The sequence below is a fragment of the Carcharhinus amblyrhynchos genome, chromosome 8, assembly GCF_965287045.1.
Source record: "Carcharhinus amblyrhynchos chromosome 8, sCarAmb.v2.hapA, whole genome shotgun sequence".
Classification (NCBI taxonomy): domain Eukaryota; kingdom Metazoa; phylum Chordata; class Chondrichthyes; order Carcharhiniformes; family Carcharhinidae; genus Carcharhinus; species Carcharhinus amblyrhynchos.
Window position 1 is genome coordinate 120878905 of NC_137331.1, and position 288358 is coordinate 121167262.

Consider the following 288358-nt stretch of genomic DNA (forward strand, 5'->3'; position numbering starts at 1 on the left):
TTTATAGCTTGCTCCCAGTGCTTATCCAATTGCCTTTTGGAAATTGTTGATATACCAGCTTCCATCTGCCATCCACACAATTCAACACACAGCAAAAAGAATATTCGATTCCCTAGCCTCAGTGCTAATTATTTGGGCACAAATTGATTTTTCTTTCTCTGTACAGATTTTTGATCTGTTCCGTTGTTGCTACCTGTGATGTGTACCTCTTGGCCAGCGTAAAATTCTTGTTGACGTTACAGAGAAGTCTTTATTAACAGCACTGAACTACCATTTGTATGGAACATGAGCATTGCTGAAAAAAAAGAGACATTTTCTCAAAGTGTTTCATCTTGCATTCATCAGGCCAATTCATAAGAATTGCCAACCAATCAACCTCTCTTCTCATGCAGTATAAATCGTCGCTCCCTTTACAGTTTGATATTCTTGTCCTGATGAGTACAAGTGAAAAACTTTGACAAAATGGATCTTCTGCAATTCTCAAGTACTGAACAATGTTCACAGCAGGGGGTAAATGTATGGAGAGGACCCCATACTGGGTCCTGACATGTTTTTATCTATCTCAAGACTGGCCCCTCGCTCAAAGTCACGTGTTTCTTACATCACCATATGGGCGGGACTGTGCTCAGTCCCGTGTTAACCCTTTAAGTACCACATCCTTCTGCTACAATTTTCAGTAAATCTTTCTCTGTGATAGACAGGTATTTGTTGATAACACAGGTTAAGGGGGTTTTTATCAGGGCTTTTGTTACACTGAGATCAGCCGCCCATGAATCTTCATGACGATCCCTGGTGAAGTTGCAAAGAACATGGGGCTGACTGTGGTTCAGACTGTGGGGCCGAGGGTTTTGCTGTCCTCCCTGTTGGATTTGCTCACCTGATTACCCTGGGAAACGTGCTCAGTAAGTATTATTCAAAGGAGGCTTTCCATGTTAAAGGCGCTATCTAAATACAACTTCTTGTTAAGGATACCGTGCATCACCAAGTCGCTGTAATAAAAATGTTACGGTCTAAAAATTCAACCACACTTTGCTTATTTCAGTGGTATTAGTGTCACAAATAGGCTTACATTAACACTACCAGATAGCAACATTTTTGATGATCCTTTGAACGCCTTTGATCATTTAATGTGGCTTTATAATACTCCCAACACAGGCCAATGTAATACAATGAACCCAATGCAATATGGCAGGTAACACACTTCCCCTGCAGAAAGATTGCACGCACACCACCATCTTTAGTCATTCTGGTATTTGCCTGTGGGCAGCACAGTGGTCAGCATTGCTGTCTCACGCTGCCAGGGACTTGGCTTCCCAGCTTGGGTCACTGACCATGCGGAGTCTGCACACTCTCCCCATGTCTGCGTGGGTTTCCTCCAGGTGCTCTGATTTCCTCCCACACTCTGAAAGATGTGCTGGTTAGGTGCATTGGCCATGCTAAGTTCTCCCTCAGTGTACCCGAACAGGCACCAGAGCGTGGGGACTAGAGAATTTCATAGTAACTTCATTGCAGTGTTAATGTCAGCCTACTTGTAACGAATAAATAAACTTTAAACTTTTAGAATATCAGATCCTTTTTATGAACAGTTGAACATCAAACTTACCGATCACAGCTGACGTCGGCTAGTGAAAACAGAAAGGAAAACACAAGTTAGAAAATGCCAACATCAAGATAGCAGTCACCGAGTTTTAGAATTATTACGACACAAAGAAGGTTATTCGGCCCATCGACTCCATGCTAGCAACGTTAGATCAATATTTTTCACTGTACTAGTCCAGTTGATGGAATCACTTATTTTGTCACAAGAATGATGAAGGTGAATGAAGTACACTTTGCTATATACTCTGTTATTCTCTTTTGGTTTCTCACTTACGGGGAAGGATTATTTTTGCCTTGGAACTGATATTTTTTCTCATTTTCCCAGTGGCAAGTTCACTTTACACACTCGTTCATTTCTACGTTGGCAAATCATGAGTCCAAAAGACGGAGGAGCAGAAGGAGATGGCTCGCTCCATTGAGTCTGCTCTGCCATTCCATTAGACCATACATCCCCCTGCTTATACTGTCTGTGTGCACATTCTCCCCGTGTCTGCATGGGTTTCCTCCGGGTGCTCCGGCTTCCTCCTACAGTCCAAAGATGTGCTGGTTAGGTGGCCATGCTAAATTGCCCCTTAGTGCCACAAGAGATGTGAGATAGGGGCATTGGCCATGCTAAATTGCACGCTATTGTCCCAAGAGGTGGAGGTTAGGGGAATTAGCCATGCTAAATGCACAGGGTTATAGGGATAGCTGGGGATAAGATGCTCTTTCAGAGAGTTGGTGCAGACTGTTGGGATCCTATGGTTCTAAGATATTATTCAAATCCACCTGGTGTTCCCAAACGACTCTCTCATCAATTCTGCCTCCCAAATATCTCTACATCTTGTGATTAATAGAGATTCATAGCATTATGTAAAAAACAAGGTCAGAAGTTATGATATTGAAATGGGAGTTCCCTTTCTATAACGTGGTCTTCTTCATTTTTTTCATTCCTTCAGGGGGATATGGGTGTCGCTGGCTGGGCCAGCATTTATTGCCCATCCCTAATTGCCCTTGAACTGAGTTTTTTCCAACAGCATTTAAGTGTCAACATCTAATACTCCAAGAACAGTGGAGTCCTAGAACAACTCATACTCCGTAGAACCATAGAATCTTTACAGTGCAAATCTGCACTGATTCTCTGACAGAACATCTAACCAAGACCCTCTCCCCTGGCCCAATCCCTGTAACCCCACATTGTGACTAATCCATCTAACCCACACACCTTTGGACACCAAGGGGCAATATAATATGGCCAATTCATCTAACCTGCGCATCTTTGGAGAGTGGGAGGAAACCGGAACACCAGAGGAAACTCTCCTCGTGCAAATGTGCAAATTCCACACAGACAGTGACCCGAGACTGGAGTTGAACCCGGGTCCCTGGCACTGTGAGGCAGCAGTGCTAACCATTGTGCCACCGTGTCGCCCAAACTAACAAAATCCGATCTATCAAAAATTGATCAATCTCACTTTGGAAATTTTGAATTGATTCATAGAACATTACAGCGCAATACAGGCCCTTCAGCCCTCGATGTTGCGCCGACCAGTGGAACCAATCTAATGACCCTCTAACCTAAACTATTCCAATGTTATCCATATGCCTATCCACTGACCATTTGAACGCCCTTAAAGTTGGCGAGTCCGCAACTGCTGCAGGCAGGGCATTCCATGCCCTTACTACCCTCTGAGTAAAGAACCTACCTCTGACATCCGTCCTATAATTACCACCCCTGAATTTAAAGCTATGTCCCCTCGTGTTAGCCATCACCATCCAAGGAAAAAGGCCCTCACTATCCACCCTATCTAACCCTCTGATCATCTTGTATGCCTCAATTAGGTCACCTCTCAACCTTCTTCTTTCTAACAAAAACAACCTCAAGTGCCTCAGCCTTTCCTCATAAGACCCAAGAACTCTCTGAGGAGGACAGGGTTCCAGATTTCCAATCCCCTGTGGGTGAAGAATTGCATCGCCCCTGAATGATCCAGCTTGAATTTTAAGGACTTTTCCCCCTTGTTCTGGACTTCCCATCACCGTCCCTCCCCCTGTCCCCTGCTCACACTTCCCTTCCCCATCCAGAGGGAATAGTTTCTCTCTCTCAATTCTATCAATTCTTTCAACCCTTGGAAACATCTCAGTCAGGCACCGGTCAGTCATCCATACTCAAGGCAACACAAGTCTGATCGTTGCAACCTATCCTCATAGTTTAACCCTTTCAACCCCAGGTGCAGTGCCAACTGTTCACATGAAAAGACAAGAATTACAGAGACATTGCTGACCTGTACAAAGTTATGAAAATTAGTAACCGTTGATTAATCATTGCAAATCGCCGTCTATTAGGAAAGAGAGGTCACTATTTTTAAACCATCGACTCACCAAAGCAAATGTAAATGCGAGAGAATACAAGAAAATGTGCAAAAAGCTGGAATCCATGCTGCTCGATGCACATCTATATATCTTGAGGGACTTTTGTACTCAGGTTCGTTATGCGAATGAGGACTTTGGCACTCAGATTGCTTTGACAGCAATAAATACAGAGCTAGGGAAAAATTGCTGGTCTTAGGAGAGGGAATGTCTGTATCTGTCTCATCCAATTATATCACAAAAAAATCTTCCATTTGATATTTTTGATTTGATTTGATTTATTATTGTCACATGTATTAGTATACAGTGAAAAGTATTGTTTTTTGCACACTATGCAGACAAAGCATACCATTCTTAGAGAAGGAAAGGAGAGAGCGCAGACTGTAGTGTTACAGTCATAGCTAGGGTGTAGAGAAAGATCAACTGAGTGCGAGGTAGGTCCATTCAAAAGTCTGACGGCAGCAGGGAAGAAGCTGTTCTTGAGTCGGTTGGTACGTGACCTCAGACTTTTGTATGTTTTCCCTGACGGAAGAAGGTGGAAGAGGGAATGTCTGAGGTCCTTGATTATGCTGGCTGCTTTTCCGAGGCAATGGGAAGTGTAGACAGAGTCAATGGATGGGAGGCTGGTTTGTGTGATGGATTGGGCTACATTCACGACCTTTTGTAGTTCCTTGCAGTCTGGGGCAGAGCAGGAGCCCATACCAAGCTGTGATACAACCAGAGAGAATGCTTTCTATGGCGTATCTGTAAAAGTTGGTGAGAGTAGAAGCTGACATGCCAAATTTCCTTAATCTTCTGAGAAAGTAGAGGTGTTGGGATTCACACATATAACTTGTGAGCAATGAGAATCAGTTGTTTGGGACGTGAATTAAATGTGTGGGTTTCACAAGTTCACGACAGTCTCTGATTACATCCTTACCTATCCAGCTGGCTTTTAAAATGCATTCTTTTAAATTTAAGCTCTCTTCCAGTATTGCCAGGTTTGGGGTTCTCAACTGGGGCTCTGTGGAGATAATGGAATCAGTGAGGAGGAAGAGGTCTTTGCGGCATGTCACAGAAGTGGGAGTAGGTTGGAAGCGTCTGGAAAAGGGAAGAAAGAATAGAATTGATGAAAAGACGGAGGGGCGATTTCACCAAAAACATTTTAAGTCGAAAATGAGTGTGGAAATGGGACAGTTTCTGATTCGTTTTTTTTTTCGGCAAGGCCATCAGTTGAATCTTGTGGCACTCTGTCCAATTAAAAAACCCGATCTGTTTCCCTCCAGGAGGGGGAGTGGGCAGGGCCTAAATCACCCCAAAGCAAGCTGCTAGCAGCGATAGGTGGTATAGCACATGTTTCTGTGCTATGCAAAAACCTATCAGTGCCTCTGTTGCTTTTGCCCAGCAACCCCACCCCAGTACCATGGGGCCCCACAGCTGATCGTGAGCCCCCCCCTCCCCCCCAACTTGGGACAATCATTAACCCACCCCCCACCTGGACTGATTGCGATCGAAACCACCAGCCTCTCCCCCCTCTACCAATCTCTCTGCAGTGTGGCCACTGAATGGCCTGCCCCAAGCCTGCCCCCCCTCATTAGGCCCTGACCCCTCATGCTCCACCCCCTTGGCGCTGCCTGGTGTCAAGTGGGCACTGCCAGGGTGCCAGACTATCAGTGCCAGTGTGCCTGCTGGACAGTGCCAGGGTGCCAGGCTGGCAATGCCAAGCTAGCACTGCCCAAGGGGCACCACCCTTTGTCCCAGACCTCCCGGAGAGGCCTCAGTGGCCTTTACTTCTACTGGCGAGGCCATCGTTCCGGTCACTGTTGCTTGGGGACCATACGTGATCCTCGCCGGACAGCACTTCCCCAGCGAGGCCAGAGAGGCAAGTGAGCCCAGACGATAGATTCACGGTCTCACTAATTCTATTTAAATTGCCTTTTACATATATTTAAATTATATATATTCAGAATTACTCACTGATCACGCCAGATATTCAGTGTGAACCTGATTTCTCGGCTCTCTCTCGTGATCTTACCCAGCTCACCCTGCCCATTGGCAGGCACAATACATTTGTGGGCATCATGATGGCACCGTGGTTAGCCCTGCTGCCTCACAGCGCCAGGAACCCGGGATCACTGTCTGTCCATAGGCTGCACGTTCTCCCCGTGTCTGCATGGGTTTCCTCCGGGTGCTCCGGTTTCCTCCCACAGTCCAAAGACGTGTGGGATGTTTGATTGGCCATGCTAAATTGAGCCTTTAGTGTCAGGGGGACCAGCTAGGGTAAATGCATGGGGTTGTGATGATCGGGCCTGGGTGGGATTGTTGTCGGTGCAAACTTGATGGGCCGAAGTGCCCCTTTCTGAAGGGTAGGATTCTGTGATGCAATGGTAAAATTGCCTTCAGAGGTGGAATAATACAAGGGTTGGGGGGGTGGCATTGGGGGCAGACAGCACCGAGGGAGAATTTAAAATGGCCAATGCACCCAACCAGCATGTCTTTCAGACTATGGGAGGAAACATTTGTAAAATGTGCCCAGGAAGGTTCTTCGGAACAATATGCCCAACTAGAGAGGGGCCATCGTGGACCTGGTACTGGGGAATGAGCCTGGTCAGGTCATCAAAGTTTCAGTGGGGGAACATGCGGCCAACAGTGACTACAATTCTGTAAACTTTCGGATAGTCTTGGAAAAGGGTGAGTGTTGTTCTATGGGTAAGGTGCTGAACTGGGGGAAGGCTAACTACAGCCAGATTAAGCAGCATTTGGTGGCTGTTGATCGGGAGAGGCTGTTTGAGGGTAAATCCACATCTGGCATGTGGGAGTCTTCTAAGGAGCGGTTGATAGGAGCGCAGGACAGGCATGGGCCCGTAAAAAGGAAGGTAGGATTCGAAAGCTGTGGATAACCATGGAAATCGTGGGTCTAATCAAAAAGCAAAAAGAGGCATATATAAGGTCCAGGCAGCTAAAAACAGATGAAGCACTGGAGGAATACAGAGAAATTAGAAAATAACTCAAACAGGGAGTTAGAAGGGCAAAAAGGGACCATGAAATGTCCTTGGCAGACAGGATTGAGAAGAATCCCAAGGCATTTTATACATACGTTAGGAACAAGAGGGTTGTCAGAGAAAGAGTCAGACCTTTCAAGAGCAAATGAGGGGAATTATGTTTATAACCCATAGAAATAGGTGAGATCCAAAATGAATACTTTGCATCAGTATTCACATAGGTGAGGGACACGTTGATTGGTAGTGTCTCAGAGGGATGTGTAGACCCGTTAGAACAAATCGCAATTACAAGGGAGGAAGTGTTAGGTGTTTTAGGAAGCATTAAGGTAGACAAATCCCCAGGGCCAGATGGCATCTGACCTAGATTACTGAGAGAGACAGGAGATGAAATTGCTGGACCTCTAACAGAAATCTTTATTTCTTCATTGAACACAGGTGAGGTCCCAAAGGATTGGAGGATAACAAATGTGGTCCTGTTATTTAAGAAGGGTAGCACGGATAACTCGGGTAATTATAGGCCAGTGAGCTTGACGTCCGTGGTGGGGAAATTGTTGGAGAAGATTCTTAGGGATAAGATCTATACACATTTAGAACTGAACAGTCTCATTAGCAATAGACAACATGGTTTTGTATGAGGGAGGTCATGCCTCACAAATTTGGTTGAGTTTCTTGAGGAGATGACAAAAATGATTGATAAGGGAAGGGCCACGGATGTCAACTACATGGATTTTAGTGAAGCATTTGACAATGTCCCTCATGGCAGGCTGGTGCAAAAGGTTAAATTTCATGGGATCAAAGCTAAACTATCTAGATGGGTAGAGAACTGGCTTGGCCATCAAGGGTAGCAGTGGAGGATTCTTTTTCTGATTGGAAGTCTGTGACCAGTGCTGTTCCGCAGGGCTCTGTACTGGGACCTCTGCTGTTTGTGATACATATCAATGATTTGAAAGAAGATGTAGCTGGTCTGATCAGTAAGTTTGCGGACGACACAAAGATTGCTGGAGCTGTGGATAGTGATGACCATTATCAGAGATCACAGCAGGATGTAGATAGGCTGGAAAATTGGACGGAGAAATGGCAGATGGAATTTAATCCAGATAAATGTGAAGTGATGCATTTTGGTTGATCTAATGTAGGGGTTGGGGGGGGGGTGAAGCTATACAATAAATGGCAGAACCCTCAGGAGTATAGACACACAGAGGGATCTGGGTGTGCAAGTCCACAGATCCTTAAAGGCGGCAGTGTTGAAGTGGAAATTTTTCCTGCTTCTTGACTGTGGTAGAAAGACTCAACAAAATTCGTTCCAACAAAATGATGAACGGGGTGGATAGGATAGAGGTGGAGAGGCTCTTCCCACTCAGAAAGGACAGTAGGACTAGGGGGCACAGCCTCAAGATAAAGGGGGGGGGCGGTTTAGAACGGAGTTGAGGAGGAACTTCTTCACTCAAAGGGTGGTGAACCTCTGGAATTCTCTGCCCGTTGAAGTGGTGGAGGCTGCCTCACTAAATATATTTAAGACGCGGGTAGATAGGTTTTTGATAGGCAAGGGGATTAAGGGTTATGGGGAGAGGGCGGGAAAGTGGAACTGAGCCACGTCAGATCAGCCATGATCTTATTGAATGACGGGGCAGACTCGAAGGGCTAGATGGCCTACTCCTGCTCCTATTTCTTATGTTCTGTTCTTATGTAAATAACTTGTATTTATTTACAAAACACTGCATGCAGCATTGGCAAAAACTTGAGTTCAGAGAGCCATCGTTACGAATTGCTTATTCTTCCTCAAGTCCACCCTTACATAAAGAATCAATTCAATAGTTGTACCTTTTTCTTATCAGTTTACATGACTTCAGGAATTCGATTAGCAATAAAAACAGTAGCAACATAATTAATTGCGTTATTAAATATTAATTATTAAGTAATAAAAACAGTGGCAACATCATTAATTGTGTCGAACCTGGGTCCTTGGTGCTGTGAGGCAGCGGTGCTAACCACTGTGTCATCATACACCTCCCCACCACCCCATTTACTTGTGTGGCCATTTTCAGGGAGGTTTGGACTAGGACTCAAAGGTCCCTCTGTATAACAGCGCTGTTCAGGGTCCTGATAGAAGTCTACAAAATTAGGGGTAGAGTTGACAGAACCTTTTTCCCAGTGTTGAAATGCCTAAAATTAGGGGACACGCACTCAAGATGAGAGAGGGAAATTTCAGAGGAGATGTGAGGGGCAAGGTTCTAACGCAGAGAGTGTTAGGTGGCTGGTGGCTGGTGGTGGAGGCAGGTACGATAGAGGTGTTTAAGGGGCATTTAGATAAGCACATGGATATGCAAGGAATAGAGGGATATGGACCACGGGCACAAAGGAAGGATCAGTTTAATGTGACGTCATGTTCGGCACAACATCCTGGGCCGAAGGGCCTGTTCCTGTGCTGTACTGTTCTGTGATCTTGAGGTCCTGCTGCCTCTTGCTGCTTAGACATTGTTCCTCATGGTCCTGCGCCTATGTGTGATGGGCGTTGGATGAGAGCCAATAGAAAGGCTAGGTTGCCTGAAGCCTGCACCATCTAGGCCTCAGTACATCTGTGATTGAATTCAAGCAATAAATGGAATGAATATATTCTTTACAAGTTTGCCCCCATTGGATAGCCACCAAGCCAATGCAGAGCCCTATATCTGGCTTCTGATATGGAATGGAGAGTGTGACCCTTAATTCTCCCCCATTATCCTGGACTCTATCCCACTCCCCCACCCATCGTCCCCTTCCCCCATCACCAAACCAATATCTGCTACCCTCTCCATGCCCACCCTGAGCCAGGCCCTCTTGTTACCTGAGCCAGCCGTGTAGCCTACTTCCATCACATCCCCAGTGAAACCGTCACTTACCCAACTATCACTGTGGACCCACCACCCTATTGCATCCCACTCCCTCCCACTCTCACTGACCCTCCCCTCTGTCAGCCACAACACCCAATTCAGTCCTCTGGACCCTCTTGCCGACAGCATCGGCCCCGCCCTCTCGGGCCATCTCCCTCTCTCTCCCACCATCCCTGCCCAGAAACCCCCTCCCCAACCAGCCAAAGTGCTTCCAGACCCAACATGAGAATGCCTTCCCTCCACCACGCGCTCGCATTGCCTTGCTGCCTCTCCAGTGCTCTCCTCCTTCCCCGGACACTCCCACCCACTCCCACCCCTTCACTTGCCTCCTGTGTCCAGCACAGTTTGTCCTTATGGCACATGGTGTGAAGTAAGCTATGAGTGGCCCCCAGCAAGGTCAAAGTAGAGTCTAATCTAGTCACCTTAAAGTAATGGGAGAAGTGAACCTCATTGGGTACTGGCCATTGGTACACAGTTGTAAAAGTGAACCTTCTAATTTCTCCTCAGTGGGGAACTTAATTTGAAAGGGGGGAAATGTAGGTTGGGATTCTCGACTGGTTGTGTCGGCAGGATTCTCTTGTCCTGCCACCTACATAGCACACGCCATGGGCTTCCTGGCAACGTGGGATAACTTCAATGTGAATTTCCATCAACAGCAGCAGGACCAGAAGATCCCCACCAGTGAACAGCAAGCTGAGAAAACCATTGAGTAGTGACTAGAAGATCTCACCCTTAATTCCAGTGAGAATGGGAATACATGAGATGCTAATGTACGATGTGGAGGTGCCGGTGTTGGACTGGGGCAGGCACCGTAAGAAGTCTCACAACTCCAGGTTAAAGTCCAACAGGTTTATTTGGAATCAGGAGCTCTCGGAGCGCTGCCCCTTCATCAGGTGAGTGGAGAGGTAGGTTTTACAAACAGGGCATATATAGACAAAGACACAATTACAAGATAATGGTTGGAATGCGAGTCTGTACAGGTAATCAGTCTTTACAGGTACAGACAGTCCATGAAAACGAACATCTCGCCAAGGCCATCCCTACACCCCCACTACTTGCCTTCAAATAAATGCATAACCTCAAACAGACTCATTGCCTGCAGCAAACTACCCAGCCTTCAGGAGAACAGTGACCACACCACCACACAACCCTGCCACAGCAACCTCTGCAAAACATGCCAGATCATTGACATAGGTGCCTTCATCTCACGTGAGAACACCATCCACAGGTACACGGTACCTACTCATGAAATTCCGCTAATGTTGTCTACCTGATACACTGCAAGAAGGGTTGTCCCAAGGCATGGTACATCGGCGAGACCATGCAGACACTACGACAATGAATCAATGGATACTGCTCGACAATTTGGATATGTTAAGGGGAAGTCGTGTCTGATGAATTTATTGGAATTCTATGAGGATGTGACCAGTGCGGTGGATGGAGGGGAACCGGTGGATGTGGTGTTTCTCGATTTTCAGAAGGCGTCTGATAAGGTGCCGCACAAAAGGTTGCAAAGGTCAGGGGGCATGGAGTTGGGGGCAGGGTGTTAGCGTGGATAAAGGATTGGCTGTCTAATAGGAGGCAGAGAGTAGGTATCAATGGGTGCTATTCGGATTGGCGATTGGTGACTAGTGGAGTGCCCCAGGGATCGGTGCTGGGGCCTCAGCTATTTACCATTTATATAGATGACCTGGAGGAGGGAGCTGAGTGTAGGGTGTTGAAATTTGCTGATGACACAAAGATAAGTGGAAAAGCAAATTGTGCGGAGGGTGTGGAAAGCCTGCAGAAGGATCTAGATAGGCTGAGCGAGTGGGCGAGGACCTGGCAGATGGAGCACAATGTTAGCAAGTGTGAGGTTATCCACTTTGGCAGGAATAATAGTAGGAGGGATTACTATTTAAAGAGCAAAAAGCTGCAGCATGCTACGGTGCAGAGGGACCTGAGGGCCCTTGTGCATGAGTCGCAAAAACCCAGCCTGCAGGTGCAGCAGATGATCAAGAAGGCAAATGGGATGCTGGCCTTCATAGCGAGGGGGATTGAATATAAAAGCAGGGAGGTCTTGCTGCAACTGTACAGGGCACTGTTGAGGCCGCAGCTGGAGTACTGTGTGCAGTTTTGGTTGCCGTACTTGCGCAAGGATATTTTGGCCTTGGAGGGAGTGCAGAAGAAGTTCACTAGACTGATACCGGAGTTGAGGGGGTTGAACTATGAAGATAGGCTGAATAGACTGGGCTTATACTCGTTGGAGTTTAGAAGGATGAGGGGGGATCTTATAGAAATGTATAAGATGATGAAGGGGATGGAGAAGGTAGAGGTAGAGAGATTCTTCCCACTCAGAAAGGACAGCAGGACTAGAGGGCACAGCCTCAAGATAAGGGGGGGGGTGCAGTTTAGAACGGAGTTGAGGAGGAACTTCTTCACTCAAAGGGCGGTGAATCTCTGGAATTCTCTGCCCGTTGAAATGGTGGAGGCTACCTCGCTAAATATATTTAAGACACGGGTAGATAGGTTTTTGGTAGGCAAGGGAATTAAGGGTTATGGGGAGAAAGCGGGAAAGTGGAACTGATCCACTTCAGATCAGCAATGATCTTATTGAATGGCAGGGCAGGCTCAAAGGGCTAGATGGCCTACTCCTGCTCCTATTTCTTATGTTCTTATGTGATCACCAGGCAGGTGTGTTCCCTTCCTGTCGGGAACACCTCAGCAGTCACAGGCATTCAGCCTTCGATCTTCGGGTAAGCATTCTCCGAGACGGCCTTCAAGATACACAACAACACAGAATCGCCGAGCAGAAACTGATAGCCAAGTTCCGCACACATGAGGACAGCCTCAACCGGGATCTTGGGTTCATGTCACACTGCATGTAACTCACTCCGTTTAACCTGGGCTTGCAAAATCCTACGAACTGTCCTGGCTTAAGACAATTCACACCTCTTTAACATGTGATTATCCCACTCTCCACTCGCACTGTCTGTACCTGTAAAGACTCGCATTCCAACCATTATCTTGTAATTGAGTTTGTGCCTATACGTGTCATATTTGTGAAACCCAACTCTCTGCTCACTTGATGAAGGGACAGTGCTCTGAAAGCTCGCGCTTCCAAATAAACCTGTTGGACTTTAACCTGGTGTTGTGAGACTTCTTACTGTGCCCACCCCAGCCTAACTCTGGCATCTCCGCATCAGTTAAGGAGACTGAGAGGGGATCCCATAGAAACTTATAAGATTCTAACAGGGTCGATTCGGAAAGAATGTTCCCAATTGTGGGAGGGAGTCCAGAACTAGGACTCAGTTTGAGGATAAGGGGTAAACCTTTTCGAACTGAGGTGAGGAGGAATTTCTTCACCCACAGGGTAGTGAATGTGTGGAACTCACTCCCACAGAGCGTAGTTGAGGCCAAAACATTGTGTGATTTTAAGAAGGAGTTAGACATAGCTCTTGGGGCTAAAGAATTATAAGGAGGGGGAAATCAGAATATTGAATATGATCAAAATGAACGGTGGAGCAGGCTCGAAGGGCCAAATGGCCTCCTCCTGCTCTAATTTCCATGTTTCGATATTTCCCTGTAAGTGCAGTTTCTAATCATTCTCTGAAGCCTGACAAAGGTTAACTGCAATAAACCCATGATAAATAGCAGTGAGATTTGAAAAAACATTTCAGGTTAAAGTTCATTTTTTCTTTATTGTGCAAATTATTGTCTTGAAATGCAAACAAAATAGATCATAAAAAACAGATACTTCCAAAATTCTCTTTGGAAATGTTTAACAATCGCTGGATAGGAAGTTCTTGTGTACACTTTGAGCTCTGTATATAGTTCTAGTTTCACAGTGCAAAACATAATATTCAAACATTCAAGAGAATCAGAGGAAAGCCACAAGATAATCCCCAATATCAAAGTGCAAAGTCAAGGGGAAAGTTTCAGGGGACTTTCACTTGCAATTTCTTCAAAGCTGCTCCAGTCTTGCCAAGATTTTTTTAATATTCTCGGATGTGTAGTGGAAATCCTGGTCACGGGTTTAACTGGAGTTTTCACTGCATTCCCAGCTGCAGCAAGGGAGGAGAATGAGAGTGAGAGGGGAAATGGGGAAGGAGAGAAGGAAAAGGAAAGAGAGAGAGAGAGAAAAAACGGGAGGGACAGAGAGCAGGAAAGAGTGACAGAGGAGAAAAGAAAAAGAGAAAGAAAGGGAAATGAGAAGGGGGGAAAGAAAGAAAGATAGAGAAAGAAGGGTAAAGAGGGAGGGAACATGTGAAAGGGATGGAGGGAGAAAGAGAGAAAGAGGGCAAACAATAAAGAAAAAAAGAGAGGGGAAAAGAGAGAGGGGGGGAAGTGTGAAAGAGACAGAGGGAGAAAGAGAGAAAGAGAATGATAGGATGTTTCCTCTTGTGGAAGAGACTGGAACTAAGGGAAATAGTTTAAACAGTAATGGATATCTCACTTTTACGATGAGAATGGGAAGAATGTTTTTCCTCATTAGCTTGTGGAATTGTCTTTCGCAGAAAGCCGTGGAGGATGGGTTGTTGAACTTATTCAAGGCTGAGTGAACCAGGTTTTTGATTGACAAGAGAGTCAAAGGTTATGGGGATTTGAGACTACAAACAGATCAGCAATGATCTAATTGACGAGTACAGAGGGAGTGAATGCATGGCGTGCTCTTGTTCCAACCTTCCAATAACAGAGGTATTTAGAGAGTTACAGCAAGGGAAAAGGTTTGATTGGTCGATTCTGGTGTGTATGCATAATTCAGGAACAAAGATGATTATTGGTTATGAGCACAGGTCAAAGGGCCAATTGGATGTCACCAGATGTAAAGACTGTGTCGGGACAGATGAGAGGATAACACGTGTAAAGAATGTTCTGGGAGACGGAGGGCAGGATTTTCCAGAGCTCCCTGGCGTGGTGGAGACAGAAACTTCCAGTCCCATTGATGTCTACAGCATCTTGTGTGTCTCCCCGGCCCTGCCGCTGGGTAACCCGCCTCAGGGGGTCACCTTTGGCTGGATTGGAAGATTCCACTGTTGGGAAGAGCTGGAAAATCCTGCCAGCAGTGTACAACAGGCAGTGGGATAGCTTGATCTTGGGATTGGACATAGCTCGGCACAACATTGAGGGCCGAAGAGCCTGTGCTGTGCTGTAATGTTCTATGTTCTAACAGAATAGTTAACAGACCAGAAAGAAACAAAAAAGGGACAGAAGAGTTGCTAAGTGCATTAAGTTACAATGGTGTATCAGTAATGCCATTGTACTCGTAATTCCCCAGCCCAGGTTAACGGTCCTGGGATATGAGTTCAAACCCACCGTGGCAAATGGTGCAATTTAAATTTAACAAATAAATTTGAACCTATCTGGTTCAATAATACCCCTTTAGGAAGGGAAATCTGCCATCCTTACCCAGTCTGGCCTACGTGTGACCCACAGCAATGTGGTTGACTCGAACCTACCCTCTGAAATGGCGAAGTGAGATACTCAGTTGAGGGGCAATTAGGGATGGGCAAAAATGCCCAGCCAGCGATGCCCATGTCCCATGAATGAATTAAAAAAGTCTCATAATGCTTTGGTTAATAACATGGAAGTGAAGATTTACAATTGAATGCACAACTAAAATTCATAAAACTAGATGCTTCAATAGATTTGTTGATTGGAGGAATTATTGCTTTGGGATTGTCGACTTTCCTCACAACAAGCTGAAGGAAACACTGGGTGGGATTTCCCCCACCACCTCCCCCCCCCCACCGTTTTCCAGCATTGGAGGAGATCTTCCAGTCCCGCCGATGTGTAAGGTGTTTTAACGGGTTGAAAGGTCCCATTGGTGGGAAGGACCAGGAGATTCCGCCCCCTGTTCCAAACAATAATCCAAAGCGGTTTTAAGTAGGGTTTTAGATGAGATGCCATGGCTGCAAATTGACTTTGAAAGTAAAAGGCTGATGTGGAAATGCACGATTTCATTTCTTTCTGGAGCGGCTGATTGGCTGCTGGAAATGTTTGTTAAAATGGGATCTGAGGAAAATCCTGAAATGAGTTGAAAATCGTGTTCTGCAACATCAGTTCTTCATCTTGACTGAAATCCTGAAATGAGGAGAGAGAAGAACCATTTTTGAAGGTTAAGAGTTACCCATTTCTCCACCATCCTGATCTTTTGGCGCCAACTGCTGCTGAACGACGCAAAGGTTAGTTGGGGAGGCGGTGGCCGAGTGGAATTATCGCTAGATCCAGAAACTTGGCTAATGCACAGGGGACCCGGGTTCGAATCCCATCACGGCAGATGGTGGAATTTGAATTCAATAAAAAATCTGGAAGTAAGGATCTACTGATGACCCATTGTCAATTAGAACATAGAACACTACAGCACGAACAGGCCCTTCGGCCCACAAGTTGCGCTGATCACATCCCTACCTACCAGGCCTATCTATAACCCTCAATCCCATTAAATCCCATGTACTCATCCAGAAGTCTCTTAAAACACCCCAGTGAGTTCGCCTCCACCACCACCGACGGCAGCCGATTCCACTCACTCACCACCCTCTGAGTAGTCAGAAAAACCCAACTAGTTCACTAATGTTCTTCAGGGAAGGAAATCTGCCATCCTAACCTGGTCTGGCCTACATGTGACTCCAAAGCCACAGCAATGTGGTTGACTCTCAACTGCCCTCGGGCAACTAGAGATGGGCAATAAATGCTGGCCAGCCAGCGACGCCCATATCCTACGAATGAAGGCTGGTTGAAGTTACTTTCCATTGTCTTGCTAACTCTGGTGCTAACCCCAGCTCCCATTCACAAACAGAAGATTGATGACTGCAACACCAGTATATGCAAGACTCGCGCATCAAGGACTATGGCAAAGGATTACAGCATGTTAAAAACACACTGTGGGGTGGGCTGGATGAAACCGTTCCACAGGAAAAATATTTGATGCAGGTGGGTTAGACTATTCAGAGCTATCACATCAAGCCCCAGAGCACGTCAAGACTCCCCAACATGGCTCCAACAGTATCTCCAAAATCTGTGACCTCGAACACCTGGAAGGACAAAGGCAGCAGATACGTAGGAACACCACGACCTGCAAGTTCCCCTCCAAGCCACTCACCATCCTGACTTGGAAATATAATCGGCTGTTCCTTTACTGTCGCTGGGACAAAATCCTGGCGTTCCCTCCCTGACATCAATGTGGATGTACCTACACCTCACAGAATGTAGCAGTTCAAGAAGGTGTCTCACCATCACCTTCTCAAGGGGCAATCAGGGATGGGCAATGAAAGTTGGCAGCAATGCCACATGCCAAAACTGAATAAGTAATAACAAAACATTTTGGTGAATCCTATAGCTACAGCTCTCACCAACTTTCACAGATGCGCCATAGTAAACATTCTTTCTGGTTGTAGCACAGCTTGGTATGGGCTCCTGTTCTCCAAAGACCGCAAGGAACTACAAGGGGTCGTGAACGAAGCCCAATCCATCACACAAACCAGCCTCCCATTGACTCTGTCTACACTTCGAGCTGCCTCAGCAAAGCAGCCAGCGTAATCAAGGATCTCACGCACCCCAGACATTCTCTCTTCCACCTTCTTCCGTCAGGAAAAATGTCTGAAGTCACGTACCAACCAACTCAAGAACAGCTTCTTCCCTGCTGCTGTCAGACTTTAGAATGGATCTACCTCACATTAAGTTGATCTTTCTCTACACCCTAGCTACGACTGTAACATTACATTCTGCACTCTCTCGTTTCCTTCTCTAGGAACGATATGCTTTGTATAGTGCGCAAGAAACAATATTTTTCACTGTATACCAGTACAGGTGATAATAATAAATCAAATCAAACAGGGTACAAAATGACACTCACCACAAACTGTTCGTAGTCAAACTGGTGTCGCCGGGAAAGGTGTGTCAGGAAGTTTCTGCTGTAATAATTGGGATCTCCCCACGGCATCGATGCACAGATGGGACAGACCTGCAAGTCAAGAATCCAAAATTTTATGTTGGAAATATTAGAAACATAGAAAAACTACAGCACAAAATAGGCCCCTTGACCCACAAGTTGCGCCGAACATGTCACTGCCTAGTAGGCTTACCTATAACCCTCTATCTTACTAAGTTCCATGTACTTATCCAAAAGTCTCTTAAAGGATCCTATTGAATCTGCCTCCAACACCACTGCCAGCAGCCGATTCCACACCCCCTCTGAGTTAAAAACTTACCCCTGACATCTATTAAAAGAGACATTGATATTGCTCTCATCTTTGAGTCAGAACAAAGCGGTTTTGACTCCCATTCCACGCCTTGAGCTCAAAAATCAAGCCTGATGCTCCAGTGCAGAACGGAGGGAGTGCTGCAGTGTCAGAGCGGCTGTCGTTTGGAGCCGATGTTAAACTATGGCCTCCTCCGGTGAGATAATAAAATCCCACGGTATACGTTTAAAGGAGAATGGGAGAGCTATCCCTGGTTAATATCCATCTGCCAATCAACACTGGAAAAACAGATTCAGAAAATCTCGGCATCTGGAGAAAGAGAATAGAGCCAGTGACTGGACAACGCGTCAGTCAGAGCTCTGGTTGGAGCTCATTCGTTGTGTAGAGCATCTGCATGTGCTGAGATCATAAAAGGTGCTATACAAATTCTTATGTTTATTGTTACACGGGATAAGGATGCCACAGCATCTATAGCTCAGCCATAATTGCCCATAAACTGAGTGACTTGCCGGACGGCATTTCAGAATAGAATCCCTACAGTGCAGAAGGAGGCCATCCGGCCCATCGAGTGTGCACCAACCACAATCCCACCCAGGCCCTATTCCCATCACCCCATATATTTATTCTCCTAATCCCCCGACACTAAGGGTCAATTTAGCACGGCCAACCAACCTAAAACGCACACCTTTGTTCTGTGGGAGGAAACCAGAGCACTCGGGAGAAACTCACGCAGACTCAGGACGATGTGCAAACACCACACCGATAGTGACCCGAGGCTGGAATTGAACCCGGGTCCCTGGCACTGTGGCACCAACGTCACCTGAGTTAACCACATTGCTGGGGGTCTGGAGTCACACGTAGGCCTGACAGGGTAAGGATGGCAGATTTCCTTCCCTAAAGGACATAAGTAAATCGGAAACATTTTTACCACAATCAGTAATGGTTTCGTGGTCAATTCCAGCTTTCCTTCGGATTCAAATTGCACCATTTGCGGTGGTGGGATTCGAGCCCGGGTCCCCAGACCATTACGTCTCTGGATTACCATTCCAGTGACAATGCCGTTATGCCACCACCCCCCCCCGCCCCAATGCAAAGTTTTTGTCTCGGGGGTCTCTCTTTTCTCAACCCAGAGGGACTGAGACCAATTGTCACCCTTGCTGACATGGACTGACACAGAAAGAGATCTCACAACACCAGCTTAAAGTCCAACAAACTTATTCATTTGGACTTTAAGCTGGTGTTGTGAGATTTCTTTCTGTTTTACCCCAATCCAACGCCGGCATCTCCACATCATGGACTGACGCAGCAAAGGACCGCGGGACCTCCAGGTTTGAATGTCAGATAAACACACGGAGCCATCAGAGACCATCTACCGATTTTCAATATGGCACTCACACCCTCCAAGTGTTATCATTGCGCAACCATGAGAAAGACTAAGAAGAAGCAATATTAAAGCACCTACCACCCGCCGATTGTCAAGAGAGTGATGTGTATTGCAGTGTGTTATCAGTCCTTCCACATCATAGTTGGTGTCTTGGCAGAATGGACAGGTAAATGTCCATCCAGTTGTCTCGACGGTGCTTATAAAATAGAAAGCATTGCTAAGTTATATTGTTTCTGAATGATAAAAGAACAGCAAGAAACATGTCCGCAGTTTATAAGATGTTGAGAGGAATAGATAGGGGTGGATTCTCGGAGGCTATTTCCCAGGGCTGGAATTGTCGCTACGAGAGGACACAGATTTAAGGTGCTGGGGAGCAGGTACAGAGGAGATGTCAGGGGTAAGTTTTCCACTCAGAGGGTGGTGAGTGAGTGGAATCGGCTGCCGTCGGTGGTGGTAGAGGCGAACTCGCTGGGGTCTTTTAAAAGACTTCTGGATGAGTACATGGGATTTAATGGGATTGGGAGTTACAAATAGTTCTATGGCCTGGTAGGTATGGATGTGATCAGCGCAACTTGTGGGCCGAAGGGCCTGTTTGTGCTGTCGTGTTCTATGTTCTATGGAATTATCAAATAGGGAGCAAAGAGAGAAACAGAACCATTGAAACATCACTACGTTAATTGTATGACTCTCACCAGCTTTTACCAATGCACCATAGAAAGCATTCTTTCTGGTTGTATCACAGCTTGGTATAGTTCCTGCTCTGTCCAAGACCGCAAGGAACGACAAGGGTTGTGAACGAAGCCCAGACCATCATTCAAACCAGCGTCTTATCCATTGACTCCGTCTACACTTCCCACTGCCTCAGAAAAGCAGCCAGCATAATTAAGGACCCCACGCACCCCAGACATTCTCTCTTCCATCTTCTTCCGTTGGGAAAAAGATACAGAAGTTTGAGGTCATGTACCAAATGACTCAAGAACAGCTTCTTCCCTGTTGCTGTCAGACTTTTGAAAGGACCTACCTCGCATTAAGTTGATCTTTCTCTACACCCTAGCTATGACTGTAACACTACATTCTGCACCCTCTCCTTTCCTTCTCTATGAACGGTATGCTTTGTCTGTATAGCACGCAAGAAACAATACTTTTCACTGTATGCTAATGCATGTAACAATAATAAATCAAATCAGATGTATCAGAGGTTTTTAATTAACCATGTATATAATCCAATGAACCACTTGCAAAACAGTGACACATTACATGAAGGCTATTTTCTCCACTGATTGAATACCTAATGAAATGTTGCAGAACTAAGAGGCTCTGTTTACAGGCACTAAATTAGCTTCACAGACGCATGGGATTTCATTTGCATAAATGATGGCCTAGAGTATAATCACTGGACTATTAATCCAGAAACTCAGCTAATGTTAGACCATAGAATCCTGACAGTGCAGAAGAAGGCCATTCAGCCCATCGAGTCTGCACCAATCACAATACCACCCAGGCCTTATTCCCATAACCCCTCATATTTACCCTGCTAGTCCCTCGACACTATTGTCAATCTTAGCATGGCCAATCCACCTAACCCGCACCTCTTTGGACTGCGGGAGGAAACCGGAGCACCTGGAGGAGACCCACGCAGACATGGGGAGAACTTGCAAACTCTACAAAGACAGTGAGCCAACGCCGGAATTGAACCCAGATCCCTGGCACTGTGGGGCAGCTTTCTGCCCCGACAAAGGCAATGCCCCTCTCCCACCCACCCCTGTGGCAGTTCCCCAGCTGGAGGGTGAATGAACAATTCAAATGGCCATTGCCTTTGGTGGGACTGGAAGATTCCATCACCAGCCAATGGAGAGCTGCTTCTATCACCAGAAAACCCGTTTGGGGGGGGGCGGGGGGTTGTGGGGGGGGGGTAGGGGAGGTGTTGGGGGGGTGGTGGTGGTAGGGGGAAGAGGACTAGTGGAAGATCCTGGCCAAGGAGTGGGGATGACATGGAAAAGCAGCTCCTGGTTTACCATTGTACCCATCCATCCATCCATCCATTCAGGATTCTCTGGGGATGTATCACACTGAACCATCAGAGTGTCCAGGCTAATATATCAGATAGTGTCATACTTGTGGAATTATAAATATTGCTGAGAAGAGAGATAGGTTGCTGAAGCTTTTGGTCTTGCACTCATCAGGACAAATGCAAGAATGCCAAATTTCAAAGGCAGCAATTTATATTATAGAGAAAAGACTCCTAGTGAGCCTTTTCTCAAAGACTCCTGATTGGTCAGTAAGCCAACTCTGATTGGCTGAGGTGTTGCCATGGAGAAAGCAATGTGGCATTGGGTTTCCAAAGCTCCTGGGTAATTTACAAAAGACTTGAACATATCCTTTTTGTTTGCATAATATTTTCCTCTGTATTCCAATACACGTGACAATAATAAATCAATTCAATTCAATTTAAGTCAATTCAATTCCTGTGAATGACTGTGTGTCGCTTCTAGTGAGTGTTAATCAGCCACATTAAGAGCACAATTGATGCTCTGAAAGTGGTTGTTAATGTGGCTATTAGCACATTCAGCATTGTTCAGCAAGTGCTGCCCAATCTCAGAATCACATCTAACAGCAGACCTTTCTATTTGAAATTGCCTTTGTTCTCCTGGCAGGTTAGATGCTTACCTGTACGAGGCAGGTGTTGGTTGAGGTGGTGTATGGGCATCTAAGGCTGGGCCATACTCCTCCAGGTACTTTGAGCAGGTTTGTGTGTGCGCCCTCATGTCAATCAAGCATACCTGAATAAGACCCAAAACTTCCGTTATACACAGGAATAGGAGGACATCTTTACCCCTCAAGTCTCTCCCGCCATTCAGTGACTTCATGGCTGATCTGAGACCTCATATCAAATCCCCTTATCTTTGCTCACCGCCCTTAATATAACAAAAATCTATCAGTCAAAGCAAATGCACAATAAATAGGATTATACTGTTGCTTTCCTTGAAATGATAGCCTTGTGGCTATTAGCACACTCAGCATTGATCAGCAAGTGCTGCCCAATCGTGGAATCACGTCCAACAGCAGACCTTTCTATTTGAAATTGTCTTTGTTCTCCTGGCAGGTTAGAAGCTTACCTGTACGAGGCTGGTGTTGGTTGAGGTGGTGTGTTGGCATCTAAGGCCTCCTGGGGGAGAGGAGGGGGGGTGACACGATTGAGGTATACAATATTGTGAGGGGTAGGGAGATGGTAAACAGGAGGAGCCTGTTTTCCTTGACAGAGAATTCAAAAACCAGGGTCATAGATTCAAGCTAAGTGGCGGAAAGATGCGAGGGGACAAAAGGACAAACGTTTGTATACAGAGGGTGGTGGGTGTCTGGAATTCACTGCCCAAGTTGGTGTTGGAGACAGAGACTGTAAACTCTTCTAAAAGATACCTGGATCTGCACCTTCAGTGCTGCAAACCACAGGGCAGTGGGCTGGGAGCAGGAAGGTGGGGTTGGAAAGGGCACCTGACTGTCTTTGGGTCAGCATGGACAGGATGGGCTGAATGGCCCCCTGCTGTGTTGTATCAGTCCTGGGATACTCTAGTTCTAATTTCAAATCTAAAATTAACATGAATAGCACACATTGCCATTTGCAAAAGAGGGTTCCAAACTTCTACCACCCTTTTTGTATCCAAATGTTTCCTAATTTTCCTTTGAAAGCTCCGGCTCTAATCGAGAAAACATTTCTCTCTATCTACTTCGTCTGCTCCCCTTAACATCCTAAAATATCAACATTGCGATTTCCCAAAGCATTACCTGAAAGCATGTGTCTTTCAAAAGAAGTTTCAAGGCCAATTCACCTAATCTATACATCTTTGGACACTAAGGGTCAATTTAGCACGGCCAACCCACCTAACCTGCACATCTTTGGACTGTGAGTGGAAACTGGAGCACCCGGAGGAAACCCACGCAGACATGGGGAGAATATGCAAACCTCACACCGACACTCACCCAAGCCCTGAAAGATCCCTGATGCTGTGAGGCCACCATAAGAAGTCTCACAACAACAGGTTAAAATCCAACCATAAGAACATAAGAAATAGGAGCAGGAGTAGGCCATCTAGCCCTTCGAGCCTGCCCCACCATTCAATATGATCATGGCTGATCTGAAGTGGATCAGTTCCACTTTCCCGCTTTCTCCCCATAACCCTTAATTCCCTTGTCTATCAGAAACCTATCTACCCGTGACTTAAATATATTTAGTGAGGCAGCCTCCACCACTTCAACGGGCAGAGAATTCCAGAGATTCACCACCCTTTGAGTGAAGAAGTTCCTCCTCAACTCTGTTCTAAACTGCACCGACCCCGCCCTCCCTCTTATTTTGAGGCTGGGCCCTCTAGTTCTGCTATCCTTTCTGAACGGGAAGAATCTCTCTACCTCTACCCTATCCAGCCCCTTCATTATCTTATAAGCCTCTATAAGATCCCCCCTCAGCCTTCTAAACTCCAACGGGTACAGACCCAATCTATTCAATCTCTCTTCATAAGCTAACCCCCTCATCTCCAGTATCAGCCTGGTGACCCTCCTCTGCACTCCCTCCAGGGCCAAAATATCCTTTCGCAAATGCGGCGACCAAAACTGCACACAGTACTCCAGCTGCAGCCTCACCAGTGCCCTGTACAGTTGCAGCAAGACCTCCCTGCTTTTATATTCTATCCCCCTCACTATAAAGGCCAACATTCCATTCGCCTTCTTGATCACCTGCTGCACCTGCAGACTGGGTTTTTGCGATTCGTGCACAAGGACCCCCAGGTCCCTCTGCACCGTAGCATGCTGCAGCTTTTCGCCCTTTAAATAGTAATCCCTCCTACTATTATTTCTACCAAAGTGGATAACCTCACATTTGCTAACGTTATACTCCATCTGCCAGGTCCTCGCCCACTCGCTCAGCCTGTTTATTTGATACCAGTTCATTTGATAGTAAACCCACAAGCTTTCGGAAATGCTGTTCCTTCATCAGGTGTGTGGAAAGTTCTGATCAGAGAAGGCAGCAGTGTGAGGCAGCAGTGCTAACCACCGTGCCACCCTAGTCCTTGTATATATTTCAGCTTCTCAGACTGAGGCCTAAATTTTCCCATCCCCACCCACTGCAGGATCAAGAAATCGACGGACTAACAAAGGGTTCGTTGACCTTGGGCAGGAATTTACAGCCTAAGGTGAGGGGCGAGGGGCGGAGGGAGGGGGGGAGGTGGGGAGTGGTGGGGGGGTGGTGGTAATTGGAAAATCCCATCTCAAATGTGGGAAATCACTTCGACTTTAGTTCAAATTCCATATGTGGAGATGCGATGAACCTCTGCAAAGGAGCACAACAAAAGTGGTCAAGTTACCAAGCGGCTGGCCTGCACTGACTAACCTGAGTGTCACAACCTCTGCAGTTTGCCTGCTTGGTCATCATCTGCCCCTGAATGTCCAATGCACGTTGCTCAGTGTAAGACGTGTGGTTCCGACATTGCGGACATTTTCCATCATTTGCGTGGAAGTTTCTCACGTGGCATTCTTGGCAGAAGCTGAAAGGGAAAAGTTACACAGACGCAATGAAGCCAGGGCTCCGTGGAAGGGAAGGCTGGGCAGGGAGGGGTGGGGTGGGGTGGCAGCGGGGGGAAGGAGGTGAGATCTTCACAATTGTGAAGGTTTTTGATAGAGTGCACATCGGATCGTAGAATCCTACAGAGCAGAAGGAGGCCATTCGGCCCATCGAGCCTGCATTGAACACAATCCCACCCAGTCCCACACACCCTCACCCCACCCAATCCCCGTAACCCTTATCTACCTAATCTACAGAATTGGGACACTAAGGGTCAATTTAGCGTGGCCAATGCACATCTTTGGACTGCGAGAGGAAACCGGAGCACGCTGAGGAAGCCCATGCAGACGTGGGGAGAACATGCAAGCGCCAAATTTTCGGTTCACAATTCAGTTCCCTCTCGAACGCCTCAATGGAACCGGCCTTTTTCCCATGGGATGTGGGTGTCACTAACCCATAACCAGTTGCCTTTGAACTGCGTGTCTCGCTCGGCTGTTTCAGAGGGCAGTCGAAAGTCAATCATACTGCTGTGGGTCTGGAGTCACATGTCGGCCAGAACGGGTGAGGATGGCAGATTTCTCTGAGTCTCTGGATTTCTAGTCCACTGACAATACCACCAAGCTACTGCCCCAAGAAGGTGGTGGTGAACCATTTTCTTGAACTGCTGCAGTCCGTCAGGTGTAGGTACACCCACAGTGTGGTAAGGGTAGGAATTCCAACATCTTAATGGAAGGTATTTTCCAAATATACTTTAATGAAAGAGAATAAAGAAGTCCCAATTACTCGTCCAGTGACAATAACACTATGACATTGCCATTGTCACATTCTCAGGCAGCACATTCCAGATCCGACCCACTTGCTGTATCAAAAGATTTTTTTGCTCCTGTCAACACTGCATATTTTGCCACTTTGGATAACTCCATCATATGATTCAGTGCGAAAAGCGTCAACTTGAGTGGTTCAGTTGGAGCTGTTGCCCTCACAGCTGAGAAGGCTGAGTGGGGATCTGATTGAGGGTTTACAGTATTATGGTGGACATAGATAGATGTTATGGTTCAGGTCAGAAACTCCAAAGTGTTTTATGGAGCCTGTCTGAATCATGAGTTTTATAGCTTGAATTTGGCTAGGATAAGCTCGAGGTGTTTCACTACAGGTGTGATTCTAATGACCCACTGGGGAGCTTTTATCAAACAAATTTAATTTAAGAATATAGTTAACATGTATAATAAGAAAATTAGCAAGAACTTTTATCAATTACAAATAAGAAACAAAAAAAACTGCTATAATGTATAACCTTTAACAAATATATAGAAGCTGTCCCAATCTCCATAAACAACCCTTTCAACAGGTTCAATGCAGCAAAGTCTACTGCTCACGTGATAATGGGATTGAGGCCATTAGTTGAATTCTGCAGTCAAATGCTCTTGAGACTCAAAACAGTTTGAAGGCAAGGCAGCTTCCCAAAACACCAGAGAGACTCTGGTCCAGCCACCCCCCAGCAACAGCAGATTTTTACCCTTCAGGAAAAGAAGAGAATTTCCACAAGAGAAAAACAGGGAGAGAGGGAAAACACCTCTTTTTTAGCTTGCTGCCCCTTCTAAAACTAAAACTCAAACCTGCAGTTCCAAACTGGAAATGAAAAAAAAATCTCTCCAGGAACATACATGACTGTCCTCCTAACAATGCAGGATCGTAAAACTAATCCCAGAGTAAACATAAACAACCCCATTTCTAGAACATAGAGCCCTACAGTGCAGAAAGAGGCCCTTCGACCCATCAAGTCTGCACCAAACATCAGGCCCTACCCCCATATCCCTACATATTATCCCCACTAATCCCCTCTAACCTACACATCCCTGGACACTAAGGGGTAATTTCTTAGCATGGCCAATCAACCTAACCCGCACATCTTTGGACTGTGGGAGGAAACCGGAGCACCCGGAGGAAACCCACACAGACACGAGGAGAATGTGCAAACTCCACACAGGCAGTGACCCGAGTCAGGAATCGAACTCAGGTCCCTGGAGCTGTGAAGCAGCAGTGCTAACCTCTGTGCTACCGTGCCGCCCATTAAAACCACTTAAGTAGCAATAAAAGGACTCATCATAGCCAGCCTGGCAGCAATAATGACATCGCTGAAGTTGTGAGCTGCAAAAGTCATATTTTTAAAGAAACTTTCTTAAAGATACACTGACATCACAAAGGGTAGATTGGAAGAAAGTCTTCCCCTTAGTAGAGACCAGGGCAGGCGTGGATTTAAGGTAAGGGGCAGGAGATTTAAGAAAAAACCTTTCCACCCAGAGGGTGGTAGGAACCTGGAACTCACTGCCTGAAAAGGTGGTAGAGGCTCGCAATATTTATTTAGATGAATGTTTGAAACACCCTAGCATACGGACCCAGTGCTGGAAAATTGGATGAGAATAGATCGGTCCATGATGGCCAGCACAGACATAGTAAAGCTCTATGACCAAGGAAGAGTTGGGTCAGCACTAAGAGCACCAACAGAAGGGGCAGTACTGCCCCTTAACCCAGCAGGCTTTTAAAACAAATTCTTTCACGTGATGTCAGCCTTCTTGGCAAGGACACCATTTATCGCCCTTGAACTGAATGACGCGTTGGGCCATTTCACAGCGCCGATGAGTCAGCCAGATTGTGGATCTGAAGTCCCATGCAGGCCAGATCAGGTAGGGGTGGCAGATTTCCTTGCCGAGTCAGATCCACGGTAACTGCGTGGTCACCAATACTAAAACCAGCTTTTCAAATTTCCCGACTCAAATCCAAGTTCTACCAGCCACCACTGTGGGATTTGAACCCGGATCCATCTCTGGATTACTAGCCCAGTCAGATTACCATTTATGCCACCATCTCCCCCGGGCCAGCCACTGTTAAATTGTATTCTTTACTCCTGTCTTACGACTGAAAAAACAGTCGCATTAGAATTCTGACTCCACTGTTCCAGTTCAAATAAGCACCAATTCTAAAAAAAAACAAAATACAGTCTGAAAAATATAAATATTGTGATGTTTTATCAATTAAAATATACTCCATCCCTGTCCTTTCAGCTAAGATCAAGACCAGGTTTTACAGACCTGTCCGCCACAGGAATCTGAGTGGGCACGGGGCAGACAATGGGAAGGTCCATTAACCCTGGGGGGGGATTTACAGTTTTGGGACATGAGAGGCTATAAAATTCCACCCAAGGCATCAGATCAAGCCCAGAGTGGCACGGTGGCACAGTGGTTAGCATTGCTGCCTCATAGTGCCAGGGACCTGGGTTCAATTCCTGGCTCGGGTCACTGTCTGTGTGGAGTTTGCACATTCTCCCTGTGTCTGCGTGGGTTTCCTCCAGGTGCTCCAGTTTCCCCCCACACTCCAAAGATGTGCGAGTTAAGTTGATTGGCTGTGGCAAATTGCCCCTTAGTGTCAGGGGAATTAGCAGGGTAAATACATTGGGTTACAGAGATGGGACCTGGGCGCAGACTCGATGGGCCAAATGGCCTCCTTCTGCACTGCAGATTTTATGATTCTATAAGCTAGAGGGCGCGATGTTTTATCTTGTCAGCTTGGATCTTGTTTGTCTCTCTAGTAGGGACCAGGAATTGGATGCAATGTAAAATTGGACTTTGGAGCAAGCAAGATTCAGGTCTGCCCAGTCCACTCTACACATTGAGTTCATAGAATCCGAGGATCCTACAGTACAGAAGGAAGCCATTCGACCCATTGGGTCTACGTTAACCACAGTCCCACCCAGGCCCTATCCCTATAACCCCAAGCATTGAACCTACGTAGGGCCCCCTCACAGTAAGGGTCAATTTAGCATGTCCAATTCACCTAACCGGCACATCCTCGGATTGTGGGAGGAAACCGGAGCACCCGGAGGAAACCCATGCAGACACAGGGAGAACATGCAAACTCCACACAGACAGTGGCCCAAACCGGGAATCGAACCCAGGTCCCTGGCGCTGTGAAGCAGCAGTGCTAACCACCATGTCACCGCGCCACCCTTACATTGTAACTTAAAAGTTTAAAGTCTACCTATGAGTCACAAGTAAGGCTTACAGGAACATTGCAATGGAGTTACTGTGAAATTCCCCTTGAAGAAAAGGTTTTTAAACTTGAAGAAAGGAATTGCAAATTTTAAAAATATATCCATTAGGATGTGAAAACACTGACTTTATTTGCATGTAGACAGAACTGGGTTCTATTCTCTCTCTCTCCACAGATGCTGTCAGACCTGCTGAGCTTCCCCAGCATTTTCAGTTTTTGTTTCGGATTCCAGCACCCACAGTATTTTGCCTTCATTCTCCCCGTCTATCCTGTCCATACGCCCCCACCGACCCTCCTCCCCTCCCTTCCCCTCAGGATTTCGAAGACTTCCTCTATCAAGTCTCCACGCAGACTATCTCTCGTCCCCCAGTCCCCCACCCAAGAACTAGGGGAATCCATAGAAACTTTCGACCCACCCCCCCCACTCCCCGATAGATTCATTTCTGCTGGTTACTTACACATGCCCACATTGGGTTCTGATCGGTGTCTCCAGCGGTTGGAAACAGATGGGACACTCAAAATCCAGCACCTCCTCGCAGTTAATATGCTCCATCTGCAGGACAGGTTCACTCTGGAGGTTGTGCTGAGCTGAGCCCATCCCGAGTAAAACCCCAGCAGCGATTCAAGGAGGAGCTGCGTGGAGCCAGGGGCAAAGGTTGAGCATTTGCTCAACCTTGAGTCAGAGTGAAACCGAAATGCAGCTCTCTTTCTCCCGTGGCTCTTATTTCACTTGTTGAATTGGGGATTTCCCAGAACATTTTTTTTAGCTAGTCTGAGTACAGCGACTTTTTCCTTCTTTTAAAAACTAACTTTGTTTAGTGAGTTTAGTGAGGGGTTTTTTTTTGCTTGATTTAAGTTTGACCCCGGTTTGACCCTGGAAGTAGTCGCGAGGGCACTCGGGTCAAGTTTTTCTTTCACCCTACTATAAATTAGACCGGAGGGGATTCCCGATACTCTACACAGGTAGAGTATCCCAGCCCTCCCCCCTGCCCTAACCTAAAAAAGAGAGAGAGAGAGAGGGGCTCTGTCAGAGAGCTGGTAAGACTGCTTTTGTTTTTGTGTGTGCTGTCAGGGCTTTGGCTCACAGGGCCAAGAGATAATAGAACATAGAACATTACAGCGCAGAACAGGCCCTTCGGCCCACGATGTTGCGCCGACCAGTTACAAAAACAATGACCCACTAACCTAAACCAGTCCCTTCTCGTCCATAAACCTATCCACGGATCTCTTAAACGCCCCCAAACTAGGCGCATTTACAACTGCAGCAGGCAGGGCATTCCAATCCCTCACCACCCTCTGGGTAAAGAACCTACCCCTGACATCCGTCCTATAACTACCACCCCTTAATTTAAAGCCATGCCCCCTCGTGCTAGATTTCTCCATCAGAGGAAAAAGGCTATCACTGCCCACCCTATCTAAACCTCTAATCATCTTATATGTTTCAATAAGATCCCCTCTTAGCCGCCTTCTTTCCAGCGAAAACAACCCCAAATCCCTCAGCCTCTCCTCATAGGACCTCCCCTCCATACCAGGCAACATCCTGGTAAACCTCCTCTGCACCCTCTCCAAAGCCTCCACATAAGGTAAGTTATAAGTTTTTTTTTTACTTTGGGTTGCTATAAGGGGTAAGTATGAGTGTGAGACCTGTATGTTGCTGCCAATGCAACATGTGGGAAGTCTTGGAGGCTCCTGGCCTGCCAGACATCCACACCTGTGCTCGGTGTGTGGAGCTGCAGGCCCTACGAAACCAGGTTAAGGAGCTGCAAATGCAGCTCGAGGACCTTCGGCTCATTCGGGAGAGTGAGGAGGTTATAGATAGGAGCTACCAGCAGGTAGTCACACCAGGGCAACGGGATGAGGGCACTTGGGTAACTATTAGGAAGGGGAAAACACGGGTGATGGAGAGCACACCGGTGGATGTCCCCCTTCAAAATAAGTACTCCGGCCTGAGTACTACTGGGGGGGACAGCTCATCTGAGGGAGGAAGCGATGGCCAGGTCTCTGGAGCTGAGCCAGTGAGCCAAAAAATCAAAAAAGAGAGCAGAAAGGTAGTTTTAATAGGGGACTCCACAGTGAGGGGGGCAGACAGGCGTTTTTGTGGACGTAGACGTGAGTCGAGGATGGTGGTTTGTCTCCCTGGGGCTGGGATTCGGGATGTCTCTGGGCGGGTCCCAGACATCCTGAAAGGAGAGGGTGAGGAACCAGAGGTTGTAGTACATATAGGTACTACTGACGTAGGCAAGAAGAGGGAGGCACTCGTGAAAAGGGACTATAGGGAACTGGGTAGGCAGCTGAGGAAGAGAAAAGCGAAGGTAGTAATCTCAGGATTGCTGCCTGTGCCACGGGAGAATGAGGGAAGAAATGAAATGAGGTGGAGGGTGAATGCGTGGCTGAGGGACTGGTGTAGAGGGCAGGGATTTCGGTTCCTAGATCACTGGGACCTCTTTGGGGGTAGGTGGGACCTGTATAGTAAGGACGGGTGGCACTTAAATACCAGGGGGACTAATATCTTGGCGGGAAGACTGGCTAAGGCTACCGGGGGGACTTTAAACTAGAAAGGATGGGGGGAGGGAACTGTGATGGGGAGACTGGGACGGAGGAGGTTCGCTCCCAGGTAGGGGAGGACCGCAGGCAGTATGGGAGGGAGGTTAGACAGGCGGTGGAGATGGGAAATGCCCAGACTGAGGGGCTGAAGTGTATATATTTTAATGCAAGGAGTGTAGTGAATAAGGTAGATGAGCTTAGGGCGTGGATTGCTGTTTGGGATTGTGATGTAGTGGCCATTACGGAGACTTGGATGTCTCGGGGACAGGACTGGGTACTTCAGGTGCCAGGCTTCAGGTGCTTCAGGAAGGACAGGGAGGGTGGCAGAAGGGGTGGTGGAGTGGCACTGTTGATCAGGGACAGTGTCATGGCTGCAGAGAAAGAGGATGTTGTGGAGGGACTGTCTACAGAATCTCTGTGGGTAGAAGTTACAAACAGCAAAGGGTCGAAAACTTTGCTGGGTGTATTCTATAGGCCGCCCAATAGTGACAGGGAAGTTGAAGTGCAAATAGGGAAACAGATTCTGGAGAGATGTTTTAATAACAGAGTTGTCGTGATGGGAGACTTCAATTTCCCAAACATCGACTGGAATATCCCTAGGGTAAGGGGTTTGGATGGGGAGGAGTTTGTTAGGTGTGTTCAGGAAGGTTTCCTGACACAGTATGTGGATAAGCCTACGAGGGGAGAGGCTGTACTTGACCTGGTACTGGCGAATGAACCAGGGCAGGTGATGGATCTTTCGGTAGGAGAGCATCTTGGAAATGGTGACCATAATTCTACCTCCTTCACAATTGCATTGGAACGAGATAGGATCAGGCAGGCTAGGAAGGTGTTTGTCTGGGGTAAGGGGAGATACGAAGAAGTCAGGAAGTTACTTGGACAAATAAACTGGAAGGAGGCGTTCTTAGGGAAAACTACCGAAGGAAGGTGGCAGATATTCAAGGAATGTGTGTCTGGAGCTCTGAATGACAACGTTCCGATGAGACAAGGGGGTTTTGGTAGGTCGCGGGAACCGTGGTGCACAAAGGCTGTGTTGAACCTAGTCAGGAGGAAAGGGAAGGTGTATAAGAGGTTCAGGGAATTAGGAGATGTTAAAGATCTTGAGGAGTATAAGGACTGTAGGAAGGAACTTCAAAGGGAAATTAGGAGAGCCAGAAGGGGTCATGAGAAGACCTTGGCGAGTAAGATTAAGGAGAATCCCAAGGCCTTCTATAAATATGTGAAAGGTAAAAGGATAAGAAGAGAAGGGATAGGACCTATAAAAGGTGAGGGGGGAAAGGTTTGTGTGGAACCAGAAGAAATGGCAGAGGTGCTTAACGAGTACTTCGCCTCAGTATTCACAGTGGAAGCTGATCTGGGAGATTTTGTTATGGATTTGCAGCAGATGGAAAAGATTGAGTACGTGAATATTAAGGAGGAGGATGTGTTGGAACTTTTGAATTCTATCAAGGTAGATAAGTCGCCTGGACAGATGGGATGTACCCCAGGATACTGTGGGAGGCGAGGGAAGAGATTGCAGAGCCTCTGGCGATGATCTTTGCATCGTCAATGGAGACGGGAGAGGTTCCGGAGGATTGGAGGATTGCGGATGTAGTTCCTATTTTCAAGAAAGGGAACAGAGATAGCCCGGGAAATTACCGACCGGTGAGTCTGACCTCAGTAGTTGGTAAGCTGATGGAGAGGCTTCTGAGGGACAAGATTTACGAACATTTGGAGAGGTTTGACATGATCAGGAATAGTCAGCATGGATTTGTCAAGGGCAGGTCGTGCCTTACAAGCCTAGTTGAGTTCTTCGATAATGTGACTGAACACATTGACGAAGGAAGTGCCGTGGACGTAGTGTACATGGACTTCAGCAAGGCGTTTGATAAGGTCCACCATGCAAGACTTCTTGAGAAGGTGAGAGGGCATGGGATCCAAGGGCCTTTGGCCTTGTGGATCCAGAATTGGCTTGCCTGCAGAAGGCAGAGAGTGGTTGTGGATGGGGCTTTTTCTGAATGGAGGTCAGTCACCAGCGGAGTGCCTCAAGGATCTGTTCTGGGACCCTTGTTGTTTGTCATTTTCATAAATGACCTGGATGAGGAAGTGGAGGGGTGGGTAAGTAAGTTCACTGATGACAGTGAGATCGGTGGTGTTGTGGATGGTCTGGAAGGATGGCAAAAGTTGCAGCAGGACATAGATAGGATGCAGGACTGGGCGGAGAAGTGGCAGATGGACTTCAACGCGGATAAATGTGTAGTCGTCCATTTTGGCAGAACCAACGGGATGAACGAGTACACTATCAAGGGCAGAAGTCTGAGTAGTGTTGAAGAGCAGAAGGATCTTGGGGTCCGGGTCCACAGGACTCTTAAATCGGCCTCGCAGGTGGAGGAGGTGGTCAAGAAGGCGTATGGTGTACTGACCTTCATTAATCGAGGGTTTGAGTTTAGGAGTCGGGAGGTAATGCTGCAACTTTATGGACGAAAAGGGATTGGTTTAGGTTAGTGGGTCATTGTTTTGTAACTGGTCGGCGCAACATCGTGGGCCGAAGGGCCTGTTCTGCGCTGTAATGTTCTATGTTCTATGTTTATAAGACCCTTGTCAGGCCTCATTTAGAGTATTGTGCGCAGTTCTGGTCGCCTCACTATAGGAAAGATGTAGAAGCTATTGAGAGGGTACAGAGGAGATTTACAAGGATGTTACCTGGACTGGGAGGCATGCCTTATGAAGTTAGGTTGAGGGAGCTGGGACTCTTTTCCCTGGAGAGACGAAGGTTGAGAAGCGACCTGATAGAAGTTTACAAAATGTTGAGAGGAATAGATAGGGTGGACTCTCAGAGGCTATTTCCCCGGGTTGAAATGGTTGCTACGAGAGGACACAGATTTAAGGTGCAAGGAGGGAAGTTCAGAAGTGATGTTAGGGGTAAGTTTTTCACTCAGAGGGTGGTGAGTGAATGGAATCGGCTGCCGTCAGTGGTGGTGGAGGCGAACTCGCTGGGGTCTTTTAAAAGACTTCTGGATGAGTATATGGGGTTTAATGAGATTGAGGGTTATAGATAGGTCTGTAGGTTGGTAGGTGTTGATGTGATCGGCGCAACTCGTGGGCCGAAGGGCCTGTTTGTGCTGTAGTGTTCTATGTTCTATGTTCTATGTTCTAATACATTCTCCTTTCTGACTCCCTGTTCACTGTGGGGTGAAACTGACCCCACGTAGGGAATTTCACAAGTTCAGTTATTCTGATTCCCAGGATAGAGGTGGAGAGACTCTTCCCGCTCAGAAAGGACAGTAGGACTAGGGGGCACAGCCTCAAGATAAAGGGGAGGTGGTTTAGAACGGAGTTGAGGAGGAACTTCTTCACTCAAAGGGTGGTGAATCTCTGGAATTCTCTGCCCGTTGAAGTGGTGGAGGCTGCCTCACTAAATATTTTTAAGACGCGGGTTGATGGGTTTTTGATAAGCAAGGGGATTAAGGGTTATGGGGAGAGGGCGGGAAGGTGGAACTGAGCCACTTCAGATCAGCCATGATTTTATTGAATGGCGGGGCAGGCTCGAAGGGCTAGATGGCCTACTCCTGCTCCTATTTCTTATGTTCTTATGACCCCTCCTGGTTCCAAACCCCACCTCCCCGAAGTCTCACAGGGACTCATTTAGGTGTGAAAAGCCAGAAAGCCAGAATCAAGAAAATAAAATAACCTCAGTGCAAAATTGCAGGCCAGATCAGAGAGGGTGATGGAAAAATTGAGAGTACTTGTTATTAAAAATTCTGACAATTAGAAGTCAAAAGAATGAGGCTCCCAAACAGTTTGGTTTCAGTGTGAGAGAGAGTCCAAAAAATAGACTCACAGAGGTTTACAGTGTGGAAACAGGCCCTTCGGCCCAACTTGTCCATGCCGCCCTTTTTTAACCCTAAGCTAGTCCCAGTTGCCCACATTTGGCCCACATCCCTCTACACCCATCTTACCCATGTAACTGTCTAAACGCTTTTAAAAGACAAAATTGTACCCACGTCTACTACTGCCTCTGACAGCTTGTTCCAGACACTCACCACCCTCTGTGTGAAAACATTGCTTTTCTGGACCCTTTTGTATCTCTCCCCTCTCACCTGAAACCTATACCCTCTAGTTTTAGATTTCCTTACTTTTGGGAAAAGATATTGACTATTTAGCTGATCTGTGTCCCTCATTATTTTATAGACCTCTAAAAAATCACTTCTCAGCCTTCTACGTTCCAGAGGAAAAATGTCTCAGTCTATCCAGCCTCTCCTTATAACTCAAACCATCAAATCCCGGCAGCAGCCTAGTAAATCTCTTCTGCACTCCTTCTAGTTTAATAATATCCTTTCTGTAATAGGGTGTCCAGAACTGTATCCTGGTTAGGTGCATTGGCCGTGCTAAATTCTCCCTCAGTGTACCCGAACAGGCACCAAAGTTTTTCCAAGGGTCGAAGGGTCAATTACATAAGAACATAAGAAATAGGAGCAGGAGTAGGCCATCTAGCCCTTTGAGCCTGCCCCACCATTCAATAAGATCATGGCTGATCTGTCGTGGCTCAGTTCCACATTCCCACCCTCTCCCCATAACCCTTAATCCCCTTGCCTATCAAAAACCTATCAACCCGCGTCTTAAATATATTTAGTGAGGCAGCCTCCACCACTTCAACGGGCAGAGAATTCCAGAGATTCACCACCCTTTGAGTGAAGAAGTTCCTCCTCAACTCCGTTCTAAACCCTTTATCTTGAGGCTGTGCCCCCTAGTCCTACTGTCCTTTCTGAGCGGGAAGAGCCTCTCCACCTCTATCCTATCTATCCCATTCATCATCTTATACATCTCAATGAGATCTCCCCTCATTCTTCTAAACCCTAACGAGTACAAGCCTTGTTTATTCAGCCTCTCCTCATAGTTCAACCCCCTCAACTCTGGTATCAGGCTAGTAAACCTCCTCTGCCCTCCCTCCAAGGCCAAAATATCCTTGCGTAAGTGCGGCGACCAAAACTGCACACAATTACTCGGACACTGAGGTTGAGGGTGAGAGGGAGAAAGTTAAAAATAGATGTAAGGGGCAAGTTTTCACACAGAGGGTAGTGAATGCCTAGAGCATGAGTTAAGTTCGTTTTTCGCGAGACTCTTCCGTCCTTGTCACAAAGGCAAACACCAACTGCTGTCCGATTCAAAAGTTCTTCATTCTTCTTACGTATGCAAGCTGGCAAACCTTTGCTACGTAACTTCCACCCAGCACTGGGAATCAGGTAGCAAAGGCGCGCTGAATAATGGGACAGTCCTCCTTTATGTAACCTTCACAATCCTTCAGATCACATACAATATAGCTAAACACACACCCGTTATCAAGTTAACTGTATCTAAGGTCATAATATCGTTATGTTGAAAGAAAGGGAACTGTTAAAGGATAAATTCATTAATCACAGATATCTTAACCTTGTCACTTTGAAATCAACTCAAAAATTCTTAGTTGCATGCGATGTTAACCCCTTAATATCTCATTCCCTCCTTTTATCATTTCACGATAACTTTAACCTTTAGAGAGGAGTTTGGGCTCTGTTGTATTTCGAAGGGCTCCACTACTTACTGTATACTTTCCTTCTGCAGTAGACCTCCCAGATCATATCACCTCACATTTGTCCAGGTTAAATTCCATTTGCCACCTTTTGGCCCGGGTCTCCAGCCGATTTATATCGTCTGACATCCTCCTCAGTATCCGCTACTCCCCCAATTTTTTTATCATCTGCAAATTAACTAATCAGACTACTTATATATATATATATTTATATCATTTATATATCATATGGGATTGTCATTTATATTTATGACTGTCATTCATATATATTACTAACTACAGGGGCCCCCGTACTGATCCTTGTGGAACACTGCTTGTCACAGACGTCCAATTAGAAAAGTACCCTCCCACTGCTATTCTCTGCTTTCTATGCCCATTAAAAAGTCTCACAACACAAGGTGAGAGTCCAACAGATTTATTTGGCGGCACAAGCTTTTGGAGTGCTGCCCCTTCATCATGTGACTGAGAACTTGTGTTCACAAACGGGGCAGGTACAGACACAAACTCAATTTACAAGATGATGATTGGAATGTGAGTCTTTACGGGTAATCAAGTCTTAAAGGTACAGAGAGTGTGGGTGGAGAGAGGGTAAGGTACAGGTTAAAGGGATTTGTGTTGTCTCCAGCCAGGACAGTTGGTGAGATTTTCAAGTCCAGGCAAGTCATGGGGGTCACAGATAGTGTGACATGAACCCAAGGTCCCGGGTGTGAGGCCTGGGTGGGATTGGGGTTGGTGCAGACTCGATGGGCCAAATGGCCTCCTTCTGCACTGTTGGGGTTCTATGATCTGCTGAGTTTTCCTGTACTTTCTGTTCTTGTTTTTGATGTTGAAGCACCTGATCTTGACAGAGGTGTGTTTTGCAGATGTTTCTGGAAGGGAGTTTTACTCTGGAAAATCCAGGAGTTTGCCCATTTGCTGGGACATTTTGTTTTCTCCACAAGGTGGAACTTTATTTATTGAACCGCAGCTTCTTTGGCCAGGAGCCAGATTAGCTCACTGATAGGCAGGGAGAACTCCACATGAGGAACAGGCCAGGAGTTGGGAAGGAGGGAGCTTTCGGAGGCGTGGGAGCATTCCGGGCAGGGGGAGGGGGTGGTACTGGAAGCGTTGGTTCTAGATCTTGGGGGTGTAGACGGTTACGAGGGGAAGTTATGGTCAGCACTGCTGGCTCACAGAGCCAGGGACTCAGGATCGATTCCGGCCTCGAGTCACTCCCTGTGCAGAGTCTGCACATTCTCCAGTTTCCTCCCACAGTCCAACGATGTGCGGGTTAGGTTGATTGGCCTTGCTAAGTTGCCCCTTAGAGTCGGGGGGATTAGCAGGGTAAATATGTGAGGTTACAGGGCTGGGAGGGATTGTGGTTGGTGAAGGTTCGATGGGCTGAATGGCCTCCTTCTGCACTGCAGGATTCTATGATTCCATGAGATTGAAACATTCAGATTTCTGTGTTTGCTCATGCATTAATCCCTGGCCTGAGATTGTTGTATGAGGGATAAATATTGACAGGACACAAGGTGATCTCTCCTGCTCTTCAAATCGCATCCATCTGAATTTTACATCCAGCTGTGACTCCGGGTGGGTTTCAGTTTAACCTTCTTCCTCAGTGCCTTGGCCAATATTTAATCCTTTAACCAACCTGAGTAAAACTGGTTATCTGGTCATCACTTTGTTCCCTCCTTTCCTGGGTGAAAATTGGCTCTCAATTTTTAGATAACGCAAGCTCCTACCAACAGCGATATGGTGATGACCAAGATGGTCCATTTTTAGTGACGTTGGTGAGGAATATTGGCCAGGAACACTGAGGGTGGCAGGATGATTAGCACTGCTGCCTCACAGCTCCAGGGACCCGGGTTCGATACTCGGCTTGGGCCTTTGCAGAGACTGCACATTCTCCCCATGTCTGCGTGGGTTTCCTCCAGTTCCTCCCCAAAGTCTGAAAGACATGCGGGTTAGGGTGTATTGGCCATGCTAACTTTTCCCTCAGCGTACCCGGACAGGCACCGGAGTGTGGCGACTCGGGGGTTTTCACAGTAACTTCACCAAGGTGGGGAAGTGTAGTGAAGGGATTGGAAAGCTTCCGGGCTCAGGCACAGCCACCAGTCGCAGAGCGGTTGAAACGATGAATGCTCAAGAGGAAAGGAATGTGTCTGGCCCTGAGATCGCCGTGGAAACATAGCCCAACCTGTCAAAAGGTGACATTTGTAGATTAGAATCTAAAAGATGTAGCGTTTGAGAATTTCCCAACCACTAGATTGCACCAAGGGGAATGCGCGGATGTATTTGGTAGTTATCTGTTCCTCCAGCAACGTTGCTTCGTTTCATGGGAATCTGGCTGCTGAAATTAGGGACTTTTGATGCTGACTCATACAGCTCATAGGCCACACAAACACATGCGTTTTATCACATGTGTTTTTATTGGTCCATGGGAGGTGGATATTGCCAACTGGATCAACATTGTGGCCCACTCCTAACTGCCCTGTTTGCTAGGCCACTCCAGGGGGCAATTATGAGTCAATCATATTGCTCTGGATTTGGAGTCAAATATCAGTCAGACCAGGTACGAACGGCAGATTTCCATCCCAAAAGGGCATTTATATTCAACCAAACTTTTTTTTTTAACGACAATCGGCAGTGGTTTCATGGTCATTATTAGTCTTTTAATTCCAGATTTTTTACTGAATTCAAATTTCACCATCTGCCGTGGCGGGATTTGAACCTGGGTCCCTGAGGCTCTGGATTACTTATCCAGTGACAATACCACTACGCCACTGCAACCGCCACCCCAGCACGACCCGCTGCTCCGGCAAAGCAGCCAGCATAACCCAGCACCCTACACACCTTGGACATTCTCTCTTCCATCTTCTTCTGTCCGAAAAAGATAAAAATGTCTGAAGTCCCATACTAACCGAGTCAAAAACAGCTTCTTCTCTGCTGCCATCAGACTTTTGGATGGACTTAGCTTATATTAAGCTGATCTTTCTCTACAACCTAGCTATGACTGTAACACTACATTCTGCACCTTCTCCTTTCCTTCTCCCCTGTGTTTTCTATGAAAGGTATGCTTTGTCTGTACAGTGCACAAGAAATAATACTTTTCACTGTACTTCAATACGTGTGGCAATCAAATCAAGATCAAAGCAAACCCCCAACCCCTTCCACCCATCAATTTTGCCAATATCTCAAGTATTAATGTTGTTAAATTTACCAAGTAGGTGGAGGAGGTGGTCAAGAAGGCGTATGGTGTACTGGCCTTCATTAATCGAGGGATTGAGTTTAGGAGTCGGGAGGTAATGCTGCAACTTTATAAGACCCTTGTCAGGCCTCATTTAGAGTATTGTGCGCAGTTCTGGTCGCCTCACTATAGGAAAGATGTAGAAGCTATTGAGAGGGTACAGAGGAGATTTACAAGGATGTTGCCTGGACTGGGAGGCATGCCTTATGAAGTTAGGTTGAGGGAGCTGGGACTCTTTTCCCTGGAGAGACGAAGGTTGAGAGGCGACCTGATAGAAGTTTACAAAATGTTGAGAGGAATAGATAGGGTGGACTCTCAGAGGCTATTTCCCCGGGTTGAAATGGTTGCTATGAGAGGACACAGATTTAAGGTGCGGGGAGGGAGGTTCAGAAGTGATGTTAGGGGTAAGTTTTTCACTCAGAGGGTGGTGAGTGAATGGAATCGGCTGCCGTCAGTGGTGGTGGAGGCGAACTCGCTGGGGTCTTTTAAAAGACTTCTGGATGAATATATGGGGTTTAATGAGATTGAGGGTTATAGATAGGTCTGTAGGTTGGTAGGTGTTGATGTGATCGGCGCAACTCGTGGGCCGAAGGGCCTGTTTGTGCTGTAGTGTTCTATGTTCGATGTTCTATGTTCTAAGTAGGAAATTTCAAATTAATCTGCTCACTGTAGCACAGTGGGTTAGCACTGCTGCTTCACAGCTCCAGGGTCCTGGGTTTGATTCCCGGCTTGGGTCACTGTCTGTGTGGAGTTTGCACATTCTCCCAATGTCTGTGTGGGTTTCCCCTGGGTGCTCCAGTTTCCTCCCACAGTCCAAAGATGTGCAGGTTAGGTTGATTGGCCGTGCTAAGAAATTGCCCCTTAGTGTCCAGGGATGCGTAGGCTCGAGGGATTAGTCGGTATAATATATGGGGATAGGGCCTGGGTGGGATTGTGTTCAGTGCGGACTCGATGGGCCGAAGGGCCTCTTTCTGCCCTGTGGGGTTCTGTGATTTCTATGTTGATATGTTCAAAATAAATGCAAATTTACACATAAATTTGATGTGATGTACCGTAGAAAGCATTCTTTGTATCACAGCTGGGTGTGGCTCCTGCTCTGTCCAAGACCAAGTGTGGCCAATCGCCATAACACGCACATCTTTGGACTATGAGAGGAAACTGGAGCACCCGGAGGAAACCCACACAGACGCGGGGAGAATGTGCAAACTCCACACAGATGGTGACCCGAGCCAGGATTTGAACCCAGATCCCTGGCACTGCGAAGCAGCAGTGCTATCAACTGTGCCACCCACCTGGGCCCTATACTCCTATTCCCATGTATTTACCCTGCTGGTCCCTCTTTGGAGCGTGGGAGGAAGCCGGAGCACCCGGAGGAAATCCATGCAGACACAGGGAACGCGTGCAAAGTCCGCACAGACAGTCACCCGAGGCTGGAATTGAACCCGGGTCCTTGGCGTTGTGCGGTAGCAGTGCTAACCACTGTGCCACCTCCAATCTGATCAGTCACTGTTTTACTTACTGAATTGCAGAGCAGGCTCGAAGGAGAGAGCAGCCTGCACTCCCATTTCATTTGTATGTATATATGTCCAACTGCACCGGATAACCGCACATCGGATAACGTAAATAATTTATTCAACAGAGTCAGAGACTTGGGGGGGTGGGAGAAAGGATTCAGAGATCCCCCCTTTCAAGGGATCCAAAAATACGTAGATCAGGTGGATAGGCCATGGTAAACGTGTTGGGTTATGGGGGTAGTGTGGAGTGGAGGGTGAGTCGAGTCGCTGCAGACACAATGGGCTGAGTGGCCTCTTTCTGCACTGCAGGGATTCTATGATTCTATTCCAGTGTTAATGTTAGATTTACAATTAGATACCCGATACCATCAGTGACGTAAGATCCCATGACAGGAGTATGCTGAGAGACGGTTCTGTGCGGAGGCCCATCCTGCACGTTGAAGAATTTTCAATGGAAGGCAAAGTTTCCCCACAGCTTTACCCTCCAGCAGTGTCTGTCAGTCAACAATCTCATCAAAGACCCACAACGAGGCTGACAGACCCACTGGCCCTGAAGCCGGAGTTGGTGGTCACTCTGGCTAGATAACTGGTGATAACTGGTGATAACTCCGGTATCAGCCTAGTAAACCTCCTCTGCACTCCCTCAAAGGCCAAAATATCCTTGCGTAAGTGCGGTGCCCAAAACTGCACACAGTACTCCAGCTGCGGCCTCACCAATGCCCTATACAGCCGCAGCAAGACCTCCCTACTTTTATATTCAATCCCCCTCGCTATGAAGGCCAGCATCCCATTCGCCTTCCTGACCACCTGCTGCACCTGTCCCCCTCCCCCTCAGTGGCTGTGACCTGCTTCCCATGACCTGCTTCTTTCTTGCCTTTGCTCGAGTTCCCCCACTTTCATAAACTTCCTCCCTGCCGTCACCAAAGCAAAATACCAACTCACGTTCCCACTTCCTTAAAACTTGCCGCAGCGCCTGATTCCTTGTGCCGAGCGGTCGCTGGCGTCGACTTTTCGCCCACCATCCGCGGGGAAGACGGACCAAAAAAGTGACGCAGAAAAAACCCAGATGGGAGTTCCGAAGCGATCTGTTATCATCGGGGAAATACAGCCTGAAAGGGCAGTGGGAACAGATTCAGTGACTACATTCGAAAGAGAATTGGGCAAGCACTTGTAAAGAAGAAGAATGCTTATGAGGAAAGAGGAGTAGGACAAATTGGAAAGTTAAGGGCTAGCACAGGCACAATGGGCCGAATGGCCTCCTGCTGGAAGGCTGAAGATCAGTGAGGACATCATTGGGATTAGAATAGAATCATAGAACCCCTACAGTGCAGAAGGAGGCCATTTGGCCCATTGAGTCTGTACTGACCACAATCCCACCCAGGCCCTTTTCCCATTCCCTCATGCACTTGCCCTAGTTAGTCCCCCTGCCACTAAGGGGCAATTTAGCATGGCCAATCCACCTAACCCTCACATCTTTGAACATATAAGTGTTTGATGGCCGGCGCAGATATGATGTGTTGGAAAACTCTTTGGCGGGATTTTCATAAGAACATAAGAAATAGGAGCAGGAGTAGGCCACCTAGCCCGTCGAGCCTGCCCCGCCATTCAATAAGATCATGGCTGATCTGTCGTGGCTCAGTTCCACTTTCCCGCCCTCTCCCCATAACCCTTAATCCCCTCTCTTATCAAAAACACATCCACCCGTGTCTTAAAAATATTTAGCGAGGTAGCCTCCACCACTTCAACGGGCAGAGAATTCCAGAGATTCACCACCCTTTGAGTGAAGAAGTTCTTCCTCAACTCCGTTCTAAACCGCTCCCCCCTTTATCTTGAGGCTGTGCCCCCTAGTCCTACTGTCCTTTCTGAGCAGGAAGAATCTCTCCACCTCTATCCTATCCATCCCATTCATCATCTTATATGTCTCAATGAGATCTCCCCTCATTCTTCTAAACTCTAACGAGTACAAGCCTAGTTTATTCAGCCTCTCCTCATAGCTCAACGCCTTCAACTCCAGTATCAGCCTAGTAAACCTCCTCTGCACTCCCTCCAAGGCCAAAATATCCTTGCGTAAGTACGGTGCCCAAAACTGCACACAGTACTCCAGCTGCGGCCTCACCAGTGCCCTATACAGCCGCAGCAAGACCTCCCTACTTTTATATTCAATCCCCCTCGCGATGAAGGCCAGCATCCCATTTGCCTTCCTGACCACCTGCTGCACCTGCAGGCTGGGTTTTTGCGACTCATGCACAAGGACCCCGAGGTCCCTCTGCACCGTCGCCTGCTGCAGTTTTTCGCCCCGTAAGTAATAGTCCTTCCTACCATTTTTCCTACCAAAGTGGACCACCTCGCACTTGCCAACATTAAATTCCATTTGCCATTTCCTGGCCCATTCCATTCGCCCAGCCTATCTAGATCCTTCTGCAGACTCTCCACACCCTCCGCGCAATTTGCCGTTCCACCAATCTTGGTGTCATCAGCAAATTTCGACACCATACACTCGGTTCCCTCCTCCAGATCATCTATATAAATGGTAAATAGCTGAGGCCCCAGCACCAACCCCTGGGGCACTCCGCGACTTGCCATGTATTTCGTGGCAGTGGGGGTGGGCCGCCATTGGCCTTCGGTCAATCTGGTTCCGCTGTTGTCAATGCCGGCATGAAGTGCCTGAAAATTCCGGCCTATTACTCTATCATTTTTTAAACGTTTATACGTGGGACATGGGCATCACTGGCTGGCCAGCACTTATTGCCCATCCTTGTTGCCCTGGAGAAGGAGCTGCCTTCTTGCAACTAGAAGTCCCACTCAGTCATTTCAAAGGGCAGTTGAGAGTCAACTGCATTGTGATGTCTCTGGAGTCCCATGTAGGCCAGACCAGGTAAGGATGGCAGATTTCCCTCCCTAAAGGACATTAGTGAACCAGACGGGTTTTTCCAACAATGGTCTCATGGTCATCGGTAGATTCTTAATTCCAGATTTTTTTTTTATTGAATTCAAATTCCACCATCTGGCGTGGTGGGATTCAAATCCAGGTCCCCCAGAACATTAGCCGAGTTTCTGGATTAATAGCCTAGCAATAATATCACTCGGCCATCACTCCTCAGAACAGAGAGTAGATCCAATCGCACCGAAGGGAGGTGGGTCAACCGGTCACTGGGGAAGGAAAAGGGAGCAAGGTCACATATAGGGTATAGGGGTAACCCCTCCCCCGTCACGGTGGCTCACCAACTGAGCCAGGAAAACAGACCTGTCTGCCATATGACTGAAAACTCCCACCCAAAGCCTGCAGACCTTTTCCAGGCCGTCAAACAATCCGTGTCACCTGCTACAAACCTCACCATGGGTGCAACTGGAAAATTTTGGCTTTAGTCCAACAGACTGGGAGAGAGGGTTCTCTTCTGCCACACCTTACAATGTGCTGCATTTTATCTGCCCTAAGGAAGGATGTCCTTGCTACAGAGGAAGTAGAGCGAAAGCTTACCAGGCTGATTCCTGGGACGGCAGGTCTGTCATATGATGAGAGACGAAATCAGTTAGGTCTATATTTTATTAGTTTAGAAGAGTGAGAGGGGATCTCGTAGAAACTTCTCAAATTCTAACAGAGTTAGACAGAATGTTCCAAATGGTGAGGGAGTCCAGAACTAGGGGTCATAGTTTGAAGAAAGGGTAAAACCATTAGGACACAGGTGAGGAGTCTTGGCTCCCCCCGCCATGCTGACGCTATAGTTAAGAAAGACCACCAACGCCTCTACTTTCCCAGAAGGCTAAGGAAATTCGGCATGTCAGCTACGACTCACCAACTTTTACAGATGCTTCATAGAAATAACTCTTTTGGTTGTATCTGGTTGGTATGGCTCCTGATCTGCCCAAGTCCATAGATCCCTGAAAGTTGGCACCCAGGTTGATAGGGTTGTTAAGAAGGCATACTTAAGAGGGCAAGCTTTTATTGGTAGAGGGATTGAGTTTTGGAGCCATGAGGTCATGTTGCAGCTGTACAAAACTCTGGTGCGGCCGCACTTGGATTATTGCGTACAGTTCTGGACGCAATAATCTGGCTGAGGGACTTGAGGCTGTTTTCGTTAGAGAGAAGAAGGTTAAGAGATGAATTAATAGAGGCGTACATGCTGATCAGAGGATTAGATAGGGTGGACAGTGTAAACCTTTTTCCTCAGATGGAGATGGCTAGCACAAGAAGACATAGCTTTAAATTGAAGGATGATAGATATAGGACAGATGTCAGACGTAGGTTCTTTACTCAGAGAGTAGTAAGGGCGTGAATGCCCTGCCTGTAGCTGTAGTGGATTTGCCAACATTAAGGACATTTAAATGGTCATTGGATAAACATATGGATGATATTGGAATAGTGTAGGTGAGACGGGCTTTAGATTGCTTTCACAGGTTGGTGCAACATCGAGGGCTGAAGGGCCTGTACTGTGCTGTAATATTCTATGTTTAGGTTCTAAGACCGCAATAAATTACAAAGGGTCATGAATGAAGCCCAATCCATCACTCAAACCAGCCTCCCATCCATTGACACCTGTCTACACTTCCCGCTGCCTTGGGAAAAGCAGCCAGCATAATTTAGGACCCCTCACACCCCAGATATTCTCCCTTCCACCTTCTTCCATCGGGAAAAAGATACAAAAGTCTGAGGTCACGCACCAATTGCCTCAGGAACAGCTTTTTCCCTGCTGCTGTCAGACTTTTGAATGGGCTAACCTTATACTAAGTTGATCCTTCTCTGCATCTTAGCCATGACTGTAAGACAACATTCTGCACCCTCTCCTTTCTTTCTCTATGAACAGTATGCTTGGTCCGTATAGCGCGCAAGGAGCAACACTTTTCACTGTACAGTAGTACATGTGACAATAATAAATCAAATCAAAAAATCAAAAGAAATGAAAAAGGAGAAATTTCTTCACCCAGGGGGTGGTGAATGTGTGGAATTCACCATTACAGAAAGTAGCTGTGGCCAAAATATTGTCTGATTTCAAGAAGAAATTAGATATAGTCCTTGGGGCTAAAGGGATCAAGGGTTATGGGAGGAAGGGAGGAATCAGGATATTGAATTCAATGATCAGCCGTGATCAAGATGAATGGCGGAGCAGGCTCGAAGGGCCAAATGGCCTCATCCTGCCTCTAGTTTCTATGTCTCTATGTTTTTATGATGGGTTTATACCTTGGCAAAAAATTTAAACTTTGCACCGTTGTTGGTGTGTTGGCTCTGCAGCCGTGATCCAAGAAATAAGTCGATAAAATATAGAAACAGAATTAGGCCATTCAGCCCATCGAGTCAGCTCCTCCATTCGATCATGGCTGATATGCTCCTCATCCCCATTTTCCTGCCTTCTCCCCATAACCCTTCAACCCATTACCAGTTAAAAATCTGTCTAACTCCTCCTTAAATTTACTCACTGTCCCAGCACCCACCGCACTTTGGGGTAGTGAATTCCACAGATTTACAACCGAAACCAAAGTCAGAGGGGTTGTAGACAGTGAGGATGGATGTTACAGTTTGCAGAGGGACATGGATAAGCTGCAGAGCTGGGCCGAGAGGTGGCAGATGGAGTTTAATGCGGAAAAGTGTGAGGTGATTCACTTTGGAAGAAGTAACAGGATATCAGAGTATTGGGCTAATGGAAGGACTCTTGGTAGTGTGGATGAGCAGAGAGATCTCAGTGTATGTGTGCATAGATCCCTGAAAGTTGGCACCCAGGTTGATAAGGTTGTTAAGAAGGCGTACGGTGTGTTAGCTTTTATTGGTAGAGGGATTGAATTTCGGAGCCGTGAGATCATGTTGCAACTGTACAAAACTCTGGTGCGGCCGCACTTGGAGTATTGCGTACAGTTCTGGTCGCCGCATTATAAGAAAGATGTGGAGGCATTGGAAAGGGTGCAGAGAAGGTTTACCAGGATGTTGCCTGGTATGGTGGGAAGGTCTTATGAGAAAAGGCTGAGGGACTTGAGGTTATTTTCATTAGAGACAAGAAGGTTAAGAGGTGACCTAATTAAGGCATTCAAGATGATCAGAGGATTGGATAGGGTGGACAGTGAGAGCCTTTTTCCTCAGATGGTGATGGTTAACACGAGGGGACATAGATTTAAATTAAGGGGTGGTAATTATAGAACGGATGTCAGAGGTAGGTTCTTTACTCAGAGGGTAGTAAGGGTGTGGAATGCCCTGCCTGCAGCAGTTGTGGACTCGCCAACTTTAAGGGCGTTCAAATGGTCAGTGGATAGGCATATGGATAACATTGGAATAGTTTAGGTTAGAGGGTCATTAGATTGGTTCCACTGGTCGACGCAACATCGAGGGCCAAAGGGCCTGTACTGCGCTGTAATGTTCTGTGTTCTATTGGGAGAAATAATTTCTCCTCAACTCTGTTTTAAATTTGATGGCCCTTATCTTAAAACGATGACTTCTTGTCCTAGAGTGCCCCACAAGAGGAAGCATCCACTCCACATCTACAGAGCAAATAATCCTGTTTGGAAACTCCCTGACACTCAGCATTACCACAGCGCAGATCAATAACAATTACTCATCGCTGCAGCGACAACTTTGTCTCCTCCGAGCGGCAAACGTGGCAGTCCTGAAGTGGAAAGATAAAGTTGTTATTCATGAAAAGTTATGACTGCGGAGGTCATTTGCAGAGTTCGGATAGTCCTTTTGTCTGTTCAGCACAAGCTCAGACGATATTTATCAAGTTTTGCGTCAGTACGAGCGGTTGGTTGCTACTCCTGCAGAATGCGCCTGAGAATCTGTTATTGTAGCGTGACCAGGGACTAGCCTTGAGAGGAATCCCCGACAAGAAAATGCGTCCGCCACTTCCAAAACAAAATAGTTTCTTCCCAGCTGTAACAAAGGTCGCCAAAAACGTTGCTGCCAGCGATCCTGCAGGCCTCCTGATGGAGATCGTCGTGATCGCTTCAGGGTGAGCGCACACGCAAGTTAAGATATACATATAAATCGGAGCAAAGCGGCGGAGATCTGAAACAGAAAGAGGAAGCGCTGGGACACGAGCTCAGCAGGTCTGGCAGCATCTGTGACAAGTGAATAAAAAGAAAAGAGAGAGAGAGAGAGAGAGAAGGCAAAGAATCATTTACCTGGCTGGTATGAGAAGTAATTTGTACCCTGAGGTGGAAACTTGTGGCAAAGTTGCTTTTAAAGTTGGCGAAGTTGTCCCAGGACAATCCCGGGTCCAACGATAGGGAAAGCAGGAGGGGGGGGGGGGGGGGGGGGGGGGGTTGTGGGCGGGGGGAGGGGGGGAGTCGATTCTCCCAATGCGACCCGCAAATTTTCTGGCGGGTTAGGTCGGGAGATCCACCCGTTTCACGGGATTCGTGTGTGCGTTCCCGACGCACGCCAGCCTCCCAGAGCCAGGGAACAGGCACGGGTGAGACCGCACTGGAAACTGGCGGGAAGGGAGATAAGTAATTTAAATGCTTCTTTAAGATTTAACACCCACCCGATGAAGGGGCAGCGCTCCAAAAGTTCCTGCTACCAAATAAACCTGTCGGACTTTAACCTGGCGCTGTGAGACTTCTTACTGTGTCCACCCCAGTCCAACGCCGGCATCCCCACATCTTTATTTTTACTGTATTTTACATGTGATTATCAGGCCCGGCACAGAACTTATAGCGTCTCCCACCCCGCCAGGAGTACTCCATCCAGGCAGGGTTTAGAGGAGCGCCCCATGTTCGGAGAAGTAGCAGGAGACCCTGCTGGAATGAAAGTGGGGGTGGTGGGGGCAATCGGGGCCCTCCCAGGGGGTCAGGTGGCGGGAGGTCCTCCCTGGGCATGGGCACCCTGGCAGTGCCAGCCTGTGCCCATGGCACTGCCCAAGGAGCAAAGTGCCCATGCTTGGGGTGGGGGGGGGGCGCCTTGGCACTGCCTATTGGGCATGATGCAGTGCCAAAGGGTAAGGCTATTACGGGCAGGGTCTGGGGACGGTCAGCAGGGGTGGGGGGACCTGCTGTCACTTTGCACGGGGATTGGTCTGGGCTGGAGAGAGGCCAGTGATCGGGGCGGGCTGGGGGTGGGTGGTCTGCCGAGGTGGGGAGGCCTGCTCCACATCACTGGGGGGGTGGGGGGGGGGGCCTGTCTCCCGGGGGAGGGGGTCTTAATGGGGAGGGGGTTCCTGCCAGGACGAGGGGGTGGGGGAGTTGCTACTTCTGGGTGCGGGGGGCTGGACATCGGGGTGCTCCCGGATGGGAGGATTGGGACGGTCCAAGAATTGTCATGGAGGCCACAATCGGGCTGTGGGAGAGGCTGGAGGGACATCACTGCGGGCATCGGACTGGCCAACAAGCGGGAAGTCCAACAGATCGGGGCCACTGCGCACGCGCAGAGTTCCAGAGTCAAACTCCAGTGTGAATAGGCCCCACCCCACCTTGGGTTTTTAATGATATTCACGACTGGGACCTCCGCAGTGCACAGAGGGTGGAGATTCAGGTCTGAAATTGTAGTTATGACCGAGTCCAGTTTTCTCACCAATTCAGCACTTCCAGGAGAATCACCTCCCCCCCACACCCCACCTCCCCCCCCGCCCCCCCCAACCCCCACCCCCGCCACCGGTTTCTCAGGATTGAACGAAAGGCCATGTCTGATTGGTGCACCCTTAAAATATCTAAAGTTGGTCATCAGTTCTAATGAGCGTGGCGCAGTTAGTCATCCTGCTGCCCCTTAGATTCTGGGTTCAAATCCCTCAGTAGGAAGTCCTCGGAGGCAGAGGTCCCTTCACCAAAATCCCTTTATTTACAAACCTGACATCAGGTACAATCAGCAGCCTACACTAGGAGTCCCAGAGGAACTGACACGCCTGATTAAATACAGAGCAAGAGGTTCCTTGATTGGCCCATCAATTTGGCCCTTAGTCAGGGACATTTTTTTTAAGCCGACTGCGCCTGGTATTCCCAGGCGGTCTCCCATCCAAGTACTAACCAGGCCTGGGTCCGCTTAGCTTCCGAGATCACACAAGATCGGGCATTTTCAGACTAGCAAAGAACAAAGAACAAAGAAAATTACAGCACAGGAACAGGCCCTTCGGCCCTCCAAGCCTGCACTGACCATGCAGCCCGACTGAATTAAAACCCCCGACCCTTCCGGGGACCAGATCCCTCTATTCCCATCCTATTCATGCATTTGTCAAGATGCCCCTTAAAAATCACTACCATATCCACTTCCATCATCTCCCCCGGCAACGAGTTCCAGACATCCACTAGTCTCTGTGTAAAAAATCTGCCTCGTACGTCTCCTTTAAACCTTGCCCCTCGCATCTTAAACCTGTGCCCCCCTAGTAATTGACTCTTCCACCCTGGGAAAAAGCTTCTGACTATCCACTCTGTCCATGACCCTCATAATCGTGTAGACTTCTAACAGGTCTCCCCTCAACCTCCGTCACTCCAGTGAGAACAAACCAAGTTTCTCCAACCTCTCCTCATAGCTAATGCCCTCCATAGCAGGCAACATTCTGGTAAATCTTTTCTGTACCCTCCCCAAAGACTCCACATCTTTCTGATAGTGTGGCGACCAGAATTGAACACATTATTCCAAGTGTGGCCAAACTAAGGTTCTATAAAGCTGCAACATGACTTGCCAATTTTTAAACTCAGTGCCCCGGCTGATGAAGGCAAGCATGCCGTATGCCTTCTTCACTACCTTCTCCACCTGTGTTGCCACTTTCAGTGAACTGTGTACCTGTACACCCAGATCCCTCTGCCTGTCAATACTCTGAGGAAATCCATGTGTTTAGTCACTTGTAATTGTCTCAGTTAATGATGTTTAAATATCAGTTAGTGTTTAACTGTTGTTCAATTTGAACATCCTTTGAAAAGAAAGAAATGTGATCTGATTTCTACGCTGATTGTGCAAGAGGAGATTTCCGTCATTCTGAATGAGATGTTACTGGTGTAACATTAATTCAAAATCAATTGACTTCAGCCACATTTGAAACATAAAGTACTTCCCTTAGACTGGAGCACTGATTAGTTAAACATGATCCTTTGTTTTGGAACTTGTCCAGTTCTGCTATTGCATTCACGCACACATGATCCATGTTGGATCAGAGTTTCCCCATCAGCTGATCAAAGCAGTTAAGAGGTTTTCCAGGAAGTTGCAGACATTTCGCACAAAACCAAGGTGAATTATAAATCTCCTTAACATTTTAAACAAAGACAAAGGCAGGTAGCACGGTGGTTAGCACTGCTACCTCACAGTGCCAGGGACCCAGGTTCGATTCCCAGCGTGGGTCACTGTCCATGTAGAGTTTACACATTCTCCCTGTGTCTGCATGGGTTTCCTCCGGACGCTCTGGTTTTCTCTCACATTCCTAAGATGTGTTGATTGGCCATGATAAATTGCCCCATAGTGTCAGGGGGATTAGGAAGGTAAATGTTTGGGGTTACAGGGTTAGATGGGATGTGGTCAGTGCAGACTTGATGGGCCGAATGGCCGCCTTCTTACTGTAGGGATGTGGCTGGGCTAGAATTTATTGTCCTTCCCGAACTGTCCTCCATTTCAAAGGGCACTTGAGAGTCTAACACATTGCTGTGGCTCTGGAGCCACATGTAGGCCAGACCGGGTCGAGAGGGCAGATTTCCTTCCCTAAAGGACATTAGGGTTTTTAACCACAATTGACAATGATTTCATCAGACTCTTAATTCCAGATTTATGTTGCTGCAGTTGGATATGAACCCAGGTAACCAGATCTTGCCCCGGGGTCTCTGGATTATTCCTCCAGTGACAGTACCACTGGATCCCCCTAAATGACAGTCAGTAATCTCTCTTTAATCTGTGATCGTCTATCCATACACGCGAGGTCATCCAAACCTCTGCTGCCCACATCCTCACATCTTCACTTGCCCTCTCTGACCTCCTGATTAAGATGCCCTGACCCTAAAGTTTTCCAATTTGCCCACGGTCTGGCCCCACCCTCTCTCTATAATCTCCTCCCACCACGACACCCTCCCAGTGTTGGGCTGATCCTGACCATCCCCGATCCAACTCTCTCCACCATCGGTACCTGTGCCTTCAGCTGCCAGGACCCTAAGCTCTGGAATTCTCTCCCAAAACATCTCAACCTCTTATTCCTCATTTTAGAAACCCCTTAAAACCTACCCTATTGACACTCTGCCCTAAACGGTATCAAGATTTGCTTTGTGGATCTTTAATTACAGTAAAGAGTGGCTGTTCATCTCATCAGCTGCCCCCTAGTGCCAATAATATTTACTGCCTACATGGAAAACTCTAACCTCAGTCACCTTTGTACCAAAACTAAACTAACCACCATAGATGAACGAGCATGATCGACAGATAAGTCCTGACGAAGGAGCAGCGCTCCGAAGGCTACTGGCGTTTGCTACCAAATAAACCTGTTGGACTTTAACCTGGTGTTATGAGACTTCTTACTGTGTTTACCCCAGTCCAACGTCGGCATCGCCACATCCAGATTTTCAAGCCAGTATCGATCTCTTAATTCTGCAATTGAGGAATCTGTCCTCTACATTAATATTAACAAAGGGACCCACTGCCAGCAGCACCCCCCCCACCCCGCCCAGCAGCCCCCATCCACCCCCACACTCCCCATGTATCAACCCAGACCTGGTCAATCAAATATCCCACCTCCCATTTCTATAGGAGGAGAGAGTCTGGAATCGGTTGAACGCTGCCTCGGCAGCCTCCTCTTTCAAGACTCCCCCACTGACGAGGGGGGTCCCACACTGGGTCAGCTGTGCCAGTCGTGCCTTCCACAGTCAACGGCAGTGAGTGCTTGACAACAAAGACCTCCACAAGTCAACAAAACTCTCAGTGTGCGAAGCCATTATCACCACATTCCTGAACTGCCGTGAGATCTGGGTTGTGAATCAGCCACATAAAAGAGCATCAAAAAAATGTCATCAGCAATGCCTCTGCCGCAGCCTCTGGGTTCAGTGGGAGTGTTGTCGAACAAAGCCAGCGTCCTTCTTGCCAGGTCTACCAGCATTCAGGAAGAACTCCTGCGCAATCAACAAGGAGGACATGCCCCTCTCTGCATCAACGGGGACAAAGTAGACATGGTCCAGAGCTTCACATTTTTACATGTCCTGATCACCTGTCCTGGTCCCCATGCCAATTCTACAGTTAAGGAAGCCCACCAACGCCTCTATTTTCTCAGAAGACTAAGGAATATATGTATATATATATATACATAATTTAGAGGAAAATGTAACTGGATTGATTAGTAAGTTTGTGGATGACACAAAGGTTGGTGGATTTGCGGATAGCGATGAGGACCATCAGAGGATTCAGCAGGATATAGATCAGTTGGAGACTTGGGCGGAGAGATGGCAAATGAATTTAATCTGGACAAATGTGAGGTAATGCATTTTGGAAGGTCTAACACAGATAGGAAATATCCAGGAAATGGCAGAACCCTTAAGAGTATTGATAGTCAAAGGGACCTGGTGTACATGTACACAGACCACTGAAAGTGGCAATACAATTGGAGAAGGAAGTCAAAAAGGCAGATGACATGTTTGCCTTCATCGCTCGGGGCATTGAGTCCAAACATTGGCAAGTCATGTTGCAGCTTTATACAACCTTAGTTAGGCCGCATTTGGAATATAGTGTTCAATTCTGGTCGCCACACTACCAGAAAGATGTGGCGGCTTCAGAGAGGGTACAGAAAAGATTTACCAGGATGTTGCCTGGTATGGAGGGCATTAGCTATGAGGAGAGGTTGGAGAAACTTGATTTATTTTCACTGGAGCAACGGAGGTTGAGTAGAGACTTGATAGAAGTCTACAAGATTATGAGAGGTGTGGACAGAGTGGATAGTCAGAAGCTTTTTCCCAGGGTGGAAGAGTCAATTACTAGGGGGGCACAGGATTAAGGTGCGAGAGACAAGGTTTAAAGGAGATGTATGAGGCAGGTATTTTACACAGAGAGTGGTGGGTGCCTGGAACTCGTTGCCAGGGGAGGTAGTGGAAGCAGATACGGTAGTGAGTTTTAAGGGGCATCTTGACAAATACATGAATAGGATGGGAATGGAGGGATATGGTCCCCGGAAGGGTAGGGGGTTTTAGTTAAGTCGGGCAGCACAGTCGGTACAGGCTCGGAGGGCTGAAGGGCCTGTCCCTGTGCTGTAATTTTCTTTGTTCTCTTTTGTTGAAATGTCAGCTATGACTCTTACCAACTTTTACAGATGCACAATAGGAAGCATTCTTTCTGGTTGTATCACAGTTTGGTATGGGCTCCTGCCCTGCCCAAGAGATTACAAAAGATCGTGAACGAAGCCCAGTCCATCATGTAAACCAGCCTCCCATCCATGAACACTGTCTACACTTCCCCCTGCCTCGGCAAAGCAGCCAGCGTAATTAAGGACCCCACACATCCCGGACATTCTCTCTTCCACCTTCTTCCGTCGGGAAAAAGATACAAAAGTCTGAGGTCACGTACCAACTGACTCAAGAACAGCTTCTTCCCTGCTGCCGTCAGACTTTTGAAGGGACCTACCTCGCGTTAAGTTGATCTTTCTCTACACCCTAGCTATGACTGTAACACTACTTTCTGCACTCTGTCATTTCCTTCTCTATGAACAGTATGCTTTGTCTGTATAGCGTGCGAGGAACGATACTTTTCAGTGTATGTTAATACATGTGACAATAATAAATCAAATCAACTCAAAGCAACGGACTGGACATTAAATATGGTGGGTTAAAAAATACAGTTAAGATATCTGTACAAATGTAACTAGGATTCTCCATTCATTTTCCCTGCAAAACTCCAACTTTCTCTCATTCTCACACTATTTTCTGTCTTGCACCTCTTGTGCCCTGTAGATGGCCAGACAGCGTCCTGTTTCCTCAGTTCTCAGAAAGGCGACATTCCAGGCAAGCGCAAAGAGAATGCTTCAAAGACGTACTGAAGCTCTCCTTCAAGTGTAGCAGCATTGACATTAACGACCAGGGAGGAACATTTTTAATTTATTCATGGGACGTGGGGTGTTGCTGGGCTGGCCAGCATTTATTGCCTATCGCTAGTTGCCCTTGGAGGCAGGTTGAGGGTCAACCACACTGGCTGTGGCTCTGGAGTCACATGTAGACCAGACCAGGTAAGGATGGCAGATTTCCTTCCCTAAACAACATTACTGAACTAGATGGGTGTTTTTTGACAATCGATAGTGGCTCCATGGTCATCAGTAGATTCTTAATTCTAGATTTTCTTATTGAATTTAATTTTCACCATCAGCCTTGGTGGGATTCGAACCCGGGTCCCCAGAACATCAGCACAGTTTCTGGATTAAAGTCCCGGCGATAATACCACTTGGCCAACTTGCGACCAATCATTTGAAATGGCGATAAGTTGTTCATCGAGCTGCAGCACGCTTTGAGTCACAACGTCATCAGGGTGAGGCCTCCAGGCTGAAGCTGTGGTGTGGTCCAAACAGTGACTCACATTGTCAAGGGAAGCTCACTGACAAAATCAGAAGGAGGGTTTAAAAATCTCCATCTTGTCACTAACAAGCCTATCGCTAGGCTCCGTAATGACACACACGCTCAATAAGTCAAGACACTGCAGAGCGGCGGCACAGAAGGGAAGAAAAGGAAGAGAATTCTGTATCTCAGAATCTCACGACCTCATGGGGTGTCCTACCCCACCCGCCCTAAGATCTGCTGCTTTAGAATCAGCGAGTTCAGTCACATGGCAGCGACTCACAACCCTGAATAATCATAATCCCCAAATCGAGGGACAACTAACAACAATAAGAGAATAACAAACCAATTCCTCCCGATATCCATCACTGACTCCTTCAGCATCAATATTCTTTGATTTGATTTATTATTGTCACATGTATTATTATACATTGAAAAGTATCGTTTCTTTGTGTGTTGTACAGACAAAGCACACCGTTCATAGAGAAGGAAATGAGAGAGTGCAGAATGTCGTGTTACAGTCATAGGATCATTCTAACGTTAACAATTAACTAGAAGCTTAAACCAACCATCCAGATAAATGCTATGCCTATTTGAGCATTACAGGGATTGGATATACTGCACTCACCTCACTGCCTTTCCACCACTTAGATCAACATAGCAGGGTGTGATGGAATATTTTCCACTTGTATAATAGTATGACCCAGATATATATTTAAATGATTGCTTTAAGAGTTGATCACATGATTTGATGGTGATGTCATTAGGGTGTTGCCACAGGTTGCTGTTTTACTTTCAGTTTGCTCTTGGTACTGGCAAGACCTTCAAGGATAAATCTATTGCTAGTTTTAACCTACGTGTGCAAACCATATCTTTTCTTCTTGTTTAAAACCCACAACCCCTAACATAGTTAGAACATTGCAGAACCAAGACCAGACTCCCGAGATTTTGGTCTGAGCAATAACAGTTTGATTAAAGTGGACAGCATTTGAGACTCTAAACACTCGCTTATAGGGTGGCATGGTAGCCCAGTGGTTAGCACTGCTGCTTCACAGCTCCAGGGACCTGGGTTCGATTCCCAGCTTGGGTCACTGACTGTGTGGAGTTTGCACATTCTCCCCGTGTCTGCGTGGGTTTCCTCCAGGTGCTCCGGTTTCCTCCCACAGTACAAAGATGTGCGGGTTAGGTTGATTGGCCATGCTAAAACTACCCCTTAGTGTCCTGAGATGCGTAGGTTAGAGGGATTAGTCAGTAAAATATGCAGGGATTTGGGAGTGGGACCTGGATGGGATTGTTGTCGGTACAGATTGATGGGCCGAATGGCCTCTTTCTGTACTCTAGGGTTTCTATGATTCTATGAGAATGAAGCTACACGATTCCATTGAGATTTGAACAAACAAATATAATCTTTACTATCCAAGTTCAGAAAGATAAAACAATTTACAATATCTATCTTATACTTCCGCATTCAGAATTAACACAAGGTATATGTGAACTAATGGACAAACTATGATTGGACACACCACACTAAATAATAACTGGTAGATGCAACCAAGACAAAGTCCACAGATTTCTTAACAATGCACTCAGCAAACACCATGGGTCATCGAATCTTGCTGAAACTCTGTCTCCCTCACAAGGGATTCCCGTCTTCATTTTCATCATGGTGGCACGGTGGTTAGCACTGCTGCCTCACAGCACCGGGGACCTGGCCTCGATCCCCCACTTGGGTCACTGTTTGTGTGGAGCCTGCACATTCTCCCCATGTCTGCGTGGGTTTCCTCACAGGTGCTTCCACGCTCGAAAGATGTGGAGGTTCGGTGGATTGGCCATGCTAAATTGTCCCTTAATATCCCAAGATGTAGAGGTTAGGGGGATTAGCAGGGTAAATACATGGGGTTACGATGATCGGGTGTGGGTAAAATACTCGTGGAGAGTTGGTGCAGACTTGATGGGCTGAATGACCTGTAGGGATTCTATTCTTCAGGGCTCCTGTTGAGCTGTCTTCATGTAAACCTGCTAACCACAGCCCTTTTCCTGTTTGTAGCCTCTTTCTCCAACCCTCTCTTTTATTCCGAACTGGGACCTTTTCCTGTCCCAACCTGGAACTCTTTGTTTGCCCCCTCTCTCTCTTTGGGAGCTCTCCCTGTCCGGTCACTCTCTGTCTCCTCTCTCTTTGGGACCCCTGCCTGTCTCCTCCCCCCTGTCCTCTGCCCGTGACACTTCTTTCCAATGGTGGACAGGTTTTTTTGTGCCATTCCTCTTCATGTCCAGGTGCCGCAGCGCCAGGCCTTTACCCACACAGCTAAAAAAAAGGCTGAGTTGCATGTGTGCAGCCCACTCCTGGTTCGCACAGGTCGGGGAAACCTGAGGTTGGCTGGGACCTGGCCTTCCAACCCCCTTTAAGGTGAGTCTGGTATTTGCAGCAATTCTCAAACGGAGAATGAATGGTGCACAGAGTGAGGAGAATCTTCCTCGCTGCTCAGTCGCTGAATCAAATTATATCCTGCACGACTACAGATCGAGTTTGCCGTATTTCCTGGAGGATGGATTGACATCAGTCTGCACTTTATGAATAGTAAATATTTCAACCTGGAACAGCTCGCAGTTATATAGCGTAATCAATCGGGAGAATTATCAAACAAGTTTGTCAGTGAGTCACTGAGGGGATATTAGCTCAGATGGAAGACTTCACCGAAGAGGCAGGTTCAATAGAGGAGAAAGGGGGAGAGAGGCGGAGAGATGGAGGGAGAGAATTTCAGCACCAGTAGGCTGTGTTTGGGTATTTACCTTTAGGTTGGTAGTTTGATCATCTCCAGGAGTGGCAGGGTGGCTGTAATTACCGTAATCGGTAACTGAGGCGGGCTTGTCAGAATAGGAGCTCCCTGATTGAGGGCCAAATTGATGGGCCAATCAGGCAGCCTCGTGCTTTGTACATACCCAGGCGTGTCGGTTCCTCTGGGACTCCGAGTGTAGGCTGTTCATTGGAAACACTCTGCATGGTGCTGTCAGACTTGTAAATGAAGGGATTTTGGTGAAGGGACTTCTGCCTCCGAGGACTTATTACAGTGACACAGTACCAGGCTTCTCATCTCCCCACACTCGATACACTTAAACCCATCCAAACCTCTGTTGCCTAATGTCCTAACTTGCACCAAGTACCATTTACCCATCAGCACTGCTGCCTCACAGCGCCAGGGACCTGAGCCCAATTCCAGCCGAGGGTGACTGTGTAGAGTTCACACACTCTCCCGTGTCTTTTTTTGATTCATTCGTGGGACACGGGCACCATTAACTGGCCGGCATTTATTGCCCATCCCTAGCTGTCCTTGAACTGAGCGCCTCGCTCAACCATTTCAGAAAGCAGTTGAGAGTCACATTGCTGTGGCTCTGGAGTCACATGTAGGCCAGGCCGGGTAAGGATGGCAGATTTCCTTCCCTAAAGGGACATTAGTGAACCAGATGGATTTTTCTGACAATCGGCAATGGTTTCACGGTCATCAGTAGATTCTCAATTCCAGATTTTTTAAAATTAAGTTCAAATTCCACCATCTGCCGTGGCGGGATTCGAACCTGGGTCCCTGGGCCTGCGTGTGTTTCCTCCGGGTGCTCCGGTTTCCTCTCACAGTCCAAAGATGTGTGGGCCCAATGGGTTGGCCATGCTAAGTGCGCAGGGTTACAGGGATAGGGCGGGAGGTTGGATGAGATACTCTTTTGGAAATTGGGTGCGGGCTCGATGGGCTGAATGATCTCGTTCTGCACTGTCGGCATTCTGTTCTATGGAAACTGGCTCACATTATCGACAGCATCTAAGTGAAAGCGACACTCTTCAGTACAATCACAATCGAACCATTGCATGATCACTCTCACCTGCCTGTTGGCCACAGGCCACCAGAGGGCGATAACATCTCATGACTCAGACAGTTGTCGATGGGCGAACAATTCAAATGAAGAATAATTAAAGAACCTCGGACTGGGGAAGCACAGGATCTCAGTGTGTTGTGGGCCTGGAGGAGAGAACAGAGATAGAAAGGGTGAGGCGACGAAGGGATTGAGAGTTAAAGGATGAGAATTTTAAATCGAGGCGTTGCTGAAAACTAATGTAGACCCAGGACCAGGGGCATGATGGGTAAATTGGTGCAACTTTGGGCATTGGCCAATGGAGTTTAAGTATATTGAGTGTGGGAAGATGAGAAGCCGTATAGGAGCTTGAAATAGTCAAGTTTAGAGACAATGTCAAGAATAAGGATTCCCACCCTGTCCTAATGATTCTGAATTAGACGGTTTGTCCACGTGCACCAATATTATTTTATCCATTTGTGGGACGTGGGTGTCGCTGGCTCGCCAGCATTTATTGCCCATCTCTAGTTGCCCCTTGAGAAGATGGTGGTGAGCTGCCTTCTTGAATCGCTGCAGTCCATGTGTCGTGCCATTAGGGAGGGAATTCCAAGATTTTGACCCAGCGACTGTGAAGGAACGGCGATACATTTCCAAGTCAGGATAGTGAGTGGCTTGGAGGGGAACTTGCAGGTGGTGGTGTTCCCCATGTATCTGCTGCCTTTGTCCTTCTAGATGGAAGTGGTCACGGTTTGGAAGGTGCTGCCCAAGAATCTTCGGTGAATTGCTGCAGTGCATCTTGTAGATAGAACACACTGCTGCTACTGAGTGTCGGTTGGTACGTGACCTCAGACTTTTGTATCTTTTTCCCGACAGAAGAGAGAATATCCGGGATGCGTGAGATCCTTAATTATGCTGGCTGCTTTTCCGAGGCAGTGGGAAATGTATACAGTATCAATAGGTGCGAGGCTAGTTTGAATGACAGACTGGGCTACATTCACGACCCTATGTAGTCCCTTGCGGTCTTGGGCAGAGCAGGAGCCCATACCAAGCTGTGATACAACCAGAAAGAATGCTTTCCAAAGTGCACCTGTAAAAGGGTGGGGGGGGGTTGGTTGGTTGGTTGGTTGGTTGGTGGTGGTGACTGAGGACAGACTGAGAAGACTGGGACTATTCTCATTGGAATTCAGAAGAATGAGGGGGGGGATCTTATATATACATATAAAATTATGAAGGGAATAGATAGCGGCACAATGGCACAGTGGCCTCGCACCACCAGTGACCTGAGTTCGATTCCCAGCTTGGGTCACTGTCTATGCGGAGTCTGCACGGTTCTCCTCGTGTCTGCGTGGATTTCCTCCGGGTGCTGTGGTTTCCGCCCACACTCTGAAAGACGTGCTGGTTCGGTACATTGATCATGTTAAATTCCCCCTCAGTGTACCCGAACAGGCGCTGGAGTGTAGTGACTAGGAGATTTTCATTGCAGTGTTATGTAAACCTATTTGTGACTAATAAATAAATAAACTTTAACTTTAAACTTTAGATAAGGTAGAAGGAGGGAGGTTGTTTCCACTGGCAGGTGAAACTGGAACTAGGGGGAATGGCCTCAAAAGAAGGGGAAGCAGATTTATGACTGAGTTGAGGAGGAACTTCTTCACACAAAGGGTTGTGAATCTGTGGAATTCCCTGCCCAGTGATGCAGTTGAGGCTCCCTCATTGAATGTTTTTAAGGCAAGGATAGATACATTTTTGAATAAAATTGAGTAAAGGAACTAAGGGTTATGATGAGCGGGTGGGTAAGTGGAGCTGAGTCCATGAAAAGACCAGCCGTGATCTTATTGAATGGCGGAGCAGGCTCGAGGGGCCAGATGGCCCACTCCGGCTCCTAGTTCTTTTTTTCTTATCTTCACTAGGCCTAATGTATCAAGTACTTCAAATGAACTTTCTAACCTCCTTGTGGTTGAGGACTCTGGGTCTGTACTCATTGGAGTTTAGAAGGATGAGGGGGGATCTTATTGAAACTTACAGGATGCCGCGAGGCCCTGGATAGAGTGGACATGGAGAGGATGTTTCCACTCGTAGGAAAAACAACCTCAGGCTAAATTCTTTAAAATAGAGATGAAAAGGAATTTCTTCGGCCTTTGAATGGTGAATCTGTGGAATTCTTTGTGCAGAAGGCCGTGGAGGCCAGGTCACTGGGTGTCTTTAAGACAGAGATGGATCGGTTCTTGATTAATAAGGGGATCGGGGTTGCGTGGAAAAGGCAGGAGAATGGGGATGAGAAAAATATCAGCCATGATTGAATGGCAGAGCGGAGTCGATGGGCCGAATGGCCTAATTCTGCTCCTATAAGAACATAAGAAATAGGAGCAGGAGTAGGCCATCTAGCCCTTCGAGCCTGCCCCGCCATTCAATAAGATCATGGCTGATCTGCCGTGGCTCAGTTCCACATTGTCTTATGGTCTTGTGCATTTCACAATAACTCCACTCCAGTGTTAATGTAAGCCTTACTTGTGGCTAATAAATAAACTTTAAAACTTTAAAATGTGTTGTTGCTGACGTTACAACACGACCTGGACTTCAAAAATACTTCACTGGCTATAAAGTGCTTCGGAACACCTTGAAAAAGGTGCTACGTAAATGCAAGTTCTTTCTGTAAAGTGTGTGTGAGTGTTATTTGATTGTGGTATTTTTACTTCCTTGGTTACTGAGTGCTTGGCTGAGTAAACACAGACAGGAAATACATTCAGATCAGTCACATTCTACCCAGATGAGCGTAAGCAGCTAAAATAGTGTCGCCACGGCAACACACGCGGCCAGCCAGGAATTTTTAACCAGACAAGGCTGACTTCGGGGGAGTGCTGGAGTGAGGGCGAAAGTGGTCGAGTGCCGCACCGGCGAGATGTACAGCAAATGGAACAGGGACGGAGTTTGGGAGGCAGCTGATACAGATCTGGCTGAGAGGCAAAGTGAGCTGAGGCTGCGGAGAGGCTCGGAGTCGGGATGATCAGGGTTTTTGCGGTGCGGTGATTCCTCGGAGCTTGGTGGAGAGGGAGATAAAGTTTATTTCTTAGCCACAAGTAAGGCTTACATTGACACAGCAATTACATAGAACATAGAACACTACAGCACAAACAGGCCCTTCGGCCCACGAGTTGCGCCGATCACATCAACACCTACCAACCTACAGACCTATCTATAACCCCCAATCCCATTAGATCCCATACACTCATCCAGAAGTCTTTTAAAAGACCCCAGCGAGTTCGCCTCCACCACCACCGACGGCAGCCGATTCCATTCACTCACCACCCTCTGAGTGAAAAACTTACCCCTAACATCACTTCTGTACTTGCTCCCCAGCACCTTAAATCTGTGTCCTCTCGTAGCGACTATTCCAGCCCTGGGAAATAGCCTCTGAGAATCCACCCTATCTATTCCTGTCAACATTTTATAAACCTCTTATCAGGTCACCTCTCATCCTTCATCTCTCCAGGGAGAAGAGTCCCAGCTCCCTCAACCTATCTTCATAAGGCATGCCTCCCAATCCAGGCAACATCCTTGTAAATCTCCTCTGCACCCTTTCAATAGCTTCTACGTCCTTCCTATAGTGAGGCGACCAGAACTGCGCACAGTACTCCAAGTGGGGTCTGACAAGGGTCTTATAAAGTTATAAATTAGGTTACTGGGAAAGTTCCCCTCATCGCCACAGCCCGGCGCCTGTTCAGATCAGTGCCCCCCTAACCTGCGCGTCTTGCGGACTGTGGGAGGAAACCGGAGCACCCGGAGGAAACCCACGCAGACACGGGGAGAAGGTGCAGACCCCGCGCAGACAGAGACCCGAGCCGGGAATCGAACCCAGGCGCTGTGAGGCAGCGGTGCCAACCACCGTGCCACCTTGCTGCCCCAGGTAACTGAGGCTGGTGACGTTTTTGGAGTGTGGGAGGAAACCCACACAGACATGGGGAGAATGTGCGCACGCGGGTATTTTTTTTCGGGCTAGTTAGAATTGAAGCGTAGTTTGGTTTGCACTGTCAGTCGGGAAGGGTTGACATGTTGACGGCTGTGGCCACACTGGGGGTGACATGAGGGAGGAGACAGGATGGAATTACCAAGCCTGGGTGTTGAGGATTCGGGGGGGGCGGGGTGGGGGGGGGTGTAGTCTGAGGGGGAGATCAGCAGTGGCTCAGTTGGATGCACTTCCACCTGCAGGGTGGGATTTTCCAGCCCGACACTCAGGACTGGATCTTCCAGCACTTCCCGCCGCAGGAATCATAGAATCCTTACAGTGGAAAAGGAGGCCGTTCGGCCCATCAAGGCTGCACCGACCACAGTCCTAGCCAGGCCCTATCTCTATAATCCCATGCATTTATCTTAGCTAGCCCGCCACCCGTCCCCCCCCACCCAACACCAATTCAGCATGACCAACCCACCTAACCCACACGTTTTTGGAGTGTGGGAGGAAACCCACACAGATTTAGAACGGAGTTGAGGAGGAACTTCTTCACTCAAAGGGTGGTGAATCTCTGGAATTCTCTGCCCGTTGAAGTGGTGGAGGCTGCCTCGCTAAATATTTTTAAGAAGCGGGTTGATGGGTTTTTGATAAGAGAAGGGATTAAGGGTTATGGGGAGAGGGCGGGAAAGTGGAACTGAGCCACGACAGATCAGCCATGATCTTATTGAATGGCGGGGCAGGCTCGAAGGGCTAGATGGCCTACTCCTGCTCCTATTTCTTATGTTCTTATGTTCTTATGTTCAGACACGGGGAGAATGTGCGCACAGGTTTTTTTTAATTGAATTCAAATTCCACCGTTTGCTGTGGTGGGGCTAGAACCTGGGTCCCCAGAACATGAGCTGAGTCTCAGTGAGAGACACTGAGAGAGACAGTGACCCAAGTCGGGAATCGAACCCGGGTCCCTGGCGCTGTGAGGCAGCAGTGCTAACCCACTGTGCCACCGCGCCGCTGGGATCCTCCGGTAACACCAAAGGTGGGTCTGTGGTGGGTCCCCTGTGGTGGGTCCCCTGGCAGCGGGATGACGAGCAACACAAAATTCAATAGACATCGGCGGGATCGTAAGATCCCACCAGCAACCAATAGCGAGTCACCTCTGCTGGAGTAAAACACAGCGCGGTGGTGCGGGGCGAGGAGGGCTGGAATCCCCACCCTTGGGGTTAGGGCTGAAAAATCCCAGCCATGGAGTTATTGAAATTCATAAAAGAGGAGGCGATGGTATTATCCCTAGACTATTAATCCAGAAACTCAGCTAATGTTCTGGGGACCCGGGTTCAAATCCCACCACGGCAAATGGTGGAATCTGAATTCAATAAAAAATATCTGGAATTAAGAATCTACTGATGAACCATGAAACCATTGTCAGTTGTTGGAAAAACCCATCTAGTTCACTAATGTCCTTTAAAGAAGGAAATCTGCCGTCCTTACCCAGTCTGGCCAACATGTGACTCCAGAGCCACAGCAATGTGGTTGACTCTCAACTGTCCTCGGGCAACTAGGGATGGGCAATAAATGCTGGCCAGCCAGCAATGCCCATATCTCATGAATGAATTAAATAAAAGATCTGGACAGAGGAGATAGAGAGAAACTGTGCCCACTCCTCAAAAAATTGAGAACGAGAAGGCACAGATTTAAACAAATCAAATAAGCAGAAGTGAAATGTAGAGAAACTTCATTGCGCAGCAGATGGTTAGGGTTAGGAATGCACTGTCTGAGGGTAAGGTGGATACTGGTTCAATAAGCAGCCCTGATTTTAATCACTTCATGATGTGGGTATGCCGGCGTTGGACTGGCGTAAACACAGTAAAAAGTCTGACAACACCAGGTTTTAGTCCAACCTATTTATTTGATAATATTCTCACTAGCTTTCGAGGGGACAGCCTCTTCGTCAGGTGAAGAACTTCGTCACCTGACGAAGAGGCTGTCCCCTCGAAAGCTAGTGAGAATATTATCAAATAAATAGGTTGGACTAAAACCTGGTGTTGTCAGACTTTTTACTGTGTTTAATCACTTCACCATTGGCAGTCATACCTTCAGCTGCCTGGGCCCCAAGCTCTGGAATTCTCTTTCTCCAACTCCACCACTCTCTCTTCCATTAAGAAACTCCTTGAAGCTTCCCTCTTTCACCAAGCTTTTGGATATTTGCCCTAATATAAATCATAGAATCCCTACAGTGCAGAGGGAGGCCATTTGGCCCATCGACTCTGCATTGACTCGCTGGCAGAGCATCCATATCAGTAACCCCACATATTTACCCCGTTAACTCCCCTAACCAATACGCCTTGGGACATTAAGGGACAATTTAGCCAATCAACCTAGTCCACATATCTTTGAACCCGGGGTAGAAACCAGAGCATCTGGAGGAAACCCTCGCAGACATGGGGAGAATATGCAGTCTCTGCACAGACAATGACCCAAGGTAAGAATTGAACTCAGGCCCCTGTGAGGCAGCAGTGCTAACCAATGTGCCACCCTGCTGTTGTATGTTTAATGGTGCACAGTGGTTAGCACAGCTGCCTCAAGGTGCCAGGGACCCGGGTTCAATTCCCGCTTGGATTACTCTATGTGTGGAGTCTGTACATTCTCTCCGAGTCTGCGTAGGTTTCCTCCGGGTGCTCTGGTTACCTCCCAAGTCTGAAAGACATGCTGGTTAGATCCATTGGCCATTCAAAATTCTCCCTCAGTGCACTTATTAGTATCACAAATAGTCTTACATTAACAATGCAATGAATTTACTGTGAAAATCCCCTAGCTGCTACACTGTGGCACCTGTTCGGGTACACTGAGGGAGAATTTAGCATGGCCCAATGCATCTAACCTGCACATCTTTCGGGCTGTGGACAGAAACCGGAGCATCCGGAGGAAACCCACGCAGATACGGGGAGAATGTGTAGACTCCGCACAGACAGTGACCCAAGCTGGGAATTGAACACAGGTCCCTGGTGCTGTGAGGCAGCAATACTAACGATCGCGCTACTCAGGGTCAGATTTTGTTTGATATTGCTCCTGTGAAATGTCTATAGGGAGGTGATACGAAAGGCGCTACATCAGTGCAAGACATTGTTGTAAATATGGCGCTACGTCAGTGCAAGACATTGTTGTAAATATGGTGCTACATCAGTACAAGACATTGTTGTAAGTATGGAAGCTGACCCCAGGATTACGCTTGGTGTTCACAAATCAGGATTAGAATAAACATTGAATTGTTTTGTTTGAAACTTTAGGTAATTGTGTGGCTGAGATTGATTTTAGTGTGAGAGGAATTATGGAATGGTGTGTCTCGGTAATGCAATGATTCTGCGCGATTTATTCTGTTTCAGATGAGTGAGGCCTTTTACAAAGTTCTGCAATCTTTCGAGAACAAAATTGAACTTGGGGAGGTAAATGTATGGAGGCTGAAAAGCAAACTCTATGTCAAAGATACGTATGTCTCCAGGAGTCAAAGCTGAACAGCGATGGTGCGGCTGCCATCGAGGAAACTGCAATGCGTTCCCTCGTTACCAAATGGCTGAAGACGTACCGAGATGCCGGCAGACAGTTTGAAATATATTTTTACCAGATTATTAGCCACATTTTTCACAGCGAACCACCTTCCAGCTTCAACTCCCTTCAGAAAGCCTTTGAAATCTTCGAAAAAATTTGTATCAACCTCCTGATTTATCCTTGGAGAAAAGAATTTAAGAGAATTAAGGTAGGTTCAGCTTCTCCCAGTGGGTCATTGGAGAAGACAGAATCATTGGTCGGAGGCTATTCAGCCCACTGTGTTTGTGTTAGCTCCTTGGCTAATCCCAACTCCCCACCCCAGCACTGCCGATATTCTCTCTTTAAATAATTCTCTTACAAAAGGTGAACCTGCCTCCACCATTCCATCGAGCAGTGCAAACAAGCTCCGAAGGTTTATTCATTATTGCCACACGCAGACATTAACACTGCAATGAAGTTACTGTGAAAACCCTCGAGACACCACACTCCAGCACCTGTTCGGGTACACTGAGGGATGATTTAGCACGGCCAATGCACCTAACCAGCGCGTCTTTTGCACTGTAGGAGGTAACCGGAGTGCCCGGAGGAAACCCACGCAGACACGGGGAGAACGTGCAGGCTCCACACAGACTGTGACCCAAGGCCAGGAATCGAACCTGGGTCCCTGGCGTGCGAGACAGCAGTGCGAACCATTGCCATGCTGCCCAGCATCACCCACCGTGCCACCCCAACCTCTCAGTGAACGGCACTGTCGCCCCCGGTTCTTTTGCCAATCATCCTTCATCTCTTCTGGTTCTCAAAACCCCCACCGATGAGAGCAGTTTCTACGACTACGTGCACTGTCACAGAAGCACAGGATTGTCAGGGCACAGAAGGAGGCCATTCGGCCCATTGTGTCTGAACCGATTCTCTGAATGAACAATTCACTTAGTGCCGTTCTCTCCCTGTAACTCCGCACATTCTTCCTCTCCAGATACCAGTCTCCTACCTGTTGGAAAGCCTGAATTGAACCTGCCTCCACCACACTCTCAGGCAGCGCAATCCAGACCTTATTCACTGGCTGTGTGAAGATGTTTCTTTGCGTATCGCTCTTGCATCTTTTGCCAGTTACCTCGAATCTGTGCCCTCTCGTTCTTGAGCAGTTGACGAGCGGGAACAGTTTCTCCACGTCAACTTTGTCAAGGTCCCTCATGATTTTGAACATTTCCGTCAAACCTCCTCTCAACATTTTCTTCTCCAAGGAAAACAATCCCAATTTCTCCAGCCTATCTTCATAACAGGGCAGCACGATAGCGTACCTCGCAGCTCCAGGATCCCAGCTTGGGTCACTGTCTGTGCGGAGTCTGCATGTTCTCCCCGTGTCTGCGTGGGTTTCCTCCGGGTGCTCCGGTTTCCTCCCACAGTCCGAAAGACATGCTGGTTAGGGTGCATTGGCCATGCTAAATTCTCCCTCAGTGTACCCGAACAGGTGCCAGAGTGTGGCGATGAGGGGATTTTCACAGTAACTTCATTGATTTGATATTTGATTTACTATTGTCACATGTATTACTTTACAGTGAAAAGTATTGTTTCTATGTAGACAAAGCATACCTTTCATAGAGAAGGAATGGAGAGAGTGAAGAACGTAGTGTTACAGTTATATTTACAACTATGATTGTAACACTACATTCTGCAATCTCCTCTCCTTCTCTGTGAAGGGAATGCTTTGCCTGTAGAGTGCAGAGAAAGATCAATTTAGTGCGAGGTAGGTCCATTCAAAAGTCTGATGGCAACAGGGAAATAGCTGTTCTTGAGTCGGTTGGTACGTGTCCTCAGACCTTTGTCATTGCAGTGTTAATGTAACCCTACTTGTGACACTAATAAATAAACTTTAAAGTTTTAAACTTAACTGAAGTTCCTCATCCCTGGAATCACGCTCGTGAACCTTTTCTGCACTCTCTTCAATGCCATTCATTATCCTCCCTAAAGTGCAACGCCCAGAACTGGATGTAATACTCCAGCTGAGGCTAACCCAGTGACTGATACAAGTTCATCATAACCTCCTTGCTCTTGTACTCTATGCCCCTGTTAATAAAGCCTTTGAACACCAGGTGAACAGTATTGATAAGGAATATGGTCATTTTGCACAAGTCCTTTTGAATCCACAATTGGAGATAAAGTGAGTGAAACACGGGCCAATTAAGGATAGGCAGCATTGAAATTCATTCGGGTGGATCCTGTTTGACCATCATAAGGTTATTTTTAAAATGTAGCAGTGGGAAAAGAAGAATTTGGGTAAGTGAAAGGAATTTATGGGATTGGATCACGGGTCAACCATGATTTCAATGAATGGTGAAACAGGTCCAATTCCTGCCCCTCTTAACCCAGTGGATGAAGTTTGAATGAATCTGTTAGAAAGCAGAACAGGAAGAGTAACAACATTAATGGAACCAAAAGAGAAAATGCTGGAAAATCTCAGCACGTCTGGCAGTATCTGTAAGGAGAGAAAGCTTTGACAAAGGGTCATCTGGACTTGAAACGTCAGCTCTTTTCTCTCCTTACAGACGCTGCCAGACCTGCTGAGATTTTCCAGCATTTTCTCTTTTGGTTTCAGGTTCCTGCATTGCTTTTATCCAATGTTAGCTGATGGACACAAAACAGACAAGTTCCAGAAAATGCATGTTTCTTATTTATAGGGTGGCACAGTGGCACAAATGGTCAGCACTGCTGCTTCACAGGGCCAGTGACTGAAGGTTCGATTCTCAGCTTGGATCACTCTCTGTGCAGAATCTCACATTCTTCCCGTGTCTACATGGGTTTCCTCCGGGTGCTCCAGTTTCCTCCCACAGTCTGAAAAGCGTACTGGTTAGGGCATTGGCCACGCTAAATTCTCCCTCAGTGTACCCAAACTGACGCCAAAGTGTGGTGACCAGGAGATTTTCACAGTAACTTCATTGCAGTGCTAATGTAAGCCTACTTGTGACACTAATAAAATAAACATTCAAGTTGAAGTTATTTGCAGCAGAGAATGGTTGGAAATGGTGTACCTGAGGTCAGTGTAGGTGCCGCATTTGTTTTCTATGAAGAACCAGTGAAAAGGTTAAGGGTAGAGTTAATCCCTTGGAAGTACGCGTCCAGGTAGATAAAGCCTAAAGAAATGCCAACACAGTTTGAGATTTTACCGCAAGGTGAATGAGAACTGTAATGACTCAAGAAGCCTGACAGGAATGGAATATAGTTTATTTACAGAACACAAAGTAAAACCATTCCTGTGGTACACACACACACACACACACACACACACACACACACACACACACACACACACACACACACTCGCCCCTGTCTTGGATTAAAGTTCAGCAGGCCCAGTCCTGGGCCTCCCTTATAAAAGGCTGAGGTCATGAGTTCCAGTTTGACAGGCCACTGCCTGTTACCAGGGGAACTCCAACTCAACATGTCCCACAGGAAGATCAATCAGTGGTTCCCCATGGACCATAGGGGGGGTTATCTCATTCCTCCCATGACCCCCCCCCCCCCAGTCCAAGGATTCCCCTGTGATTCCCATGAGTATGGGGTCTTCTCTTTGCCCGTGGCCTCATCTCCATTGCCTGTCGGATCTGGATGGGGGGAGGGAGGGTGTAGTGGTGTGTAACGGGTAGGTAAATGCCTCTTCCATGAAGAGTGTCAAGGAGCTACAACAAGAGGCTCGTCCTCAGTGGCGACGCCTGACTGGGTACCCGTCGCCTCAGTCTCCATGTCTGGGCCGGAATCTTCACCATCCAGATGATTGGCTCTTACATTTTTGGTTGGCAGAGTTTCCCGTCCACAGGTCGGTGCGAAGGATGCCGATAGTGGGCGTTTCTGTAGAAGGAGTTGCCTCTGCAGGGGATTCCTTGCTATGGAGATGACCTGTAAGGTCTCTTCCCTGGTTTTGAACATAAGAAATAGGAGTAAGTGTAGGCCATTCGGCCCCCTGAGTCTGTCCCACCATTCAATATGATCATAGTTGGTCTGGAGGCTTTGCAACATGGAGTTCTGGAAAAGGTGGGCACATTATTGAGGTGTGCAGTCGGAGTATTGCGACATACAGCTCATTAGCAAAATAAACATACAATATATTTGATCGTCTTTTCCAGATTTTCGCTCCTGCCTTTGTACACTATGTCTGGCCTGCCATGTCCAAAGTCAACTCCCAACAACTGCTGACAACTATTGGTTATTCTCCGGATCAGGAGGCCGAGGTTTTCTGCTACAGGGGCCCCGACCAACCTCAGCACCTGAAAGTGTTGGCTTTTGACTTCCTGCTGGCCCAGCTGGAGTGCGAGCGGTTAATGGAGACAATTTCACACGTTCAGATCAGCGGTTCCAAAGAGCTGGGGGTGGTAAAGGACACAAGGCAAGACCCTGAAGGTGCGACAGGCTGCCCCAGTGTCTTGGAGGAGAGGGAAAAGGGGGAGGCTGTTTTGAAACCAATTAATGTGAGTTGGAGGAGATCACAGCTAGAACCAAGTTGCAAGCTTAACTCGAGAAAACCAAATAAACAAGAAGCACTTGATTCAAGAAGGGTTAACAAAGATAACTCTTGCTTTTTATCAAGCTCTGAGATTGAAGGAGGACATCATCTATTACCCTCACTCCGTACTACCTCAATTTTACCTGCTGGTACTGCCTCTGAAATCCATCGTGGACCAAATAAAGGAGGATTGAATTGGCGTAAGGACACTCTTTTAGAGTCCAAACCAGTAAACATTGGCAAGGATGTGTTACTGAAAAGGAAGAAGAGTAATCTTCGCACTCAACTGTTTGATGTGGAAGAGAACAATTTGGCTGCCAGTTTTCTCCCTTGTAAGTGCCAAATCTGTCAAACCGCTCCCGGGAGGTTTGTGTGTGTGAGGTGTGGGCTGGCAGCTTGCCCACGCTGCTCCACACAGATAGTCATCCGTGTTCCCTACCGCTGCGAGCATGAGTTTCAGCTCTTCAGTCAAAGATTTCCGATGGACATTTGTTAATTGAGAAACACAGATGCAGTACTTGCAAGCAGTGAAGCTTCAACTTGCAACAAAAGTTCACTCGACTAATAGAACTAATAGAAAGATTGAGGTGTATCTTTCCAGGAGTTTAGAAAAATGAGCGTGGGTGTGGGGGGGGGTTAATTCATTTACTGGCAGCAGAAAACTTGGCAGCAAGTTAATAGAATCCCTACAGTGCAGAAGGAGGGCACTTGGTCCATCGAGTAGGTACTGACAATATTCTCACCCAGACCCAGTTCCCACAAAGCCACATATTTACCCTGCTAATCCCTGACACTAAGGGGCAATTTAGCACGGCCAATCCACCTAACCCGCATTACTTTGGACTGTGGGTGAAACCAGAGCATCCAGATGAAACCCCGCAGACATGGGGAGAACATGCAAACTCCACACAGACATTCACCCAAGGCCGGAATCGAACCCGGGTCCCCGGCGTTGTGAGGCAGCAGCGCTAACCACTGGGCCATCATTGCAGTTTCTACCTAAATGTTGGCGTTGGTATAGACCATGACTGCTGGCTGTTCACTCATTACCTCCCCTCCACACCCTCCCCACAAGAGTGCCACACAGCAATTCAATGACATCCTGGCACCAGGGAGGCAACATACCAGCCTGCATTTAGTTCTGCGGCCAGGGAGACTTCTTTCTGGCACTCCAACAATAGCATACCCTAGCCCGAATGCTTTTCCAAGCTTTTTCCTGTCCCGCCTTCATACAGTTGAAACAGCCAGGGTGTTGTGTGCTCTGCTCTGGCATCACTGGTTGGAGAGAAACATGCACTCTGAGAAGTCCTGCTTCACCTGCCTCGTCATCTTGTGCTACCTGGGGCCACCATTATCTCCCTAGCTGGAGACCCTCAATTTGCAGGGTGACCACATCCATAAATGTGTCATCTTATGAATCTCTCAACCTCATGGCTGACTGGCCAGTGATGCCATCTGCTGTTTAACTTCCAAAACACTTAGTTCAAGCTGCCGCAGTAACTGACAACACTCACTGTACATGTGGGTATCCAGCTCATGCAAAACAACCTGGAATTCCCACGTGGAACAGGATGTGCATTCCACAGGTCTAAGGTGACCTGCCATATCATTATTAGACTATTAGCCAACTTAATATAAATAAGATTTAGGCTTAAATAAAATAAATACACATCATCTACTTACCAACTCTCTTGTACTGACATCACTTTATTTTATAGTGGGTTAACTTAAAATATTTTGAATAACTTATTTTATCTACATTCTTCAGATTTTAATGAATTGAACAATTTTGAATCCTTTAGTTTTACTCTCTCTCTTGCTATTTAATTTTAGCTTCCTGAGATTTGATTAGTTCATTGAATATTGCAAATATTTGAGAAATAATCAAATTTGCTTTTGTTTTTTGCACTGATGAATTGATTTAGTTTTATTTCATTAAATTGTAATGAAATTAAAATAAAAAATGTACCAACATACTTAGCCTGTGTGATTGTGTTTGGTGACGTTACTTTGCAATATTTTTTCCTCCTGTTTTATTCAGGCTCCCAGTCTGGTAATAAATCAACGATCACAGATCACACTCTGCTCCTGGGTTTTCCTTTTTTTGCAGTTCTTATGGTTTGATTTATTACTGTCACATGCATTAACATACAGTGAAAATTATTGTTCCTAGCATGCGCTGCAGACAAAGCATACCATTCATAGAGAAGTAAACCAGAGGGTGCAGAATGTAATGTAGAAAAAGATCAACTTAATGCGAGGTAGGTTCATTCAAAAGTCTACAAGATGCACTCCCGCTACACACCTAAGTTCCACAGAATCTTTACAGTGCAAAAGGAGGCCAGTCAGCCCATCAAGTCTGCACTGACTATCTGAAAGAGCATCCCACTTACCTGCAATCCTCCACCCCCACCGTCCCCACACACTTTATCCCAGTAACCCCACATATTCAGCATGGCTAATCCATCTAACCTACTTACCTTTGGACACTAAGGGGCAATTTAGCATGGCCATTTCACCTAACTCCACATCTTTGGGACACTAAGGGGCAATTAGGCATGATCAATCCACTGAATTTCACATTCAGGAAGGAAACCGGAGCACCTGGAGGAAACCCACGTTGACATGGTGAGAATGTACAAACACCACACAGGTTACTGAAGGCCAGAATCGAACTTGAGCCCCTGGCGCTTTCAGATGTCAGTGCTAACCATTGTGCCACCATGTTGCCCATCTTACAGCACCTTCCAAACCAGCAAAAACTACCACCAGGAACACAGGAGAAGGAGAAGGCCAGTTAGCCTTTTCTGCCATTCAACCGGCCATGGATGACCATCTCCCTCTACACCACTTTTCGCCCACTATCTCCAGATCCATTGATGTTATTGTGACCAGAAATCTATCAAATATGTTCAGTGATTGATTTTCACCGCCCTTTGAGTAAAGAAATTCTTCCATATCTCTGCTTTAAATGGCCTGCAAGAAGGGCAAGGGTAGCAGATATATGGGAACACCACCATCTGCAGGTTCTACTCCAAGTCACTCACCATCCTGACTTGGAAATATATCAGCCACTCCTTCGCAGTCGCTGAGTCAAAATCCTGGGATTCCCTCCCTAACGGCATTGTGCGTCAACCCACAGCACGTGGACAGCAGTGATTCAAGAAGGCAGCTCACCACCACCTTCTCAGGGGTAATTAGGGATGGGAAGTTAATGCTGGCCGGGTCAGTTATATCCACATTCCCTGAATGAATAAATAAAATGGTATCAATGGGTGCTATTCTGATTGGCGGTTGGTGACTAGTGGAGTGCCGCAGGGATTGGTGCTGGGGCCTTAGCTATTTACCATTCATATAGATGATCTGGAGGAGGGGGCTGAGTGTAGGGTAACGAAATTTGCTGATGACACAAAGATGAGTGGAAAAGCAAATTGTGCGGAGGGTGTGGAAAGTCTGCAGAGAGATCTGGATAGGCTGAGCGAGTGGGCGAGGACCTGGCAGATGGAGTACAATGTTAGCAAGTATGAGGTTATCCACTTTGGCAGAAATAATAGTAGGAGGGATTACTATTTAAAGGGTGAAAAGCTGCAGCAGGCAACGGTGCAGAGGGACCTGGGGGTCCTTGTGCATGAGTCGCAAAAACCCAGTCTGCAGGTGCAGCAGGTGATCAAGAAGGCGAATGGGATGCTGGCCTTCATAGCGAGGGGGATAGAATATAAAAGCAGGGAGGTCTTGCTGCAACTGTACAGGGTACTGGTGAGGGCGCAGCTGGAGTACTGTGTGCAGTTTTGGACGCCGCACTTGCGCAAGGATATTTTGGCCTTGGAGGGAGTGCAGAGGAGGTTCACTAGGCTGATACCGGAGATGAGGGGGTTGGACTATGAAGAGAGACTAAATAGACTGGGTCTGTACTCGTTGGAGTTTAGAAGGCTGAGGGGGGATCTTATAGAGACGTATAAGATAATGAAAGGGATGGATAGGGTAGAGGTAGAGAGACTCTTCCCGCTCAGAAAGGACAGTAGGACTAGAGGGCACAGCCTCAAGATAAGGGGGGGACAGTTTAGAACGGAGTTGAGGAGGAACTTCTTCACTCAAAGGGTGGTGAATCTCTGGAATTCTCTGCCTGTTGAAGTGGTGGAGGCTACCTCGCTAAATATATTTAAGTCGCGGGTAGATAGGTTTCTGATAGACAGGGGAATTAAGGGTTATGGGGAGAGAGCGGGAAAGTGGAACTGATCCACTTCAGATCAGCCATGATCTTATTGAATGGCGGGGCAGGCTCGAAGGGCTAGATGGCCTACTCCTGCTCCTATTTCTTATGTTCGTAAAAAAAAGACGACCATCGATGGAGCAGCTGAAAGTCATTGGGCCTGGAACATGACATTGAGGGACTCCTGAATTAATGTACAGAGGTTGAAATGACTGGTGTCCAATAACTGCGACTATTTTCCTCTGCGCTAGGTATGACTCTAAGCAGTCGGGAATTTTTATAGAATCCTATAGTACAGTAGGAGGTCATTTGGCCTATCAAGTCTGCACTGACCACAATCCCACCCAGACCCCATCTCCATAACCCCACGTATTCACCCTAGCTGGTGTCTCTGACAGTAAGGGGCAATATAACATGGCCAATCGACCTAACCCACACATCTTTGGACTGTGGGAGGAAACTGGAGCACCTGGAGGAAACCCACGCAGACACAGGGAGAACGTGCAAACTCCACAGTCAACTGAGGCCAGAATTGAACCCGGATCCCTGGCGCTGTGAGGCAGCAGTGCCAACCACTGTGCCACCATGCTGCTCTAAACTGAGGCTGGCTCTGCACAAAACGTCAGCTGCATTTTTGTTTATTCATGTATGGGATATAAATGTCGCTGGCTGGGCCAGCATTTATTGCCCAACCCTAGTTGCCCAAAGGAAGTTGAGACTCAACCACATTGCAGCGGCTCTGGATTCACCTGTAGGCCAGACTAGGTAAGGACAACACATTTCCTTCCCTAAAGAACATTAGTGAACCAGGTGGGCTTTTCCAACAATTGACAATGATTTCATCAGTAGATTCTTAATTCCAGATATTTATTGTTGAATTCAAATTCCACCATCTGACATGGTGGGATTCGAACCTGGGTCCCCAGAACATTAGCTGAGTTTCTGGCTTAGCAGTTTGGTAATAATACCACTAGGCCATCGCCTCTCCATTTCACTTTTGCCCTTAATTCCCATTGACTTAAACTTTGGTGGGATTCCTTAAATGCCACACTCGGTAGATGCTGTCAAAGGCAATTAATCTCACTCGTACCTCAGGCAACACATGGGCAGATGCCATATGGTCAGAATACTTCAGAAAAGCCTACAACCAGAACTGGCAACTGAACTGCACACACAGATTGTTCCTTGTTTTACTGGATTTGTAAGGATCTTCACTCATTGTGCTTATGATGTGAGACATTTCATTTCCTCAGGTTGCCAGCCCCATTTATGATGACAGACAAGTTGATGACATGCTAAAGAACTAGGAGAGAGAGGAGGAGATATTACACACTACTAGAAGGATGTGGAAGCTTTGGAGAGAGTTCAAAGAAGGTTCACCAGGATGTTGCCTGGTCTCGAGGACGTTGGCTATGAGGAGAGGATGAATAAACCAGGATTGTTTTCACTGGAAAGACAGAGACTGAGGGGTGACCTGATAGAGGTTTTCAAAATTATGAGAGGCATAGACAGAGTGGATAGTCAGAAGCTTTTTCCCAGAGTGAAAGTGTCAGTTACAAGGGGGCACAGGTTCAAGATGTGTGGGGGCAGTTTTTCACACAGAGGGTGGTGGGAGCCTGGAACGCGCTGCCAGAGGAGATGGTGGAAGCTGGCACAATAGCAACATTTAAGAGACATCTTGATGGATACATGAATAGGGAGGGAATAGAGGGATACGGACCGAGTCAGGGTAGAAGGTTTTTTTTAGTTAGGACATCATGATTGACACAGGCTTTGGAGAGCCGAAGGGCCTGTTCCTGCCCTGTACCGTTCTTTGTTCTCTTTGTGCTTTAGCAGTGAGTTGAATGCTCTGGAATTCTCTGCCTGAAAGGGCGGTGGAAACAGATTGAAGAGCAATTTTCAAATGGAAATTGGATGAACAAATAAAGAACTTGCGCCTCTCCTGACCTCAGTACATCCCAAAGCACTTTCCAGCGAATGGTATTGTTTCAGATTGCATTGCAATGGAGGTAGATTTGATGCAGAAAGGTTTGCACGGCTATGGGTGTGGAATTGATTGGGTAGTTCTTTCAGAGAGTGGCCGGATGCACAATGGGCTGAATGGCCTGCTGTGCTTTGTGGGCTGCAGATCAGATGCATATGATTCTTTTAACAAAAGGAGTGCACATTCACTTGTTTCCACAGCTGGTGCCAGTGGGGGAGGCTTGGTGCACCCTGAACAGTGACTGCAGCAAGCTGCTCCCAGAGTGACAGGAGCTGCACTGACAGCTGGAATCTGGGCTTTGGGCACACAGTGCGCAGGCGCGCGTCCGGGGGGCGGAGCTAGGGGGACGCTGAGCGGCAGGTCCCATGACGTCACTACATTCCGGCTGATTGACGGGCGGTGCGTGACGTACGCAATCGCGTGCTCCTGAGGCGGGGCTTGGTGCCTGATACTGCGAGGGGGGGGAGCGCGCAGGCGTGCGGCTGGCTGGCCGAGGAAGGGGCGGGTCTTCGATTACGCAGGGCGACGTGACGTGCTGCGTCAGCGGGGCCAATCACGTGACGCGGGGCCGGGCGGCTGGCAGATTGTGTCCAACATGGCGGCGCTCGGCCTCGCCTCCTCCTGAAGGAAGCCGCTTGTTGTCTCATCAATAAATTAGGAGGCCGTTCCACCTCACCCCGGCCACTGCCTGTGTGTCCGAGCCCCCGGGGATGGCTCAGTGCGTGCAGAGCGTCCAGGAGTTCATCCAGGACACCTTCGTGCCCATGGTGGCCGTGCTGTGCAGCGAGGCGGCCGAGAACTCGACGCGGAAAAACAACCTGAGCTTCGCCGAGCTGGTCCGTCCCTTCTGCCGCCTCACCTCCGAAGGTTGGTACCGGGAGGGATGGAGAGAGAGAAGCTGCTGGGCCTGGTCCTGGTTCCCAGTGGGGTGTCCACATGATCCCTTCCGTATATGTCACTGGAGCCCCGGGCTGGCTGGGAGCTGAGCTCCCGTCTTCCCATCACTGGCCTGTCAGCCGGCTCTGGGCTCCTGGCTCTAATACTCTCCACAGCACCTTCCAAGTGACTGTCCGACTTGGATAGCATTACCGGCTGGAGCGAACGGCCTGGCCCTGTGCTGTCTGCATTCCCTGAACATCTGCAGTTTGACAGGTGTACAGAGAGACATGGCTAGTTTGTGTTGAGGCACCCGACGTTTGGAGAAAGAAAACACCAAGTATTTGCAGTCAGAAGATGCTGGAAGTACTCAACAGGTCTGGCAGTATCTCTGAAGAGAGGAGTAGAGTTAACATTTCAGTTCAACTACGTTTTATGAAGATGGGAGAAAGTTAGATATAATGGGTTTTAAGCACGGAGATATGGGATTTCCAGAATTTGCACTATTTTGCACATCTGTTTATGACAAAATATTGAAATTCTGTTGGATAAACTCAACATGTAGGCTTTGTTTAATAAGTTTTGGTCCAGGCAGGTCTGCTGAGGCTCGAGCGTTGTTTGAAATTTAATCTTCTGATCAATAAACAGCAAAACTCTGAAGTTGCTCTGGTCTGCTTATTGCCTGTAACATGAAGGGAGGATTTGCACTTTAATACTCAACTGAATATATTTTGAGTGTAGAGTATTTGGAGTTGTATAACCAAGAGAAAGTTATTGGTGCTTGTGGGGTGTCATTGCTGCTGATTTAAAAGAAACAAACCATGGAAGGATTTTTTAATAAGCATATTGGCATTTTATGTAAAAACATGCAAAATTAATACACTTCCCAGTAAGGAAGTGGCAGCTCTGTGCGTAAGTAGTGCATGTCACTTTTGTTCTTCAACTGAAAGCTGAGGTGAGGATGTAATCCGTGGTTTTTATTTCCTTTAAAAAGCCTAACGGTGGTCTGTTACATTTGAGTTCAGTAGTTCTAACCAATTGACCAGTTGCCTGTTCAATTATGAAATTGTCTTTGATATTGAGCTTTATGCTGCATCTTTGACATTGGTGTCTGTTTTGATAAATGTGTGCTGGCATTAAAGTTTTGTTAATGAATACACATGGAATAGGTATCGTGAGGACTATGTATCTGATATGGTATTTGCAAGTGCATGGGAGCAGCACCATCTCCAATTCCTCCTCCAGTTCTTGCACAACATCCTGACTTGAAAATATATCTTTTATTTGCTCATGAGAAGTGAGTATTGCTGGCAAGGTCAGTATCTATTGTCCGTCCCTTGTGAAGACAGTAGTGAGGTACCTTCTAACCGTGAAGCTCGTTAGGGCACTTACGGGTCAGCCATATTGCTGTAGACATGGAGGCAAATGCAGGCTAGAATGAGTACAGACAGCAGTGAATGAACCAGATGCATTTTTATGACAATTTGTTAGTTTTGTGTTCACCATTACTGAAGTTTCTTGTTTCAGATTTAGTAATATTGAATTTAAATTCCATCATCTACCCTTGTGGGATTTGAACTTGTGTCTTTACAGTATTAGCCCTGGTCTCAGGACTACTGGTCCAGTAATTGCTACAATGCTACCATTCCCTATTGCCTTGCTTTCATCATTGCTCGGTCAAATTCCTGAAATTCCCAGCTAACACCATGGTAGGTGTCCTGACACCAGATGGATTCCAGTGCGTAGCTGACCACCACTTTCCCAAGGGCAATTCGAGATGGGCAATAAATGCTGTCCTAACCAGTGACATCCTGTGAATGTATAAAATAAATCACAGGCTATGCTCAATCTAATGAATTATAAATAGATTTAATGAACCAGTGCATAAATCTTGCCTAATATTTCCTACTTTTGTTACTTTCTTTTTTCCTCACGTTTCAGTATCCCAATAGTCTAATGCACAACCACAGTGCATTTTCAAAATTGTAGTGCAGTTTGAAACTAGTACAGCTCTTGATATCTTTGAATTTAATTGTCATCAAATCTTCTGAGTCTGCGCCTGCTTTGCAAGAACAGAATCACTCAATATAAGCATCAGTGTTTTGTGCCTTAGTTTGTTCTTAGATATTTAAAGCAACAGAACTGTGTCTATGTGCTTTGCATTGTATGGTGGGCACCCATTTCTGGCATGTGCATTCAAGTTTCAGTGCTCTCGAGTTAACTGAGGTTTCTTCCCTCCCTTAATTTGAATTTTTAAGCAAGGAAGCCATAGTGTTAAAAACATAACTTGGGATAACCGGGGATGCTACTCAGTTATTAGAGTCTGCTTGGTCTCTTTCAGAGAGCTCTTTCAGTTAGTTCCATTAACTTGTATGTTGGAGAATCTTTTTTCTCCAACATACATTTATCTAATTCCTTTTTGAAGAAAGACTCATTTACATCATTCTTTACGTGATCACTGGATGTTTCAAAGAGCTTTCTAGCCAGTGAAGAACTTTTGACGTGTAGTCACCGTTGTAGGTAATGCAGGAGCCATTTTGCACACCCTGCTCCCACAAACATTAGTGTGATAATAAGGCAGTGTTTTAGTATTGAACATGGGGGTTAATTTTGATCAGGTCACTGGGTTAACCGAACCTGATCTTTTTTGACGTAACGTCATGGCATCTTTTGTCTCTACCTAAGAGGGCAAAAAGATTTTGATTTAATGTCCCATCCAAAAGATTCTACCTTGAGACAGTGCAGCACTCCCTCAGTACAACATTGGAGTGTCAGCTCTGAAGGTAAGTGTTGAATCTGTTTCCACCATCCTGTCAGACAATTCAATTCCAAACCACTGTTTAATTATAGAACAAAATTCTCTGTCACCCGTGATATTTTGCCCGTCCCCTCAAGTCTGTATGCTTCCACTCCTTCACTGTTGGAAATAGTTTATTTTTCTTTACTCCATTTTAAACAGTTATGACTTGATACATGTATGAAGTCACCTCTTCTCTTCTCCCTCTTTCAGAAAGGGTAGCAACCCCAGCTTTTTCAGGCTATTCACATACTGTAATCCTTCATCCTTGGAACCATTCTGATAAATCCCTTTTGTACTCTCTCCAAAGCCTCATGCCCTTTCCAAAGTGTGCTGGCCAGAACTTGCCTCTGGACTGTGCTGATGTTTTAATATAGGTTTAGTATTACTTTCTGGCTGAATTGTATGCCTCTGTTTATAAAATGCAGGGTCCCATATGCTTTCAATTGATTTGTTAACTAGCCCAGATCATTGAACATTTGTGCACAATTGATCCCAGGTCTCTGATCTTGAACCCCCTTTAAAATTGTGCCATTTAAATTGTATTGACTCTCCTCTTTCTTCCTACCAAAATGTAGCAACTGTGCAAAATGTGGAAAACTGGATCAATGATCTTTAACTAAAGGAATACGTTTTAATTTGATGGGGGCGGTTTAGAACGGAGTTGAGGAGGAACTTCTTCACTCAAAGGGTGGTGAATCTCTGGAATTCTCTGCCCGTTGAAGTGGTGGAGGCTGCCTCGCTAAATATTTTTAAGACGCGGGTTGATGGGTTTTTGATAAAAGAGGGGATTAAGGGTTATGGGGAGAGGGCGGGAATGTGGAACTGAGCCACAACAGATCAGCCATGATCTTATTGAATGGCGGGGCAGGCTCGAGGGGCCAGATGGCCTACTCCTGCTCCTATTTCTTATGTTCTTATGTAATCCAAATATTTTCTCTATGTTGACTATCCTTCACGCAATGAAAGGTGCTGTATGCTGTTACTGCACCAGGAGTCTGTATCCAGGAAGCTCAGGACGGATTGCATACCGAACAAGGGGATTTTGGGTCCTGAGATGGAGGTGTAGGGGAATAGGATAACTTGAAGCCGGGCTGATTTCTCTGCCAAATTAGACCCGCTGGGATCAGGAAAAGAAGGGATGAGGGGGTGGTCCAGATTGGCTTCTGCTGTTAACCCTGGAGCAAAAGACAGGGTACCAATGGACCCCAGTATAGTTATGACAGACGGAAATGTCTGATGGGGATTGTAGTTTTCAGAGCGGGATGTCCTGAGAAACACAAGCTTTAGTGAGTTGAAGGAAATCAGTATTAGTAGAGAAACGGCTTTGGGGAAATTGATGGGATTGAAGGTGAATAAATCTCCAGGTCCTGATAATCTTCATCCCAGAATACATAAGGAAGTGGCCGTGGAAATTGCGGATCAATTGGTGGTCATTTTGAAAAATTCTTTGGATTCTGGAATGATTCTGACAGATTGGAGATTAGCTTCTTATTCAGAAGGGGAGTAGAGAGAAAACTGGGAACTGTAGATCAGTGAGCCTAACGTCAATAATGTGAAGTTGCTAGAGTCCATTATCAAGGATTTCCTAGCACATCATTTGGAAAGCAGTGGTATAATCAGACAAATTCAGCAGAAATTTATGAAAGGAAAATTATGCTTGGTAATGCTGCTGAAACCAGCAAGAGGATGTAACTACTAGAGATGACCGAGGAGAACCAGTGGATGTGGTTTATTTAGACTTTCAGAAAACTTGCAACAAATTCTCACATTGCAGATTGCTATGTCATGTTAAAGCAACTGGGATTGCAACTGGTTAGAATGCAGGACGGGGATTTTTACAGTAGCTTCATCGCAGTGTTAATGTAAGCCTACTTGTGACATTAATAAATAAACTTTAAAAGAGTCGCAATAAATAGATTTTTTTTTTCCAATTGGCTGGTAGTGATTAGTGGCATACCTATGTATAATGACATAATGTATGCTTGGACCCCAACTATTCACATGATATTCATTTGGATGAAAGAACTAAATGTATTACTTCCAAATTTGCAAAGTTGGGCAGGAGGGTGAGCTGTGAGGTAGATGCGGACATATTTCAGTGATTTGCACAGGCTGAGTGGCACATTTATGACAGTTGTAGATAAATGTGAGGTTATCCACTCCAATAGCAAAAATAGGAAGGCAGATTATTATTTGTATGGGTGTAAATTGAGAGGGTGGGTACTTAGTGAGATCTTGGTGTCATGCATCAGTCACTGAATGTAAGTGCATAGGTATAGCAGACAGTGGAGGATGCAAATGGTATGTTGGCCTTCATAGCGAGAAAATTTGCATATAGGAATAGAGATGTTTTACAGCAATTGTATAGGTCATTGGTGAGGCCACACCTGGAGTATTGTGTGCAGTTTTGAGGTCCTTTATCTGAGGAAGGATGTTCGTGCTATAGGAGGAGGGCAGTGAAGATTTACCAGGCTGATTTCTGGGAGATCAGGACTGTTATGAGGACATATCATATATGTCCATTCAAAAGCCTGACGGCAGCAGGGAAGAAGCTGTTCTTGAGTTTTTGGTACGTGACCTCAGACTTTTGTAACTTTTTCCCGAAGGAAGAAGGTGGAAGAGAGAATGTCCAGTCTGAAGCGAGGAGAAATTTTTTCACCCAGGGAATGGTGAATGTGTGGAATTCACTACCACAAAGTAGTTGAAGCTGAAATATTGTCATTTCTGGGAGAAATTGGATATAATTCTCGGGGATCAACAGATATGTGGGGGGGAAGGGGAGGGGATCAGGGTATTGAATTGAATGATCAGTCGTGATCATAACGAATGGCAGAGCAGACTCGAAGGGCCGAATGGCTTATTCCTTTTATTTTCTACTTATGACTTGCTCGTTACCTTGTTCTGGAAGCACAGGAATAAAGTTTTTGTTCTTGCAGATTTTGGTACACTGGATCAGGGATCTGGTATTTAACTGCAAGCGTTTTATTTGGAAGTAAGAAGCAGAGGGTAAAATTTTAAAATTTAATGTTTCAAATAGGCTTACATTAACACTGCAATGAAGTTACTGTGAAAATCCCCCAGTCACCACACTCTGGCACCTATTTGGGTACACTGAGGGAGAATTTAGCATGGCCAATGCACCTAACCAGCAAGTCTTTCGGACTGTGGGAGGAAACCTGAGCACCTGGAGGAAACCCACGTAGATATAGGGGGAACATGCAGATTCCGTAGAGTGACCCAAGCCAGAAATTGTTACTGTCTCTGGTGCTGAGCGGCAACAGTGTTGACCACTGTGCTGCCCAAAATGATATAATTTTCTGTACATATAATTTTTAAAGGAATTGCAGGTACACAGCTATGGGTTCCATGTACAGACCTCTTTAGTGCAGGACAAATTTCAAAGCTATTTTTAAAAAGCACAAGGGGTCCTGGCTTTCATAAATAGAGTATTAAGAGTACAAAACAAAGAAGCCATGCTAGGTGTTATGAATCCTTAGTCTTCAGCTGAAAGATTCTTGCTGTGGACAACATACCTTGGGGAGAATGTAGAGTCCTTGAGTAGTATCAAGGATGAAGTGAATAATCTTGGATCTGAGGAGAGTAAGGAAGATTGCAGCGAGATTTAATAAATCTTCAAAGTTATGAAGAATTCTGTTTAAGTAAGGAGAGATTGTTTCTGCTGGCAGAAGGGTCAGTAACCACAAAGGACAGATTGAAAGTAATTGACAAAATAACTGTGGAAGGTTGTATTATGTGACAGGTTTTTATCTGGAATGTGCTGCCTGAAAGGGTGGCGAATAGTCACTTTTAGAATAGAATTAGAGAAATTCTTGAAAATTTGCATGGTTATTAGGGGGGAAAGCGGGAACACAGCTTACAGCATAGCTCGTTCAAAAAGCTGGCCGGTATGATGGGCTGAATGGTCTCCAGCAAGCTTGGAGAGGAGGCAGAGTTTCTCTTGTGGCTATTTATTCTGCATCTTACTGTGCTGTTTCAGTGCACTACAGGTAGCTTTTTGTTCAGCATGGAATTGGAGCTTGCAATGTAAGGCTGCAGTGAGTCATAATATTTGTTTAATCTGTGTGAATTTTTGTTTTTTTGTCTATCTAGTTCATATGCGAGATCCTAACAACCAGAGTCATGTTATTAAAAACCTGAGGATCAGTGTTACTGGAATTGTTACACAGCCGCCACAACAGACTGCCATTCGGAAGCTGTTAAGTGAGGTGGTTTCAGCCAGTCAGCCTGCCGAAGGATTGGTTGCTAATGTGATTACAGCAGGAGATTATGATCTCAATATCAGTGGTAAGCTCTGTTTCATGTTTATTAATTAGTTTTGCTATGAAAGGCATCTCAACATGTGAAAGGTATTTAAAGTTTATATTTAATTGAGTTGGAAATTCAACAAGCTTGTTTAATGAACATTTTCTGATTAGTTTTGTTTCCTAGCACGTGCATTTGTGTGTTTTAATTACAATCATGGCATTATTTTTCAATCCCTAGATTAAGGAAATGTTGTGTTCCATAACTTGTGTGGCATTCATAGAATCCTGGAATCCCTACAGAGCAGGAGGAGGCTATTTGGACATAGTCTGCTCTGACTCTGAGAGTATCTTCGCCCATCCCTGTAATTCCATATTTACCTTCCTAATCCTCCTGATCTATCCATCTTTGGATACTAGGGGACAATTTACCATGGCCAATCCACCTAACCTGCACATTTTTGGGAAGAAAGCGGAGCACCTGCAGGAAACCCATACAGACATGGGGAGAACATGTAAACCGCACATACACTGGAAGTGAACCAGGGTTCCTGGTGCTGAGGCTGCAGTGTGAACCATTGTGCCACTATATTACATTCTCTGTATCCTACAGGTGTCCAGTACTTAGCAGCTGAAATGAGACTTACAAATGCCTATCGTTAAGATTTTTGGCTAAACAATTCATGTTATCGATGCTTCCTCTTTGACTCGGTTATTGTTTTGAAATGTTGGGCGCAAAGTGGATGATTAATTGAAACTTGCCCAATATGTCCTGTGTGTGGTTGACATGAAGTAGCCATGAGAATTTTGGTGTTTCACCTCAGGTAAATAGTGGAGGAAGAAACCAGCGTGAGGGGATTAGGATAGATGTAATTTATAGTGATAATTTGGTGCAGGTGTCACAGACTTCTTCAACTCTTCCTTGTATTCTTGCTCACCTGGAGCTCCTGATCTTTGGTTGAGTGTTGCAGAAGGTGACATGTGGAACAAAGGACCTTCTTGTACACCTTCCAGGTGACCATCCGCAGGTCTGGGTTGGCAGCAGCTGTGGAGGGGTGGTCACTGTCTGCCTGCCACTCCTCTGTGGTCTTGGCCATGCTGGTGTGGCCCTGGAGAAGCTACATGTTGTATGTTTGAGACATTGCCAGTCTGCTGTGTTAGAATATTCAGGACAACATTAATTGGCTTGTTGGTTCCTTTTTTCTCAAGCTTAAGTTTGGTTATTAGTTGTCCTCTCTTTGGTTGTTAATTGATATCTCCGGAGCAGTCCAGTATAGAGGTGTTGGTGATGCCATAAAAGGCATAAAGAGCGAGAGTTGGAAAAAGTGTCTTAAACCAATTGCCATGAACAGTTAGGAAAGAACACGGCACGTTTGAGGGAAGAGCTTCATTCACCCAAAAACCATGGCACAGGAAAATCTGCAGGGGATTTAACACAAACTACACTGCATTGAAACAGGAGATTTATGCCGTGTTCCTCCCTGCAAAATAGCCTTTGTCATGGTTGAAGCAAATTTTCATAGTACTTCAATTTGAATCTGTTGTACATCACTGTTGGCTTTTGAACAATTCAAGGCTGCAAAGTAATTGTTGACTGACCTCTATTTTCCTCAAGTCATGCAACTTTGTGGTATTGTGTGAAACCTAACCTTGTGACTTTCAAGAAAGTTCAAGGAAGAAATGTGTTTTATCCTTTAACCAACTAATGGCCGCATCAATAGGTGACTTTTCTTGCATTTCTTTTGTATGCATACAAGACAGTGAAAGGGATGAACAGATTGTTATCTGTGCCTAGTTTGTGTGCTTGTGCAGGCTAATTGAGAAATCCAGTGGTATGATTCAGAGAATAATGCCTCAAATATTCACAAATTAAATGTTAACCACGAGTGCCTTTCAGATGAGTTTATATTTGTGGTTTTGCACTACTTGTGCATTTGCTCTTTCAGTTGCAAGCTGTGTTGTTCATGCATTTCTGCATTGTTGATGGTTCTGAGCTGGGGTCTCTCCTTCAGCTAGATTCAATGAGTTATGCAAAGTTTGTGGTGGAAGTTCACTTTCCAGTGCAAGTTGTGAAGCTTTATATTCTATTTTGATTCAGAACTGTGTCCAGAGTTCACACTTTGGTGTTGCTCTTTTTGGAATGCAGCCCAGTCTAGGAAATGTTGAAATGCAAATCCATTTTTACCATTGTCTTGAAATGTGTGAAAAATCTGACAAGCTGACCGATGTCTGTCTGGGGGCTAACACGGTTAAGTAATTTAAAGCCACTGAGATTTGGAGGTGATATAAAATGACTAGATACATGGGGTTTGGGCATGTCTACCTTTTTAAAAATATATATCGTTTCATCGAATATGGGTATCACTGGCAAAGCCAGCATCCCCTATTTGCTCTTGAACTGAACAAAATGCAGGGCTATTTCAGAGGGCAGTTAAGAGTCAACCACATTGCTGTGGCTCTGGAGCCAGACTGGATAAGAACAGCAAATTTCCTTCCTTAGAACGTGAGTGAACCAGATGGGTTTTTAATGACAATTGATGACCTTTTCATGCTCCCCATTACTGATTTTCAATATCAGGTGTTAATGATTGAATTTAAATTCTCCCAGCTGCCATCATGGGATTTGAACCCATGTCCCAAGGCATTGGCCTGGGCCTCTGAATTCCTGGTCCAGTGACATAACCAGTATGCCACCTTCTCTGTTGTGTTTGTTAAATGCATTCTACTATTGGATAAGATTTTATTTTTTGCTTTTTTTTTTACTGAGCTTAGCCATACATTGTAACAGTTCAGTCAATAGGCATCTGTCCTGGGGTGGGCTTCAGAAACTAGCAGGCATCCCTCAAACTGGACTAGCCTGTACAGCGCATAGCCACCTGTAGGAATGGCAGCCCTTCCAGGAGACCTCCAACCTACAGTCTGTGTGCTTTTAAAATTAGCCAAACTGATTAAGAGCTGGCGAGTGAATCTGGTAAAGGGATAAAAAGCTTGGCTTCTAAGGAGAAACTTACCTGTTGCGACCTCTTCAGCGCTGACGGAGATCAACACTTACTTTTAATTAGCTCAGCAGCAGTAGGTTGAAAGAAAAGGCAAATGTGTTACTCATTTGTACTTATTATACTTATGTTCCATGTTCATATTTCTGGCTATAGGCATTGCAATTTTTTTTAGTTTGTTAGCGTCGCAAGTGTGCTCACATTAACACTGCAGTGATGTTACTGTGAAATCCCTCGCCCACACTCTGGCACCTGTTTGGCTACACTAAGGGAGAATTTAGCATGGCCAATGCACCTAACTAGCATGACTTTTGGACTGTTGGAGGAAACTAAGTACCGAGAGGAAACCTGTGCAGACTTTGCACAGGCAGTGCCTCAAGCTTGGAATTGAACTCTGGTGTTGTGAGACAGCAGTGCTAACCACTGTGCCATCATGCTGCCATATCTCGACTCCACTATTCTATTGTTATATTATTGGTGTGTGTCTTGTTCAACATAGTGTTTACAGCACCTGGTCAGATTATGATGTCTGACCTAGCATGTATCCAGAATCGTGCTGGTGAAAATGGAAGTTGTTCTTCTCATCCTGGTGTTTTTGACATTTATTGAAGCTTTGTGGAATTTTGTGGCCTGAATATCTTTGTGAGGGAACCTCGTTGTTATGTTTCAACTAGCAATGGCTGAAGTGTGAAAGTTTGACTTGGTCTTGATCCCTTGATCAACTCTAATACATTTGTGTCTATGCATGAAAAATCTAGCATTTTTTTGTGCACAAACCTTCACAGCTGTTGCAAATTGTATTAATTTTGCATTGACGTATATCTCAATCTTTCTAGTTTTTCACATTTAATTTTGTTAGCTTTAAACAGTCCTATCCGAAGATGACTGATGACTTCGGGTGAGACCTTGCCTGCAAATGTGTTTCTCAGTAAACTGAAAATTCACAATATAATTTGCAAGTTTAGTTTAGTTTTCAGCCTGCTTGAAGTTTGGCTGTTTCATGGCCTGGATTTGGCAGTCAGTGATGAAGCAGTAGTGTTTTCTACTGACCACAAAGGAAACTGCCACAAAGATCAAGTGATCTCTTCCCAACAGCAGTTAACATCTGATACATTGGATGTACAGCAGCAATGCAGGATGAGTTAAGCGACCAGTCATATTAAACTTTTCACACAGACAACAAACCAGGAAGTTAAGATTAATAAACTCCATTTTTAAGTTAGAATTTAAGAGAACAAAAATTGTGATTGGGCTAAGAAAGATGCTAATAAAGTTTTTATCACAATAGAGAAATTTGACATTCCATGTAAAATCAATTTTTCAAGGTGAGTGAGGGCAGTTAGCAGTAGTTATAGAACCCCTACAGTGCAGGAGGAGGCTATTCAGCCCATTGACCCTGCACCAATGACAACCCCATCCAGGCCCATCCCCTTAACCTCACGTATTTACCCACTAATCCCCCTGGCACTAAGGGGCAATTTAGCATGGCCAATGCACCCAACCAGCACATGTTTTGGACTGTGGGAAGAAATCAGAGCACATGGAGAAAACCCATGCAGATATGGGGAGAATGTGCAAACTCCACAGACAGTGACCCAAGCTGGGAATTGAACCTGGGTCCCTGGCGCTATGAGGCAGAAGTGCTAATCACTGTGCCACCATGTCTGCCATTTTAAAAACCCAGTTACATCTCTTCCAACACAATGTAATATCTTAAAGGGGTTTTATTGCAAGGTTAAATGACACGTGTAGACTTTTGCATTGTTTAAAAGATTCCAGTTGATTGTGGCTTGGTGGACTGAAAGCTCAGTACACCTGCATGAGAACTGCAAAATCACTGACAGCAACTTGTGGATCTCCAAATTACCCTGTACAAAGTTGCTGCTGTTTTCAATGGAGTGGTGATGGTGAGATTGACAGCTGTCACCATCATTGCCAGCACATAACATGGGCTGATATTCTGGTTTTGCCATGGGCCGAGCAATTTGGTGCCTACTGTCTGCATTGAATCTTCGAATGAGTGTTATGGAAACATAGAAGATAGGAGCAGGAGGAAGCCATTCAAGTCTGCTCCACCATTTATTACGAACATAGCTGATCATCCAACTCAATAGCCTAATCCTGCTTTCTCCCCATAAGCTTTGATCCCATTTGCCCCAATTGCTATATCTAGCTGCCTCTTGAATACATTCAATGTTTTGGCAACAATTACTTGCTAATGAATTCCACAGGCTCACCACTCTTTGGGTGAAGAAATACCTCCTCACCTGTGATTGTCATTTGCCTGCTTTTTCGCCATATCCCTGCACATTTTCTATTCAAATAACCTGATGTTCTCTTGAATGCCTCAACTGAATGAAGGCAGGAACTCGGATTCCACCACTACAGCTGCGGGAATGAAATCGATCAGTAAATCAGGAATTAAAAAATCGTAGCAAAAATGGTGATCATGGGATCTTTCTGAAAATCCAGTGGTTACATGTGGTCCACTAACATTGTTTTAGGAAGGTAGATCTACAGTCCTTAGCCTGTCTGGTCAATGTGTTTCCAGACCCACAGAATCATGGCTGAAGCTTAACTTCCAGCAAAGCACTCATTTGCATAGGGACAGTCAGTCAGTGCTGGTTCTGGGCTGCCACATCCTGGGAGTGAAATATAATAAATTTTTCCAATGGACATAAACGCACAAATGAAAGCTATTTGAGTCAGGGCAAGAGGCACTCTCCTGTTCTGCAGCAATAGCATAATGAGCATAAAAGCAGGAAAGTTTGGAAACACTTGGGCCATAGAGCCAGAGGTGGACTTGCACTTCTGAGGGTCCCATGCTCTGCCACCAAATGGCATCATTGCCCTCTTCACCCTGCCCACCCTCAACTTGCACAATTCACGGCACACAAAATAAAGGGAAGTACACAAATCACTTCAGTATTTTATAGCTTATGAAAATGAGCCTCTAATTCATGAATTCAAATCCACGATGCAGGCCACAAAACTACATCCATGACAAATAATTACTTTGATCTTCCTGTACTTCTGAAAACAAGCTTGTGACAGATGAAAATCCGAGCCTACCTGTCATCAGCATGTTGTGGTGGTGACTTGTGATCAACTACAGTTTGCCGACTGTTGTAACAGGTCCATAGCAGACGCCATCTCCCTGGCCCTACACTCAACCCTGGAACACCGAGATAACAAGGACACCCAATGTCAGACTCCTATTTATTGACTACAGCTCAGCCTTCAGCACCATTATTCCCCTGAAATTATCTCCAAACTCCGTGACCTGGACTTTGGCTCCTCTTTCTGCGACTGGAACCTGAACTTCCAAAGCCACAGACACTAATCAGTAAGGATAGGCAACAATACCCCCTCCATGATCACCCACAAGGCTGTGTTCTTAGCCCCCTATTCTACTCCTTATACGCTTATGAGTTGTAGCCAAATTCCCCTCCAACTCAACTTTCAAGTTTGTTGACGACACCACTGTAGTGGAGTACAGGAATGAGAGAATTTGGTGAACTAGTGCAGTGACAATAATCTATCCCTTAGCGTCAGCAAAATGGAGATTGTCATCGGCTTCAGGAAATGTAGTGGAGAACATGCCCCTGTCTACATCAGCGGGGATGAAGTAGAAAGGATCAAGAGCTTTGCGTTTTTAGCCGTCCAGATCACCAACAGTTAAAGCCAGCCAACGCCTCCTTTCTCAGAAGACTAAAAAAATTTGACATGTCAGTTATGACTCTCTCCAACTTTTACAGATGCACCATCAGAAGCATTCTTTCTATCACTTGATATGGCTCCTGGACTGCCCAAGACCATAAGGAACTACAAAATGTGAATGTAGCCCAATCCATCATGCAAACCAGCCTCCCATCTATTGACTCGGTTTACACTTCCTGCAGCTTCAGCAAAGCAGCCAGCATAACTAAGGACCCCACGCACCCAGAACGTTCTCTCTTCCATCACCTTCCGTCGGGAAAAAGATACAAAAGACTGAGGTCACGTACCAACTGACTCGAATAGCTTTTTCCCTGCTACTGTCAGACTTTTGAATGGACTTGCCTTGCATTAAGTTGATCTTTCTCTGCACCTTCGCTATGACTGTAACACTACATTCTGCTCTCATTTCCTCCTCTTTGAACAGTACGCTTTGTCCGCATAGCGCGCAAGAGGCAGTACTTGTCACTGTATACTAATAAATGTGACAATAAATCACAGCAAAGGCTATTGCGATCTATGTCTTGAGGTGAGCAGACATGGAACTGGCTGATATGAGCCACAAAATATCCAGTACAAGAGCAGATGCTGCAATTAAATGGAGTGAGTCCAAATCTAATAGCAGTGGCTTTAACTAGTAACTGGCAGCATTCTGTTCTTTGTCCGAAAGGGACTTTCTGAAGAGCGATTTTTGGGGGATGGTGCTTACTTGCTGGTTATATCTGTCAGTGCGTGAAGCCATGATATTAGACTAGAGAATTTAAATAAGAGAATAGAAGATGAGTGCATTTTCAAGATTTTCTTCATCAATTGTTTGCAGTCCATGGCAATTTAGCTTTTCACTTTTTTCTTCACTATCGTTAATATAACAGGTAAAATCCTGCTAAATGTCGAATGTTCCTGATTCACATTTCGCAGATAATTTTTACCTCTCTTCAGTACAGTGAATGTCACCAGAAGCATTTGTGACAGGTATTGTTAAAAATATCTTCAGGGTGGTTTCCACACTTGCACAGGTTTCCTGCAGACTGTCACAAAAGCACAGAATTCATCATTACTGATGATGAATTTTTTCACTTCGCCTTCAACGATTTTTCTGTCCTCGTAGAATTCAGGTGAGTTACTGCAGCAGCTCTGAGCATTCTCATCCAAACTTCTGTTGAAAAGCATGGAAAATAATTCATCAGTTCTCTTCAGTGATTCACTTCTACTCTGCAATTGCACCATTATTGTGTCACAAATAACATTGACAGTCTCAATGGTGATCTGCTCTTTCCCTTTTATAGTAACTTTGTTGTCTCTAGTTTCATCCGAAATAACTTCCAGCATCTTGTATGCTTCCCATCATCAAAGGGACCTGTTAATTTCCACTCCAAGGTGTGCTGGTGGCTCACTGGCTATCTGACCTTGCTCTTGCCCTTGCCGTTCTAGTTGCCTATTGGTCCTCACACTCAATTCTGGCTGAGTCTTCCCAGACTACATGCTGGCACCTCTCTATGGGTATTTATTGCTGAAAGTTGAATTCCAAGCAGAACTGCATATGCATAATCTGCTATTATGTAAAGCTTCATAGTGTATTCATAGAATCATACAGTGCAGAAAAGGTCTTTTAGCCCATCAAATCTGCACCAACGCATTAGCAACACTTGAACTCCTACCTAATCCCATCTGCCAGCATTTGCCCCGTAGTCCTGAATATTATGATATGCAAAGTGCTCATCCGGATACTTTTTAAAGCATGTGATCCAACCCGTCTCTACTACCTTCCTGGGCAACAGATTCGAGACCCTCATCACTCTCTGGGTAACATTGAACCTATGTCCCCTTGTGACTGACCCTTCAATTAGGGGAACAGCTTCTCCCTGTCCACATCCCTCCTAATCTTCTACACCTCAATCACGCTGCCCCTCGGTCTTCTCTCTGCTCTAACAAAAACAACCCAAGCCGAACCCAACTCTTTTCATAACTTAAATGATCTGTTCCAAGCAGTGGCCTAGTGAATCTCTTCTGTTTAATGTTTATTTTGTTAGTCACAAGTAAGGCCGACTTTAACACTGCAATGAAGTTACTTTGAAATTCCCCTAGTCGCCACAATTTGGATCAATGCACCTAACCAGCACATCTTTCAGACTGTGGGAGGAAACCCACGCAGACGCGTGGAGAGCGCACAAACTTCTCGCAGTGACCCAAGCTGGGAATTGAACCTGGGTCCCTGGCGTTGTGATGCAGCAGTACTATTGTTCTACTGTGCTGTTGATATGCACCCCTTCCAATGAAATGCCATTCTTCCTATATTCATTGGGCTGTGTGTATGCTACAACATTCTTTCAGTCCATCACAAGTCCTCCTCATCCTCATCCTCATCCTCATCCTCATCCTCATCCTCATCCTCATCCTCATCCTCATCCTCATCCTCATCCTCATCCTCATCCTCATCCTCATCCTCTCTCCCCCCAATCAATCTTTTGGCTATTTGGTCTACCAGGTGAAATAACATTAACTATTTAACGTTTGATGTTTTTAAAACCTGTGGTAGCTTTGGCTGTTGAATTTCTCCACGTTGCAACAATAACTGCACTTCAGAAGTTCTGCATTAGCTGTCACAACTTTTAGGACCTCATAACGTGCAAGATGTTTAGTAAGTAAATTTGTTCCTTTTTATTCAAAGGAAAAATCCCTAATGCATATTGTAACAGCAATGAATTTAATCTGCAGTTACAATGCATTTAGACCTCAGTGAGGCATCAAAGAATGCACAGTAGTCCCTGCTATGGCTTAATTTAAGAGTTGTGTAAATTAACATTATTCTTGCTCCTGAACTTGTCTGGAATTTAGGACCCCTGTTGCTGCTTTAATGGTGTATAGGAATGCGAGAGAGAATCTGGTGAACTGGTACAGCAACACTAATCTCCCTCAATGTCAACAAAACGAACGAGATTGTTATTGACTTCAGGAAGCATAGAGGAGAACATGCCCCTGCCTACGTCAATGGGGACGAAGTAGAAAGGGTCAAGAGCTTCAGGTTTCTCGGTGTCCAGATCACCAACCATAAGCCCACCAGCGCCTCTACTTTCTCAGAAGACTAAGGAAATTTGGCAAGTCAGCTACGACTCACTAACGTTTACAGATGCACCGCAGAAAGCTTTCTTTCTAGTTGTATCATAGCTTGGTATGACTCCTGCTCTGCCCAAAACTGATCTATACGTACTCTATTTAAAATCTTGCCTTTTTAAGGTGCCATTCCTTCTGTGATTTTCAAAACACATCTCTGTATCTTGCTCCCTATAATATTCTGCAATCCTGTCTGAATCTGATGTCACTCCTCACTTTAAATTCTGATAGTCTTCCATTGTTCCAACTCCTTTAAATTATGCATTTAATGAGTGAGATATCTTTTTGGAGCACCACAGTAACAACTATAAAGTTTATTTATTAATCACAAGTAGGCTTACATTTAACACTGCAATGAAGTTGCTGTGAAAATCCCTTAGTCGTCACACTCCGCCTGCTCAGGTTCACTGAGGGTGAACTTAGCATGGCCAATCAACCTAACCATGTTTTTTTTTGGATTGCGGTAGGAAACCAGAGCACCTGGAGGAAATCCATGCAGACATGGGGAGAATGTGCAAACTCCACACAATGACCCAAGCTGGGAATAGAGCCCTGGTACTGTGGGGCAGCAGTGCTAACCACTGTGACACCTTTTAATGTAATGTCTAAGTTGCTTGTTGTGAACATTATAAAGCAAGATTAGACACCAAGTCACACAAAGCAATGTTAGCACAACATGGCCACTAGCTTGGTTAAAGGAGTGGGTTTTCAGGAACCTAAGGTGGAAGGAGAGGTGTCGGGTGGATTTTCTTATGCTTGGGGAAACCTGGGGAACTGAAATAGATACCAGTGGTAGTGATTAAAATTGGAGATGTTCCAAGAGGCTAGATGTTTGAGTGCTATTATAGAAAGGATATTATTAAACTAGAAAGAATACAGAAAAGATTTACTAGGATGCTACTGTGACTTGATGGATTGAGTTATAAGGAGAGGCTGGATAAACTGGGACTTTTTTTTCTGGAGCGTAGAAGGCTGAGAGGTGATCTTATAGAGGCCTATAAAATAATGAGGGGCACAGATCAGCTAGATAGTCAATATCTTTTCCCAAAGGTAGGGGAGTCTAAAACCAGAGGGCATAGGTTTAAGGTGAGAGGGGAGAGATACAAAAGTGGCCGGGGGGGGCAGTTGTTTCACACAGGATGGTGTGTCTGCAACAAGCTGTCAGAGTTGGTAGTAGAGGCAGGTACAATTGTCTTTTAAAAGCACTTAGACAGTTACATGGATATGATGAGTATAGAGGGGTATGGGCCAAAAGCAGGCAATTGGGATTAGCTTAGGTCTTAAAGGTGGCATGAACAAGTTGGGCCAAAAGGCCTGTTTCCATGCTGTAAACTTCTATGACTTTGAGTGCTCATCTCAGAGTTATAGGATTGTGAGATTGGAGATCAAGAAGAGCGAGGATGGATCATTCATAGACTGGGGGTCACCATTGACCAAATCTGAACCAGACAAGCCATGTTGGCACTGCAGCTACAAGAGTATGCGAGCTTCAGTCCAATGATGAATGGCCCACCTTCTGACCTTCCATTTCTAAGATAGTAGGAGGATGATGGAATATTCATCTTGCGTTTTCTTGGTTACATCTGCAGCATTACCCAAGTTAATTTAAAACAATCAAGAGCAGTTCACTTGATTGGCACCACTGCCACTGGATGTTGTGCCCATGTTGAAGATGAATGCACTGTGGTTGCTGTTTGTGCTATCACCAGAGTGAAGTGTTACAGCTCCTCCCTCCTCTGTGAGCTGCCACAATATGCGAAGCTGCAATATCACGTGGAAATCAAGCAGTTCAGGCTTGAGGATATATTGTCACTTCATTGGGAGATTTTGCTACGGATTTGCAGCAGATGGAAAAGATTGAGTTTGTGGATATTAAGGTGGAGGATGTGTTAGAACTTTTGAATTCTATCAAGATAGGTCGCTGGGACCAGATGGGATATACCCCAGGATACTGTGGGAGGCGAGGGAAGTGATTGCAGAGCCCCTGGCGATAATCTTTGCGTCGTCAATGGAGACGGGAGAGGTTTCGGAAGATTGGAGGATTGCGGATGTAGTCCCTATTTTCAAGAAAGGGAACAGAGATAGCCCGGGAAATTACTGACCGGTGAGTCTGACCTCAGTGGTTGGTAAGCTGATGGAGAGGCTTCTGAGGGACAAGATCTACGAGCATTTGGAGAGGTTTGACATGATCAGGAATAGTCAGCATGGATTTGTCAAGGGCAGGTCGTGCCTTACAAGCCTAGTTGAGTTCTTCGATGATGTGACTGAACACATTGACGAAGGAAGTGCCGTGGACGTAGTGTACATGGACTTCAGCAAGGCGTTTGATAAGGTCCCCCATGCAAGACTTCTTGAGAAGGTGAGAGGGCATGGGATCCAAGGGCCTTTGGCCTTGTGGATCCAGAACTGGCTTGCCTGCAGAAGGCAGAGAGTGGTGGTGGATGGGTCTTTTTCTGAATGGAGGTCAGTCACCAGTGGAGTGCCCCAGGGATCTGTTCTAGGACCCTTGCTGTTTGTCATTTTCATAAATGACCTGGATGAGGAAGTGGAGGGATGGGTAAGTAAGTTCGCTGATGACACGAAGGTCGGTGGTGTTGTGGATGGTCTGGAAGGATGTCAAAAGTTGCAGCAGGACATAAATGGGATGCAGGACTGGGCGGAGAAGTGGCCGATGGACTTCAACGCGAATAAATGCGTAGTCGTCCATTTTGGCAGAACCAACAGGATGAACGAGTATACTATCAAGGGCAGGAGTCTTAGTAGTGTTGAAGAGCAGAAGGATCTTGGGGATCGGGTCCACAGGACTCTTAAATCGGCCTCGCAGGTGGAAGAGGTGGTCAAGAAGGCGTATGGTGTACTGGCCTTCATTAATCGAGGGATTGAGTTTAGGAGTCGGGAGGTAATGCTGCAACTTTATAAGACCCTTGTCAGGCCTCATTTGGAGTACTGTGCGCAGTTCTGGTCGCCTCACTATAGGAAAGACGTAGAAGCTATTGAAAGGGTACAGAGGAGATTTACAAGGATGTTACCTGGACTGGGAGGCATGCCTTATGAAGTTGGGTTGAGGGAGCTGGGTCTCTCTTCCCTGGAGAGACGAAGGTTGAGAGGCGACCTGATAGAGGTTTATAAAATGTTGAGAGGAATGGATAGGGTGGATTCTCAGAGGCTATTTCCCCGGGTTGAAATGGTCGCTACGAGAGGACACAGATTTAAGGTGCGGGGAGGAAAGTACAGAAGTGATGTTAGGGGTAAGTTTTCCACTCAGAGGGTGGTGTGAGTGGAATCGGCTGCCGTCAGTGGTGGTGGAGGCGAACTCGCTGGGGTCTTTTAAAAGACTTCTGGATGAGTATATGGGGTTTTATGGGATTGGGGGTTATAGATAGGTGTTGATGTGATCGGCGCAACTCGTGGGCCGAAGGGCCTGTTTGTGCTGTAGTGTTCTATGTTCTATTGTTCGAAAGTCAGTAGTCTGGAATTCCTGACCAGCACCACCCCCTCAGGGCTGCAGTGGTTCAAGGAGGAAGCCCACGACCACCACCACAGATCAATTTCTGGATTGGCAATAAATGCAATGTGAATATGAAGACAAATGTTTAACCATATCCAAACTTTGAGAATACATCACTGACCTTGGTTCAATGTCCTGCACAACTGCAGAGTGAAATTTTGTTACTACGTCTTAAACTATTTCATCATTGAAACTGCTCCCTCGTTGAAACCCACTAAGATTAAGGAGACAGTGGTGGTGCCAATATGATATTGGCTAAGGGACGGAAAACATAGCTGAGTGGAGAATGTTATTTTCAGACTTGAGGTAAGTTGGTATCAAAGCTATTTTTTTTCTGATGAGCTGGATTTGGGTAGGTGGTTTAATTTCAAGATTGTAGATGGCAGAAAATTCAAATTTGGTAACTAAATCAGGAGGCTTGTACCAGATCGGTGAAATGAGCAGTATTTAATACAGAGAAGTGTCAAATAATCCATCTTGATGGAATGAGAAAAGGCAATATAAAAGAAGTTAATATTGCAAAAACAGACCTGGGAGTTGCAGAAAAAGTAAAATTTTAAAGTTTATTTATTATTGTCACAAGTAGTCTTACATTAACACTGCAGTGAAGTTACTGTGAAAATTCTCTTAGTTACCACGCTCTGGAGCCTGTTTGGTTACACTGAGGAAGAATTTAGCATGGCCGATGCACCTAACCAGCATGCATTTCAAAATGAGGAAACCCACGCAGACATGGGGAGAATGTGTGTAGAATCTGCACAGTGACCCAAGCTGGGAATCAAACCTGGGTCCCTAGCACTGAAGCAGCAGTGCTAAACAATGCCACCATGTTGCCCATGGTGGTTAAAGCATATTCGATCCCTGACTTCAGGATCCTTGGTTTTATTAGGGGCACAACGCATGAAATAGCAAATCGTGTACAAGCTATATAATACACTGATTTATGTTTAGTTTGGCCCAGCACACTTCCAGGAAGGATGTGAAGGCTTAGGAGAAGGTGCAAAGGCAATTTACCAGAATGGTACAAGAGATGAACAACCTTAGAGAATGTGGAGAGACTGGAGAAGCAGTGGTTGTTCTTCTGAGCAGTATAAGTTTGAGTTTGAAGGTCATTTGACTGAGTAAATAAGGTGAAACTGTTTGTGGTGGCACAAGTGTTGATAACCAGAGGACCCTGATTACGGTGATTTACTAAAGAGGCAGAGAGAATAAGAAAAGTGAAGAGTTGTTTTGGTCTAGAATGTCGGTGGAAACTGATTTCAGCAGTAACTTTTAAGAGAATTGGATAACTGCAAGGAAAATTTTGCAGGGCTATGAGGAAAAACAAGAATTGTATTGGGCTGGGTCATTTTTTTCAAACTGCCAGCATAGTCATGATAAGAGCCAAATAACCCCTTCTGTTCATTATTCAATGATATTTTAATGCACGGGAGGGAGCCAGTCCAGCTTTTCATCCATGTTGTATAGGATTATTTAAGCGAATGTATGTGTCTTCAACTTCCTCCCTCAAATGGCTGTTGGTCTGTGAAACTAGTTATTGTGCCCCTGTCATCTGAATGAAATCAACACCAAGGGGAGATGAGTATTCAGCTGTGTAAGTCAGCATGGCATGTTCCAGCACATGACAGTCACTTGTGATGGGATGAGGGAGGCACTATCAGATGTTGGAAGATTTGAAGTTTGAATTGATGTTCGGTCATTAGGCCTCTAGATCAGATATTTTGGCAGCTACACTTGCTGGGGAAATCTTGTGCTTGGGATTGCTTCTCAGTAATGCAATCTCCCTTTGAAAACAAGAAGAGGAAGAGAAATTACCATACACCACAATGCCAGAGGAAACCTTTTCCAGGCATGAATTTTTAAATGTGCGCAGGGTTGTTATCGAGGGACAGAGTTTCCTGCTCTGTCACCATGGATAGAATCTAATATCCCTGGTAAAGACGTAGAGTATTTATATATTACTTCAGCCTGTCCCTGCCTCCATGTGTAAACTTCTAGATCATAAGGTTTTAAAAAAAGTTAAGCATTCCCTGCAATTTCTATATTCCTAAAATATTGTCATAGTTATGTGCAATATAAATTCACCATTTGTAATAAAGTAAACTAAAGCTGAGACCAGATATATTTTATAATTGTTGATTAGAGGGTGTTAAATTGTCTGGACCAGTCTGTTTTGACTAAGCATATTATAGGAGAGCATTGGATTATTATCTAAAAAGGAAGAATGCGCAGGCTATGGGGGAAGAGGTGGATAAGTGACACTAGGTTTATTGCTCGTTTGAAGAGCTAGTGCAGTCACACATGGCTTCCTTCTGTGCTGTAACAATTGTGATTCCACTCCCTCGTCCAGTGTCTTTTTCTCAATGTCAGCAACTACTAAGATGCCCTTTGCCACTTTAACCTTGTCTGATTTTCTGGCCCTGAAGTCTTTCACTGTTGGATTTCCAGTCTGTACATTTTTATCCCTCATGGAGATGCTGAGAGTCCTCTGCTTAGTTGAATGAATGTCTGGCTACTCCCCATCTTCCACCACCCTCTTCTGCCAGGGTGAACTTGTCTTCGCATTGAGCAGCTTCTCCTTTTGACTCCCTTTGCATCCTTGAAATAAAACTTGTTTCCGTAAGTTGGTGTTATGAACTGCCATCAACCAAAAAGAATGCTTTCTATGGGGCATATGTAAAAGTTGGTGAGAGTCGTAGCTGATGTGCCAAATCTCATTAGTCTTCTGAGAAAGTAGAGGAGTTGGTGGGCTTTGTTAATTATAGTGTCAGCACGTGGGGGAACCAGGACAGTTTGGTGATCTGGACATCTAAAAACTTGAAGCTGTTGACTCTTTCTACTTCATCCTCATTGATGGAGGTAGGGCCATGTTCTCCTTTACGCTTGCTGAAGTCTATGACTATCTCCTTTGTTTTGTTGCTGTTCCTTCAACACCTTGAGACTTCTTGCTATTCAGCAGTGGTGGAGGAGGATCATGGGGCCGAATGGTGGCTCCTGCCCCTATTTGTGATGCTAGTCCCAGCCTCGTTGCTGTATGAGGTCTTGGTATAATCTTGAGTGAAACCTGTCACTGTTACCGCAGACTTGCATATTGTCACTCATGACTCGGTTCGTCACATTCGTGCCACCTGAGTCAAGACTGTGTGGGTTCAGGGTCCACTCCAGATCTTGAGCTCCCTCCCTCCTGCTGCCACCACCACCACAATGAAATTATCACATTGCTGTTGCTATGTGCAAATTGGCTTCTGTGTTTCGTACCTTCTAACAGTGATGGCTGGTAGTCATAAAAATATTGCTTTTATATAACCTTTCAAGTCTGCTTTTTTTGTTATAAATCTCAACTAAACCAACAGGATGAAGTTAAATGGGCAACAAACTCCATTCTGAAGAAAGACTGGACAAATGTAAACTTGTGCTAAGCCTTTATCACTTGGGAGATGAGATATTAAACCGCATGCCATTGGCTCTGTCAAACATGTGCCATGCGAAACATTGCTTATTCAGTTTTTTAAAAGTTTATTTTATTAGTGTCACAAGTAGGCTTACATTAACACTGCAATAAAGTTACTGCGAAATTGAGTTGCCACACCGGTGCCTGTTTGGGTACACTGGGGGAGAATTTATCATGGCAGTTGCACCCAATTAGCATGCTTTTTGGACTGCAGGAGGAAACCCATGCGGACTTCACATGACGACCCATCCCAGGAATTGACCCTGGGTCCCTTGTATTGAGAGTCTGCAGTGCCAACCACAGTTCATGAAAAGAAAGTGTTTCTCCATCCAGCAGTCAGTAACACTTGCAGTTTTTATATTACGAGTAGCACGCCTCAACTTCAGCCTTCTGCGCATTTTAACTATGAGCAGCTGCATGAACAAACATAAGTAGTCTTTGGTTTGAGTGTCTTTGTAATTGCATACAGCAAATGGCTAGCACTCTACAGGTTTAGCAGAGATGATACTGTGCAAATCGTGCATTTTGTGGATCAATGTGCAAGGAGGGGAAAATGTTTCTGCAAGTCTGAATCTCTTTCTGTAAGATTGTTTGTTTGAGGAACCCCGTTTTTAGCTTTGGACATTTTCTGTACGTATACAAGTGGGTCATTAATACCATGTTCTGTTTTCCATCAGATCGCTCAGTTAAAGCTAGTGTTCCATGGTACAATAATTGGAAAGACACTTTGATGCAGCTGAGTTCGTCCAAGTTCCATGCAGGTATTTTCTTAAATTGGTGTGGGCTTAGCAGTTACAACTTTTCTATCCTTCCCATCTCTTGGCCTTTTGAAAACTCTCACTTGCTAAGGTTCTGATTTTTTTTTTCAAACTTCAATACAGTCAATAATTATTTCTGATGTTGGTGTTAATCTATTCCGCTATGTTTCTATATTGATTGTGGAGACCAGAGAATTTAAGAATGGAGGAGGAAAAAAGAGACCGTTTCCAGGCCAGGAAGATTGAGTAGATGTTTGGAAAAGTTCAACTTGCTAATTGAGTTGTTATTCTAAATCGGATTCAGCTACTCCATTTTTAAAGCTGGAATAATTTTTTTTTTGAAGTGCCTCCAAGACATATTACTTAAACTCAAATGTATTCTCCAGGAAAACTTGTTTTTCTTCTAATGGTGTTTATTCATTCTTTGCTTTGGTTCTATGTCTATTATCCTTAACCTGCTCTGCGCACTGAATATTGACTTGTGTTTTTTATGTTAACAGTTTAACCCAATATGACTGTTAACTTGGTTTGTTTTACCATGAACGTTGGTTGAATTTTATTGGAAAATATGATCTTTATTCTTTTAATGCAAAATTGCAGGAGGAGAGAAAATGAACATTTTGAGAAATCAGACCTGCTAAATAAAGGATGGCATTTGGAGTAATCTGGGTTACCTCAGAATTTATTTGCTATATTCATTTAAAATCACTAGGAGTGGTGTATCTGATAAGACCAGCAAAGTTCAAGTCCATTCTTTTGCAACAAATATGAATTGTTGTTCATACGTTGGAAGATCTTCTATTTATATATTGCCCATCACAAACTCCAAATATCATAAAGCATTTAGTCATAGAATGGTTATAGCACAGGAATGATGTTAGAAATGCAGGCCCCTTTTAAGAGCAAACCAGGTCCTGCTTCAGATTGAGTTGGGAGCAAGTGATGCTCATTGAAACCTGTACTGAGGAGCTGGATCTTTCCCCCAGGAGGAGGTCGCTTTTGAGCGGGGAGAGGATCCAGAAGAGGAGTGCAAACTAGTATTTATACAAACTATTATATCACAAAACAGCTCTGAATTATCAATGTCTTCTGTTGAATTCAGTAAATGGATATTCATCTGTTCGAGAAGGTGGTTATGTGGCCCGACTGGAATGTGCTAGTTCTCTGCAGAAGTGACTCTGCTCATCCAATACTTTGAGCCCTGCAAATTGCTCTTCAGCTAATTATTCCATTTCCTTTTGCTAGCGAGTGAAGGACTTTCAAGTGTATACCAAGCAAATAAGATGATGGTTGTTTAAGCCAAATAATCTGTTACAGAACACTGCAGTTGTGCTCTGGGCCCAGCAATCTTCAGCTCTTTCATTGATGACCGTTCTCCATCATAAGGTCAGAAGTGGGGGTATTCACTGCTGATTGTATAATGTTTAGCACCATTCGTGATGACTCAGATACTGAAACAATCCATGTCCATATGCAGCAAGACCTGGACAACATCAGGCTTGGGCTGACAAGTGGCAGGTAACATTCGCACCACACAAGTGCCAGACAATGATCATCTTGAACAAGAGGAAACCTGGCCATCGTCGCATGACGCAAGAGTAATCCCATTGCTGATTTCCCCCATTATTAAAATCGTACTGGTGTTACCATTGACCAGAAAAAGAACTGGACTATCCAAAGAAGTATTGCAGTATTCACCAAAGAAGTATTCCTGACTCCCTCAAGTCTGTCTGCCATCTACAAGATACAAGTTAGCAGTATGATGGAATACCCTTGTCCAGATGTGTGCAGCTCCAGGAATACTCCAGAAGCTTGACATCATCATGTATAGAGCAGCCTGTTTGATTTGGCATCCCATCCAGAAACATTCACTCTCTACCATAGGTGTTGATGCTTTATACAATGTTAGTTAGGCTGCACTTGGAATATAGTGTTTAGTTCTGGTCACCACACTACCAGAAGGATGTGGAGGCTATGGAGAGGGTACAGAAAAGATTTACCAGGATGTTGCTTGGTGTGGAGGACATTAGCTATGAGGAGAGGTTGGAGAAACTTGGTTTGTCACTGGAGCGATGGAGGTTGAGGGGAGACCTGATGGAAGTCTACAAGTTTGAAAGGTATGAACAGAGTGGATTGTCAGAAGCTTTTTCCCAGGGTGGAAGAGTCAATTACTAGAGGGCATAAGTTTACGGTGCCAGGGGCAAGTTTTAAAGAGATGTAGGAGGCAGACTTTTTACAGAATGGTGGGTGCTTGGAACTCATTGCTGGGGGAGGTAATGGAAGCGGATATGGGAGTGACTTACGGGGTGTCTTGACAAGTAGATGAATGAGATGGGAATAGAGGGATATGGTCCCCGGAAGCATAGGGGGTTTTAGTTAAGTCGGGCAGCATTGTCGGTGCAGTCTTGGAGGAATGAAGGGCCTGTTTCTAAGCTGTAATTTTCTTCTTTGTTCTTTACACAGTAGCAGCTGTATAAGCTACACAATGCAGGAACTGAGCAAGGCTCCACAGATGGCACCTTCTATGCCTATGTCCGCTATCAATTAGAAGGACAAGCAGACACATCCTGACTTGGAAAAATATCGCTGTTTCTTCACTGTCATTGGGTCAAAATTCTGGAATTCCCTCCCTAACCACTAACCAAAGGGACTGCAATAGTTCAAGAAAGCAGTGCACTACCACCCTTTCTAAGGGTAATGAGGGATGGTAATAAATGCTGGTCCTGAGTGATGCCCACATCTGGCAAATGAATTTTTAAAAGTGCAGTCACTGCTGTAACAACAAGGTGATTTCCACTTTCTCCATTATCCCATGCCTCTCAACTTCTGTGAGGCTCCTCTGGGTCTTTTCCAAGGCTAGCACAGCCTCCCTTAGATACAGGGCTCAAAACTGCTCAATATCCCAAATGTGACCTGACCAGAGCCTGAAAACTTCAGCAGTATATCCCTGCTTTTGTATTCAAGTCCCCTCAATTTGAATGCTAACATTGCGTTTGCCTTCCTAACAACTAACTCAACCTGCAAGTTAACTGTAAGCGAATCCTGAACTAGGATTCCCAAGTCCCTTTGTGCTTCTGAATTCTCTCTCCATTCAGAAAACAGTCAATGCCTCTATTCTTCCTATCAAAGTGTGTAACCTCACTTTCCCATTTGCCGTTTCTTTGCTTGTTTGTCTAACCTGTCCAAGTCCTTCTGGAGCCTCCTGCCTCCTCACTACTACCTGCCCTTCCACCTATCTTTGTATCAATTGCAAAGCTAGCTGTAATGCCCTCAATTCCTTCATCTAGATCATTGGTATATAAAGTGAAAAGTTGTGGTCCCCACACTGATCCTGCAGAACTCCACTAGTTACCGACTGTCATCCTGAAAAGGACCCTATCATCCCCACTTTCTGCCTTCTGCCAGTCAGCCAATCTTTGATCCATGCTAGTACCTTGCCTCCAACATGGGCTCCTACCTTCTTCAGCAGCATCTTGTCCATGGCCTTCTGGAAATCCAAGTAGATTTCCACTGGTGCTCTGCTTTGTCTAATCAGCTCATTACCACCTCCAAGAATTCGAACAGATTTCTCGGGCATGACCTCCCTTTGATGAAACAGTGCTGACTTTTGCCCTATTTTACCATGAGCTTCCAAGTTCTCTGAAATCTCATCCCTAATAATGGACTCCAAAATCTTATTGATGACCAAAGTCAGGCTAACTAACCTGTAATTTTCCACCTTTTTGCTCCCTGCTTAAACGGGTGTTACATTAGTGAATATCCAGTCCTCCTGGGACCCAACCCAAATCCAATGACTCCTGAAAGATCACCACTAATGCCTCCTCAATCTCTTCAGCGATCTGCTTCCGAAATCAGTTGCTTTTTTTTAATTGTCCTCTGGTTTTTAATGTCTTCCCACCAATCTTTGCCACATTGAATGCTTTTCCCTTTGCTCTTGTGTTGTCCCTGATTTCCTTTGCCAGCCGAGATTGCCTTGCCCTCCCCTTGATATGAAACTCTACTGTCTCCCAAATCACTCCCAGAAACCCTGCCATTGCTGCTCCACTGTCTTTCCTGCTGGGCTCCTCTTCCAGGAGTCAACTCTGGCCAACTCCTCCCTCATGCCTCTGTAGTTGCTTTTACTCAACTGCAATACTGTTACATCTGATTCCAGCTTCTCCACCTCAAATTGCAGGGTGAATTTTATCATATTTGGAGGTGATTGTCTCTATAAGGGTTTCTTCACCTTAAGCTCTCGTCAAGTCTGCTTCATTATATGTCATTAAATCCAGAATTGCCTGTTCCCTTGTAGGCTGCAAAAAAGCCACCTAATTGACATTCCGCAAATTCTTTTCTTGATCCACTCCCCAGTCCACCTGACTATTGAAGCCCTCCATGATCACTGTAATATTGCCTTTGTTGCATGCGTTTTCTATATCCTGGTGTATTTTATACCTCCTATCCTGAATACTGCTTGGTAACCTGTACATATATCCCATTAGGTTCTTTTTACCTTTGCAGTTCCTCAACTCTATTCACAGATTTTGCATCTAATCCAACATCACTTCTTGCTATTGCTTTAATTTCATTTACTAATAAGGCAATCCCACCCTGCCTTTTTTTAAGATGTGTACCCTTGGATATTTAGCTCCCAGCCCTGATCCTGTTACAGCCATGTCTCTGTGATGCCCACAACATCATACTCAATTTCAATCTGCACTACAAGCATGTTTACCTTATTTTGTACACTGCATGCATTCATTGAGCAGTGCTATATAAATGCACAATGTTGTAATGTTTGGAGCAGATAGTGGCATATGGGTAATGTCACAGGACTAGTTAATCCAGAAACCCGGATGAATGCTCTAGGTCGCTTAGAGTTTAAAATAAATTGATAAAAATCTGAAACTGAAAATTATCTAAGTGACTATGAAACGATTGTGGATCGTCATGGCACTTGCTCCACTGGGAATGTTAAATGGGCCATTATTCACAATTGGTGAGATGTCTGTGTGAGGTGCATTTTTTAAAAAAAGTTGAGGGTTTTACATTTTAGAAGGCACACCAGATCCCTGACATCTAGTATAGAGTGTGATCATTATTTCACATTCAGAAAAGACCAAATACCTAAACAAATGGTTCAGATTATCATTTGTTTTAGTTGGCACCTTCATTCGTATGGATCATGAAAGGCATCACTGTGGCAGCATGGTGGTACAGTGGTGGGCATTGCTACCTGTGCCAAGGACCCTGGTTCAATTCTGGCCTTGGGTCACTGTCTGTGTGGAGTCTGCATGTTCACCCCATGTCTGCGTGTGTGGCAGGTGCAGTGTGACATGGATAAAATGAGATTATCCACTTTGGTAGCAAAAATAGGAAGTCTATTATTTTGGTGTAAATTGAGAGGTGGATACTTGAGATTGTGGTGTCCTCAGTTGCTGAAAGTAAGTGTGCAGGTAGAGCAGGCGGTAGAGGCAAATGATGCATGCATTGTCCTTCATAGTGAGAGGATTTGAGTGTAGGAATAGGGATGTTTTACTTCAGTTGTATAGGGTGTTGGTGAGGCCACACCCAAAGTGTGTGCAGTTTCTGTCCTTATCTGAAGGAGGTTATCCTTGCTATAGAGTGAATACAGCCAAGGTTTACCAGGCTGATTCCTGGGATGGCAGGACTGATGAGGGGAGGTTGGTTAGGGTTATAGCTATTGGAGTTGAGACAGGGTAGATTGAAAGACAATGTTCCCGATGATCATCAATCCCCCGCTGATGGGATTGATGATAAAAGGTAAATCTTTAGGACTGAGATGAGAAATTTCTTCATCCAGAAAATGCGAAATCTGTGGAATTCACAACAACAAAATAGTTGAGGCTACAACATTGTGAGATTTCAAGGTGATGTAGCCCTTGAAGCTAAAAGGATTAAGTGATATGGCGGTGGTCTGGGGGGAGGGAGGGGGGCAGCAGAATTAGGGTATTGAATTTGATGATCAGCCGTGATAATGAATGGTGGAATGGACCCGAAGGGCCAAATGGCCTACTCTTCTCTTTTCTGTTTCTATGTATGACCTCAATAAAGAGGATACTTTGCCCAGGGTGCCCAAGCCTCAAGAGGGGGGACAATCTGGTTTTATTTATTAGTCACAAATAGGCTTGCAGTAACGCTGCCATGAAGTTACTGTGAAAATGCCCGAGTCACCACACTCCGGCGCCTGTTCGGGTGCACTGTGGGAGAATTTAGCATGACCAATGCACCTACCCAATACGTCTTTGGGAGGAAACCAGAGCACCCAGAGGAACCCCCACACGGAGAGAACGTGCAAACTCTGCACAGACCCAAGCTGGAAATTGAACCCAGTTCCTGGTGCCGTGAGGCAGCAATGATGGCTATTGTGCCACTGTGCTTTCAGAATATTGCTAGTGTCCCTATACAAGACCAATTGGAGGGTGTCCAATTCCTTCATACAGCCTAATCTCCAATCAAAGACTGCAACAACGCTGAACCAAAACACTTAGACCTTCATTGAACCCTGCAGCCAACAGGATACTATATCCCCAGAGGAACCAAGTCTGAAGGAGAGTAGTCCAGAAGCACCAGAAAGAGGCACCTCAGGAGGGTGACCTGCTCCCCCTGCTTAACAAACCCTCCACCTGACCTATGTAAACAGTTACTACTGTCCGACTCAAATCGAGCTAAACCAGGATCAATGATCCACTAGAATAGGGGCCAAGGATACTTGCATCATTCATGTACATTGAACAAAGAAAGCTGCTCCCACTTTTGGCACACTGGAGATGCCACTTAGGCCCACCAGTAACACAAGGTGCATTTCTAATGCTCAACTTTGAATTTCTAACCACACTGATTTCAACCTGGGTACTTCTGCATTCTGTTGCTTAGTAAACTGCAGATTGATTCTTTGTATGTTTCCATTTATTAAAAAGTATTATATAAAGACTAATTATTGGGGTGGAATTACACAATGTACCATTGTATTAACATTGTGGAGTTTGTACACTTTGGATTCAGTGAAGCAAATATTCTGTTATGATCTCAAAAACAAGTTAACATGGTGTTTGTGCTTCCAGATTCTGATCTTGAGCTCAGTATGACAGTCTGTCATTTCATAGTGTGAGGGTTCTTAAGGTTTTATCCCTTCAGTTTTGAGTTGCTTTTGGGTACATTACATACAATTCTTGACTTCAAGAAGAACCCAGGCATGTTTGTCTGACCTTCTGGACCGCTCCCACTTGTTAGCTTATTTTCAGCAATCTCTGGTGTCCTTGTGTATTTTTAAATGTTGCTTCCTCTTGCCTGTTGTGTGGAGGCGGGGAGAACCAGAAGTTCTTGTATCAGTCATTGGAGAACACCAGCTCCTCAGTACTGATTAATTGTTAAATCCACACTAGCAATGTAACATTGCTAGAGCAAAATAACTGGACATTTTGTTAATCCTATGAATTTATTCTCCAGGAATTTCTATTCTTATAATCCTTGGAACATATATTTTTAAAATGCAGCCATGTGGTGGGGAAAAGCACTCTGACTATCTTTTGATCCTGTTTTACCCTTAAACCAAGGTGCAGTTGGCATTATTTAATTGCTTTCCTAATTTGGTGTAAAATTGACTGCTTCAATTTCACTGATACAGAATGATAATTGGAGCATACCAAATGAGAAAAGTGGACAGGACTGATAACATTTAAATTTTTCCTTCCTTGTTAATAAACTATGATATGTCAGGAATTGGGAGTATTGGATTTCTGCCCCTCTCCTTGCAGTTTTAGAGAAGGTTTACTCGACTCATCCTGGGTTGAGGAGCTTATCCTGTGAAGGAAGGTTGAATAGGTTGGGACAATACGCATTGGAGTTTAAAAGAATGAGTTGATCACATTGAAATATAGAAAGTACCCCCAGGATCTTATAGGGTAGATACCACTTGTGGGAAAGATTAGAACCAAGGATGCAGCTTAAGCATGTGGTCTACTGCTGAAGACTGAGTTGAGTTGAAATTTTTTCTCATGAGGGTCGTTGCTGAAAGCCCTATTTTTGTGTTGTAATTGTATATAGGAAGTTGCTATTGCCTGTATTTCGAGACTAATGCTATAATACTTGCATAATGGATTTGCATTCATATGTACAATGGCAATTTTCAGCTTTTAAAAGTGTTAAGTTTATAATTTTGGGATTGTAGGACCTTTGCTGTAAGGTCCCTTGCATGTTGAAATGCATAATATGCATTTTTTTTCCCCTGTGGGAACTTGGCTTCTTTAGAATTTTACAGCACAAGGAAAGAAGCCCTTTGGCCCATTGTTTCTACATGAGCCATCAAACACTTATCTTTTCAAATCCCATTATCCGGCACTTGGTCTGTAGCTTTATATGTATGAAACCTGTGATGTTTGGAAAAAATATTAAAAGGCTCGTTTGTGATTTTAAACCCAGGGCCCCCCCTCAAACTCAAACTCCCGAAGCAAGAATCATGCTCCTTGACCAACGAGCAACTGGCTTCTGTTTCATTAAGTTCAAGACAACTATATAGAAACAAGGAGACCAGTTTTAACCTCAACTCCCTGCGCTTTGTATTTTTATTCAGTTTTACATATTGTGGAAATTGTCGAGGCCAACAGTTTATGCCCAGCCCTTATTACCTTTTGAGAAGATGGTGCTGAATGCCTTGTTTGAAGTGCTGCAATAGGCATACCTAGGGTGTTGGGGAGGAAGTTCCAGGATTTTGACCCAATGACAGTAAAGGAACGGCGATCTATTTCCAAGTCAGGATGGTGTATGACTTGAAGGAATTTCCAGGTGGTGGTGTTCCCACGTAATTGCTATTCTTGTCTCGCTAGATGGTTGCACTTGCTGGTTTGAAAGGAGCCTTGGTGAATTGCTGCACTACATCCTGTAGATGGTTGCCACTGCGTTGGTGGTGCAGGGAGTGAATGTTTGTGGAAGGGGTGCTAATCGAGTGGACTAGTTTGTCTTTGATAGTATTGAGCGTCTTATATATTCGAGCTGTACTTATCCATGCAAGTGCAACTATGACTCTCCGAACTTGTGCCTTGGACAGGCTTTGGGGAGTCAGGGGTTAAGTTACTTGCTGTAAGATTTCTAACCTCTGACCAGCTCTTGTAGCCGCAGTATTTGTATGGCTAGTCCAGTTTAGCTTCAGGCCAATGGTAACCCCTGGGAGGGTGTTAGAGGATTCAGTGATGGTAATGCTATTGAATGTCAAGGAGTGATGGTTAGATTGTTTGCTTCTTGTTGGAGATGGCCTTGACCTAGTATTTGCTTGCTGCGAATGTACACAGACTCGTTAAAGGTCAAGTGAAGTCTGGGGGCAAATTAGTTTGCAAGGTTTCAGAAGTAGCACATCGTTCTAACCCAACTTAATACGATGCAATAATTCAGTTGTGATGGGTGAGGTTTTTTAATCTTCAGATGTTGGTGTCACTGGCCGGGCCAGCGTTTTATTGCCGTTGAACTGAGTGGATTGCTTGGCCGTGTCAAAGGGTAGTTAAGAGTCCAGCACATTGCTGTGGGTCTGGGGTGTCACAGGCCAGACCAGGTAAGGAAGGCAAATTTCCCTCATTTTAAAGAATGAGTGAACCAGATGGGTGTTTGACGACAATAATGAAGGGTTACTACTTCAGTAACATTACCACTATACCATCTCCCCAAGCTCTGTCTGTTGAGAGATTTGATACTGAACCTTGGCAGTAAAAACAGAATAATGCCCAATTCATAACATGGAGCTATTATTAAAACATTTACACACATGCAGGATTTTACCCTTGTTGCAGAAACCGTACCCCTTTTTAAAAAAATATTGTATTGTTTCACAATAACCACAAATGAGGAAGGAGAAGGTGAAGCTGACTATATAATCTCTCATTTTTCAAGCATTTGAATTCCTACGTTTCTATTTAGAAGTGATCTGGTTCATCAAACTAATTTTGATTGTGTAAAATTAGCAGGACCACAGTATGTAACTGACCATTGACCACTTAGGATTAGTAATGCCAGAAGAGTTAAATGCATCTAATACTGTTAACAGTTGGGAACAGTTCCTGCAGTAAACCAGGTCCCCCCTCGAGGATTGTGAAAAGGATACCATAGAGCTGTTGTGCAATGTTTAAACTGTTTACAACATGTTATGAAGCAGCATGTTTGTTCCATTGATGTAGAAGTCCCCAAGCTGGAGGTGAAGGGGGTTAGGGGCAGGGGAAGACGTTTGCACTCAGGTTTTTGGGGATCAAAACGGAAAACAAATTTCTTGTTTGCTTTTGGTGGATTTTATGTGATCTGCAATAGGCCAGAAATCATCGTTGCATGTGTAAGCAGGATTCCTGATGAAATAATGCCTGCCAAAGCAGGAGCAAATCCTGAAGAATTGCCCAACTAGTGTTGTAATGTTAAAGTTAACTCCTTCCCTATCGGACTCCTCCCAGCCACTTCACGAGGATTTCCAAAGAAATGCTGGAAGTTTAACTGGGTCAGGCTTTATTTTCAAATCTTGGGACGATACTAGTGCTGAGATAACCAAGTTGTTAGTTGGGAGTACAAAAAAATTCAAATTTAATGGGAGCAAATGGGGATTTGCCACTTAACTTCTAACCAAGTTTTGTTTTTAAGTACAGAGGAGGCGATGGCCTAGTATTATTGTTAGACTATTGATTTAGAAACTGAGCTAATGTTCTGGGGAGCCAAGTTCAAATCCCACCAGATGATGGAATTTGAATTCAATTTTTAAAAAAAGTCTGGAATTAAGCATCTACTGATGACCATGAAACCATTATCAGAAAAACCCATCTGAGTCACTGATCCCCTTTTAGGGAAGGAAATCAGCTGTCCTTATACCTGATGTGGTCTACATGTGACTCCAGATCCACAGCAACTGTTGTCTGAAATGGCCTAGCAAGCCACTTCGTTTCAATCACTAGTCTCAACAAAGGTATAACCGGACGCATCACCTCATACTTAGGCACTGGAAAAGACAATGGCAAAAATGGGGAGAGGGCGGGAAAGTGGAACTGAGCCACAACAGATCAGCCATGATCTTATTGAATGGCGGGGCAGGCTCGAAGGGCTAGATGGCCTACTCCTGCTCCTAGTTCTTATGTTCTTATGTTCTTAAAGCAAATAGCCTTGACAACCCTGCAGAGTCCCCCTTACTAACATCTGGGGGCTAGTGTCAAAATTGGGAGAGGTCTTACAGACCAGTCAAGCAACAGCCTGACAGTCATTCTCACAGAGTCAACCTTACAGGCACCACTGTTACTAACCCTGGATATGTCCTGTCCTACCAGCAGGACAGACCAACAGAGGTGGCGACACAGTGGTAGACAGTCGGGGGGAGTTGCCCTGGAAGTCCTCAACATCGACCCTGGTCCTAATGAAGTCTCATGGCTTCAGGTGAAACATGGGCAAGAAAACCTCTTGCTGGTTGCCATGTACCATCCTCCTTCTTCAGCTGAGGAATCAGTACTCCATGTTGAACAACATTTTTTGAGGAAAGAGGGTGGCAATGGCACAAAATTTACTCTGAGGGGGATTTCAGGGTCCACCAAGAGTGGCTTAGCAGCAGCATTACAGATCAAGTTGTTCAGATCCTAAAGGATATAACTGCTAGACTGAATCTGCAACAGGTGGTGAAGGAACCAACAAGAGGAAAAATGTACTTGACCTCATCCTTGCCAATCTGCTGGCTGCAGATACATCTGTCCATGATGGTATCTGTAAGAGTGACCACTACACAGTCCTTGTGGAGACGAAGTCCTGCCTTAACATTGAGAATAACCTCCATTGTGTTGTGTAGCACTACCACTGTGCTAAATATAGACAGACTTTGAACAGATCTAGTATCTCAAGGCTGGGCATCCATGAGGCACTGTGGGCCATCAACAGCAGAACTATATTCCAGCACAATTTGCAACCTCATGGCTTGGCATATCCCCCAACTCAACCATTACTATCAGGCCAGGGGATCAACCTTGGCTCAATGGAGAGTGAAGGGAGACCAGACATACCTGAAAATGAGACAGACATCAACCAGATGAAGCTTTCAAACAGGACTACTTGCACACCAAACAGCAACTGATAAAGCTAATGATCCCACAACAAAGCTCTGCAGTTCTGCAGCTCCCAGTTGTGAATGGTGGTGGACAATTAAATTACTCACTGGAGGAAGAGGCTCTACAAATATCCCCATCCTCAATGATGGAGGAGCCCCGCACATCAGTGCAAAAGATAAGGCTGAAGCATTCGCAGCAATCTTCAGCCAGACATGCCAAGTGGATGATCCATCTTGGCCTCCTGTAGTGGCCCCCAGCATCTCACATGCCAGTCTCCAGCCAATTTGATTCACTCCATTTGGTATCAAGGATACTGGAAAGGCAGTGGGCCCTGATAATATTCTAGCAATAATACTCAAGACTTGTGCTGTAGAACTTGCCATTCCCCAAGCCAAGCTCTTCCAGTACAGTTACAACACTGGCATCTACCTGGCAATCACAGAATCCCTACAGTACAAAATGAGGCTCTTTGGCCCATCAAGCCTGTACTGACCACAATTCCTCCCACGCCCTGATATGGTAACCCCACACATTAACCCTGCTAATCCTCCTGATGCTCGGGTCAATTTAGCATAGCCAATCAACCTAACCTGCACATCTTTGGAAATATGGAAAATTGCGTACATATGTCCTATACACTCACAGCAGGACAAATCCAACCTGGCCAATTACTACCCAGTCTACACTCGATCATCAGGAAAGTGATTATCAACAGTGCTATCAAGCAGAACGTGCTCAATGATGCCCAATTTGGGTTTTGCTTGGGTCACTGAGCACCTAACCTCATTATAGCCTTGGTTCAAACATGGATGAAAAGTTGAATTCCACAGGTGAGGCGAGAGTGACAGCCCTTGACATCAAGCCACATTTGACCTTGTGTGGCATCAAGGAGCCCTAGCAAAACTGGAATCATGGAGGGGCAAACTCTTGGCTGGTTGGAGTCATACCTGGTACATAGGAAAGTGGTTGTAGAGGGTCAGTAATTTTAGCTCCAGGGCATCTCTGCAGGAGTCCCTCAGGATAGTGTCCTAGGCTCAACCATCTTCAGTTACTTCAATGACCTTCCCACTGTCATGAGGTCAGAAGTGGGGATCTGCACCAATGATTACACGATGTTCACCATTCATGACTCAGGTACTGAAGCAGTCCATGTTCAAATGCAACAAGATCTCGACAATATCCAGGCCTGTGCTGACAAGTGGCAAGTAATTGCGCCACACAAATGCCAGGTGAAGACCATCACCAATAAGCGACACTCTCTAATCACCACCCCTTGACATTCAGTGATGTTACCATCACTGAATACCCCTGTCAACATCCTTGGGGTTACCATTGACCAAAACTCAGCTGGACTCACCATGAGCACAGTGGCAACAAAAGCAGGTCAGAGGCTAGGAATACTGTGGTGAGTAACTCACCTCTTGACTCCCCAAAGCCTGTCCATCATCTACAAGACAAGTCAATGTGAGGGAATATGTCCCACTTTCCTGGCTGAGTTCAGCTGCAAAAACCCAATTTCAATACCATCCAGAACAAAGTAGCCTGCTTGATTGGCACCACCGGCACTCAGTAGCAGCAGTGTGTAATATCTACAAGATGCACTGCAGCAATTCACCGAAGAGCCTGAAACAGCATCTTCCAAACCCACGACCACTTCCATCGAGAAGGACAAGGGCAGCAGATACATGGGAACACGAGCACCAGCAAGCTCCCTTCCAAGCCACTCATCATCCTGACTTGGAAATATATCGCCGTTCACAGTCACTGGACCAAAATCCTGGAATTCCCTCCCTAATAGCCTGTTTCCTCGGATGGAGAAATCTAGCACGGGGGAGGTAGTTATAGGACGGATGTCAGGGGCAGGTTCTTTACCCAGAGGGTGGTGAGGGACTGGAATGCCCTGCCTGCTGCAGTTGTAAATGCGCCTAGTTTGGGGGCGTTTAAGAGATTGGTGGATAGGTTTATGGACGAAAAGGGATTGGTTTAGATTAGTGGGTCAATGTTTTTTTTTAAAAATAAGACTGGTCGGCGCAACATTGTGGGCCGAAGGGCCTGTTCCGCGCTGTAATGTTCTATGTTCTATGTTTTAATGGCATTGTGGGTCAACCCACAGCACATAAACTATGATTTCAAGAAGACCGCTCACCATCGCATTTTCAACTGCAACTAGGGATGGGCAATTAATGCTGGCCAGCCAGTGCCCATGTCCCATGAATGAAAAAAAACTAAAGGATAGTATTAATGTCATGCTGTGTATAATTTTGAGATTGAGATTTGGGAGCATTTCTGGAAGCTTAAAGTAGAAGATGTTGATCTCAGGAAGTAAAATGACTTTTTTAAAGAAAACTGAATTTGAATTTTTGTTCTGGTGAAAATACTTGATCTCTATCTAAAGGTCAAGGCAGCATGAGACCAAGCAAACTTGCATATCGATAGAACAGCAAACCTGCGCTCAAGTGAACCATGCTATGTTTTCAAACGATATGATGGGTGAAGGTAATGGAAGTGTGAAATAGTCTTAGACATCCCTCAGGATCAAGGATGACTTGCTCCTCTGGCTTGATGCATTAAGTGGCTTTTAAGCCCAATGACAGCTCCTCCACATGTGGGGCAGGTGGTGCTCAGAGTTTTGGGAGATGGTTTGGAGATTTGTGCTGTCACTGCAATACCTAGCTTCACCTCAACACTTTGCTGACAGTCCATGTGTTCAGTATCTTCCCGGATGAATCTTCTCCATTTTGGATGATCACAAGCCATAGCTTCCCATGAGTTGATGGAAATGTTGGTCCTCTTTGGGGGCACTTTAAGGACATCCCACAGAATTTCTACTGTTCTTCCCAAACTCTCGCACTGAGTTACAAGTAGAAGCCTCTGCCTGTGCTCTTGAGGCAAACTCTACTGTCCCGTACCAAATAGTAATAAATTCAGAGTGTGTCATGATTGATCAAAGACTTGCAATTTGCCAGCACTTTTTTGTTCATGGAGGGTGGGTGTTGCTGACTTGGTCAGCATTTATTGCCCATCTGTAATTGAGGAGGTGGTGGTGAGCTGCCTTCCTGAACCTCTGCAATACATTTGGTGTTGGTGCAACCACAATGCTTTTAAGGAGGATTTTTGACCCAGGGCAGTGAAGGAATGGTGATACTTTTCCCAGTCAGGGTGGTGTGTGGCTTGGAGGGGATTTGCTAGTGGTGGTGTTCCCATGTATTTGATGCCCTTGGTCAGAATGGCATCAGTGCTATGTGGGTAGCAAGTGCTGAGCAGCTAACATTGCTGACATGGCTGAGCATCCAGAAGTGGTGAGGCGAAACCCCTCTATCTCACTATGAAATAATGAGGGCACAGAATGCACCAGTGCATCAGAACTACTGATTCTGATTCGCTACATCAACTCATCTCAGACCCCACAGCATTTGATTTTACATTTTCTTTCTCCAAGAACGACTATTGGGAGTTGCTCAAAAATTCAGAGGGTGGGAGGGAACACTCTGCCTGAAAGGATGATGGAGGCAGAGACTCTCATGTAAGAAGTATTTAAATGTGCAGTTGCAAGGCATACAAAATTGTGCTGGAAAATGAGATTAGAATAGTTAAGTGGTTGTTTTTGACTGAAGACCCCTATGATTCTATGATCTTTGTATGAGAAATAGAAACATTTAATAGAACTGTTGTCAATTTTTAAAATTCTAAATGAAATGAATTTAACGAATGGGAGCAGTAAGAATGTGGAACTCGTTACCACGGAGTGGTTGTGGCAAACATTCATTTAAGGGGTGCAAAATATGTGATACTTATCAATTGTGTACACTTTAGGAGGAATGATTTACAAAGTTTGCAAATAATTCAAAAATTGATTATAGGTTGCAGTGAGGTCGAGGTAGAACTGTATAGAACACTATACCACAGCTGAGACTTGCTGCTCCAGTTTTGACCATTGCATTTCAGCAAAGAAGTGATCACACCAGGGAAGGGTGTGGAGACGATGACTGAGTTGTCAGAACTTAATCTTATGAGGAAATATTGGAGGCGGGGGTTATCATTTTTGGAACAGAGGAGGCTAAAGAGAAAATTTGAGTGTCTCTCGGGGGTGGCACAGTGGTTAGCACTGTTGCCTCTGCACCAGGAAATCCAGGTTTGATCCCTGGTTTGTGTCACTGTCAATGCAGAGTCTGTCTGTTCTCCCCATGTCTGCATGGGTTTACTTCGGGTGCTCTGGTTTCCTCCCACAGTCTGAAAGATGTGCTGGTTAAGTTCATTGGCCGTGTTAAATTCTCTGTTACCCGAAAAGGCACCGGAGAGTGGAGACTAGAGGATTTTCACAGGAATTTCATTGCAGTGTAACTAAGTCTACTTGTGACGTTAATAAATAAAATAAAATTGAAAAGGTTACTTAGGTAGGGGAGAGGTGGAAAACACTACAGACTGAGAGCTAACAGGCAAGATTCAGCCCAATAACTTATTGTTTGATCACAGATCAGGATGGGTAAAATCTTCTGTATTGTAAGTTTCTTCAGTTTGAGCATGTGACCAAGAAACAAATAGGCTATGCTGATAAGGTGGTGGGAAGCTTAGAGTGGAGCACAAAGGGTAACATGTATTAGTTGGATCAAGTAACCTGTTTCTATGTTGAATGTTTGGATTTCCATGTTTGGAGGTGAAGAATGGTAGCGTTATCAATATGCATCGGGTGTTATGGTGGCACAGTGGTTAGCACTGCTGCTTCACAGCGCCAGGAACCTGCGTTTGATTCTGGCCATGGGTGATGGTCTGTGTTCTCCCTGCGTGGGTTTCCTCCCACAGTCCAAAGATGTATAGGTTAGGTGGATTTGTCATGCTAGATTGTTCCTCAGTGTCCAAAGATGTGCAATAAGACTCGGGCCAAATGACTTTCCTTCTGCACTGTAGAAATTCAATGGTTCTAAAATTTGCCAAAAAAAATCCCTTGAGCAGTTGTCACACAGTGGGCTGGACTTTTAAGTGGTACTAAGTGTCAGTGTTTGTCATCGTTTCTCCACTGAAACTGGCAACTTCAGAAGTCTACACGACATCACGCCAAAGTTGGAAAGTGGCTGGCCATGATTCCATGCTTCTCCAGAAGTTGTGCTGTTGAGGTCTTCTCAGATTGCATTCGATGGGACATCTGAGTTAACAGGAATTTCACACTGTTAATCTTGCTGTAAAGATCCCTGAAAGGTTACAGGTAGTTAACGCTGAACATCCTGGTTGGCCATGAGATGCTATTTTTATTTGTTGAATAACAAATTTCAGTTGATTCCACAGTTTTAGAATATTTATTCAGATTGATTATTTCAGCTTTCATCTAAACCAGTCTCCAATTTATTGCATTGTTTGAAAACTTAGATTTTTAATCTTTCAATTCTAATTTTTCTGGTTTTATTTTGCAAACACCTCAGTGTGATTTGACAACCCTGCTGTTGGATGCTGGGTGATCGCTTTGTGTTGGTGCCAGATTTAAACTACTGTTGCAAGAGGGAAAACCATGCCCTGCTGGTCATTACAGTTTTGACGGGTTTTTAAGTAATCAACAAGTGCCTGTATTTTGCTGCTGGCCGTATCACCTAGACCTACGTAGCTATGTTGCCACATGTTGCTATGGGATGGCACAGTGGTTAGCACTGCTGCGTCTCAGCTCCGGAGACCAGATTCGATTCCTGGCTTGGGTCACTGTCTGTGTGTATGTTCTCAGTATCTGCATTTTTCCTCCGATTTCTTCCCACAGTCTGAGGACATGCTGGTTAGGTGCATTGGCCATGCTAAATTCTCCCTCAGTGTACCCGAACAGGTGCCCGAATGTGGCAACTGGGGAATTTTCACAGTAACTACATTGCATTCTTAATGTAAGCCTACTTATGACTAAGAGATAAACTTTTACTTTGTCAATATTTTGTGACAGTGGTCTGAAAAAACAAAGGATGGAATAGTGGGGTATTCGTTTTACAATTGTCCAAAATGGAGTTAAATTTCTTTCAAACGATGACAACGGATTGCAAGAACCTGCTTCAGTTTGAATTTTTTTTGGAGGACTTTGCAGGTTTGAGAGTCTGAATGGCGTTTGATTGTTGCTGGTGTCTCAAGACAATTTCCATATCATGACTCCCAATTTGAAAAGAGTTCCACAAATTCTCAAAATATGTTGTCAAAATATGTGGTATCACCAAGTCTGAGAAGTTGGGTTTTCTTGACTCACGTCATTAACAAATTACAGAAGCTGCTCAAAAATGGCCACTGACACAGTTGATATGTTCCCAAATGCCCCAGAAATAGTTTATTCATTAGCTTATCCCACTCTTGAGACAGTACTGAAGCCAGTTTGTTATTTAAAGCTCAGACTCATTCAGTGGTGGTACTGTGCCATTTATGTTTCTTCATGTGTTGAGCAATGGTTTTGTTAGTTGACAAAACTCCCTTCTGTGAAAAGCTGCTGTTTCTTGGAGAGTATTGCACATGGCGCATGAATCACAGAGGAGGTAGGTGTTGTCTTTGGACCCTCAACAAAAATATTTGGAAACCTTTATATTGGTGGTGTGTTTTTTCCTACGTTCTAACATTTGTTTGCACTGATGCCAGACTTGCATTGTACACCTGGAGTGAAGACTTGATCTGCCTCTGGAAGGAAGCATTTTGACCCTCTTCCAGTTTAATATCGATGCTGCATGAATCCATGTGGTGTTTAAACCTAGTTCACATAGTGCTGAAAATCACCTGAGGAAATGCCGAAGGATTGGAGATTTCGCTTCAATGTTCACGGCTGGGAGAGCAGCCGCGTATGTGGAAATCTCTCTCATGGGCAGGAGTATTAGAGTTTCTGCTGTGTTAAACAGGGTTTGTCTGCCTAGTCCCAAATGGCAGTGAGCACTCCCAAGATACAGCAGCTGCAGTATAAATATGGCTAGTGGTGCTAAAAGACCAAAGTGATAAATTTTCATTGTAGCGTTTTTAAATTTGCACAGGATGAGACACCTGGGACTGTGCCAGTTCTGAATTTATTTACTCAATATCTGAACCATGAGATTTGATCTATGTCTTATGTCCTTAAATCTGCAATGCCTCGTCACCGTAGTTACAAGTCTATGAAGATTGGATAAAAACCAACTGGGCATTGCTGTGATGCTGCATGTGGTTGAATAGCTTGTTGACACATCGCTACTCACTCAATATTGGAGTGGGGTGACTCGTTTGACATTGCTCAGTTTCTATGGAACTGTGCCTGAAAATAGGATCCTTGAACAATATTTTTTTCTGTCCTGATTCAATGATACCATAATTACATTGCTTTTGAATGGACCTACCTTGCACTAAGTTGATCTTTCTCTACGTTCTAGCTATGATTGGAACACTACATTCTGCGTTCTTGTTTACTTCTCTATGAGCGATATGCTCTCTCTGTAGAGCACGCAAAAAAAAAACTTTTCACTGCGCTAATACATGTGACGAAAATAAATCACAATCTCTTAATCTTGCTCAAAACTCATGTTTGTGACTGTTAAGGTGCTATTTTCTTGTAATCTAATTCTGTGCACCTTGTGATCTTCTGCAGGTGCGGTAGTAACAAAGTAGACAAAATAATTGAATTTATGTTGCCGAGTTGAGATATAGCAGCAGTTTTCCATGTTGCTTCAGTGGGATCTTGGAACTATTTCTGAATATAAATTTAGATTCGCTTCTTGATTAGAAGCAGTATTGAAACTGTGAAAATTCAAGTGTATGTTGCTAAATTCCCTAGTTAAGGTTTTATTGACATAGCGAATTAAACTCATTTTGGAACCAAATGTGTCAAAAACACACTTTCATGAATGGTAGATTTTAATTTAATAGGCAAAATATACAAGTGTTAATATGGTCATTCCAGTACATGTACAACACTGGCATCTACCCGGCAATATGGAAAATTGCCCAAGTATATCCTGTCCTCAAAAAAGCAGGGCAGATCCAACCCGGCCAATTATAGGCCCATCAGTTTACACTCCATCAACAAAGTGATGGAAAATGCCATTGACATTGCTATCAAGCAGCACTTAGTCTTTTTGATTAAAGCCTTGGTCTGGTGCTTTATGAATTTCCTTCTGACCTCTGTTGGCTCTTGAGGTATTTCAGCTCGGAGTTCTGGAGTTTCTTCCCTAAACCTCTTAACACTGCTGTGTCCAGGCTTTTGGTTAGCTGTCTCAACTCCAGCTGAACCATGCAAGATGTTTTGTCTTTTACCATTTTATGGGAAGCACGTTGGGGCACTTATGTTGTTTGCTTTAGCCGCTTAGACTTCCATCAAATGGATTTTAGAAAGGAGATCCAGGTTTGATTTCTGTTTCGTCAGTGAATCATTATTTAAGCTCCACTCATTGGGATTAAGACTTGCTGATTGTAAACACTTCTGTTTTATTATGCACAGGGCAAGTATCTTATTTTCATCTGTGAAGCAGTTGACATGTTTTTGTCAGAATGTGAGTGATGATATGCTGCACATAAAAATGAACACAAGAAACAGGAGCAGGACTGGACCAGTAAAGTTCAGCTAATTTCCATTATTTCTGTTGGGAATTGGCCTTTTTGTCAACATTATTAAATATAGTTCATTGGTATTAATCATTTCTCATTTTTCTACTCTTCTAGCTACCACTCCCTGGTTTGAGGCCTACAGAGAATGCTTCTTCCAATCCATGTCTCCATCAGACCATGAGTTTCTACACCACTATTTGGCATGTATCCTTTTTCTTGATTATCAATGGATCTGCTTATTTCAGCAAGGTAAAAAGTACTTTTGCCATGAATAAAGGGTATTATAGGATTCTAAAGCGTGTTAATACATATACAAATGTGCATTCATTTTGTATATAATTGAGTGTAACTAACCAAGGCGCCTCAGTCAAAAAAATGTTAAATTCACTGTCACCTTGAACTTAGTGTCTTTAACTGTAAAATTCTCTAAGGTACGTCAACCGAACATTATCTACCAAAAATTGACACCAAGTCATCCAAGGGGATGTTTGATTAAAGCAGCAGATAAGACTTTAAGGAGGAGCTCGAATCGCGAAGGGTTCAGACAAAGAATTCCAGATCTTTGGGTCTAAGCAAATGAAAACACGGCCACCAATGGCAGAGTGATTAAAACTGGAGAAGCCAGAAGTAGAGGAGCAGAGAGACCTCGTAGGATTGTACAGCTAAAGGAGGTTACAGTGGTAGAAGAAGACCAGACGTGGAGCTACGAAAAGGGTGAGAATTTTACAATCGGTGCTGTTGGATCAGGAGCTAGTGTAGGTCAGGGAGCACATAAATGGTGCGCGATTGAGGTTTTATTAACCTTAACCATCTGTACCTCTGTTCTGCCATTCTCACATTCTACTCACTTAATGGACACTATTGGTACTTCTCTCAACCTTTGTCATTTACATTCCCTTTGTCCTACTGCCCCCCCGCCCTCAAGCCTCATTGTATAAATCTTTTTTCTGGTTTTCTTTGCACTTAGCTCTGAAGGGTCATCTAGACTCAACATTGGCTCTATTTTCTCCCCACAGATGCTGTCAGACCTGCTGAGATTTTCCAGCATTATCTGTTTTTGTTGAGGTTTTGAGGGTTTTGGATGAGCAAGTTTACTGAGGGTGGAGTTGAAATGCTTTGCAGTAATCAAGTCTATAGCTTTTAGTAGCAGGGTGGGGGTGGGTTAAATAGGGCAATGGATTACTGCATAAACTTAATAGATGTTTGAGATATTGCACTGTCCCCTTAATTCAGGTCATTACGACAATGACTTCTATATAACACCTTGTAGCACAATAAAATGTCCCAAGGTGGTACTAGGAAGTGTTACAAAGCAAAATTATGCATAGCCTCCAGGTGATTTAGGACATGTGACTGACTATTGCAGGATGGTCACATTTTTTCATTTCCTAGTCTGTGGCTGACATTCAGATCTTTCTCTTTATGTGCAAGTCCCAGATCTGAGATGCAGAATAAGCCTAACAAAAGGAAGCATTTGAAGAGCTGTAATTCATACTTCAGAAATGGCTAATGATAGGTTTTATACTCAAGATTTGTTTGTGCTCCTTTCAAAAGTAACTTGGCCTCACTTGCAGCAAATGTTAAAGATGATTCCAGTCCTTTTTTAAACTATAAAGTTGCTGATATTCTCAAGTTAGGCACATTCAACTCAGTTGGAAGGTTGATTCAGGCTTTACTCCAGTAATTGAAGTGCATAATCTAGGCTGGCAGTTTTGTGTACTTTTTTACTGAGACTAGTGCACTGTTGGATAAATGTTAAAGTCTTAGTTCACCTGAAAGGCAAATTTTGTTTATATTGCACTGAAGAAAATGTTATTTATGGGACTTATTGTGTTATTCTGCGCAGCAGGTCTGTGGGTGTGTGTTAATTAAACTGAAGAATGCAAGGTTTGGAGCATAAGTGTCTAGATGTAAAAAAAAAGTTGAAATGAATGAGGCTTGTTCTGCAGGTAAATAAGCCATGGGTATAAATTTCCATGAGGAGATAGTGAAGCTTGTTGTGTTTGGTTGTTATTCAAAGGGAAATAAAAAGGGATTTACAGCTGTGACAATATCATAAATCAAGCAGAGTTATTCACTTTATCAAGATTGCAGGCCAAAAGGAGAACAAAAGATTTTCATCTTCTGGGAAAGGTAAATTTCAAAGGCGGTTAAGGACAATGGAAAAAGAAGAAAGTGGCAAAAATATTCAGGTGTGAGCTATGTTTGAGTAGTCACAGGAGCTGGGCTGTTATAGTGTAGTTGTATTAATCATTAGTGAGGCCTTATAGAATCCCTACAGTGCAGAAGGAGGCCATTTGGCCCATGGAGTTCTGACAACACTTCTATGTTAAGGGGTGGGTGGTTATGTTACTGGACTAATGATCCAGGATATGAACTTGAATTCCGTGAGCAGTCTAAACAAGTCTAGAATAAAATGCTACATCAGTAACGGTGGCACTGAAACTGGAATTATTGTAAAAATCTATCTGGTACAATTCCAGGAAAAGAACCTGCCATCTATACCCAATTTGGCTTGTGAGATTCCAGTCTCTAAGCAATGTGGTTCACTCTTGACTTTCCTCACATTGATCTGGACGGCAGCTCATCACCTCAAGGGTCATTAGGGAAGGATAATAAATTCCAGCATTGTCAGTGACGCCCACATCTACTGAATGGATTGCGTCACTGGTGAAGCTAGTTGACACTTGCTGATTTATGAAAGCTAGTTGTCTGCATTTTATGGGATATTGTAAATTCTGGTCTTCAAGTCTGGTGAGCGATTTATAATTTCTTCTTGTACTATTAATATCAAAATTTTTCAGTAGGGTTGGAAACTTTATTCCAGCATTTGATTTTATAATTTGCTTTAAATCCATATTTGCAGTTTAGAATTGGAAAGGTTCCTATTTATGTTGTTGGGTATTCCTTCATATTCCTATTAATTCACTTTCAAGAGAAAATGTTAATAGGCTTAGCATACAAATTCAAAATATAATGCTTCCATAAAATTGATTCTGGCTTTGTATTTTGTTCAGTCAAGCATCTGCTGTGGAATTCCAGCAGAAATATCTGAATGAAACAACTTGGATATTTACTTGGAGGTTTAATTTAGATGTAAGTTAATGTTGGCTGGGGGTGAGATTGTGACTTCTATATGTCTGCACAGATAGACATCTTTGTGCAAATAGAACTCAAATCCCATATTGGATATCAGTTTGTACATCAGTGACATCTTAACCCAAGTCCCTCATGTTAGGGAATTGAAGTGGGGGGGGGGGGGGGTGAAGAGAATTGATTTTATACCACCTTCATTCAAGTTGGAAACACTCAAGGTCCTTGCCAGCATGTGAAGTACCTTTTTTGAGCGTGGATGCTGTTGTAGGAAATGCAGCTGCCGGGTTTTGTGCTGAAGTCTCTGGTGTGGGACTTGAACCCATAACCTTGCAAATTAGGTGCAAGAGTGGTGCAACTCGGTCACAGCTGGTGAGAAGTCTGTCTTGGTGAAGAGGTCTGTCTCTTTTGCTGTGGAGTTGATACTTTGGTTACGTTCAACAGCTTCCTCTTTTTATTACACATTCATTCTGGCCTCTTGCACATTGGCTAACTTAAGCCCCCCCCTCCTCCTGCATGCCTTAGAACTGCAATGCTTGAAGAGTAGGACCCATTTCCATACCACAAACATGACCTGCATTGGGACTTTGGCATTAGCCTTCCTGCGTTGATGGCCTCAGTTGAGGAACAAGTATTAGTAATTGGTGCATCAGAGTTAGAACATGTTGTTTCTTCTGTATTGAGACCAGCCAAAGGTGACTCATCAATCTATTATGCTTAAAAATTCACTTAAGTTATTCGTGAAGTGCTTTCCTTAACAGTATTCCTTAAGGCATGCTTGTGGCCTCTTCGAGGGATCCTGACCCTGTGGACCAGTTTTTGAAGTTATCACAAGAGCAGCATCGTATTCAACATAGTAGTGACTACTCCTATCCAAAGTGGTTTATTCCAAATACGTTAAAATATTATGTTTTACTCCATGATGTTGGTGAAGGAGAGGAACAAAGGTAAAAAATTGAGATTTTGACAGTTCCTCAATGTTGAAATGTTCTCTTCAAGCTCTAGAATCCATAAAACGGGTTGAAGCTTGGACATGGACATTCAGTTTCTATTTAACTAATTCATCCAGAGGGTGGTCCATAGACTGAATACACTGCCTAAAAAAGGTGCACCCAATGAGTAAATGTTCAGCATTCAGCTGTGGAAAAGACAGAAGTGAACGTGTTAACATTGTTCTGAAGATTCTAGTGATTGTCCTGATGAATGCAAGACAAAAGCTTTTGACAAATTGTCTGTTTTCATCAATGCTGACCAACACAGTCGATGGGTTTTCCCAAGCTATAGCCCATAGATCCTTTTCTGCATTAGTTTCAACTCGGACCAAGTAAAAAAAATACTTGCGTTATCACAGCTTGACTCACCTGAGCCTTTCAGTAATGGACAGGATGCTATATTTCATCATTGAAGTAAGAGAGGTTAAGGTGAGTGGATAGTGTGGCTAGTAGTGGGAGGCAAATGAAATCATTTCAAGGATGCTTGTCCATTGGCAGCTGTTTGGTGTTACTGTATTTTAAAAAAAAAATCTACTCCAGAGGTGAAGTCATGGACCACACTCAGTTTCTGTGTGGGTACTCTAATCCAACAAAATATTATGTGGAATTGCCAGCATTGGACTGGTGTGGGCACAGTAAGTAGTTTCACAACACCCAGGTTAAAATCCCAACAGGTTTATTTGGTAGCACAAGCTTTCGGAGCCTTGCTCCTTCATCAGGTCTCATTGTCTTTATCAGGACTCATCTGATGAGGGAGCAGTGCTCAAAGCTCGTGCTACCAAATAAACCTGTTGGACTTTAACCTGGTATTGTGAGATTCCTTACAATAAAATGATTTTTCGTTGCCTGATTCTTCTCTCCTTGGTCTTGGCTTGTGTCTAACCTCTGGGGTGATTTCAGATGTCTTCGGCCTAGAGGCGAAGAGCGTTGGGCAGTGACCACTCCTTATGATATAGGGAGAGCGGTAATTTACCTTTGGGCCCTGTTCTTATTTAAGTGCCTTGCTGACCTTTTTATTCATGCATGTTGAGTTTGAATAGAATTATAAAGTCAAGTGCTTCTGCAGTGGAAAGAAGACATAAGGTCACAAAACACAGTGGATCAATTACCGTAAAGCACTTCAAAACAAATGCCAGAGAGGGTTTACATTTAAAAACAAATAAAAATAAAATTTTGTTTCCAAGCTTAACTAACCTCATGGTTGAAGAAACTAGGTTGGAGAAGTTGAAAGGAAATGTCCTATTGATGAATTATTACCATTGGGCATCGGAACAGACTTAGGCAGCCAAATAGTTTAATCCTGTTCTGATGAAAAGGTTTGAATCATTATTCATTTGTGTAGGAGCGGTTCATTTGAAAAATATAAGTGGGATGCTCTTTTTTAAACTGGCATTAAATTGTGTTACATAATTGCTGGCGGTTCACAACAATGTGCAATAATTTCTAAAGTTTGATCAATTATTAAAAATAATAGTTCTGTTCATCGGTCCCACAAAATCACCATGTTTCAAATTTGAATGGTTTAATAATTGAATTAAATTTGCTCTCAAACAGTCACTGTCAGAGCATCAAGTTGTGATTTACTGACTAGCGTTTTCTTAGGAAAACCCCAAAGCTGGCCCTGTCCTTGAAATTAAATTTGTTGAAGTAAGCTCGCTTCTTGAAAATAAATTGGGAGTTGACTTTGATCATTCTATGCTCCAGTAGCCATTGTCCTGAGTACTGAAAAATTGTGGCATTTGGCCTTGTGGCGATGATTATGCAGAAAGAACGAAGAACGGGCCCTTTGGCCCTCCAAGCTGACACCAATAGTGAAACCTGCATAAACTAAAACCTTGTGTAATTATGGAGTCTGTATCCTTCTATTCCCATTGTCGTCTTGTCTTCTAGTTGCCCCTTAAATGCCTCCATTGAATCTGCTCCCACCATCTCCCTGGGCAGCACATTCCAGACATTCAGCACCCTCAAAGAGTAAAAAAAAAACTTGCCTTGCACATGTCAACTTTTCCCCATGCACCTCAAACTTATGTCTCCTAGTATTTGACTTTTCTATCCTAGGAAATCTGACTATCCCCTCTGCCCCTCTTGTTAATCTTGTAACCACTATCACATCACCCCTCAACCTGTCGTTCCAGTGAGGGAAAAACCGAGTTTATCCAACCTCTCCTCATAGCTAATGCCTTCTATACCAAGCAGTATCCTGGTAAACCTCTTCTGTACCCTCTCCAAAGCATCCACCAGAATTCTGGTGGCAACCAGCATTGTACTCGGTATTCTCAGAGGCCTAATTAAGGTTCTGTACAGCTGCAGCATGACATTTGGAAAGACATGCCAAATTTTAAGACAGGATTTTGTTTTCTAAAACAAGGCAGAAAATGCTGGAAGTACCTAGGGTCAGACAACATCTGGGGAAAATAGAACAGAATTCATGTTTCAGAACTGTTGTGATGAAACATTTTAAGAGAATTTTGATGGGCTTGTTTTGTTGGAGCAGAAGAAACTGAAGGGCGACCTGATCAAGGTGTACAGATTTGAGGAGCAAGGGCAGAATGGATTGGGAGCAACTGTTCCCCTTAGTTGAAGGGTCAGTCACAAGGGGATGTAGTTTCTAGAGGTTTAGGGGAATGAAAGGCAAATCTGTTTTTGGCTGGGAGGGTGGTGGAGGCAAGTTGCTTCACATCCTTTTAAAAAGTATCTGGATGACGACTTGGCACATCGTTAACATTTGGTCAGTCTCTGCTCAATGGGATGAGGTGGGCGGTCTTGTTTCTCACATACTGGTGCCAGCTCAATGGGCTAAAGAGTCTCTTCTACACTATGATTTTATAAAGGCCACGGGTCTGAAATATTGCTATTCTGCTCTCCATAGATGTTGCCAGATCCCAGTGTATTTCAGCACTTTTTGTTATATCCAGTATTTGAGCTTTTTGCAAACACTTCTGCACAATGGCATTGGAAGGTCTTAGTCTGGAGTATTTGAAGATGTGTGAAAATATACCAAATGTCAGGTTTGCAGTCTTCTTGATTGGCAATGTCTTTGTTGGAAAATGAGTATTTTAATAATTATGACTAATTATGAAGTTATTTTTACATTAGATTTCTTCTTGCCTGTGGTTTTGTAGAACCATTTTGATATAGAGGTGTAACCGTATACATAAATATATTACTTGTCCAGTACTTAAACACATGAACACTGGCCTAGATGGGCAGCGTTTGATTTCACCGTTTCGTTTTCTTGTTTCACTGTCCGAATAATACCTCTAGCTTAAACCACAGTAACATCTGTGTTCTAACTTATCCTACAGAGCTGAATCAGTTTATGAAGAAATGAAGCAGAGATATGGGACACAAGGTTGCTATTTGCTCAAGTTTAACTCTCGAATACCATCAAGTGGAGCAGATGAGCAGATCCCTGACCCTTGGAGTCAGTATTTGAATCGAAATAATTTGCAAAACCAGGTAGGCATCTTGAGATCAATATCTTCAGGTTGGCAGTAGTTAGCACTGCTGCCTCACAGTGCCAGGGACCTGGGTTCGATTCCTGGCGTGGGTCATTGTGCAGACTGCAGAGACATTCTCCCTGTGTCTGTGTGGGTTTCCTCCAGGTGCTCCAATTTCCTGCCACAGTCCGAAAGACATCCTGGTTAGGAGCATTGGCCATGCTAAATTCTCCCTCAATGTACCCAAACAGGCTCCAGAGTGTGGCGACTAGGGGATTTTCACAGTAACTTCATTGCAGTGTTAATGTAAGCTACTTGTGACACTAATATGAACTTAGTCTGACCTAGCTTCCCAGTTAATGAATTAATTTTGAAATCTAATCAGTTTCTTTTGGCAAATAGAACAGTCTATTTGCTTATAGTAAATTCCCAAGAACAACAATGAAATAAGTCACCAGCGAATCTGTAGGTGGAGGATTAAATGTTGCCCGATTAGTAATGGAAGACCTTTCGTGCTGTGGATCATGTAGAAGAAGTGTTTTAATGTCTCATCTAAAAGATAATACTTCAGTGCTCTGCATTTGGCTGAGGTCTGTTTTTAAAAAAAATGAATAACAGCTTGAGTTGTCAGCTGTGTTTCTAACACAGGATTTGCTTCTTTGAGTTTTCCAACCATCTTATTTACTCGCCAAAGTGCGTACTTTCAAGTGTAATGTATGTTGGAGGCATTGAGTGCACTATGACCCACAACAGAATAATGTTCTAACTTAACTGAATCCCTTACTCCATACCATTCTCCTTGTGGCCTCAAGTAAAATTGCTATTTTGCACTATAGACCCCAAATCGCTCAACTTGCATGAAGCCACAGTGTTATTGTATTCAAGAGGAAACACTCATCCCATTGGAGGCTGCAGCCAGATCTTAACCAGTATCCTCACTAGTATATTTGTGTGTGTGGCTTTTTAAATGTTAGACATTAATTTAGTCTGTGAACTATATTGAACTTGTCTCATCTTTTTCTTGAAGGAAACATGTGAAGGTGGTTTTGTTCCGCTACTCAAACAGAATAAAGAAAATAGTACAAATGCACTAGAACTGGATGGATTGGACAGTTCAATCAATGGTAATGTCATGCCAGACAATGACCTGTTTTGGGATGTTCTTTGAGAAGGAGTGATGGTTAAAGTTAATGATCATGTTTACCCCCACGAACAATTTAATCTTGCGTACCCCTTTTAAAGTGGCAAACTGGTTTGAATTCCATTTCACAATCATAACTTGCACATGCAGAAGCCACACAAGGTGGACAATGTTGGAAATGCATCAGTCAGCCTATGTAAACACAGAAGACAAGTTCATGTTTGGGTGGATTCTCCAACTGCCCTGAAAGTGGCAAAAAAATTTAAGTTGCGGCACAGACAGCGGGGGGGGCGGGGTTGCAAAACAGGTTCTTCATTAACAAGGAATGCTCAGCCTGCAAACATCACTTACATCATTTGAGTTTTCGACTGGTGAGGCAATGAAGAGGGCAGTGAATAATTAGTTGCCAAGGAGAGGCCCATTGTAATAGTCAAAGGTTTATACCATGGAAACAGTTCCTTTGGCCCAACTTGTCCATGCTGCCTTTTCTTAAACCACTAAGCTAGTCCTAATTGCCCACATTTGATTCATATCCCTGTATACCCATGTAACTGTCTAAATGCTTTTTAAAAGACAAAATTTTACCTGCCTCTACTACTACCTCTGGCAGCTTGTTCCAGACACTCACCACCCTCTGTGTGAAAGAATTGCCCCCCTGGATCCTTTTGTTATCTCTCCCCTGTCACCTTAAACCTGTAGTTTTTGGACTCTACATGTGGGAAAAGATACTGACTATCAAGTTGATCTATGTCCCTCACTATTTATGAATGAAGAGTTAACAAAGGGGGGAAAAACTGGGACAAGGTTTAAAAATTCAAATACAAGAGGTCAGGTGAAAATGCTTTGCAATGTGATGGGTCGGCCTGTGTCAGAAAGAAACCCATTCCCTTTGATGCAAGCCCTCTAGTTAGACTGCGTACTTATTGTCAGTAAACCCAAACAACTTCCAGTTGTTCCAGCAGTTGTTTGCATCTTGTTAAAGGGCTGCTGCATACCAGCTCCTGTTGCTGAAACTTGTCAGGCCTCTAACACCTAGATGTGCTATTGGTGTCCACAGATTAGTTTGGAGAAAATGTCAAGGCAGTGGCACAAGTACAGAAGAAATTCATTCTGCCAGGATGAGATGCTTCCTTCACTTATGAGGAATAAATAGAATATTCCTCCACCTGACCAGAATGGAATGAAGAAAAGTTATTTCAGCGCATTTAAAAAAAAATTATCTGGAGTGTTGTCAAAGTAAATATTGTAGTGGAAGGAGGCTTGTGTGAATATATGCTGGCAGAGGCCTGTTGGACCAAATGACCTGTTCATGTGCTGAAATATTGTAACTATGGAGATGGCTCCTCATTTTGCATTGGTAACTAAAGAATTTGAGATTATGATTTATCAATAATTAAGATCTTTTTCACTCCAGGATTTAGAACACGGACTATCTGTCCCAAAATATTGTGGCAGCAGCATCAGTAATTAGAAAGTGGATAAATATTACTCTTTAAAAATGAGGGGGGCTGGACATTGGCACTAAGTGAATAGGGCTTTTAATAGAGCAAGGCGGGTGTCATTTTAGGTGGTCTGTTAGCATGTAAATATAATACAATTGATGCTGATTAAATCAACATTGACATCACAGTGGACTGGGTCATCATCTCGAAAGAATCTGGTTTCAGAGTTCAGCTGATGATCATAAACAAATGCTGTGTTGTTTAGCCCATTGATTAGCTAGCATTGTACTCCACTGGTGGCTATCCAGTATTTCTATTCCTTCAGGAAAACCTTTTCAAAGCTAAAAGCGTGGAAGTAGAGGATTACCCAAACAATACTCACAAAGACAATTGCTTTCAAGTGGGATATCTCGTTAAATGCTGAGCAAGCCAGATTTGGTTTCTGAACTTGTAGCTACTACTGAAATAAACCAACTTTAAGAACTTGTACTTATTTTTCCAGTTGAAAAGTAAAATGAATGTAGGTGTATACTATTGACTTGTACAGAACGGCATATTTGGACATGGGAACCCTCTCCCACTAGTTTTATAATTTTTTATTAAAGGGTGAATGAGTCATTGTCATAGAGGTTTACTGCATGGAAACAGACCCTTTGGCCCAGCTTATCCATGCTGCCCTTTTTTTATAAACCCCTAAACTAATCCTAATTGCTGCATCCCTCGAGACCTATGTTGTCCATGTAACTGTCCAAATGCTTGTTAAAAGACAAAATTGTACCCACCTCTACTATGTCTGGCAGCTTGTTCCAGACAGTCACTACCCACTGAAAAAATTGCCCCCTGCACCCTTTTGTATCTCTCTCCTCTCACCTTAAACCTACTACCTCTAGTTTTAGACTTCCCTATCTTTGGGAAAAGATATTGACTATCTAGCTGATATCTGTGCCCCTCAGAATGCTTACAGATGTTTGTCCAGTCTTGTTGCTGTCTTCCCTTAGAATTGCTGTTGCCCTATTTATCAGGAAGAGATTACAAAATCAGTGTCAGTAATCACCTTTTTTCTATCCTGTTATTATGTTGTCCTGAGATATTGTGGCTGTTTATTGAAGCAGATTTACGTATTGGGTTAATGTCTTCAAAACCTTAGATCATGGGGTGAGTGACCTGAGAATTAGACATGAAGTAATTTTTAGAGTAAAAGACTTTTTGTCATCGCCACCCCCCCCCCCCCCAACCTCCCACTGTATCCCTTTGGCCCCTAGAGCTCCTTTTAATTTCTTCTTGAAATCGCACAATGTTTTGGCCTCAAGCATATTCTGTGGTAGTGAATGCCACACGTTCACTCTCCTGGGTGAAGAAATTTCTCCTCACCATAGGTTCACAAGCTTTATCGCTTACCCTCAAACTATGACCTCTAGTTCTGGAGTCCCCCACCATCAGGAACATTCTTTCTGAATCTACCCTGTCTAACCTTGTTAGAATTTTGAATTTCTGAGAGATTCCCTCTCACTGTTTGAAACTCCAGTGAATATAATCCTTACCGACTCGGTCTCTCCTCTCACGATAGACCTGCTATCCCAGGTATCAGCTTGATAAACCTTGCTGTACTCCCTCTATAGCAAGGACACCAAAACTGCACACACTACTCCAGGTGTGGCCTCACCACCCTATACAATTGCAGTAAAACATCTGTATCCCTATACTCAAATCCTCTTGCTATGGTACAGTGGTTAGCGCTGCCGCCTCTCAGCACCAGGGACCCAGATTCAATTCTGGCCTTGGGTCTCTGTCTGTGTGGAGTCTCTCCCCATGTCTGCATGAGTTTCTTCCATGTGCTCCTGTTTCTTCACACAGTCCAAAGATGTGTGCATTACGTTCATCAGCCATGCTAAATTGACCTAGCATCAGCGAGGTTAGCAGGGTAAATGTGTGGGGGTTACAGGAACAGGGCCTGGGTGGGATTGTGGTTGATACACTTTAGAGGGGCCGAATGGTTGGCTCCTGTACTGTAGGGGTTCTGTGAAGGCCTACATATCATTTGCCACTTTTACTGTCTGCTGTACCTGTGTGCTTGCTTTCAGCAACTGATTCCCGAGGTCTCCAGGTGTTATTGAATGTGCATCTCTCTCAGTTTACACCCGTTAAAGTAATCTGTCTTTCTACTATTGCTACCAAAGTGGATAACCTCACATTTATCCACATGATACTGCGTATGCTCACCCTTCCACCCCACTTTGTATAATCGGCAAATTTGAAGATAATACATTCAGTTCCCTCTTCCAAATCATTAATATAATGTGAACAGTGGGCATCCTAGCACAGATCCCTGTGGAACCTCACCAGTCACTGCCTGCCAATCAGAAAAAGTCCCATTTTTATGCCAACTCTTTGCTTCCTATCTTTCTATCCATCACAAGATCATACCTGCAATTCCATGTACTTTTGGTGTGTTGGCCATGTTAAATTCTCCCTCTATGTACCCAAACAGGTGCTGGAGTTTGGTGACTAGGGGATTTTCCACAGTAACTTCATTGTAGTATTAATATAAGCCCACTTGTGATACTAATAAATTAACTTTAACTCTACATCATAGTCTGTTATGTGAGACCTTGTTGAAAGCTTTCTGAAAGTCTAAATAAACCACATCCACTGGTTTTCCTCAGTCAACTCAAGAATTCCAATAGATTCGTCAAGCATGATTTCCCTCCTATGAATCCAAGCTGCCTTCATCTGATTATACCACAGCCTTCCAAATGCTGATTTATGAAATCCTTGATGTCAGACATGAGCAATTTCCCTAAACTGACATTAGGCTCAATGGTCTGTAGTTTCTTGTTTTCTTGCCACCTCCCTTTTTGAATAGTGGGCTTACATTATCTACCCTTCAATCTATAGAAACTATTCCAGAATCCAAAACATTTCAGAAAATAAATGCCAATGGATCTAGTATTTCCAGGGCCAGTTCCTTAAATACTCTGGAATGAAGATTATCAGGACCTGGAGATTTATCCACCTTAAATCCCAAGAATTTCCCAAAAGACATTTTCCTCTTAAAGCTGATTTCCTTCAGCTCCCCTCTCTAAAACATTACGACAATAAATAAGGGTGATGCAGCTGAACTAATTTATCATAGAACATAGAATCCTGACAGTACAGAAGGAGGCCATTCAGCCCACTGAGTTGATACTGACCACCATCCCACTCAGACCTTATTCCCATAACACCACACATTTTACCCTGCTACTCTCCCTGACAGGGTCAATTTGGCACAACCGATCCACCTAACCTGCACATCTTTGGACTGTGGAAGGAAACCGGAGCAGACACAAGAAGAACGTGCAAACTCCGCACAGACAGTCACCTGAAGCTGGAGTTGAACCTGGGTCCCTGGCACTGAGGCAGTAGTGCTAACCATGCCACCCCCAAAGTTTCCCAAAGGCCTTAGCTCCATGCAATAGAATGATGCAAAAGACCAGAGTATGCAGAGACAGGGTACACGCAGCAGAATAGAAAGCTAGCCGGCTGCAAGACAAAGCAGAGTAAAGGAAAAGGTGGCATGCTGTGCAGGTGAAGCTGGAAACTGGGATTGCACAAGGATTGCTTGTTCACAACTTTTATATTTGATAATTTAGACTTGGATTCAAAAACAATTTCTAAATTGCAGATGACACTTTTGTGGGATCTGTCAGTATCAAAGAGGACTGCAGTGTGTTACCAGAAGAGGGAGACAAAATTTTGCTGAATGACTAGATTGGCAAATGAATGTCAGCACAGACAAGCATGAGGTGGTACGTTTTTTTAAGAAAAATAAGGGACACCTGTTAGTCAAAATAAGAATCATCATGGGGTAAAGTAAAGGAATTTAGAGGTAGAAATACAAATCAGTCTTAAGTAGTGGCATGTTAGTAAGGATGTTACAAAAGCAAACCAAGCATTCGGTTTATTTCAAGAATTGAAAAGTCAAAGTTCTAAAGAGTCCTACAGACTCGAAACTCTAACTGTTTTTCGCTTCACAGATGCTGCTGAATTTTCCAGCATTTTGTTTTTATTTCTCATTTCCAGCATCCACTATTTGTTTTTATCATAGTTGAGAAGTTACACTGAACCTGTTGAACTTTTGGAACACATTTTGGAGTACTTCGTGCAGTTCAGGTTGCCATTTTATAGAAAGGCACTGAAGAGAATGCTGGATGTTGAGTGCTGTTTTATCAGGAAAGAGTAGATGTATTGGGTCTGTTTTTGCCTGAATGGAGAGGGCTGGGTTGTGATCTAAATCAAGGTCTTCAGAATTATGAAAAGGATTTTCCTTGGTGTGGCAGAGCAGTGCAAGGGGCCATCAAGATCTCACTGTCGCCAAGAAATCAAATAAGGAATTGGGAAGAAACTTCAGCCTGAGAGTGTAACTTGCTCCCACGGAGCAGAGTTGAGGAACATAGTACACATTCATTTAAGGAGAAGTTGGATAAACATGAGGGAAAAGGGAATAAACCTTACATTGCAGAAGGAAGCCGTTCAGCTCATCCAGTCTGCATCGACCCTCTGGAAGAGCACTGTGGTTACCTTGGCCCACCCTTCCACACTCCCTCAGTAACCCTGTGCATTAACCATGGTTGATCCATCTGAAAGAACCATAGAATAGAGGTTCTGCTGATCGTTGAAAGAGGAAGGATGGGAGGAAGCTCAAGTGGAACATCACTGTTGGCATGGCTTGAGTAGGCTGAATGGCTTGTTTCCGTACTGTATGTCCCATGTACTTCCTTTTAGTTAATCTTTTTTCCATAAGTGGTTCTCATTTTTAATCTAAATGTAGTGTGCATATTCCTGCCACTTACTTGTAATATTTTTCCTTTCATCTACTGAGTATTAAAATATAAACGGAGATTGGTGCACATCAGCTGGCAAGACACAGCAACAGCAGAGTTATGAAGGGAATGTTGTTTTCTGCAGCATTGTTAATTCATGTTCCAGTTTGGGCTGTTAATTTATAAATTCGCTCCTATCTAAAAAAAAACACTCCTGTTTTATTTATATGGGGCAAAGGTAGGAAAGTTAAATTTAGCCTGTGAAGATAATAATGATTTTATTGAATGACGAGAACAGGCTTGAGGGGCTGAATTGTCTATTCTTTATTTACATACCCAATCCTGTGCCTCACTGACCTATGAATCTTGAGCTTCAGAGATACTTGCTGTTCAAATAATTTATCGACTGGTTATTTATTGTTCCGCTGCAGCTTTCATTTTGTTTTGTTAGTGGTGACGTGTGTAGCTTGTACTGGTTTCTATGGATACACTTGCCCTACCGTGTTTGTCAAAAATACAAAATGGTGAATGTACTGGAATTCTCCAGTTTATGATGTTAACTTTTAATGTAACTGTTTTACGTCGTGTTTTTTCATTTGCTGTTTCAATTTGTGTTGTAATCAAACTCCTTGAGATCATCGGATTTCAACTTAGTACTGTTTAGGCCTTGTTTATCAGAATTTGACCAGCTGTTCTAGAATTCTAAAAGGGTTAGAGTATAGGAGGTCGTTCAGCATTGTGTCTATATTGGCTGTCAACAAAAGTTAGTCCCACCTTCCTGCCTTTCAACATAGCCCTGCAAATTTTTTCTCCTTGGCTTACTTATCCAATCCCCTTTTTGAAAACCCCAGTTGAATCTCCCACCGTCATACTCCCAAGCATTGAATTCCATATCCTAACCACTCTGCCTTTTTTTAAAAAAAAGTCCTTGTCACCTCTGGCACGCTTGTCAAATCACCTTTAATTGGTGTTCTCTCATTTGGTTCTTCTGCCAATGGCAATAGTTTCTCCCCTACCTATTTTGCCCAGACCCTCAATGTTCAATAAGACGTGTCATGACACCAGGTTGAATTCCAACAGGTTTATTTGAAATCACGGGTTTTAGGAGCAAGTGCTTGTTCATCAAGTGAGTGGAGAAATAGGTTCACGAACATAGGATATATTTGTGATCGTACCTCTCCACTCAGCTGATGATTCTAAATAAATCTTTTGGACTTCAACCTGGTGTTGAGACTTCTTACTGTGCCCATCCCAGTCCAACGCCAGCATCTCCACATCTCATAATGTTCAACACCCCCATCAAACCTCAGTCCTTTCTATGGATGATGACCCTGGTTTCTCTGATCTACCCATAATGTATTATTGTCTATATGTGTAACCATTTTTTCTTTTTACCAGATGGAATTCCAAACAATTTCAAATCCCATCCATGTCAGGAAGACGTCCTTGTGAAGACAGGGGAACTTGATGGTCCTCACCGACCAAAACCTGTGGAGATGATGAACGATTCAGTTAAACAAAACAGTTCAAGTGCTCGCGGACTCAGTCTAACACTGACCGATCATGATCGAATTAGACAGTTCATTCAAGAGTTCACATTTCGAGGATTACTGCCACACATTGAAAAGACTATCCGACAACTGAATGATCAGGTGTGGTTATTTTTTATTTGCATAGAAACATTTGCTGCCAACTGTATAGGTGACCTGATGCCCATACAGTGAAACAAATATTACAACATCACGATAGTTACTACACTTCAAAGTATTTTGTCGTCTGTAAAGCACTTTAGGATGCCTTAATGGTATGGCATTGTGATAGTGGTTAGCACTGCTGCCTCAAAGCACCAGGAACCTGGAGTTCAGTTCCTGGCTTGGGTCACTGTCTGTGTGGAGTTTGCATGTTCTCCTTGTGTCTGTGTGGGTTTCCTCCGGGTGCTCTGGTTTCTCCCACAGTCCAAAAGACGTGCTGGTTACGTTCATTGGCCAGGCTAAATTGTCTCGTGTATCTGAACAGGTGCTGGAGTGTGGCAACCAGGGGATTTTCACAGTAACTTCATTGTAGTGTTAATGTAAGCCTACTTGTGACACAAATAAGCTTTAAACTTTAATGTCATATAAGGTGTTGTACAAAAGCAAGTTCATTTTCCACAAAATTCCAGATGCTGTAATTTGGAAACGGAAGCAAAATGCTTGAAATGCATAGGTCAGCGACTGTAGCGAAAGGAAAGGTGGAACTAATGTTTCTTGTGGGGATGGAGTACACATAAAAACATAAAAGATGGGAGCAGGAGGATACCATTTGGCCCTTTTGAGCCTGCCCTGCTATTCATTACAATCATGGCTGATCATACAATTCAATAGCCTAATTCTGCTTTCTCTTAACCTTTTTTATCCTATTCGCCCCAAGTGCTATATTTAGCCACCTCTTGAATACATTCAACGTTTTGGCATCAACTACTTCCTGTAGTAATGAATTCCACTCTTTGGATGAAGAAATCTCTCCCCACCTCTGCCCTCAACGGTCTACCCTGAATCCTCAGACTGACCCCTGGTTCTGGACATTCCCAACATCAGGAATATCCTTCCTGCGTCTACCCTGTTAGAATTTTATAAGTCTGAGATCCCTCCCTCCTTCTCCTCTCTCCCCTGCCCCCAAACTTTTGTTCTTCTGAATTCCTGCGAAAACAATTCAAATATAAAAGCAAATTACTGTGGATGCTGGAATCTGAAACCAAAAGAGAAAATACTGGAAAATCTTAGCAGGCCTGGCAACATTTGTGAGGAGAGAAAAGAGCTGATGTTTTGAGTCCAAATGTCTACGTTCTACCTCTGTCCCATCTTCCCCCACCCTACCCAACATCTTTGTTACAGCTTCTCTGTGGTTTGGCCATTCACACCTTTTTATTCTTGCTGTGGGCTGCCCTTAGCAGTCTTTCCTCCTGGTTTCTGTGGCTATGACACTTCTTTCATCCCCATACCCTGTAGTATAAATATCTCCCACTTTTTCTATGCTTTTTAGCTTTGACAAAGGGCCATCTGGATTTGAAACGTCAGCTCTTTTCTCTCCTTACAGATGCTGCCAGACCTGCTGAGACTTTCCAGCGTTTTCTCTTTCGGCTTGAAAACAATTCTAAACTAGTAATCTCTCCATGTATTTTACCATGGAGGATAATATCAAATATACTGTTTCTCCCAGTTGGGGAAAAAAGTCACAATATAACCCCAATGCAATAAATATAAAACTGAATTGTAGGAATATTTTAAATCACGCATTTAACCGCTGAGTCTTGTCACCAAGTGCAAATGTTGCTCCACAGTGTTTACAGTAGCCTACGTCATGCCCTCGTCTGAGTTTTTTAGGAACAAAGAATTCTCTTCCCAGTGAGATCTTTAATTCCTCACATGAACAATCTCAAAGCTACACCCTTGTACAAACATTTCTTTCATACATTTGTTGCCTTTTATCCATTTAATGATATGTTTCATCTACTTAACAAAGAAATCACATGGATTCTGCATGTTGATGCTGCAATTAAAGTTCATTGTATTCCAAGCTCCTGCATGAGAATGGAAGGCCGTTCTTTATTGACATTTGTTGTCTATTGACTTCTCACCCTTTTGGAGTGAGATTTGATTAGAAAGGATTTTCAGTTCATATTCTCTCGTGCGCTCTCTCTCGTTCAGGGTGCCTTGCCGGCACAGTGATTGACAGAATTAATTTGGCTGCATCCCCACTCCTGCACAGGGCTTTGCAGCAGCCACACCAGGCTGAAGGCAATTGAGACAGTCATGTAGGCCATATTTTGTGGGTTCCTCGTGGGAGGAATTCCTCGGGGTCATTTGAGACAGCTAGTGTGCTTTTTAGATCTGTTAATGTTTGTAGGTGGTTAACCAGTCAGGAAGGCAGCAGCTGTGTGGGGAGGTGTTACAGACGAGAGGCCGGGCAGTATGCAAGAACCTGCCCTTTGAACTTGAGCCTCTAATCTTGGCTCTTACTGGAAGAGAAGATGATGAGGGCAGTTAGGCTGCTTGTTCTGCTCGACTATTGGTGTAACTTGCTTCCTTGTGATGTGTGGGGCAATGTTAGAGCCGATGCAGATTGTCCACTTCATAGAACATAGAAAAACAAATAGGCTCTTTGGCCCACAAGTTGCGCCTATGGTAGTCATACCTACTAGGCTTACCTATAAACCCTCAATTCTAATGAGTACGTGGATAAGTTCCATGTACTCATCCAGAAGTCTCTTGAAAGACCCTTTTGAATTTGCCTCCACCACCACCGACGGAAAAACCTTCAATAGGCTTCGGGTAGCTAGTAACAATTCTGTAAGCTGCTTTGACGATGGGATCCAATTTTTTTGGGGGTGGGGTGGGTTCACAGACTGGGCAGGTATAATCAGCTGATGAGTGTTCCCCATTTAAAAATTGGCTAGCTTTGTTGAAATATAGAGAGTGGCACAGCAGTTAGCACTGCTGTCTCTCAGTGCCAGGGATTTCAGCTTTGGGTGACTGTGTGGACTTGACACATTATCCCCATGTCTGCATAGGTTTCTTCTGGGTGCTCTGGTTATCTCCCACGGTCCAAAGATGTGCGGGTTAGGTGGGTTGGCTATGCTAAGTTACCCGTTAGTGTCCTAGATGCATAATTTAGTGAGAGTAGCAGGGTAAAGGAGTGGGGCTCCAGAGATAGGGCAAGATCGTAGTTGTACAGCAAGAAAAGCTCTTTGGCCCGTAAGGTGGTGGGCCTGGGTAAAATGATTGTAGGGATTCTATAATTTGTCACTTTTGTCTCCACTTTGCTATCTTCCAAGCTTGCAGTGCAATGTAATGTTATTCCAGGTCATACTGGCTTAATGTGCCAGAGTTCTCCCATACCAATGCACATTGAGTTCTCCCTTTATCTCTGTTTCTCAGATGAAAGGAACTGATTTGTGTCTTTCCCGATGAGTGAGTGTGCTTTGACGTATAGGAAGAAGTCTTTCTGACCCAATTTACAGTATAGAAGCTAGAAGCAACAATAGGTCATTCAGCCATTTTGAGCCTACTGTCATTCATTTTGATATTGGCTGATCATTGCATTCAATACCCTGATTTTCCCCCTCTATCCCTTGATCCCTTTAGTCCCAAGAGCTATTTCTAATTTCTTCTTGCAATCACAATGTTTTGGCCTCCGCTACTTGCTGCAGTTGTGAATTCCCCACGTTCACTACACTCTGGATGAAGAAATTTCTTCTTACCTCAGTCCTAAAAAGTTTACCCCTTATCCTCAAACTATGACCCCTAGCAAACGCCTTGTTTCTGGAATTTAACTCATTGCTGAGCTGCAATTTGGTACCTTGCTGTAGTGGTCATTCTTCACGTTAGCTTAGACAATGGGTATCAATAAACTGCTCACCTTGTGCCAAGTCTGCAGATGCATACCACTCACTTGCAGCATTGTTAGGAGCAAGATCCCAACTCCCTCTGCCTGGCAACGTAGGTCTAAGTCATGAATTTGAAGACAAATGATACTGTTTCTAGGAAAGGCTGTGCAGTTCACAAAATGCCTGAAACACGCAGCAGTTAGTTGTTCCAGAAACAACCAAGCTATCTTCGAACGTGAAGCAAAAAAATCTTCATTTGTAGAGGAAAGAATCCACAAATTAGGAATATTCCAATCATAGAGTCTGACAATGCAGAAGGAGGCCCTTCTGCTCATCAAGCCGACACCGATCACAATCCCATCCAGGCTTTATCCCTATAACTCCATGCATTTACCTTAGCTAGTCCCTCGGACACTATGGCCATTTAGCAAGGCCAATGCACCTAACTTGCACAACTTTGAACTGTGGGAGGAAGCCGGAGCAAACCCACAGAACGTGCAAACTCCACACAATGACATTACAAAACTTGGATTTTTAGTAAGGCGTTTGATAAGGGTCCCCATGGTAGGCTCATGAAGAAAAGGATATGTGGGATAGGAGGAAATTTGGCTGATGGGCTAAGTAACTGGCTGTATCATAGAAGACAGAGTGATGGTGGAAGGAAAGTTTTCACACTGGAGGCCAATTACCAGCAGTGTACCACAGGGATCAGTGCTGGGTCCTATGCTTTTTGTGATTTTTATCAATGACTTGGAAGAGGGGGCTGAAGGGTGTGTTAGTAAATTTGCTGATGCCACCAAGATTGGTGGAGTAGTGGATGAGGCAGAGGGCTCTTGCAGGCTGCAAAGAGATACTGATAGGATGCAGAGCTGGGCTGAAAAGTGGCAGATGGAGTTCAACCCTGATAAGTGTGGTGATTCATTTTGGTAGGACAAACCCGAATATGGATTATAGAGTTGACGGCAGGGTTCTAAGGAATGTGGAGGAACAGAGGTCTCGGGGTTCGTATCCACAGATCTCTGAAGGATGCCACACAAATGGATAGCGCCATGAAGAAGGCTTATAGTGTGTTTAGAGTTTATTAACAGGGGGTTTGAGTTTAAGAGCTGTGGGGTTATGCTGCAACTATCTTGGATGTTGGTGAGACCACATTTGAAATATTGTATTCAGTTCTGGTCACCTCAGTATAAGAAGAATGTGGAAACACTGGAGAGAATGCAGAGGAGATTTACCAGGATGCTGCCTGGTTTGGAGGGTAGGTCTTATGAGGAAAGGTTGAGGGAAGCTGGGGCTTTTCTTTGGCATGGAGGAAGATAAGAGGTGACTTAATAGAAGTTTATAAAATGAGGAGGATTGATAGAGTGGGCATGCAGAGACTATTTCCTTGGGTGGATGTAGCTGTTACTAGAGGGCATAACTATAAGGTTCATGGTGGGAGATTCTTCACTGAGTGGTTGGGGTGTGGAATAGACTGTCTGCTCTTTATGTAAAGAGGCAGTACCCCATGAACTGCTGAAGGCTGACAGTTGCTGCTTTAAGAACTTTCAGCGGGTTATTGGATAGGCACATGGAGCACCAGAGTGATAGGGAGTGGGATAGCTTGATCTTGGGTTTGGACGTAGCTTGGCACAACATTGAGGGCTGAAGGGCCTGTACTGTGCTGTAACGTTCTATGTTCTAAAATGGGCATCCGTTATGAAACCAGGAACCCTGAATAACTGGCATTCTGACACCTGAACGCTAAATCTGAACCGACATTGCCAAATATGATTCAGACTGAGCAAGTAGAGGTGTGGCCGCTGAACTCAGAGCTGAAGGAGATGTGTAGTTTCAGTGAGATTGGAGAGAGCAGCAAACAACTTGCTGGGGCATTACTCAGTGACTGTCATCAGGGCTGGTAATGCAGCGAGTTTGTGGCATTCTTTTGGAACCTGATTTTTAATCCATCCCTCAGTGCAGGAGTTTTTAGATTGCTGTTTGTGATCCAGTGTATTGCAAAGGGAGGAGGTAAAAGAGAGGTGTCTGGGTTATGATTAATTTGAGCAGGTCTGCCTTGTGGATGAAAGAATTTCTCTCTTTTAAAACTGCAGTGTGCTGCAAATCATAGAAACCTTATCGTACAGAGAGGCCATTCGGCCCATCGAGTCTGCACCAACCACAATCCCACCAAACCCCACCACCATATCCCCACATATTTTATCCACTAATCCCTCTAACCTATGCATCTCAGGACACTATGGGCCAATTTTAGCATGGCCAATCAACCTAACCCGTACATCTTTAGATTGTGGGAGGAAACCGGAGCACCTGGAGGAATCCCACGCAGACACGAGGCGAATGTGCAAACTCCACACAGACAGTGACCTAAGCCAGGAATCGAACCCAGCCCCCTGGAGCTGTGAAGCAGCAGTGCTAACCACTGTGCTACCGTGCCGCCCTAAATCCTTACTGATGTCACAGGGAACAACCCATTTAACAGGACTGACTATTTCTTTTGCTCAGTAATCTGCATCAATTTAGAAACTTTTTTTAATACTCTCCATATTTTGCTAATGTTACAGTGAAAAATGCTGTTTCTTTTTAATGCAATAAATCCAGTGTTGAAACTAGTAATTTCTTGTCACTCGGAGGTGATTCCCTGCCCTGTGGTTCCCCACCCTGTGGGCCAGTTAATGAGGCTGACTTCAATACCAAATTCAAGCAATAACTTTGTTTTAACAATGTGTTAGTAATTCGTTGTCCTTGAGGGACCTTGGACATCTTTCTCCATTTGAGAGAAAGTTGGTCAAATTGCTTGAGGTACCTGGCATGGTGATGGCACTGCTGCCTCACTGCACCAGGGCCCAGGTTCAATTCCAGCCTCAGATGACTGAAGTCTGCACATTTTCCCCACAGTCCGAAAGGCACGCTGGTTAGGTGCATTGGCCACGCAAAATTCTCCCTCCGTGTACCCAAATAGGTGCCAGAGTGTGGCAACTAGAGGATTTTCAGTTAGTTCATTGCAGTGTTAATGTAAGCCTACTTGTGACACTAATAAACAAATGTTTAAAAATATAGCTGGAAGGATCAGTGATATGTAGGCAGAGTTAAGCAACAAATCAGCTGCACTCAAACCGGACGGCGGAATAAGCTCAAGGGGCGTTATGGTTTTGTTCCTAATAACATTTAAAGCAGCAGCTGTCAGCTTTCAGTTCATGAAGTACTGTCTCTTTACATAAACATAAGAAATAGGAGCAGGAGTAGGCCATCTAGCCCCTTGGGCCTGCCCCGCCATTCAATAAGATCATGGCTGATCTGATAGTGGTTCAGTTCCACTTACCTGCCTGCTCCCCATAACCCTTAATTCCCTTATTGATCAGAAATGTATCTACCTGTGATTTAAGTATATTTAAGGAGGTAGCCTCCACTGCGTCATTGGGCAGAGAATTCCAAAGATTCACTACCTTTAGAGAAGAAGTTCCTCCTCAACTGTTTTAAATTCACTCCCCCTTATTTTGGGGCTGTGCCCTCTTGTTTCCTTTCTAAGTGGAAATAATTTCTCTGCCTCTACCCTATCTAGCCACTTCATTATCTTATGTCTCTGTCTTTACCTTGCCCCACACTTTAATGGAGTGCTTAAGTTTTATTTAAGGCCCGAATTGAACCAGGGTCCCGAGCGCTGTAAGGTAGCAGTGCTAACCATTGTGCCATTTATTCTTTCATGGGATGTGGGTATTGCTGACAAGGCCAGCATTTATTGTTCATCCGTAATTGCCCTTGAAATGAATGGCTTGCTACACCATTTAAGAGTCGGTCATGTTTCTGTCACATAAGTAAATGCAGCAGATTTCCTTCCCGAAAGGATATTAGTGAATCAGATGAGTTTTATGACAATCCATAGTAACTGAGACTAGCTTTAAATTCCAGAGCTGTTAATTGAATTTAAATTTCTTCAGCTGCTGTTAGGATTTGAACCTGAGTCCCTAGAGAATTAGCCTGGACCTCTGGATTACTTGTCCAGTGCTATTACCACTCCATCACCATCTTGCCATATTTCGTTGCAACAGTTTTGTTATGAAAAAGTACTTCTAATCTCTGATTATTTTGTAGATATGAACCTCATCCAGCACTTCAGTGCCAATGTGGGAATGCGTGTCTTTCGTGATTCAGTTTTAATTTGCACATTTGTGATGCAGTATTTATAAGCTTCTATTTTTGCTTTGCCCATTTAACCCATTGAACATCTCACGATCGGTCTTTTGGAAAAGAGCTACTGCTTCAGTTAGTGTCAAGCTCTACATTCTCACACTGAATCCACTTTCTCCCAAGCGGATTCAATACGGTGACATAGTGGTTAGCACTGCTACATCACAGCGCCAGGAACCTAGATTCATTCCGGCCTCCTAGTCACTGTGTGAAGTCTGCATGTTCTCCCTGTGTCTGCCTGGGTTTCCTACGGTTTCACCCAACACTACTGATGTGTGGGTTAGGTTGATTGGCCATGCTAAATTGCTGCTTAGTGTCAGGGGGATTAACAGGGTAAATATGTGGGGTTACGGAGATAGGGCCTGGTTGGTGCAGGCTCGGGCCAAATGGCAGTCTCGTGCATTGTTGGGATTGTATAAAATGGCATGGTGGCACAGTGGTTAGCACTGCTGCCTCACAGCACCAGGGTCACAGGTTCAATTCCTAGATTGGATCACTGTCTGTGTGGAGTCTGCACATTCTCCCCATATCTGCATCAGTTTCCCCCCGGTGCTCCAGTTTCATCTCACGATCCAAGGATGTGCAGCGTAGGTGAATTAGCCATGTTAAATTCTCCCCCAGTGTACTGGAAGAGGTGCCAGAGTGTGGCAACTAGGGATTTTCACAATAACTTTATTGCAGTGTTAATGTAAGCCTACTTGTGACTAATTAATGAATACATAAACTTAATGAACTTAAACTGCTAGACTGATGAAATTGAAACAGTTCAAATGATTGGTGTGAGAAATGTGTGCATCACTAAGATGTTACCACAGTTTTGTGGATGGGATTGCTGGCATCTGAATCTGCTCACAAAGGCATAATTTGTGCATCTTCAACTGTGAATTCCAAGTACGCCATTCTGTCTTTTGGACCAATATAAGGGTGCTGCAACTGATAGGCCCATTGCTTGATTAGATGTTTTTGTTCGCTAGTTGTTCTTCTGCTTCAATACAAATGAATGTTACTTGGCAAATTGTTCACAATTCCAGTATTGCTGAAATACCAGAAGTGGTGTTAAAGTTTTTTGTCCAGCACTCATTAGGATAGATGTGAGAATGTCAAATACAAAGCAATAAGTTAAACTGCATGAGAAAAAAGTGCTGATTTGGTTGACAAGTCGACTCTGGCGAGGCTTTGTTTGGAAAATGCACCAAGGAACTGTCACCCCACCCCACAATTCCCAGTTCCTCCTCTGCAGTTTAAGATGGAAGGTTCATAGCTCCTTGAAAGTGGAGTCACAGGTGGACAGAGTGGTGAAGATGGGCCAAATGGCCTCTGTCTGCACTGCAGGAATTCTGATTCTCTGTTCTGTGCGGAACTACAATTATCCAAAAATAGCATTTTTTCCCAGCATTTATTGTCCATCACCAGTTGCCCTTGAACTGGGCCATTTTGGAGAGCATTTAAGAACGAAAAAATACAGTACTGCAGGAACAGGCCTTAAGTTCTCCAAGCTTGTGCTGATCATATTGCCCTTAGGAAACCCAACAAAAACCTTCTGCCATTGGCTGTATCCCTCTATTCCCTCCCTATTCATGTACCCACCCAAGTGTCTCCTAAATGTTGCTAATGTGCCTGCTTCTACCATCTCCCCTGGCAGCGTGTTCCAGGTACCCACCACTTAACCTGCACATCTCCCTTAAACTTTCCCTCTCTCACCTTGAACCTGTGCCCCTTTTTGTAGTTGGCACTTCCACCCTGAGGAAAAGGCCTCTGACTACCCACTCTGTCTATGCCCCTCATAATTTTGTAGACCTATATCAGGTTTCCCCTCAGCCTCCGTCTTTCGAGTGAAAACAATCCTAGCTTATTCAACCTCCCCTCATAGCCAACACCCAGGCAACATCCTGGTGAACCTTTTTGCACACTCTTCCAAACTTTCACACCCTTCTGGTAGTGTGGCACATGGTTGTAGATCTGGAGGAACATGTATTTAATTTATTATTGTCACATGCTTTGGGATACAGTGAGAAGTATTGTTTCTTGTGCGCTATACAGACAAAGCATACTGTTTGTTTATAAGAGATGGAAAGGAGAGAATGCAAAATTTAGTGTTACGCCATACCGGGTAAGGAAGGCAGATTGTCTTCCTTAAGAGACATTAGTGAACCAGATGGGTTTTTGTGATCAACAGTGGCTCCTTGGTCATCATTAGACTTTTAATTCCATGTTATGATTAAATTTCACCATCTGCCATGGTGGGATTCGGACCCAAGTCTGCAGAGCATGATCCTGGATTACTCATCTGGTGAAAATGCCACTGCGCTGCCCCGTAACATAACGTGATACGTAACAGTATATTGTGCATTACACAACTTGAAATGTCTTTCATACATTCTGGGAGAGCCTGGAATCTGTGGTGGGTTCTGGCTTGAAACAGCTATGTTGCCAGCAGAAGTCACAACTAAAAATGTTTTAAGTTGTAGCTAAGCTCAAAGCAATGAGCTCCATTTATTTCAATGTCTGGTACCTCTTGCATCGCTGCATATGCAAATAGTCGACCAAAGGATAGTTTGTGAACAGCCTGTGCAATCCATTCATGCTTCCAGAGTTTGAAGGGTTCATTGAAGTATCCACCTGAACCAATGTGTACTCTTTGCATTATCTTGCAATGAGTTTATGGCCAAAAGTTTTTGCCTTTTGAACAGTATTGTGGAGGCCTAAACCAAAACATTATTTGTGTTAAAATATATTTAAATATTTATTGCAACTTCTGATGCATGTTTTTCCTTCTGCAGCTGGTGTCTAGAAAAGGTCTAAGTCGCTCTTTATTTACGGCTACTAAAAAATGGTTCAGCGGGAGTAAAGTACCAGAGAAAACCATTAATGAACTAAAAAATGCCAGCAGCCTATTGTAAGTATTTTCTGGCAAAATTCTCTGCTCAAATTGTTTCACAAAGACTGCCAATTAGTTATTACAAATGTTTAAGTTCAAAATTCTCCATTGGAGGACGAGTTTACTGTAGGTTGTGTATGAGTTTGTTTGAGGTATTATGGAGAAAGTATTCTTTGACTAACGCAGTTGGTCAGATGGATAGATCAGTGGTGGATGGAATTTAATCCTAAAGTGCGAGCTGATGCACATTGGAAGGTGTAACAAGACCAAAGAATACTCCATGAACGGCAGGACACTGGGAACCTCAGAGGAACCTCTGGGTGCTTGTCCACAGATCACTGAAGGTGACGGGACAAGTTAATAGAGTAGTTAAGGCATATGGGATTCTTGCTTTTATCAGTCATTGTATAGAGTATAAGAGCAAGGAGTATTGTTGGAGTTGGACAGAGTGTTGGTTTGGCCACAGCTGTGTGCCGTTCTGGTTACCTCACTATAGGAAGGATCTGACTGCAGTGGAGAAGCTACAGAGGAGATTCACCAGGATATTGCCTGAGATGGAGCATTTGAGCTATAAGGAGAGAGGCTGGGTTGTTTTTAGAGCAGAGAGGTCTGAGGAGCAATCTGATTTCTCTTTGAGAGTGTCCATGCTAATGTAGTACTTCAGCTACTCCTTAATTGAAGGGTTAATAATGAGGGAACATAATTTTAAGACATGGAACAGGAGGTTTAGAGGGTTTTAAGGAGTGAGTTTTTCACTTGGAGTGTTGGGAGTCTGGCATTCATGGCCTGAGAGGGTAGCAGAAGTGAGAAACCTCCACAACCTTTAACAAAAAAAGTACATGAAATGTCTCAAAGTTCAAGGTGATGGGCCAAGTGCTGGAAAGTGAGTGGGATTGGTGTAGTTTTGTCAGTGCAGACTCAATGGGCTGGATGGCCTCTTCTGTGCAGTACAATTCTGGCTGAATGTTGAAAGATGAGGGAAACCTGATGAGTTGTGGAGCAATTTCCCCACAAAAATCAAACATTACAGGAAGGAATTGAAGGGTTTTAACCTTGAATGGTGTGGTGGGGGCTGTTGGCCAATAAAGATGGAAAGCTTTTGATTAGAAAGACATTTTCATATTTTCAGAAAAATTACCACCAAGACATTGAGTCACCTTTTGGGTCGGAGGCTTCCATTGATCGTCTTGTTCAAAAATCAAATATTATGGAGCAGGGTGATAAATAGGAACCCCCCCCTCCCAATAACCACTGATCCCTTTATCCCCAAAAGCTATATCTAGTCTTGAAATCGGACAATGTTTTGGCCTCAACTACATTCTGTGATGATGAATTCCACACATTCACCATCCTCTTGGGTGAAGAAATTTCTACTAACCTCCTTTCTAAAAGGTTTACCCTTACCCTCAAACTATGACTCCCCCACCATTGGAATCTACCCTGTCTAACTCTGTTAGAATTTTATATGATTCTATGAGATCTCCTCCTCATTCTTCTAACCTCCAGCGAATATAATTCTAACCAACTTAGTCTCTCCTCAAATGACAGACCTGCCATCCCAGAAATCAGCCTGGTAAACCTTTTGCTGTACTCCATAGCAAGGACATCCTTCCCCAGATCAGGACACCAAAACTGCACACAATACTCCTGGTATGGCCTCACCAACACCCTACACAATTGCAGCAAAACAGCTCTGTCCCTATACTCAAATCTTCTTGCTATGAAGGCCGACATACCATTTGCCATTTGTGTTGGTCCAATTGCATTTATTTTGCTGCTTTTGTTTTAATCAGGTACCCACCAGAAGCTCCAGAGTTGCAGATAAGGAAAATGGCTGATCTGTGTTTTTTGGTTCAACATTATGAGCTGGCCTACAACTGCTACCATACAGCAAAGAAAGATTTCCTCAATGATCAAGCAATGCTATATGCGGCAGGGGCATTGGTTAGTACCTAACTATCCAAATTATTAAACTGATAAGGCACTGAGAAGTCAGGGGGTGCCTGAATGTTGTGGACTTTGATTATCTACTGATTTACCTGCATCCTGAGATAGATACTGATTTTAGGGAGCAATGCATTCGAAGTATATGCCTGTGCCCCTTGAGTTTTTCCCATCTTCAGTCCCAGCCCTTCCTCTGCCATGGCAATTGTGTGCCAGCCAATCACTCAAGTGTTGCCATTTCTTTCAATAATGAATATGGATATTATTACATCTCTGCAATCATTCCTTTAAGTATACTTTTGATTTGCTTTAAAAACGACTATTGAATTGGTTTCTGCATCTCTGAAAATACATGCCAGGTAGTAAAGATCATTGTTCTAGAATACTCCTCCAAACCTTTATGTTCTTTACTGCGATTCTAGAACTAGCAAGAAAGCATAGATTAGAATCCTTAGTATGCAGAAGGAGGCCATTTGGCCCAGACTGCACTGACCATCTAATAGAGCATCCTACCTAGCCCCCAACACCGTAAGCCCACATATTTTACTCCGCTGGTCCCCCTAACCCACACATCTTTGGACTCTAAGGGCCAATTTAACATGGCCAATCCACCTAGCCTACGCATCTTTGAACCAATCGTCCAGTCCTAGTTTTTATTAATGTATAAACCTGTCCTGGATGAGCAGTTCATCGATTTCGCAATCTCGCCCTCTTGCTTAATGTTCTACTATTCGTGTGGCACCCTTGATTCTAAACTGTGGAAACTTGTTCTAGAATCTTGTGTTCAGAAGATATTTTCTGGATTAAAATTGTCCGTACCTGCTGGTTTATTATCTTTTTCAATTCTCCTCATTTTCGTTTTGCTATTCAGAGAATTTAAAACCTCGATCTTGGCCCTTTTTCATTCAGAAACTATTCTTGGACCTTTTCAATAACCCTCTCTCCTGCCTGTAATTGCAGGGGGTGGGTCAAAGTAAAGGCAACGCTTCAAATGTGGCCTCACTTATTTACCAGTGTCACCTTTTTGAGTAATGTTCAGGGTGTAGCTTTTTGCTGCAAACGATTAACTGCCATTTGTTAACAAAGCCCTCAATCTTTCTTGCTATTGCCTCAATCGTGTCAGCATTCATTTTGTAACCTATTGTTTTCCCCCTCTCTAGTCTCCTGACTTTTAATCTATTGGTGTTTCTTCTCTACCTCTTCATTCACCTCGCCTGTTTTGCATTATCGACTGTCTCCAGTCTTGAATTGCTTTGCTATGTTCTTATCTTTTTGGCCCATTTCTGTTGCTGCACCATTCCCCACCATCAGCCTTTTTCACTCACCATCCCATCTTCAAACACCCTTTCTGCTTTGGATGTAGTATCACTGATTTGAGAGCCCTTTGGAACGTGGGAACATACAGCAACTGAAATACTAGATTGGATTAAAGCATATTTTAGTGAAATCAGGAGCCAGTCGTTAGGTGGCAGGAGAAATTGACACACGGAACTGTAAATTACAAAGACACACGTGTATATTTTAGGGTGCCATCAATAAATAGAAGTCAGAAACCATCTAAAATTGAAGAGAACTAACAGAATAATGAAAGGAAGCTAGGTGATTAAAGGAAAAAGTGGAAAAAGTTTAACGAGAATGAGGGGATAAAAATTTAAAAAAAAACCGAAAGGGGCAGTATCTGTTTTGCAGAAATAACAGTAAGAGGAGAAAGATAATTAGAAAATAACATTAAAACAGAAGTCTCACTGACCTTTGCTCCAGAGAAGGATATCGGGCAGGAAGAATAAAGTTTATTAGTCATAAGCAAGGCTTACATTCGCGCTGCAATGAAATTACTATGAAATTCCCCTAGTTGCCATAATCAGGTGCCTGTTTGGGTACACCGAGGGAGATTTATCATGACCAATTCACCTGACCATGTCTTTCGGACTGTGGGAGGAAACTGGAGCACCCAGAGGAAACCCATGCAGACACTGGAAAAATGTGCAAACTCCACACAGACCCAAACTGGGAATTGAACCAGGGCCCCTGGCGCTGTGAGGCAGCAGTGTTAACCACTGTGCCACCATGCCGCCCCGATATCGAGCAGGTGGATAATCCATAAATAGTTGAGAATGAAATGTCTGACTAGTGTGGTGGATTTGAAAGTTTAGGCAAATTTTTCAGGATTAAGGGCAAAACTAAGTGCTAGGATCTAAATAGGGATACGTCCTCTGACCGGCCATGAAACAGTTGAAGGAGGTAACTGCAGTAGGTCTCAGCAAAACCCCTATGGATGTGTGCTGATGAACTGGAGTTGTTTGGCCAATGTAGTACCCATTTTTAAAAAGGGAGACAGCTAATTACAAGCCAGTAAATGCGAAGACTATTGTGGTGAAAATGTTAGAATCTTCAATTGAGGATCAAATTGCTCTCAGAAATAGCAATTTAGTATTAACTGGCATGAGTTTAAAAGGGAGTGATGTGGGTGGGGGGTAGGGCAATCATGTTTGACAAACTCCATGAAATTCTTTGAGGAGGTAACTGACACTATGGGTGAGGAGGTGAGGGAGCAGGAGGAGATTGGGGGTGGTGGAATGTTGGAGAGTAAAAAGCCAGGAGTTGTCGTGGACGTGGATTTCAGGAAAATACTTGGTATGCTGTACAAGAACTCACTCAAGCAAGTTAACAGGTATGAATTTAATAGGGAAGAAAAGGTTGGATTTGAAGTAGATTGGAAGAGAAAACAATAGGAATCAGCACAAGTTTTTCCAGCGTAATTGCAAGTGTGTTGTGTCTCCCAAGTCCAGTCTGGGCCACTTCTGTATACTAAGTTACAAACAGGCCAGGTGTGCATTGTCAAATGTTCCGGTGATGGCAAAATAGGGAAGGCAATTGTATCTACTGAAGACCAAAATGAAAGTAAAAACATGGATGAAGTAAGTTGTATTATTATGAAAAATAATGCATTAGAACAGAACATTACAGCACAGTACAGGCCCTTCAGCCCTCGATGTTGCGCCGACCAGTGGAACCAATCTAATGACCCTCTAACCTAAACTATTCCAGTGTTATCCATATGCCTATCCACTGACCATTTGAACGCCCTTAAAGTTGGCAATTGGATTGGAGGCCAGCTTGGAGCAGCAGAGGCACTTAGCAGTTAAAAATTCACACAAACTTAAAGGCAGCAGCTTGTTTTGATAAGGCTAAACAATTAAAAATTTAAACGAATTTTATTCTTTACCTCCAGCATTGTAGAATGCAAAGCATATCGAATCAATACAAAAAAAGTCTTGAAGGTTCCAGTTGGAGTATTGTATCTAGTGTTGGGTTCCACAAATAGAGGAGGAATGTTGAAGCGTCAGATGTGTTACAATGCAAGTTCAGTAAGACACTGCCTATTAGAACGTGAAAGATGTTTTTGAAGAGTTTATGAATGAAAACTAGAATTGTTTGAAGTTATGAAAGAATTAAACTGGGTAGCTTTAACTGTTTCCTAGTTAGTCAAGGATGAAATCTAGAAGATTCCAAACAGAGGGCAGGAGAAACTTTGCATGGAATTGAGGTTGTGAAATTTACAGTACTGCCAACATTAAGGGTTAGGTTGGATGGGTGGGTGGTCAAATAGCAGAAGATTGGCTGGTCCTGTTTTCACGCTGATACTTCAACATATTTCATCTTTATGGCCCTTAGATCTCTCTTTTGCCCACTCTGCCCTTTGATCAGAAATCCTATCCTACCACAGCTCTGAAGTGATCTGAACCTATGTTATTAGTGATATTGATGTGGGTATGCCGGTGTTGGACTGGCGTAAACACAGTGAAAAGTCTGACAACACCAGGTTTTAGTCCAACCTATTTATTTGATAATATACTCAAGCTTTTGGGGTTAGCCCCTTCATCAGGTGAATGAAGAGTTCTGGCCTCAGAGCATATAAAGCACAGACAGTTTAGAGATTACTGATTAGAATGCGAATCCTTACACCTAACCTGCTGTTCAAGACCTGAAGTGGCTGAACATCGCTCGACAGTCACCAGGCAAGACTGTTCCCTTCCTGTTGGCGAACACTTCAGTGGTCACGGGCATTCAGCCTCTGACTTTCGGGTAAGCATTCTCCAAGGCGGCCTTCACGACACACGACAGCGCAGAGTCGCTGAACAGAGACTGATAGCCAAGTTCCGCACACATGAGGACGGTCTCAACAGGGATCTTGGGTTCATGTCGCACTATCTGTAACCCCTGTGACTTGCCTGGGTTTGCAAAACCTCACTTACTGTACTGTCTGGAGACAATACACATCTCTTTTAAACTGTGATCAGTGCTCCTTCCACTCACATTATCAGCCACTTCAGGTCTTGAACAGCAGGTTAGGTGTAAGGATTTGCATTCTAATCAGTAATCTCTAAACTGTCTGTGCTTTATATGCTCTGTCTGAGGCCAGAACTCTTCATTCACCTGACGAAGGGGCTAACCCCGAAAGCTTGTGAGTATATTATCAAATAAATAGGTTGGACTAAAACCTGGTGTTGTCAGACTTTTCACTTCATTAGTGATATTCCCAGCATGATGCATTAACCCTATTTGATTTACCCTGCATTCAACCACTCCATGCTCCCCATATCACTGCCTCTTTTCCAACTCTGTGCCTATCCAAATGTAACTGCCTTCTCAAGGGTAATTAGGGATGGGTAACAAATGCTGGCCTTGCCAGTGTTGAAAGAATTAAAAAGAGAATCGCCTCAAGCAGTGGCTTTTCTTCCTACTTGACAATGTCACTTTGGTAGTCCCCTGAGGGTGGAGTCTAATTGTCAGAGTATGCTGATGTCCCCCATACCTCTACAGCATCTTTCTTGACTTTAAGCTGACATTCATGCTGAAACATTGGCATTGGGAAAGTATGCCAAATGCACTGTCGACATGAGGAAAAAAAATACCCAGGGACTGAAAAATTATTAGCATAACTGATCCTTCAACTAAGAGGAACATCAGCTCCCTTAGCCACCCTATCCATGTCCTTCAATCTTGAACACCTCAATCAGGTCACCGCTCCAGTCTTCTGTGCTCCAGAGAAAACAACCCAAGTCTATCCAACCTCTCTTCGTAACTTAAATGTTCCATCCCAGACAGCATCCTGGTAAATCTCCTGTACACCACCTTTCAATTCAACCTCGTCCTTCCTATAATGTGGTGACCAGAACTGCACACGCCACTCCAGCTGTGGCCTCACCAAAGTTCGATACAACTCCGACATGACCTCTCTGCTTTTGCAATCTGAACCCCGATTGATAACCGTGAATGGGCCATGTGCCTTTTTCACCACCCTATTAACCTGCCTTTCCACCTTCAGAGATCTATGGACAAACCTACCAAGGTCCCTTTGTAAAGGGACATTGCAGACAATTGCTGGCTGGTGATTTCCTCTGTTTGCATTTGTGCTCTGCCTCTGATAGATATGCTTGCTTTTGAAGGAGGTTGCACCAGATGCAGTGATCCTTACAGAGGAAAATGAACCGCTGAGATTTGCAGATTTAATCTGAGCAGGATGTCCAGACAGAGATCCACGCACTGAGCGACTTCCAACTGAGAAGTTCTGAAGGTTTTAGAAGAGGAAAAAAACACAAGGAAATAAACTAAAAAGAAGTGATGACCCTGAAAGGACAGCATCGACCTCTGAGTGAAATTAACGAAACAAATGGCACGTTTCGAGGAAAAAACACTCATGTGCCAGCCAGGAAAAATGAGAAAACTGTAGAAACAGAAGCAAAGGCCTGCTACCAGGGAAACAAGAGTTTTAAAAGTTTTTATGAAAGGGTCCGAGGAGGAAGAGCAGTAGTGTCCCACCAAAGCTCCAAGTGTACTGGATAAGCAGACAGCAGCTGTGGCAGTTAAAAAGAGGAAGTGGACATTCTTAAAGTGGTAATGCAGTTAAAGTTGTATAACACTTGATGTGGTGAACATCGGACCAGGGACGGGAAAAGTCAGAAGACCTTGGATCGAGGGCAAGGCTCTTTAAAATGAAAGGGAGGGCCCCTAAGCAGTGCAAGACCTTAAAGGAGGGAATTACGATCTCCAGAAAGAGACAATGCTGGCACTTGGAGGTAATAAGTCTCAAGCAAGAGGTTGCGTCAGACTCCAGGAGGAGAGCACCAAAATACCCCAGCAGGGTAGCGAGAGGCCCCAAATGACAGTGAAGAACTGAAAGCAATATGTTGTGGAGATGCTGGTATTGGACTGAGGTAAAATCAGGAAGAAGTCTCTCAACACCAGCTTAAAGTCCAACAGGTTTATTTGTAGCAAATGCGACAAGCTTTCGGAACACGCTGTTCCTTCATCAGGTGGGTGGGAGTTCTGATCACAAACAGGGCACAAAGACATGATAGCCAAGTCCCGCACACGAGGACGGCCTCAACCGGGATCTTGGGTTCATGTCACACTATCTCTAACTCCCACAACTTGCCTGGACTTGCAAAATCTCACTAATTTTCCTGTCTGGAAACAATACAGATCCTTAACCTGTGCTTAAAGCTCTCTCCACTCGCATTGCCTGTACCTTTTAAGACTTGATTAGTTGTAAAGACTCACATTCCAATCATTATGCATGTAAATTGAGTGTGCGCCCTGTTTGTGAACACAACTCCCATTAACCTGACGAAGGAACAGTGTGTTCCGAAAGCTTGTGGCATTTGCTACAAATAAACCTGTTGGACTTTACGCTAGTGTTGTGAGACTTCTTTCTGTTAGCACCCTGAACAGCATTGATGTACAAAGGGGTTTTGGGGTTCAAGTCCATAGCTCCCTGAAAGCGCCCACACAAGAAGGGTGGTAAAGAAGGTGCATGGCATGCTTGTTTTTATTGATTGGGGCACTGAGTCCAAGAGTCAGGGTGTCATATTGCAGCTTTATAAAACTTAAGTGTGGTGTTCAATTCTGGTTGCCACATTACAGGACGGATACGGAGGCTTTGGAGAGTGTGTAGAAGAGGTTTACCAGGATGCTGCCTGAATTAGAGGGTATGAGCTATAAGGAGAGTCTGGTCAAACTAGGATTGTTTTCCCTGGAGCAGTAGCAGCTGAGGGGAGTCCTGATAGAAATCTACAAAATTGAAAGGCATAGATAGGGTTGACAGACTCTCTCTTTGAGTTGAAATGCCTAATACTAGGAATCATGTGCCTAATGTGAGAGGGGGAAGTGAAGAGCAAGTTTTTTGTAGAGAGAATGTCAGGTGTCTGGAATGTGTTGCCGGGGTGGTGTTGGAGGCAGGTACAATTGGGGCTTTGTGATAAGTGCATGAATATATGAAGAACAGGACCAACAGCAGGCAGAAGGGGTTAATTTAATTTAGCATCATGTTTGGCCAATGATGTTGTGCTGAAGGGCCTGTTCCTATGCTATGCTGCACTGTTCTGTGTTCTAAATCCATAAGATGGATTTAGAACAGAACAGTTTAGCAAACTGTTGTTGGTTGCAAATCCATGCTAGTTGAGTCCCTTGTCATTTGCGACAGGACTTGTGATGGATGATGGATGAAGGATGGTGGAAAGATGTTAAGACGTGTGTGAATTGGATTATATTATAGGAGAGTTGCACATCACCAATCTCGTGCCCTCATCTCGGCCTGTCTATCGCGATCCAGTCACGAGCCAAATCTAGATGACTGGAGATAGATTTGGCTGTGGTGTGACCAGGAAGTCTTCTGTGCCTTGAGCTGTGTGTTCCACAAGACAATATTGACTCACCTTCAAGATTGATCTCATCTGCCTAGTCTGTTGGGATCAGTCTTCATGTGCCAGGATCGACAAATCCCTAAGTTGCTGAGGGTAGGAGACTTGACAGCCACCCTCGCCTGGCTTGACTGCCCACTGAAACAGTTTACCAGAGTATAACCAGTGTTGAATGCAAATGGCATCTTGGAGCCACTGAGTGTGAGGTGAAGGATGATTCACTCCAAAGGGAGTGTTGAGCCTGCTTCTGGTAAGGGTTACCCCTCCCTTACACGCCAACATTTAACTCCGCCATTTTTGTGGATACTCTTCCTAACATGTTGAACAACTAAAGCATTGGAATTAAAATTCACTACAGATTTGACATTTTTGGCAAGAGAACCAGAAACAACAGGGGGAATTGTTATTTTTTGAAATCAGAAATTATTCCCTGGAATTCATGGCTTGAAAGGCAGGTGGAAGCAGATTTCAATAGTAACTTTCAAAAAGTTGGGTGAATATTTGACCTGGGAGAATTTGGGTGGTGGTAAGAGGTGTGGGAGTGGGACTAATTGGATAACTCTTTGAAAGAGCTGACGTGTAGAAAATGCACTGAATGGCCACCTCCTTTGCTGCATTTTTCTATGAGGAAGTTGGTACTTGCGTGAATCATGATGGAATTGAACCTGCTGTGTCTTGTATCCTGTACCTTGCAAAATTTATTCTTGTCTGACTGGAATTCAGTCATTAATTCAAACTCTACCCTTCCTTGCAAAAGAGCTGAATAGAATGCATAATGTTTGCATGGACGTGCAATTGAACTTGATATTCATTCTTCACTTCTTTATCATGTGACCTTGACTCTTAATGGTTTGTGGTACAGGGAAGACAGCAGTACATTGTCACTGGACTAGTAATCCAGCGACTCATGTAATGCTCTGGGGACCCAAGTATGAATCCCACCAGATGGTGACATTTGAATTCCTAAAAATTTGTAATCAAGTCTAATGAAACCATTGTAGATTGTAAAAATCCATCTCATCTGGTTCACCAATATCCTTTTGGGGAAGGAAACCTGCTGTCCTTACCTGGTTGGACTACATGTGGCTCCAGACCCACAGCAGTGCGGTTGACTCATAAATGCCATAGCAAGATAGTCCATTAAAGGGAAATTGGAGATGGATAAAAATGCTGGCCCAGCCAATGACACTCACGTCCCCTGAACGAATAAACAAAAATGCGTCATTCAACTTTTTTCATTTAGGTTTTAATTTTTGATCCATTTCAGTGTTGCATATCAGACACCCCTTCAAAAACTAATTTGAAGAAAAATATATTGTAAAGTTACGTTGTTGTTATACTGACACTTGCAAGTAATGCTTCCTTTTTGTAAAATTTTAACATATCGAAGGAAATGGCGGCAGCATCCGTTTTTCTTCAGCCTGGAGCACAGAGACAATATCCCACCCATTACATGGAGACAGCTATTCAGACATACAAGGACCTCTGCAAGTACGTAGTATCTTGGTCAAGTCAACTGGGGAGGGAGTGGGAAGAGGTTTGTGGTGGTGTGCTAAAACTAATCCTGCACTGGCTCCAAGCTGTTTTAACATGAGGAATCAGCTTTGAGTTTAGTGGCAAGGCCTTGCATTAGGAGAATGAAAGGGATCGGGAACATAACTGAGCAAGGGTTAAAGAAGAATGAATTACTATTGATGCAATCTGAGGCTATTTTGATAATGCAGTAAAGAAAATGGTGAATCCATGTCAACAAGATCTCGAGCATCTATAGAGGTTTAACAGCCCAATTTAAAGGGTGGCCTGGTTACACAGTGGTTAGCACTGCTGTCTCTCAGTGCCAGGGACCCAGGTTTAATTCCTGGCTTGGGTCACTGTCTGTGTGGAGTTTTCACATTCTCCCTGTGTCTGCATGGGGTTTTCTCCCACGGTCCAGAGATGTGCGGGTTAGGTGGATTGGCCATGCCAAATTGCCCCTTAATGTCGGGGGACTAACTCGGGTCAATACGTGAGCTTATGAGGATAAGCCTGTGGAATTGTGTTCATTGCAGGCTCGATGGGCCCAATGGCCCCCTGCACAAGAGGGTTCTATGATATGAGGTTTTATGGATGAGTAAACAGAAGTACTAGCTACTTATGGAGGGGAACGTTAAAAATAATAATTTCTTTATGTATTGTCTTGAATCAATAATATTTCTCCTCTGGCTTTATTGGTTCACAGCCCAGTGTGATCAAAGAACCCAAGCTTAATATTCATTTGGTTGAGTTTCCTACTCAGAGCTAGATTAATAGGAGATAGCTGCAATCTCCTGTGTGCTCCTAATAAGAGAGGAAGGTTAGCTGGTGTCCCTACTCCAGATGACGTTCCATGGAGACTCATTGAAAAATATAAGCGTGTAATTGTTGCATTAACTTGGGGTTGGCTGATGTTCCTATACCTTGCCTTGCACGCACACCTCTTCTCACCCCACAGCCAAATATTGGGTGCACAGAGGCTTGTGTAGGAAATGGTTCAGTACTGGGGCCATTTGAGTTCAGTCAGCGAAGCAAAGAAAGAAAGCTGAGGCATGTTTGGGTTATTTTTAAAGCCTGTGTTTATTGTGTGTTGGAGATAACAACATTTTTAAAATAGAGGTGTGATTTTTTTTTTGAAGATGATAAATGTTATGAGTTTTCATGAGTCCAAAATGGAATTTTTTTATTATTTGCCTTGCACCAGTGCAGAGGATGTGCCTTTGTTTCATATATTGAATAACCCTTGCATTCAAATTTGCTTGAAAACCAAAGAGACAGAAGAAATACCTTTAGGATATACAACACTCAGAAATTCAAGGTTTAGGTTTTGGATGCAGGGCAAATAGAGTTTAACTGCCTGATTTGATGGAATTATGTGGAGTCTTCAGCATGAAAACAGGTTATTAAACTCTAGTCTGTGGCGGTGTTTATATTCTGTAAGAGCATTCACCTACTCTGAACACTTGTCTCCAGCCACCACTCATCTCAATACCCCTTTATTCCCTTCTACTTCACACACATTTCAAGCTTCTTGTTAAAGATTATCAGTGCTGTCTACTTCAAGCATCCCATGTCAGCAAGTTCCACTGAGTTCTTCACTTGTAAAAGGAAGTTGATAGCTATCTCTCCAGTCTACATCCTCCCCTTTTGTTTCTGCTTGTGAATGGGAATAGTTTCTCCACTTCCGTTCTGTTTAACCCTTCCTGTAATTTAAAGTCCTGCATTGGGCTGCCTCCTGTTAGTAATGAACCCCCACCCTGCTCAATCTTTCTTGCCTGTTATACCCTTTCAATTCCAGTCATGTTCTTGTCAGTCTTTTTTGTCTCTTTGAAGTGTTTCAATATTTTTTTTGTAGTTTGGATATCAGAACTGTGTATAATATGCCATGTCTGATCTAATTGAAGTTTTTATTCCAATTTAACATTGCCTGCTTTGTGTCTTGTCTCCCTTGAAATGAACTGCAGTTTTGTTTGCATTCATTACCAGCTTGCATTGTTACCTTCAATCATTTGCGTGCCTGCTTCCAGATTGTTTATTCCTCTACCTCATTTCATTCTTTTTCAATGAATAAATAACCTGTTTATTTGTCCTACCAAAATGAACCACCTCATGCCTCACTTGCTTTAATTTGCTATTTCGTGCCTACTTTTCAAGGGTGTTTATCATCTTGTATTTAGATCTCTTTTGGAGAGACAGCGGTGTAGTGGTATAGTTGCTGGATAAGTAATCCAGAGACCCAAGGTTCTGAAGACCTGGGTTCAAATCCCACCGTGGCAGATGGTAAAATTTGAATTCAGTAAATATCTGGAATTAAAAGTCCAATGATGACCAAAAAACCATTATCAATTCTTGTAAAAATCCTATCTGGTTCACTAATATCCTTGAGGGAACGAAACTTGGTGTCCTTCCCAGGTTTGGCCTACATGTGACTCCAGAGCCACATCAATGTAGTTGATTTCTCAACTGCCCTCCACCAACTTGGGATAGACAAATGCTGGCCAGCCAGAGACACCCACACCCCATGAACGAAAAAAATCATGTGCCATGTAACTCCAGATCCACAGCAATGTGTTTGACTTTTAATTATCCTTGAGGATGGATGAAAAATGCTGGTCCAGCCAGTGACTCCTGCATCCCATGAATGAATGAATTAAAAAAAAACTATTAGCTTCATTCCTCTCCCATTCACCATTTTGGTATAATCTACAATTTTCAGTGCCTTCTCCAACTTCTGAGTTCAAAACATTGACACACATGGGAAACCACACATCCCAAGTGCATGCCTGTTCCCATGTTCTACCTGTTTGAGATCACCCTTAATTCCTAGCCCTTTTTTTTTCCCTGTTTCAGTCATTTTTCGATGCATTCAGCTTCCTACTTACATAAGAAATAGGAGCAGGAGTAGGCCATCCAGCCCTTCGAGCCTGCCCCGCCATTCAATAAGACCATGGCTGATCTGTCGCTGCTCAGTTCCACTTTCCCGCCCTCTCCCCATAACCCTTAATCCCCTCTCCTATCAAAAACCCATCAACCCGCGTCTTAAAAATATTTAGCGAGGCAGCCTCCACCACTTCAACGGGCAGAGAATTCCAGAGATTCACCACCCTTTGAGTGAAGAAGTTCCTCCTCAACTCCGTTCTAAACCACCCCCCTTTTATCTTGAGGCTGTGCCCCCTAGTCCTATTGTCTTTTTTGAGCGGGAAGAGTCTTTCCACCTCTATCCTATCCATCCCATTCATCATCTTATACGTCTCAATGAGATCTCCTCTCATTCTTCTAAACTCTAACGAGTACAAGCCCAGTTTATTCAGCCTCTCCTCATAGCTCAACCCCCTCAACTCCGGTATCAGCCTAGTAAACCTCCTCTGCACTCCCTCCAAGGCCAAAATATCTTTGCGCAGGTGCGGCGCCCAAAAATGCACACAGTACTCCAGTTGCGGCCTCACCAATGCCCTATACAGCTGCAGCAAGACCTCCCTACTTTTATATTCAATCCCCCTCGCTATGAAGGCCAGCATCCCATTCGCCTTCCTGACCACCTGCTGCACCTGCAAGCTGGGTTTTTGCGACTCATGCACAAGGACCCCGAGGTCCCTCTGCACCGTCGCCTGCTGCAGTTTTTCGCCCCGTAAGTAATAGTCCTTCCTACCATTCTTCCTACCAAAGTGGACCACCTCACACTTGCCAACATTAAATTCCATTTGCCATTTCCTGGCCCATTCGCCCAGCCTATCTAGATCCTTCTGCAGACTCTCCACACCCTCCGCACAATTTGCCGTTCCCCCAATCTTGGTGTCATCAGCAAATTTCGACACCCTACACTCGGTTCCCTCCTCCAGATCATCTATATAAATGGTAAAAAGCTGAGGCCCCAGCACCGACCCCTGGGGCACTCCACTAGTCACCATCCGCCAATCCGAATAGCACCCGTTGACCCCCACTCTCTGCCTCCTATTTGAGGACCAATCCTCTATCCACGCTAACACCCTACCCCCAACTCCATGTCCCTCGACCTTCTGCAATAACCTCTTGTGAGGCACTTTGTCAAACGCCTTCTGAAAATCTAGAAAGACCAACATGCCTTGACCTTTGTTTCGAGTTTCTGTAAAATACATGAAGGAAACTAGCATGAGAGGGCCTGATTAATGCAAATGATTTCTTCTGATAAATCTTTGCTTTAAAGTCCAAGCAAGATTTGTAGCTCCTGATAAACCCATTGTATGCAATCTTGCCTTTTCCAAGCATTCTCTGAAGGGTTTTGATGTGATGAGGGTGTAGAGAAGATTCTGCTAATCGTTAGTGGTGAGAATAGATTTAAACTCTGATTTCAGGTCCTTGAAGTTTAGTGTTGCTATGGAAGCCAATGTATTAGTGTCCTGTCTCTGGAAGAGTGAACCATTTTAAACCTGGCTAGATTGGATTGAAACACAATGTCTGTGTAGATTGACTTTTTTTTTCAGTGCAGGTCAGTTTTAGTCTCGTGTTTAGTTTGGCACAGTTACATGCAGTACAGTTCAAGGGTGGTTGCTGAAATTTGCTTGGCGGCAGATTTGATGGAACTATCATGCTAAAAGATAGACGTGGATGGGTCAGCAGCTTTTCATTCTGTTAGACATTATTCAAGGACAACTTGAAGATTTTTTCCATCTTGTATATCAGATTCATAAGTTAATTACTACTTGGTGAAACTATAATTGTTATAAATTTAAAATTAAAAGGATTTTGAGGTGATTTTAGTTTGGTTAGTCAGATACAACTTGGAAATTTAAAATTTTTAACTTGCTCTATCCTAGGAACCTAGTACTTGCGGAGCGGTGCACTTTACTAAGTGCTGAAATTTTAAAAAGCCAAGCCAAATATTCGGAGGCTGCAACTCTTCTTATCCGGATGACAAGTGAGGTGGGAAAAGTTGAAAATTCCTTTCCATTAGAGTTTGATGATTGCTTTGCATTTCAGTGTTGGCTAAACTATAGCTAGAGTATTTCCACGGTTTAAACTTTTTTTTGTCCATGCTTCACATCTGATTATAGAATTGCTTTTCTCATCATCCAATGGAATATGCATGTTAAAGACAACACTGAAATATCATATCTGCCTATATGACTCACCTGAGACAATTGAGGATTAATCTGTGTGAGGATGGACCATTTCCATTTATATCTGCAATCCTTTGGCTCCTATAAATAGGCAGCGTCTCTAATTCTAACAAGCAAAGCAGCTTTTTTTCTTTTGAAGTTTGCTCCTGGAGAAATGGTCATATTCTCATTAATGAATTGACTACTAACTTGCCTTCTGGGTTGTAGTCATCTAAAATAGTGAAAAAATATTTTATCTCCATTAGTTTATTGTGGCTGTCTTAACTGTTTAGAGTGATGTTCATGCAACAGTAAGCAGGTGAATTGGAAACTGATGCAGATTAATTCATTGGGTAGCAGTAATGTGATTTAGCAGAGAGAAGTGCTTCTACAGTTCAAGCTCAGCGAGAGAATTGGTGGTGAGAACATGGGACATATCCATATCACAGAAGGGAAATTTTAGCCTGACCACATTTCAGATCCGCTTTATATGACCAAGCATTGGAGATACTTGGATTTGGAGAAGCTTCATTAGACCCAGACACTGAAGCCTTCAGGTTTGTCTACCAAGGTGACAAAGTCTTCAGTTGGTTTGAGATTTAACAGGCCGTAAGAGTAGATAAGGGACAGCTTTGGGCACAAGGGGCACCATGTTACTGGTTTCACACGCCAGTTGGTCAGTATGGTGAGCCAGAAAGATTGCATGAGAAGCCAAACATCTGATTCATGATCATGCCCAAGCACTCTGAAGCTGGCTTCACCAACATAAACACACACAAACACACACACACACACACATTGATTCTTTTCTTTAACGTAATATTCTTTTCATTTTACAGTGCAAGTTTAAAATGTGCTTATTGCTTTCCAAGAGCCTTAAGATTACCACTGGTGTAATTTATTTCTCAGCCCCTACTTACCTCGAATCTGGATATTAATTACAAAGAAAAGTTCTTAAATATATTAATTATTATTTGGGGAAAATTGCTTTGAAATCAGCCTACAGTGATACGAAAGGTCATATTGTTTTGAATACAGGATTCTGACCTGCGAAGCGCACTTTTACTGGAACAAGCTGCCCATTGTTTCATCAACATGCGTTCTCCTATGGTGCGCAAGTTTGCTTTCCATATGATTCTGGCTGGCCATCGGTTTGGCAAAGCTGATCAGGTAAGCATGGTGTATTTAATTTTTTTTGCTGTAATAAATGTATAATAATGCATTAAGATGGTTAATTCTGTGCGTCTCTGTCTGCCTCTTTGTCACAATCTGCCTGACTGCCTCACAGACTCTATCTGACTTTGTTGTGTTGTATACACAATAGACTCCTTTCTCATGCATTATTTGGGTGAAGTCCTCCAGTCATTCAGGTTTCAAAGACTCAAGTTGCATTTTCAATGTTGAATTTTTCCTTGCATTATAAATGTTCTGAGTAAATTTATTGCCTTGGAGATTTCCAGATAACTTGTTCTCTTTACTGTTACTTAGTTGGTATTCAGTACATCATCATTTTGTAAAATGAAATTAAGTTGAGAGGATATATTTTGTAGATCTTGTTTGTAACCATTGTAAATCTGATATCATGGATTTGGAGAATTGGGCCATGGATTGCTTAGGCAGTGTAGTCATGATGCCTTGGGCAAGGGGCAAAATAGCTTTGATAGATGGCTGAGAGCAGGGTGGTGAATAGGATCTAGAACTGGAACCGTTTGTTTACAAAATTAATCTGGAAACATGGGGACAGATGTCTTTGTCATTGTGCTTTGATATCAGTGCATCATTTTCCTTCCCGTGTTCTGAAAAATATTTCCCGCATGTATTCAGTTATTTTCCGTGCAAGCTTTAGCGTAGCCATAATGGTTGATGGAATGCATGGTGTTGACACAGCAGCCCATAACCCAATGTGTCACTATAAAAACGCTGCTGTTTATGCTCATAGCCCAATGATGCAAGTATAACTACTTGTATTTAGCTATTGATTTAATACAATGCTCTAAGTTGCTTCACAGGAGCATTACAAAGCAATGCTTGACTCCAAGCCACATAAAGTGCTAATATGGCAGGCAGCTGAAACTTGGTCAAAGAAGTGGCTTTCAATTTTATTAAAGAAGCAATGTGGTCAAGAGTTGGAAAGGTTTAAAGGAGGAATTCTAGGGCTTGTGATCTAGGCAGCTGAAGACACAGCCACCAATGATGGAGCAATTAAAATCAGACATTCTTGAGTTGAGAATGAGATGAGTGCTGGCATTGGGGGATTTGAAAATAAGTTGATCATTTTAAAATCAAGGTGTAGCTTAATCATGAACCAGCGTGTGTCACAGAGCACAGAAGCGATGGTCTATTACATAGACTCCCTGCAGTGCAGAAAGAGGCTATCTGGCTAATTGAGTTTGCACCAACAACAATCCCATCCAGACCTTATTGCCAGAATCCTGCTTATTTATTCTGCTAATCCCCCTAACCTACACATCTTTGGACATTAAGGGGCAATTTAGCATGGCCAATCCACCTAACCAGCTCATCTTTGGATTGTGGGAGGAAACAGGAGTACTCAAAGAAACCCACACAGATACAAAGAGAATGTGCAACTCCATACAGAGAGTCACTCAAGGCCAGAATCGAGCACGGGTCCCTGACGTTATGAGGCAGCAAAACTAACCACTGTCATCTTGCAGTGGTAATTGGAAGGTAGGATATGGGAGGCTGGCTCAAGTGCATTGCATCAGTCTGCTTATGGAGCAAAATGGGAAAATACAGGAGACTCTAGGAATAGTATTATTTCACGATTCTCAGTGGGTGTGTCAGTAAATGGAGAGAGGCCATCGTAATTATGCATTGTTAAACTAATCAACTTATTTCCCTTTAACAGCTGTGGTGCAGAAAATTTGGGCATCTTTAAATGTGAAGTGGTTAAATGTCTCAATTTATTAAAAATAGTAATAGCCAGAGGTATCGGAAATGAGATTGTGGCTTGACTGAGTTCTTTGAGGAGGTGATAGATTTAAGTGAAATATAGTGGATGTGGCATATATGAAGTTTGAGAGAATGTGGGCGGGGGATAGTGGGGCTGGTATACAAGGTTAGAATTGTCGAAAAATTACAGCATAGAAAGAGGCCATTTTGTCCGTGCCAGCCCACTGTTGCCCAAGTGCCCTTTCTAATCTTACATTCCTGCACCTGGCCTATAGCCCTATAGTTTACAGCATTTAAGGTGCAAATCCAGGAGGTTTTTTTTTAAGAGTTTAGGGTCTCCGCTTCCACCACCAGTTTGGCAACAAATTCCAGACGCTCACCACCCTCTGCGTAAAAACGTTCTTCATGTCTCCTCTGCACCTACTGCCACTTATCTTGAATCTGTATCCCGGTTCTTGCCTTCTCCGCCAAGGGGAACAATCTTACCCTGCCAACTCTATCTCTGCCCCTCATAATTTTGTACACCTCAATCAAGTCACCCCTTAGCCTCTTTTCCAAGGAAAATAACCCGAAGCTATCCAGTCTGTCGTCCATAAATATACTTTTCAAGCCTTGGTAACATTCTTGAAAACCACCTCAGCATTCTCTCCACAGCAATGACATCCTTCCTCTAATGTGGTGACCAGAAGGACATGAATATTCCAGTTACAGCCTCACTAATTTTCTATACAAATCTAACATTACATCCTGACTCTCCATGGAGAGCATTCCACATGGTTGTGTATAATTAGAAGATTGGATTCCAAACTCAGAGAGAAAGGAAGGAACAATAAGAACAGCTCAGGGCAGTTTTAGAGTATTTGTTAGTGGTATGGCCTAGGGCTCTGTTTTAGGACTGATTTTTACTTGCTAAGGATTTGGATATTGGGCTCGAGACTAAAATAGGAAATCGTTAACACCAAAGCAAGCTGCACGAGATTAAAAGCAAATTACTGCAGATGCTGAAATCTGAAACCATAGGAGAAAAGGCTGGAAAATCTCAGCAGGGCTGGCAGCATCTGTAAGGAGAGAAAAGAGTTGACATTTCAAGTCCAGTTGACCCTCTGTCAAAGCTGCACAGGATTAAATGTTGGAATGTGCAAAATGGATGGCAGAGATTCAAGCCGACTCCAGATGGTTGTGATAAAAATGCACGTTCTTCCTGCCTGGCCCAGATTCCCTTGTGGGGCAATGTGATCTAGCAGGAAGCAGGGCAAAGGTCAACATACCACTTAAGACACGCTAAATTGTAATGAAGAAATAACAGACGCAATACATCTTGGGCTCTCGTGGCACATCAAAATGTTAACAGTTCAAGCTATACAAGAGAAAACTTAATTTGTATCTTAATTGTAGAACTTAACACAGTATCTGTTAGATGGTCTTGCAAACCAAATCTTGGAAGTCGTTCTTCCTGTGAACCAAATGTTGCTGTAAAGTTTATATCTTGAACAGCAAATGAATAATTTGATTTTGCCAGCCCCAGTGTGTTCGTTGTCTTGAACTGAAAGATCTGAGTAGGACAGGAGGCTCGGCTCAATTGAAAATGTAACCATCCCTAACCATGGCTGTGTCCACTAAAGACCCATGGGATTAAGTAAACTTTCAGACCTAACAAGCTCTGATAAAAGTAAATACAAGATCCACTTGGAAGGGAGTGAAGTGAAGAGTGCTTGTAACCAAATTGAGTGAATCCATTCTACTGACGTACAATAATGGGTGCAATCAACTTATGACAGTGAGTCTAGGATTCTTCAGTGAAGATCAGGAGCCAGTTTTAATGGTTAGTGACTCTCTGATCCAAATATAAAACTCTCTCAGTAGAATTCCTTTTGTTTGGCTAACTACCATGTCTACACAGTGGTTAGCACAGTTAACCCTCACAGCTCCAGGGACCTGGGTTCAATTCCACCCGTGAGTGACTCAGTGTGGAGTTTGCACATTCTCCCTGTGTCTGCGTGGGCTCTCTCTCCGGGTGCTCCAGTTTCCTCCCACAGTCCAAAAATGTGCAGATTAGGTGGATTTGCTGTGGTAAATGGTTCTGTCAGGAAAAAGGTACAAAAGTCTGAGGTTGCATACCCCAGAATAGCTCAAGAACAGCTGCTTCCCTGCTGCCGTCAGACTTTTTGAATGGACTTGCCTTGCATTAAGTTGATCTTTCTCTACACTGTAGTTATGACTGTCGTACTACATTCTGCACACTCTTGTTTCTTCTCTGTGAATGGTATGTTTTGTCTGTATAGCGTGCAAGAAACAATACTTTTCACTATGTTAATATGCGTGATAAATCAAATCAGTAAACTGCCCCTGTGTTCCAGGACATTAAGGTTTGGGGGATTAGTGGGGTAAATATGGGAATAGGGCCTAGGTGGGGTGCACACTCAATGGACCGAATGGCCTTCTTTAGTGTCGGCAGTCTATGATTCTGTGATATTGAAATGGAGAACGTAAAAGGAGAGATCTTGTAAATGACAATCACACAGAATCTGAAAGGTGCAGGAGGAGGCCATTCAGGCCAAATTGAGTAAATATTTGGGATAAGGTAAAGCATTTAAAAAAAAATCTCTGGGTAAGTACTGAACATACGGAACATGCACATGCTTAGAATTTACTCAATGGATCCTGATGCTTCAATCAGATCTTCAGTAGATGGCTTGCATTGCTTTCTCAAATTCAGCAACCTTGGTCACATTGATCATGTGCTTTTATTACAGCGCAAACATGCCTTGCGGTGTTACAGTCAAGCCATGCAAGTTTATAAAGGTAAGGGATGGAGTCTGGCAGAGGATCATATTAACTTCACAATCGGTCGGCAGTCCTTTACCTTGCGACAGCTGGACAATGCAGTGGCTGCCTTCAGGCATATTTTGATCAATGACAGTAAGCAAACAGCTGCTCAGCAAGAAGCCTTCCTGAGGGAATACCTATATGTTTATAAGGTAAGAAAAATAGAAAATTATAGTGGACGTGGTTTTCCTGATTACTACTTTGGTTGCCTGTGTTAGGAGCTAGGAATTGAGTTGTAGGCCTGCAATTTGCTATTTGTGATTAATTCACCTGTATCCCTAGCTGCTCTTGTTCTTCACCCATTCAGTTTCTTCTCCTCTAAGGTGTCGGTGATTATTTTTCCTTCCATGCACTACCTTCCATTCATCCACTGTAGTTCATTTGTCTGCAAGGTGCCTTATGTCCTTAGATTGTTGCTTTTGTCCTCAGTGTTGGTTTGACCCCCTCAATTCCTGTTATCTTGGTCTTGAAATGACCAAGCTGTATAATTTTATATCCCTATAAGATCTAGGAACAGGAGTAGGCCGTCTGGCTCCTCGAGCCTGCTCCGCCATTCAATAAAATCATGGTTGATCTTTTCGTGGACTCAGCTCTACTTGCCCATCTGCTCACTATAACCCTGAATTCCTTTACTGTTCAAAAATCTATCTATCTTTGCCTTTAAAAACATTCAGTGAGGTAGCCTCATTCTCTGAGCTGGGAATTCCATGGATTCACAACCCTTTGTATGAAGTTCCTCCTCAACTCAGTCTTAAATCTGCTCCCCCTTATTTCGAGGCTATGCCCTTAGTTCTAGTTTCATCTGCCAGCAGAAGAAACTTCCCTGCTTCTATCTTTTATCTATTCCCTTCATAATCATAATCTTATATCTTCCTATAAAATCCCTTCTCATTCTTCTAAATTCCAATGAATATAGTCCCAGTCTACTGTCTCTCCTCAAACCAACCCTCAACTCAGGAATCAACCTTGCAAATCTCCCCTGACATTTCCAGTGCCAGTATATCCTTTCTCAAGTAAGGAGACCAAACCTGAGCATAGTACTCTGGGTGTGGCCTCCCCAGCACCTTATACAGCTGCAACATGACCTCCATTTTTAAACTCCATCCCTCTAGCAGTGAAGGATAAAATTCCATTTGCCACCTTAATTACCTGCTGCATCTGCAAACCAACCTTTTGTGATTCATGCACAGGGACACCCAGGTCTGCTTAGAAGCATGATGCAATTTTTTTATCATTTTGCTGTTATTCCTGCCAAAATGGATGACCTCACATTTACTAACATTGTATTCCAACAGCCAGATCCTTGCCCACTCATTTAGACTATCTATATCCCTTTGCAGACTTTGTGTCCTCTGCGCACTTTGCTCTATCACTCATTATAGTGTTATCTGTGAACTATTTCCAGTCTCATAGAAATCATAGAATTTCTACAGTGCAAAAAGAGGCCGTTCAGCCCATCGAGCCTGCACCGACACCAATCCCACTCGAGCCCTGTCCACATAATCCCATGTCTGTATTCTGCTAATCCCCCTAACAGTAAGGGGCAATTTTACATGGCCAATCCATGTAACCTGCACACCTTAAGTGTGGGAAGAAACCAGAGCAGCTGGAGGAATCCCACCCAGACATGGGGAGAATGTGCAAACTCCACACAGTCACCCAAGACTGGAATTGAATATGGGTTCCTGGTGCTATGAGGCAGTAGTGCTAACCACTGGGCCACCCTAAATGCCTTTAAAATGTAGGATTTATGTGGGATGTATGAAAATTGGTATGTTGCCTGTACTTTCTGCTTGCTAGTTTCCTTGGGCAGGGAAAATGTAATCTGCACTTTGAACCGTTACCAGTGTATTTATTGTACAACCTGTAGTAATGAAGGATTATTTATGTTAATTTCCCCACTAAGGAAGTGCTCACTGTTGAAGGTCCATTATTTGGATAAGGCATTAAACCAAGGCAGCCTGGAGCTCCCTTAGGTAAATGTAAAGCATCCCATGTAACTATTTGAGGAAGAGCAGGGAAGTTGCCCTCAGTGATCAATACTTATCCCTCAACCAATATCACTTGCAATAAATCTGTAGGAAACCATAATGTGACACGCCGTCACATTCAATTTGGAGATGAGGAATTTAGTTTGGAAACTACTATCTTAAATTCAAAGGCAAATACAAGGACATTGAGATAGTTGGCTGAAGTGGCAGGTAAGACGGTAGAGCAGCAGGGGCAGACACTTCAGGAGATGTTTCATAAGTCTGCTCAGATGTATTCCATTGAAAAAGAGTCTAATAGAAGGATGTGCCATCTGTGGCTAAGGATGATGTCACAATGAAAGAAAAGGCTTATAACGCTACAAAGTTGGTGGTAACCCAGAGAATTAGGAAAATTTTAGAAACAACAAAACAGTTTTTAAAAATAAAGGGGAAAAAATAAAATGAGAACTCATAAATATAAAAACATTACAAGTCTATGAAAAGGAAGAGTAGATAAAGTAAGCATTCGCCCCTCAACAGGGTGAGGCTGGAGAATTATTAATGGTAAATGAAGACAGTCCAAAGATGTGCGGGTTAGGTTGATTGGCTATGCTAAGAAATTGCCCCTTAGTGTTCTGGGATGCTTAGGTTAGAGGGATTAGTGGATATAATATGTAGGGATATGGGGGTAAGGCCTGGGTGGGATTGTGTTCGGTGTAGACTTGATGGGCCGAAGGGCTTCTTTCTGCGCTGTGGGGTTCTATGATTCTATGGTAGAGACTTTGATCAAATATTTTGTAGCTATCTTCACTGTAGGAGGCACAAAACATCCTGAGATATAGGAAATTAAGAGGCATAATGAGGATGGAAGCAATCAGTATTGTTAGAGGAAGAAGTCTTAAAGCTAATGAGACTAAAGGCTCCCCTGGACCAGATGGCCTGCATCATAGGACCTTTCAGGAAAGGGGCTGCAGAGATAGTGGATACAGTGATTGTTATATTCCAAAATTTCCTAGATTCTGGAAAGGGCCCAGCAGATTGGAAAGCTCGAGATGTGTCACCTTCGTGCAAGAGGGGGGAACCAAGCAGGAAAGTAGCAGTTAGTCTAACATGTTATTGGGAAAATACTGGAGTCTGTTATTAAAGAGCTATTAATAGGACACTTAAATCATAAGACAAGAGTCGACGTGGTTTTATGAAAAGAAAATTGTCAGTTTATTGGAGTTCTTTAAGGATGAAATAAGCAGGATAAATAAAGGCGAACCAGGAATTGTATATTTTGATTGCAAAAGACATTTGGGAAAATGCCACAAAATTACAGCATTAGAAAGGTTTAAATTTTTTTTGTTATTAGTGTCACATTAACACTTTAACACTGCAATGAAGTTACTGTGAAAATTCCCTAGTTGCCACAGTCTGACGCCTGTTCAGGCACACGGAGAATTTTAACATGGCTAATGAACTGAACCAGCATGTCTTTCGGACTGTGGGAGGAAACCGGAGCATCTGGAGGAAATCCATGCGGACATGGGGAGAACGTGCAGACTCCACACAGACAGTGACCCAAGCTGGGAATTGAACTCAGGTCCCTGGCACTGAGGCAGCAGTGCTAACCACTGCCACTGTGTTGCCCTCATGGAAAAGAGTTCATGGTGATGGGAATGACATATTAGTATTGATAAAGCATTGGTTAACTATCAGGAAACAGAGGGAAAAAGGGATAATAGTCAGGTTGGCACATGACTATTGTGGGCATTAGTACTGGACCCTTAACTATATTAATGATTTAGATGAATTGATCAAATGTATTGTAGCTAAATTCATTGCTGATCAGGTTGAAAAGCAAGTTGTGAGGAGGGTACAAAGTTTCTGCAAAGGGTTATCGTTAAGTTGGCAAAAAATTGGCAGGTGGAGTATACTATAGGACATTCTTCAGTTTAGCGGGAAGAATAGAAATGCAGAATATGTAAGTGGCAAGAGACTGTAGAAAGAGCTGGGTGTCCTGTACATGAATCACATAAAGCTAACATGCAGGTACAGCAAGTATTTCAAAAGGCAAATTGAAGGTTGACCTTTATTGCAAGGTGTTGAAATATAAAAATCCTGCTGCAGCTATCCAAGGCCCAAGTGAGACCACAGCTGGAGAACAACTTTCAGGAGGGATATACTTGCATTGGCAACAGTTCAGAGAAGGTTCACTCCCAGGATCCCTGGGATGATGAGTTTGAGGAAAGGTTGAATAGGTTGGGCCTACACTCGAATGTAATAGAGTTACTTTATTGAAACATGCAAGATCTTAACTCTTTGACAAGGTGGATACTGAGGGGCTGATTCCTCTCATGTTGGCATCTAGAATGAGGGGGCATAGTTTAAAAATAAGGGCTTTCTCATTTAAGTTGGAGATGAGGAATTTATTTTCTCAGAGGGCCATTAGACTTGGAAATTTTCTTCTACAAGAAACACTGGAGACTGGGTCATTGATTTATTCGAGGTTGAGTTTGTACTTTGATCAACAGGGGAGTTGAGTATAATGGGAAACTGGAATATGGCCTTTGCGTGATTTTTATTCCCATCAGTCATGATCTAATTGGCTGTGAAAGCTTGATGGGCCGAATGGCCTACTGGTCATAATCAGAGATTTACAGCATGGAAACAGGCTCTTCAGCCCAACATGTCCATGCTGTCTTTTTTAACCACGAAACTAGTCCCAATTGCCTATGTTTAGCCCATATCCCTCTCTACCCATCTTAGCCATGTAACTGCCTAAATCCTTAGACAAAATTGTACCCATCTCTGCTACTGCCTCTGGCAGCTCGTTGCAAACACTCACCGCCCTCTGTGTGAAAGAACTGCCCCTCTGGACCCTTTTGTATCTCTCCCCTCACCTTAAATCAATGCCCTGTCTAGTTTTAGACTCCCCTACCTTTGGGGAAAGGTATTGACTGACTAGCTGATCTATGTGTTTCGTTATCTTAGACTCTATAAGATCATCCCTCAGCTTCCTACGCTCCAGAAGAGTCCTAGTCTATCCAGCCTTTCCTTTATAACTCAAACCATCAAGCTCCGGTATCCTAGTAAACCTTTCCTTCACTCTTTCTGATTTAATAATATCTATAATAGGTGACCAGAACTGTACACATTATTTGAAGTCTTATTTGTTCTGATTTTATGATCTGGCCTTCACACCGATGTTTGTGAGGGACTGCTGTGTTTTGTAAATTGCAACAATGACACTGCAGATGCACTTTGTTGGTTGGAAAGCACTTTGGGATGCTCTGAGGTGTAAAAGATGATGTGTCAATTCATTCTTTTTGTAAGAGAATTGACTGCATTTTTCTTGTGCACATTGAACACAATGCACTGCTTCGATGGTTTTTGACATTTTAACCAGTGGTGAGGAATGTTTCTAACTTATTCAGAAATGGAGATCATTGCAGTTTCAGAAATGCTCTGCGTGGTTAAAATTTTAAACGAATATCAAATGTAAATCCACGCTTTGGATCACTATTTGGTAGGTGCTAAAATTCCATACAATTAAGTAGATTATCATAAAATTCAACTGAGCTTTATTTAATGTACTAAATTAAAGATATAGTCCGTTGTGTTCCAATAGATGGCTTATTTTTCTGAGGAACATGCCCTTTTCAGCAGTATGGCTAATTCATTTCCTAAGAACCATACAATAATGTAGGTGTAACCCATATAGACAGTCTACTCCACCATTCAATATGATTATGGTTAATCCTGACCTTTGTCACCTTTGAACCCGATCCCCATGTCACATGATTCTCCAGCATTCAAAAATCTATCTCAGCCTTGAATATCTTGAACAACTGAGCATCTGCCATCCTCTGAGGGAAAACATTCATCCTCATCTTAGCCTTTAACAATCGACCCTTTAGTCCAAAGCTGTGCTGCAGGTTCCTGACTCTCCAGGAAGCAACCTGTCCAGACTTTCAATCTTCTGTTTGGGTGAAATCACCTTTCATTCTTTTAAATTTTGGAGAGTGTAGACCCATTCTACTCATGTAGAACAACTGGCACAGTGGTTAGCACTGCTGCCTCAGTGCCAGGGAACAGGGTTCAATTCCTAGCTTGGGTCACTGTCTTTACAGAGTCTGCACATTCTCCCCGTATCTGTGTGGGTTTCCTCTGGATGCTGTGGTTTCCTCCCACAGTCTGAAGATGTGCAGGTTAGGTTGATTGGCCATGCTAAATTGCCCCTTAGTGTCAGGGGGCTAGCTGGGGTAAATACATGGGGTTATGGGGATAGGGCCTGCGGTGGGATTGCGGTTGGTTGCAGACTTAATGGGCCAAATGGCCGCCTTCTGCACTGTAGGATTCTATAACCCAGAAATCAGTGGAGTGAAGCTTTGCTATACCGCGTCCAAGAAAAATAATGCAGAACTTTTGAAGTGTTCTTCTGTGTTGTGTTCTTGTAGTAAAGGTGAAATAAAAACTTGTTTTATGTTGGGCTGTTCACTACCTCAGGATGTCCTAAAGTGCTTTACAGCCAGTGAAGCACTTGTGGAAAGATAATCACTGTTGTAAATTGAATAACAAAAGGAGTGGAAGTTCATGGTATTAAAAAAGGAAGTAAATTATAGATGAAGTGGTGACAGAATAGCTGAGCATTATCACTGTTTCAGTAACTTCAGTTCCTTTTTAATAGATTATCATCAAACTCTATTAACATTTCCATTTTCTGATTCAGAGTGTAAACCAGTTTTCACCTGATGCACCTTTACCGCAACTGCCTCTGCCCTGCATTAACAGCTCAGCAACCCGGGTATTTTTTGGACATGACAGACGACCTTCTGAAGGTTAGTTATATAATTGTTGAAGTTTTGTCCTCTTAAAGTTTTTAAACTTTAACTTTATTTAAGTTTATTTGTTAGTCTCACAAGTAGGCTTGCATTAACACTGCAATGAAGTTACTGTGAAAATTGCCTAGTTGCCACACCCAGGCACCTGTTCGGGTGCACAGAAGGAGAATTTAGCATAGCCAGTGCACCTAACCATCAGGTTTTTCAGACTGTTGGAGGAAACGGGAGCACCCGGAGGAAACCCACACAGACGCGGGGAGAACATGCAGGTTCTGCACACAGTGACCCAAGCTAGGAATCGAACCCGGGTCTCTGGCGTTGAGGCAGCAGTGCTAACGACTGTGCCACCATAAGAACATAAGAAGTAGGAGCAGGAGTAGGCCATCTAGCCCTTCGAGCCTGCCCTGCCATTCAGTAAGATCATGGCGGATCTGAAGTGGATCAGTTCCACTTTCCCCCTTACTCCCCATAACCCTTAAATCCCTAGTCGATCAGAAATCTATCTACCCGTGACTTAAATATATTCAACGAGGTAGCCTCCTCCACTTCAATGGGCAGAGAATTCCAGAGATTCACCACCCTTTGAGTGAAGAAGTTCCTCCTCGAGTTCGATCTAAACTGCACCCCCCCATATTTTGAGGCTGTGTCCCCTAGTTCTGTTTTCCTTTCTAAGCGGAAAGAATCTCTAACTCTACCCGATCTAGCCCCTTCATTATGTTGTAAGTCTCTAAAAGATCCCCCCCGCCTTCTAAACTCTAACGAGTACAGGCCCAGTCTATTCAATCTCTTTTCATAAGCTAACCCCCTCATCTCCAGTGTCAGCCTGGTTGAACCTTCTCTGTACTCCCTCCGAGGCCAATATATCCTTTCACCAATAAGGGGACCAAAACTGCACACAGTACTCCAGTTGCAGCAAGACCTCCCTGCTTTTATATCCTATCCCCCTCACTATAAAGGCCAACATTCCATTTGTGTTCTTGATCACCTGTTGCACTGAGTTCTTACAATTTGTGCACAAGGACCCCCAGGTCCTTCTGCACTGTAGCATGCTGCAGCTTTTCACCCTTTAAATAGTAATCCCTCCTACTATTATTTCTACCAAAGTGGATAACCTCTCGTGCTAACGTTATACTCCATCTGCCAGGTCCTCGCCCACTCAGTCAGCCTATTCAGCTCTCCGCAGACTTTCTGCGCCCTCCATGCAATTCGCTTTTCCACTTATCTTCGTGTCATCAGCAAATTTTGTTACCCTACACTCAGCCCCCTCCTCCAGATCATCTATGTAAATGGTAAACAGTTGAGGCCCCAGCACCGATCCCTGCAGCACTCCACTCATCACCAACTGCCAACCAGAAAAGCATCCATTGATTCCAACTCTCTGCTTCCTGTTAGGTAACCAATCCTCAAACCGCGCTAACACTTTACCCCCAACTCCGTGTACTCTGACCTTCTGCAGCAATCTTTTGAGGCACCTTATCGAACGCCTCCTGGAAATCTAAAAACACCACATCCACTGGTTCCCCTCTGTCTACTGCACTTCATTGAGATATAAAAGCAGCATTTTCTTTTAATTTGTTCCTGGAATTTGTGTGACACAGGCAATTTGTTTATTGCCTAACTTGCTGCCTCTTTACTACGTGAGACTGGTCATATTTTTGCCAGATCAGATAAGGACGACAAGTTCCTTCCCTAAAGACTGTTTGTAAACCTGACCTTGTTTTAACCACAATTCAATAGCTTTGTGGTCACTATTAGTAGTAACCAGCTTTATAGTAAGCTTTCAAATAAAATTAAATTCGAATTCAGAAATTACCACTGTGCAATTTGAACTTGAGTTCACTATTAATAGCCCAGGCCTCTAATTTATTTGCTCAGTAATGTAACTTTGTCATCAATGTTTTATGTTCAACTCTCATTTGCAGAAGAGCTGCCTATCTGGTTCTCTGATTTCCTTTAGAGAAGGAAATCTGCCATCCTTACCTGCTCTGGCCTACATGTGACTCCAGAACCGCAGCAGTGTGACTTGCGACTGCCCTCCAAGGAAACGAGGGATGGGCAATAAATGCTGGCCAGCCAGCAATGCCGATGTCCCATGAATGAATTTTAAAAAAAAGCCCTAGGCTAGGGTTGGAAATCGACTTGAGTGGCTAGGTTTCTGATTTTCTTTTGTCAGCGAGCTTGTTCATCCATTTTCATTGCTAATTCCTGCTGTGTCACAATACTCTGGACAGAGGAGAGCTGGGTGATGTCAAAATATCATGTATTTTCTTTGAAGTCATTTTTTTATGGGATGTGGACGTCACCGGCTTAGGCCAGCATTTATTGCCCACCCTTAGTTTCCATTGAGAACGTAGTGGTGAGCTGCCTTACTGAACAACTGCAGTCCCTGAGGTGTTGGTACACCCACAGTGCACAAAACGTTCCTGCTCAAATATTTCATTCCATTGTATTGGACAATCTGGTTCTTAGCCCGTTTATCATTGGGACAAAATCTGTCGTTAGATCTTTGCTACCCGATATCTTGTCTCAAGATCCAGTTCTTTGTAATATGTGTCCAAATGAAATCATGGGCAGGTGTGAAGCAAGCCCTTATAAATGGAGTTCAGCAGGAACAGTGACCTGTATACATTTACACGTTAATTTCATCAGCTGCTTTGCTCAGTGATAAAACAGGTCCCTGTGATTTGATGGCCAGACTCTCCAGCTGCCACCATAATGCAGTAACTTCTCCAAATCTGTTACGCCTGTACTGTTTTCACTGAGGAAGTAGCAAGAAATTCTGACATGTTTGAATGGAAGGCTAAGTTTTTTGGCCAGTCGCAAGCGCTCTATTTTGACTGAGGGATGCAATACCAAATAAAATTGAACGACACCAGGTTGAAGTCCAACAGGTTTATTTGGAATCACGAGCTCTTGGAGCATTGTTTCTTTGTCAGATGAATGAACCACTCACCTGATGAAGGAGCAGTGCTCTGAAAGCTCATGATTCCAGATAAACCTGCTGGACTTCAAGCTGGTGTTGTGAGACTTCTTACTTTGTCCACCCCGGTCCAACACTGGCATCCCCACATCAATAAAATTGAAGCCATGCCTGCATCACATACTTTTTGTTTGCAGACAGAGCAAATCTGATGGCATGTAAGTCGATGAGGGAAAATTCCTATGAAACTTTTCAACTTATCATTTGGTTTGTCCCAGCAGCAGATTTACAAGGGGCAAGAAAGTTCTGTTAATTGTACGTTTGATAAATGCTCTCTCTTATTCCTGTTAGGCGAAAAGCAAGCAGCCACCCACGTCAGTTTAGATCAGGAATATGAGCGTGAAGCCTCCCAGCAATGGAAGGAGCTTGAGGAGCAGGTAGCAGCTGTGGTGAATAAAGGAACAATACCACTCAATTTTCAGCCCACCCAGTACTGCCTAAACAGCCAGACTGACAACTTGCGATTTCCTGTGGCTGTGGTTGAAGGTAAATCAGTCAGAGTATATTTTCCTGTAAGGGTACTTATGCACCAATGCGCTGAATGTAAATCTTTGACCATTTAATGCAAGATTTGAGGTTTCACAGCTAGTGGCTCATGTGTTAAAACATATTGTAGGAAACCCTGAACCCTTTTTCCAATTAACCAACTGGCAGGTCAGCTTGATAGCAGAGGTCCCGTGTTAATACTCAGGGGAGCAGTGGAGTACTCCTGATGTCCTGGCCAATAAAAATGAATTTTAATGTTTATTAATGTCACAAGTAGGCATACATTAACCACTGTAATGGGGTTACTGTGAAAATCCCTTAGTTGCCATGCACTGGTACCTGTTCCGGTACACTGAGGGAGAATTTAGCATGGCTAGTGCACCTAACCAGTATGTCTTTCAGACTGTGGGAGGAAACTGGAGCGCGTGGAGAAAACTCACACAAACGTGGAGACTGTGTATCCTCCACACACAGTGACCCAAGCCGGAATTGAATCTGGGTCTCTGGCACTGAGAGGCAGCAGTGCTAAGCACAGTGCAACTGTGTTGCCCCACTATCACCCTGATTTATTGGAGTTCTTTGAAGGAATCACATGCTGTTGATAAAGGAGAACTGGTGGATGTAACATACTATTTTTGAGGCAGAGCTAGGCAGGCCTTTGATTTACAAGGCGTGAAAGATTATCAGGGGTAGGCAGGAATGTGGAGTTGAGGCTAAAATCAGCTCAGCCTCTCGTGCCTGCTCTGCCATTCAATAAGAACATAGCTGAGTGTCCTTCTCCCAATTTGCATATTTTTAGTGGTTTTGGGGCATACCCAGTTTTCACACTGCTGGTTGCCTGGACCAAATCCTCCTGGTTCATACAGGATTGATAGCTTCACAATTTTTCTCATTGCCTGTTTGGCCAGGATAGTCTGGGTTTATTGCTAGATGTGCTGACAGTTTCCTCCAAATTGCTCAACCTACTGTAATGTTCTATGTTCTACTCCACTTATGAATTAGGAACAGAAGTAGGCCATTCAGCCCTTTGAGCCTGCTCTTCCTTTCAGTAACATTATGACTGACCTGAATGTGGCCTCATCTCACCTTTCCTCCTGACACACTATACGTCTCCTGGTAGTTGCGACCTCAGGCCTCACCACCTCACTTTACCTGGTAGCATGAAATGCACCTTGCATAGTGGGAATTGGCCCCAGCTCCACTGTGGATTCTTCAGCAAGTTTTCAATGGCTTCCACTGTTGTGCAGCCAGGAAGATCAGGGGCTCAGTCCAAGAGGGGTATTGCAATCTTTATGGTGCCCATTCTTCTGTTGCTAATGACCTCGCGACTTGTGTCTCCTTACGTCATGCGAGGTGCAAGTCAACCTAACCTGCTGCTGATGTTCTGTAATTTCTCCATCTATCACTTCAGCACTCCTCCTCCTCAAACCCATTAGTTCCCACTGTAACAGTAATCTTTGCCATCTGTGCGGCTACAAGGAGCTGTCAACCACTTTGAAGGTTAGGATGACCCCTCCCACTGGTCTGGTGGACAAGCAGTGGCAGAACATTGTTCTTGGCAGACAGTTGCACAATTAATATTCTAGCAAACTTCAGAATCATTTAATTCAGCAAACCATCAGTAAAGACAAATGAGGGTCATGAATTGCAATCCAAGTATCTGAATACTCAATGCAACTATTAACAGGTACAAATGGGTGCATTTATGGAAATAATCAATATAATTGCTGAATGCAACCCTCCTACCACATGCTAACACAATCTACTTGTGGGACTGCATTGCTCACCATGCTGTCCTGAGTTACTTATTCATAATTACTGTAGTTTCACTGTATATTTTGTACAGACAGTAAAAAGTCTGACAACACCAGGTTTTAGTCCAACCGATTTATTTGATAGTAAACTCACAAGCTTTTCGGGTTAGTCCCTTCATCAGGTGAATGGAGAGTTCTGGCCTCAAACAGAGCATATAAAGCACAGTTTAGAGATTACAGATCAGAATGCGAATCTTTACACCTAACCTGCTGTCAAGGGCTGTCACCTGACAAAGGGACTAACCCGAAAGCTTGTGAGTTTACTATCAAATAAATTGGTTGGACTAAAACCTGGTGTTGTCAGACTTTTTACTGTGTTTACCCCAGTCCAACGCCGGCATATCAACATCATATTTTGTACATTTTGCTACTCTGCTTCTGTAAGATTACAGCTTATTGAAGCAGTACTGAAAGGCTTGAAGTACATTCCGGGGGAAGAGATATTGGATTAAAATTACATTGGTTATGCACTTCTCGGTGACTCATCTCCAGAGTGGGGTCCCTAATTCTGGCTGAACCTATTCCAGGAGATGTCACCACACACCTTCAACTGTACCTCCCCAGACTCCCGCTATTGGTCATCCAATGTGTCAATCAGCATGCTTCCCAAAGCCTTTTAACGTGTCTCAGTTTTCTTTTTGAAGGTCTGGCCATTCTACTCCTAGGGCAGGATTTTACGGCCTCGCTCGTCCTGAAACCGTAAAATCCCGCCCGAGGTCAACGGACCTTCCTATTGTTTGCCTCTCACCCACTCCAATTCCCATGACAGGTAATTCCTGCCATAGTGTTCCCACAATTTCAGTAATTGGAAACTCTAACTATTTTCTTTTTACGTTCAACAAGATTTATTGGTTTCTGTAGAATACTGGACACTGTTTTCTAAATGTTGCAGAAATGGGTTTGCCATCATGTGGTACTTTCTCATCATTCTTACTGGGCTTTTCTATGTAGAACCGGTCACAGTTGAAGTGGTATTCAAAAATCCATTGAAGGTCCCTCTGCTGTTGAAAGATCTCTCGTTGTTGTGGAAATTTAGTTTTAGAGACTTCAATAAAAGTCCAGAGGGAGATGCAAGAGACTCCATCAGCAATGAAAAAGATGCACATCAAAAGGTAATGAAGCATTTCTCAGATACTTCCAGTCTTTTACACATGATCTATGTACAGAAATGATCCTGTAACCTGCAAGTGTGAGGTTATCCACTTTGGCAGAAATAATAGTAGGAGGGATTATTATTTAAAGGGCGAAAAGCTGCAGCATGCTACAGTGCAGAGGGACCTGGGGGTCCTTGTGCACGAGTTGCAAAAACCCAGTCTGCAGGTGCAACAGATGATCAAGAAGGCGAATGGTATGCTGGCCTTCATAGTGAGGGGGATTGAATATAAAAGCAGGGAGGTCTTGCCGCAACTGTACAGGTTACTGGTGAGGCCACAGCTGGAGTACTGTGCAGTTTTGGTCGCTGCACTTGCGCAAGGATATTTTGGCCTTGGAGGGAGTGCAGAGGAGGTTCACTAGGCTGATACCGGAGATGAGGGGTTTGGACTATGAAAAGAGACTAAATAGACTGGGTCTGTACCTGCTGGAGTTTAGAAGGATGAGGGGGAGGATCTTAGAGACGTATAAGATAATAAAATGGATGGATAGGGTAGAGGTAGAGAGATTCTTCCCGCTTAGGACAGCAAGACTAGAGGGCACAGCCTCAAGATAAGCTGGGGGGGGGGTGCAGTTTAGATCGGAGTTGAGGAGGAACTTCTTCACTCAAAGGGTGGTGAATCTCTGGAATTCTCTGCCTGTTGAAGTGGTGGAGGCTACCTCGCTAAATATATTTAAGTCTCAGGAAGATAGGTTTTTGACAGACAAGGGAATTAAGGGTTATGGGGAGAAAGCGGGAAAGTGGAACTGATCCACTTCAGATCAGCCATGATCTTATTGAATGGTGGGGCAGGTTTGAAGGGCTAGATGGCTTACTCCTCCTGTTTCTTATGTTCTTATGTCCTTATGTAACTTGTGGATTAGCTTGGTAAATTCCTGCTTTCATCATGTGCTAATTCCCACTGACTATATCACTCAGTTTTTTAATCTGGTTTTACGTTTTGAAATTATTCACCTGACAGTTTACACATTGGTGTAGTTTTGTTCTGTATTTACTTCACCTCTCGGATGCTCTAGCTTGACTGTAGTTCACACTAAATGGAGTCCACTGTCCTTGAAGTCCATTCCATTTATTCTCCAGTCTGGAGAACTTAGTGATATTCATCCTTAGTTTGCTATTTGGATCGATGTCTACTGGCCCCATGATTGTGGTTTAATTTAACATGCCGTTACAAATCCGCTTTTTCTCTATTTAAAATCGATACATTGAGCAGAAGAAAGTTATATTTAAGCACCGAGTTGTCACTGAGAAATCAACCCTTTTGTCACAAAGACAACTTGTTACAGCTGAAGGTACGAATAAGACCAAACGTTTGTGCACTATCTGATAGGTGTGGGAACTGCTTTTAGGTCAGAGATTCTTGTGCATACATGAGAAAATAAGAAATAGGAGCAGGAGCTGGTCATCAGGACCCTGGAGCCTGTTACAATATGATCTTTTATATCACTCCACTTTCCCACCCTGTTCCTTGACTCCCTTACTGACAAAGAATCTTAGCAATCTCCATAAACTCAACCTTCAAGGGTCAAGAATTCCAATTATTTACATCCCTTAGAGTGGAGAGGTTTCTCCTCATCTCAGTCCTTAACAGTCTGTCATGAGTAGACAGCACCTCTCCACGTGCACTCACCTGAGCTTTCCAAGAGTGTTACGTTTCAAAATGATCTTTTCGCATTCTTCTTAATGTAAGTCCTGTAATGCAGCCTGATCTCGGGTATGATACAGTAGCAAGCTGAACATTCCGACCAAAAAGCCCATCCGTCACTCTCGTGAAGTGTCATTTAAGCAATGAAATGCTGCTTGCTGTTCTTGTCTGGAATGTTGTTTAATGTAATGTTTCAGCGTATCATTTTTAACGTACAGTCTAAGTATTTGCAATTTCTAAAAATTACTTGAGTCTGTTTTGGAGGGTGTTTTTTTTTCCCCATCTTTATCTGAATTGTAGAGGAAGGAGTTATATTTTTCTGTTCTTGTAGGTCCAAACAAGTCACTTCCCTTTACATTTGACATTACTCCCTTGTATTTTTATGCATAAAATTTCTGTCTATCTGAAATAGCTTTTCTCTACCACTCCCCAATTTAGGTAATGCTTAAGCAGAAATCATTGTCACATGCCTGTTCTGGGCAGTCATTAAAACACAAAGTAGAAGCACGAGTAGGCCATTCGAGTCTGCTCTGTCATTCATTGTGAATGTGGCTGATTGGACCTTTCTCATTGTTCCTGTTACTTTCTCTTTTAGGCCTTTATGCGACTCTCATGCTTTTCTAGATAATAGTTTTGAACAGTAGAGACATACTTGTCTTCAACTGTGTTAATGTGATAAACAATAGCAAACTTACCCTTGGAATGGTTTAATAAACTACCTATACTGGGAAATGTACATAATGCATTAAGTAAAATCTGTAACTTTCATGATTGCAGGCATCCCACAGTATTGCCACAGAGGTAATAAGTGAATTTCAAATAAACGGTGAAGAAACTAAAGTGGTGAGTGTAACATTTAACCTGAAATAAGTGTTGGAAACTATCATTCACTACTTTGCAAAATATAATTTTCTTGAGCCGACGACTCCTCCCACTGCACACTTGCCAACTGCTTCACAATTACTTGTCCAAATGGCCTTGTCAACAAAGTTATTGCCAATGGAATGAAAAGGGCAGAACAGATACAAAGATGGCTGAATAACAAAAGAGTAGTGATAAACTAGTGTATTTTGGCCTGGAGAAATGGATATAGTGTGGTTCTCCCAGGATCAACCTTAGGATCACTTTTTTCAACTTGTGTTAATGCCTTTAGGTATACAGAGCACAGTGGTTAGCACTGCTGCCTCAATGCCAGGACCTGGGTTCGCCTGCTTGTGTCCTAACAGGTGCTGCCTAATTTGGCAGCTTCAAGACCCGCACAAATAAAGGAGTTCCAGTAGCATTGTTTTTCAGGTATTTGGCTCATTTGTATTTGGATGATGCCAGCAGTAGCATAATTCCATACCTGTGCTTCCTGGCACTCCCTTTTTTATAAGTGACTTTGTTTGTAACCAGTTAATGTTGTTTTTGGAGTATAGTCACTTCTTATGTAGAAGAGCTTGTCAGCTGGCTTGCAGACAACAATGTCCCAAAAACAGCAGCAAGATGAATCACTGGTTGATGTGTTGGTGACTGTGGGGTGGTTTGGTTTGGACCCTGGAACATTCCCCACCGCTGATGAACATTCAGCTACAGCCTTGGATTTGATGCCTTATTCAAAGGATGGAATCTCAATGCAGAACACCGCCAGCTTGGTCTGTAGTGGAATTTGACCATTTTTGAGATGAGAATGTCATCGCTATAACTGGCCATCAGTTGTGCATTTGAACAACATTACAGCATCAGTAAAAGAGAATCATTACTCCTTAAAGCACTGGTTTTAAAATAATGTTGGTTAGCTCATTCATTGTACGTCAGTAGACCTGGTGCTGACCAGAATAAAAACTCAGGTCTTCAGTAAAACAGCTGGCATGTTTTTAACTATTCCTTCAACTTGAAATTAGGTTCTTTGTATTTTGTGCAAATCGTTGAAAATGCTTTCAAGATATGTGGTGAAACTATAAGAATCTTTTTGAAAGTAATTTATGCCTTTATTTCTTTAGGCAAGATTAAAACTACTTCCTCATCAGACAGGAGAGCTTCACATTCTTGGAGTTGTATATAACCTTAGTACTGTGCAATCCACTCCTACACAAGATGGATTTGATACTAGCCCTGGAGTGCAGGTGGCAGGTGAGAATGTGTTTCTCTAGGGAGCTTTTCTAGTGAGGGCCTTTTTATGAACTTGCCTGTTTTTGACTGCGCACATCACTTTATATTTGTAAAGATTTAAAATGTGCAATCAAGGTTTTTTAAACACTTCCTCTGAAATGTATTTTGCTTAAATGTGATTACTTTGGAGAATTACCGGGCATCATTAAATGTAGGGGGATACAGGATTTGCACCTCAAGTGCTGTAACCTGTAGAGTACGGACCAAATGCTGGAAAAAGGGATTGGGCTGGGTGACTGGTTCTTCATCTGGCTGAGGCATGACAGGCCAAGTGGCCTGTCTCTGCTTTATACTTCCTATGGTTCAGTGTTAAGATGCCTAATATTCAAAAAAACAACACCAAGCAAATCAAAAGATCTGTTTTGAAATCCTGTCATATTTACAAAGCAAGATGTTATGGAAATAGGAAATAAAACCTGGAAGTATCTGTGGAGGAAGGAACAGTATCAAATTAACTCATCCCTAAGTTCAGAAGGGGGCCATTTGGCCCATCAGGCCTGCACTGACTCTCCAACAGAGCATCTTATCCCATGCCCAATCCCATCCTATCCCCGTTTAACCCCAAACATTTATCCCACCAATCCCCCTAACCTACACATCATAAAATCCTACATTGCAGATGGAGGCTGTTCAGGCTATCGGGTCTGCACCAATCCCACCCAGGCCATATCCCCATAACCCCATGCATTTACCCTAGCGAGTCTCTCTTCCTCCCGCCCCCCCCCCCCGAACACTAGGGCGCAATTTAGCATGGCCATTCCACCTAACTCTCACGTCTTTCAGACTGGGAGGAAACCGGAGCAGAAGAAACCCACACAGACCAGAACACGCAAACTGCACACAAACATTTATCCAAGGCTGGAATTGAACCTGGATCCCTGCACAGTGGCAGTAGTGCTAACCACTGTGCCACCATGCCGCCTGTGTCCTACACATTAAAAACCCACAGGAGATTGCAATATGAAAGAGTAAAGGAGTTTTTCTGCAATTAAATAAAGGTTGGGACCATATCTGAACTACTGTGGACGTTTTTTGTGCTACTTCGAGTTGGAAGACTCAGTTGCCTTAATAGGGTGTAACAAAGGTTCACTAGGCTGATTGCTGGGATGGGGTGATGGTTCTATGAGGCCTATATTCTCTGCAAATAGGAAGAATGAGAGGTGGCTTCATTGAAAGATTGGCCACACTAAATTCTCCCTCTGTACCCGAACAGGCACTGGAGTGTGGCGACTAGGGTATTTTCACACTAACTTCATTGCAGTGTTGATGTAAGCCTACTTGTGACACTAAATACGTTTTAATACTTATGGACGGAACAGTGGTTAGCACTGCTGCTTCTCAGTGCCAGTGAATCAATTCCAGCCTCGAGTGACTGTCTGTCTGTGTGGAGTTTGCACGTTCTCCCCATGCCCGCATGGGTTTCCTCCGGGTGGTCTGGTTTCCACCCACAGTCCAAAGATGTGAAGTTTGATTAGCCATGCTAAATTCTCCCTCAGTGTTAAGGGGACTAGCAGGATAAATGTGGGGTAAAGGGGCTAATACCTGGGTGAGGTGGTTGCCAGAGCAGACTTGATAGGCTGAATGGTCTCCTTCTGCACTGTAGGGATTCTGTGAAACATATTGAATAGTTAGGGCCAAGCCAGGTTATATCCTGGGGGTGATGTTTCCCCAAGCTGTGAAGTTTACGAGTAGGATCACAATCTCTCAACAAAAGGTTGTCTATTTAGGAATGAGAAGTTCCTTCACTCAAATTCTCACAACCTTTGGAATTCTCTACTGTAGAGAACTCTGGATGCTCAGTTATTGAGCACATTCAAGTCAGCAATTGACGGCTTTTTTTTAGATAATAAGGGAAACGAGGTATTTCTGGGTAGTGCAGAGAGATGGGGCTGAGGTAAATCAACCAATATCATGTTGAATGGCGGAGCAGGCCCAAATGGTCAGATTGCCTGCTTACTCCTTATTTCTTTTGTTATAGGTTGGTTGATTTAACCTGAAACATGAGCCCTGCTTTCCCCCTCCACAGCTAATCCCTGACCTCTTGAGTATGCTCAGCACTCAGTTGACACTTCTAAAGATTATGTTGATTGGTTTTTGTCATTCCCCTTCTTGACCTGTTCTCGCAGGCAGTTGCCTTAACGCCAGCAACCTCTACTCTGGAAAATCTGGAAGCAAGCCACAGATTCCTCACAGCCTGCACCATCAGCCCAGCTCTTCAGATCAACTGGAGTATTTCCATGGACTAAACTGGACAGAAGGTTAGTTGAGGAGGGAATTGGGGCTGGTATGGGGTTGGTGAGTACCCAGGGCAAGTGGTTCATGTTTTGGGGCACTGTGTTTTCTGCCTGTCACTCTTTGACTCTGAACACATGACACTGGATGCTGAAACTTTCTAAATTGAGTAGTTTGGTGCAAAGAACAGTACAGCACAGGAACGTTTGGCCCTCCAAGCCTGTGCCAATCATAATGCCTGCCTAACCTAAAGCTGTGGTGGGGAGATAGTGGCCTCATTGTAATATCACTGGGTTAGTAATCCGAGTTCTGGGCCAATATTCTGGACCAGGGGTTTGGATTCCTTCACTGCAGCTGGTGGAATTTAAATTCACTTAATCTGGAATTGAAAAGCTGGTCTCAGTGTGATTGTTGTAAAAAAAAAACTATTTGATTCACTGATGTCCTTTCGGGAAAGTCCTAGTTTATATGTGATTCCAGACCTATAGCATGTGTTGACTCTTAACTGATCCCCATTTCAAGAGCAAATGAGGATGAGTAACAAATCATCCCATGAAAGAATAAAGTCAAATTCTCCTCTTGTAGTTTTGAGCTGTTTGGCTTAACTGCTCCAATTCTGGTTAGTGTTCATAGAATCCCCACAGTGCAGAAAAAGGCCATTCAACCTATTGGACCTGCATCAACAATCCCACCCAGGCCCTATCCCCGTAACCCCATGTATTTACCCTGCTAATCCTCCTGACATCAAGGTGCAATTGGGCATGGACAATCAATCTAACTGGCACATCTTTGGACGGTGGGAGGAAACCCATGCAGACACACAGACTCCATACAACAGGCACCCAAGGCTGGAATCAAACCTGGGTCCCTTGCACTGAGGCAGCAGTGCTAACCACAGTGCCACCGTGCGGCCCCCTTGAAAATATTTTATTACTGCTGGCGTTAAAATGTTGTAGATAAAAATGTTGAAGTTATTTCATAAGTTATTGGGTATTAATAGGTATTATCTGGAGACTGCACTAATTCATTCTTCAAATGCATGATGATTGCAGAAATGGAGTAAATTGTCAATTATGCACATTACTGATTTGGTGACAGTTATAGAATCATCAAATCGTTGCAGCACACAAGGAGCCCTATGTGTGTCTCTCCCCCATGCTATCCCCTTGCCATGTAAGTTTATTTCTCTCCGAAACCCATCCAATTTCTTGTTGAAATTTTTGTCTCTGCTTCCAATACCCTCATGGGCAGCAACCTCCAAGTCACTACTGCTTGATGCATTAGGTAAGTTCTTCACATCCTTTTGCACAAAACCTTATGGGCAGAATTTTCCAGCTCCAAGACTGGAAAATCCCACCCGTGGTCTACAGACCTTTGTATGGTCTGGTCCCACCCACTGCGATTTCCCATGGCAGACAGGATGGGAAAATTCTGCCCATAATCCTTATCCTCTCGCACTCGTCCTACACATTACTTTGTTCACCTTCTAGGCCTGACCGGCAATGCATTCATAAATATTGTATTTCATTAAGAGCGTGGCATTTTAGCAATGGGTATTTAGTTTGATTTTTCAACCAGTATCTTTAAGAACGTTTAACAACATGTAGCAACTAATTCAGTTTAGGAAACCTGGATGAGTTGGTCCAAAGGGCCTGTTTCCACGTTGTGCAAAGAACAATGCAGCACGGGAAACAGGCCCTTCGGCCCAATGACCCCGTGCCGCCATTTCAACGTTGAGTCCCCTCTCCACCCATGACCCTTGTCTATGCTTATGGCACTCCACATTGGAAACCAGATTGAGGGGAGACTAATTTAGGGACAATTTGTTACACCAGTCAGCCTAAGAGCCCATCTTTGGAGTGTGGGAGGAAACCAGAGCACCCGGAGAAAACCCATGCAAGCACGGGGAGAATGCACAAACTCCCACAGACACCGGCCCAAATCATGTATCTGCACAGCAAACAGTGATGGTCACTGAGCTGTCGTGTTGCCCAGCGTCTAGTCCAGTTTAAGCGTATACTAACGACGTGAAGCACTAGGCTACTCTCGAAACATCCAAGAGCAGCCCTTGTACATGCTGTCTATGACTTGATGTAGCACTGATGGTGACTGTTGAGTCTGTTGTATCTGTGATGCCTCTGAAGGAGCTATACATTTGGCACCAGTCCCCTTGCCCTTTTATCCTGCACTTGAGAACCTTTTATCATTAGGTTTTGTTACATTAATTTTTAAAGTGGGTACAAGACCAACCCTGTGCAGGGTGGGAAGTGCTGAAAAGAGCTGTGAGCATCTCCTGTCAAGTTGCTTGTAGCATGTCTTGTAATTATTGCAGTTGAGCTAACCAGATCAGTGCAGTTTTGAGACCATAGTGAATTATGTCAGATTATTTTCTCCTTCATGGGTAACTTTATAAAAGGCATTAATTTTCAGATTGGGTTTGACAGAACCATTCTGCAGGTAAGTGAATGAAGACAGAACAAATGGGAACCATTATCTAATCTCAAACCCAAATCTAATTTATTTTCATCCAAGCTAATTTAGTTTTGCCATATACACATATTAAAGTAAATCTTTTGTTTTTTTTAAAGTTTGAACAAAAAGAGATTTGTGCTAAGAACATGGGGATAGGAGAAAGTAATTTAACCCCTCAAATCTCTTCCTTCAGTCAGTAAAATCATAGCTATCTGCAGCCGAACTCCACATGCGCCCTTTAGCTCCTGGCTACTCTGTATTAGAACTGAGCTATTCAGTTCAGATGAGCTGATATTTGGTAAAACTGTCAGTTCCCTGTAGCACCAGTCTGGCTCCCTTTTCGGTTTCCACAGTGGAACAGTCCTCGAGACCACAAACTTTGTCTGTTACATGTTCCAAAAATTTTCATTGAGCTGTGATTCTAGTGACAAAACCCCATTTCCCTGGCAATTTTCTAATGTTGGCTCACGTGAGACAGTCAGCTTTTTCACAGCCTTAAAGGTTCATATTAAATATATAAAGTTTCCAGGAGCACCATTCAAACCTTGCTTCACAGCAGCCTGAAGCTCAATGGCTCATGGTGTCATAAAATTATAGTACAGAAAGAGCAGCTGGCCATACCAAGAGAGCGCAAGGACAAACTGGATAGCTTTCAAAGAGCTAGCAGAGACTGTGGTCCGAATAGCCTCCAGTACTGTCGAATTCTACAATGCTTTCCATGTAAAATAAATGTTTTTGATTTACTCAAGGGCGTTGCAGTGTGTTAACTATGACCATCACCCACTGTGTTGATAAGTGTTTTGCTTTACTGAAGCATCATTCTCCCTTTTGTTTTAGACAAAACACCTCATGGGTTATCCGTAAGAGGACGGCAAGATTTGGAAATCCAGGGGCCGAGGCTCAATAACACTAAGGAGGAGAAAACATCTGTTAAGTATGGATCAGATCGGCGGCTAGATCCCATCATCACAGAGGCAATGCCTTTGTTGGAGGTAAAGATCTATCATTCCATGCTATAAACCTCTGACTCTATGACCTGAATTATCCCTGTCACTGGTCTTGGTATCTCCAGAAGCAAAATATTATTCTCCCACGTTTTCTCGCACTCGGATTCCATTGCACGGATGGAGAATGAAATAAAAATTACCGTACGAAATTACATTGGAATATTCAGATTGCAGATATTCTTAAAAAGCACAATTTGAGGCGGATGCACGTTTTATTATCTACGATTTGATTATTGTTTGAGTGAGTATTTTGGGTGACTGCTTGGTAGTCTGGTTGTTGAGCAGTGGTAGGGCCACGTTTTAGGAGCCACTTAGCAAAATGCACACTGATATCGAGAGCAAAATTGGCTGCTTTGTAAAGAGTTCTTCATGAACTGCCACTTGGTAGTGCACTGAGTGAAGGAAAAGGGGAAACTCTCTAGGATCTAAATTCACGCAACTGAAATGGTTATTAATTTAGATTTGTACATTAAATCAGCTTATTCCTATATGTCCAGTAAAATTCCAGTACGTATCCTTTTGATTTTTGTCTTTGTGAAATTCCTCAATAGTCCTAGCTGGCAGAAGAATTTTTTAAAATATCAACCACACAATACTGAGGATAATTGATGAAATTAATACCTAAACAGATCAATATGAATCATATGATGTTGCAGTTATGTAGAATGTTTATTAGGCCACGTTTGGAATACTGTGTCCAGTTCTGCTCTACCAGAAGGTGCAGAAAAGATTTACCAGGATGTTACTTGGTACGGAGGGCATTAGCTATGAGGTGAGATTGAGTAAACTGGGGTTGTTCTCCCTGGAAAGACAGAGGTTGAGAGGCAACCTAATAGAAATTTATAATATTATGAAGGGCATAGATTGAGTGAACAGTTGGAAGCTTTTTCCCAGGTAAGAAATGACAAATACAAGGGGTCACAAGTTGAAGGTGGCGGGGGGGTGGGGGGGTGGTGTTCAGTACAGATATGCAGGGGATGTTTTTTTCAGAAGGTGGTGGGAGCCTGGAATGCACTACGAAGCAAGGTGATTGAGGCAAACATGCTAGGATCGTTTAAGACTTATCTAGAAAGCCACATGAACAGACTCCTAAGAATATAAGAAATAGGAGCAGGAGTAGGCCATCTAGCCCTTGGAGCCTGCCCCGCCATTCAATAAGATCATGGCTGATCCAAAGTGGATCAGTTCCACTTTCCCACCTTCTCCCCATAACCCTTAATTCCCTTGTCTATCAGAAACCTATCTACCCGTGACTTAAATATATTCAGTGAGGTAGCCTCCACTTCAACGGGCAGAGAATTCCAGAGATTCACCACCCTTTGAGTGAAGTAGTTCCTCCTCAACTCTGATCTAAACTGCCCCACCTTATCTTGAGGCTGTGTCCTCTAGTCCTGCTATCCTTTCTAAGTGGGAAGAATCACTCTCCCTCTACCCTATCTAGCCCCTTCATTATCTTATATGTCTCTATAAGATCTCCCCTCAGCCTTCTAAACTCCAAGTACAGACCCAGTCTATTCAGTCTCTCTTCATAGGCTAACCCCCTCATTTCCGGTGAACCTTCTCTGCACTCCCTCCAAGGCCAATATATCCTTCCGCAAGTGCGGTGACCAAAACTGCACACAGTACTCCAGCTGCGGACTCACCAGTACCCTGTACAGTTGCAGCAAGACCTCCCTGCTTTTATATTCTATCCCTCTCGCTATAAAGGCCAACATTCCATTTGCCGCCTTGATCACCTGCTGCACCTGCAGACTGGGTTTTTGTGATTCATGCACAAGGACCCCCAGGTCCCTCTGCACTTGGAATAGAGGGATACAAACGGATGGTCTAGTTAGGAATGCATGATCAGTGCAGGCTTGGAGGGCTGAAGGACCTGTTCCTGTGCTGTATTGTTCTTTGTTTTTTGAAATTGAATATGAAGATGAACAGGAAATAAATGATCAACAATAAAAGTTGGCGATTCCCACATTTCAGTAATTTTAGTCAGGATAGCAGTAATAAGCAGTCCAACATCAAATGGAAGCGTGCTCTTAATGTTTGCCAAATAGTGAATAGATTGAAGATTGTTTGATTTATTATTGTTACACGTTCATACAGTGCAAAGTATTGTTATGCACTATACAGACAAAGCATACCATTCATGGAGTACATAGGAAGAAGGAAAGGAGAGCGTGCAGCCTATAGTGTTACAGTCCCAGCTGGGGTGTAGAGAAAGATCAGCTTAATATAAGGTAGATCCATTCAAAGTCTGATTGCAGCAGGGAAAAAGCTGTTCTTGAGTTGGTAGGTCCCTGACTTCAGACTTTTATATTTTTTTCATACATAACATAAATAGGAGTAGGTCTTCGAGTCTGCCTCACATTCAATAAGATCATGGCTGATCTGAAGTGGATCAGTTCCACTTTCCTGCTTTCTACCCATAACCCTTAATTCCCCTGTCTATCAGAAATCTATCTACCCTGACTTAAATATATTCAGTGTGATGGAAGGTGGCAGAAGAGAGAATGCGTGGGGTCCTTAATTATGCTGGCTGCTTTTCTGAGGCAGCAGGAAGTGTAGATGGAGTCAAGGGATGGGAGGTTAGTTTGAGAGATGGACTCGGCTTCGTTCACAACCTTTTGTAATTTCTTGTGGTCTTAGTCAGAGCAGGGGTCATACCAAGCTATGATATGTATGGAAAGGATGCTTTCTGTGGTGCATCTGTAAAAGTTGGTGCCTTGTCTAAATGTCTCTCAGGTGAGTGAACTGTAATCTGGGATGCCCAGAAAGTCTGATTAAAACGAATATGATTTTTGAGTGTTGTGAGCTTTTGGCACTCTTCCTCAAAAGGCAGTGGAAGCAGAGTCTTTGAATATTTTGAAGGCAGAGGCTGATAGATTCCTGATAAACAAGAGGGCCAAAGACTATTGGGGGTAGGTAGGCCAAATGGCATTCCGCTAGACTATTAACCCAGAAACTCAGCTAATATTCAGGGGACCCAGATTTAAATTCCGCCACAGCAGATGGTGGAATTCAAATTCAGTATAAAAAAAAATCTGGAATTAAGAATCCACCGATGAGCGTGAAACCATTGTCAATTGTTGAAAAAACTCATCAGGTTCGCTAATGTCCTGTTTAGGGAAGGAAATCTGCTGCCCTTACTTGGTGTGACCTACATGTGACTCCAGATCCACAGCAACATGTTCAACTCCCAACTGCCCTCGAGCAACTGGGGATGGGCAATAAATGCTGGCTGGCCGGCCAGCAACGCCCATGCCCCATGAATCAGGGGTTGAAGCTAGAATCAGATCAGCTGTGATCTTAGTAAATGGCAGAGCAGGCTCCAGGGACTGAGTGACCTTCTCCCCTCAGTCTGTATGAATAAATAAAAATGAGTTAGGAAATTGAATATCAATAAACTTGAACATTTGTTTTAGTGTCCTCACTGGAATAATAGAAAAGAGAAATTTTTAAAGGTTAGAACAAAGCTAATTTGTGCTGTGCCCTTCAAATCTCTGGCTCAATAACAATTAGATCAGCGTGTTATTGAAACATAGCTATTTTATCACACAGCTATTTAATTTGTCTCTGAAACTACCCTTCGGTATTACCACAGTTTATTCCTATCTTGATGCTCGAGTCATCCCAGTGGACATGGTTTATTTCCTGTGTCCAGTCTGCCATTGTAGAAAAAAAAACTTGGAGTTCAGTAAAAAATTGATACCAAAACGTCACTTGCATTCTAACTTGCAGCGACACAAATTATGAAAAGACATAAAATTTGACATACCAGTTTGAAACTGAGAAAAATTCAATATCTTGTGTTTATAAATTGGTAGGATTGTGAATTTTAAATTTGAGTTCAATTACACAAACTACATTCCTGGAGATTGTCAATATAAAGGCATTTGATAAAATGCAACACAAAGTTAAAGCTCATGGATGTGACATTGGCTGAGTGGCAGAAAACAGAATAGGTGGTTTGTTGTGGAGTCCCCGAGGAGTCACTGTTAAGACTCCTGTTCTGGTATATGTTAATGGCCTAAACCTTAAAGTACAAGCCACAATTATAAAATTTGCAAATGATATGAAACTTGGAAGCAATATATCAAACGTGAAAAGGTCACCGGTTGATGGAATGGTGAACAAGTCAGGGTTAAAATTGATTTTTGGAGAAGTGTGAAGTGACTTGGTTGTGTTATGAATATTTAGTTCATGTTGCATAGTAGTCTTTCATTCTGGGATGATTAAGGTTTAATTGGAATAGGTAGGTGTTTGATGGCTGGGCAGACATGATGGGCTGAAGTGCCTTGTTCCATGCTGTACAATTCTGACAGCTGTATGCAAAGCTATTTCAAACAAAACATTATTGGTCCTTTTGTTACCTTAACAAAAGTTCAAAGGTCTGGGATGGGGCTTCATTAAAGTCACCCATGATTACCCTGTGACCTCCACACCCATCCATAATCTGCTTTGCCTTTCCTCCTCCACATCTCTTACTATTTGGGGGCCTATAGAAAACTCCTAATAACGTGGCCGTTCCTTTCCTATTTCTAACTTCATGCCATATTACCTCAGTAGACAGTTTGCTGTTGAAATGCCTTACAGCAGCTGTTAATCTATCCTTGATTAACAATGCTACTCCTCCACCTCTTTTACTGCCTTCCCTACTCTTAGTGAAACATCTATACCCTGGAACTGCCAACAACCATTCCTGTCCCTGTTCTAACCATGTCTCCGTAATGGCCACAACACCATAGTGCCAAGTACCAATCCACACTTCAAGTTCACCTACCTTATTCCTGATGCTCCTTGCATTGAAGTAGATACACTTCAAACCACCATCCTGTCTGCCTGTACACGCCTGTGACCCTGGTACCTTCCACAGTACATTGCGATCCTCAACACTGGCTTTTGGACTACATCTCATTTTTCCATCCTCCTGCCAAATTAGTTTACACCCCACTGAAGAGCAGATGCAAATTTCCCTCCCAGAAATTTGCCCCTCTGGTTCAGGTGCAAACCGTCCTATTTGTACAGGTCCCACCTTCCCCAGAATGTGCTCCAATTATCCAAGTAAATAAAACCCTCTCTCCTACACCATCCTGGCAGCCACATGTTAATCTGCACTCTCTCCCTGTTCCTCAACTCACTCGCATGTGGCACTGGCAACAAACCAGAGATGACAACATGCTTTGTCCTAGCTTTCAGCTTCCAGCCTAGCTCCCTAAATTCCTGTTTTAAATCCCCATCCCTCCTGCCTACATTGTTGGTACCAACGTGCACCACGACCTGCGACTGATCCTCCTCCCCTCTTAAGGATCTTGAAAACACAGTCTGAGACATCACGGACTCTTGCACCCGGAAGGCAACGTACCATCCGAGAGTCTCTTTGCCGCAGAACCTCCTATCTGTCCCTCTAACCATTGTATCCCCAATTACTATTGCTCTCCTGCTCTCCTCCCTTCCCTTCTGAGGCACAGGAATGGACTCCATCCTTGAAGTCCGGTCACTCTGCCTTACCGCTGGTCGGTTATCCAACACAGAATACTTGTTGCTGAGGGGAACAACCACGAGCTGCTTCCTCCCAGTCCCTCTCACTGTCACCCAACTATTTTCATTTTTGAGTCTTCAGATCCCTGAAGCTCTTATCTATGATCACCTCTGCTGCCCAAATGATCCGAAGTTCCTCCAGCTCCAGTTCCCTAATGTGGTTTTTGAGGAGCTGGAGATGGGTGTACTTCCCACAGGTTTACTATCAAATAAACTTGTTGGACTTTAACCTCGTGTTGTGAGATTTCTTACTATATACGTGCATACATTGTTGAAGGTTGAGATTGTGGTTAATAAAGCATACAGTATCCTAGACTTTATTCAAGTTTATTTATTAGTGTCACAAGTAGGTTTACATTAACACTGCAATGAAGTTACTGTGAAAATCCCAGAGTCGCCACATTCTGGCACACTGAGGGAGAATTTAGCATGGCCAATGCACCATTCAGACTGGGAGGAAACCGGAGCACCCGGAGGAAACCTACGCAGATACGGGGAGAACGTGCAAACTCCACACAGTCACCCAAACTAGGAGTTGAACCTGGATCCCTGTCACTCTGAGGCAACAGTGGGAAACACTGTGCCGCCCCTATTGAAAGAGTACAAAAGCAAGGTGGTTATGTTAAGCTTGTATAAAATGCTGGTTTGAACCCGTTTTGTGTCCGTTTCTACTTTAACATTGGATTCAACTTTGTATAAACATATAATATTTACTCTGTGTTTGTGTGCAGGTATTTTTCATTAATTTTCCTACTGGACTGCTTTGTGGGGAAATAAGGAAAACGTACGTGGAGTTTGTGAACGTAAGCAGGTGCCCGCTTGCTGGATTAAAGGTTGTGTGCAAAGACCCGGATTTCTTTACCTTCGGGAGTAAAACTGCTGTGTTGACGCCATTGAGTCCAACAGCTTCTGAGAACTGCAGCGCCTACAAGACCGTTGTGAACGAGTGTGCGTGCATGTCCTCTGCTGTGACATCATCTGTTTCCCCTGCGGACTTTGGGATGGGCATTGGAAATCCACTTTGGGTGACCGATGTACCGCTTCCTGACTCTGTGTTGTTACCTGGCGCTTCTGTGCAGCTTCCTATGTGGCTGCGGGGACCAGATGAAGAAGGAGTTCATGAAATAAACTTTTTATTTTACTATGAAAGTACAAAACCGCACTCAAAATTGAGGTAGGCTTTTTATGATACCTGGTTTGATTTGGTGTGTGGTGCCAGACTTCACTCAGCAATCTGTTAGAAATGGCAGTTCAAGCAGCAATGTTTTTAGATGTACAGAGTATCAAATTGTTTGAGTTTTAATCCTGTCATTTCACTTTTTTTAAAGAAAAGGCTAACCAAATTCTTGCTAACTTTTCTCATGTTTCTGGGAATGATTCCCCTGGTGTTCATTTCTCTCCAAGTTGATGCCTTTTATGTTTGAGCCTCATGTACAGAGGCTATTTATTGTGGGACAGATGCTGTAGTCAAACAGGATCCTACCTTTACCTGATGTGTGCATGGGCAGACTACCTGCACTGGGTACAAATCACAAGCTAGTGAGGAATCTACAGGTACTGGAGTAAATTGCAATGCTCCTCCATCCTCCTGAGTAATATTGGCTCACTCAGTACATGAGAGAATCAAAACTGGGATTACCACATGCTGTGCTTTGAGGCATTCTATCAAAGTGCCATATAAATGCAAATTGTTAACTCATTGGATAAATCTGCTATGAGTTCAAAATGAATCAAATTTAACGTAGAGGCTGTGGGCTATTTGTCAATTAATTGCTGCTTTTGCTTGGAATGAGCAATGGAGCTGGTATATTAGCAGTCTGTGGATTTTTCATTTTTGAAAGGACGTACTGGGCCAATTATTTCTCAGCCATGAGACGCTGAAGAGACGTGATCTGCTCAAAATTGGCATCACCTCAGAAATCAGTTTCATTTGGCAACACGAACTACTTTCTCTTCAGTGACTAATGCCTTTAGTCATTGTGAACAAGGTGCAGGTTTAATTCATGCAGAAGTTTGCCTCTAGCAGGTTCTGTGACTGAGTGAACATAACAGAAACCTGTCCTGATGATTATGCTTATAAACTATATGATCCCTTCAATATCTAACACAAATAAAACTTGTTCTTATATACCACACTTCGGAAGGGTGCCCTGAGGGGAGACAAACAGGCACCAAGAATTTGGGGAAACATTAGGAAACATGGAATTACAGTGTGGGTTTTGAAATAAAATTTGAAGAAGGCCAGAAGGAGGAAGGAAGCTTGAGGTGAGAGGGATTTGGAAGGAAATTGTGGTTAAGAGGTTATGGTGAGCGAAGGCAGCTAGCGAGGTTGGGAAGGTAGTAGTCAACCACTTCCAGGAAGGATGGAGGTGATCAGTGATGCAAACCGCTGAGGTTGGATGGGGGTGAGGTTATGGAAGGAATGTTCTGGGCCCAGTGCAGGTTAGGTGGAAGTGCTCAGTTTCCAATGGGTAAAAATATGGCTGATAGCATGATGAATTCATTGTAGTTTGGCAAGTTGAGAATGTCAGCTGGGAGGGCCTCGGCACAAGAACTGCAAACTTTAGTCTTGATGGCTATGCAAGACGGAAAATGGCAGCGATTGAGTGTTGGAAAGGAACCTTCAATTATCTGTTTTAAAGAAGCCTGAACAAATTCCAGACCCATTACGTAATTACGTTTGTTCGCAGACCAGTGATCAGAGAGGCTCATTCTTGGGAATGCGAGGGGCCAAGTGAATGAAGCATCAGTCAGGACATTTAGGCAACTTTATATCAGGAGATTGGCTACCTTAAAGGACAAGGAGAAATCCAGACTAAGAATAATTAACTGGGGGAAAGCCAGCTCCAATGAGAACGGATGTGGCTATGTTTAACTGGAATCCAAGATTAGCAGACAAAACTGTCAGTGAATTATGGGCTGTCTGTAGAGTTCAAGAGCAATCAAGGTAGATTACCGTGAAGAGGAAATGCCGGGCAAACCAATCCAGAGCTCCCTGGATGACGACCCTGATTTGAAATAAAGCAGAAATAGGCGGATAGAAAAGCGGTCAGAATTGAAGGAGCACAGATATCCATGATGATTTTGAACCCAGTGAAGGTTACAAAACTGGAGAGTAAATAGGGATTTGAAGAAAAAAGCTGCGTAATTTAAATTGACATTGTTCAGCCAGGGCAGCACGGTGGCATAGTGGTTAGCACTGCTGCCTCACAGCGCCAGGGACCTGGGTTCAATTCCAGCCTCAGGTCACTGTCTGTGCTGAGTTTGCACATTCTCCCCGTGCCCGAGTGGATTTCCTCCGGGTGCTCTGGTTTCCTCCAACAGTCCAACGATGTGCAGGTTAGGTGGATTGGCTATGGTAAATTGCCTCTTAGTGTTCCACGATATGTGGGTTCGTGGAATAAATACATGGGGCTGTGGGGATCAGGGCTGGGTGGGATTGTGGTCAGTGCAGACTCGATGGGCCAAGTGACCCCCTTGTGCACTGCAGGGATTCTGAGGGTTGAATTAAGTTGGTGAGCACAGAGGGTGATGAGTGAACAGGATTGGAATTGGGGCATGGAATACTGAGCAATCTATGGAGAGTGGAATACCAGCCAAGAGAGTAAAGGAGTAGTGAAGTCTGGTGGTAACAGAACATGAATAAGTCATGGCTACTGATTTTGCCACAAAATGCAGACATGGTCTTATATTGTGAACCTTTTTTAAACACTGCTGCAAGTCCCACTTTACCGTCATGTAACACAATCTGACCGTGATCATTGACCATAAGTGATGCCTTTTGTACTTTAATAAGTCTGAGTGAACTACATCATTAGAGATGCAAATTTTATAACCACTTGTAATTCTACTGAGTAACAACACTGAACCATTTATCAGTTCCACTTGTACTTGTGGAAATTGCAGAATTAATTTTCAATATTAACCACAGCAACTGAAAATCATCATTAGCACCTTTGCTGATCACTCGACGACTGTACAGCCAAGAGTTCGTAAGGTGTTGATGGAGGTGAGATGAAGGGGAATGGGAGAAGGCTTGTGTGGAGCATCAACATAGACCAGTTAGGCAGAATGTTGCAAGTTCTATTAGTATCCAGTTAATGGGTGGAAAAGACATGTTGCAGCTTTTCATCTTGCACTAAGATTGTTCCAAATATTACTATTCTACATGATGTATTTTCAAATGGAAGTTCACAAAGTGAAATATTTATCTGTTCCAACAGTCACAGAATACTTAGACACACAGCGATAATATGCACTAGCCGTTCTCTAAGTGTGAAAGCAACAGCATGTAGAAGTAATGTCCTAGAAGCTGATGGAAAGAGTGACAGTGATCATCTGCTGGTGTTTGTGGATGTGGCGAATATTAATACAGTAAGTTACTTATACATGCATGGAACTTTGAAATTAGCACAAACGTATTGCAAAACTCCGGTCATAGAGTCCCTACAGTGCAGAAGGAGGCTGTTGAACCCATTGAGCCTGCACTGATGACAATCCCACCCTGGCCTTATCCCTGTTACCCCCACATATTTATCCTGATAATCTCTCTGACATGAAGGGGCAAGTTTTTAGCATGGCCAATCCACCTAACCCGCACATCTTTAGACATTTTATTTTGCTATTTATTTAATGCCTTTAGCCACATAAAAAACTGAGTTTGCTTGTTACTGTTCGTAAAATTCCCCTAAAGGAGAATTTTGTTTTGTCTTTTTAATGGGGTGAATGTCTCTAGCAGGGCCATTCCATCCCTAAATGCACTTGAACCGAGTGTCTCACTTTGCTATTTTAGAGGGCAATTAAGAATCAAACACATTGCACTGGGTCTAGAGTCGCATGTAGGCCAGACCAAGTAAGGACAGCAAATTTTCTTCCCTAAAGGAATTACGAGTTTTTACAATAATCAGTAGTTTCACAGACACCATTATTGAAACTCAATTTCAGATTTTATGAATGTAATCCAAATTCCACCGGATGTTATAGTGAGATTTAAACCCTGGTCCCCAGGACTTTAGCCTGGGCCTGTAGTCCATGACTACACAACCGTTTCTCTTTTTAGGCTTCCTTTTGTATGAAAGATCCAAATAAATGTGTATTCTTAGCATGATCATTTTGTTTAACTCCCCAGTATATTGCAATATTTCAGATTCTATCGATAACTGTTTAAGCCAACATTCTGACTTAGTGTTGTTGTTATTTAGATAAGTTTCTTAAATTCTTTTGAAACCATTAGAAATATTAAATTCACTCAGTATCATAAATGACCATAAATCAAACAACATTTAAATCCTGAAAAGTGAACATCAGAGTTGCACTTAAGGGTACACTGGATAAAGACATGAGGTTCTGCTGAGAATGGGGAGGAGGCATATTTGGCAAATACACCAGCGTGAATCATTTGGCTGATTGCACATAGGAAACAGGATCGGGCCAATTGTTTGTTTATTTTTATTTATGGCTGTTTGGTCGATCGTAGAGTTGAGACCACATATAGTTGTGGATTTGATGACACATACCCAGATCAGAATGGAGTTCCGTTTCAAAGTAAATTAACTCATTTTTTGATGTGCTAATTTTATACATTGCTGCTCCTCTATGACAAAGGGAAAGGAGTAGCAGGAAAACAGGATACCAACTAAAACAGTGTAATGCAAAACTGACCCCAATGTTAGCATGCTTAAAACACACCACTGGAGGGCAGGGTGGAATCCTGAGATTGAACATTTTGCCCATACATATTGGACATCAGACATTAGCTAGTGGAGACTGCATTGCGGCAGAAACCACTAAGATACTGCAAAGTGTTGAGATCTTAAATCTGTAGAAATGGAAAACAAAAATAACAGGAGTATGTTTTTACGCTAGTGGATTCTAAAAAGTTCAAAAACTTTCCAAGCAATGTAAAACATAAAAGGCAGAATTAAAAATCTGCCTTTGGTGCTAAATATCTATGTCGATTCTTTCCATTGGCCAGGGAATCTATAACATGGGAACACAGAATAAGGTGGCTGATCATAGAGGACTAAGATGACAGCGAACTTCATCAAAGGATTGTGAATCTTCAGAATTCTCTACCCCATAGGTTTTGTAGATGGTCTATCATTGATTTCAGACTGCGATGGACAAGATCATTGGTGTCTGATTTGAGGAAGATGGGGAGTGTATGGGGAAAATGGATTTGAAACTTTAGGTCAGTCATGGTGGCATAGTGCTTAGCACTGCTGCCTCTTAGCACCAGGGACCCAGGTTCGATTCCCGGCTTGGGTTGCCAACTGTATCGGTTTTCTTTGGGTACTCTTAAGGGGAAGTCGTGTTTGACAAATTTATTGGATTTCTAATGAGGACGCGACTAGTGCAGTAGACAGAGGGGAACCGGTGGATGTGGTGTTTTTTAGATTTTCAAAAGGCGTTTGATAAGGTGCCGCACAAAAGGTTGCTTCAGAAGGTTAGGGGGCATGGAGTTGGGGGTAAGGTGTTAGCGTGGATAGAGGATTGGTTGCCTAATAGGAGGCAGAGAGTTGATATCAATGGGTGCTATTCTGATTGGCGGTTGGTGACTCGTGGAGTGCCGCAGAGATCAGTGCTGGGGCCTCAGCTATTTACCATTTATATAGATGATCTGGAGGAGGGGGCTGAGTGTAGGGTGACGAAATTTGCTGATGACACAAAGATGAGTGGAAAAACAAATTGTGTGGAGGGTGTGGAAAGTCTGCAGAGGGATCTAGATAGGCTGAGCAAGTGGGCGAGGACCTGGCAGATGGAGTACAATGTTAGCAAGTGTGAGGTTATCCACTTTGGCAGAAATAATAGTAGGAGGGATTACTATTTAAAAGGCGAAAAGATGCAGCATGCTACGGTGCAGAGGGACCTGGCGGTCCTTGTGCATGAATCGCAAAAACCCAGTCTGCAGGTGCAGCAGGTGATTAAGGAGGCGAATGGGATGCTGGTCTTTCTAGCGAGGGGGATAGAATATAAAAGCAGGAGGTCTTGCTGCAACTGTACAGGGTACTGGTGAGGCCGCAGCTGGAGTAGTGTGTGCAGTTTTGGTCGCCACACTTGCGCAAGGATATTTTGGCTTTGGAGGGAGTGCAGAGGAGGTTCACCTAGGCTGATACCGGAGATGAGGGGGTTAGGCTGTGAAGAGAGATTAAATAGACTGCGTCTGTACTCAGAGTTTAGAAGGATGAGGGGGGATCTTATCGAGACGCATAAGATAATGAAAGGGATGGATAGGGTAGAGATAGAGAGATTCTTCCCGATTACAAAGGACAGCAAGACTAGAGAGCACAGCCTCAAGGTAAGGGAGGGAGCAGTTTAGAACGGAGTTGAGGAGGAACTTCTTCACTCAAAGGGTGGTGAATATCTGGAATTCTCTGCCCGTTGAAATGGTGGAGGCTACCTCGCTAAATATATTTAAGTCTTGGGTAGGTAGGTTTTTGACAGATAAGGGAATTAAGGGTTATGGGGAGAGCGGGAAAGTGGAACTGATCCACTTCAGATCAGCCATGATCTTACTGAATGGTGGGGCAGGCTCGAAGGGCTAGATGGCCTACTCCTCTTTCTTATGTTCTTATGTACTCTGGTTTCCTCCCACAGTCCAAAAATGTATGGGTTAGGTTAATTGACATGATGTGGAGATGCTAGTGTTGGACTGGGGTAAACACAGTCAGGAGTCTCATGATACCAGGTTAAAGTCCAACAGGTTTATTTGGTAGCACAAGTCACTAGTTTTTGGAACACTGCCCCTTCATCAAGTGAGTGGGAGTTCACAAACAGGGCATATAAAGACACAAACTTAATTTACAAGATAATGGTTGGAATGAGTTTTTACAGGTAATCAAGTCTTAAAGGTACAGATAATGTGAGTGGAGACAAGGTTAAGCACAGGTGTGTACCAGAGGTGTGTATTCTCTCCAGCCAGGACAGTTAGAGATTTTGCAAGCCCAGGCAAGTTGTGGAGATTACAAATAGTGTAACATGAACCCAATGGTTGAGGCCATTCTCGTGTTGGAACTTGGCTATCAGTCTCTGCTCAGTGACTGCGTTGTCATGAAGGCTGCCTTGGAGGACAATTGCCGAAGATCAGAGGCCGAATGCCTGTGACCATTGAAGTGTTCGCCACCAGGAAGAGAACACTCTTGCCTGGTGATTGTTGAGTGGTGTTCATTCATCTGTTGTCATGGTGTCTGTGTGGTCTCCCCAATGTACCATGCCTTGGGACATCCTTTCCTGCAGCGGATGAGGTAGACAACTTTGGCTGAGTTGCAAGTGTATGCACCGTGTACCTGGAGGATGGTGTTCTCACGTGAGATGATGGCATCTGTCTCGATGATCTGGCACATCTTAAAGGTTGCTGTGGCAGGGTTTTGTGGTGTTGTGGTCGTTGTTCTCCTGCAGGAAAATTAGGTTGATTGGCCATGATAAATTGCCCCTTAGTGTCAGAGGGATTAGCAGGTAAATACTTGGGGTTACAGAGATGAGTGGGATTGTTGTCAGTGCAGGTTCGATAGTCCGAATGGCCTCTTTCTGCACTGTAGGGATTCTATTTATTTTACTCTTGCTCATCTTTCTCTCATTCTTGCGTATCCTTACCTGAAAATTTGACATTTGTTTTGAGTACAGTATAGGTGATATATTAACAAAGGGTTTAATCTTTCAGAGTGAAGCAGGTGTGAGGGAATTCCACATAATCCAAGTGTCGAGTGGCAGTGAACATTGGAGGCTGCAAAAATGTATAAATCCTGCTGAAGATAAAGGTTGGTTTCCACTTTTCTGCTTGTTGGTAATTTGATGTGACAGTAATAAGTGTAGATGTCTCATCCGCCTCCTCCTACATGCTAAAGCTAAAAATATTCCAGCTACGTTGATGCAAATATGTCTACAGATAAATCGGGTTAGGGAGCATTTGCTGGATTGCATTAGGAATTGTGTACATGTAGAAGGACTGGTGAAATTTATTTTGCAATCTGATCATAAAGCTGTACTTTTAATTCAGATTTTTTTACTCCTGAAAGTTTTTTTGAAGATTAGTAGGTTGAGTATATCACATCTCAAATTCATTTACGTAGCGCCTTTTAACAAAATGCCTCAATGCACAACTGGCGGGGGGGGGAGTTTGCTATCACTGTGTTGGGATGGAATCTTTCCTGTTTCGGGAAACCTGGTAAATCTGCTGCCCCCACACCAGGAAAAGTTAATTATCCATTCAAGCAGAGAACAAAGCAGATATAATTACAGAGGTAGCTGGCCTCTGAAAGGCAAGGTTGCTGTTATGGGGTGGTACACTGGTTAGCATTGCTGCCTCACAGCACCATGTCTGTGCAGAGCCTGCATGTTCTCCCCGTGTCTGTGTGGCTTTCCTCTGGGTGCTCAGATTCCCCCTTGCAACCCAAAAATGTGCTGGTGTTGGAAATACTCCATAGATCTGGGATCATCTGTGCAGTTTAACAACCTTTCATCAGAACTATAGGCAAAAACAGAGAAATATGTATTTATATAATACCTTTCATGGCCTCTGCATCCTAAAGCACAGTCAATGAAGTACTTTTGAAGGTGAGTCACTGTTGTACTGTAGGAAACGTGGCAGCTGATTTTCACATAGGAAGCTCCTACAGGAAGCAGAGTGATAATGACTGGATGTTTTAGGGTTTTTTGAATGTTAATTGAGGGAGAAATATTAGCCAGCTTACTGGGGGATAAATCTGCCCACCTTTGAACTAATACCATGGGATCTTCCACAAGACTGCTTTGACTTTTCATCTAAGAAGCAGCACCTTTGACAGTGCAGCATTTCTCCAGTACTGCACTGAAGGGTTAGCCTTGATTTATTCCTGCACTGAAGTCCCAGGAGTGGGACTTCAACCTGCAATCTGTTGACTCTGATGTTAGGTGAGCTAAGAATATCAGACATGAAAACTCAACTTGCTTGTGAAGAGCTTCAACCCTAAGCACCCAGCACATTCTGAAGCTGTAATATTTGCAGAGACAAATCCACATACATGGTCCCATCATCCAATATTTTTAACAAAATGTTGACGTGGTCTTATTCTTAGCTTCTTAGAGCTTTAATGTGGAAAATGGAAACCTTGATCAGAATATAACCCTTCATCAAAGGGATCAAGGGGTATGGAGAAAAAGTGGGAGTAGGACACTGAAAGTATATGACCAGCCATGATCCTGTTGAATGGTGGTGCAGGCTCAAGGGGCCAAATGATCTATTCCTGTGGGCAGCATGGTAGCACAGTGGTTAGCACTGCTGCTTCACAGCGTTGGGGATCCAGGTTCGATTCCTGGCTTGGGTCATTGTCTGTGTGGGGCTTGCACATTCTCCCTGTGCCTGCATGAGTTCCCTCCGGGTGCTCCAGTTTCCTCCCACAATCTGAAAGACGTGCTGATTAGGTGCATTCACCTGAACAGGTGACAGACTGTGGCAATTAAAGGAATTTCACAGTAACTTCATTGCAGAACTAATGTAAGCCTTACTTCTGACTAATAAATAAACTGCTCCTATTTTCTATGTTTCTATCTCCAGCTAAATTTAATGCTGATTAAATCAGCAGTGAGATTGTAACTTGACAGAATCTACATTTTGGAAAAATTAAACTTTGCATCAATGTTACTTTACACATTGGAATTTTTGAGAGTTTATGCTTCCAGTGGGCAATGCCACAGTACGTGGGAAGTTTTCTGATGCTTACTTTGTGAAACGAAGACAATCCCAGTGAATTATCTGGTCTGCCTACTCAGTGGACATAAACTAAATCCTGTAGTTCCCACACTCTCCATCGCATTCTATTTTACAAAAAGCTTGTACTTTTTCAGTGTGGTGCGTGACTTTGTATTAGACTCCAAATCAGCCATACTAAAGAGTTTCTGCTGAAGTAGTGAGTTTTGGTGCTTGTATAACTTTCTCCAAATGCTGCATTTCAGATGCAAAGCTCAGTAGTCGGGAGAGGGCAAAACTCTGCTTTCGCGCAACAAGATGTCAGAATTCTGAAGGTGAGGTCATAAATTTGAATGATTGCAGTCATTAAATTTTTTCTATAATTCAGCATGTCTAATGGTGACTACATTTGCATTAAGATGAATCATGAATCTTTTGCTTTCTTAGCTACCTCATGTACAGAAGGAAAGTATATATTTGCAGATATCGTTCTGGGGAGCGAACAAGTGAGTAAGCTTGCACTTTTTCTGCTCAATTTCCTAGTTGGTGTTTCTCCCATTTAATTTTCTATTATGCTGATGGTTACTGTGATTTTTTTTTTTAAAATCATTTTGTGGGACATGAGCGTTGCTGGCTGGCCAGCATTTATTGACCATCCCTAGTTGTTCTTGGAGGGCAGTTGAGAGTCAGCCACATTGCTGTGGCTCTGCTGTCACATGTAGACCAGTCCAGGTCTGGATGGCAGATTTTCTTCCCGAAAGGACATCATTAATGAGCCATCAAACCAATGCATGTATTGGTTGTGTCTAAATCTTTGACGATTTGACATTTATCGCCTGTTCCTCATTGTCCTAAAAATGTAGCGGTGGGCCCTATTTTATCATTGTTGAATCAGCTGTGGTTTTTTCATAGCTTTTTTTAAAGAATTATAACTGGTTGACTTGCTAGGCCATTTCACTGAGAAATGAGAACCAATTGTGTACTGCACCATGACTTGTCACTGGATGCTAGTATGTTTTCCACTCAACTCTCGAGGACGTGGAGCTCTGAACGAACGGTCATCTTGATTGGAAATGTTCGCTCTATTCTCCCTTTGCACACACTCAGACCTGCTAAGATTTTTCAGCATCATCTGTTTTTGGAACATGGTAGATTAATTTCCTAGTTGGACTGGGGTACTCCCTGCTGATAACCTGTTGCAGTACTTTTAGGCTGGGTAAATTTCAGCTGAAATCCTGTGTACACTCCTGGGATGCCTCGGTATACAACCACGTCCCCTATGAAGGCTATGAGGAGCGTCTTTAGCTGGAAGATTCCGTTCCTTGGATAATGGTAGCAGGCCAGTGAAGCTTTAGAACAATCATCATCATTTCCCTCTAATGCCAGCCCATCAATCATAAGTTTATTGAATTCAACTGGTTCTGGTAAAAATGGGAACAGTAAGAAGTCCAACAGGTTTATTTGGAATCATGAGCTTTAGGAGCATATATGCCATTTTTGTGAAACCTACCTCTCCACACACCTGATGAAGGAGCAGCACTCAAAGCTTGCGATTCCAAATAAACCTGTTGGACTTTAACCTGGTGTTGTACCTACTGTGCCCACCCCAGTCCAACACCGGCATCTCCACATCGTAGTAAAAATGGGGCATTTTACGGAAAATCAACCCATGTTTTAAGTGTTCTAGTTGGAACCATAGAAACCCTACAGCGCAGAAGAAGGCCATCTGGCCCATTGCATTGATACTAACTCTCCAAAAGAGCATCTTATCGTGGAGTGGTGTTTCCAGTGGACCTGCTGTCACAAGGCTGGCTTAGGTCCTGCTGAAAGGCAAGTCAGGCTGGTGATAGGAAACCGGAACTAGAGGGCACAGCCTCAATAAGCTCATTTGTCGCTGTTCTGTGATCTAGACTGATCTCGACTTCTGATCTCAAGTTCTGTGTAGTTTTAAAGCTTTAAAAAAATTTATAAAGTTAAAGTTTATTTTAGCGTCACAAGTAGGCTTACATTAACACTGAAATGACGTTACTGTGAAAATTCCTTGTCGCCACACTCTGGCGCCTGCTCGGGTACACTGAGGGAGAATTTGGCATAGTCACTGCACTTAACCAGCACATCCTTTTGGATTGTTGGAGGAAACCAGAGCACCTGGAGGAACCCCTCGCAGACACGGGGAGAACATGCAAACACCACACAGAGTGACTCAAGCTGGGAATTGTAGCCGGGCCCCAGGCACCACTGAGGCAGCAGCGCTCAGCACTGTGCCATCAACCAAGGCATTCCCCTGAATAAGAACATAAGAAATAGGAGCAGGAGTAGGCCATCTAGCCCTTCGAGCCTGCCCCGCCATTCAATAAGATCATGGCTGATCTGTCGTGGCTCAGTTCCACATTCCTGCCCTCTCCCCATAACCCTTAATCCCCTCTCATCAAGAACCCATCAACCCGCGTCTTAAAAATATTTAGCGAGGCAGCCTCCACCACTTCAACGGGCAGAGAATTCCAGAGATTCACCACCCTTTGAGTGAAGAAGTTCTTCCTCAACTCCGTTCTAAACCGCCCCCCCCCTTTATCTTGAGGCTGTGTCCCCTAGTCCTACTGTCCTTTCTGAGCGGGAAGAGTCTCTCCGCCTCTATCCTATTCATCCCATTTATCATCTTATATGTCTCAATGAGATCTCCCCTCATTCTTCTAAACTCTAACGAGTACAAACCTAGTTTATTCAGCCTCTCCTCATAGCTCAACCCCCTCAACTCCGGCATCAGCCTAGTAAACCTCCTCTGCGCTCCCTCCAAGGCCAAAATATCCTTGCGTAAGTATGGCGCCCAAAACTGCACACAGTACTCCAGCTGCGGCCTCACCAATGCCCTATACAGCCGCAGCAAGACCTCCCTACTTTTATATTCAATCCCCCTCGCTATGAAGGCCAGCATCCCATTCGCCTTCCTGACCACCTGCTGCACCTGCAAGCTGGGTTTTTGCGACTCATGCACAAGGACCCTGAGGTCCCTCTGCACCGTTGCCTGCTGCAGTTTTTCGCCACGTAAGTAATAATCCTTCCTACCATTATTCCTACCAATGTGGACCACCTCGCACTTGCCAACATTAAATTCCATTTGCCAGTTCCTGGCCCATTCGCCCAGCCTATCTAGATCCTTCTGTAGACCCTCCACACCCTCCGCGCAATTTGCCGTTCCACCAATCTAGGCGTCATCAGCAAATTTCGACACCATACACTCGGTTCCCTCCTCCAGATCATCTATATAAATGGTAAATAGCTGAGGCCCCAGCACCGACCCCTGGGGCACTCCACTAGTCACCAACCGCCAATCCGAATAGCACCCACTGACCCCCACTCTCTGCCTCCTATTTGACAACCAATCCTCTATCCACGCTAACACCCTACCCCCAACTCCATGTCCCCTGACCTTCTGCAGTAACCTCTTGTGAGGTACCTTGTCAAACGCCTTCTGAAAATCCAGAAAGACCACATCCACCGGCTCTCCTCTATCCACCGCCCTAGACACATCCTCATAGAACTCCAGTAAATTTGACAGACACGACTTCCCCTTAACGAAACCGTGCTGCGTCTGCTCTATCAAGCAATTCCCCTCAAGATGCCTCGCTATTTCCTCCTTGATGACGGATTCTAACATTTTACCTACAACAGACGTTAAACTAACCGGCCTATAATTCCCCGCCTTTTGCCTGCCACCCTTCTTAAACAACGGCGTAACATTAGCCGCTTTCCAATCTTCCGGCACTTCCCCGGAATCCAGCAATGTCTGGAAAATAACCACCAAGGCATCCACTATCACCTCCGCCATTTTTTTCAGAACCCTCGGATGCATTCCATCCGGTCCTGGCGACTTGTCCATAATCAGCCCCTCCAGTCTGTCGAGCACCGCCTCTCTAGTAACAGTAATGTCATTGAGACCCTCCAGTCCTACCACCTTTCCATCTCTAACACCCGGCAAATTATTCACGTCCTCCGTAAAGACCGAAACAAAAAAGTTATTCAAGACCTCGGCCATTTCTCCATCCCCTACCACTAAGTCCCCCTTCTCATCCTCTAAGGGTCCAACGTTCACCCTAGCCAGCCTCTTCCTTTTTATATATAAAAGCTCTTGCTATCCTTTTTTATATTAAGCGCTAGCCCAGCTTCATAGTTTCTCCTACCCTTCTTTATCAACTTCTTTGTCAATCTTTGTTGACATTTAAACCTCTCCCAATCCTCTTCTCACCCACTACTCTTAGCTACTCTAAACACCTCCGCTTTTAATTTAACACTTTCCTTCACCTCCTTCGTTATCCACGGCTTATTACCTCTCCTCCTACGGTCTTTTTTGACCATCGGAATAAATTTCTGCTGAGCACCAAGAAAGATCTCCTTAAAGATCCTCCACTGTTCCTCAGCAGACCTACCTTCCAACGTGCTCCCCCAGTCCACATTCACCAATTCTTCTCTCATCCTATCGTACTCCCCTCTGTTCAAACAAAGGACGCGTATCCGGGAACCCACTTTCTCCTCCTCCATCTGCACCAGAAACTCCACCATACAATGATCAAATGCCAGTGAGACTGATGAGATGGCCACTAGTTTCAGAATTAAACAAGTAATGCTGTAATAGACCAGTCGGAGTATCTGCTATGATCACTTGGTTGGGTGGAACTGTTTGAGTTCTTTCCTTTGTAGCAAAGGTGAAAGCAAGAAAGGTTTTCGATCAGTTTTCAAATAATGGAAGCCTAGGAGTGTGTGAAGCAGAAATCTCTGCTGTCATTTAAAACCTTCATTTAAGAACTAGAGTGAAGCTCAAGTAGCTGAACATCAATGCCTCCCCGCCCCCCCAAGTTAAGACTGTTCCCTTCTAATCTTCATTGCCAGTGCAATTCTGGCACTACATAGGGACCAAAATATTCTCTCCCTACGTAACTTTGCCTTGGTCTTTGTTTATTTTCCATTCTAATGCTTCGTGAACACACATACCTTTTCTAACCTTCCACTTTTCTTTGTTGTTCTCTAGTTTTTCTTGTCCAACTCTTACTTGGATCTTCCTCCCTGTCTATTATTAATAAAAGTCTCATGTTCCGTCCGGGAGCCATTTTGTTTCCCGTGCATTAGTTGTTGGGTGGAGGGCGATTTGAGGATGCCATCCTGTAGTTAGTCATTGAGAGTTGATTCTGCTTTTGTTTTCCAGATAATCAGTGCAACCACTCCTTGTGCTGACTTTTTCTTTCAAAGTTGTTATGCTGCCTGGTCTCGAAAGACAATACCACAGACGACTATGGGACCTGGGAGACCAAAAACTGGGGATGTCACCAAATTAGTACAGCGGTGTAGTGAAGTGGATCTCAATATAATAGTATTATGGAAGGTTCGTATCATGAATGAACACTTGAGATGAATTGTTGCACATGAAAGGTTTGGAACCAATTGAATAATGGAGAAGATTCCTTTACTTTAATTCATTTGTGGGGCATGAGTCGCTGGCTGACCAATATTTATTGCCCAGCCCTAGTTAATGTTGGAGGCTAGTTGAGAGTCAACCACGGTGCTGTGGCTCTGGAGTCAAGTAAGTCAGATTGGGTAGGGATGGCAGATTTCCTTCCCTAAAAGAAAGGGCATTAGTGAACCTGATGGATTTTTCTGACAATCGACACTGGTTTCACGGTCATCAGTAGATTCTCAGTTCCAGATTTTTTTATTGAATTCAAATTCCACCATCTGCTGGGCGGGATTTGAACCCAGGTCCCCAGAACATTAACTGAGTTTCTGGATTAATAGTCTAGTGATAATACCACTAAGCCATCGCCTTCCTGCATGAGGGAACTCAAATGGTACATTTAGGCCTTTCTTAACAAAAGAAAGAACAGAACATTTGTAATGGTTCAGTCAGGGAATTCCGCAAGCGAGGTTTACTCGGCTTGCTCTTGCCTGAAGAACCAACCTGGTTGTGTGAAGTGAAAATGATATTTAATTAATCAAAACTTAACATCATTGGTCACCGTTTTCTGACAGATGATTGACCAATTCAAAAATTGAAATACACTTCTCTCCTACTTCACAACCAATAACTTGTTTTATCTGTTATTAATCTTTATAGAAATGGACCAATTTGTTATAACCATTTATCCTTGTTCATATTTAAGGACTTACTTCATTATCTTTAATGCTTCCAAAGTTAGGGTGCAGAATTTAAACTTGAGATTGAGCAAATTATATATCAGTTAATCATTGGTCAATTTATGTGGTGTTTGGGAAAGAACCAGCTTGATGGACAAAATATGTCCATGTTTTGTTCTTGATATAGATGCATTAATTGTGATTAAATTTGTTAATCATTTTGATTTATTTCATTTATTAAATCAAATGCATGTAGTGCAGAAAAGTGATGTAGTCTTGTGCTCCACAACAGCTAAACTTTCAATGAAAAATTGATGCTTTGAAAATTGAAGTTCTCTGTCTCGTTACAGGCGTATGTTGTCGAGGACAATAAGCAGCTTATTTTAGAAGGCCAACTTCATGTTGCTCTGGAGTCGATTGGGAAAGAAGCCTGTTCATTACCTCAAGTACAGGTAATGTGTTTCTTAACTCTGTCCACTCCCAATGTGCTTTTGTGACGGTTTGCATACTAAAATGATCTAAACTGTTACTGGTTTTCTTTGCTTTAGTGGTCGTCATGTTACCTTTTGAAATTGTTCTTCTCAAAATCCAAATGATCTGTATTGATATTTTCCTGGAGTTGTGGCCTTTAGATATGATTTAAGAATCTTAATTTATCCATCCAGGAATATCTTAAAGTCCCCACTTGTTACATCCTTTTTTAAAATTAACTCCTAGTCATTTCTGCTCCACCACTCTCTCCCATATATTGACCATTCTCTGTGTGAAAAGTCTCCTGATATGGGGCTTGAATTTACCTTTTACTTGTTTGAATGTGTATCCTCTTGTAATATTCTCTCAATAGTAGGGGATTGTAACTTTCCGAACATGGACTGGGACAGTCACAGTGTTAGAGACTTGAATGGAGAAAAACTTGTTGAGTGTATTCAGGAGGAATTTCTCGTTCAGTATGTGGATGGCCCAACTAGAGAGGGGGCAAAACTTGACCTCCTCTTGGGAAATAAGGAAGGACAGATGACAGATCTGTGTTAGTGAGGGATCACTTTGGGATCAATGATCATAATTCTATTAGTTTTAAGACAGCTATGGAGAATGATAGGTCTGGCCCAAAAGTTAAAATTCTAAATGGGGCAAGGCCAATTTTGATCGTATCAGACAGGAACTTTCAACAGTTAATTGAGGGAGTCTATGGGAAGGCAAAGGGATGTCTGCTAAGTGGGAGGCTTTCACAAGTATGTTAACCAGGGCTCAAGGTAAGCACATTCCTTTTAGAGTTAAGGGCAAGGCTGACAAGTAGGGAACCCTGGATGATTTGGCATATTGAGGCCCTGGTCAAAAAGAAGGCAGCACATGACATGGATAGGCAGCTGGGATCGGATGAATTCCTTGAAGAGTATAGTGGGTGTAGAAATAAAGTTGAGAGGGAAATCAGAAGGGCGAAAAGGGGACATGAGATTGTTTTGGCAGATAAGGCAAAGGAGAATCCAAAGAAATTCTACAAATGCATAAAGGGGCAAAAGAGTAATTAGGGAGAGAATAGGACCTCTTGGGGATCAACAAGGTCATCTGTGTGCAGATCTACAAGAGATGGGTGAGATCCTAAACATTTCTCATCAGCATTCACTTGAGAAAAGTATGGATGTTAAGGAACTTGGGGAAATAAATAGTCATGTCTTGAGGAGTGCACATAAAACAAAGAAGGTGGTGCTGGAAATCTTAAAGCACATCAAGGTAGATAAATCCCTGGTACCTGATGAAGTGTATCCCAAGACATTGTGGGAGGCTAGGGAGGAAATTGCGAGTCCCCAAACAGAGATTTGAACAAGCACCTCACCTGTGGCTGATGATTAAAGATTGGAGGATGGCAAATGTTATGCCTTTGTTTAAGAAGGGCTGCAGGGAAAAGTCTGGGAAATGCAGGCTGGAGGGCTGGTAAATTGTTAGAAGCTTTTCTGAGAGACAGGATTTACAGGCGTTTAGAGACAAGGACTGAGCAGGGACAGTCAGCCTCGCTTTAAGTGGAAAAACCATATCTCAAATTTGAGTTTTTTGAAGGGGTAACCAAGAAGGTAGATGAGGGCGGTGCAGTTGATGTTGTCTACATGGACTTTAGCAAGGCCTTTGATTTTTGATTTAATTTTGTCATGTGTATTAATATAAGATGAAAAGTATTGCATGCGATACAGACAAGGCATACTGTTTATAGAGAAGGAAAGGAGAGTGCAAAATGTAGTGTTAGTCATAGTTAGGGAGTAGAGAAAGATCAACTTAATGCAAGGTAAGTCCATTCAAAAGTCTGACAGCAGCAGAGAAGAAGCTGTTCTTGAGTCAATTGGCACATGACCTCGACTTTTGCATCTTTTTCCCAAAGGAAGAAAGTGGAAGAGAAAATGTCAGGGGTGTGTGGGGTCCTTAATTATGTTGGCTGTTTTGCTGAGCTTGTGGGAAGTGTAGGCAGAGTCAATGAATAGGAGGCTGATTTGCGTGATGGATTGGGCTACGTTCACGACCTTCTGTAGTTCCTTGCAGTTTTGAGCAGAGCAGGAGCCATACCAAGCTGTGATACAACAGAAAGAATGCTTTCATCTGTAAAAGTTGGTGAGAGTTGTAGCTGACATGCCAAATTTCCACAGCCTTCTGAGAAAGGTACCACATTGTAGAAACTTAGTTTGTTCTCACTGGAGCGACGGAGGTTGAGGAGTGACCTGATAGAAGTCTACAAGATTGAGATGCATGGACAGAGTGGATAGTCAGAAGCTTTTTCCCAGGGTGGAAGAGTCAATTGCTTGTTTAGCACAATGTTTAAGGCGCGAGGAACAAGGTTTAAAGGAGATGTACGAGGCAGATTTTTACAGAGTAGTAGGTGCCTGGAACTCGTTGCCGTGGAAGCGGATACAATAGTGACTTTTAACAGGCGTCTTGGCAAGTACATGAATAGGATGAGAATAGAGGGATATGGCCCTAGGAAGGGGGTTTTAATTAAGTCAGGCAGCGTGATCAGTGCAGGCTTGGAGGGCAGAAGGGCCTGTTCCTGTGCTGTAATGTTCATTGTTCTTTGTAGTTGTTGCATAAGCTTAAATCTCTCGGGATCCAGGGTGAGGTAACTAAAAGGATACAAAATTGGCTTGATGACAAAAGACAGAGGGTGGTTGCAGAGGGTTGTTTTTCAAACTGGCGGTCTGTGACCAGCAGTGTGCCTCAGGGATCGGTGCTGGGTTTGCTGTTGTTTGTCATTTGAGTAATTTGGATGAGAACTTAATAGGCATGGTTAGTAAGTTTGCAGATGACACCATAATTGGTGGCGTAGTGGACAGTGTAAGGTTAGGATTGCAATGGGACCTTGATCAGTTGGGCCAGTGGGCTGAGGAATGGCAGATGGAGTTTAATAAATGCAAGGTGATGCATTTTGGTCGATCGAACCAGAGCGGGACTTAATCGGTTAATGGTCGGGCGTTGGGGGGAGTTATAGAGCACAGATCTCGGGTTACAGGTTCATAGCTCCTTGAAAGTGGAGTTATGGGTGGAGAGTGGCGAAGAAGGTATTCGGCATGCTTGGTTTCATTGGCCAGAGCACTGAATTGGGATATCATGTTGAAGTTGTAGAAGATCTTGGTAAGGCCACACTTGCAATACTGTGTTTGGGTCAACCTATTATAGAAAGGATGTTACTAAACTAGAAAGAGTGCAGAGAAGATTTACTAGGATGCCACCGGGATTTGATGGATTGAGTTATAAGGAGAGACGGGGTAGACTGGGACATTTTTCCCTGGAGCATAGGAAGCTTCAGGGTGATCTTATACAGGTCTATAAAATAATGAGGGGCATAGGTCAGCTAGATAGTCAATATCTTTTCCCAAAAGTAGGGGAGTCTAAAACTAGAGGGCATAGATTTAAGGTGAGAGGGGAGAGATGCAAAAGGGTCCAGGGGGCAGTTATTTCTCAGAGGGTGGTGAGTGTCTGGAACAAGCTGCCAGAGGTAGTAGTGGAGACAAGTAGAGTTTTGTTTTTTTTTTAAAGTGTTTAGACAGTTACGTAAGTAACATGGGTATAGACACAGACAATTGGAACAAGTTTAGTGGTTTAAAAAGAAGGGGCAGCATGGACATGAGAAAAACTCTTCAACATACTGACTATTATCAAACCTGTTGGCACCAATAAAGAAGTATTCCTGGGAAGCAAAAATAATAATTTAAAACAGTTCCCTAACGAGAAATAGGCAATTTGAATCAGAATAAGGCTAAACGTAGATAATGATCATATATAAAAGTTGAGCTGAAGGGCCTGTTTCCATGCTGTAAAACTCCTATGACTCTATTTAAAGTAACATTTCAAGATTATTTTACCATTCACATATTTGTGATGTGCCCATCTAAAATCACCTCTTGGTTCCTTTCTAGGCCGAGAAAACCATGTTTCTCCAGACTTTCCTGGTAATACAGAACTTTAGGGATTTGGTGTCATGGCTTCCCCTTCATTGCCCCCAGAGGGTTAAACATCTCCTTGAGTCCTGGTGTCCAGAACTGGACATAGAACTTGAGATGTGGTCTGATAAGAGCAGCATAAAGTTTCATCTCAACTTCCTGTAAATTGTATTTAATCATGAGGGAGAAGGGATAGAAGGTTAGGCTGATAGAATGAGATGCAGTGGGGTGGGAGTGGGTTAATGTGAAGCATGAATACCAACATGTCACTGTCAGACCAAACAGTCTGGGAGCTTAGACGTGATGTGATTCAGAGTTAGGTTAAATGTGTCTGAATTGGTTGAATGTGGTTTGTGATTATCTGTAAAGTTAATGTCCTGCTATTTTGCTTCCTAATTTATAGTGCTTTAGATCTGTCTGCTTTTGATTTAATTTCCCATTGTTGTACCATTCAACTGAATTGCTTCCTCAATTTCTGAGCTAATGCTTCCACTGTTACTTGCTGGTTAGATATCATCTGTAAATTGATTGCATAAAAGTTCTGAACTCTTGTCGGATTTAAATTTAGAAATGCTGATAAGCTCAGCAATCACTATTGGGTTCATTTCCTCATCCCTCCTCAGTCCCTGGGTGCTCTGATGGGCTGCCTGTAAATTGCACTTGGTTTATTACTCTCCCTGTCAGTTTCTGATTTAAAACATTTACCTTTTAACCTGTACAGTTTAGAGATGGGCAAAATGTCTGAGGTGATCAGCTTAACAAAATTCTTCTCTAAGTCCTGGTGCACAATGTCAATGGGTTTCCAGAATCTGCTTAGATTGCCTCTTCAGGGCAGGATCTTGCTTTACTGAAAGGGCTGTTGAAGAGGTGGTTATTGTTGAAATTAAGTCCACTTCTAGTGCCTTGGAATTTTTTTTCCTAAAGGTGCTGTGATTTATCTGTTTAGTTCTGCTTTTTGTATATGAATACCATTTATTGGATGACATTGGGATAGTGTAGGTTAGATGGGCTTTAGATTGGTTTCATAGGTCGGTGCAACTTCGAGGGCCGATGGCCCTGTACTGCGCTGTAATATTCTATGTTCTAATTGGTAAATACCTTTCCAGTGACCCAAAGCTCTCATTCTAGCACCATCATCTAGATCAACACTTTAACTCAATCAAATGTGCAGCTATGATCCCCTCATGAGGCACAGAACAGGTGGCAGATGAAATGTAAGTGTGAAGTGATCCATTCTGGCAGGAAGTGTATAGAGAGGCAATATAAAGATATAATTCTGAAAGGATTCTAAAGAGGAGCCTGGTGGTACATGTGCACAAACAACAAGGCTAACAGGACAGGTTGGGAAAGTGATTAATAAAGGATATGACATGCTGAGTTTTATCAATGGGGCAGAAGAGTACAAAAGCAAGGACGTGAAGAGGAACCTGTTATGATCAGGCAGGTGGGAATTGCCATGCAAATCACGTCCTGAGGGAAACATTGTAAACTCTTTGTTTTGACCACAAGAAGTGTGTACTGAAGTCGGAAGCCACAAATTCCAGTAAGACTTCTGGGAATTTTAATATTAAAACATTTATTAGGAAAAGGAAACTTAAACACGATTATTTTTGCGCACAGTTAAAATTAGATTTACAGAACATTCCTCCTACGCCCCCCACCCCCAAAGACATGCCACTCAGTTGGATTAACCAATAAACTCCTCTTTATGCACAACTCCTTACAGTTTTTAACTATATAAATCCAGTAAAAATATCCCCAAGGCAAAATTGCTCTCACCCTGGTACAGTATGCCCCACAATCTCTCATTCTTCTCTTCCACTTGGCTGTGAGACTTCAGTGTTCAGATAGCAGATTGCTGTTTGCAGCCCCAAGAACTTTCTGGCTTAACTGGGTAGCTGACTTAAAACAGTTTTCTGAAAAATGGACACTGCCAGATTGGCTGGCAGTTGCTTCACTTTGCTTCTTCTACTCGGAGTTTTACTTGGCTGCTCCCCATGCAGGTCTTGGATCTGTCCATGTATTCATCATTTTTCAATGGCCCTAATATGAAGCTTAACCTTCCCAGAATATAAAATCTTCATGTTCTCCTTATTGCTCCCACTTTTGGGTTAAATAAAATTTAGATTGCCCTGTTTTATCATCATTTCCAATTGTAAACCCTTTTTACTCCACTTTGCAATTTGGCAGCTAAACACAACAAACCGTCTTTATCTCTGAATGCAAATTTCTATTTGTGGCTTGGAAAGTTCAACTTGGCTATGTTTTCTTCAAATATATGCCTTTCACATCCTTGGATGTTCTAAATCTTGCTGGTCCAGCCATCTTCAATTTATTTAAATTAATTCTTTGCGCACACAGCCACAAGTTCACAAAATAACACTGATTCAATTCAGTTAGAGCTGGATTAGTGTCTCCACTTGGCACTGCACTTCATGGAAGATGAGAAGACATTTCAGAGAATGCAGAAAGGATTCACAAGAATGATTCCAAAAGTGAAGAATTTTGGTTACGTTGGTAGATTGTAGAAGAGAAGTTACAAGGGGATTTGCTTGAAGTGTTCAAAATCAGAGTCTGGGCAGTGTAGATGGGGAGAAACTTCCTGTTGGATGGATGGATTGGAAACCAGAGGATTTAAGGTAATTGGTGATGTGAGAAAGTAGCTAGAAACTGGAATGAACTTTGGTTCCATTCTCAAACTATCAGGAGCAGACTTGAGGAGCCGAATGGCCTTCCCCGTTCCTGCTTATGTTTTTGTGTTAGCCGAAGGTACAGAAATAGAAGTCAAATGTTTTGACCATTTTTCCAACAACTTGCAACAAACTCAATTTTCATGTTGGACTTTTTTAAAAGCTTTCTGTACTTGGATACAGTTTTGAAGACTGGATTAGTGGATTGAAAAAGGAATTGAAGGATTAAACGAAGAGAAAAATGTCAAGGGCAACAGGGAAAAGTTAGAAGTTGTACTAGCTAGGTTACTGTTACGAAGAGCTGGCCTAGATGCAGAGCTGAATGACCTCCAGTGCTGTAATCATTATATAATTCTGACTGCTTCTAGCGCCCACTATTCTAAAGTAGCTGTGTAAAGTGTATACATTTTCCAGCCCTCGTGTAATTACTCATGTAAAATAAAAACAAAATACCGTCTTCTGGAAATCTGAAATAAAAACAAAATGCTGGATAAATTCAGCTGGTCTGGCAGCATCTGTGGAAAGTCTTTCTGACTCTCCAGAACTAAAGAGCTGTAGCTTGTATTCTTGAAGAGGGGTGTGAGGGGGATTGGGGCAGAATCGAAGGTCAGGGATAAGTGGGAAGTAAGGAGAGATTGACAAAGAAAATCTCCACAGTGCAGAAGGAGGCCATTTGGCCCATGGAGTCTGTACCGGCCACAATCCCACCCAGGCCTTATCCCTGTAACATCTCTAATTTACCCTGCCAGTTCCTCTGACACTAAGGGCCAGTTCACTACGATTAGTGGTTAACCTTCATCTTTGGACTGTGGGAGGAAACCGGAGCACCTGGAGGAAGCCCACGTGGACACTGGGAGAATGTGCAAACTCCCTACAGGCAGTGACCCGATGCCAGAATCAAGCCCTAGTTCCTGGAACTGAGGCAGCAGAAAATGCCCTGGATACAAGACCAAGGAAGTGTTAGTGGAAGCATTAAGGACTAAAGAAGTGCTGATAGTGGCATAAAGGTAAGATGGCAGAATGTGTTAATGAGAGAGAAAAGGTCAGTGTTCAGTGAAAACAAGAATGAAGAACAAGTGACAGATGGCCCTGTAGGGGGTAAGAGGGAGCTGCATTGGTGCAAACCAAGGAAGCAAAAAGGGGGGTCCAGATCGGACGGGAAAGTTGGTGAACTGAGTGCTAAATCCAGAAGGCTGTAATGTGCTGAATTGGGTGATGAGGTGTACTGCTCCAGTTGCCATTAGGCTTCACTAGAGCATTGCAACAGGCCAGGTTGAAATAGAAGTGACTGGAAGGTTGGGATCATGCTTGTGGACGTAGTGAAGGTTCTACAGAGCGGGTCATCCAGCCTGTGTTTCGTCGCCGTGTGAGTAATCTGAAGTTTATGTTCTTTGTCTCACCCCTTCCAGGAAGCACAGGAAATGGTTTTGTTGAAATTTATACGACCTGAACAGCCCCAGCTGCCTGCGAGACCGAGTATGGAACAGCTCTCCCACCTTATTAAGATCAGTTTTCATTATCCTGAATGCTATGACCATTCATTTCATCAAAAGAGGTTTGTAAATTATTTTTAACGTGACATTTGGCAGATGTCTTGGCAGGAACTAGCTCTGCTTTTAAATATGCTGGAAGGAGAAGGTAATTAATTATTGTGCTCTGTTCAGTACTGTGGCAGACTGGGAGTGTAAGACTGAAGTGAAGCTGCCTTCGTATCACAGCATAGAGATATTCCTTTGATCTCTGGAATGAAGCTTTCCTATTTTCAGACACCATTTGGTTTTGTTTCCCCATCTGAGAAAATCATCCATCCATTGTGTCATACTCATCCTGGGGGAGGAAAGCCTTTAATTACAGGACAATATAGACTGGCTGGTCAAATGGGCATAACACTGGCAAATGGAATTTAACCCTGAAAAATGTGGGGTGATACATTTTGAGAAGATTAACAAGGCAAGGGAATACACAGTGAACAGTGGGATGTCAGGAAGTACAGAGGGATCTTGGGGTGCATGTCCAAAGATCTCTGAAGGCAACAGGGTGTTGTGTGGTTGAGGTGGTTAAGACGACGTATAGGATACTGCCTTTATTAACCGTAGCGCAGAATACAAGAGCAAAGAGGTTATAATGGAGCTGTAGAAAACTAGACCGCAGCTATGGTACTGTTTCCTGGACACCACACTACTTTGATTTGATTTATTAATGTCACACATTATACAGTGAAAAGTATTGTTTCTTGCATGCTATACAGACAAAACATACTGTTCATACAGGAGGAAATGAGAGTGCAGAATGTAATGTAACAGTCATAGCTAGTGTGTAGAGAAAAATCAATTTAATACAAGGTAAGTCCATTCAAAAGTCTGACAGAAGCAGGGAAGGAGCTGTTCTTGAGTCAGTTGGTACACGACCTTGGCTTTTGTGTCTTTTTCCTGATGGAAGAAGGTGAAAGAATGTCTGGGGTGCAAGGGGTTCTTTAATTATGCTGGCCGCTTTGCCGAGGCAGCGGGAAGTGTACACAGTCAGTGGATAGGAGGCTGGTTTGCACGATGGATTGGACTACATTCATGACCTTTTGTAGATCCTTGCGATCTTGGGCAGATCATAGGATGTGATTGCACTGGAGAGGTTGCAGAGGAGATTCACCAGGATGCCTGGGCTGGAGCGTTTCAGCAATGAAGAGGTTGGTTAGGCTGGGGCTACTTTCCTTGGAATAGAGAAGCCTGGGTGGAGACCTGGCTGAGGTGTACACCGTTATGAAGAATATAAGGTAGATGGGTAGAAATGTTTCCACTTAGCAAAGGGGTCAATAGGCAAGGAGCATAGATTTAAGGTAAGAGGCAGGAGATTTAGAGGGAATTTGAGGAGAAACTTTTACACCTGGAGAGTGCTGAGATTCTGGAACTCTCAGCATGAAAGGGTGTTAGAAGCGGGAACCCTCAACATTTAAGAAACATTTAGATGAGTACTTGAAATGTCATAGCATACACAGCTATGGTCCAAATGCTGGAAATGGGATTAGGATAGATAGACGCTTAATGGTCGGCACAGATACAATGGACTGACGGGCCTCTTCCTATGTTGTAAAACTGACTCTGGGTGGGAATTTACAGCCTCGCTCAACTAGAGACTGGAAAATCCCCCTCGAGTTTAATGGGCCTTCCCATTGTCAGCCCCTTACTGTAGCAGGCAGGATGGTAGAATTCTGGCATGTGACTCTGTCTTAAATAATCACTCCTGTCCCCTCCACCCACACCGTGAACACACTGCCACGACTTTGCTCAGATTGATACCAGTTGTTCAGCTGCTTCTGTCAACTCCCCCCTTTACTCACCGCCCAAACCACTTCCCAGGCTCCCATTTGCCCATGTCTCTCTCCACTGTTTATCTTGATTTCTGTGATCCCATCGAATCCATGAAACTCGCCCTACTCTCTCCTGCTAAATGACTGACCACACTACTTGTATTCCTGACTTCCATGATAACTGACAAGTTAAATAGCTCCCCCTTCTCTGCTTGTACCCCCTTCCTTTTCAAAATATCCCATAACACTGCATCCCTGCCTCTAAAGATTTTGTCATCCTGTGTCTGGCCAGTTCCAAGTCCACGTTTCCAGTTTGATTCATTGCGTTCCCACTCCTGCGATGGAACTGAAACATCTTCGGTCGACAATACCAGTGCCATCCTGTGTAACTGTCATCTTCATGCACCAACTTCCCTTGTTCTGCTTGACCGTTGAATCTCTTGATATGACTTGAAAAAATAGGGGATGTGAGGGCCTAGTGATGTTATCGCTAGCCTAATAATCCAGAGACTCAGCTAATGTTCCTGGGGACCCAGGTTCAAATCCCACTACAGCAGATGGTGGAATTTGAATTCAATAAAAAAAAAACTGGAATTAAGAATCTAATTGACCATGAAACCGTTGTCAATTGTTGGAAAAACCCATCTGGTTCACTAACAGCCTTTAGAGAAGGAAATCTGCCGTCCTTACCTGGTCTGGCCTACATGTGACTCCAGAGCTACAGCAATGTGGTTGATTCTCAACTGTTCTCTGAAATGGCCTAGCAAGCCAATTAGTTCAAGGGAACTAGGAATGGGCAATAAATGCTGGCCAGCCAGTAACGCCCATGTCCCACAAATGAATAAAAATCTCCTCCAATGTCCTTGCTTATTTCCATTCTTGCCTATTCACACACTGCTAGATCGGTTCAATCAATGGATTATTTACCTGTCTCCTTAACCCTTCAATCCCCATCTGTTACCTTTGGAGCTCCCTGCCCGCCCAGATATGTCCTCAACAGCTGCCATCTCTCATGTCTACGGGCTGACGTTTGGTGGCTTATTAATAGTAAAACCAGAGAAATTCCTCCAGACATCTAACCCTCTGAAGTAACTGCACTCCTTTGATTCTGACCTCTTACACAACCATAATTTTAACTGCTTCATCGTTGTTGGTTGTGCCTTTGCCTGAATCCCGAGCTCTGGAATTTTTTTCTTGGGTTTCTCACTTTTTGCCTTCAAGATATTCCTTAAAACCAACAACTTTGACCAAGCCTTTGGCTTTCCAGCTTAGTATCTCCAGTGGCTCAAAGTGATACTTTGTTTTATAATCCTCCTGTGAAGCATCCTGGAATAGTTCATTATATTAAAGGCACTTTATAAATATAAGCTGCGCACAGTTTGGCTTCTCCTTCAGCTGCCTTAACCCCTCCATTCCCTCATTACTGACAGGTCATTCATCATTCAGCCCTGAGTGGCCATCAATGTTCTCTGGTTAAACAATAGGATGACCAAAGCACTTTATTCAGATATATGCTGTTCTTGTGCACATTTGGTTTGCCCCAACGCGTCAGGGCATCTTTAAATCCTGTTGTGCCCTTGTCTCTCCTCATGTCTAAAATTCTCAGAGCTCCAAGTACAGTTTGCCCTGCATCTCAGGCCCTTCACTCATTCCCCACATTGGCAGCTGAGCTATCAGACATCTGAGGATCATAGAGATATACAGCACGGAAACAGGCCCTTCAGCCCAACTTGTCCATGCTGACCAAATTCAAGTCCCATTTGCCTGTGTTTGGCCCATATCCCTCTAAACCTTTCCCATCCGTGTACCTGTCCAAGTGTCTTTTGAATGTTGTAATTGTACCCACCTCTACCACCTCCTCCTGGATACACAGCCTGGAATTTCTTCCCAAAAACCTCATGTCTTTCCATTGTACTCCTCCTATAAGATCCCTCTGTAAACGTGCCTCTGACAAAACTTTGTCATCCTTCCTGATATCTGCTTTTTTGACTATTTAATTTTGTCTGATTCCAATTTTTTGAAACACCTTAAAGCTTTTCCACAATCAAGGTGCTATACAAATACAGACGGGTTTTTTGTCTTTAATAAAATTTTACAGACAATTTTGTTTGAGACTTTGGGTGGAATTATTGATTTTTTTTTTTAAAAATTGCTCTTGTGTATGTATGATGTATGTGTATGTTATGTAGTTGGTTTGAGCATTTCTGCTAAATGTGATTTCAAATTCAGATTGCTGTGGTTTACTGTCCAATGATGAGCTGGATAGAGGGAGAACAAGTTGCTATTTCTAAAATAGAATTAGTGATATAACAAGACTTAACTGGATTAAAAAGCAAGTTTATGGAGGCTTATAAAAAGTTATTCAAAAGTTAGACCATGATGTATCTAAAGGAGTGTTTTACTGATTTAATCAGTTGCCTGTGATGATTGAATTGAGTGACTAATGCTCAATTCTGTGATTCCTGCATTCAAAGTGGAAGCGCATATTTTGACTAGTTTTTTTTTGCCGAGGATGGGTGGCATGGTGGCACAGTAGTTAGTACTGCTGCCCCACAGCACCAGGAATCCGGGTTCAATTTCAGCATTGAGTGACTGTCTGTCTGCGTGGGTTTCCTCTGCTCCAGTTTCCTCCCACAGTCCAAAGATGTACAGGTTAGGTTGATTGGCCATGCTAAATTGCCCCTTAGTGTTAGGGGGATTAGTGGGGTAAATACATGGGGTTACGGGGGTAGGGCCTGGGTGGGATTGTTATCGGTGTAGACTCAATATACTGAATGGCTTTCTGTGCTGTAGGGATTCTATGTTTAGAATCATAATTGGAATTCTTTATAAATGAGCTGTGTATTGAGTTTAAAGTTCCATGTTTATGATCACTGTTAATTTTTAAAGACCGGATCTTTTAAATGTGATTTTTTTTTCTGTTCCACAGTTTGTGCTTGGTACCCGTCAGCCTTGTTCTTTTCAATTGCTGTCAAATTGATGTAGACATTATCATTGATCTGCGACATAAGGCAACAAGGTAAGGTAGATTCTAAAATTTCTATATCGTTTTCAAACTGTGGTTGAAAATTTATCAAAGTGAAAGTTATTCTTGGTTATGTGCTTGGTGTTTGCGCTACTTCGGTGATTATTTTACTTGACTAGTAATCCCGAGGATATATTGCCATATATCTGGCAATTTGAGGATCTGAATATGCCTTTTATAAAAGCGATGATCTAGAATTGTCTTTCATCTGTCCTCATTCCGAGGGTTGGCCACACTATGAACAACGTTTCTCCACTGATTTCTATTTTCTCCTGTGCTCACTGCCTGTCCCAAAGAGAGGCCAGCCCACATTCTGATATTATCCATCCATGTCATCTTGTCTCTTCCCTTTTGCATGTTCTCCAAGCTTCTGCCTTGCATTATCTCCTTTTTCCAATCGCTCCCATTGGTTTGTATCACAAGAGGAGATTCACCAGGATGCTGCCCGGGATGGAACATTTAAGTTATGAAGAGAGGTTGGATAGGCTTGGGTTGTTTTTGTTGGAGCAGAGAAGGCTCAGGGGTGACCTGATCAAGATGCTCAAGATTGTCAGACAAGGACAAGAGTGGATAAAGAGAAGCTGTTCCTCTTAGTTGAAGGATCAGTCACAAGGGGACATAGGTTCAAGGTGAGAGTGGGAGGTTTAGGCAAGATGTGAGGAAAAACTTTTTTACCCAGAGGATGTGACAGTCTGGAGTGCGCAGCCTGGGAGGGTGTGGTGGAGGTGGGATGCCTCACATCCTTTTAAAAAGGTACCTGGGATGAGCATTTAGCACACCATAATATTCAGGACTATGGGCCAAGTGCTGGCAGTTAGGTGTTTCTCATGTTCAGTGCAGACTAGATGGGCCAATGGGCCACCTCAGCACTGTATCATTCGATGCCCAAAATATGTGCACTTCCACGATATCAATAATTTCCACTTAACATTAATTTCTTCGGGACACTCTGCATCCTCCCTGATGCATTATCCAAGGTAGTGGAAGGTATTAACGTGTTCAAGGTGAACTCCATCAGTCAGAATCTTGTAGGTCTTTGCACTCACTCCTCAATTGCCACTCAAACTTTAGACCCAGTGACAAATTCACTGACGCACTGGATTTGGCCATTGAATATACAAGAAGTTGTCCGTGTGCTTGCCTACATTGCATATTACAATCAAGCCTCCACACAGCTTTTGGCTATTGAGTTAAGCATCATAGAATTATTGAAACTGTACAGCGCAGAAGAAGCCATTCGGCCCATTGAGACTACAATCCCACCCCAGGCCGTATTCTCTCAACCCCACACATTTACCCGGCTAATCCCGCTAACCTACCCATCCCGGGACACTGAGGGGTAATTTAACATGGCCAATCCACCTAACCTGCACATCTTTGGATTGTGAGGGGAAACCGGAGCACCCAGAGGAAGCCCATGCAGATATGGGGAGAATATGCAAACTCCACACAGACGGTGACCTGAGGCCAAAATCAAACCTGGGTCTGTGGCCTGTGAGGCAGCAATGCTAATCATTGTGTCACCATGCCACTCCTAAGTTATTCTAGGATTTTCATCCATCACCCTAAACTTTGTACTGCCTGTCCTAAATTTGCTCTTTAATTGTTTGAACCTTCATCGTTGTCCATTTTCATTGGTCAGTTTTGAAGTAGTGCTTTGAAGCTAACATTTCCTGATGATTAAAAACAAAATGTTGAAAATAGTCAATACATTAGGCAGCGTCGGTGGAGACCGAATGTTTTGGGTCAGTTACCTCTTGTTAGAATTAGGTAAAGTTAGAAATGTAATAGATTTCGAGCAAGTGGGGGGGTGATGGGAGAATGGGAGAAAGAAGGTCTGTAATAAAATGAGTGACAGGAGAAATTAAATGACAAAATTTGATGCAGGGTCAATGGAAATGTTAATTTACAGTGTGTGCACTTCAGGAGCGTGCACACATTCCATCAGCAATCTCAGTACACGTCAATCCCATGATAAAGTCATGTATCTCTGAGCATCAACGTGCAGCACTGATGTCAGTTTGTTCTCGGCCAGTTCCTTAAACTTGTCTGTATTTCATCAGCCATTCCTCCTCTTTTGTCACACATTCCCTTTGTTTTTCACAAGCTGCCTCTTTGGGTGATACTGACAGTTTGAGTATTTTACCTTGAATTTCTGAGTTCAGATTATTGCTGTAAACAGCAAGTTCCCAGCATCAAATCCTTGGAGTACTGCAGTCAGTGATAGAGACGCTCCATATAATTTCTCTAACAGGTACCCACTGACAGTGATAACACTTCAAGGGTTTTTCATTGGCTGTGGAACAGGCTGAGGTTGTGAACATTATAGAAATTAAAATCTGTATTTGTCATTATACCTTCTAGCTAATTTCTTCCTTCCGATTTTTAATCTGAAGTCCTTGAAGCTAAAATTGCCCTTGTACTTGGGTATTTGTCAAATGTTTTGCAGCACAGGGAGTCCATTTGGGATTTGACTTCCTCAGGAAAAGCTCCAAGCAGCTTTAGTTAGCCAGGATCTCCCTCTGAACCAGTATTGTTGCTGCCTATAGGTTTACCACATGAGAAGTCCTTGCACGGTTAATGGGTCTGCATGTTACCTTGTTAAAAATCGATGTCAGGCTGGCCTCTTTCCAAACGACTTACACCTCCCGGCACTAATTAACTCCTGTTCTTTCCACACTTAATATCTGGAATGAATGTCATCCAATGCTGAGAATTTATTGGGCGCTGGGAGACAATGTACTTCGCCTAAAATAGAACCTTTACACTTAATGTCTGTTATCTAAATCTACATTTAAAGTTGCTCCAGAAGATACAAGAGCAGGCTTTGTCCAAAAGCAATATGCTTAGCAGCTGTGTGTGGAAAGAGTAGCAAGAGTTAACGTTTCAGTTCAATCACCTTTCATCAGTTTCCTGGTGCCAACCATCGACCTTCCACCATTTGAATCTTCCTGTACTTCTACCTGCAGTGGGATGGTGTGAGAGCTCTCCATTTCTTTGTAGAGCAAAGGCCCAATCAGTCCTTCATCTGTCATCATCCTCCTCCCCACCCCACCCTGGCTGAACTTGTTCTCGCTTTGAACAACTTCCTTAAATCCACTCATTCCCTCTGAATAAAAGGTGTCACTATGCGAGCCTGTATTTATCTCTGCTGTTTTGTGGCATATTCTTTGTACTATTCGTACTTAAAGCCCCTCCCAAATGCTATTTTATGCGTTTTATTTCAATGAGTTTAGGGACAGGAGTGGATTGTTTAGGTCCTGGAGCCTCTTCCACCAGTCACTGAGATTGTGTCTGATCTGTGAATGTTTTCTTTTTCCAGCCCGGAGATGTTAGAGGTTCATGGTTCGTTTACCTGGCTTGGACAGACTCAGTACAAAATTCAGCTGAAGGGGCAGGAGGTTTACACAGTTCCGCTGAAGGCTTGTTTTGTTCACGCCGGTGTCTATAATCTCGGGACACCCAGAGTCTTTGCCAAACTTGCCGACCAGAGTGTGCAGTGTGAAACCAGCCAGCAGAACTCCACGCCGGCCCTAATCATCATCAACAGTATCTGAGGAACTGGCGGCACGGGGCGCACTCACCCTGAATCTCAGAAGGAATCGTAAATACTGATCGCTTTCTTTTGTAGCTATTGTTGAAATTTCCTGCATTTGTACCCTGTATCCACAATAAATATAGAACTAATATCTCACAATTGTACAGAACAAATAAGGGAAGGGGGGAGGAAATGAAAACTAAACCAGACCTAAAATTATTTTGTCTTTCAGAATAAAAGGCACTCTGAGCTTGGATGTGCCTGTGTAAGATTTTTGAATTTTGAATATATTTATCACTCATCTCTGCTTATAATCAGACCTTTTTTAATGCAAACATTGAATATAGACGTGCAGGTTGGGCCACCTGTCAGTAATGTGGTTTAAAACTGTTACCTTTTCCAGCACATTGTTTGAAAACCTGCAGTCGTCTGGAAGGATGTTGGTCATAATTTTGGCTTTTTCTTTCTTCAGCCTTCGTTTCTTGGTTACTAAATGAAAAGACCATGATCACTAACTGTGTAGTTTGTGGGAAAAGTGCATTAATTGCATGAGCTAACTGCTCATTGTTAACTGTTCAAAAGCAAATCTTTTGCGTTCAACCTTTTGAGGTGTAAAATTAAACATGCTTTATCTATGCCCTTTTTTTTTTTTACACAGATTAATTTCCTCAATATATCTCAGGTTTAAAAGAAAAGGCTGAATAATGAAACATACCTATTTGATTTGAATTGTCTTTTGGTTTGGTTTAATTCAATTCCAAATTTATTTTACAACCACAGGGTGTTACCAGATTTGGACCCAGCTAGCTACATTATGATGGAACTTTGCAAATTTAATGTGTTATTTAATATATCGACAAACTTAAAATGAACACAAATGTCTTTTCAAGAAATGATGTATTATATTTATAGCTAATGTCTGTAAATAGAATAAAACATTACCCATATATAATCGCATTTGTTTCTGACTGTCACACAGAAGTGTAAATGTTAAGCTTTAAGTTTATTTATTAGTGTCACAAATTCGCTTACATTAACATGCAATGAAGTCATTCCTAGTTGCCACACTTCAGTGCCCATTTGGGTACACTGAGGGAGAATTTAGCATGGCCAATGCACCTAACCAGTACGGCTCTCGGACTGTGGGAGGAAACCCACACAGATGCGGGAAGAATGTGCAAACTCCACACGCAAGCCAGGAATCGAACCCGGGCCTCTTGCACTGAGGCAGATTTGCTAGTCACCGTGCTGCCCCATGTTTTCTGTACTCCATTCTAACTCTCAACTGTCAGCCTCACAAAGTTGTTTAGCCAGTGACCACTTTTTTATTAATTGTTTTACCGATTTTTGGTTAAAAATCACGGGTGATTATGCTAATCAAAGATCCCGTCAATCTTCTCTGATGAGCCTAAAAGAGCTTGTGTTATTTTGAGCACTGGAGTTCTCCCCAGTCATTCTGGCCAATAAGACCAAATGAATTAGGAGCAGGAGTGGGCCACTTGGCCCTTCAAGTCTGCTCCACCATTCAGGAAAATCTCACCTGAGCAGATTGGCCTCAACTCCACATTCCCACCTACCCCGAAAACCTTTCACTCCCTTGTTCAAGTATTGGTCTATCACTGCTTTAAAAATATTCAATTACCCTCTCACACTCCAGGTTAAAGAGCCTCAAAGATTAGTGACCCTCAGAGAAAAAATTTCTCTTAAATGAGAGATCTCTTATTTTTAAACGGTGTCATTGAGTACTAGTTCCTCCCATAAGGGGGAAACATCCTTTGAACTACAACCCTGTCAAGCCCCCTCAGGGTCTTGTATATCTCAATAAGATCACCTCTCCAGTTTCTAAACTTAATTGGATACAGGCCCAACCTTCCTTTCAAGTAACCGTGCATATCCCAGGTAGACATATTTCTCATTCAAATTGCACCCAAGACTATCTGCTATCACATTACAGTTTGTGGGAGCTGGCTGTGAGTAAATTGACTTGTGTTTTCTACATTGGAACAATGATTGCACTGCTGAAATACTTAATTGTCTGCCAAATGCTTTGGGATGTCCTGAGACAGTGAAAAGTGCTATATAAATACAATTTCTTCCTTTTCTTTCCACAGGAGAGAAATCCTGGTGTTCACGCAAGGGAGTGGGATAGTTGGGCCTTGTGTGCTCATCTCATAGCTTTAAAATTGATACATTAAACATCTAAATACTTCTGTCCAAAGTTTCCCAAGTTTCGGTCTCTATCGAGTCAAATTTATAGCATGTAAACAGGCCCTTTGGCCCACCTTGTCCATGCTGTCCTTTTTTAAACCCCTAATCTAGCCCTAGTTGCCTGTATTTAGTGTTCAATCACCTCGTGTTTATCTAAATTAAATTCCATCTACCATTCATCAGCCCACTGACCCAATTGATCAAGATTGCATTGTAATCCTAGGCAACCTTCACTGTCCACTCTCTGCCACCAATCTTGGTGTCATCTGCAAACTTATTAACCATGTGTCCTAAATGCTCATCCAAATCATTAATATAACGGATTCGCAATGTTGGGTTTCTGCAGAATTTAATCCTATGTCCCTATTGCCCTAACATCGGGCCACGGAAATATGGAAACTGGTTTTTATGCTGTCAAATTCTCAGAGGTAAATCAATCCTTTACATGCAGTGTATATGAGACATGGATATCTATGATTTGTATGAAGTAAATGTGCCAAATGAATTTTAGTGTGGGCAAATGAGACTGTCCACTATGAACCTAACAGGATAGAGCAAAAGGTTATTGCATACTGAGAGTGGTAACAGTTTGGAACTCTTCCTCGCATGGCACTTGCTGCTTGGTCAATTGTTAATTTCAAATCTGAGTTTTTTTTTTGTTAACCAGAGTTATTTGGGCAAAGGTAGGTTTATGGATTTCCAGCACAGATCAGCAACGATCTTATTGAATGCAGGAACTAAGGAAATGGACCAAGGTAGTGGCCCAGGCTAGTCACATGGACATCCACCAATTATGCCCAGATCTGCAAGACAAAACAGGCTACAAGATGAAGGTATGTAGAGTCACCAATAACAATACTGCCCCCCGCCAAACCCCCCTCAGAGCTCAATGCATTCTATACCTGTATTGAGCAAGAGGCCAGCTAGACCATGCCCTCCACTCTATAAGCTTTAATTGGTATCCAAGGTCACTGTCACTGCCATCAAATCAGCTGCCTTGAAAGTTAACCTATGGCACGGATGGGGTACCTGGATGTGCGGACCAGCTGGTGGAGGTTATCGCGGACGTCTTTAACCTCTTCACAACAATCTGAGGTCCCTACCTGCTTCAAGAAAACAACCATCATCCCTGTACCAAAGAAAATCCAGGTAGTGTGCCTTACTGGCCATCAGCTAGCGGCTCTGACATCCATCATTATGAAGTGCTTTGAAAAATTAGTCATGGCACAGAACAACTCCAGCCTCCCAGATTGCCTTTATCCACTATGGTTTGCCTATCTCCTCAACAGGTCCACAGCAGTCACCAGCTTCCTGGCCCTGTACTCAACCCTGGAGCACCTAGATAACTAAGGCACCTATGTCAGACTCCTATTAATTGATCACAATTAATCTCCAAACTCCTGTGGCCTGGGCTTCGACACCTCCCTCTGACTGGATCCCAAATTTCCTAACTCACAGACTACAATCAGTAAGGATAGGCAACAACACCTTCACAATTATCCTCAATGCTAGTGTCCTGCAAGGCTGTGTCCTCAGCCCTGCTATACTCCAAAGACACCTATGACTGTGTGGCCAAATTCCCCTCCAATTCAATTTTCAAGTTTGCTGATGACACACCATAGTGGATTCGATCTCAAAACAATAATGAGACAGAGTACAGGAAAGAGAGAATCTGGTGCAATGACAATAATCTCTCCCTCACTGTTAGTAAAACGAAGATAGTCATCAACTTCAGGAAGTGTAGTGGAGGGCATGCCCCTGTCTATATCAATGGATATGAAGTGGAAATGGCCACGAGCTTAAAATTCTTTTGGTGTCCAGATCAACAACCTGTCCTGTCCCTCTGCACCGACTGTTATAGTTAAGAAAGCCCGCCAGTGACTAATTTCTCAAGAAGCTAAGGAAATTCAGCATGTCCACTACGACTCGCACCAACTTTTACAGATGCACAATAGAAGCATTCTTTCTGATTGTATCACAGCTTGGTATGGCTCCTGCTCTGAGCAGGAATGCAAGAAACCACAAAGGGTTGTAAACGTAGCCCAGTCCATCAAGCAAACCAGCCTCCCATCCATTGACTCTGTCTACACTTTCCGCTGTCCTGGAAAAGTAGCCAGCATAATCGAGGATCCCACAAACCCCGGACATACTCTTTTCTACCACCTTCCGTCGGGCAAAAAGATACAAAAATCATGATCGTGTATTAACCGACTCGAGAACAGCTTCTTCCTGTTGCTGTGAGACTTGAATGGACCTACCTTATATTAAGCTGATCTTTCTCTACACCCTAGCTATGACTGTAATGTTACATTCTGCACTCTCCTCTATGTATGGTATACTTTGTCTGTATAGCACCCAATAAACAATTTTTTTTTAAACTGTGTACCAATACACGTGACAACTCAAAGATGGCAAACAATATAATGTGAATAAGTGTGATGTCTATTTTGGTAGAAAAAATGGGCAGTGTATTAAGTGGTGTGGATTTGGGAAATTTGGATGTCCGTGAAGTCACTAAAAGCTAGCATGCAGAAGTAATAAGCAATTAGGAAAGCATATGGTATGTTGGCCTTCATCACAAGGGGACTTGCTCTAATTGTATAGAGCTGTGGTGAGACTTGTGATACTGTGCTATTTCGATATTTTGTTTAAGGTAGGGTTGCTTTAAGAGGCAGTATTTTATTACAAAAATCAATTTGTCTAGGAAAACATGTTGATGCTAAGAATGCAGTTAATTTATTTTAGCTAGGAATGTGTTTGTAGAGTTAATGGACACTTTAAAATCCCAGGAGAACTGAAATAAACAGACAAGGTATATGGAGTCATATGAGCTTTGATTAGGTTGATTGGGCAGAGCCATGTGATTAATGGGGAGGAGCTAAGCTTGTAGGAAAGTCCAGTTTCATTTTCATGTTAAAATACAAGTAGTTGCTGCCTGGGCTGCCAGAAGAAAGCAGTGTTTCTCTCACCAAAAGTTTCTGAAAACTCTAAGCCTGGTCAGAGGCAAGTATACCCGTATTTTCCTAACTAATTTTAAAGAGAGGTGCTTTATTTGAACTCAGTGATAGATAAGCAGTTAAAAATTATATCTTGTCATGGTTAAGTATTGCTCAATTGTTGAAGGTTAAGCTAATTCATTTGTGTTGTAAAATAAAGTTTGTTTTGCTAAAAGCTCCCTGGTGTGTAAGAATTGCGCCTCAAGTAAAACATCTTATCCTCACACCAACGTTAAAATGGAAAAACTTGTTGCTTGTTGGGGTGTAGTCTGGTTTCATAATATACCTTGGGGTTTCTCATGTGGCTCCTAACACACTCACCTGGAGTATTGTGTACAGTTTTGCCTACTTATCTAAGAGAGGATATATTTGCCATAGAGAGAGTGCAACGGAGGTTCAGCAAACTGATCCTCAGATGGTGGGATTGTTTTTTTTAAGGACAGATTGAGGAAACTTAGCCTGCTTTTGAATGAGAGGCGACTTAGAAAATTCTTTGAAAGGTGTGACAGAGTAAATGTGGATTAGATGTTTCCTTGGCTGGTGAGCCTCAAGCCAGGGGACACAGTCTCAGAATTAGGATCAAGCCATCCAAGACAGAAATATTTCTTCAATCCAAGGGTGGCAAACCTGGAATTCCTTGCTGCAGAGAGCTGTGGAAGCTCAGTCACCGAGTATGGTGAAGACAAAAATGATATATTTCTGGATACTGATGACGTCAAGGGATATGAGAGAAAATGGCGTAGAGGTGATAGATCAGCCATGATCTGGTTGGTGAAACAGGCTGGAGGGGCCCAATGGCCTACTCCTCCTCTGTCTCTCATAGTTCCAAGCCTGGCCCACCATAAGTTCTAGTATGTATATTGTATACTTGCATCAAAGCAAGATATGGCTCTCAAACTTTGTACACCCCTTCTCAAACCCAGTGTTTGTTTAGAGTGGGACTGACTTTTCCAGTAAAGCAATTTATCTAAAATTTTTACTAAGTGTAATATCTGGACTAGCATGCTGAAATTTCCACCATAAAAATCAACTTTCAGGATTCATTATCTGCACATATCAAAGCAACACTTGGTGCTAAAACCTGAGAGCAGTGTTGGCTTTTGTGAACTTTCTGAGGACAAGATTTTAAAAACGAATCCACCTCACATTGTGGTCCATCTCGTGGGTTAATGTCAGAAGAATTACTCTAGACCTCCAGCCACCTGACAAAAGGTATGAGAATTACTCTCTGCTGTTGTCTGGAATTTCTCTCTGATAACAGAACCTGCAGTTTGGAAGAGTCCATTTGTGTGTCGTATCCGATGAGTGCATTTTGGCTTTATCTTAAAGATCTAAACTACTCACCTCTGCAGTAATCCCTGGCTAAAATAATCCCACAAATTGACCACCTGGAAAAAAGTTAATTGACCCTCTGAAGATAACTTTCAGAAATCAGCAGGAAAAGTCAGCCTTTTCCTTACAGTTTTTGGTGCTTTTTTAAATCACCAATGCACACATTGCCCAACCCCACTCCAATAGGAGTCTGGATGAGAGGACAGTCTGGATGACATTGGAGGGATAGAGGCCAAATACGGCTCTGTGTGATAGGGTGGGACCCTCTGCATTTACAACACTGTGTGTGTGTGTGTGTGTGTGTGTGTGTGTGTGTGTGTGTGTGTGTGTAGTATTGTGATCTACAGGAGTGTTAGCAGGTAAAATTGGACAGTCACAAGAGGATTTTTGGGCAGGTAACCTAAAGCTGAACAAGAGGGAGAGGTTTTAAGAAGCATCTTAAAGGAGAGGTTTAGCCTGGGAAGTTTGAAACGAATGGTGGGACAATTAAAATTGGATGCATGTTGGTCTCCCCGAAATAATCCACATTTGTCCAGGTAACCATTAATTTTGATTATTATTGTTTCTAGAAGTTTCCTCACTGCCAAAGTTAAACTCAAGTTCAATGATGATCTCATTGAATTCTAGCATTGATTGGATGGGCTGAATGGCCCTTTTCTGCTTCCTTTGCTGTTTTGATGTCAAGGACAGCACTTCCTGAACGTTGCACTTGGATTTAACTTGCAGTCTGCCTGGAACACTTTCTGTGAGCTGGTGACAGTTCCAGATGAAAATGCGCGTCCAGATCCACTATCATTCCGTTCCAGCAGGTGGTGATGTAGGAATGCAGTCTCGATTTCCACACAGGACCTGGAACTGCCATCAGCTGGAATGGTTTATTGTGTGGACAATGTAACGCACACACCAAGCTCTGTACAGGCTTTGAAGACTGAACTTTATCTACTCAATTCTAAAGGTCTTGAACACTAGTCTACAGAGTGAGTGACATTGAGAGTGTGACTGATTTGTTACTGTTTAAATGACAATTCCAATGTTATCTTGGGTTGTGCCATTTGTCAATGTCTGTATAACAAATCACTGCTCAAGTCTTTTAAGTTCCTGTGATTAGGGGCAACTCAATGATTCACAACTCGCCAGCTGTTCCAATCTGATTTATAAATCCAGTTTTTTTTTATTTGTTCATCTGCTGTAGGTGTTGTCAGCACAGCCAGCATGGATTGGCCCTGCCTGTAGTTCTGAGAAATCGGCCTTTGGCTCACCCTGAAACTCTATTGACACAAATTACAGAGCTCGCCATTCAGGTTTCTGGGGTTTTGCTGCGCAAGCAAGCTTGTCAGCAAGTCGCTTAACCCTCTGCACTCCCTTCGTCTCACACGGCTAACAGATATACTGGGAGGGCTGGAGCTGGGACACTTCTCCAGAAAGGAGCAGACAGAATGTTGGTCTGATGGGAGGTCTTTGAGAATGTGAAAGGGTTTGAGAGGAGAGGGGTACAGGATGTTTCCACCTTAATTCTTTCATGGGATCTGGGTGTCGCTGACTCGGCAAAAGGACATTTAAGAGTCAACTTCTCCACTATGGATCTAGAGTCACGTGTAGACTAGACCGGATCAGAAGATTTCCTTCCCTCAAGGCATGAACAGGCACTAGAGTGTGGCGGCTAGGGATTTTCACAGTAACTTCAGTGTTAATATCAGTGTACTTGTGACACTAATAAATAAACTTAGTGAGCCAGATGGATTTTTATGACAATCGACAATGGTTTCATTTGACTTTTAATTCCAGATTTTTTTTATTGAATTCAAAGTTCACCATCTGACGTAGTGAGATTCAGGGCCTGAGAATATTGTCTCCGGATTTCCAGTCCAATGACAATACCACTCCACCACTGTCTCCCCGCGGGAATCCAAAATATGGGGCCAACAATATAAGATTGTCACTCAACAATCCAATGGGGGATTTTGGAGACAGTTCACTGCCTAGAGAGTAGTGAGAATCCTGAACTCTGTACCACAGGGAGTAGAGACAAATGACATTAACGCATTTTAAGAGAAAACCATGCAAGAGAAGGTGAGGCAGACAGAAACAGAAGGATATGCTGGTGGGTTGGGATGAAATAGGGTGGGAGGAGATTTGTGTGGAGAACAAATATTGGCACAGACTGTTTCTGTGCTGTGAGGATCCAATGTTTGTAAGGTAAAAGGGTATTTTCTTAATTAGCAATTAGGGCATCTGATGTTGGACCTTTAGACTTTCAGTAAACCTTCCTCATTCCACACTGTTTAAGCGATTGTTATACTGCAGCAGACCAGGAGTTACGATTAGTAACATTATAACCTGGTATTAATGTCCTGTGGTAAGACCAAAGAATGAGAAGGGTAGAATTTCTTTTCTTTTGTTATTGTTTACACTGTAAAACCTCCAGCATTGTGAGCGAGGGACATTCGAAACCTGCAGGCCAAGCTGTCAATTCGTAGCAGTTGACAGATGTCAAGCCAAGGCTGCCAAACACAGAAAATAGCCATGGTAAATAATTTATGGCAACGTCGCTCCTTTCTGGGATTTTATTCAGAGCTGTTCTTGCCAATAGAGTGTGGCATTTAAGGATTTTTTAAAAAATTTGTATAAAAACCCTTCTGCTCCGGCACAGTTCTTATTTAGGGTGTGAGTTTGAGTTGCACAGTGTCTGTCTGCACTTTACAGGAATGACCCTGAGGCAACGACAAGCTGAAGGATCTTAAACAGATCTAATCGAATTGCCGTATACAGGCGTTACTGAATCAATTATCTCCTGGTACATCTCCACCAGATTGTAAGATATTGTCATTAAAAATGTAAGGAATCAGATGCATCTCAACTATGAGGACACATTAGAATGGTGAATCCTATATCAAATTGCTCAGTTTTCCACGCTGTCGGGTAGATGCCAGTGTTGTAACTGTACAGGAAGAGCTTGGCAAGGAGAGTGGCAAATTCAATTGCTGGAATGTTAACAGGGTCCACTACCTTTTCAGTATCGAGTGCCTACAACCATTTCTTGACATCACGTGGAGTGAATTGAATTGACTGGAGACGGGCATCTGAGGAGACTGAGATGGATCATGCACTCTGGCTGAAGATTGCTGTGAATGTTTCAGCCTTATCTTTCGCACTGATGCGCTGGGCTCCTCCATCGCTGAGGACGGGGGTATTTGTGGTGCCTCCTCCTCCTCCAGCGAGTTGTTTAATTGTCCATCACCATTCACGGCCAGATGTGGCTGGGCTGCAGAGCTTGGATCTGCAGCCAGTTTGCTCAGCGCCAACCAGTGGAAAGCTGCTTGATACCACACTCGGTCTGATGCTGTGTTCGTGTCAAGGGCAGTCACCCTCACCTCACCTATTCCACTAAATCATCCATTTTGGTCAAGGCTGTACTGAGGTCAGGAGATGAGTGACCCTGAAGGAAGCTGAGCCTCAGCGAGCAGGTTAATGCTGTGTATGTACAGTTTGATAGTATTGTCAAAGATACTTTCCATCACTTTGAGAGTAGACTGCGATAATAATTGGCTTGATTGGATTAGTCCTGTTTTTATGGATAGGATATACACAGGTGATTTTCCACATTCAGGTAGATGCCAATATTGGAGTTGCATCCCTTAGCCTATCCAGTGCCTTCACCCATTTCTTGATACTCTGAGATCCGATCAGTTGGTTGTTTAGCTTAGCTCTGTCCATCACATGCTGTTTGGCATGCAAGTAGTCCTGTGTTTAGCTTCGCTAGGTTGTTACCTCATTTTTAGGTATGCCCAGTGTTGCTCTTGGCATGCCCTCCTGCACACTCCATTGCTATCAAATAAACCTTTGGACATTAACCTGGAGTCGTGAGACTTCTTATTGTGCACTCCATTGAACCAGGGTCGATCCCCTGACTTGACAGTGATGGGAGAATGGGGGTTATGATGGTTGCAGATTGTGGTTGAGAACAATTCCGCTGCTGCTAATGGCCCACAGCGCCTCCTGGAGGCCCAATCTTATCTGTGTGGGATCTATCCCATTCAGCATGTCGGGAGTACCACACAACATGATGGAGGATATCTTTAATCTGAAGATGACACTTCATCTCCACAAGGACTGTGTGGTGGTCACTCCTACAGACACTGTCATGGACAGATTTACCTGCAGCAGGCAGGTTGGTGAGGATGAGGCCAAGTAGATTTTTTCCTTGTTGGTTCCTTCACCACCTGGGCCAGCTTGGTCTGTGGCGGTTCCACTGAGAAACTCCTGGTGGATAGGCATTGAAGTCCCTGGCACAGTGGTCTGTACTGCTGCCTGACAGCACCAGGGACCTGGGTTCGATTCCCGGCTTTGGGTCACTGTCTGTGTGGAGTCTGCATGTTCTCCCGGTGAATGTGTGGGTTTCTTCCGGGTGCTCCGGTTTCCTCCCGTGATTCAAAAGATGTGCTGGTTAGGGTGCATTGGCCATGTTAAATTCTCCCTGTGTACTGAACAGAGTGTGGAGACTTGGGGATTTTCACAGTAACTTCATTGCAGTGTTAATGTAAGCCTAATTATGACACTAATAAATAAACTTTAAAAAGCACCCAGAGTGCATTCTGTGTCCTTGACACCCTCAGTGCTTTCTCCAAATGGCGTTCAACATGGAGAAGTACTGATTCATCAGCTGAGGAGGGGGAGAGGCAGTAGGCAGCAATCAGCATGAGGTTTCATTGCCCATGTTTGACCTGATGTTAAGAGTTGATATTGAAGATGGGGTAACTCCCTTCTGACTATACATCTCCACACAACCACATCTGGTGACTCTGTCCTGTCCCACCATCAGGGATAGGATGGTGTCAGTGTCTGGGACATTATAAGGTATGATTCGGTGAGTATATTGCTTGAGTAATCTTTGAGACAAGTCCCCAGAAGTTCACGGGTAGGACTTTGCAGTGTCGACAGGGCCTGGGTTTGCTGTTGTTATTTCCGGTGCCCAGGTCGATGCGAGTGATCTGTCTGGTTTAATACTTTTTGTAGGCTTTGTAACGGTTTTGATATAATTGAGTGTCTTTCTCGGCCAATTCAGAGGGCAGTTCAACAGTCAACCACATTGCTGTGGCTCTGGAGTCACATGTAGGCCAGACCGGGTAAGGACGGCAGATTTCCTTCCCTAAAGGACATTAATGAACCAGATGGGATTTTACCACAATCAACATTAGTCACTATTACTGAGACAAAGTGTTCAATTCTAGATTTGTGAATTAAATTTAAATTCCACCAGATGTCATGGTGGGATGTGAACTCGTGACTCCAGAGCTTAAGCCTGGGTTATTGGATTACTAATGCAGTGTTATTTCCATTGTGTCACCACAACCTACAGTTCTTATTGAAGGTACTTTCCCACTTTTTATTCTGTAATTCCTACAATAGTCAGAAGTCTTACAACACCAGGTTAAAGTCCAACAGGTTTATTTGGTAGTAAATGCCGCGAGCTTTCGGAGCAACATTTACTACCAAATAAACCTGTTGGACTTTAACCTGGTGTTGTAAGACTTCTTACTGTGTTCACCCCAGTCCAACGCCGGCATCTCCACATCATTCCTACTATGAGGCAGAGTAGGCAGCACACCACCTTTTAACAATTGAAATACCATGCATAACAAATGATTTGTGATATAGCTCAGAAACATAAATATCAGCATTTGCAGGTAATGAATCTTTACCATACATTTTCCAACCATCTGGGCCATTCCTCTTGGTGAAACCTGGAGCATTGTGCGCAGTTTTGGTCTCCCTACCTAAGAAAGGATATACCTGTCACAGAGAGAGTGCAGCAGAAGTTCACCAGGCTGATACCGGGGTTGCCGGGACTGTCCTACAAGGAGAGACTGATTCCTTTGAACCTTTATTGACTGGAGTTTAAAAGGACGAGAGGAGACGGGAGTGTGAAGTTCTAACAGGGCTGGACAGGATAGACGCAGGAAGGATGTTTCCTGTGGTTGGGGAATTTGGAACTGGTTTTGGGGGGTGGGGGGGGGGGGGGGGGGGGGTGTGCAAGTAGGAGTCTCAGGATATGATGACAGAGGTGACGATCACGAGGGGGTCACAGGCTCGAGGGGAGAGGTATAACTCAGATATCAGAGGGACGTATTTTACACAGAAGGTGGTGGGGACCTGGAATGCGCTGCCAAGCAGGGTGGTGGAGGCAGACACGCTGGGATCATTTAAGATTTACCTGGATAGTCACATGAACAGCCTGGGAATGGTGGGATACAAGCGAATGGTCTAGTTGGACCAATGAACGGCACAGGCTTGGAGGGCCGAAGGGCCTGTTTCCTGTGCTGGACTGTTCTTTGTTCTTTGATACGGGGTAAGCCATTTAGAACTGAGACGAGGAAAAGTTTCCTCACTCAAAGGATAGGGAACTTATGGAATTCTCTACCGTCGAGGGCTTTGGTGTCCAAGTCACTGAATATATTCCAAGAGAGAGGTTTTTTTTGGATTTTAATGGCATCTTGGGAAATGAGGAGCAAGTGGGAATATGGCATTGGGATTGAGGATCAGCCATGATCATTTTGAGTGGCGGAGCAGGCTTGAAGGGCCATATGGCCTATTCCTGCTCCAGTTTCTATGTTTTTTTCTATTCATTGGGCACTGATGTCTCTGGCTGGCCAGCATTTGTTGCCCATTCCTAGCTGCCTGAGGGTGGTTGAGAGTCAACCACATGGCTTTGGCTTTGGAGTCACATGTAGATCAGACCAGGTAAAGACAGCAGATTGAGGACTCTGGGTCTGTACTCGTTGGAGTTTAGAAGGATGAGGGAGGATCTTATCGAAACTTTCAGGATACTGCGAGGCCTGGATAGAGTGGACATGGAGAGGATGTTTCCACTAGTAGGAAGAACTTGAACCAGAGGGCACAACCTCAAACTAAAGGGACAATCCTTTAAAACACAGATGAGGAGGAATTTCTTCAGCCAAAGAGCGGTGACTCTGTGGAACTCTTTGCCACAGAAGGCTGTGGAGGTCAGATCATTGAGTGTCTTTAAGACAGGTTCTTGATTAATGAGGGGACAAGGGTTATGGGGAAAAGTCAGGAGAAAAATATCAGCCAAGATTGAATGATGGAGCAGACTCGATGGGCTGAGTGGCCTAATTCTGCTCCTATGTTTTATGGTCTTATTTCCTTCCCTAAAGGACATTAGTGAACCAGATTGGTTTTTCTGACCATTGACAACAGTTTCATGGTCATCTTTAGATTTTTAATTTCAGATTTTTATTGAATTCGAATTTCACCAATTGCCACGTTGGGATTCCAACCTGGGACTCTGAATTACTAGTCCAGAGACAATACCACCACCACCACCTCCCCTATATATTGTTGAAACCTCTCAAGAACCATATTATACAGAATTCTCTGGCCTTGCTTCTTTTGCAGCCTCAACTGCTCTTGCGCAAAATATGAGCGAGCTCAATTGGAATGGAAAATGTAATGAATTGGAAATAGATTATTGGCTTCCTCTACTCTGACACTCACTAATTCACTGCTAATGAGGTAAGATTCCTTTTATGGGCTACTTCAAACTCAATCATGAATTGGTTTCTCCAGAACAAGTTTACAATTTTACATCACCAGAGCCAATCTTCTTTTTGTCTTTTAAGATTTTTTTTAAAAAAAGCGTTTGAAGTTTCCAATGGCATTATAATTAATGATTAACGGGTTTGGATACTGGGTGTACAATAGACTCAGAATACTCCTGTTCAAGCCTTCATGGAGCCATTGTTCTAATTATGGACTCCGATGACAGTCTTAATTGTGAAGAGGTATGTTCATTACAGCTGCTCCTTGTGCTCAGATTTAATGAGAGCAGTTACCAGGCACTGTGCTGCTCGCGGCTAAAACCCTGAAAATCTGTGACTCTGCCCGACAGATTCTTGGATTCCAGAGCAGCAGAAATCTGTGCCGTATCTTCCTCGATAAGCTTTCTCAACAATATCAAAGTAAAAAGTTGAAAGTTTATTTATTAGTCACAAGTAGGCTTACGTTGCAATGAAGTTACTGTGAAATTCCCCTAATCACCACACATCCAGCGCCTGTTGGGGTCAATGCACCTTAACCAGCACGTCTTTCAGACTGTGGGAGGAAACCCACGCAGACACGGGGAGGACGTGCAGACTCTGTGCGGACAGTGACTTAAGCCGCGAATCAAACCCAGGTCCCTGGCGCTGTGAGGCAGCAGAGCTAACCACTGCACTGCCCCAGCGTCTGGATGGATATATGAATGGGGAAGGAATAGAGTGATACAGACTGAGTAAGAGCTGAAGGTTTTTTTTCAGTTCAGGCATGATCAGCATGGGCTTGGAGGGCTGAAGGGCCTGTTCCTGTGCTGTACTGTTCTTTGTTCTTTTAAAGAAGCTTCTCCTCATCTCACTCCCAGCTCACTGGCTGACTGTCTTCAAATTGTGATCCATAGTCACTGACAAGTGACGAGTGGAAACAGAATATTCTTCTTTACTCTGTCAAAATGCTTCATAATTTTGAACGCCTCAATAAGGTCACCTCTTAACCTTCTCTGCTTTGAGGAGAATAAGTCCAATTTCTCTAATATTTCCTTGTATCTAACATGCCTCATTCCTGCTATCATGCTAGTAAATCTCTTTTGCATTCTTTCTAGAACTTTAACATCCTTTTCTTTAAATAAAGTGCCCAGAACTGAACTTATTCTACATGTGGTCTGACCAATGATTTGTAGAGCTGCAGCGTAATTTCCTTGTTTGTAGATTCTGTGCCTCTATTTATAAACCCAAAGATCCTATAAACCATCTTAATGGTTTCAACTTACCTGAACACCTTCAGACAATGATGCACTTGAACCCTGAGTTTCCTCAGCTCCTGTACTCCCCTCAAGGTTGTACCATTGAACCTGGATCATCTCCCGATATTTCTTCTTCCAAAATGCGTCACGTCACATTTCGCTGCATTGAAATTCAACTTCCAGGTATCTGCCCATTTGGCCAGCTTGTAAATGTTCATCTGAAGTCACTCGGCATCATTCTCACAATTCACGATTTTCCCTAGCTTCATACTAGTTGCACATTTAGAGATTTTGCCCTCGAGACCCTTCTCTGAATTGTTTATATGAATCAGAAGAAGCTGATCCCTGGAGATCACACCACTTTCAACTCATCTCCAATCTGAGAAATGCCCATCTGTACCTCCCCTCTGTTTCCTATCTCCTTTGCCAATTTCTAATCCATGCTGCCAAGGACCCACCAATCGCAAACCTTTCCAATTCACTCACCAAACTGCCATGTGGCACCGTATCAAAAGCTTTCTGAAAGTCCAAATGTACAACATCCCCCGCACTCCCCTCAACCACTGCCTGTGTCACCTCATCAAAGAACTCAATTAAATTGGTCAGATATGACCTGCCCTTGACAAAACTATGTTGACTGTCTAGTATTAACTTACTCTCCTCTTTTCATCTGATCCTGTATTTTGGCTTCCATCAGTTTTCCCACTATTGAGCTCTGTCGCCTCCTTGCCCCCTTTCTTAACAACAGCATCACATTTGCAATCCTCCAGTCCCCCAGGATGAATCCTGTGTTTGGAGAGGCCTGGAAAATGTCTGTCACCGGCTCTAATTTGCTCCCTTGTCTCTCAGTAACCTAGGATGCATCCCATTTGGGCCTGGCGACCTCTCTACCTGGAAGCATTTTTTGCCCCTCTTCTTTATCTATCACTGTACTGCTCAGTTACTCAAAACCCACATTTTCAACTGGGCCACTGTCCCCTCATCTTCTAATTTGGTAAAGACAGAAGCACCGCACTTGTTTAATATCTCTGCTATATTTTGTTTATTTTTATTCATGTCACAAGTCGGCTTGCATTCACACTGCAATAAAGTTACTGTGAAAATCCCTTAGTCGCCACAGTCCGGTGCCTGTTCGGGTACCCTGAGGGAGAATTTAGCACGGCCAATGCACCCTAACCAGCACGTCTTTTGGACTGTAGAAGGAAACTGGAGCTCCCGGAGGAAACCCACGCAGACATGGGGAGAATGTACAGACTCCACACAGACAGTGACCTAAGGCTGGAATTGAACCCAGGTCTCTGGCACTGTGAGACAGCAGTGCTCACTGCTGCCACTGTGTCTTCTGTGCCATACCCTCAGCTTCAGAGTAAGAGCTGAAGGTTTTTTTTCATTAGGGCATCATAATCAGCATGGGCTTGGAGGGCCGAAGGGCCTGTTCCCATGCTGTACTGTTCTTTGTTCTTTAAAAGAAGTTTCTCCTTATCTCACTCCCAGCTCACTTGCTGACTGTCTTCAAATTGTGATCCATAATTACTGACAAGTGACGAGTGGAAACAGAATATTCTTCTTTACTCTGTCAAAATGCTTCATAATTTTGAATGCCTCAATAAGGTCACCTCTTAACCTTCTTTCTCTAAGGAGAATAAGCCCAATTTCTCTAATATTTCCTTGTATCTAACATGCCTCATTCCTGCAATCATTCTAGTAAACATCAACAGTTTACCCTCTTTGTCCCTAATGGGCCCCATTCCATCCTTTACTAATATTTTACCATTAATATGTTTAAAGAACATTTTGCTGTTTGTTTTAGCAAGCCTACCTTCCATTCCTCATGCTTCCTGTTAGCCTTCCTTATTCCAGCCTCAGCCTCTCACCTCCATTTAAGATACTGAGTTCTATTGCAATTATTATTCCAGATGCCTTATTTCTCCTTCCTTACTGTTCTCTTCAATATCCTTATTCATCCAGGGTGCTCTAGCTTTGGCCTGCATTTATTTCTCACAGGATGTACCGAGCTTGCACCCCATTCCCTTCTCCTTTCAAAGTCTCCCATGTTTAATCCACCAAAATACATTTCAAAGAGAACAAAAAGTACAGCACAGAAACAGGCCCTTTGGCCCTCCAAGCCCGCACCGATCATGATGCGCTAACTAAACTAAAATAAAAACCTCCTGCTCTTACTCAGTCCATATTCCCTCCAATACCCTCCCCCCCCATCCTCTTAAATAAATGTGCCCTATAACCAGAGGGCTTCCCATTCACTGAATGGACCACAAAGCAGCCTCAGACAAGACTGACCTGATGAAGGGGCAGTGCTCCGAAAGCTCGTGCTACCAAGTAAATCTGTTGGACTTTAACCTGGTGTTGTGAGACTACTTACTGTATTCAGGCAAGACTAGGAGTGGAGGGGTCTGCTTTCTAGTCAACATCTCGTGGTGCCTAGACGTAGCGTCACTGGGCGAGTTTCTGCTCCCCAGACCTAGAATACTTGATACTAAAATGCCACCCCTATTACCTTCCACGGGAGTTCACCTCCATTATCCTGATGGCAGTTTACATCCCACGCCATGCAGACATGAAGATCTCGTTGGACGAAATACACACTACTAGGAATAGCCTTGAGATGAAACACCCCGAGGCCTTGTGCATCGTGGCCAGGGACTTCAATCAGGCCAAGCTCAAGAGCGTACTACCAAGTTACCACCAACACGTCTCCTGCTTCACCAGAGGCCCAAACATCCTGGACCGTTCCTACACAAATATCAAACACGTCTACTGTTCTATCGCCCGCCCACACTGAGGCAAATCAGATCACAAGGCTTTGCTCCTGCTCCCAGCTTACAGACAAAAACCGAAGAGGGAGAATCCATCAAACAGCAATGTTGGTCTGAGGAATCGGATGACAGGGTTGCTTGGAATCAGTGGACTGGTCAGTATTTAAAAACTCTGCGACCAGCCTGAACAAGTACACCACTACATTAGTATGTGTGTAGAAAACTGTGTGCCAAGGAGCGAGTCCACAACCCAAAACCATGGATGAACAGGGATATCCACTGCTTGCTGAAGTCCAGGTCTGAGGCCTTCGAGTCAGATGACCCTGACTCTACAAGAAAAGCAGATGCAATCTCTGGAGGTCCTGGTCCCTTCCCCACTGATTCTGCCTGTGAGTGAAGCCAATTTCACTGGTGAGACAAGGCCAGTAAGATTGTGTGAGGTGGGAAAATGGGTGCAAACCTGATTTCTTTGCCTCTCATGCAATCTCACCACCTCACCTCCCTGAACGATGGGTGGGAGGAGGTCATAAGATCACAACTTTATGTTTTAGTTTCTCAGCGTGAAGTTGGTACAATGCAGGTCATCGCCAGGTCAGCTCAGCCCAATTGGTCTGGACACCAACAGAACAAAGAACACTACAGCACAGGAACAGGCCCTTCGGCCCACCAAGTCTGTGCTGACACAGATGCCTCTCCAATCTAATATTCTCTTGTCTCTGTGTGGTCCATATCCCTCTATTGATGTATCTATCCAGACACCTCTTGAACACTGTTATAGAATCTGCTTCCACCATCTCCTCCGGCAGCGCGTTTCAGCCATTCACCACCCTCTGTGTGAGAAACACTGGGTTAATAAAATGGCTGAGTGATGAAGCCATTGATAGACGCACTGATATCTCATCTTCCTGTGTACTCCCCAGCCTCCACTCCTAGTCCCCCCAACCAGCTTCCACTTAAAACCCAGCCCTGTTTCTTGGAGCTATGATGAATTCATTAAAAGCCACTTACTTGTGTCCCACAAAGGGCTGTGTTTTTCCACGTAACCTTTATTTTATTGTTTTCTCCTTACCCACTTAACCTGCGGCTAAGTGACCAAACGAATCAGATTCGCCAATTTTAATTCTTGCTTTGCCACTGCATTTATTTTAAATTGGCGTGGGTGGTTAAATGCTAGACTCTTAATTAACGTCACTTGCGTTGATGATAAGTTTCTGTTGCCTGAACGCTCCCAGTGAATGGCCAGGAATCTCAGAGTGCAAAAAGCTGAGGGGAATCAGCCTGAGAGAGGGGGAACAAAAGAGGAAAGGCTGGGGCCACATGAGGAAACCTGAGGGGGATCTGTACACGGGGGTTAAATAGTACGTGAGCATTAGAGATGTGACATTAACAAGGTTACTGATTGAACAGTATAACTTCCAAGTTTTGATGCTGACCCTCAGAACAGTGTGTGCAAAACTTTTCCTGTAATCAGAGTTTGCATTCTTTGCCACTCAACGAGCATTAATTCATAGTATCGCTATAGTGCAGAAAGAGGCCATTCCACACCGGCTCCCAACAGAACATTCCCATCCCCCCAAGGACCCTTTCCCCTATCATAATCCAACATATTTATCCCACTAATCCTCCCCCCAATCTTTGTACACTAAGGGGCAATTTAGAACATAAGAAATAGGAGCAGGAGTAGGCCATCCAGCCCTTCGAGCCTGCCCTGCCATTCAATAAGATCATGGCTGATCTGAAGTGGATCAGTTCCACGTTCCCGCCCTCTCCCCATAACCCTTAAATTCCCCTGTCTATCAGAAATCTATCTACCTGTGACTTAAATATATTCAGCGAGGTAGCCTCCACCACCTCAACGGGCAGAGAATTCCAGAGCTTCACCACCCTTTGAGTGCCTCCCCCCCCACCCCCCCCCCCCACCCCCCCCCCCCCCCCCCCACTTATTTTGAGGCTGTGCCCTCTAGTCCTGGTTTCCTTTCTAAGCAGGAAGAATCTCTCTGCCTCTACCCTATCTAACCCCTTCATTATCTTGTAAGTCTCTATAAGATCCCCCCTCAGCCTTCTAAACTCCAAAATTTAGCATGGCCAATCCACCTAACCTGCACATCTTTGGACTGCGGAAGAAAACCAGAGCCCCCAGAGGAAACCCATGCATGGGGAGAATGTACAAACCGCACACAGACAGTGACTCAAGGCTAGAATTGAACCCGGGTCCCTGGCACTGCAGGACAGCAGAGCTAATCACTGTGCCACCATGTCACACCATTCGCAAAGCTGTTTGTTGGCTTACCTCCAGGTTGTTAATGCAATCTAGTTCGTTACAACTCTGGTTGAGATGGTTTATGGCTGGGGTGGGGAGTTCAGATTATCAGATGCAAAATATCAGGGTTGTGTGTAAAACAGGTTTAGTTGGAGCAATGTTCTGTCTGCCATTTTTTATATGTCGATATTGTACCAAAAAACCTGCCTCAGTACATTCTAGAAATTCACTGCCTTTCTTACTTGAGCCTCTAACTTGACTGCACCAATGCCCTTCTAGCTGGCTTCCCACAGTCCCTAAATTTGTGATTAGCTATAACTCAGCTGCCCAGCACGTTATTCCCATTCACCCACCATTCCCCACTCCCCTCATCCCATGCTCACTGCCTGACATTCATTTCCAATTTCACACCTTGATTTGAAAATTCTCATTCTTCTTAAAACTTGCTCAGGTCAAGAAGATTGCATGTTTGCAGCCAGGTTCAAGTTAACTATCTTTATTAAAGAACAAAACATAGAACAAAATCAGCCTGGGAAACAGGCCCTTCGGCCCAACGAGCCCGCGCCACCATCTCAATACCACCAGTCCCCCTATCCACCCACGACCCCTGTCTAATGTTTTATGGCCATCCAGATTGAGGGAATCTGATTTAAAGGCAATTTATTCCTGCCAATCAGCCTAACAGCACATCTTTGGGGTGTGGGAGGAAACCGGAGCACCCGGAGAAAACCCACGCAAGCACGGGGAGAATGCGCAAACTCCCACAGACACCGGCCCAAATCCATGTGTCTGCACAGCAATCAGCAATAGTCACCGAGCTGTCGTCTTGCCCAGTATCTTGTCCAGTTTAGGCACACACTAACGACATGAAGCACTAGGCCAATCTCGAACAACCAAGAGCAGCCCCAGTACGACCCATCGCGTGTATGCCCCTCGTTGGACACGAGGTGGATCGACTTAAAACCTGTGAATGAAAAGGGAAAAACATTATTATCATACTATACCCATTTACATTACCAGGGATGCCCCAATGCTAATGACCCTTATTTAAAACAATCTCCTATATCCACCCATCTCCAACTCAGTCATGTGCCTGTCTAAGTTACTCTTAAATGACTCTAGCGCGTTTGCCTCCACCACCTTACTTGGCAGAGCATTCCATACCCCCACCACCCTCTGTGTGAAAAACCTCCCTCTAATATCTGTGTTGTACCTCTTCCCCCCTCACCTTAAGTCCATGGCCCCTTGTCCTACGTGTCTCTATCATGGGAAATAGCTTACCTCTGTTTACTCTATCTATCCCCTTCATAATCTTATATACGTCTATTAGATCCCCCCTCAGTCGGCGTCTTTCAAGGGAAAAGAGCCCCAATTTCTTCAATCTTTCCTCATACCCCAGTCCTTCCATACCAGGCAACATCCTGGTAAACCTCCTCTGCACTCTCTCCAGAGTCTCCACGTCCTTCCGGTAGTAAGGCGACCAGAACTGGACGCAGTACTCTAAATGCGGCCTAACCAACATTCTGTACAACTGCAACACTAGAGTCCAACTCTTATATTCTATACCCCTTCCTATAAAGGCTAACATACCATAGGCTTTCTTCACCACACTCTCCACTTGCACTGCCACCTTCAAAGATTTGTGCACTTGCACCCCCAGGTCTCGCTGCGATTCTATACTCCTTACGGGCTTACCCTTTACCATATAATTCCCCCCTACATTATTCCGGCCAAAATGCATCACTTCACATTTATCCGGATTAAACTCCATTTGCCATGTATCTGCCCAATCAACCAGCCTATCAATATCCCGCTGTATTGCCAGACACTGCTCCTCACTGCCCGCCAATCCAGCCATCTTGGTGTCATCAGCAAATTTGCTGATCACACCACTTACTCCCTCTTCCAAATCATTTATATACACTACAAAGAGAAGAGGTCCCAGTACCGAGCCCTGCGGCACACCACTAGTAACAGACCTCCAGCTAGAAAAAGACCCCTCCACTACTACTCTCTGACTCCTCTTTGCAAGCCAGTTCTCTACCTATCTAGATACCTGACCACATATCCCATGAGCTTTAATCTTCTGTACCAACCTACCTTGAGGGACTTTGTCAAACGCCTTACTGAAATCCATATAGACGACATCAACGGCTCGTCCTTCATCGACCGCTTTTGTCACCTCCTCAAAGAATTCTACCAGATTCGTAAGGCAAGACTTTCCCTTTACAAAGCCATGCTGCGTATCCTTAATCAGATCGCAACGCTCTAAGTGCGCATACATCCTATCCCTAAGAATCCTCTCCATCAACTTACCTACCACTGACATTAAGCTCACCGGCCTATAGTTACCCGGGCTATCCCTCCTACCCTTTTTAAACAACGGTACCACGTTCGCTATCCTCCAGTCCTCTGGGACCTCACCTGTGTCCAAAGAAGAGACAAAGATTCGCGTCAGAGGCCCAGCAATCTCATCCCTCGCCTCTCTAAGCAGCCTACGATAAATGCAATCGGGCCCCGGAGATTTATCGGTTTTAATGCCATCTAAAAGCCCTAACACTTCTTCCCTCATATTCGATAGATCTTTCAATTGGTCTACCGCTCCCTCAATGACCGTACCAGACATCAAGCCCCTCTATTATTTTGATCTAAAATATTTCAAGAAGGCGTATGGTGTGCTAGCCTTCATTAATCGAGGGATTGAGTTTAGGAGTCGGGAGGTAATGCTACAACTTTATAAGACCTTTGTCAGACCCCACTTGGAGTACTGTGCGCAGTTCTGGTCGCCTCACTACAAGAAGGATGTGGAAGCTATTGAGAGGGTGCAGAGGAGATTTATAAGGATGTTGCCTGGATTGGGAGGCATGCCTTATGAGGATAGGTTGAGGGAGCTAGGTCTCTTCTCCCTGGAGAGACGAAGATTGAGAGGCGACCTGATAGAGGTTTATAAAATGTTGAGAGCAATAGATAGGGTGGAATTCTCGGAGGCTATTTCCCAGGGCTGAAATGGTCGCTACAAGAGAACACAGGTTTAAAAGGTGCTGGGGAGCAGGTACAGAGGAGATGTCAGGGGTAAGTTTTTCACTCAGAGGGTGGTGAGTGAGTGGAATCGGCTGCCGTCGGTGGTGGTGGAGGCGAACTCACTGGGGTCTTTTCGGAGACTTCTGGATGAGTACGTGGGATTTAATGGGATTGAAGGTTATAGATAGGCCTGGTAGGTAGGGATATGATCGGCGCAACTTGTGGGCCAAAGGGCCTGTTTGTGCTGTAATGTTCTATGTTCTATAAAATATACCTTACTGGGATGCCAAGGCAAGTTAGTATTCTAACTAATTTAAGGTAAGTAGAGTGAAGCGACAGACTAGTGACGATCTAATTAAAAGGCAGAACAGACCAGAGTGACTGAGTGGCCTATTTCTGTTCCTATGTCATTTTTTTTTACACCTTCAATGAGCTAACACCCTTTGGTGCTGCTTCATTCGCGGGAACAGGAGGTGTCACAGATGTTCCAGTGAGATGGCCAGGAGGTTTTGAATTATAATTGCATCAGAAGAGTTGAGAGAAAGTTCATGAGTTCCTGGAACGAAGGGATTATCTAATCAGGAAAGTTTGCGCAGGCTGGGGTTGTGCTCATTGAAGTTTCGGAGAATGACAGAGTGTTGAAATGGTGGAAGCTGAGAGGTTGCTTTCCGCTGGGGGAAGATCTAGAATTAAGAGCCACAATTTCAAAAGCAAGGGTGGAAAGTTCATGTGATGCAAATGTGAGCATGACGTTACTCATCCTTTTGTTTATCCTGACGCACAACCCGTAATTATCTCATCCTGAAATGATTTTTTTTGTACTCATTCATGGGACATGGGTTTTACTGGCTGGTCAGCATTTATTGCCCATTTTTAGTTGCCCTAGAGTCAACCAAATTGCTGGAGTCCCATGTAGGCCAGACTGGGTAAGGACAGCAGATTTCCTTCCCTAAAGGGCATTAGTGAACCAGATGGTTTTTTACGACAATCGTTTCATGGTTATCGGTAAGAAGTCTCACAACACCAGATTAAAGTCCAACAGATTTATTTGATAGCACAAACTTTCAGAGCACTGCTCCTTTATCAGGTGAGTGATGAAAGAGCAGCGCTCGGAAAGCTCGAGCTACCAAATAACCCTGTTGGACTTTAACCTGGTGTTGTGAGGCTTCTTACTGTGCCCACCCCAGTCCAATGCCAGCAACATGGTTATCAGTAGATTCCTAATTCCAGATAACTTTTTTATATTTGAATTCAAATTCCACCATCTGCCACGGCGGGATTTGAACCCAGGTCTCCAGAACATTAGCTGAGTTTCTGGATTAATAATCTGGTGATAATACAACTAGGCCATCGCCTCCCCAATTTACTGTCTAGTATACTCCGTGTTACGCTTCCTGGATGATCCTGGTTAAGTTTGGGTGATGGGACACAAGCAAAGTCAAGAAAATGCTTGTTTGATCAAGATGGCCAGAGACGGGTGGGGCCTTGTTCACAGTGATGGGTTAGCTGGTGAGTGGGATCATGTTCTGGTGGTGGTATAGGCATTGAGATGATGGTTACCATTGTGAATAAAGTTTTGACTCATGGTACAAATCATTAATGTGAGCACGAATGAACTGTAGGACGTTCAAAAGAAAACGGAGGTAGTGGTGGGAAGAATCCTGTTTGTCACATGGGCAGTTTCCTCGATGGAGACTTGCTTTCTGTCCTTGGAAATCCTGTTGCATGGTGTGTCAGACATCCTGGTTAATTGGGAGCGATGGGGCTGGAGGAGGAGTGTCTGTGTGCCCGATCTCCTGAGGGGAGCTGAGGATAAATTCTTGGCTGAATTTAAGAACTGGCTGCCATGCTTTCATAATCTCAATTTGAAGACTGGGTGTTTCCAGTTTGAAGAGGCATACTGTGTCTGGTCTTCAGGATCCGGGGTCTGTTATGTATCCCGATTACTGGTTTTGTGTTGTCTTAACCTTGGTGTTTGTCGAAGGGCTGGAGGCAGCCAGACGTGATGGGACATTGCCACCTACCTGGCATAGGTCTCTCTCTCTCTCTGGCCCGGGGCTTCTGAGTGATGACACAACAGAGGTATGGAGACCTCGGCGAACCTATGGGTGGATCCTCGGTTGCTCGACAATCCTGTCAAGCCTTTGGCCTTTTCAAGCTCTGTGGATGGCTACATTATTTTGCAGTTTATCATTAATCCTGAACGACTCCTCTTGTGATTGCAACACTGATTTTGTGATGTCGCCCTTTATCCTGAGAGTGTGTTCTGATATAGAATCATACAATTGTAGAGATTTACAGCATGGAAACAGACCCTTTGGCCCAACTTGTCCATGCTGCCCAGTTTTTACCACTAAGTTAGTCCCAATTGCCCACGTTTGGCCCATATCCCTCTATACCCATGTAACTATCTAAACTTTTAACTTTTTAAAAGACAAAAGCCTCTGGCAGCTTGTTCCAGGCATTCACTGCCCTCTGCATGAAAAGATTGCCTCTCTGGACCCTTGTGTACCTCTCCCCTCTCACCTTAAATGGGTGAGGGAGTTCTCCCCCCCCGTCCCCACCACCTCTTCGGCCCCTGTGTCAAATCGAAACTCCTGGGCTGGAATCTTACCATTCTTCACACCGGTGGGATTTTCCCATCCTGCCACGGTGAACAGAGATTTGGCTGGCCGCCAAATTCTCTGACCTCGCTGCAGTGCGAGTGTGGCATGAACGGGGGTGGTAAGATCACACCCCTGGGGTTTTGTATTGTTATCTTGGCATTTATAATGGAGAATTACATTACATGGTATCCTTTAATTATGGATAAGTAGCACCACTGCAGGATGATGGGAAAGCTGTTTGGTACAGGGGTGGGAGGTATTGTCTTATAAATCCTCACAGGGGGTGAGGACAACCTACTTTAGACTTAATGGTGTTGTGTTTTTCTTCTGTATTTTTTCGTTCTGGGGTTGAACAATCCTTGTTCTTCTCCTGTGAAGGCAGAGATATATTGTGTATTCTGGAAAAGACTATGTTTTATTGATGTTGGCCCCTCTAGTGTGGCTGGAGTTGGGAGAAATATTTACTGGTGCATGCTCAAGTGTGGTCAGAGAACCCTTGTTTGTCCAACCCTTTTTTTGCTCTGGTTTTCTGTATTTTCCTTGGCTTCGCAGTTGTGCTACTTGGTAGTTTAGCTGCTGGGATGTATGGTGAGCACCTCACCGTTGGGAGGAGGAGGTTCTTGTCGTTCTCTGAGGTACGCTGACTGTGGATGTCTGGATCACTCCTCCTGTTGCTCGGGTTTCATTGATGGGGAGGGGGGTGGAAATGGGTAGAATCCTGCTGATGGTGGGGCCGGAATGGCACCTCCAGTGTGACTGGAGATAGTCGAAGGTTAGAGGAATGGGTTAACAGATCTTCCAAGTACGGTGTCAATTATTCAATAGAAGTCACTGCTTTATAAGGGGGTCATGGGTGGCACTGGGTTGATGATGGAGAAGTCTGTGTGTGGTGTTGGATCAAAGAAATGAAGGTATTTTGTGAAGAAGCAGAACTCGTGTCTCCCTTACTGAACAGCAACTGGGAGGCACAGTAGCATAGTGGTTAGCACTGCTGCCTCACAGTGCCAGGGAGCCAAGTTTGGTTCCTGGCTTGGGTCACAGTCTATGCATAATCTGCACATTCTCCCCATGTCTGCATGGGTTTCCTCCACGTGCTCCAGTTTCCTCTCACATTCTGAAAGACATGCTGGTTAGGGTGAATTGACCCAAACAGGTGCCAGAGTGTAGTGGCTTGGGGAATTTCACAGTAAGTCCATTGTTAATGTAAGGCTTACTTGTGACTAATAAATAAAACATTAAAAACACGGATGAATGCTTTGTTTGAAGCTCAGGGATGGAGTGAGTAGTCCTGACCTGTCAACCCTTCTTTTAATCGTGTGATGGTCCTAAGTTTATCTTGGCCGGGTAGCTTAGGGCAACAGTAATTATTTTGGTGATCCGTTCCCAGACCATGTGGAGAATATATTAGATGAGAGAGTCAGTTATCATCCCCTGAAATGTCCCCTTTTGGACAGCTCGGACAACTCTCCTCCTTGAGGTTTAAAGCCCCCCAGAAAAATCTTCACTGTTCAGAGGTTTTGGGGTGTTATTTGGAGGTTTTCAGGCGCAGTTTTAGGTTCTAATTGGTTGTATTTGACCCTATGGGGGTTGTGTAGCACAGTCCTTGTTATCCCGTGGGTGAGTGTTGGCACCATTGTGCCATGTGCTCAAAGCTTTATCCTGTTATCCGCCACTCTGTGTATTATTCTTTCATTACAAAGAGAGGTGCTGATAACAACATTGACAATGATAACAACACATTGTAATTGATAATTGATATTCCAAACTAATTCGATTTTCAAGTTTGCTGACAACACCACTGTGGTGGGTCGGATCTCAAACAATGATGAGGCAGAGTACAGGAAAGAGATAGAGAATCTGGTGAACTGGTGCGGCAACAATAATCTCTCCCTCAATGTCAACAAAATGAAGGAGATAGTTATTGACTTTAGGAAGCGTAAAGGGGAACATGCCCCTGTCTACATCAACAGGATGAAGTAGAGAGGGTCGAGAGCTTCAAGTTTTTAGGTGTCCAAATCATTAATGACCTGTTCTGGGGCCCGCCAGTTTATTCCGTGTCCAGTCAGGAGCATGACTGCTTGGAATGTCCCAAGGTTCTTGGAGGAAGCACTCACCGGAGTGCTGGATGGTTGGATGGCATGGAGGGAGGGGAGACATATTGTATTTTCAGGCTGGCAAAAGACCAACCAGCAAGGTCGCCAACCCCTCATGAGGGGGCAGTCTCAGTGCTGGTAAGCACCAGCTGCCTCCACGAGAGACGGACATCCATTACAGGAAGGAAATGAATGATCTCCTCCGTGCAGCCAGGGTAAGTCACTCTTCTCTCTTCCAGCACTCACCCCCTCACGCACCCATCGCACACTCACTCACAACCACCTCATAGGGCCCTACACCCTCCCACACACACACCTCCTCATTCCTCTGTGACTCCTCTGCTCATCACATCCCAGCTTCCAATCATCACCTCCACCGGAAAAGGAGGGCAATGGCCCGTGAGGATGCCATTGCGCTCGCGGTGAACGTGGAAACAAACTCACGGCCAGCGGGGGGGGTAGAATCTTCCCTTTAAGAGCAATGAAGAGAAATCTGGAGCAGAATTCTCCGACCGCACTGGTCTAAATAGCCGGAAATTGCCGCCCGACCGTCAGTGGTGTTTCACATTCTCCGCAACCAGCCCGCTAAAATTCCAGTGGCAGGCGGGATGGGAGAATTCCAGCCCTCCTCTCCCAGCAAGACATTAGTTTGTAGGAATTCTCTTCCTGGGAAAGCAGCGGATGAAGAATTCAGCTTCAGATGCCATGATGTGTCACCCAGCCTGGAGTGCGTTAACAGCAAGAATTCATTGAATATATTCAAACTTGACATCGATTGTTGGGAGTGAAGGGTTATGGGGAGCAGATAGGAAAGTGGAGCTGAGGCCACAATCAAATCAGCCATGGTCGAATTGAATGGTGAAGCAGGCTCGAGGGGCCAAATGGCCTACTCTTGCTCCTGATTCTTGTGAATTTGCATAAAACGAAACTTCAACTCTAGTAATTAAAGGATCTAGACTCGAAGATGATTCATTATTCATATAACAAAATTTTCCGCGGGAATATTTTGTTTGTAGCTTTTGTTTTGCCAGTTTGTGGTTTGGAAGAGTTCCAGCCACTGGTTATAATGAAGGCTTTCAGTTGTAATAGTGGTCTCCGGAATGGACTGCATCTTTAAATAAATGATTACATTTCGCGCTCAGATAAGGAATTACATTTCTTTTCTCCGCACTGTCTCACACGACGCAACATCCTTTAACAGGCCTGGCTGATTAGCCATTCTGTGGTGTCTGCCAATGCTTGTTACCAGCTCTTAGATAACGAGTGGATAAAGGTCAAACTGAGTCAATTTTCCTTCTCGTATGACAAGCAAGTGCCTCAGCCCGGCTTGATAACTCTCTTTGACAGCCAGTTTCAAAGAAGGAGCTGCCCCTGTCGGGAATCTATGTCCTATTGTGCAGTGTCGCACCTGAAATATTTATCATCTGTGCCACCATGTGGGCTGTTTCTTTTATCCACCTCTTTCAGTCAGGACTCGTATTCAACATTATAAACACTCCCCGAGCAACTCGGCTGCCAGGAATTACGTTAAGTTGAATGGCACTGACTCATCTTAAAGACCTCTCAAAGATATTTTAGTGATGAAAAGAATACATCGGCTGTAAAATATTGATGACCAGGGACTGCAGCAATTATTGCTATTGTGTCATTGAAATGTATAATTAATATGGCAAGACTTCCACACAGGGAACTAACAGTATCCTTTCCATTGGGTTCAAAATTTGTTTAAATGTGAACTGGTAGTGATCAGGAATGGATCAGAAAGCGTGCTTTTAGTTCATTCTGTGTCTTGTTTGCATCATAAAAGCATTGAAGGGTAACGAGAACCGAGACTGGACTTGAATTACTATTCCCTTTATTCATTCACAGGAAGTGAGTCTCGCTGATTGGCCCAGCATTTGTTGCCCATCCCTAATTGCCCTTGAACTGAGTGTCTCACTTGGCCAGAGGGGCTCACTTGCTTCAGAGGGGCAGTTAAGGCTCAACCACATTGCTGTGGCTCTGGAGGCACATGTAGGCAAGCCTGGGTAAGGAGGGTAGATTTCTTTCCCTCAAGGGGGCATTAGTGAACCAGATGGGTTCCTACAACAATGGATGATAGGTTCATGGTCACCATTAGTGAGCTGAGCTTTTATTTTCCAGTTTTATTGAGCATAAATTCCACCAGCTGCCATGGTGGGATTTGAACCCATGTCCCCAGATTATTAGCCTGGGCCTTTGCGATACTAGTGCAGTGACATTAACCACCATGCCACCATCTCCTCCAAATTATATTAAAGCGAGGAGTTTGTTTAAAAACAAAGACTTGAAAGATTTGCATTAATATAGCACCTTCCTCAACTTCAGGCTGTCCCAAGGAGCTTTCCATTCAATTACTGAATGAAGTTCCTCTTAAGTTGAGTAACTGAACAAAGAAGAGTGCAGGACAGGAACAGGCTCCTTACCCACCAAGTCTGTGCTGATCACGTCGTCCTGTCCAGACCAACTGCATGTATCCCTCTATTCCCTGTCTATTCATGTGTCTATCCAGGTAAGTCTTAAATGTAGCTAATGTATCTGCTTCAACCACTTCACTTGGCAGTGTATTCTAGACTCCCATCACCCTCTGTGTAAAAACACTCTCCCTGCACATCTCCACTGAACCCTCCCCCCCCCTTACCTTGAACTTATGCCCCCTTGTAATTGTCATTTCTGCCCTGGGTAAAAACTTCCAACTGTTCACTTTATCTATACTCCTCGTAATTTTAATAAACATCTCTCAGGTCGCCTCTCAGCCTCCGTCTTTCCAGGGAGAACAATCCCAATTTATCCAACCTCTTTTCATAGCTAATACCCTCCATACCAGGCAACATCCCGGTAAACCTTTTTCTGTACTCTCTCCAAAGCCACCATGTCCTTCTGGTAGTGTGGTGTCCAGAATTGAACGCAGTATTCCAAATGTGGCTGAGCCAACTGCTATAATGCAGCAGCTGTGCACAGCAAGCTCACACAAATAACAATGTGACAATGATTAGATAATCTGCGTCTGTTGATTGAGAGAATTTCTGACCTGGTTACTGGCGAGACTCCAGTGTTACTCTTTGAAATAGTGTCTTGGGACCTACTATGTCCACCAGAAAGAGGAACCGGGGTGGTGTGGTGGCACAATGGCTACCACTGTTGCCTTACAGCGCCAGAGACCCAGGTTCAATTCTGGCCTTGGGCCACTGTGTGGAGTGTGTACGTTCTCCCCATATCAGTGCGGGTTTCCTCTGGGTGCTCCAGTTTCCACCCACTGTCCGAATGTGTTGGATAGGTGGATTGGTCATGGTAAATTGCCCCTAAGTGTCCAAAGATGCGTGGGTTAGATGAATTAGTAAGAAGTCTCACAACACAAGGTTAAAGTCCAACAGGTTTGTTTGGTAACACGAGCTTTTGGAACGCTGCCTCTACCTGATGAAGGGGCAACACTCCAGAAGCTCTTGCTACCAAATAAACTTGTTGAACTTTAACTTGGTATTGTGAGACTTCTTACTGTGCCCACCCCAGTCCAATGCTGGCATCTCCACATCTTAGATGGATTAGACATGGCAAATGTGTGGGGTTACAGGGATAGAGCAGCTGAGAGGGCCTGGGTTAGAAACTCTGTGCAGACTTGATGGGCCAAATGGCCTCCTCCTGCACTGTAGGGATTCTATGAAACAGTTCTTTGGTTTAAGGTCTCAACATTCAGTGCTGCAGAACTGCTTGTTGAAACCGTTAGGTTTCACAAAGATGAATTGCTGCATTTGAACATAAATTTGGATGTATCAGCAAAATGTAATGATTGGATGGGAGCTGGGTAGGTGATGGAACATTGTTGTCACATTCCCTTATTTATTCAACTCTTGCTGCTAGTTTTAATCTAGCTTTAATCTGTCCACTTTTCCCAAATATATACTTTATTCATGAGATTTCTGGAAATATATTAAATGATCATTCAAAGTGCCAGACTAAATAGTTTCTTCCAATGATGTATGCTATTGTCTACATTTATGATTACCATCAGTATCTTACACTGTTCATTTTACGTCAAACATACAACCTGAGGGGTTTTGCACAAGTTCGAGCTCTTCGGTGAACTGTGGCTGAACGGTCTTAGACTGTGCCATACCTTTGCGACAACTGCCCCCAGTGCCTCCCTCAGCGTGTAGTATTGGATCCCTGTCTGCTGATTGATAACGTGAAAGCCATGCATCATCCTCACGACATTCTGCACATCCCTCTCTGTAGCTACTCTACACGGTGAGCTGGAAACTACTCAACCTAGATGCCTCCATACCAGAGCCAAGATCGACCCCACATCTGTCATCAGACTGCAGTGTGGAGACGATGCCTGCCTGACTGCACACTCAAAGGCAGGATCCAGACCATTGTTGACGCAATCACAGATGCGTATGAAAGATTGGGCCTTTTACTAAATACCCATAAGGCAAAGGTTGCCTATCATGCTGATCAATACTATCCCCCTCCCCCACAACTACCAAGATCCACAGCAAACCACTGGACAACTCTCATACCTTAGGAGCCTCCTCTTAGGGACAGCAGATATCAATTATGAAACTTAACATCGCCTCCAGCGAGCTAGCACACCCTTCAGCCATCTGAGGAAATGAATGTTTAATGACAACGATCTCAAACCCTGCACCAAGCTCATGGTCTAGGGGGCTGCAGCACTGCCTGCTCTCCTCTGTCTCAGTGACATGGACAATGTACAGCAGACACCTTAAATCCCTAGAGAAACATCACCAGCAATGCCTCTGCAAATTCAATGGCAGGACAGGCACTCCAGACATCATTCCCAGTATTGAGACACTGACTATGATTAATCAGCTGTGTTGGGTGAGCCACATCATCCACATGTCTGACATAAGACTCCCAAAACACGGTCTCTACTTCAAGCTTTGCCATGGCATGTGGTTACCAGGAGGGCGGAGGAAATGGTTCAGAGATGGCCACAAAGCCACCCTGAAAAAAAATACAATGTTCCCACCAACTTGTGTGAAGCTCTCGTTCGAGACTGCCCAAACTAGAGAAGGAGCTTGAAATATCTCCAATAGGCCAAGGTAAAGGCCAAGTGCAAACAGCAGAAGGAAGATACCAAAATCCAAGCATCGCACCCACCTGTCCCATACGGTTAGAATACTGTGTAGGTTTGATCCCCTTATTTAAAGAAAGCTATGTTATCATTGGAGGCAATACAGAGGAGGTTTACAAGGATGATCCCAGGTATGGAGGAACTGCTTTATGAGGAAAAATTAACCAGGTTGGGCGTGGACTCATTGGATTTCAGAAGAATGAGAGATGATATGATTGAAACATATCAGATTCTTATATCAGATAAACAGGTAAATGTTGGAAGGATGTTTGCACTCATGGGAGAGTATAGGACCAGAGGGCACAGTCGCAGAATAAGGGGGTGCTCATTTGAGGAAGAATATCTTCTCTCAGAGAAGGGTGAATCTTTGGAATTCTTTATCCCAGGAAGCTGCGGAGACCAAGTCTTTGAACATTCCAAAGCTGAGATCAATGGGTTTTTAAAGAAAAGTTTATTTAAAGTTTATTTATCAGTCACCAATGAGGCTTACATTAACACAGCAATGAAGTTACTGTGAAATTCCCCTAGTTGCCACACTCCAGTGCCTGTTTGGGTCAAGGCAGTGAACAGGTTTTCAATCAATAGGAGAATTAAGGGTTACAGGGAAAAGGCAGGAAGTGGAAGTAGTGAGTGTTAGATCAACCATGATCTTATTAAATGGTGGAGTAGGCTCAAAGGGCTGAATGGCCTACTCCTGTTTCTATTCTTCTCTAAGATGACCTGCCCCATCTGTGGCGATCCAACATTGGACTTCTTAGTCATCTCAGGCCCCACAAGCCCAGAGTGGAAGAAAGTCATCCTTGGTCATGAGTGACTGCCTAGGAAGTAATCCTGGACTTTGGAATAAACAGTTCCTTCCACTGGAGGATCAACATGTTTCCGGCAGGCCAAAGAGCTCCCATCACCCGGCCTCAGTTTACCTCAGTACGTGTAACTGGGAACTGCCCATGGAGCACAAGAGTCCTGCTTCACAGAGCTGCTCAGGATGAACCAAGACAAAAAAACCTCTGAGTCCTGGTCAGCAAAGGAAAGTTCCAGAAGGAGATAGATAGCAGTCTCTCCCCTACTGCAGTCACATTGAGGGCAACCTGTGGAGGAATGAGCGTCTGGACATAAGGATGTAGCAGAGAACACCCTTCTTACTCGTGCCATCTTCACCTTGTTGTCTGTTTGAAGGATCTGCTGATGAGACATTCTACCAAACGATTTTAGCAGTCTGCTCAGAGAACCATCTGGCAGGATCCACCATCTCCTGGTGAGCTTGGGGATGTTGCGTGCAGACCATTGTCTAATGCACGTCTGGTCAAAGATGCTTTTCTACATAAATGTTTCTAAGAAGTGCAGGTGATGCAGCAAGATCTAACTATTTGAAGCGTTCTATGGCAACGGGGCCAGGGACATCCTTAACAACACTGGGGAAAAGTAGAACCCCCACAGATATTAATGCTTGGTGTATTTTTTCACTCATTTATTGGCTGTGGGCCCCACTGACAAGGCCAGCACTTACTGCCCATCCCTAATTGTCCTTGAGAAGGTGACAACCACAGCAGTCCATCTGCTGTTAGTGAGGGACTTCCAGGGATTTGTCCCAGTGAAAGTGAGGGAACAGCGATATATTTCCAAGTTAGGATGATGAGTGGCTCAGAGGCGAAATCCCAGGTGATTCCATGTTTCCATGCACAGGGTGACATGTAAAATAAAATGGGTTGTCAGTCCACTCACTATCCTGCCTGTTCCTCATATTATGGCAAGTGAGTAAGTTGTCAGAGTGCCCTCGGGCCTATTGAGGCCCTTAATGGACAGTTAAGGACTTGATTCCATCTCTGCTACTGTATTCTGGCATTGCTGAGACTCGGGTAGGACTCCCTGTCCTTGAGGGGTACAGGTCCCAATCTGCACTAATTAAGGCCACTCCCAGCATTAGGGAATGATTTCACATTGGCAAGGTGCCAAGCAACTTTTAATTGTTGGGGGGGGGGGGAGGTGGAATCCATCCTGTAAAACCCCCTCCATAAAGAACTTACAGGCAACAATGCCTGTCTTAGTATCAAATTAATTGTGGGAAGTGGGCTTCACTGACTGACCAGCATTCATTGCCATATAGGGAACCTGAATTTTAGGTGTGACTTTTTTTTAGAAACATGAGTGAAGAAAATACTCAGGTAATCAGAAATTATTCCAATTATAGTTCGTACATCTGCAGTTACGTTGATGTATGTTGGCAAAGAGCATCCGTACCTTTTATTATAGACATAGAAATATCTAGCTCAGGAGGCCATTTAGCTGATTCAGTTGGCACAGACCCAAAAGCAGAGCTTTCTAGTCTAATGCCACCTTTCAGCTCTTGAGTCCTCCAGGTTACACTTTGTGTGCATATCTGAGTGTCTCTAAATGCAATTAAAGTTTCCACCCTTAAATTCTCCACAAATTTCCTTCATCCTTCTTCAAACTATGCTCCTCTGCTAATGAAATAGCTCCTTCCTTTCCACCTTATCTCAGCCTCACATCTTTTCATAGGCCTCAATTAAGTCAGCCTCAGCCTCCTTGGTGTCAAAGTCCATCCAATCTTTCCTTGAATCTAAAATTCTTATCTCCTGACTGAAAAATATCCTTTGTACTTTCTCCCGCATGACTCACCTTTCCTGTAACATGGGAACCAGAACTGTGTAAAGTATTCTAGTAAAAAGTCTGACAACACCAGGTTTTAGTCCAACCTATTTATTTGATAATATACTCACTAGCTTTCGGGGTTACCCCCTTCGTCAGGGGTAACCCCGAAAGCTAGTGAGTATATTATCAAATAAATAGGTTGGACTAAAACCTGGTGTTGTCAGACTTTTTACTGTGTTTACGCCAGTCCAACGCCGGCATACCCACATCATAAAGTATTCTAGCCTTAGCTAATTAAGTGAGGCATCCTGCATATCTCCTTAACAACCTGATCTACCTGTCCAGCCACCTTCAGGAATTTGTGGATGTACATTCCAAGATCCTTCTCCCTCCATCTACACTTCTCAGTATCCAATCCTTTATTGTGTAATCCTTTGTCTTGCTTTCCTTCCCCAAATGCACTGGCTCACACTTCCCTGGATTGATTTCCATTTGCCACTTTCCTGTCCACTTGATCAATCCACTAATATCATCCCGCAGCCTAGGAATTCCTTCCTTATATCTGCGAGTTATTGTATCGCCTGGAAATTTCTTAAACATACTCCATACAGTTAAGTCTAAATCATTCACATACACTGCAAAAACCAAGGGTACTCGTACCTGAGCCCTGCACAACCCTCACTGTAAGCCATTTTCCAGTCACCAAAACACCCACTCATCATTAACCCATTGGTTTTCTGTCACTAAAATGATTTGATTTGATTTATTATTGTCACCTGTATTGAAATACGGTGAAAGGTATTTCTTGTGAGCTATACAGCCAAAACAAACTGTTCCATACAGTACATAGGGGACAAGGAAAGCAGAACGTGCTGAATGTAGTGTAACAGTTACAATTAGGATGTAGAGAAAGATCAGCTTAATATTTGGTAGGAGCATGCAAAAGTCTGATGACAGCAGGGAAGGAGTGCCAGGGTGGTACAGTGATTAGCACTGCTGCTTCATAGCTCCAGGGACCCAGATTTGATTCCCGGCTTGGGTCACTGTCTGTGTGGAGTTTGCACGTTCTCCCCGTGGGTTTCCTCCGGGTGCTTCAGTTTCCTCCGACAGTCCAAAGATATGCAAGTGGATTGGCCATACTAAATTGCCGCTTAGTGTCGGGGCTAGCTAGGATAACTACTTGGGATTGTGGGGATAGGGCCTGGGTGGGATTATGGCCAGTGCAGACTCATTGCGCCAAATGGCCTCCTTCAGCATTGTAGGGATTACAAGGACATATTGCAAGCTATTCTTGATGTTGATGTGTGATCTCAGACTCAACGGAAGAAGGTGGAAGAGAGAATGCCCGGGGTGCATGGGGTGCTCGATTATGCTGGCTGCTTTTATGAGGCAACAGGAAGTGTAGACAGAGTCAATGAATGGGAGGCTGGTTTGCGTGATGGATTGGGCTACATTCATAACTTTCTGTAGTTTCTTGCAGTGTTGGTCAGGGTAGGAGCCATACCAAGCTGTGATACATCTGGAAAGGATGCTTCCCTCAATCTTCCCCAATATGCATAGGCAAAGGTCATAGGTAGAGGAGGCACTCACAATGTTAAAATGGCGGCACGGGCTCGTTGGGCCGAAGGGCCTGTTTCCCATGCTGTGTTGTTCTTTGTTTTCTATGGTACATCTGTATAAATTGGCAAGCGTCGTAGTGGACATGCCAAATTTTCTTACTAGAGACGTTGGTGGGCTTTCTTAACTATAGCGTCAGCATGGAGGGGCCAGGCTGTTGGCGATCTGGACACTTAACTTGAAGCTTGATGATTCTGGATCCACGTTCACTTGGATCTATATGGGGTTTTACTTTTCTGACCAGCCTGTCACATTGGACTTGCACAAGAGTCTTGCTAGTGGATCAAACGGCTATTAAGTGGATTGTTTTGTCTTGAATGATACCAAGCTTGTGTTCTACCTCGAGATGTCACACTTAAGATTCTTTCCTGTACGCTTTGGCTCACTGGGAAAGGTTTCACCCCAAAGGACAGGTTTTTGTTGAAGCTAATGTTGAATTTACTGTAAATATACAGAAGCAAAAGAATGCCACAAATAATCAGTTTAATATTCAACTTGTAATACATTAGGTGCCAAGAAAAATAAAAGAGCAAAATATTACGGCCCCCTCCTCACGGTGTGTTTTATGGAGGTGGCTTGTCATTGCCTATCAACGGGATCTTCTGATCCTACCACTATCGACAGAGTTTTTGCATGGTTTGCTCATTCACTGCTGAGGAACCTGCGGCAGGTGTTTGCCTTTGGCGGGGCTGGAAGATCCCGCCAGTGAGAAGGCCCGGGGAAGTCCACCCAGGGAGTTTGTCTTGGATCCACTGGCCATGTTTGATGCTCGACCAAAGTCTGTCCAACACAGTGGTGAAGCAGGAGCAGGAGCCGCAGGGAATATATCTATTTCTTCTATAATTTTTCTGGAAGTGCAGAGACATGTTTCAAGGGACAAGATCAAACAGCAATTTCCCACTGAGCAGCAAGCTTACAGGAACTCTGTGGCCTTGTTTGAAGTTGATGTCAGACATTCAAATTAAAAATTAAAGCCTGTGGTTTGCTTCACGCAGGGTCCATTTATATAACAGGAAGTTGGGTGAATTGACCACCTAATTATTTCCCTGTGGTGACAATGCTACCATGGCAACAACAATCACTTGCAATAATGGAGTATAACATCCCAAGGTGCTTCACAAGCAAACAGAACTTGACACTGGGCCACTTAAGCAGATATTAGGATGAGACCAAAAGCTTGGTTAAAAAACTGATAGGTTTTAAGGGGCATTTTAACAGAGGAGAGATATTAGGGAATAGGCAGTTGCTAACAAGGTTACCAATGGTGCAAGCCAGAATTGGAGGAGCACAGAGAGGGTCGTGGGGTTACTCAGATTAGATGGCTGAGGCCATGGTGAGATTTGAAAACAAGGATGAGAATTTTAAAATTCTAAACCAGGAGCTAACAGAGATCAGCACAGACAAGGCTGATGAACGAATGGGACTTGGTGTGAATTAGAGTATGAGACGCGGTTTTTGAATGAGCTTGAGTTAAAGGAGGGTGGGAGGTATGAGGCCAGCCAGAAGAAGTTTAGAACAGTCAAGTTGAGGGGTAATAAAGGTTTGACGGTTTATGTACCAAATGAATTGAGATAAGAACAGATTTGGCTGGATCATTTGAGGTGATGGAGAATATTCCATCACATACCTAACTTGTAGGTAGCTTTGGACTGTCAGCAGATGATCGCATGCCTCCGAAAGATTAGCTTCCAACTCTCCCTGTACCCACAGGGTTTTGTGACAATGGGAAGGTGATGACCTAGTGGTATTATCAGTAGACTGACCAGAAACTCAGAAACATCCAGAAACTCAGCTAATGTTCTAGAGACCCAGGTTCAAATCCCACCATGGCAGTTGATGGAAATTGAATTCAATAAAAAGATATCTGCAATTAAGAATCTACTGATGATCATGAACCCATTGTCGATTGTCTGAAAAACCTATCTGTTTCACTAACATTCTTTAGAGAAGGAAATCTGCCATTCTTACTTGGCCTGGCCTACATGTGACTCCAGAACCACAGCAATGTGGTTGACTTTCAACTGTCCTCCAGGAGCAACTAGGGATGGGCAATAAATGCTGGCCAGTCAGCGATACCATGTCCCACGAATGAATAAAATTGAATTAGAGGTCAATTCATTCTGAGCCCCACAGGAAGTTGATGGTAACACCATGGAACATGGGGAGTTGGTTTGGCTCTGATGTTACTTTCAGTACCTCTGATCTGTGACTCTATCAGTACTTCTGGAACTGACATATTGTCACAAATATACAGACTTCAGCAACATGAACAACACCAGTGACCTCTTCGACAAGAAAAACAAGAGTAGCAATGTCACGTGAACACCACAACCTCCAATTTCCCTTCATTCAAAAATCATCCTAACTTAGACACTTACTGCCATTCCCTCGGTGCCACTGATTCAATATCCTGGAGTTATCTAACTAATCGGAGCATGGAATAGCAGTGGTTTAACAAGAATGCCTCCCACCACTACATTCTCAGAGTAACTGTGGATGTTAGTAATCTTTTGAATCACTGTTATTTCATTCCCTGTAAGAAAAAATTCTAATGAGGCTTTAATCAAAACAAAAAAACAAAAAATAAACTCATGACAACTGGATGAAATTTGCTCACTTCATTACCTTTTGTGTCTATCATTAATTTCCTCAAAATCGAAGCCTCAGCTTGTCTGAAAAGACTAGATATGGAACAACAACAACAACTTGACTGAGCTCACATAGGAGTATGTGCCGTGTGCAGATTTCTCAGCATGCAGTCTATACAACATTAAAAATTAAGAGAAAAATGTGGGAGGAAACCAGAGCACCAGGAGGAAACCCATGCAGACATGGGGAGAATGTACAAACTCCACACAGACAGTGACCCAAGCCGGGAATCGAACCTGGGTTCCTGGTGCTGTGAGGCAGCAGTGTTAATCATCATGCCACTATATTTGCTCCAATCTTTCCTAATCAGAATTAAATAGAAGAGTAAAGAGAGTGTAAATAGATCATTAGGACATTAAGCAAAGAGAACAACATGATAGGAACAGACTGCAGACCATACAAACAAGGAGCAGGAGTAAGCCCCTCGACCGCTCGAACCTGCCCCGCCATTCAGTAAGATGATGGCTGATTTGATAGTAACCTCAAATCTGTCTCCTGCCTACCCCCAACAACCTATCACTACCCTACTTACCAAGAATCGATCCATCTCTGGCTTAAAAATGTTCAAAGACTTTGCTTCCACAGCCTTTTCAGGAAGAGGGCTCCATAGACTCTCAAACCTCTAAGAAAAAATTTTGCCTTGCCTCCATTTTAAGTGGGCAACCCTTTAATTTTAAACAGGTAAATCTCTAACCAAAAGAGAAAATGCTGGAAAATCTCAGCAGGTCTGGCAGCATCTACGCGGTGAGAAAAGAGCTGACATTTCAAGTCCAGCTGACCCTTTGTCAAAACTAAAAAGCATAGAAAATAACATAAGAACATAAGAAATAGGAGCAGGAGTAGGCCATCTAGCCCTTCGAGCCTGCCCCGCCATTCAATAAGATCATGGCTGATCTGTCGCTGCTCAGTTCCACTTTCCCGCCCTCTCCCCATAACCCTTAATCCCCTCTCTTATCAAAAACCCATCAACCCGCGTCTTAAAAATATTCAGTGAGGCAGCCTCCACCACTTCAACGGGCAGAGAATTCCAGAGATTCACCACCCTTTGAGTGAAGAAGTTCCTCCTCAACTCCGTTCTAAACCGCCCCCCTTTTATCTTGAGGCTGTGCCCCCTAGTCCTACTGTCTTTTTTGATCGGGAAGAGTCTCTCCACCTCTATCCTATCCATCCCATTCATCATCTTATACGTCTCAATGAGATCTCCCCTCATTCTTCTAAACTCTAACGAGTACAAGCCCAGTTTATTCAGCCTCTCCTCATAGCTCAACCCCCTCAACTCCGGTATCAGCCTAGTAAACCTCCTCTGCACTCCCTCCATGGCCAAAATATCCTTGCGCAGGTGCGGCGCCCAAAACTGCACACAGTACTCCAGCTGCGGCCTCACCAATGCCCTATACAGCTGCAGCAAGACCTCCCTACTTTTATATTCAATCCCCCTCGCTATGAAGGCCAGCATCCCATTCGCCTTCCTGACCACCTGCTGCACCTGCAAGCTGGGTTTTTGCGACTCATGCACAAGGACCCCGAGGTCCCTCTGCACCGTCGCCTGCTGCAGGTTTTCGCCCCGTAAATAATAGTCCTTCCTACCATTCTTCCTACCAAAGTGGACCACCTCACACTTGCCAACATTAAATTCCATTTGCCATTTCCTGGCCCATTCGCCCAGCCGATCTAGATCCTTCTGCAGACTCTCCACACCCTCCGCACAATTTGCCGTTCCCCCAATCTTGGTGTCATCAGCAAATTTCGACACCCTACACTCGGTTCCCTCCTCCAGATCATCTATATAAATGGTAAAAAGCTGAGGCCCCAGCACCGACCCCTGGGGCACTCCACTAGTCACCATCCGCCAATCCGAATAGCACCCGTTGACCCTCACTCTCTGCCTCCTATTTGACAACCAATCCTCTATCCACGCTAACACCCTACCCCCAACTCCATGTCCCTTGACCTTCTGCAATAACCTCTTGTGAGGTACTTTGTCAAACGCCTTCTGAAAATCTAGAAAGATCACATCCACCAGCTCTCCTCTATCCACCGCCCTAGACACATTCTCATAGAACTCCAGTAAATTTGTCAGACACGACTTCCCTTTAATGAAACCGTGCTGTGTCTGCTCTATCAAGCAATTCCCTTCAAGATGCCTCGCAATTTCCTCCTTAATGACAGATTCTAACATTTTACCTACCACAGACGTTAAACTAACCTGCCTATAATTCCCCGCCTTTTGCCTGGCACCCTTCTTAAACAACGGCGTAACATTAGCCGTTTTCCAATCATCCAGCACTTCCCCGGAATCCAGCGACGTCTGGAAAACAACCACCAAGGCATCCGCTATCACCTCCGCCATTTCTTTCAGAACCCTCGGATGCATTCCATCCGGTCCTGGGGACTTGTCCACAATCAGCCCCTCCAGTCTGTCGAGCACCGCCTCTCTAGTAACAGTAATGTCATTAAGACCCTCCAGTCCTACCACCTTTCCATTGCTAACACCCGGCAAATTATTCACGTCCTCCTCCGTGAAGACAGAAACAAAAAAGTTATTCAACACCTTAGCCATATCCCCATCCCCTACCACTAGGTCCCCTTTCTCATCCTCTAAAGGACCAACATTCACCCTAGCCAGCCTCTTCCTTTTTATATATTTATAAAAACTCTTGCTATCCTTTTTTATATTAAGCGCTAGCCCAGCTTCATAGTTTCTTCTACCCTTCTTTATCAACTTCTTTGTCAATCTTTGTTGACATTTAAACCTCTCCCAATCCTCTTCTCGCCCACTACTCTTAGCTACTCTAAATTCCTCCGCTTTTAATTTAACACTTTCCTTCACCTCCTTCGTTATCCACGGCTTATCACCTCTCCTCCTACTATCCTTTTTGACCATCGGAATAAATTTCTGCTGAGCACCAAGAAAGATCTCCTTAAAGATCCTCCACTGTTCCTCAACAGACCCTCCCTCCAACGCGCTCCCCCAGTCCACATTCACCAATTCTTCTCTCATCCTACCGTACTCCCCTCTATTCAAACAAAGGACGCGTGTCCGGGAACCCACTTTCTCCTCCTCCATCTGCACCAGAAACTCCACCATACAATGATCACTCTCCCCAAGAGGATCCTTCACCACAAGGTCCCTAATTCTACCCGCCTCATTACATAGCACCAGATCCAAGATAGCTCGCTCCCTCGTCGGCTCCAACACACACTGTTTGAGGAAACTATCCCGGCAGCATTCCAAGAACTCTTCCTCGAGCCCCCCGCGTCCAACATGGGTCGACCAATCAATATGCAGATTGAAATCCCCCATAACTACGGCCGTCCCATTCCTGCATGCCGCACTTATTTGCGCGTTAACAGCCCGCCCCACCTCCAGATCATTATTCGGGGGCCTATAGACGACACCCACCAGCGTCTTCCTCCCTTTGCTGTTCCTAATCTCCACCCACAACGATTCCACCCTCTGCTCCTTGGCTCCAATATCATCCCTTGCTACCACCGTGATGCTATCCTTAATCAGCAGAGCTACGCCCCCCCCTTTTCCCTCCTGCCTATCCTTCCTAAACACTTGATAGCCCTGTACATTCAGCTCCCAGTCCCTGTCACCCTGCAGCCACGTCTCTGTAATGGCCACCAGATCGTATCCATTTGTGTCGATCTGCACCACCAGCTCATCCACTTTATTCCGAATGCTTCGTGCATTCAGATAAAGCGCTTTCATCCCAGCCTTCACCTGGACCCTATTTGCCGTAACGCCACCAACCATACTCACGCCCCCTACTCCCTCTATTACTGGGACATCCTCGGCCTCTTCCCTTACCTGTACCCTCTCCTTAACTTTAGACCTCGTAACATCACCTACCCTCGCACCCTCCCCCCCGCCTAATTAGTTTAAAGCCCTGTCTACAGTCCTCTTTACTCGATTCGCCAGCACTATGGTCCCAGCACGGTTCAGACCAACCCCATCCCGCCCGAACAGGTCCCACCTACCCCAATACTGGTGCCAATGCCCCATAAATTCAAACCCATTCCTCCCACACCAATCCCTGAGCCACCCATTCACTTCCTTAATCCTGTCAACCCTACGCCTGTCTGCACTCGGTTCAGGCAGTAGCCCAGAGATAACCACCTTGTCGGTTCTACTTTTTAATTCCATTCCCAGCTTTTCATACTCCCTCCCCAGATCCTCAGTCCGCATTTTGCTTACGTCGCCGGCACCCACATGTACCACAACGACCGGATTCTCACCCTCCCACTCCAGGTTCCTCTGCAGCCCAGCTGCGACATCCCGTACCCGATTGTCATGTGTATTAGCATACAGTGAAAAGTATTGTTTCTTGCATTATGCAGACAAAGCATACCATTCATAGAAAGGAAATGAGAGAGTGCAGAATGTAGTGTTACAGTCATAACTAGAGAAAATTCAATTTAATGCAAGGTAAGTCCATTCAAAAGTCTGACAGCAGCAGGGAAGAAGCTGTTCTTGAGACAGTTGGTACGTGACCTCGGACTTTTGTATTTTTTTCCCGGTGGAAGAGAGAATGTCTGGGGTGCATGGTGTCCTTAATTATGCGGGCTGCTTTTCTGAGTCAGCGGGAAATGTAGACAGAGTCAATGGAGGGGAGGCTGATTTGCGTGATGGATTGGGCGACATTCACTTTTGTACTTTTCTTGCAGTCTTGGCAGAGCAGGAGCCATACCAAGCTATGATACAGCCAGAAAGTCTGCTTTCTATGGTGCATCTGTAAAAGTTGGTGAGAGTCGGAGCTGACATGCCAAATTTCCTTAGTCTTCTGAGAAAGCAGAGGTATTGTTAGGCATTCTTAACTATAACATCGGCACGGAGAGACCAGGATAGGTTGTGGGTGATCTGGATGCCTAAAAATCTGAAGCCCTCGACCCTTTGTACTTCATCCCCATTGATGTAGACAGGGGCATGTTCTCCTTTACGCTTCCTGAAGTTGATGCCAATCTCCTTTGTTTTGTTGACATTGAGGGAGAGATTATTATTGCCACACCAGTTCACCAGATTCTCTATCTCATTCCTGTACTCTGTCTCGTCATTTTTGAGGTCCGACCCACTACAGTGGTGCTGTCAGCAAACTTGAAAACTGAGGGAGGGAATTTGGCCACACGGTCATAGGTGTATAAGGAGTATAGTAGAGAACACAGCCTTGTGGGGCACTGGTGTTAAGGATGATCGTGGAGGAGGTGTTGTTGTCTAACCTTACTGATTGTAGTCTGTGAGTTAGGAAGTTCAGGATCCAGTGACAGAGGAGCTGAGGCCCAGGCCACGGATTTTGGAGATAAGCTTCGTAGGAGTAATAGTGTTGAAGGCTGAATCAATAAATAGGAGTCTGACTTGGGTGTCCTTGGGTGTACAAATGGGTATGATTTCGTGGCCATTACAGAAACATGGTTGTACGGTGACCGGGATTGGGAACTGAATATTCAGGGGCATCAGACATTTCGGAAGGATGGACAGGAAGGAAAAGGAAGCAGGGTAGCTCTGCTAATTAAGGATAACATCAGGGCGGTAGTGAGAGATGATATCGGCTCTAAGGAGCAAAATGTGGAATCAATGAAGGGTGGAGATAAGTAATAGTAAGGGGAAAAAGTCACTGGTGGGCTTGGTCTATAGGCCCCCAAATAATAACTTCGAGGTGGGGAGGGCTATAAACAAGCAAGTAACAGATGCATGTAAGAATGGAACAGCAATAATCACTGGGGATTTTAACCTCCATATTGATGGTTGACTCAAATCGGACACAGTGGACTTGAGGAAGAGTTCTTAGAATGCTGTCGGGGTAGTTTCCTTGAACAGTATATTACAGAACCTACGAGGGAGCGAGTTATCTTGGATCTGGTCCTGTGTAATGAGACAGGTAAAATGAATGATCTCCTTGTGAGGGATCCTCTTGGAATGAGAGATCACAATATGGTTGAATTTCTAATACAGATGGAGGGTGAGAAAGTAGTGTCCCAAACCAGTGTCCTTTGCTTGAACAAGAGGGAGTATGATAGGATGAGGGCGGAGTTGGCTAATGTAGACTGGGAGCGTAGACTAGTTGGTGGGACAGCTGAGGAACAGTGCAGGATTTTTAAGGAGATTTTTCTCAGTACTCAGCAAAAATATATTCCAGTGAAAAAGAAGGAATGTAAGAAAAGGTATAACCAGCTGTGGATAACTAAGGAATTAAAGGAGAGTATCAAATTAAAAACCAACGCAGACAGAGTGGCCAAAATTAGTGGGGAACTAAAAGATTGGGAAAGCTTTAAAAAAACAACAAATAACTACTAAGAAAGCAACAAAAAAAGGAAAGATAGATTATAAGAACGTAAGAACATAAGAAATAGGAGCAGGAGTAGGCCATCTAGCCCTTCGAGCCTGCCCCGCCATTCAATAAGATCATGGCTGATCTGTCGTGGCTCAGTTCCACATTCCCGCTTTCTCCCCATAACCCTTAATCCCCTCTCTTATCAAAAACCCATCAACCCGTGTCTTAAAAATATTTAGCGAGGTAGCCTCCACCACTTCAATGGGCAGAGAATTCCAGAGATGAAAGTAAACTATGAAAGTAAACTAGCGCAAAATATAAAAACTGATAGTAAAAGTTTTTACAAATATATAAAATGGAAAAGAGTGGCTAAAGTAAATGTTGGACCCTTAGAAGATGAGAGGGATTTAATAATGGGAAACGATGAAATGGCTGAGGCCTTAAACAAGTTGTTTGTGTCGGTCTTCACAGTGGAGGACACAAATAGCATACTGATAATTGACGGTCATGGGACTGTAGGGGGTGACGACCTTAAAATGATCACTATTACTAAAGAGGTAGTGCTGGGTAGGCTAATGGGACTAAAGGTAGACAAGTCCCCAGGTCCAGATGGAATGTATCCCAGGGTGCTAAAAGAAACGGCAGAAGTAATAGCAGATGCGTTAGTTGTAATTTATCAAAATTCGCTGGACTCTAGGGAGGTGCCAGCTGATTGGAAAACAACTAATATAACGCCACTGTTTAAAAAGGGAGGTCGAGAAAAGGCAGGTAACTACAGGCCGGTTAGCTTAACATCTGTAGTTGGGAAAATGCTGGAATCTAGCAGGACACCTAGAACAGAATGGTTCAGTCAAGCAAATGCAGCATGGATTCATGAATGGAAAATCATGTTTGATGAATTTAATGGATTTTTATGAAGATGTAATGAGTGCGGTTGACAGAGGGGAACCGATGGATGTGGTGTTTTTACATTTCCAGAAGGCATTCGATAAGGTGCCTCACAAAACGTTGCTGCATAAGATTAAGGTACACGGAGTTGGGCGTAAAGTGTTAGCGTAGATTGACGATTGGCTATTTAACAGAAAGCAGAGAGTTGGAATAAATGGGTGCTTTTCCGGTTGGCAGTTGGTGACTAGTGGCGTGCTGCAGCTCTCGGTGCTGGCGCCTCAACTGTATACCATATACATAGTCGATCTGGAGGAGGGAGCCGAGTGTAGGGTAACAAAGTTTGTGGATGACACAAAGATGACTGGGAAAGCAAATTGCATGGAGGACACAAAGTCTGCAGAGAGATCTGGATAGGCTAAGTGGGCAAGGATCTAGCAGATGGACTATAGCGTTGGCAAGTGTGAGGTTATCCACTTTGGAAGGAATAATAGTAAAATTGACTATTATTTAAATGGTGAAAAATTACAACATGCTACTCTGTGGAGAGACCTTGTGCTTGAATCACAAAAACTCAGTTTGCAGGTACAGCAGGTGATCAAGAAGGTGAATGGAATGTTAGCCTTTATCACAAGAGGGATGTAGTACAAAAGCAGGGAGGTCTTGCTGTAATTGTACAAGGTACTAGTGAGGCCGCACCTAGAGAACTGTATGCAATTTTGGTCCCCTTATTTGAGAAAGGATATATTGGCCTTGGAGCGAGTACAGAGAAGGTTCACCAGGCTGATACCGGAGAATAGGGGGTTCGCTTATGAGGAGAGATTGGGCTTGTACTCATTCGAATTTAGAAGGCTGAGGGGAGATCTGATAGAGACATATAAGTTAATGAAGGGGCTAGATAGGGTAGGAGCAGAGAGATTATTTCCACTTAGAATGGAAACTAGAGGGCACAGCCTCAAAATAAGGGGGAGTCAATTAAGAACAGAGTTGAGGAGGAACTTCTTCTCCCAGAGTGCAGAATTCTTTGGAATTCTCTGCCCATTGAAGCAGTGGAGGCTACCTCGTTAAATGTGTTTACGTCACGGGTAGATGGATTTCTGACCAATAAGGGAATTAAGGGTTATGGGGAGCAGGCGGGTAAGTAGAACTGAACCACTATCAGATCAGCCATGATCTTGTTGAATGGCGCGACAGGCTCGGGGGGCTAGATGGCCTACTCCTGCTCCTATTTCTTATGTTCTTGTTATCTAAGTTTCAGGGTTGAGTGCAGAGCCAGGGAGATGGCATCTGCTGTGGACCTGTTGTGGCAGTAGGCAAACTATAGTGGATCCAGCTAGTGTGGGAGGCTGGAATTGATTCATGCCATGACTAGCCTTTTGAAGCATTTCATAATGATGGTTGTCAGAGTCACCGGATCATAGTCATTAAGACATGCTGTTTGGCCTTTCTTAGGTACCAGGATGATGGCTCTTAAGAAGGTGGTGGTGAGCAACCTTCTTGAACCACTGTGGTTCATGTGGTGTAAGTACACCCACAGTGCTGTTATAGAGGGAATTCCAGCATTTTGACCCAGTGACAGTGAAAGAACAACTAATATAGTTCCAAGTCAGGATGCTGTGCGGCTTGGAGGAGAACTTGCACCTTGTTGTGTTCCTATGTGTCTCCTGCCCTTCTGCTTCTAGATGGAAGTGGTTGTTGGTTTGGAAAGTGCTGTTGAACAAGTCTCGGTGAATTGCTGTAGTGCATCTTGTAGATGGTACACACTGCTACTACTGTTCGTCACTAGTGGAGGATTTAATATTTAAGGGGGAAGAAAGTGTGTCAATCAAGTGGGCTGCATTGTCCTGGATGGTGTCGAACTTCTCCATTGTAGATGGAGCTGCACCCATCCAGGCAAGTGGGGAGTACTCCATCACACTCCTGACTTGTGTCTTTAGATGGTGGAAAGGCTTTGGGGAGTCAGGAGGTGAGTTACTTCCTGGAGCTTGAGCGTCTGACTTGTTCTTGCAGTCACAATGGCTAACCTAGTTCAGTTTTTTGGTCAATATATGCCCCAGGATGTTGATAGTGGGGGAATTCAGCAATGGTAATGCCATTGAATGTCAAGGAATGATGGTGAGATCCTGTCTTGTTGGAGGTGGTCATTGCCTTGTGTGCCTTAAATGTTACTAGACATTTGTCAGCTCAAGCCTGGATATTATCCATATTTTGCTGTATTTAGGTGCGTACTGCTTCAGATCAGTATCTGCAGCGTCACAGATTGTGATGAATATCGTGCACTCATCAGCGAGTGTCCCCACTTTTGACCTTATGATGGAAGGGAGGTGAGACAGGAAGAATGAAACAGCTTATGATGGTTGGGCCTAGGACATCAGCCTGAGGAACTCCTGCAGAGACATCCTGGAACTGATTGATCTCCAACCACCAAAATCACCCTTGTGCCAAGTCTGACTCCACCCAGTGGAAACTTTTCCTCTTGAACTCATTTTCCTAGAGCTTCTTGATGCCATGCACGATGGCACTGTGGTTAACACTGCTGTCTCACAGTACCAGGGACTTGGGTTCGATTCCCGGCTTGGGTCACTGTTTGTGTGGAGCTTGCACGTTCTCCCCGTGTCTGCGTGGGTTTCCTCAGGGTACTCTGGTTTCCTTCCACAGTCCAAAGATATGTGGGTTAGGTTGATTGACTATGCTAAATTGACCCTTAGTGTCAGGGGACTAGCTACGGTAAATATGTGGCGTTATGGGGGTAGAGTCTGGGTGGAATTGTAGTTGGTGCAGACTCAATGGGCCAAATGGCCTCCTTCTGCACTGCAGAATTCTATGATTCTATACACCCATTCACTAAATGGAGTGGAAGAGTATAAGAAACCAATTGTATGTGTGCATAAATCATCGAAGATGACAGGACAGATTGAAAGACCAGTTAATAAAGCATACGGTATCCTGATCTTTATTAACAGGGACATAGAGTACAAGAGCAAGGAGGTTATGATAAACTTGTATCAGTCACTGGGTTAGTGTCAGCTGGAGTATTACATCCAGTTCTGGGCGTTGCACTTTAGGGAGGATGTTGTTATGAAGCGAAGGTTGATCCCCTCTCTGAGAATTAACACGCAACCACACAAAGAAGAGTACCCTCACCTCATAATCTGTTAAGTGTGAGAAATAATATGATCTGCTCTCCAGCAACTTTTTGTGGTTAAATCAAAAATAATTCTCTGACACTCTAACAAAAAAAATCAATAAGTAACACTTCATTTATCTGACAGTGAACAGGTTAACTCAACTATTAACAAACCCAATAAAACACTATTCTAATGGAATACTGTTTAGAGAATATAATTCCCACTTAATTCCCACATGGCACAGTGGTTAGCACTGCTGCCTCACAGCGCCAGGTACCCGGATTCAATTCTCAGCTTGGTCACTATCTGTACAGAGTCTGCACGTTCTCCCTGTGTCTGTGTGGCTTTCCTCTGGGTACTCCAATTTCCTCCCTCAGTCTGAAAGACGTGCTGGTTAGATGCGTTGACCTGAACAGGTGCCGGAGTGTGGCGATTAGATGATGATCACAATAACTTCACTGCAGTGTTAATGTAAGCCTTACTTGTGACACTAATAAATAAATAAACTTATTAACATAAAAAATAGAATTTTAGTCACTCTCTAAATTACAGCTAGGTTTGGCATCTTCTGGTCTTCAACGTTGATTTCTTCTGTAGGAATTTCTGTCTTCTTTCAGTACCTTTGCTATTCAGATGAGGCTTTGAGCTAAAAACTATGAGCTGTGGCAAAGGGCAGTTGCTGTCTCTGCTTTTTGTCCCACTGCTTGTTCTTTTATACCTGTGATGACATATCCACATTCCCTAAAATGTAATTTGTTCTCAGGTTACTAAAACATCAATTTCAAATCTAATTGGTTGTTGGTAGCTAAGTGCCTGATTCAAATTTGATTGGCTAAATTCAAAATTCCAAATGCCTGAAGCCTGTTACAGGGCAGGCCATTCGCACACAGCAAGGTTCCACAAACAAAGAAATGCACTTGATAAGTTGTTGTTTGTGATGTTGGTTGTTGGATAAATATTGGCTGGGACTCTGCTCTTCATCAAACAACATGGGATCCTTTATGTTCTTAAGAGGCCAGATAAGTGTCTCATCTGAAAGATAACATCATTGATAATGCTGCACTCCCTCAGCACAGGCAGAGTCTTGTCTCCCCTTCACAAAACCATGTTGCCTCTCACTTATATGTCCACTTGTGGGAATAAATCCTGTCTCGAAGAACCTCTCCAATAATTTCTCTGTCAGAAGGGGAGGTCGTGTTCACCAACAGGAAGAGAACAGTCTTGCCTGGTGATTGTCGAGCAGTGTTCATTCATCCATTGTCGTAGCATCTGCATGGTCTCCCCAATGTACATGCCTCAGAACATCCTTTCTTGCAGCATATCAGGTAGACAACATTGGCCAAGTTGCAAGAGTATGAATATGTCAAAGGAGACTGAGAGTAGCAGTGAAAGGGTGTGTTTCTGAATGAAGGGCTATGACAAGTGGCATCCCTCAGGGATCAATACTGGGACCTTTGCTGTTTGTAATATATGTAAGTGACTTGATGGAAAATGTAACTGGATTGATTAGTGAGTTTGCGGACGACACAAAGTTTGATGGATTTGCAGATAGTGATGAGGACCATCAGTGGATGCAGCAGAATACAGATCAGTTGGAGACTTGAGCGGAGAGGTGGCAGATGGAGTTTAATCCGGAGAAATGTAAAGTAATGCATTTTGGAAGGATTATTCCAAATAGGAAATATATAGTAAATGGCAGAATCCTTAAGAGTATTGATAGGCAAAGGGACCTGGGTGTACAGGTACACAGGTCACTGAAAGTGGCAATGCAGGTGGAGAAGGTAGTCAAGAAGGCATACGGCATGCTTGCCTTCATCGGTTGGAGCACTGAATTTAAAAATTGGCAAGTCATGTTGCAGATTTATAGAACCTTAGTTAGGCCGCACTTTGAACGTAGTGTTCAATTCTGGTCCCATAATATCAGAGGGATGTGGAGGCTTTGGAAAGGTTACAGAAAAGATTTACCAGGGTATTACCTGGTATGGAGGGCATCAGCTATGAAGAGAGGTTGGAGAAACTTGGTTTGTTCTCACTGGAACGACAAAGGTTGAGGGGCAACCTGATAGAAGTCTACAAGATTATGAGAGGCATGAACAGAGTGGATAGTCAGAAGCTATTTCCCAGAGTGGGAGAGTCAATTATTAGGGGGCACGGGTTTAAGGTATGAGGGGCAAGGTTTAAAGGAGATGTAAGAGACAGATTGTTTACACAGAGGGTGGTGGGTGCCTGGAACTCATTGCCGGGTGACTTGTGGAAGTAGATATGATAGTGACTTTTAAGGGGCATCTTGACAAATACATGAATAGGATGGGAATAAAGAGATATGATCCCCGGAAGGGTAGGGGTTTTAGTTAAGAGGGGTAGCACGGTCGGTGCAGCCTTGGAGGGCTGAAGGGC

General features: G+C 44.2%; 4 protein-coding genes and 1 pseudogene across 5 annotated transcripts in view; 2 read left to right on the forward strand and 3 right to left on the reverse strand.

Moving 5' to 3' along the window:
- The window catches only part of mep1ba (meprin A subunit beta a), a 32881-nt gene extending 27151 nt beyond the window's left edge, over positions 1 to 5730 (reverse strand). The window contains exons 1-2 of the mRNA XM_080193554.1: positions 5713 to 5730; positions 1604 to 1622 (exon numbers count right to left, since the gene is read on the reverse strand). Coding sequence (XP_080049680.1) covers positions 1604 to 1622; positions 5713 to 5730 — 37 coding nt within the window. The remainder of the gene's footprint in view (positions 1 to 1603; positions 1623 to 5712) is intronic.
- Positions 5731 to 15435: 9705 nt separating this feature from the next.
- On the reverse strand, positions 15436 to 29581 carry rnf125 (ring finger protein 125, E3 ubiquitin protein ligase). The gene is made up of 6 exons (XM_080195016.1): positions 29414 to 29581; positions 24738 to 24891; positions 22025 to 22137; positions 19436 to 19553; positions 17628 to 17735; positions 15436 to 15856 (listed from the first exon to the last, which is right to left on the reverse strand). Exons 1-6 carry the CDS (start codon positions 29551 to 29553, stop codon positions 15776 to 15778), a joined length of 714 nt encoding a protein of 237 aa, XP_080051142.1. The 5' UTR covers positions 29554 to 29581; the 3' UTR covers positions 15436 to 15775.
- Positions 29582 to 50682: 21101 nt separating this feature from the next.
- On the reverse strand, positions 50683 to 50801 carry LOC145347151 (5S ribosomal RNA; annotated as a pseudogene).
- Positions 50802 to 67369: 16568 nt separating this feature from the next.
- Positions 67370 to 73955, forward strand: LOC145347100 (spermatogenesis-associated protein 2-like). Its single transcript, XM_080195017.1, has 2 exons — positions 67370 to 67739; positions 71650 to 73955. Exons 1-2 carry the CDS (start codon positions 67437 to 67439, stop codon positions 72520 to 72522), a joined length of 1176 nt encoding a protein of 391 aa, XP_080051143.1. The 5' UTR covers positions 67370 to 67436; the 3' UTR covers positions 72523 to 73955.
- Positions 73956 to 78791: 4836 nt separating this feature from the next.
- trappc8 (trafficking protein particle complex subunit 8) lies at positions 78792 to 236541 on the forward strand. Of its 2 annotated transcripts, XM_080194734.1 has the most exons (31): positions 78792 to 79087; positions 86007 to 86201; positions 103619 to 103702; positions 124378 to 124467; positions 128129 to 128303; positions 131654 to 131807; positions 132816 to 132912; positions 140572 to 140825; positions 151504 to 151619; positions 153395 to 153545; positions 162639 to 162739; positions 167554 to 167659; positions 168874 to 169005; positions 173502 to 173726; positions 180259 to 180367; positions 183642 to 183836; positions 186602 to 186762; positions 189226 to 189291; positions 190431 to 190560; positions 192726 to 192857; positions 196141 to 196295; positions 202574 to 203016; positions 206066 to 206216; positions 210502 to 210598; positions 212772 to 212840; positions 212953 to 213011; positions 217703 to 217879; positions 218979 to 219080; positions 227149 to 227294; positions 231970 to 232059; positions 235388 to 236541. In XM_080194734.1, exons 1-31 carry the CDS (start codon positions 78931 to 78933, stop codon positions 235620 to 235622), a joined length of 4554 nt encoding a protein of 1517 aa, XP_080050860.1. In that variant the 5' UTR covers positions 78792 to 78930; the 3' UTR covers positions 235623 to 236541. The 2 variants fall into 2 exon arrangements, with proteins under 2 accessions (XP_080050860.1, XP_080050861.1); XM_080194735.1 differs by lacking the exon at positions 103619 to 103702.
- Positions 236542 to 288358: the final 51817 nt, after the last annotated feature.

What these genes read in the sequence shown, in the direction of transcription:
- LOC145347100 (XM_080195017.1), top strand. Translation starts at nt 67,437, where the DNA reads ATGGAGGCTGAAAAGCAAACTCTATGTCAAAGATACGTATGTCTCCAG. An exon ending in AAGAATTTAAGAGAATTAAG is followed by an intron (nt 67,740 to 71,649) that starts GTAGGTTCAGCT and finishes CGTCTTTTCCAG; the next exon opens with ATTTTCGCTCCTGCCTTTGT.
- rnf125 (XM_080195016.1), bottom strand. Translation starts at nt 29,553, where the DNA reads ATGGGCTCAGCTCAGCACAACCTCCAGAGTGAACCTGTCCTGCAGATG. An exon ending in AGAACCCAATGTGGGCATGT is followed by an intron (nt 24,892 to 29,413) that starts GTAAGTAACCAG and finishes TTTCCCTTTCAG; the next exon opens with CTTCTGCCAAGAATGCCACG. An exon ending in GCAGAGGTTGTGACACTCAG is followed by an intron (nt 22,138 to 24,737) that starts GTTAGTCAGTGC and finishes GGTCTTATTCAG; the next exon opens with GTATGCTTGATTGACATGAG.
- trappc8 (XM_080194734.1), top strand. Translation starts at nt 78,931, where the DNA reads ATGGCTCAGTGCGTGCAGAGCGTCCAGGAGTTCATCCAGGACACCTTC. An exon ending in TCCGACAACTGAATGATCAG is followed by an intron (nt 140,826 to 151,503) that starts GTGTGGTTATTT and finishes TTCCTTCTGCAG; the next exon opens with CTGGTGTCTAGAAAAGGTCT. An exon ending in GTTCATTACCTCAAGTACAG is followed by an intron (nt 219,081 to 227,148) that starts GTAATGTGTTTC and finishes CACCCCTTCCAG; the next exon opens with GAAGCACAGGAAATGGTTTT.